The sequence below is a fragment of the Podarcis gaigeae genome (genome assembly GCF_964106915.1).
Source record: "Podarcis gaigeae genome assembly, chromosome: 8".
NCBI classification, from domain to species: domain Eukaryota; kingdom Metazoa; phylum Chordata; class Lepidosauria; order Squamata; family Lacertidae; genus Podarcis; species Podarcis gaigeae.
Window position 1 is genome coordinate 55726919 of NC_139684.1, and position 279944 is coordinate 56006862.

A 279944-nucleotide genomic window follows, 5' to 3' on the forward strand; every position below is an offset into this window, starting at 1 on the left:
GCCGGAAGCCACAAAAGGGGAGAGGACTGTTGTGCTTGAATCCTGCTTACTGGCTTCCCTTTAGGGCATCTGGGTGGCCACTGTGATAACAGGATGCTGGACTAGATGGGCCACTGACCTGATCCAGCAGCCTCTTCTTATGTCCTTATGAGAAAAGGCCCATTTTCAGATAGGAAAACAACTCCGGGAGGAAGGAAGTCCATTGCTGGATGGCCTTTCTCTCCTTCTGTCAGCTGGACCAAAACAATCTCTGTAAAAAGGAAAAGCACTGAGAGGTCTGGGAGGCTTCCTGCTGCCTCATTTACTTGGGCAACAGCCTCAGATCCCCTCCTGGTACATAGGAAGCTGCCTTACACTGAGTGAGACCATTGGGTCCATATAGTTCAGTATTGTCTACACTGACTGGCAGCAATTGCTCTCTAGAGTCTCTAGACCCACAGTCCTTCCCCAGCCCTGGCAGGGTGGCAGATTCCAGCACAGTCCCTCTTTCCTCTCCATCCTCCTTCTTGCCACAACCACTCCCCCCCTCCCCCAGCTGCCTAATTTCCCAAGTGCAGCTGCTTCCTGGTTAGTTACTCCTTCCACCGAGTGGCATCGCACCAATATGTTAATTAAAACCTGCTGTCCGAAGTCTCTGGGTACAATTTGCAGCCGCGTAATCTGTAGCCTCCAGTGCATCATTGTATCTCTATTAAAAGGAATTCTATGTAACGATGCTGGGATTTAATTAGTTTCTTTGCCAGTGTTGTAAAACATCGTGATAAATGAGCTCACAGGTCTGTGGATCATTATTCTCCTAGAGATGAGCTTATTAGCTGATTATGAATCATTAGCAAAGTCTACATGGGATTTTCTTATCTAATTTAACACAGTTTTTAACATTTAATACCCTGCGTTTATTTCCTTCAATGGGCAACATTGTACTTAGATAGCAATCCTCATGTCCTGGCTATTGTATATCCATCACTGGGTAACTGGGGGGGGGGGCACAGGGAGCCTTGATGATGCTCTGAAGTGCTGTCTCCACACAGAAGAGGGCAGGGCTGGATGTCGTCGTCTTAAGTGACAGGATGATAGGCTTTGGCTGAGCATCATGAGATGCTTTCTGAGCAGGAGCCAAAGACTTCAAGGGCTGGTGGAGGCCATTGAGCAGAAGCTGGGCTGGTACCTCTGTGGCTGAGTCTCTGGGGTCCCTGCTTTGAGCAGGAGGCTGGGCTTGATGGCCTCTGCAGCCCCACCCTTGAGGATGCTGTGAACCGAAGTGCAATTTCATCAATGGCTCAGAGCTTGGCTGCATTCAAATTTGCTAATACACCACAGTAAGGTTCATGTTCCAGCTATCTATGGGCTGGCAGCAGATCAGTGGGCAAGGGCCAAGGAGCACTGAACGTCAATCTGTGGTTGAATCTCCAGGCATCTTTTCCTTTTCCTAAAGCAGAAACCCTTCTCCCTACCCCACCTACCACATCTACACACTTTAATTCCCCTCGTGCAAATGGACGTCTTTGGCGCTGCTATTTTGGCTGTGGAAACATGGAAGTGTGCAATCCTAGTGGGATTAGGATGGGGTGGTGGTGGTGAAATAGAGTGACAGGGGAGCCAGCCAATCACTTTGATAGCAGCCCCTGGGTACCACCCACTTTGGGAGCCATGGCCAAGTCTTGTTGTTGCTCCCCAATGGCTGGAAGTTAAAGGCCTGCAGTCTCTGAACCTGGAGATTGCATGTAGACATCATCATGACTTTGGCAGATTCATTTTCCATGAATGGACCCAATTCTCTTTTAAAGCTAGCCAAGCTAGCTTCATCTAGTGGTAGCAAATTCCAAAATTTAATTGTGCCTGTTCTGAATCTTAAGTTCCAGTGCTTAGGATATTCCGTGCGGCAGATTGGCCATGCACCAGAGCAACCTCTTGTCCATTCACAATGCAAGCTTGAGCAGGAGATATTGATAGCTCCTGTGCTGAGAGTTCCTACCAAGAATTCTCCCCCAAGAATCACCTGGTGGGGGGTGGGTTCACCCACCCCAAGGTCTGAGCTTTAATTAACTCCAACAGGCATTTATTGCAGATTTAATAAGACAGTTATTGTGTGTTAATTAAATGCCAACTGATTGCTAAAAGGTTTTTTGTAAGTATTGAAGGTTACTAATTATCAAATGGATAAATCAATCTCTAGTGTAAATAACTCACATCTCTAAGCCATAGATGTATTAGATTGAATGTGTGGCCATTCCACAAGATGGGATGGACTGTTGAATTATGGGAGTGGTTGCAGAGCATGGAGAATGTGGTTGGCAAGCGTGTGAGAAATGAGTGGACCAGTTGAGGGTGTTTATGTGTGTTTCATTGATGAAACACCTGCTTCAATGGAGGTTTTTAAGCAGCAGTTGGATGGTCATCTGCCCTGAGTGCTTTAGTTGAGATTCCTGCACTGCAGAGGGTTGGACCAGATGACCCTCAGGGTCCCTTCCAACTCTGCTATTCTATTATGCTTCCTTGTTGATCATTTAAGGGTGTGCTGGAGATGAACTGAATGGGATGTGTTTCTAGTTGTAGTTAAATTTGTGTTTATTTTTGAATAGGCGGCTGGGGATCTAACTGAGTTGGTTGGTTTCATTGGGTGGATGGGAAGAGAGAGCGGACTTTTTTTTTGCCTAATTAGTTATCATAATATTTAAAAACATGAACTGATACTTTTTGGTTGGTTTTCACTTGTAATATTCTATTTCCTGATGTTTAGAGGATATTCTGTTTCACCATTTTCCGTGAGGTTTTCCTTGTGTTTTCTATGTCATGGTCATTTCAACTCTAAAGAGGAGAAAGCTTTTTTCTCTTTTTTTCATTGTTAATTATTCCTTGCAGGGTGTGGAAATTCTCTGGGGTACTTTTTGCATTCCCCCCCCCCCAATGTAAAATGTCTTAATCTGTGCTTTACGCTACTTAGAAGTTTTTTTTAACATAAGCATTATATAGTTTAAGCCAATGAAACAATATAGTCCTCACCGCGGGTCTTCTTGAGGCTGTTGCCCAATCTTTTATCTATTTATCTAATAAATGCAGAACTCACTCACTGAGAAGGCCCTTCACAAAGTTGCCTTAACTGTATCTAAAATTGTTTTGCAAACATTACACTTTGCATTACATGGGTTGGCCCACAGGGTATGAGAGGGTAATTATGCACACTGGAGATGCTGAAGAAAAAGAAAGAAAGGAGGAGAGAAGTGGAGAACAGAGTGCCAGATGCAAGTCTCAAAACTGTCAAGAAGCCACTAAGCAAGCAGAGCACTCTGCACATGATCGCTAGTATTGCTGCCTCTCATGTGTCAAAGTGGATCCCTCTGGCACATCAAAGATGCTGTTGGATGATGACGGCTCCCTTTCATCTGTATCTGGGTGATCAACCATTCAAGGAGGGACCTGATTCATCAGCTGGCAGCTTCTGCACCAATCCTGTCCAGGAGCTGCTGCTGGAAATTCTCTTCCACACGCATCCTCAGTTCCTGCCTCATAAGATCAGAACACAGAAAACAAAACCTCTTGCAAAGGAGAGCAGGAAAGGCCCCCACAGGCCATCGCCAAGGACAGTTTTGCATCCAAGGACTGAGATTCTTCATCTCAAACCTTCCTTGCTTTTCATTTTGCATATGGCCTTTCCTTGGTTCAATGCAGTTAACACAACGGTTCAATACATATAAAACTGTTCTCATCACCACATATCTAGAATAATAATTAGTGTGCCTACAGAAGCACACAAGGCAGTTCACACAAAACCAACAGAGTACAAAAGTAAGACAGAAAAACAACCTAATTTTTTAAAAAAGTGTTTTTCAAAGCAGCAGACCCCACAAGTGAATATTAAGAGTCTGCAATGCTTCTGATGTCCTCTGGCTTCAATTTCTCCTGCCACCCTTAACTGGGATTTGTTCTTGACTGCTGCAGTTTGGAAGTAAAACACTTTTTTAAAAAAAAATGAACTGCCCTAGAAGTTCAACCGTAACACTAAGGAGAGTCAGTATGCTGTAATGGGTAGACTGTCAGACTAGAAACTGGGAGACCAGGGTTCAAATCCCTACTCAGCCATGAAACTCACTGGGTTCTTGGGCTAACCCACCTCACAGGGTTGTTGTGGGGAATAAATGAAAATGGGGAGAACCATGTTGTGCCATTTTGAGCTCCTTGGATAAAAATGTGGGAAATAAATAAATAAAGCTAAACAGGCTCCGAGCAAGAACCAACTGGCAGACAGCCTTTTTCCAGAGCTCTCCTCCTCTCACCAGCTAGCCACAAATACCTTTACAGGAAGGCTCCAAGTCCCCTTCTCAGTGTCCCAAACCTTCTTTCATTCAGAAATTTCATCCATACACTGCAGAGGTGTGGTGGGAAGAGGAGAGAGGAAACTAAACTAAATCAAGAACTTGTTTCTTCTGTGGATCTTTCTATGCAAGCAGCTGTTTGGGAATGGATTTTGACTCTTCCATGTCATGGTTTTCTTTCGATGGGCCTATTATTGCGTCACAATTGATATCTGAACTTCCATATGCAAACCCAAAGGCAGGCGGAGGATTCCCAGGGGCTCCAATCCAGGCACAACTGAGGCACTGGCTCAGAGGAGAGGAAATGGTTGTTGCTGCTGTCATAGTAACATGGGCTTGTGGTGTCTGCCCGAACAAAGACTGTTTTCTCCTCCTGCCTTTCCCTGCCCTTGTGAGTGCTTAAGCCCCAAACTGCTAAGCTCTGGGAGGGAGTGATGCTCAGGGCTGTGTCCATACTCAGGTATTTGTGCTTATGTTGGACACCCTCCAAAAGAATCTAAAACAGATACACTGGAAATTGTGGAGTGGTGGTTGCTTGATGCAACTTCATCTAATCTCCCCATAAACAAATCATAAAGAAGCTCAATATACAGCCATCCCTGCAATAAAAAACCCAGCCAGATTAAATATGTCCAGTAATACAAAATACAATGACCCCAAAAGCAACAACCTAAATAATAAAATGTCTCAAGGGAAGCAAATGAGTTTTTGACAGTTCCTTAAAAATCTGAACTAAAGGAACCTGCCATATATTTCTCGAAAGAGCACTCCATTGGTTGGGAATCACCACTGAGATGAACTAGTCTCTAGTTGCTGCCAGCCTAACTGCTCTCAGGGCCGTACTTAGGATTTGGTTAGGTTGGCCCTCGCCAAGGGAGCAGGCCCAGCAGGGGGCACAAAAATCATGCCTCTCCACTCTGGCTCCATCGCAGCAGCCTAGCAGGACCCCATCCCAGTTGGCCAGCAGTGCTATTAGCTCCTTGCCAAGGGCACAAGGGAGTGGGCAATACAGCTGCTTGCCAAAGGCTCAAGGGAGCTTAGGTACACCTCTGGCTGCTCTTAAAGGTGAGTGGATAAGTGGGCCTCTGAAGCTTCTCTGAAAACCGTGGCGTTCTTCTTGCTCAGACTCTTTCCAGTGTGGAGTTCAACAGATGGAATAAGAAGCCACCCACTCTCAGCTTCTGGAAACTTATTCCGGTGGCTGAGAAGAGTCCTGCCCATTGACCACCCTTCTCCTGGCTCCTCCCTACTCTTTCTCCTGCTACTGACTGCATAAGAACATAAGACCCTGCTGGATCAGACCCATGGCCCATCTCGTCCAGCATCCTGTTCTCATGGTGGCCAACTGAGATGCCTGTGGGAAACACTCAAGCAGGACTCAAGCACAAGAGCCCTCTCCCCTCCTGCGGTTTCCAGCAACTGGTATTCAGAAGCATTGCTGCTTCCAACCGTGGAAGCAGGCCATAGCTGTCATGGCAACCCTCTCCTCCTGTCCTATCCTCTTTTAAAGCCATCCAAGTTGGTGGCCATCGCTGCCTCCTGAGGGAGTGAGTTCCATAGTTTAATGATAGTGCTGGGTAAAGAAGGGCTGCTTTTTATGTGTCTTGAATCTTCCAACAAGGGGGAAGTGCTTGGGCTGCCACAACTTCTTGGAGTCAAGCTTAATGAAGACAACTCCTCCAGGGTCCTTTGAAGAGTAGTGTCAAATTATCCTCTCATTAAGAATGATGCATCCCTTTTGAACACTGTGGTGCTATTCCATCCCATAACTTCTCTTGGCAGCCAGGAGCAGTGAGTGGATAAGGGCCTTCCTGACATATGCTGTGAATCATTAAGGGAGTCTTCCCAGATTACGGCTGTGGTTTAATGACTTGTTAAAGATGTTTAACACTTACAATTTTGTTTTTAATTTAAGAAACAGCATGATCAAAGGGTGTCCTGAGACTTCCACTCCGGTTTGGTGAATATCTGCAGGTTGGCCTATTCAAAGGAAGAGAGTCTTAAATTGAGTTGCAGCCCTCCAAGGCATGTTTAGATGTCAAAGCGCCACCAGGATCTGACGTGTTAATGGGCTGGAAGAAACAATGAGTTGCAGAGGTAATTCCTGAGTTGCCGGCAACATTCTGCTTAAATCTGCTGCTTTTTCATGGTGAAATCTTGATGCTCCTGACTTGGGTTAATGCTGCAAGACTCCTTCTAAGCATTTGCCAAGGTGGCAGAGAGAGGGAAGGAAAGAGAAAGAAAGAGAGATTCTTCCTATTCATTTTTTGAGCAGAGAATAAATAAATTTCTACCCTCAGTGATAAGTATTAAGAAGACCAGTGGCGTAATTACACTAAATATTTCCCTTTAGGGACTGAGCCTGGATGTCAAGGAAATTTGCAGTCTTGGCTGTCGGCTGAAGTGCTCAGTCACTGGACCATCATTTCCAGACCTTGCATGTATTTTCCCCCTCTTGCCTCCAAGGTCCTTTTATGTTATTCTTTGTGAATGGTGTGTGTGTGTGTGTGTGTGTGTGTGTGTGTGTGAACTCTAGTCTCCCAGGTTCAAAACTCTCTCCAGGACACACACCAACTACATTTCTTATGACCCAAATGCATTGGAGCGCAAGTTCTACTGTTCTATTTCAGTTTTTTAAATAAAATAAAGAAAGAAAAAGAAGCGATATCAGTTCAATAAACAATAAATCAGTTCAATAAACAAAATGCAGCTCTATACTCACTGAACCCCAAATACAGCTAATTATGAAATAATATCTATATGTTTCTGCGACCACCCAGGAAGTAGCAGAGGGAATGGAGACCCTTTGCAAAATTAAGTCCAAAATCTTGGCAATCTCTTAGATGGTGCAGAGAGTGGAGGCAGCTATCACCGCCTTGTACCCAAACTGTGAGGTTGGCAGCATCTTATGGCACCTGTTCCTCTCTAATTTCCTCCCATACTAGATTATAATTCTAGACTCATGCTGTTGGCTGTTCTGCTGTGGCCCACCCCCACCTCATGACTCTCCAGAAAAAGAGGGAAATCCAAGCCATTCCCATTGAAAAGTCCACTTCGGGGAATAAATCTAAGCAGGTGTACAGAAGCTTAGGCTCAAAGGTGCTTTCCTTAATACTGATGCCTAGCTTCATTTCTTCATATCAAGCTGAAGCTGGTGACAGAACCAGTAGGAAAAGTGGGGAATCCCAAGACTGCCATCCAATAGATGCTTTCTTGGGAGTAAATCCAACTGCATTCAGCAGGGCTTACTTGCTTCCAAGTAAATAAGCATTGGAATGGGCTCAATGCGACAACTTCATTCCTGAAGCAAACTTCATTTGCTGCCTTCTCTGTTGGAGTGATGTATTTTGCCATGATATGTAATGATTAAGTATACTGATGGTGTGACTTAGCTGCAATTGCTAACAAAAAACTGTATGCATTTTTACTCAGAAGTCTCACATGCTATGCTCCACTGTTCATTGCTCCTGCATCTAGCAATAAGGCTAATATACAATATCACAACGCTTGCTATTAACTCTCTTATCACTTACACAAACCAACAATGTATAATGATGTTTACATGTTGTCCAAGCATGCCATGCAGGTTACTGGACCTTTATTGGTGCAAACATGGAGCAAACTAGCGCAACTTCAGCCACACAGCGCATCCTAAGTCAGAAATGAACAAGAAGCATAGGAGTTTTGACTCCTGAATTTAAAATGTACAGACATGAGAGCTGAACCTTCCTTTCCCCCCCTTTCCCCACCCTCTCACTCTAGGGGCCTCATTTCCACAACATCCTCCAACACAATTCCATTAGTGACTTGTCAGGAGGTTCAAAACAATCCTAATTTACACAGGTGTATTGACATGAAAGGGGGGAAAGAAAGCCAGTGTAAAATCAGTGCAGGAGCACAAAACAAAACTTCTTAAGACCCCCAACAGGATTTTTAAAAAATCTTTTTTAGTGGACTCCATTCTCCTTTGCTTTTAAAGACAAATCTGAGGATTTGGTGCCAATGTGGTGCCCAAGGGGTGTGTGCGTGCTTGCAGAAGTCTCCCCTGTGGTGTCGATAGAACATGCTGCCGAGTGTGCTTGGCTGGGTGTGGAACCCACTGCAGTTTTTTCTGGGTTGCAAATGCTCTCCCAAAGGTTCACCTTTAATTCACATCTTACAAAACAATTCCTGAACAGAAAGCACCCCTTGAAATTTGCACTTGCCTGAATTTTGCAATGCAGCCGAATAATGGGAATGCAAATGTGTAGGCTATTGAAAAGTGCCCACAAGGATAAATATATCAGTGGCAATGAGGTACAGCAATGCCTTTGAACAGGGGAAACAGCTTGCCAGGGAAACTCAACAACCAGCTTAGGTGGGTTAGTGGAGTCAATCCAGGAACCGTTTGCTGCCTAAGTGACAACCCAGCTGGCAGTCTCAGGGGTTCGCCATGAGAGGGGGACAGTATTATGCAGATTGGGGGGAGGTCTTTGACTCAGGCCAGACAGTTTCTGGCAGTAGCACCTCCTTATGGCAGTGGAGGTGAGGAGAACTTGTTTATTTTGCCACAAATTTATTACAGCCGCTATCCATCAGAGCAAGGCAGATGGCCTGATATTATCTCAACCATTCCTCCTAAAGCTTACTTTCCAGACCTGTGAGCATCTTGGTTACACTCCTCTGCACACCATCCAGTTTTTCAGGGAAGGGGTTTCCTGTTGCATGAGACCTGGGAGCAAATGGGAGGAAGCCCAGTACTTGGATAGGAGCTGGGGCTGTTAAGAAGAAGGCTCCTCAGAGCACCCAGCTTTGATCATCTGCAAAGGCAAGAGATGTTGGGCTGAGGAGACATCTGGCCAGGGGTGCTAGTTTTCTTTAGTGGCATTCCAAGAGTTCATCTGCAGGCCGAACAATTTGCTGAAAGATCTCCAAAGCAAAATTAAAGGGTTATTTTTTTTTTTAAAAAAAATTAAATTATATTAAATTAAGGTTATTAAAAGTTAAGTTCTGTACTGAGAGCATTTTCCAGTGAAATGTGTTGCAACATCATTATTTCTCCCCAAAACGCACTTACTGTACATTTCTCGGAGCCATCAGCCTTGATTGAAAGCTAATGAAAAAGCTGTCCTGCGTCAGTTTCTTCCTTGTATCCATTAAGAATAATTATGGCTGAACAATTTTTGATGCCTGTAACCTTCGCAAGTGTTGCTAATGGCATTATAAATTGCTCCTTGTCCAATGACTACAGTCTGGGGCTTAATTCAAAAGCGCTCTGTCAACAGGGCAGATTTGTGTGGTTAATGAGTGCGTTTAAAACAACAGCTTCAGCTCATGCATCCTAATGTCGATAAGAGGATGTGGTTCAATAAAGCAGCTTGTCCATAATAATTAGCAGCGACAAATGCACTGGATTCACCCAATGGCAACCTTAATGCCTCTGCTTTCAGGAGTTCGGACCAAGTTTCCATCTCTGTTCTGCGGTGACCAAAAAATAAAATAAAAAATGTTTGTTTGATGCTGGCACCCCCCGCAAATGGCAGGAATGTCACCCAAAGCCAACAATGTGTCCATGGCTCCTTGGCTTTCCAGGTAGCCAGGAAAGGCAGTGACTCCCTTTAGGGTCAAAAGCGGGAATGACAAGACTTTTCAAAAGCAGCAGGTTGTGGTGTGTGTGACCATGAATTAACTCGTTTCCATTCTCCCACATGTACTGAAAAATTGTCACGAGGCAGAATTATAGAGCAGGAAGAATCATAGAATCATAGAGTTGGAAGAGACCACAAGGGCCATCGAGTCCAACCCCCTGCCAAGCAGGAAACATTTGATTTTGAAAGAGGGAATTCCACCACCACCACCACCCCAAAAATGAGGCAATAAATGAGATAAAGTTGAAAGGCAAAGTCAAAATGCTTGGGAGACAAATAGTGGGAGCAAGAGAAAAAGTTGAAGGCCTAATAAACAAAATAAATACAGACAAATTGCTGGGTCTGGGTAACATCCACCCAATAATCTTAAATAACTCAAATGTGAATTTGTTTTTAAAAATGTGTGACTTTCCCTTAAGAACAGTCTCTATATAACACTGACCCATTAGCATTTGTAAGCAGTGAAATAAGTGGAAAACATTTAATAAACTAGAAGAACAAGTTTTGGTGGAGCCAATCAGCATGGCTTCTGCAAGGTTAAGTCCTATCTCACTAACTTCCTATGGAATTCTTTGAGAGTGTCAACAATCAAATGAACAAAGATGAAGTTTAAGGGGCTGGCTTGGGGATATAAAGCCCTATACAGCTGGAGACCAAGGTACCTTAAAGATCATCTCACTGCTTATATTCCCAGTTGATCACTGTGCTCTGAAGGTGAGGGTGCCCTGCAGATACCATCTTATGAGGATTTCCATTCATCACAATGTAAGAATCTGGCTTTAGTGTTGTGGGAGCTGCCCTTTAGAATTCCCCTTCTTTAAATATGATAAAGGTGTCAGCACTACTACTACTGAAGACCTTCCAACAAGCTTTTTGGGTAGAAATCATTCCCAGCTTGTACCTGTATTGGAATTGTCTGTAGATGTTTAAATTGTATTGTCACTGAGCTGCTTTTGGAGGAAGGGCGAAAGATGTGCTTACCACATTTTGGCCCTAGTTAACCATCTTTGCCTCTAAACTCCTGCACTACATGTGGTTTTGTCACGGGATGGTGCTAAGGTGTATCTTGCTGGCCTTGTGGGCACCACAATTTCAGAAGGATATTGAGAAACTGGAACATGTGCAGAGGAAGGTGACCAGATTATCAAGGGTCTGGAAACCAAGCCTTGCGAGGAATGCTTGACAGAACTGGGCATGTTTCGCTTGGAGAAGAGAAGACTGAGTGGTGGCAAAATAGCCATCTTCAAATACCCTACCCCGGGTAGGGTTACACTCCCTCTGCAGGAGCAGGTAAGCAGTCTGGGGATGATCCTGGATGCAGGTTTGTCACTGGAGGCCCAGGTGGCCTTGATGGCTGGGAACATATTTTACCATCTTTGTCTAATGTGGCAGCTGCAACTGTTCCAGGGCTGGAGCAGCTTGACCACAGCAGTCCAGGGCTTGGTGTCTTCAAGATTGTGTTGCTGCGATGCTTCTCTTGTGGTCGTATTCCAGAAACTGCGGTTAGTGCACCATGCATCCAAGCAGCATATTATTGCACCAGCTGTTGATTTGTTACCAGGCCAAGTTCAAGGTTTTAATAAAACAAATAAGTAGAAGGTTTCATCACCCTCTTCCATTACATCACATCTTGGCTTTAAATTGTGTGTGTGTGTAACCACACACACACACACACAACAAGAAAGATACGTAAGCTAATGTTTTTGAGATCAGATGTTAACTTGATATTCTGTGTAAGTCCACCTTTTGGAGGAGGGAGAAGCAAAGGCCTGAAAATAAAGAAATGCATGAAATGAAAGGCACTGGAATATGAATAATGAAGAAACTTATTCCCAGCAATGGGGCAAACCGATTGGACGCCTGGGGAGGCACATGTGCCCTACGCCCAAGGGCAGGGTCAGCTGCCTGCGGGGTGGGGTGAGCCAGGGCAGGACGCTCCGTGGGGCCTCTGAGGAGTCTGCCTGCCTCCTCCCACTCAGCTGCCCTACAGCTGAGGGCGAGGCAGCGGGCGGACCATTTGGAGCAGCGTGGAGCCTGTGGGCACCCAAGCCACCACATCACTCCCAGGAGAGACACGTGGCTCAGGCGCACTGCAGGCCCCTCATTGAGTGCCGCCCAGCATTTTGACACCCCCCTCAGTGGTGACATCCGGGGTGGCCCACCTCCACAGCATCCCCCTTCCTCTGCTCCTGCCTATTCCTGCTCAGAATCAGTTCTGTTCCCCACCTCCACACTGCCAAGATGTACCTTTGCTTGTCGCCTCTTTAAAATCTATTCAATGAGTGGATTATTTTCAAAACTTGCCTTGATGTTTTTCCACTGCCATCATCTGCCACAATGGTGTTTGGAAATACAGTTATGTGCAACATGTCACATACGCCAAGGGGTGTGGGTGTTAACTATGGCATAAAAACTTTAGAAGAGTCTGGATCAGACTGAAAACCCATCTAGCTCACCATCCTGTTTTCCCATTTTGGGAAAGCCAACAGGAGCACACTGCCCATTTGTGAGTCCCAGCAACTGGAATTGAGAGACAGGATGGAAGTACTACATACTAATTCAGACTCTTGGGCTTCCAAATGTACCCACTGGATCAAAAAGATGGGTGACCACTGCACAGCACTGTCATATCCCATAACTAAAGGAATTATCACTGCATATAGCATCCACTAGGTGACTCCATCTCCAAACACTGGCATACTGGCAGAATTCTCACTTCAAAACTGGAGCGTATTATTATGCCAGTAGTTACTACCATAGGCTTTAATTGGGCAGAAAGAAGCTTAGTAACTTTTGAGCTGCTGCCCAGAATATCACCAAATCAATGAAAGAGTCCCATCCTTGACAAGACTGAATAAAGCACCTCAATAGTTTTCACTGAAATTAGAAAGAAGGGTATGATATGATATAAATATTGAACCAAACTGGGTAAATGTGCTCAGTTTATTTTTGCACTTGTTAGCTGGCTGTAGCTGTGGAAATCAGCTTGAAATTTGGCACATTCACAGTCCTCATCAGGTACATAATGTCTGCCAAGTTTAAAGTTGTTCACTCTGTAGGTGACATTTGCAGAAGCCACAGTATTCTGAAGCTTAGTATGGCGGAGCCAACTAAATGGGCATGTCTAGGCCACTTTAATATAATTTTTGCACCAGGAGTATTGCTATACAGACCAGTCCTTAAGATATGTTGGACCAGTATGATATCACAGTTGTGCCAGTCTCGTGTTTATACTGGCCTAGCCATGATGCTTGGATTTGAAAGCTAAAGTATTCAATATGTGCATATTGCCTGTGATGTTTTATGGAGTGGAGAACTGGACCGTGATACAGAGAAATATGAAAAGTTTAAGAACAATACAACACGCCATGGAATGTGAAGTGCTAGGAATATCGTTAAAAGATAGAAAAACTAAAAATTAGATACAACAAAGATCAAAAGTTAGGGATGTAGTGGACAGGGTTGTTAACATGGACATAAGAGGGACATAATAACATAATAACACCTCTAGGCTTCACCCCACAGATCCTACTCAACGGAGTATGAACAAGCCAAAAAACCCATCAAACTGAGCATGGAAGATACCGAACCCCAAGCAGATCTAGCCAGGTCCCCAAAATTTTTAATCAATGAAACCAAAAGACCAAAAGATGCCATATATAACCAACCTTGAAATTCCAAAACAGTGAAGGGCTTTTATTCTGGCCCACTGCCAGTCCCTCCCTTCAGCTTTCCAGGAAGGCCACTTTAGGAAGACATCAGAAAAGGAGAAGAAATGCCTGTGTCACTCTGGGCAACTGGAAACAACAGGACATGTCTCTTTTCACTACCGATACTATACAGATATAAGAGCCAGGTTCATCTTGCCTATACTGCATAAATTCCCAGGTAGCACAGAACAACTTTATACCTCCCTGCTACTTCAAGGTGAAAACCCAGACATTACATACTCAGTTGCTAGATTCTGCGCCGCCATAATGGATATTCATCGAAGGATGGTTTGCACCACAAACTAGGCCCAAAATGCAAGACTTGTGCTCCTTCACGCTTCCTCCCTTATAGCTGGTTTTAACTGTTTGTTGCTGTTTCTATCTTTTTAAGTATGTATGCTATAATCACCTTTTAATTACTAGTTTTTATTCCTTTCCTGTTTTAAATCTTAAGTGTTCAGTTTATCCGTATGTTTTATCTTATGCTGGTCTGTAACTGAAATAAAGCTTGATAGAGATACTGATGTTTGCAACTAGGCGGGAGTTGTTGCAAACTCCTGGTTGCAGGGAGGTCATCTTAAGAAGGGGGTCACCTTTATTGTGGATTGCCCCACCCCATGGAATGACCCAGCCAATCCCCACCAGCTGGAGCTTGCAAGAAGTACAGGCACGGGAGAGAGCAGGGTAACATCACTCAGGGGAGCTCAGCTGGAAGACTGTTCCACATCTCTGTGTCACCAGCAGGCAGAGGCAAAATTGAGGCGAGGAGTAAATAAGTTTCTCCAGACACACTTGCCTTGGCTCTTGCTTGAGTTTGCTTTCCGCTCAGCTGAAAAATGTCATCAGTTAAGTAGGGATAATGGAAGAGGGATGCTGGGGAGAGCAGCTTTCAAAGGACCGCTGCCTGCCTCCGGAAGGGCTAGTTCCCCTTCCCCCCAGCGTGATAAACGGAGCTGTGCGGCTGGTAACGGCTTCCCTGGGCACATTGCTCTTCCCAGCTCACACTTTGGAGTGACATGCAATAGCCAACACCATACAAATTGCCAGGATGGGCAGCTAAATGGCGAGGTCAGGGGTTAAATGAACATGGTTGTTTATGAGGACATGGCCCGCATCCATTTGCATTTTAATATTCTCTCTGTGAGACGGAAAACCATTTTGGGGGACAGCTTGTTTGGAAATCCCATTAGCGGGTTATTTATGGGACTCCAGACTGCATGACCCTTAGCCTTGTTTTGTTAAACATGAACTAGACATGAATCAGATGGGGGGGAGGGGCTGCCTGGACGCAATTGTTTTCTGGAGCACTAAATACTATTGAGTTCAATTATTCTTCACCTGACATCTTCGAAGTTATCCTCGTGATGACCAATTTTCTTATGTTTTTCTTCTGTTGCCACTATTTCTATCTACTTTGGAAGTATTGCTGCCTTTTAAGGTGGATAGAAATAGTGGCAACAGAAGAAAAACCTAAGAAAATTGGGCATCACGAGGATAACTTCGAAGATGCCAGGTGAAGCTGGCTGTTACCTGAGATCCAGGTGAGGAGCTGTGTGTGTTTCTGTCTGGGACATAAACCAACCACAACTGGGAAGGCAGAGCTGGGTCAAGTGGGGCAGGGAAGGACTTCACATCTTAATCAGAGGCTACCGCCTTTGCCCAAGGCTCTTCACTCATAAAATTATAGAATCATAGAATTGTACAGTTGGAAGGGACCCCGAGGTTCATCTAGTCCAACCCCCTGCAATGCAGAAATCTCAACTAAAGCATCCATGACAGGTGGCCACTCAACCTCTGCTTTAAAACCTCCAGTGAAGGGTTTTGCTGGCGTCTCATTGGGGTATCTGGTTGGACATTGTGACAACTGGATGTTGAATTAGATGGGCTTCTTTGGGCCTGATCCAGCAGGTTCCCTTTATGCCGTCATCTCTTGCTTCCTGTGCACACTCTCACAACAGGCTGGGTGTGCCTTCAGCAGAGCTCTGCTGCTTGGCCATGGAACAACCTAAGAGATCCCTGCACATCTGGGGCAGATGTAGGAGGGTACACAGCAGTCTATGGGAGCTTAAGAACATAAGAAGTGACCAAAGGCCAGTGTGGTGTAGTGGTTAAGAGCGGTAGACTCGTAATCTGGGGAACCGGGTTCGCGTCCCCGCTCCTCCACATGCAGCTGCTGGGTGACCTTGGGCCAGTCACACTTCTTTGAAGTCTCTCAGCCCCACTCACCTCACAGAGTGTTTGTTGTGGGGGAGGAAGGGAAAGGCGAAAGTTAGCTGCTTTGAGACTCCTTCGGGTAGTGATAAAGCGGGATACCAAATCCAAACTCTTCTTCTTCTCTTCTTCTTGCCCAGCCCCCTCCATCTGCCCATGGAAAGTCCCCAAGGGGGGTTCTTGAAGGTGAGGACCCTTTCACACATCTTCTGGTGAAGAAGGTGGTAAACAGCCATCATGACTGCATCTAGGATCCATTCATAGCCCCGGCCTCCACAAATCTGCCTCCACCCCTCTTAAAGCCATCTATGCTGGTGACAAATACCACAGTACATCTGAGCGCTGTGTGAAGAAGCAATTCATCCTTCTATCATATGGTGATCACACCTCATGGAGACTGTAGCAGTCTTGTGGGGAGGGGAGATGGGAACACCAGTCCCAGCTGCCGCCAAATAATATTCACACAAAGGACTCTTGAGAAGAGGCAGGACTGACTAGCCCCCAGTCTCTTCAGGGATATGAATATGCAATTTCTGGGCCCACAGCCCCCTCCGCAGAGTGCCATGCATGGCAAAGCCCTCAGTTGCATTCCTGTCTGCACCTTTGGAATGATTTACGTTGAAATGCAAATTGTGATTCTTGCTGTATCTCAGTCTCAGCGTATTTTTCCCTCCAGAAAAGTTTCGGACTGAGTTTAAAATAGATATTCTGTGTGAATGGTCTGTGGGCTTTTTCTGCAATGGTTATTTCAGTCTTAATAGAACCTGATTTTTCTCCCAGAAGGAAAAGGGAACAAAGTATCTTTAGATTTTTGTGACTAATTTACATGACGTGCTCCCCGCACTTTTACATGTGAAATTATCTCACTGTGTCTTTGAATATTGCACCAGGCGCTTCGGCCTGGAATTAAGCTTGCCACAGAGTTGTCAAAAATGACCACATTTTGCCACCTCAAACACCCTGATTGCAATCCAAAGCAATCCTCCTCTGTGTACTGTCCCAGACAGGACTGGGCACTTGAGGGCATGGCTGATTGGCCCAGTGCATTGCGGAGCTGGTGAATACACCTGTAAAGCGGGGGAGTGGGGGTTGCAGTATACAGAGCTGCTTAAAACATACACCCTCTTGCCTGCCCTTCACACAGTAGTCTAGAAGTTAGTGCAAAGAACTGAATATTTTTGGCCTGATGATGTTTGCAAGGCACCGCAAGGCAAGGATTTGCTGAACATCCATGTTGCATCCAGGCACTCAGCTGTACTGGTGCAAATAGAACATTTAAGTGAGTTTTAAGTGCATTATACAAATGTTACACTAGATGGCACTGTTAAGCTAATGTGAAATTCCATATATATTTTAAAACGTTTCTTTAAAAAGCATTGTCACAGTGTTGTTTATATATGTGCAGATTCAGCCCAGGTTTTCCAGGATCAGAGCAAGGGAGCTGAGGGACAGGACCTGCTGGATCCCTGTCTCAGTCAATTTTAGGAGCATTCAGTAAACGAACTTGGCATATCTCTTCATGTGTTTGTGTGTGCGTGTGCGCTTATCCTCCTTAAAAAGAAAAGGGAAAGCAAGTTGCCCTTTTTGTTGTTTATTCGTTTAGTCATATCCGACGCTTCATGACCCCATGGACCAGAGCACACCAGACACTCCTGTCTTCCACTGCCTCCCGCACTTTGGTCAAACTCATGCTGGTAGCTTCAAGAACACTGTCCAACCATCTCGTCCTCTGTCGTCCCCTTCTCCTTGTGCCCTCCATCTTCCCCAACATCAGGGCCTTTTCCAGGGAGTCTTCTCTTCTCATGAGGTGGCCAAAGTATTGGAGCATCAGCTTCAGGATCTGTCCTTCTAGTGAGCACTCAGGGCTGATTTCCTTAAGAATGGAGAGGTTTGATCTTCTGCAGTCCATGGGACTCTCAAGAGTCTCCTCCAGCACCGTAGTTCAAAAGCATCAATTCTTCTGCGATCAGCCGTCTTTATGGTCCAGCTCTCACTTCCATACATCACTACTGGGAAAACCATAGCTTTAACTATATGGACCTTTGTTGGCAAGGTGATGTCTCTGCTTTTTAGGACACTGTCTAGGTTTGTCAACTATTCACTTACATAACAAAGGAGCTAGCATAGCCACCTTGTTCTTTTCTAGATTAGTAAATTAGGGTAGAACTAGGAACATTTTCTACCCTAGTTATGGATTCCCTACAATAAATAATTTTATTATTTTCTTACCCACAAGCATCTCTTTCAGTGTGTGGTTGCAACAGGTAAAGTCTACTCTGTACCTAAAATTGACTGGTGAAATGCTGCATGCTTTGCATACTAAAGGGTTTCAATAGGTAACTGAGTCAACTATCCCAATAGAGAGAAACAAACAATCAGAATGGATTTCAACAGATATAAATGTAAAGGTATGTCACCATTTTCACTGATGCAGGTTTTCCCTCCACAGGATGCTGCCTTCCTACAGCTTCTGCGTATCAACTGCCAACAATACAGGGGTCCGTTCCCTCTTTGTGCAGCTAAAACAGGGAGGTATGGGAAGAGGGGTCATTGTGGGGTGGGGGCAGTTCTGTCCCCATTTCCACCCTTAACTATTCACTCAGGATTATTTTCCGTATGAATCCTGTTTCAGCTAAAACTTCTGACTGAGAACAAACAGTTGATAGCAGTAAATAACGTCTGACATTTTATTTTTACTCCTGGATAAAAAATCTCCAACAGGGTGGTGGAAATATGGAGCCACATTTTATTCCCCAGCCAGGAAGATTTGTACATCTGGGCCTGCAGGAACTGCTGAATCTATTTTCATTATAACAAACATTGATTTTGCATTAAAAAGTCTCATTATTTGAGATAATGACTGTTGGGCTCTTTAGTTATTCTTCTGGTTTCTAAATCATTAAATCTTTTGCATTTAAACTGCAGGTGGGAAAGCCGTGGGCCCCAAACCGTATTAGAGGTTGTTCTTATTTGGGGTCTTTAATGAAGAAGTGGTCGTCTTTAAGGCAGATATATGACATCAGGAAAACATCATACCTACTGAGCTTAGTTAGGCGGCAACACTTTATTTATTTCTGTCCATCAAAACTCCAATGGGCCCAAAGCATATCAATTGTTGGATTAATATTAAGAGAATTAGAGGCTTGTGGGTCTGACTCCCCTCCAGTTCCGGACCAGCTTAGGGAGGGAGGAGGCTGCTCTCTCCCACACCAACAAGGAAACAATTCAAAACAATCCCATGCATATTTCTGCACACGTGGTCAGAGCTGCCTTTTAAATAACTCTGGGGTTTTTAATGGGGGGGCAGAAGGAAGGTGTAAAAATCTCTCTACAACGTAGTGGAGGGGCAGTCATTAATGCATTATTCTGTATATCATATCGGAGGCCAGCCAAATGCCCCCTGCCCCCCCCCGCCGCCGCCCAGCAGAAGCTGCATGAATTATTGACTCTGTGTGTGCTCCCCAGTGAATACTTTTCCAAGGTTATACTCTCTGATACTGGAATTCTGAATAAGGGAGGGAGGAAAGGATGCCTTGGCACAGAAGAATGTCTGACACAATCACGTTTTAGGGGATTTCAAGACCGCGGGAAGATTTGTATAATGTGTCCTTTCAGAGGCCGAGATGGGGGTTTAGACTAAGCACGAACCTTGCTGCATGTCAATTCCAGTCTGAGGAGGGGTGGGGGGCGGGGAGATTCCCTAACATGGCTACTCTTTTACCCTAAAGTTATGCAGGTTGAACAAAGGAAGGGGGTCACCCACATCCCCTAGGCTGGCGCCTGGGCTGAGGAGAATTCAGATTTAGTCCACCTTTAAAGCCACACAGAGCTACAATTACCAGCACCCAATGACTTGCATCACAGGGTTTGTGCCTTCTTATTTTTTTCCAGCTAAGCAATTTTATTTCCTTTCTTCACAATAATTCCTCATCTCTTCAATGCCTCTTCCCTGTTCTTCTGGGATATGTTTTCTCCAATTTCCCCCTTCCTTTCTCTTCTACCTTACATTTTATTGCTATTTCTTCTCACCTGTTTTGCTATGACTATAAGGGAGAAGCTGTGAATGAGGAGGTTCCTGGCGAAGGGAGGACCAGGGGGAAAGCACCAATAAGGCAAGGATGCCACCAAGGATAATTTTCTAGGCCCAGTTCACAGGATATAGATTGGGCCTTCTGCTGCACTGGCAAAAGAAGGTATAAATTTGCATCTACGTCGTCATAAGCAAATTTATGCCCTTTCTTCGTAAATCAGGGGCCACACACAAGGAATAAGATGTCTGACGGACAGAATGTCAACAGATGACGTTTTCCCCTTAATGGTGTTTACATACTAGAAAATGCTTGCCCTGTTGGATTTCTGCCCTTCACACAGTCGTTAAAGGCACTAGAGCCCTGCTCTACCCCAATGCCAACATTAAACCGTGCAAAAACAGAAACAAAAAAGTTATAGGCAAAAAGAAAACAAAAGTAACATTGGGGCAACATGATCATATCTTTTTAAATTTTAAAAAGTGAGAATGAGCATCAGTCATTGTGAGGTGATGAGACACTCTAAAAGACACCCTCAAAGCTAGGCCACTGAGTCCCTCCTTGCTCTCTCTCCATGTTTGGATAGCTCCTGTCGCTCCTGATCTTTAAGGCAAAAGACAAATACAATCCAGTTTGCCCATATGGATCAATGTCAGCAAAACCATCCCAAAGCAGTTCAATATTTTAAACTCGTCAATGTTCCTACCTCACATGGCTGTTGTGAAGATACAGAAAGAAGTCTAAAATGGATGCCAAAGTGGCAAACTTTGGCAAAAGAAATGCAAGCAGGCAATAAGGGATGCTAAAAAAGAATTTAAGGAGCACATTGCTAAAAACAAAGACTATCAACAAAGTTTTCTTTATCTTAATTTGTAGCAGGAGACTGGCTGGCCAGGGAGATGGGTGTCACTTTGAACAAGGAAGTCTAAGAAAAGCTAAGGAGACTGCAGAGAAGCTGAGTGAATTCTATGCATAAGCCTTTATACTGGGAGACATAGCACACAGATCCTTGTGGTTGAACTCATTTTCGCAGGAAGAGTCTGAGGAACAGAGACAAATCATGGTGATGAGAGAGGAAGTTCCAGGTCTTATTGACAAAAGAAAAACTGACAAATCACTAGGTCCACTTGATAATTTGGAAAGAACTCAAATGTGAAATTGCTGATCTTCTTACAAAAATATGCAACTTTCCCTTAAGATCAGCCTTTGTGCCTCAGGACTGGAAAGTGGCCAATTTTGTTGGTGCCCAGAGGTTATAAAATGTTTAGGCATTTTGGTTCCTAGAAACATTTCTCAAATGATTAAAGTGAATTGACATAGATTGATGACAGATATATCTCTTGATTGGGAAAGATGGGATTTACTTACCCTTCGTATTTGCAGCGGTACCTACGAGGAATAAGTATTAAGGGGAATGAACTACAGTGGTACCTTGGGTTAAGAACTTAATTCGTTCTGGAGGTCTGTTCTTAACCTGAAACTGTTCTTAACCTGAAGCACCACTTTAGCTAATGGGGCCTCCTGCTGCTGCTGCGCTGCCGGAGCACGATTTCTGTTCTCATCCTGAAGCAAAGTTCTTAACCCGAGGTAATATTTCTGGGTTAACGGAGTCTGTAACCTGAAGCATATGTAACCCGAGGTACCACTGTACATTGGAAGGTTGTGGAGTCTCCTTCACTGGAAGTTTTTAAGCACAGGTTGGAAGGCCACGTGCCAGTGATGCTTTAGCTGTGGTTACTGCATTGCAGGGGGTTTTGGGCCCCTTCCAACTCCACAATTGTAGGATTCCATAAGGTGGGATGGTAGTCAACAAGTCTCTCCTCTGTTGTCTCATTCCTGCTCCCTCTCCTTCAGAGCCCTCTTTCTCAAGTACCTACCACTCCTAGTCTAAATCAGAGTACTTAGAGCCTGGGCAGGCAAACTAAGGTCCAGGGGCCGGATCCAGCCCATTAGCCTTCTAAATCCGGCCCACGGATGGTCCAGGAATCAGCATATTTTTACATGAGTAGAATGTGTCCTTTTATTTAAAATGCATCTCTGGATTATTTGTGGGGCATAGGAATTCATTCATTTTTCCCCCCTTCAAAATATAGTCCAGCCCCCTACAAGGTCTGAGGGACAGTGGACTGGCCCCCTGCTGAAAAAGTTTGCTGACCCCTGACTTAGAGGGAATCACGGCAGTAGGGATACTTGGGAAAGGAACTGGAATAAAATGACCAGTATCATAATGCCATTATATAAACTGATGGTGCAATCACATTTGAAATACTGCTGGCAGTTCTAGTTGCCTCACCTCAAAAAGAGTTCATAAAAGGGGAATCCAAATGATCAAGGGGCTGGACCATGTGTGCGGAACCTCTGGTCCTCCAGATGTTGCTGAACGATGGCTCCCATCATCCCTGGCCATTGACCGCATTGGCCGGGGTTGTTGCGAGTTGGAGCTCAGAAGCATCTGCAAGACCAAAAGTTCCCCACACCTGGGCCAGAGAAAGCAATATTCGGGGCTTTCTGGTTTAGAGAAAAGGTAAGGAAAAGGAGATATGATGGAGGTGAATAAAATGATGCATAGCAGGGATAAAGTAGAAAGAGAAGTATTTTTTCTCCGTCTTTCATAACACTCATCCAGTGGAGCTGCATTTTGTAAGATTCAGGACAGATAAAATAAAGCACTTTTTCACACAGTGCTTTGTTAAACTTTGGAATTTGTTCTTACAATAAGTTGTGATGGCCACCAACTTAGATAGCTTTAAAAGAGGATTAGACTAGTTGATGGAGGCTATCAATGGCTACTAGCCAGAATGGCTATGTTCTATCTCCACTGTCCCAGTTGCTGGGAATCGCAAGTGGGGAAAGTGCTCTTGTGCTTGAGCCCTGCTTGCAGCCTTCCCATAGGCATCTGGTCAGTCACTGCGAGAACAGGATGCTAGACTAGATGGATCCCTGTAGCCTGAGGCAGCAGGGCTCTTTTTATGCCTGGAGTGGCAGTACCTTGGACAGCTCCCAACCTGGTGGAGATCAGGAGGTCCTAGGGGAACAGGGAAGGGGCTCCTCAGCAGATTTCCAGCTCTTCAGGGGACTCTGACTATTGAAGATCATACTTAAGGGGCTCTGGGAGACAAGACCCCAAAGCTCCTGTGCCACAGCTCAGGCTGCCTCCTTCTGAATCTGTGCCAAGTTCCCTGTTTGCAGCTGGGCCTGGGACAGAAGTTTCTTCCCTTGTTGTTCTAGGATGACCCTAGAAGGTCTGTCCTCTCTCCTTCTCTTCTTATGTTACTGTTTGTCTTCTCAATCTAGTTCCTCCTCCTCCTCCTTTGGTATTCATTACCCAATAAATATTCCCTTCTTTATTCTTTATTTACTTTGTCTCCTGGTTCTTTTGCACTGTGAAGTCTGCCCGCTTTTTTAAAAAAAAAAACTGCTTTGATCCTCCATTTTTACATATCATTTCCAGAGGTCTCTAGAATATTTTCTGTCTCTTTATTTTCCTTTCGTTTCTACCAATTCCCTTCTTGAACCTGAGTTGTAGAGGTTTTGCTCTCTTTCCGTTCGTCTGAGACATGCTCCAACTCGCCCTTCCAATTAGCTTCTTGCAGCAAAACTGAAGGGTTTGTTTTCCATCCTTCTGGATGTTTCTTTGGCCTTTGACACAGCTGTCCACTCCCTTTGACTTTCTTCTCTTCATTATCGTGGTTTTCTGCATAAGGTTTCATCATGGTTTCCATTATAACTTTCTCATTACCCTGAAGTCTCTTTCAATGGTCCCATTTCTTCAACTTTCCCATTTTCTGTAGGAGTTTCTGAAAAAGGATTGCTCTTCCTATCCCCTCAGTTTTGCCCCATTATTCATTCATTTCATTTTCAATGCCATCTTTATGCTGATGATCTGCAGCTGTGCAGTTCTTGATCTGAACTCTTCCCCCCCACCCTGCTTTCTCATTGCCATATCTCATTGGATGAATGGCTCATTTCTTAAAACTGATTTCTCCCAAAACTTATTTCACTTACTTTTGTAGGCACTTGGAATTTCTGCTGGGGTATAGGCCAGTCTAAGTTTCTGGGCTATGGGGCAGAACTCTCTGCATTTTTCCATGTAGTGTTAGGGGCAACAGCATGTCATGTTGCTGAAACTTACAAATCCACCAAGTGCATTAAAAGAACAGGAAATAAATAAATGGAAGGAAAGAATGGCAGCCACTTCCCAGAAAGTCATGTGGATTTTATCTACCAGATCAACACTTATGTTAACCAGGCTGAGAATGACTAAGAAGCAGAGACCCCTAAAATTCGGGTGGGGCTAAAAGGGTCATCTACTCCACCCCCTGCAATGGAGGAATCACAGCTAAACAATCCCCAACAGATGGCCATCCAAACTCTGTTTAAAAACCTTCAGTGAAGAAGAGTCTACCACCACAGAGGTGGTAGCGCAGAAGAGCAAGGTGGAGGGGTGAAGAAGAGGGTGGGGGTCCAGTAGCAGTGGGAGGCATAATGGTGGTGGGGCATCAGCAACAATGGGTCTGTCAGCTAAGCCACACCAAAGCTCTCTTGAAGGATGGGCCAGCCCTGTGCTCTGTAAATTATTTGGAAGCTTCTGCTATTTATATGAAACTGCCTTGAAAGCGGGGGTGTCAGCATATAAGTCATCTAAATAAACACAAAAAGTGAAATGGGTCTAAGATTGTGTTCATGTCAGCACAGCTGCTGTTCCATGATGGCCACAACGGGGATGGGGTGGGTGGGATAGAAGTACAAACTAAAAGGGGGAAAGGTGTTTCATTAGCTAATTTATTTTGCTGGTGGGGCAGGAGAGAAGGGGAATGAATGGAGAACTCAATCCAGTCTGAGCAGGAATCTGCCTGGCTCAAGGCAGAGGGAGACACACCTGGCAGAACCACTCCAGGGACCAGGTGAGCCTCATCAAACGCAGCCATTTTGCACACCTGTAAATTGCTTGAAAGCTGATAAATCACCCCTCAAGCGCCAGTTAATCAAACGCTGATGCTTATCTCTCACTGGATGGTTGAGAGAGGGAATTCCTGACACCATCTTCCTCCTCCTCCTCCTGCTGCTGCTGCTGTTCATAGATTTGTAATCATTGAGTTAAATGATATCCTGATTTGTTCTGAAACCACTCTGTGTCCCCTGGCAAAGTGTGATATGGCAGAGGAACCTGCTTGGCGATTTTAATCCCTTTTCCCCAGTGGCTTCCTCCTCTTTCACCCCCTCTTCCATATTCTGAGGGGAAAGAAGCCAACACAAAACTTTGCCCTCTTTTATATACATTGAAAGGTATGTGACTATCCTGCCCTGCCCCACACCACCCTGGTGCTCCCCAGTGGGACCAGAGCTAAGCTCCTGCTTGAGTGTATGACCACACCTCTTGGCGTTTACCAATTGAGCTGGTGATTATTGAACAGGCAACTAAGAACTGGGAGACCAGGGTTCAAATCCCCACTCAACCATAAGCTCACTGAGTGACCTTGGGGGCCAGTTACTGCCTCTCAGCCTAACATACCTCACAGGCTCATTGTGGGGATTTAATTAGGAGTGGGAGAAACATATATGCCACCTTAAACCCTGTGGAGGAAAAGGAGGGATTGAAACTCAATAAATAAACAAACCTCACTTTAAACCCTCTAATGGCTTCCCCTGGCAGTGTCATAAAGGTATTGTTACAAAAGCCCAGCGCCTGTCCCTCTCTCTGCCAAGCCATGGCCAGTGGCGAAGCTGCGTGCTCCAGCACCAGGGGCAGAGAGCAAGCGGGGGTTTGGCTGGTGCGCGTCCTGGGGGCGTGGTGTGTGCCCTGGGGGTGTGGTGCCCAACGCAGTAGGGGAGGTGCACGGCACGTGTCCGGGGGGAAAAGCCACAATGGTACCCCCCTCCTCGATGGTGCTGGGGGCACTGCACTCCCCTGCTCCCCCCGTTCCTCCACCAGTGGCCATGGTAAAAGTGCATGGGATCTCAGGCATCCACACGGGGTCTGTGTACCTTTAGAAGACACAGAAGACACAGTGGAGGCTGTTGTGCTTTAAGGAATAGGGTTTATTTGCCTGTTTGCACCTTCCATTTGCATGGAGGGGGTCCAGATCTTACAGCATGGCCCAAAGCACTGCAGGCTTCCTTCTACCTCACCAAGATGGATCTCCCCCTTCTTCCTCTTTCTTCTTCCCAGAAGCACCTTGCTCTTCCCCAGAGCAGTTACCCTGGCAACCTTTCAAACCCTTGTCCCTGTTCACACCTCAGGCCAGTTCTCTTGCATTGGCAACTACCTTCAATGGGCCCTTCATGGCTCTCTATTGTTCCCTTAGCTTGGCCAGGCTGGTTTGCATAACCCAGCCCAGGAATTCCCAGTCTGGCACAGCCCTGCAGTTTATGTCTTAATCCATTCCCCAGTTAATCAAAACCCTGGCATTTCTTAATTTCTAGGGTTTACCCCAAATCTCTAACACCATTAAAGAACACTGAGGGGACAAGAAAAAAAACCTTATGAGGCTCCACAGCACAATTGCTGTGGAGCCAAGCAGGAGCTATCAGTGCTACCTTCTGAAATCTATCCTGCCAGTAGCAAAGAGGGCACTGTGTGACCTCCTGAACTTCCAGCCCATGGAGTCAATCCAGCAGCATGCCACAGTCAATGGTTTCAAAAGCCATTGGCAGGTCCATGAGAACCAACAGGATCACACTCCCCATCTCTTCTCTGATCATCCCTCAGGGCAACCAAGATGGCTTCAGTGCCAAACCCTAACAGAGAACCTTGCTGGAAATGATTCACCTAGCCATGCCTGAACTTGCAAAACCAGCACCTTGCCGCCAAAGGGGATATATTTGCAGCTAGGAGAGAGCTGTTAACAATTTCCCAGGTACAAAGTGGGCTTCTTAAGGAAATCATGTATCTATTCATATATAGAAAATATTTATTTACCTTTCATAAAAGATCTCAAAGTGGTTTACAATTAAATTTCTAAACCCAGTGTAGCTACCAGGGCTCTTCAAACATGCTTTGTGGGAGGGATATTGCAAGAACGTATCACCTTGTTCTTGTCTGTCCCATGTTCTTTGCTAGTCCTGCTGGATATTCAAGTCCTTCTCCTGCTATGGTTCATGCCCACACAGCCACTCCAGTCAAAACAGCTACATACTTAGCCTTGTGACTTTTAATGTTGGAACTGGGCGAACTCTTAGCTGCTGCCTCCAGTGGCATTTCCACAGCTCCCCTTGACTCTTGGAGGTCTCCTTTAGTGCACTCCAGCCAGAACAGCAGTTGGACCCATACCACAGGCAAATGAACCATGGCAGTAAGATTTGCAAGCCGTATCCCTCACCCACCCACCCACCGCACAAGCAACAAACACAATATCTCTGCCCCACTCACATGCCCAACAACTAGGTGCGTAAGATACATTTAAGTTGTTGGTGCTGTTCCTCTCCCTAAATGCACATCAGCCCCTTCTTTCTCCTGCCACAGGCACCCCTCCTCCTTTGAGCACACAATTTAAATCCTGTAGAAAAATATATTTATTCTATGCCTGCACTTCCAGTCCAAGAAAGAGTTGTGGAAATCAACAGCTGGTCTCAGGACTGCTGGCCCCAAAGAATAATCTGTTCAAGGCCCAGATGCACACACACACACAAAACCATCTTAAGTACCTGAGCAATAATCATCACTACTGAGTGGCTGTGAAGAGGCATCACCTGAAATCCCAAAGGCATCCACTCTGTCGCTAACACCGCATGGACATCCAGAGATGTCCTGATGTGATTTTAATCTAACCACCTCTCAATGTGAGACCGACACTTTTGATGGGTGCTTCTTCTGGGTTAAATTAATTCAGGTAATTTGGATTTATTGCCATGTCTCTTGCCTGCAGAGCCCTCGCTGTGCGTTTCCTGGGCAAGGTGTGGTTTGGCAAAATTAGTCGGAGTCGCACCAATTTGCGCTTGTTTAACTACAGCTTCCTCCCCCACTGCTATTTGTTTATCTCGCATTTATTACCCACCTCCAAATCCAAGTTAAGCACTCAAGGGCTTTTTCTAGTCACGCTAATGGAGGAGAAGAGATGCATCATTTGTGAATAATGTATTATGATGATACAATTTGGGTCTCTTAGCTCTAACCACAAAGTCCCGCCTTACATTATTTATAATTTACACACACCTTCGTAACATTTATATGTAAATATTTAATGCCCAAAGCAAGTTAACTCTTTGTTCTTTTTAATCCAAAAGTTTGAACAAGTGCAAGTAAAGAGGCCCATTGTTGATTGTGGGGAGAGGGTAAATTAATCTCTGAATGAAGCACTGTGTATCAATAAACTGATTGATTCATTTCAATTACAGTCTTGAGTCTGTGGTCTTTTATCACCTACCCCAGGGGTTGCTAAAGTGTACATTCAGACCCAGAGCAGACCACCAAATTAAAATGGAGGAAAGGGTTGGATTGGATTGTCCTTTGTCTTTTAATCACTTGGATAATTGAAAGCCAGCCTTCTGCAAACTTTATTTTTAAGAAATGGAACTACATCAAAACCAAAGTGCATCCAGTCCTTCAAATGTCTTTTCATAGCAGAAAAGTTGGTGCGCTACTGAACTCTGGAAGGAAAGTATTCTTTGAAAAAAACTGCAATGGAGGAGATCACAAGAGCTTTTACTGAAATGCCTGCACCATCTTCTTCACAATAGTGAAAGTTGAAAATAAGCCTGAAAAAATGTATTTGAGCATTGTTTAAAGTGTGCTTCAGTAGGCAAAGCCAGGCAGTTGTGCATGGAGAATGCAGCTGAGGGAAATACTTTTTTCCCTAAGAACAAACTATAGAGAAATGAAGCAAAGGCACCTATTTATACATAAAAGATACCTGTATTGGCATAAAGACAAGGAGACCTGAAGTTCCATTTCAAACTAGGGAGGTTTGCTTCAGGGCCATTTCTAGGAAATACAACGACAGAATTGTGTCAAGGATCATGTAAAATTCAGCAAGGAAATGGTTTGCTCCTGAGTTGAACAATGAAACCACAGAAAGGTAATATCCTAATGCCATCCTACAAATCTATGGTGCTACCGTATTCCTCGAGGAAGGATTTCTGGCAAGCGATGGGTCGCACCTCACTGTAGTTGGTAAAAATGTGTTTGCTAAGAGTCTTGTGAACCTGATCAGAAGAGCTTTAAGCAAAATCCTGAGGGTGAGGGAGACAATATTACAGATAACAGATGAATACCTGGTACTCGGGACAATAGCTTCACTGATGTACAGGAAACTGATATGGTGCTCCAGAAAGTTGTTAAAGAACAGGAAACTACAAGGAGGACAGAGGGAACAACCTATGGTTTCAGTTGTCTCTATACTAATACACAGAGTATGGAGGACAAGCAAGACAAATTTGAGCTCTTAATATAGGATGGCAAACACGACCTAATAAGTTTTACTGAAACCTGGTGGGATGAGACTCATGACTGGGATATAGAAATTAAGGGTTATAACCTGTTCAAAAGGAATAGACTAAATAGAAAATGAGTAGGGGGAGCATTATGTGTAAATGATGTGTACACTTGTGAAGAGATCCATGACCTGAAGAATGGAAGGCAGATTGAATATATATGTACAAATTGGAGGATAGGGAAACAACAGTGGCCTTACTGTGGGTGTCTGCTATATCACTACCAGGAAAGGTTATAGAACAGCCAGTCTGTGAGCACTTAGAAAAGGATGTTGTGATTACTAAGACCCAGTACGGGTTTCTCAAAAACATGTCATGCCAGGCGAATCTCATTTTTCTTTTCTTTTTTGGGGATAGAGTTACAAGCTTGGTGGATCAGGATAAAGCTGTGTATCTTGATTTCAGTAAGGTTTTTGACAAACTCCCCCATCATGATATTCCTGTGGGGAAGCTGGTAAAACGTGGACTGGAAAAGTTAACTGTTGGGTGGATTTGTTGCTGGTTGACTGACCAAACCCAAGATACCCCCCTTCTGTTTCCTTCCATTGCCCACCTTCAGTGAGGAAGATCAGGACTCTTGGAGTTATTACTTTATTATACAAAAAGCATTTGCTCCGGCCCTTTTAAAAATTATGGCACTGTAATTGGAGTTCACATCCCCCCAGTCACAGCAGGCTCCGAGCCAAAGGAGATGTTGATCTGATAAACATTTAGAAAGACAACGGCGTCCGAGACCCAGGAATTGAGTTATCTTTGTTTCTGACAACTTTCTGACTAACAGCCCACCTTGGCAAGCAGGGGTCCCTTCCTTTGACTTGGGTTTGTCTGATACAATTAGAGACTGGCGGAATTAAATGGCCTGCAAGGAGGGAGGCTCCCCGAGGGTGGGGGGCAAAATGCCTGAAGCAATCTCCTCGCGGAGCAGACAAGTGACACTGGCTGGTGGATCAATATTGTCTGTGTTATTAATATCAAAAGCATATTTACTTTGTTTTCGCTTGCCTGGCCATCGTCCAATTCAGGGCCATGGCTTGCCCAAGCCATTTGCGTGCGCCATAATTTACTTTGCTGCGTTTTTAAGGTATTGTTTTGTCAGGGCCAATAACTGTGATGTTATAAATGATCCCACAGTCTCTCACTCCCTCTTAGGGGTAGATGCAGCAAAATTAATTTCTAAAAGTTTCATATCAATTACTCCCGTCCTTGAGTTATGCACGGGGACAAAAGCGCAGGAGGCTTCAAGGCATGGAGGGAGCAGTACGAAGCAGCTTAAGGACCAGCTCGGGCATTTGACTGTCCCCTAATAAATGCATCAAATTAAACAACACTTGAGCCAAATAAATATTGGCCACTTAGCAAAACGAAACAAAAAAAACCCCACAGCATTGATTTTTTTGGTGAGCAACATTTACATAATAAACCACTTGAGCAGAGAACCTGTCAGATCATGAGCAGATGCCTTGTGGAATTGCCACAACAGCTGGTGTCACTCCAAGAGGACTTGCTGGATTTCAAAGGAAAGAAAAGATGCAGATGGAGAATCCCCCGACTTCTTCGACTCCTGCTTGAAGAAGGAGTGCTTTTCAGCTGGGGGGAGGGCTTTGGCGTCCTTGATGGGGAACACCAGCTCGGGGAAGCCGTGTCTCTCCCCTCCTCTCATAATACTAGCAGTCATGGGCATCCAATGAAGCTGAGTGCTGGAAGATTCAGGACAGACAAAAAGAAGGATTTGTCACACAGCACAGAGTTAAACTATGGAACTCACTCCCACAGGAGGCAGCGATGGCCACCAATCTAGACAGTTTTACGTGACGATTAGACAAATTCATGGAGGAGGAGAGGGCTATCGATGGCTACTAGCCAAGATGGCTATTCATTGCCCCTACAGTCGGTAGCAGCAATGCTTTTGAACACCAGATGCTGGAAACCATGGGAAAGGAGAGTGCTCTTGTGCTCAGGTCCTGATTGTGGGTTTTCCACAGACATCTGTGAGAACAAGATGCTAGACCAGGTGGGGTCTTCTTCTGTTCCTCTTATCTTCTTATGCCGTGGTCAGTTCTTGGGGTGCCGCTCCTCCTGCCTTTGGTGATGCTGCTGGGGGCGGGACACAGAGTGGGTGCCTCTGCCTGCCTCCAGCACTCCCCTCCAAAAAGCCAGTCAGTTAGGGACTGAGACCCCTGGGTGGCAATTTCCAGAGGGCAGCCCCTGCTGACTGGGGGAGGGGTGATTAAACAGAGCCTGAATTCTCGGCTTTGCAAAAGCTCTGTGTCTATTTTCGGGGGCGGGAGGAAGGGGCGGTGACTGAGATGGCAGCCTTCGATCCCTTCCAAATGGCCTGGCAGTGCAATCTCCTTTCCCAGGGACTGCCTGTGGCTGCCTCTTTCCAGCAGGCCCTGACATATGGAAATGCCTTGTATTCCTATTGATTAGACACTTAAGCATTCTCTGTGTTAATTATCTTATATTTATATTCTGTGGGGAGGAGGAAGAAAACCGATGCTTGCATCACTCACCCTGAAGACAGGCCCTCACAGGGCCAAACTCTTTTGGAATGCAAATGCGGCCAAGGTGAAGAATGGGAAAGGCAGAAAGGCAGGGTAGCTGCAGTTGCGAGGAAATGGCTCCCCCGGGGCTTAATGCCATTCTGCATCCCACGGGGCTTCTGCCATGGGGCAACATTGATCCCCCCAATGTATTTGTGAAGTGCCCCAAACCTGGGCACAGAATCCTAGGGAACCCCATCACTGCCATCCCTGGGCATACTCACTCAGGGGAAGGTCCTGTAGGACTAACAGAGGCAGAGAAATATTTTGGAGAACTATGTCTGGAGGTGGCAGGACAAAAGATGGGGAGGGGAGAGAAATTTGATCCACTTTGCGTGAACTGCCCTAATGTTAGGTTTGTGTTATGCCACTGTGCAGTGCTTGGAGTCACAAGATTCTGTTTACATTCCAGACTTTTGGAAGTCTCACGGGAGATGGATGTTGATGTTACTGGTTTCCTCTTTCTTTGTTCCAGTTGGTTCTCTGTCTTTTACAGAGAGCAGATGCATATTCTTTTCTGTCCTGCGTAGTTAGAAATAAAACGTAGCGATGTAGCTCATATTTCTCGCTCTTCTGCTGCTGTTTGGATACTGTGCGAAATGGGAAAGTGCCTGAAGCCTCATTAAATGCTTAGGTCGTTAATCACCGTTGGAGGAGATTCCAAAGACTCGACCGGTGGAGTAGAGTTCCGACACCTAATTCCCACCTTCTCAGTAAATATGTGGACAGCAACACAGCTGTTCTTTGAAATTCTCTCTTCTCTGAATTTTGCAAATGTAGTTTCTCCAGCCAGGGAATGTTTATAGAAAGGTATGTAGTAGGATAAAACGTGTGTTAAAAAGGCACAGATGCATGAAAATAACTTCCAAAAATACATTGTATAAGGGGAAATCACTTTGTAAGACATGTGTATGCTAGGCACAATGGCATACAAAATTGTGAATCTTAGGAGAAGTTCAAACTAAAATGCTGGTGAATTTTCATGAGGACTTTTTAAAATAAAACACACACACAAACACATGTGGAAATAGAAAGTACTGAGGATCATCTAGTCCAACCCCCTGCATTGCAGGAATTTGAAGCTGTCCCATAAGAGAATCAAACCTGCAGCCTTGGTTTGATTAGTTAGAGCACCATGCTCTAACCACCTGAGCTATCCAGTTGGTTGTTTTAATTATTGCATTTCTACCCCACCTTTTTTTCTCCAAGGTCCTCAATGGTTCTCCCCCTACTCATTTAATCCCCACAATGACCCTATGACAGGCCCAAGGTCACCCAGTGAGCATACTGGCCAAGTGTGGATTTGAACCCTGGTCTCTCCCAGGTCCTGGCCTGACATTGCACCATGCTGGCTCTCAGTTTGGCCTCACGAGCCACCCAGCTGCCTTTAAAATGCCTTATTGCGACTTTCTCTCTTTTCTCCATAAATGGCCTGACATTACATTCCTCCAAGGGTTTCAACGTCACATGTGCACACGTATACAAACACACACACACACGACTTTCCCTTCCTCACCCCTATTTTCACAATGACAACCCAGTGGTACTAAAACAGGGCTAAGCGTCTCCTGCCCCCTCTGGGTGTAATTATTTTGTGGGAGTGATCCAATTGCACCAGCACAACAAATCCACATTGAAAATAAGAGCTGTTTGACAGCGGAACAGAAAACCTCAGAAGATGGTGGACTTTCCTTCATTGGAGGTTTTGAAGCAGAGCTTGGGTGGCCATCTGCCAGAGATTCTTGAGCTGTGATTCCTGCATTGCAAGGGTTGGGCTATTTGATCCTTGGGGTTCCTTCCAACTATGACTCTATGAAAAAGAATCAGGCTTTCTGCTGTTTGGAAAGCAATGGGGAAAGGCATTCAGTTGTGTGGGATGAACTGGTGATTAATGGCATGATGTTTAAGTTCCTTGCAAGCAAGCTGGGGATGGATGCAGAACAAAGGCTCCCCCTGCTCCCACAAACCTATCAAGGCAAATAGCTATAACCTCACCTCTTTGTCAGTCTGCTGCCAGCAAATCAGGATGATGGATCAATTAACAGGTTGTCTGGAGGGGCCCTAAGAGAGACTGACTGGCCCAATGTCCCCCCTTTGTGGCTGAGCTGGGAAACTGCAGGCTCTCCACCAGGGGGCTTAAGCAGAAGGTGACCAATGGTTCATCCAGCCTTGGGCAGTGGGTGGGAATGGCTTGAGATTGATCCTCATGCACAAAAGTTCAGACTGCAGTTTTGCTGGCCAGGGCCGGCCTGCCTATGAGGCAGACTGAGGCAGCTGCCTCGGGTGGCAGAATCCCATGGGACAGTGCCCCTGTAGGCAACCCGCCTGCCCCTGCTGCCACCACTGGAGAAGAAAGGAGAAGAAAAGGCTTCTTGAGATCTCATGATCACTGTGTGGCCCTGATAAGGAAGGCTTCAATGTGGGGGTGGAGGGCAGGGGGAAGCAGCAGGGGGTCACCTTCCCATTTCGCCTCGGGCGGCAAAATGGGTTGGACCACCCTTGTTGCTGGCTACCAGTCTCCTAAGCAGGAAAGACCCTGTGTTTCAAGTGAGTCCTGGGTCTTTTGATGGAGGCTGCTCCCCATAAATTGCCTAGATCAGGTTAAGTAATGCTCCCCTGCCCCCTTCTCCAGCTTGCAATTTCCCTTCCTGATGTCCCAAATTTTGGTTCAGCCTGCCCTATTGCAATTACAGCATAGCTGCTGCATTGGTATAAATCTAATCGACTTTTTGGCCTTGTCAGATTAAAACCTACCTCTCAGCCCACTGCAGTCCTCTAGATCTCCTTAAATCTGTACTTGGCTGAGGATTTATGGCCAGGAATTGCATTTTGCAAAATGATTAAAGTTACCAAACAGCCATAAAAAGTTGCAGCGGCAAATATCATTTTTTTTTGAAAGCCTGCTTAATTTATAAGAGGTGGAAGGTTTATTGTCATTTAGAGTCCACAGTGATGCAGCAATTTCACATCCCGCTGGTGCTTGTACATAGACGGCAGCTGGCTCATTGGTGAGTTTTGCATGTTTTAAAGTACCAAGTTTGGATCTGAGGCTGCCTGCAGAAGAGGGGAAATGTGGGGATCAGTCACAGCCCAGCGTTCTGCTCCTGGTGAGGCTCAGCCCAGTTCCTTTCCACTAGCAGGAAGGGTGGGTGAGTGGACAGACGGACGGGCTTTCTGGCAAGGGGATGCAGGCAACTGAGTGAGCCCTCCTGTCCTGACCAAGCCCAGCCCCCATGAGAGCTACCAAGGGTGTTTGGTTTCCCCCCTCATCAGCACATCTTTAGAGTTTGCATTTACCTGATGTGGCTCTCCTTCAGATTTTGATTTCCATAATTCTGATGCAGTCAGGTGAGAGGGAGGACCCACTGGCTGTTTAACAGGGAAAGTGCTTATCCCAGCTGCATCCATGCACGAAATCCGCACTCGGCACTTGTCTGCCAATTATTCTTAATTGGCTGGGACAACAGAACGGTCCGACTTGCTTGGGACCCGGATCCTGCAATTTGCTTAGGGCAGATTTCACTATGTGTGCTGAATTTTGAAATTCCTTAAATCATTAGTATTTTAGGAGGGAGAGTAGCGAAGCATTGCAAATGCGCACAACACCTGAACTCAGAAATGTTCTCCTTGCTCTCCAGGAACATTTATTCCAAAGTAATCTGCTGCCACAACTACACCTGTTTGCTATCAGGAAGACTGTCGCCTTTAAGATGTGGGCACATTCATTTCAATGAGTCTACAATGAGTATGTCTAACAATGGTTATCACCTGTTTGAATATAATTTATACATCTTTTTGCTTTTGCTTTTTTAATAGGCTGCTTTTCGAACAGAAGACTTCACAAAGTGGTTTACAAAAATATGCACCAACAAATAAGCCATAATGCAGTTTTAAAACAAGATGAAAACAGACATTCCATGACATTTGCAACATACAAAATACTACTAAACTCTCCATATGCTGAGAGTGTTCTGACAAAACTCTAAAGAAAATTCTGAAGTGAAGGGGAATGTTGAGAAATGTGGTGTTTGTGTGGACACTGGCAATTTTGTAGAACATGACCCACCATTTAAAGGTCTTCAATGAACTAGGAGACCTGGAATTTTTTTGATTTTTTTTCGTTATACGGTGGGACTTCATTTCTTACACTTTAGGTACAAATTCTCAACCTGCACCAATGAAGGAAATTTGGTTTATCTTGATGGACCCTTTTCCTGAACATACGATGTAAAAAATACTTTGATATTCAACTCCTGGAATTGCTGGTTTTTTATTGATTAAATAAAGTTGATTGCTTAAAAATAATAATAAGAAAAAAAAATACATTGCATCTACATTTTGGAAAGCTTTTCTGACCTTTGCACACCTCACATGCTATCGTAACCAGATTTTGCATGGTGGTTCCTGAGATCAAGGAGCAGGTTTTTGCCTGTCTTTCCATACAGCTGGATTCCATTTTGAATTGCGATGGAGGGATGAACTTTTCAAAACCCCTGATTTTAAAAAATAAAAATGGGGGGGTGTCCTTAGAATTCCTGAGCTGTGCCAAATGCGAGGCTGCTGTGTTCTTATAATTACCGGGTGTTTATGGGGAGCCCCTCGGGACATGGTTTCCTGTGGGGAAACAGCATCTAAAAAAATTAAATTAAAACAAAATCACCTGTGGAAATCCCAGAGCCCGCATGTGGACTATAGAAGTGGCCTGCAATTTGCTGGTGGTTGTAGAGGATCCCTTGCAGAATGCTGCTAACTCTCTGATATGGAGCGTTACATGACCTGTGGGGTCCCATCCAACTCTACAGTTCTGTGATTCTGTGGGTGCAAAGCCCTGCAGCATCCATTGTCTTCAAGGTGGGGAGGAGGAGCACAGGCCCTTGGGCTGCCCAGCCACCCTCCCCCACCCCCACCCCCCGCCTTCCAAAGGGGCTCCTTTTAAGGAAGGCTTCAATGTATGAAATATAAATAAGCGTTAGCCGAATGAAATTAATGCTTCCAATATTGTTCTAGGTTTGCTCATATGCAGCAGCCGTTTATGAAATTGCAGGGGGATATTAGAGTTATATATTTGCAACCTGTCAACTGGCCATTCCCTCTCCCTTCTCACTGCTCCGTACAGGAGGGGAGCTCTTTTAGGATAACATCAACCTTGGTGAAATACATCATGTTTCACTAATATATCCTCAAATGCCTGGTAAAAGGGCCTTGCCCCAACAACATATGAATATTTAAATGACAGTTAATTATTCATAGCACAGCTTTATTAATATTTGCTGCAGTGAGCCGGTGGGGCAGCACCGACGCCTCTCCCACCCGTACCACCTGCGGGGGCTGGAGGCAAAGGTGGTCCTGGGACTTGCGCATTTCCACCCCTGGTGGGCTGGGGAGTGGGGAGGAGAATCCGTTTCAGACTAGCAAAAGGACTCTGCCTGCTGGATCTGATATCTGGAGAGGTCAGCCCTGGCTCATCTGAATGCCCCCTCCCTTCCTCCTCTAAAAAAGGCTCCATATTAGCATTTCCATGTGCATGGGGAGGGGGATTCAACTTTTAATTATTTAATATTGTTCAATTTCCTTTGCAGACTGCCATCTTGTTTTATGAAATGAATAGTGGGTGTAAATGGCATTACACCTTTGGAATGTCATATACTGGCTATATCCCCAGATTGCAGCTGGGGGAGGGGGGGGTCCACAGCCACTTTCTATTTTGATCTTTGCATTCCAAATAGAGGTGAAGATTTCTAGCGACTGACAACAATAAAGGCTCTCTCATCAAGGCCCTGAGAACCGTCCCTGGAACTTGATTGGCACTTTCATTCCACGTCTCCACCCCTGTGGTCCTACACAGGACACTCCCCTGGTGAGGATCAGATTTCAGTGGGGAATTGTGCATCTCACACACAGCTCTGTCAGCAGGTTGCAGGCAACTTTCCACTGTCCTTTGAAACCTGGGTGGCTTTAAAGGAGGACTGGAAAGATTCGTGGAGGAGGATGAAGCTATCCATGGCTGCTAGCCACGATGGCTATGCTCTGCCACCGCTGTTAGAGGCAGTCATGATTCTGAAGATCAGTTGCTGGAAACCACAGGAAAAGACACTTGCTCTTCTGCTATGGCCCTCCTTGAGGGTTTCCCACAGGCATCTGGTTGGCCCCTGTGAGGACAACGTGCTGGACTAGATGGGCCGTTGGCTTGACCCAGCAGCTGTGCTCTTCTTCTCATGTTCTTATGACCCACATGATACACCGAGGAGCAAGGAGGCCATGAGCCCACTAATTGCCCAAGCAATTCTTTGTGTCAACCTCCTCCTCATTTCCCCTGGACTGGCATTTCTGTGACTGAATCCCACTGGGAGGGAGGGCCGCCTGCCATGCTTCCCAGGCGCATCCGAGGAGTTTAGCCTGCAGCACTTGGATAGTTGAAAATTCAAGATCCGTGTTGACTGCCTAGGAGGCCACCGCACAGGACTCAGCCATTTTGCAATTGTACCTCATTAGACATGTTTGGGGGTTTATGAGGGAGCTGCAAGTATAAATATTATATTTGCCTCCAGGTTATCTTTAAAAATGGATTTCTCTCCTCCTCCTCCTCCTCTCTCCCCTCCCCCCTCTGTTTTTGTTGTAGCTTGTCAGCCCCTCTATCCAGCAAGTTCCCATCTTCAGGGCACTGCAGCAGCACAGCGTTCAAGCACCAGGCACCCTCTCGTCAAGGGCTGATTAGCCGGGTGATGCCCTGCCAATTAGGCCAGGCTGCAGCCAGAGACAGCAAGCAGGGGAAAGTCACCCTCAACCAAGGAGGAGGAGGAGAAGCAGCTCCAACTCGTCCTTGCTGTGCGAAAGCAAGGTGGACATCCAGGCTGGGAAAATCACCCGGGTCTTCTCTGTGCTCTGAGACAATGAGTTTCTGACGAGAGGGAAGCAGAGATGCCTTGTGTTGGTGTTGCTGAATCAGGGAACTGAGCTTGTGCATCTCCCACCTACTGGCCATTTACCTAGATGAGGCTCTCGGCCTGCATTCTTCCCAAGATCTTTCCATGCCATTCCTCAAAACTCTACTCTCCTCATTTGCCCTCCCTAGCAGGAAAGGCTCAGAGGATATTGTGGAGCCAGGATTGGCAAAATGCTCTCCTGCTCCTCCACCTGGAAGGTGGAAACCTCTCACATGTAGCCAGCAAAGGCTTCAGCTCCCATTCTTCCCTGCCCCCCCCCACGGTCAAACAAGCCAAGACCCCTCTCCTTTCAGTGTCCTGGAAAGATAAAAGGAAAGAATCCTAGAAACTACTGAAGTTGGGGGTGGATTGGTTGGTCACTGCCAGATGAATGAAAAGGCACCCCACACCTTGGGGAGTTGGCAGGAGATGTTTGGGGTCTTGCATTTGATCAAGCCGAGCAGTTTTTCAGATGATTCTTAGCATAAAATGCCAAGAGGAAGGCGCTCCATTTGTTTCTTTAAAAAAAAAAATCAATGAGATGAAACATTCCCTCTAGACCTATAATATTTATTTCAATGTTCTGTCAATAAATATAACAAGGTTAGCTTTCTATCAGGTTAGCTGGAAAAATCACTGAAGAGAAGTTCCATTTGTTAGACTTGATTACAAAAAGCAATCAATAAGGAAGAAATTGCCCCCTACTGCTATTAAAAAAAAAAAGATGAAGGGTTCCATGGACCCATTCTGGGGTAGATATTGTTACATTCTACCCCACTCTCCAGCTGTGTGAGCCTTCAGGGGTACCACACACCTACCCTGGTTCGGTTTCCTTGGAATGAAAGTCAGTGGAGACTGCGGTGTCTTTAGGATAAATGCAAAGATATACACAACCTGAGAAGAAGATGGGGGGTGGCTGCCAGCATTGACACCCCAGCAGATCTTGTGTCTCCATTAATCACAGCTTTGGATCCAGCACAGATCAAGCATGGCTCTGTGCCTCCAACCTCCAGCTTGCTTCCAGTTCAGACACACCACACTATTGTTCTCCTACCTAGCAGTTAGGTGATGGGGTTGAGGAAAGGCACATCCATTAGCCTAGAGGACACCATCACTTACAGTGGTAGTATGTCTTGCAACCTAGTTCATTCTTTTGGGAGGCTGACAAGGACACTTAAGTGGTGCTGGAGAGCGAGTGAGGAGGCGGAGAGGCTGCCGCTGCCACCGTGGCCCAGTATCCTATGGCACATCAGCTCTGAGGTGCAGGCAGAGAGCAGGGCTGCCCTGGGTGGGAAGAAAGAGGAAGTGGATCAGAGTGCAAGGAGTCTTGATTTGTTTATTTTTAAGTGCTTTGTGCATCCGGGTCTAATCTTGCCCCTTTCTAAAATTTGTTTATTGGTGTGTGTTTTTCCTTTTGTGAATCTACCAAATAATAAAACAAAATAAGATCAGGATTCAGAGGTTTTCTCAGGACAGTGGAGGGTGTGTGTGCTGGGTCCCATTGGTGAAGTGATGATGACACTCTCCCTTCTTCAGATAGGAAATGCTCTCCTGTGGGGGACAAAAATGAGAGGTCAAGGAGGGTCAGTTATGAGGGGGTGAGAAATGCCCCAATTTTCATCTGAGGAAGGCTGAAGGGTATGTACATGTTGGATGTCCAAAATCCCCTCCCTGCCTTTCAGTTTCACCTGCAGGAATGGGGAAGAGTGGCCCACTCACTGCAAGTCCTCAGGTGCTGAGCAGGGAAGAGCTTGTGAGATGGAGGGTTGCTGTGCAGAAAATTAACACCCCAGTTAAGCATTTAGAGGCCTTTGTAATTATTCACTGTATTGCACAACTGTCTCCTGCTTCAGAAGGAAAATGAAAGCACAAGTTTGGGAGGAAATCACAGGTGGGCATTTCTGGGGCCATCTGAGACTTGCCATTGCCCAAATAACCAGGCCCAACACACGCCTTCTGGCAGGTGAGCTCTCCTCACACCAATGTGGGTTGTGTTGGGGCAGGGGGGGTCATTGCCCCAGAGAGGCACCTCACTCATTAATTTATTTATTTGTGTACATATTCCCCCCCCTCCATGCAAATGGTTACTGCAAAGCAGGTTCCAATAAGGGGAGGGGAGACTTGTGTGTTTCCCATGGGGTAAGGAGGGAAGTGGCTGCTTTCACAGATATCCTTTCCTCAGGGCCTCTGCAAGGGAACAGGTAGCTAGGAAGAACTGTGATGGGTTCCCCGCCTTTGCGGTCCAGGTCAAGTGAGAAGGGGGTTGCTAGTTACAAATGCCATTAACTTGAGGATTACATTGGGGTCTTAACTGGCCTTTGGGGAAGCTTTATTCACCCTTAATTTCATTTCTTATGTTTTAAACGTATTGTTAATTGTTGAACGTTAGTGCTATAGCCATATTAGGATTTCAATTATGCATTGTAATTATTGTATGGCTGAGTTTAGACTTCTGTGGAAATGCAGCCTGTAACTAAGCTGGCTGAGAAATCCAGTATTACTCGACTAGTATAAATATACCTTCTCAACTCCAGGGAGCACTAGATGGTAGTGATTTGGGTCCATTTCAACCTGACCTCAGGCTTGGGTTTGGGATAGGAACAACCTTGGCTGTATGGTGGTCATTTAGGTCAAAGAATGGCTGGGGAGGGGAGATGGGGCTTCCTTACTGGTTCTTAGAGGCTTTGGATACCATCAGTCATGGTATCTTTCAGGGCCAACTGGCTGAATTGGGCTTTGGGTGGGGGGTTGACATAGTATTGCATTGCCTCCAGCCTTCCTTAGCTGTTGATCTCCCACAAGGGGCTGCTGGTGACAGAAGGGTCTGAGTGTGGCCTTCTGTGCCAGCCTGTGGACTTTGGCCCACAAGGTGTTTCAAGGTTCCTTCTTATCCACTCCGCCATTCAAAAACTACATGAGGCAGCTAGGAAACATCCTTCAGAGGACTCGTGGTCATCCATATGCAGATGGCACACACAGTTCTTTCTCCACCCGCTCATCCCAGGGCTGTGGAACTCTTGAACAAGTGACTAGAAGTGATTTGGGGGAGGAATAAAGGTGAACAAGCGGAGCTCAATCCAGATAAAAACACAAGAAGAGCTTGCTGGATCAAGCCAATGGCTCTCCTATGAAGGTATGTTCTGTTGGCTGAAGAACTGGTGGGTTCAATGCCAATGTTTTGCAAGGAGTTTGCTGGGTCATGCCAGACAATCAAAGAATCATGGAATTGTAGAGTCGGAAGGGACTGAAGGGACTGTCATTTAGTCTAACCCCCTGCAATGAAGGAATCACAAAACAACAACAACCCTGACAGATGGCCATCCAACCTCTGCTTTAAAACCTCCAAGGAAGGAGAGTCCACCACCTTCCAAGGGAATCTGTTCCACTCTTGAACAGCTCTTACCATCCGAAAGTTTGTCAGAATTTCCTTTCTTGTCATTTGAATCCATTGGTTGGAATCCCCTTCTCTGGAGGAGCAGAGAACAAGCTTGCTCCATCCTCCATGAGACAGCCCTTCAGATCTTTAAAGGTGGCTGTCATACCCTTCTCAGTCTTCTCTTCTCCAGGCTAAACAGACCCAACTTTCTCAACCACTCCGCTTCATAAGGCTTGGTTTCCTGACCCTTGGTCATTGTGGTTGCCCTCCTCTTCACACCTTCCAGCTCTGGGTCAAGCATCTTGGGTGATTTGTCTCCCTATCTGGAGTGCTGCTTTCTGTGTACAATTGAGATGTCTGATTCTTTCTCTCCCCGCCCCCTCCACTTTCCAAAGCATGGGTTCTGGTTTTGCTGTGGCCTGAACTCTAAGCAAATGCACCCCTCATTCACGGGGGACGCACCAGCCATGGCCTAAATGACAGCGAGCCAAGCTCTTCTCAAAGTGACATCTCTGCTTCTGCCGCCACTTTCAAAAGCCAGCCGTTGGGCCAGCAGCCACACAAGTGAGCTTTATTTATAGCCCTCCCCTGTCTGGCTCATTTCCTCCAACTTCCCCACCAAAGATCTGAATAGAAATGACACTATTGACTATCTGGGCAACAATAAAGCCCTTATAGAAATAAGATTTTTATAGTTTCAAGACTGCAGGCCTGAAGAGCATATGAATTGCAGGAGGAGAGGGAACTCCAGTTGAGCCCATTTGAAGCGACCCCCTTTTGCTGGGGCTTCTGCTCAGAAGATGGCTTCTTGGGCTTGCTTGGTTTTTACAGCTTCCATTTAGCCCTCAGAAGCTACACGTCAATAAATAGACCACCTTGCATAGCTTAATACTGAGGTACAGCAACCAAAGGGGTGATGGGGCCTCAATTTGCTGCTGGTTAGCAAAAGATGAGTGAAATGCAATCCCATCTCTCCCTCCAAAAATAGAACAGACCATTTAAAATATCTTTGCATTTTCAACTCGCCAACTGTTTTGCTATCTTAATGTAGGAGGGGTCTTAATTAGCTTGGGTAGGAGGGCTCTTTAACTGTTTGCAGGGTGCAATTTCACCACGTGGGTGTGAGAGTGCAGCACTGGTGGGGGCGGGGCTCCCTTCCTAGATGCAGGAATCCATATGAATTTTCTAAACCATCTCAGTACTTCTAGCACAATCTGGTGCATGTCTGCTCATATTTAAGTCCCTTTGTGTTCAATTGGGCTTTCTGCTGGATCAGGCCAATGACCCATCTGGTCCAGCATCCTGTCCTCACAGTGCCCAACCAGATGCCTGTGGGAAACCCACAAACAGGATTCGAGAACCAGAGGAACTCTCCCCTTCTGTGGTTTCCAGCAACTGGCATGGTGCCTCTGCCCGTGGAGGCAGAGCACGGCCATCATGGCTAGTAGCCATTGACAGCTCTTTCCCCCTCCATGAATTTGTTGAACCCTCTTCTAAGGCCATCTAGGTTGGTGGCCATCACTGCCTCCGGTGGGATGGAGTTCCATAGTTTAACTATGCACTGCATGAACATTAGCCTTTAACACATTGTTCCTGGCCACTCCAATTTCTGTTGAGCAGTGCATGAGATTACAAGGGGTCCTAGCACTCAACCAGGGTTTGTGTTCCTTTCGGGGGAAATGAGGCACAGTGGAGTCTGCTGTGTCTTTGAAATATGATTTATTTACACATATTTAGACTGGGAGCTTTCAATGGAGAGAGATTTCACAGCATTCACATCTCTGGAGGAGCCCATCTTTCACAGCAGCCCAGCACTGGATTTCCAGATATCTCCATGCCCCTCTCCCAGCCTGCCTGCTCGCCAAGAAGATTCTGGCCTTCACGGCTGCTTATTCAGTCTTCCCCCTTCTTCTCCAACCTATAAATTTCAAAAGAACACCTTTTTCCTGTGTGACATCACACTTCCAGTAACCTGCTACAGTGGTACCTTGGTTGTCAAACATAATCCGTTCCAGAAGACCTTTCGACTTCTGAAACATTCAAAAACCAAGGAGCAAGGGTGGTTGTCAAAGTTAAAGGAGAAAAAAGAAAAACATTCAGCGGAAGCCTTTTGACTTTCAAGGCGCATTCAAAAACGGAAACAATTACCTCCAGGTTTTTGGTGTTTGGGTCCCAAAACATCAGCTTCTGAGATACTCAAAAACTGAGGTACCACCATATTTACCCAGAATTCAGGCAGAGGGTCAATGACCGGCCATTGTCCAGTAATTATACCTTGATGGCCCTTCTCCTCAGGGGATTTTCTGGTTTAGTCTGCATTTTAAATCTAACCTCTGGCAACTTCCCTTCAATGCTCCAAATGTTATCTAAATTCTACCATCTACAGTGGTACCTCGGTTTACGTACTTAATCCGTTCCAGAAGTCCGTTCTTAAACCAAAACCATTCTTAAACCAAGGCGTGCTTTCTCTAATGAGGCCTCCCACCACTGGTGCCCTTCCACCATTCAGCTTCTGTTCTTAGACCAAGGTAAAGTTCACAAACCGGGACACTACTTCCAGTTTTGCAGAGTTCTTAGACCGAATAGTTCATAAACAGGGCTGTTCTTAAACCGAGGTAATACTGTATTGATTTCTAGCGTTCCCAAACTCTAGCAGTTATTATGGGTGCCCTTGTACCCCCAAACTCTGTTACCCCAGATCTGTAAGAATACAAAGTGAAAATATGGATTTTGCTGTACTTTGCTACACACACACACCCTTATCAGAGCTGGCCAAGTTTCAGTGAAGCATCATGAGAAATTGTGTTTCCTTCAGAGGCATGCGGGGGAATCTTACACAACTTTTCCCTAAGAGGATGTTGGCACATCACATCAAAGTGTGGAGGACACATCATCATTGTCTGTGCACAAATTAAGGCCTAAGCACTTTCCCCAAAAAAAATTTATGCCCACCATCTACCCATTTGAAGAAGGCAGATGTTCTTCCAATGTGGGAATGGAATCACAGAGAGAAAAATCTCCAAGAAAGACAAGACCCTGGAAACTGTCACATTTATAAGAATGCCAGCAGAGAATTGGCCAGCTCTGGACCTCATTTTAGATGCTTAAACTTTAATGCCTCTCTGCCGGGGCTCTGCAAAATCCCTGCTATGTTAGCAAGATGAGAACCTGCAATGCTTTGCAAAGGCTTTGAAACGGGGCGTGTTTGTGATACTGCCTGCAGTTGATAACAAACTTGTGTCTGAATTTAGTCTCAGCGAGGCAAGTGGCTCCTCCTGAATCCTAGGACTTGCAGTGCTGCCGGCTGATGCTCCTGATTGCACCCAGCAGGGAGCCCTTCGCAGTGATGAGAGAGAAAGATCCAACCTGTCTCTGCAATCACAGCAGAGAGATTTTTACACTGCTTGAAAATGCAAGCGCCTGGGGGAACAAGGCCCCCTTGGAGCCACGCACAGGAGCACAGTGGGGCTGGGAAGGCCCTTTCGAAGTCCAAGACTGTTTCTTGGAGCTGGGTGAAAGCAGGGTTCTTGCTTCCAGGGGCCAGGCCCACCCTCTGTGCTTCACGCATTTGATCAGAAGCTTGCAAGGCTTTTGTTCCTGTTCACCCTCAGCCACTTGGCTTTGGCTGCTGGACTTGAAAGGCATCTACAACAGCCTGCTCCTGTTTGTTCCTTTCTTAGAATCATAGAATTATAGAGTTGGAAAGGGACTGCAAGAGTCATCTAGTCCAACCCCTTGCAATTCAGGGATCACAGGTAAAGAATCGCTGATTGGTGGCCACCCAACCTCTCTTTTAAAAAACCTCCAATGAATAAGAGTCCACCACTCTCCCAGCTTGTGCATTCCAAGGTTGAACAGCTCTTATAATCAGAAAGTTCTTCCTAATGTTTATTTAGTTGGAACCTTCTCTCTTGTCTTTTGAGTTCATTAGTTCAGATCCTACCCTCTGGAGCAGCAGAACACAAGCTTGCTCCGTCTTCCATGGGACAGCCCTTCAAATATTTTAAGACAGCTGTCCTATGACATCCCCAACTTCCTTAGCCGTTCCTCAAAAGGTTTGCTTTCTAGGCCCTTGATCATCTTGGTCGCCCTCCTCTGCACGTGTTCAAGCTTTTCTATACCCTTCTGAAACTGTGGTGCCCAGAACTGGACACAGAACTCCAGATGGGACCTGACCAAGGCAGTATGGAGTGGTACCATTACTTGTTTATTTTTATTTGCAAGAACATATTATTCAACAGCATACTAGAAAAAAGTACAATACAATTGAATTGATCTGAGTCATTTGGTTGTTAAATACACAATCCCTGGGAAATGTAATCATTATTATTGGTGTTTTGGAGGGGGGTAAAATTCCAAATCTCAGCATATTTCACAGGAGGCATTTGAACATTTTAATCATCATTCATTTAGAAAATAAATTGATGTCATGTGGTTGAAAATGAATTTTTTTTTTGTCCTCTAGCATACCTTAAATTTTGAAAACAAAAAAAATTCCTTCCAGTAGCACCTTAAAGACCAACTAAGTCAGTTCTTTAAGGTGCTACTGGAAGGAATTTTTTTTGTTTTGACTATGGCAGACCAACACGGCTACCTATCTGTAACTTAAATTTTGAGTTAACTTTTCCAAAATAAACATGGGCCAGATTTCATGATATCATAAATCCTTTTTATTATGTTGTATGATATAGATCCCTCTAAATAGTTCCATTTTCTTGTGATAACCTTCCTGGCAGCTATCACTAAATATAGAATCAATACTTTATACAAGCCATCATCACTTGGCTCAGCCCACAGCCCCAGTAAAGCTAATGAAGAAATTGGTATCAATTATCGTGTTGCAATTAAATTGATTTCCAGGAATGCCATCTCCCCAAAAGCTGCCTGGGTGACACTCCCACCATAAGTGGAAAGGCGTGGCTTTATGTTTTTTCAAGCACCAGCATTTTGAGGACAGACTGGGGTTAATAAAATCCCTGGTGTGTAGCACTACCTAAATATTATTTTCAAAGTTGGTTCTGAATCTGTGCTGAGACTGATTTCATAGTCACCTTGTTCCATATTCATTCCCATTTCATGGGATCAATATGATCACCCAAATCCTTTCCCCAACATTTTGTTGTCCTGTTAGATCACTTTCTGGTTTTGGCAGTTGCTCAGAAAGTGCCAGAACTGGATGTCATGAGTTATTTCAGCTAAAACAAGCAAGAAGTTCCATCTCTGTAGAACATATTCAAACACATTACCTTGGTAATCCCCACCACAGACTTATCATTTTCTTCAAGGGACAGGTGTATTGTGTTTTCTTCCGCTTGTTGCCGTGCAGATTGGTACCACCACAAGTTTTGGCCAGGATTCTGGGTCCTCAACCACACCTCACTCTGCACTATTTTAAGGAGGCATCTCTGGAAACGCACAATATCCCATCCATTGTGCTGTTCCTCTGTTCCAATTTTATTTCCTTCTTACTCACAAACAGGAATACAGTGGAACCTCAGTTCTCGAACGTCTCCATTGAAGAACATTTCGAAACCCAAATGCTGAAAACCTGGAAGTAAGTGCTTCCATTTTCAAATGCACCTTGGAAGTCAAACGGCTTCCACTGTGTGTTTTTCAATTTTCTCAGTTGAATTTGCTGACAACCCTTTGCGCCTCGGTTTTTGAACGTTTCAGAAGTCGAACGGTCTTCCGGAACGGATTACATTTGAAAACCGAGGTTCCACTGTATTTGGTCAGTAAGAAAAACAGGGATCCCCAGGAGCTCTCCAAGCATCTGCCAGGCTCTCTCCTCTCTGCACCTCCTGCTGGGTTTAGGGATGAAGCAGTTTCTACCTGGGTCTGTCCGGCCTGAACTACCCTGGAGAGTCCCTGAGGCTTAGAAGGTGCACAAGCCTTCTTGTCTCCCCTAAGGCACAGCTCCTGCATATGGCCCCCCTGCAGGGAAGCCCCAGCAGGGCCTCTGCTCCCCCTCCCCATGGCTCTGAAGGGTCCTGCTGCCACCTCAGCTGTTCTTCATACCCCCCTCCCCTTGCAAGAGCTTTCCTGTTAAGCAAAGTGATAAGAACATGCAGTCACACTCGAGCGAAGTGTCTGGTGTGTGTATTTTCGTTTGGTCTAAAAAAGGGAGCCGGGTTGCATTGTGTGAATGTTGATGCTTTGATCACGGCGTCACTGGAACTGGGGGGAGGGGGAGCACAAGCCACTGCGGGGGCGGGGGGACTGGGTTTTGGGCACACAAGCCTCCCTCAATGGCCACCTATCTTTTGAGGCAGAAGCAAAAAAGCTGAAAGCAAATTTGGATTAATCCAACCACAACAGAAAATAAATTTTGTGGGGAGCCTCAAATATGGTAGCCTGCTTGCCCTTTCAACTGTTCCCTCCGCACACAGTGAAAAACAAAAGAAAGAAAATATGGCTTGCAAAATAAAGGAAATATCATCCCCCCCCCCTCCCCAGATCTGAATCCCACAGTAAGTTGTGAAGTTCCTTCTCCTGCCTGAAGCAAAGCAATCCAGCAAGCAGGCGAGGTTTCTGGAACAAAGTGAGGGTAGGCTTAAGACCATCAGAAGAGCCTGCTGAATCAGGCCAAAGGGGCTCCATCTAGTCCATCACCCTCTTCTCACAGTGGTCTACCACATGCCCATGATGGGAAACCTGAAAGCAGGACCTGAGCACAAGAGCCCTCTCCCCTCCTGTGGTTTTCAGCAACTGGTGTTCAGAGGAACTGCTGCCTCTGACTGTGGAGGCAGAGCACAGCCATCACAGCTAGTAACGATTGAAAGCCCTCTCCTCTATGAATCTGCCCGATCCTCTTTTATTGGTGGCCATCACAGTGCGTGTGAGTTCCCTAGTATAACTATGCACCACATGAAGAAGGACTTTCTTTTGTCTGTCCTGAATCTTGATCCAACCAGGCTCACTTTCCCTGACCAGGTGGCACCTCCAGACCTCTTGGGTGTCTGTGAGCCTCAGCATGCCTGCCCCCTCCAGCTCTCCCAGTAGAGCTGCCCACCCACCCAGCAGCCAACCTCTGTGCAAGGACAGCCCCGGGAGCCTCTCCCAATGCCTCGTGTTTGGGGACAGCAGTATACAGAACAAGGCAGTGATGCTTCTGAATGCCAGTTTCAAGGAACTGCAAGGCTGAGTGCTGTTCCTTATGGTTTTGAGGAGATTAGGTGTCTGAGACTTTGACCTGCATCTTTGCCCAGTATTGAATTGATGGGATTCCAAATTTTGTGATGAGATGAACACGGTCTGTGGCTTCTTTCCTAGGAGCAGAGTTGTCCTTATCTGAGCTCAGTATAGTCTTCACTCACCCTATTCATAACTAAAAAAATTCCTTCCAGTAGCACCTTAGAGACCAATTGAGTTTGTTATTGGTATGAGCTTTCGTGTGCATGCACACTTCTTCAGATATCATGCACACGAAAGCTCATACCGATAGCAAACTTAGTTGGTCTCTAAAGTGCTACTGGAAGGATTATTTTATTTTGTTTTGACTACAGCAGACCAACACAGCTACCTACCTGTAACTAGACCTATTCATAACTGATTCATATTACACTGAGGGCATTAAAGTGTGGACGACATTGCATTAATGACACAGCATTTGAGGACAACATTGCAATAATGTAAAGGCAATTTATAATGGAGAGATAACAGCGTTTGTACTTAGAAGCCTGACTAGAAGCATTAAAGGAAGAGCATACCTCGTACATATATACCTTGTCAAAGCCGTGCCTAACTTGATTCAAATGTGTAGCAACACCAGAGTGCTCTCTCTCCAACACTGGAGAGGGAGATCCAGTATGTGATATGGCCACTGGGACATCCTCCCAGGGTCCAAAGGATTGCAACCGTTATTATCTTAATTAGGCTTTCCCTGTGAGTTGGCCACATAGGATGGATTTCTACATAAATGTGTATGGGATTGTGCTGTTTGAGAATATAGTGTTGGAGACTGACTGAGAACTAGTTATCAGCTTGCAGATGGTAGCTAAGATATGCATCCCAAGGTGCACAGCAGAGGTGTGTGCATCAGCCACAAGATCCAACTTGTACCTGTACCTTTGGAAAGCAGCCCAGTCTGTTTCATGACTGCTCTGTGTCATTCCAATTTGACTCGTTATTCAGGACTGAATTAGATCTGTTAAAAACGAATCTCTCCCCCTCCCATTCACTACAATGAGGAAATAAAAAACAGCTATAATGTGGTTTTTCCTCTTTTTCACAGAGGTGGATGATATTCACAGGCATCTCAGCCCCTTTGGGGTGGATTAAGGCTGAAAGGAGATAGATCTAGAACTTTTCATGTGAAGTACCTTATAAAGTTTTATTTTTAAAAACAAAGGGGAAATCCAAAACTTTTTCATTTTCTGGCTGAGTTGGATGCAAATCACAAACAATTATAGGGGATGAAGCCTGCCAAATTTCAGAGTAGTAGAGATAGTGGTCTCTGTTGCATTCCATCCAGGGAATGCCCTCAGGAGCTGCAGGGGGCATCCCAGACACAGAAGATGCAAGCCTTCTCCAAAGTACTCACCAAGGAGGGCAGGGTTGCAGCTGCAGCACAGTCCAAGCAAGCTATTTTATTAGAGTAGCGCACAATACAAGCACATACACACACACACACAGACACTTTTTGTATAAAAATGGGAGGTTGTGTTCAATGGTAATATTCAAGTGGACAGCCAACTATGCCACTGTGCCAAATCACCAGTCTTGCCATCATCTCAGTAAGTTCTGCAAGCTGGAGGCAACTTCTCTGCTCGCCCAGGGTAGCGTTTAAGGAGCCCTTCTTGCAGATTCTCAGAATCCCCTTCTTCGCCACACAGGGACATTTCAAATTCTCCTGTTTTTCTGTTTCAGATGAATTATTGCTAAGAGACTCAGCTTCTTTGGGAGCGGGTGATGAGAGTGACACACCCCAAGGTGATGGTTTAATAGCCCTTGACAAAAATGCTGGCCCCCTTCAGCTTCCTATTCTTCCCAGACAAGTCTCCTCCCGGATCTCCTCATTTGAACGAATAAAGGCATGCAGCCCATCATCATCACCCTCTAAATGCCCTCAGCGCACCTGCCAGGTCCTCTTGGTCCACTCTGGACAGCCCTGTGAGGGCAGCTGCTTTTGCACTGAGGGGTTCAGAATGGGCTGCAATAAACATGTCGTGTGGCAGTTTGACTAAGATACCCATCACCCTTTGTTCTTTTCACACCCGGCAAAGATACAGGGCCTTGGAGGATACAGGGGGTTTTTTTTATGGAGGGAGCTTTAATTAAGCATCCTAGTGGAGAATTGCGCTCCGCTTGCCGTTTTTCCATAATAAATCAGCAGCAACTTTGATGCAATATCATTTTCATCTAATCAGCAGCATCCCAAAATTACCATGTTGTTTTCCATCAGACGCACCACTAGAAATCAGATAATGTTATTTAACAAAGCAGCTTACCTAACATACACTTGGGTCAGGCTCGCTAAGAGTCGGGATCTAAACCAGCATGCAACCATTTTGGGGGGAAAGAGGGCAGGCCACAACAACCGCCTAGTCTCATCCTTTGAAAAAGACGTAGGGGTAGAACCAAAGTCTCTTCACCCAGGCAGTGCTGCTAATCTTAGCTGGCCTTTCCAGCTGCAAAGTTCTCTCTGCTACCAGAAAGGGCAGAGCTCAGGGACACAGCTGGCCTTTGCCTCAATGTACACAACACAAATCCCTCTTCATCTTTTATATCCAGACTCCAGTTCAGTGCTTCAGAAAACAGCCCATCTCACTCCAAGGCAATTCATAGGCTGCTTGATAGGATGAGGTGCATCTGAGCTTGCTTTGTTATATCTACCCACCCACATTAGCTATTCAGATTTTTAAAAAATCTATTAACTCCCCCCCCCAGCTCTGTATTTTAGCAGATGTGAATAAAATTGGCATTCACAAGGTAGCCCCATCATACTGGTTAACCTCTGTCAAGTTGCAGGCATAGAGGTCCAGGAGATTTAGTGCTGAGTGCTCTTACCATTTGTGTGGTTTTTTTAATGGACAGAATTTTATAAAAAAGAATTAGGCATGTTTGTCCCTTTTGAGGGCCTCTCTCTATCTCCGTCTCTGCCTTTCTTTCTTTCTTTCTTTCTTTCTTTCTTTCTTTCTTTCTTTCTTTTCTCTCTCAGCTTCACCTGCCTCACCTGTGAAGAGAAAACAGGGAAGAAGATGAGCCAGGAAGGCTGCCGAAAAACTCCTTGGGAGATAGGTGAGACATATATTTCTTTACATATTTGCACTTGTCAGATGTCCCATCAAGAAAGTTATCTGGGCGATTAAAAGTTGAAAAAACAAATTATAATCACAAATCCATTGAGCTTCAATAAACAGCATAACAATCCTACGAACAGCCATCTCAGGGCAGAGTTCATCCAACTTAAGCCACAGTCTAATAATATAGCAGAGAGAGTCACAAAACATCAAGTAGAGCTAACACACACGTTCAAATCACAGTGAGATGCAAAGATTAAGATGCAATTATTGTGAATTAATTCAGACCATTGAATACTTTTTAAAACCACTTTTTAAAAGCCTGGGATAAAAATTAAAAGGTCTTTGCCTAGAGCCCCCCCCCTTCCAAAATTTTGGGGGCCCCACCCAAAGGCCTTCTCTCTCAGCATCCACTTCTTAACCCTTCAACCAGGGACTAGCTAAACCTTAGGCGTGGGAGGACAGCCACTCAGAAAAATTCACTGAGGAGGGAGAAGAGCCTGGGGTCCCTTGCAAGCATACAGAGCTGCTGGCCTGATCTCTGGGGCTCTGCAGCGCCACCACAGTAGGTGGCTGGAGGGCGTACTACAGCTCTTAGGACAGGTGTCCTGTACTCCCAGTTGCTGACTGGATCCGTTCCAGAGCTCCGGTCGGATCCCGAGGTTTCAGTAACTGGAGAAACCACTTCTGCGCATGCATGCGTGGCAAAAACCCAGAAATATACTTCTGGGTTTGTCATTTTCATATCCCGAAGTTTATGTAAGCGGAGGAATACGTAAGCGGAGGTATGACTGGTTTGGACACCTTGTTGGGTAGTGCCCACCAACACCTGTGAAACTACCAGCCCTGACAAATTCTCATCCACTGCAGGGAGAAGGAGCCACCTCCAAGGTAGCCCTTTGAGTTACAGATTCCAATCAAAAAATGGGCTAGAGCCCCACAGCTCCAAAGTCTTGAAACAAGACCTCAAATGTTGATAGAACTTCCTTGGAAGATGGTGGACTAACCTTCCCTGGAGGTCTTTAAACAGAGGTTTGGATGGCTACCCATCAGGGATTCTTTAGCTGTAATTCCTGTGTTGCAGAGAGTTGGACTCAATGGCCCTCGTGGTCCCTTTCAGCTATACAATTCCATGATTCATTGGAGGTGACCAGACAAGAGAGGCCAAGAGACACCCCCTCTTCAAGCCCTGCTGCTCTTTGCCCATCTGTAAGCACACAAATACACACAGAGAGACCCCTCACCACTCTGTAGGCAGGACAGAGGTTGTGCCTGGAATCCTTAATGTCATGATTTGCTCATGAAAGGCTGATCATCGTCCTTCCTCCCGAGGGGGGCAGACTTTATGGAATCAGCCCACCTCCAAGCTGCTTGCCATCCCAACACCTCCTCCCCTCGCCTAGCATGCGAAATGAACCAGCTGTTGCACTGCCACAAAGGGGAGATCCCTCCTCAATGGCAAGAGGTCAAAGGGCAGCCTGTTGGGGAAAGAACCAGAACCTACTCTGGCCTTCTTGCTCCTTGTCTCCAGAGAGGAGGCGGAGGAGGAGGAGACTCTGTAATGTTGGTCACACAGCAACACACATCCCTTCTCCTCTCAGAAATGGAGAAGCCAGGAGTGGCTTACAGGCAGCCTTGCAATTGGGCGAGGAGGAAGCTGGCTTCCCTGATATTTGGGTTGCCCTCTGTGTCACCTCGGAGCAGAAATCTTCCCCTTTCCGTCTTTCATGGGCAGGTTGAGAAAGGAAAAGGAGAGCCCCAGAGACTAGAGGTGGCTTGCACAAATTAAAAACAACATAAATAAAATACAAGAAAAGCTAAAAACATAGAAAAGATCAGCATTAAAAAGGAATTAAACTCTAGTAAAATCAAAACAATAAAAAACTTAATATATTAGAAAACAGATAATAAAAACAGCATAGACCTATTAAATGCCCTTTCCTTAAAAGAAAAGAAAATCAGTTCCCAAAGGTGTGTCAGAATAAAGCAGTCCTCACCTGTGGGCAGAAGGATAACAAAGAGGGAGCCATTCTGGCTTCTCTAGGGAAGGAGATCCAGGGGCCTGCCTCTCACAGAACCTTTTAGTAGACAAGGTCAAAAAAGTGGGGAAGGGGACAGGCACCCATGGGAGCCCCTTCTCTGTTTATTTGCCCCCTCCCTCTTCTTCACAGCCTGGGAGTTTGAGAGAGGCCAGGTCTCATTCGAGGAGATCCCAAGCTGCAACGTAACTAATGTAAGAGAGCCTGGGCAGTTTTTATTTGAAAATATTGGCAGAGCTAAGAGTGGGCTCATCCACACTAAACATTTGCTCTGTGCTTTCCAGGCACAGATTCACTCTTTCAAGCCTGTTGTGGTTGTTCTTTGCCCCACCACTTTCTCCAGGAAAACCCACTCTTTAACACTGAATCAGAACAAATGGAAATTCTGGTTTTTCTTGGCTTGCTTTTTTGTTCCGATTCAGTGGTAAAGAGCGGGTTTTCGTGGGAAAGCACTGGGGCAAAAAAACAAAAACAAAACAAAAGCACTGGAACATGGAGCTTTAACGTGTGGACCTGTGCCTAGAAATACAATATAAAAGGGTGTCTGGATGAGCCCAGTGGGTGCTGCTGACTTCAAATCTTGCTGCTGTGTTTACATTTTGAATCAATTTATTTTTAGGGGACACTTATGCCATCGTAAATTAAGCTTCCCCACCAACTAAAATTGCCAAAACCTTCCTTTGTATTGAAGCCATTGTCTGTCTCTCAGAGCAGATGCCAGCAGGAGAAGGGGCTCCTGGAAGTTTATTGCCCCCTACTTCTAACACTGTGCTTATCGTAAAGGAATATTTATTTATACAAAAAGCCTGTCATCTGTTTATTTTTTGAAATTGGCAAGAGCGAATTCAGTGGCATGCTATGTTTCTTCTAAAGCAGCAAGATGTTGACTGCAGGGGGCACGGACGGCTGGGGAGAAGAGGGATCTGCAAAGGGAGGGCGAGAGCAGGGATAATAGAATTGTAGAGTTGGAAGGCACCCCAGGGGTCATCTAGTCCACCCCTGCAATTCAAGAACCACAAGAACCCCTGGATTGTGTGTGGATGGCCAAAGGGGGAGGCCTAGCTAGCCCAACTGGACCCACAGACTGGCAGTTCCTCCATGTTGGCCCCATTCCTCCAGGGGGAAAAGCATCACCTCCACTGACCCCTCCCAGGTAGCCAGCAGATTAACATAAGGAAAAACACAGGCATCAAAACAGAAGCAGGAAAGGAAAATCCCAATACCACTTTTTGTCTTGAGGTTTCCCAGAGGAAACCTTCTTGAGGAGACAGCTCAGCTCATGAAATGGAAAATACCACCTGGCTCCTGGTTCTACAGGAGAGCACGTCTTGTGGCGACGTTTAAACAGTCATGCTTTGCTGTACAGTAAAAAAAGGCTTGATACCTGTGGAATAGAAAGCATCTTTTTAATACTGTGATTTAATTGGATCATATATATTTTTGCAGAATCGTCAAATTCCACATATTGAGGGCTGCCCTGTTTGTGACAGATATATTGATTGGAAAGTATGTGGGAAACCTCTGGCAAAAAAGCTCCATTTACTCTTTGGTTGCTCTGAACTTCACAGTGTGGGGGGGGGAGGTTTGGCTGCCTTTTATTGCCAAAACATGCACCTGAGGCAGGGGGCACTGATGAGAAACACCCCTCCTCACAAGAAGCTGTTTGCTGGTGAGCAGCAAGCGGGAGAGGGAGGGGCTTTCCCTGCTTGTGGGCTGCTGATTGGTCACTTAGTGAACCAGGGTTAGAAAGGTCCTGGACCCTTGGATCCAGCCATCAGGGAGGCCCACAGACAGGTATGTCCTCCTAGGAAACAGCTAGAGCTGCATTGTGGAAGGGAGACCCAAGAGGCCAGCAGTCCTCCAAGAACAGGGAATGGGGGGGAGAGAGATCAGTTTCTCTAATTTGCATGCACCATTCCTTTGACCCTAATTAGCAGCCTATGATTTCTTCCATTTGCATAACAGAAAAGAGAAAAAAACCATTTGCATATTTGTAAATGAGGAGTGTTTCCTCTCCATGGGGCTTTGAGCAGCTTGTCATAGAGCAGCAGGAGAAGGGAAGGAGCAGAGTGGGTGTCTGGCAGCGCCTGCCTGGCAAACTGGTGGAGGCAGCCAGCCTGCCAGCGGGGAATGCAGCAGGCTGCCCCACCACAGTCTGGGTGGCCGCCTGGCCCAGCCCCAGGCAGCAACGGAGGGGGTGTCACTCAGGGGGTGTCACTCGGGACATGGCACTGTTCAGCAGGCCCAGAGCCATCTCCTCAGGTCTCCATCTCATACCAATGGCTCAGTTTCCTGAACAGCTCCCTCTGTGAACTGGTGAAAGGAATCTGGGTGGAAGCAGATCTGAAGCACAGCCTTTGATAGGCTCTGCCAGCCATTCACCAGAGAGGGAATGGGAGGGGATCCACTAGCAGTGCACAGTTAAACTCTGGAACTCTGTCCCACAGGAGGCAGTGCTGATCATCAGACCGGATGACTTTAAAAGAGGATTGGACAAGTTCATGGAGGAGAAGAAACAGTTCCACTCTATTCTCCCCACCTGAAGTCCTAGTCCAGTTCTGGGCACCACAGTTTAAGAAGGATATCAACAAGCTGGAAAATGTGCAGAGGAAGCTGAGCATGGGACTGGAAACCAAGCCTTATGAGGAACAGTTGAGGGAGTTGGGTATGTTTAGCCCGGGTTGGACTAGATGTCCTCATGATCCCTTCCAACTGTACCATTGTATGATTGTCTGTGATGACCCACTGCAGCAAACCCCTTGAAGAATTTGCTTCACCCTGGAATTGAACCCACTACTTCTTCAGACAGTAGAACAAACCTTCCTTGAGAGACAAAGAGATTTTGACACGTTTGAAGTTAGAATTTAGGCTCCTAAGGGATTTCAAATGTGAGCTGTTTGTTTGATTTTCAAAGGGGTCTTTCTGCCATTGTAAACTGGGGTGGGGGGCAGGTGTTGTTGTGAGAATGCTTTTCCTGGCTGAGCTGGTCTCCCTTGCAAAGCGGTGCCATGTGCAATACTTTCCTGTTCTGAGTTGCCTTCTCCACCCGCTCTGCTGCGAGATAACAGGGACACTATTGAGAAGGGGGAGCTGTTTTTCCTGCCCCCACCCCCACCCCACATGGCTTTTGCATGTGCTACCTTACACAGCCTTCTGCCTCTCTCCTTGAGCTTTCTTTCTCTCTCTCTCTCAATACACATTTAAAGTCAATTTGCTAAAACAGATCTACATTAAATATAGCATCACACAGAACTAATGCTTCACGTCAGGGGGAGGGTGAGAGGGAAGGGCGAGGAGAGAGTCTGGCTAGTACAGATTGCCTCAGTCATGAATATTCATTAGTGAAGCAAGAAGGGAAGCCAGAGTTAGCTTCACGACTCCCCCCCCCCCACGCCCTGCTTGACACCTTTGCCAATATGGTCCAATGAGGAGTAGATGGACGCCCCCAGGTTTGGATGGCTGATGCCACAGCAAGCAGCTTTGGGCATCTGTGCCAGTCCAGGGACAAAACAAATATCCTTTCTCCCTCACATGCAAAGCTGCTTCCATAGCCATGGTGGAACCCAGTGAACCAGGAGTGCTCCTGTCTTTGTTCCTATAGAACCATAGAGCCATAGAATTGTAGAGGGGAAAGGGGCAGAAAGGGTCAAGCGGATGAAATGACTCCCTTAAGAAGGAAGGTTCTAGCATCTGAGACTTTCTCGTTTAGAGAAAAAGTGAGTAATAGGCAGCATGATAGAAGTTTATAAAATTATACATGGAAGGGAAAAAGTGGACAGAAAAAAGTCCACCACCACCACCCCAACATTGGAACTTGAGACCATTCAATGAAATAAAATGTTGGAAGAGTCAGGACAGAGAAAAGAAAGCACTTCTTCATGAAGCGTAAACTGTGGAACTCACTCAGGGGTATACCCTCTGTGCATGTACAGAGTTCATGATTCAGCAAATCTATTATACCATTTAAAGAGTTGCATCCCCTGATTAAATTACTAAAGGAAGAAAGCCATGATTGGACGCAGGCCTGGCCAGGATGACTTTTCTGTTATAGCTTCTGGGGTTGGCGAGGCATGTGAGTCTCACCTGCCCTGAGCCTACTCCAACTGAGGAATCAGGCAACTCCTCCCCAAGCTAGCAAGCCCCATCTGGACTGTGGGTCCTTGCCTTGCTTCCCTCCAGATTGACAGCTGTTAGTTCTGGAATCCTGAGGTCAGGGGTGGTACATCCCATTTTGCCACTTGGGGCAAAACAGGAAGTGCCACCCTGCTCTGCCACACAACAACACTACCAGTGGGACACTCACCACCATTTAGCCACCTGCCAGTGGCATTGCAGCAATGCTGGCACTGGTCCCTCAGAGAGCTTGCAAGTTCTCTCCCAAATCTCAATAGGTATTTTGCTCTCCTAGACTTCTAGCAAGACTTTGATGAGATCTCACAAGATCTTGCAGGAAATCAGCAGGAAATTGCCTATCTGTTTACCTGTAAGCACCCACCTTTAATTTTTTTTTTAAAAAAATACAAGTTTCTCAATCTACCAGATTTGCACAAAACAACAGATGTGGGTGTGTTTGTATGTGTGTGTTGCTCCAAGCCAGGAAAGCTGAGATCCATGGATAGTTGTTTACATGTGCACATACACCTTTTGTGATCTACAATGCTTTCACATAAAAGCAGTCCAAAAATAAAAAGAGAGTGCAGGGACTCCCATTACTGCAGCAGGGCTTTCTCAACCTCGGCTCCCCGCACCCCCTCCAAGCCTCCCCAAGATCTGCTCTGGAGGGTCAGAAGAATCCATAGGAAGAGAATCAGGACAGATCATCCCATCTGGCAAGAATAAATGCTTGTGCTGAGACTGATCAGAAGAAAACAACATTGATTTCCTCCTGTTGTTTCTGTTCACATAACCCAAGATGGCATTAGCCTTTTTTTCCTCCTCCTTTACAGCTGTATCACATTGTAGCATTGGCTCATTTTCAGCTTGTGGTCCACAAAAGCACTCAGATTACCTTTTCACATGTGTTCCTGCTGCTGCTGCTCCTTACTCATCCTATACTTGTGCCTTTGATTCTTGGCACCTAAACACAGGACTTTACAGGATTTATCTCTGCTGAATTTCATCTGGTTGGTTTTTGCTACAATATTCCAGCCTGTCAATATCGTTTTGAATCTTGATTCTGCCTTCCTTGGCTAAGCTATCCCTCCCAGCTTCGTGTCATCTGCAGATTTGACAGGAAGGAAAAAGAATCCAGCCAAGTAAAAACAAAAAGGGTGATGAAGTTCATCTGGCGTGAGTTATTCTTCACAAACTAGGGATGCTCCAGGAATTCAATGTGTGCATGTTCTGAATCTCGCCGGTCTAATCTGTACCTCCTGGAGTGATGTGCATATTAGTATGTAGTTCCCTTTCAGATTTCACACTTCTCTGGAAATGTACAGTGTTAGGAGGTGGTCTGAGGGCTGCCTTCAACAAATAACCCTTCTTGTTTTTCAAGGAAGAGCTGCTCCAAGCAAGTGGAGAGTGGTAGTCGCCACAACCCCCTCCCTCCCCTATACGTGTCCAAAATGGGGCTGCAAATGCCCCTGGGTATGTCTGTCCCAAGGACTTGGACCAGACAAAATGACAGCTGTCCCCAAAGGGCAGGAGAAGGAGAAGGAGAACAAGTCTTTTGAAGCAGTCCTCAGACCACCTCCTAACACAGCAAGTAGATATTTTAATAAGAGTTTTTGTGTGTGTAATAGATTTGTAGAATTGTGGATGGTATCCCAAGGGTCATCTACTCCAGCCCCCTGCAATGCAGGAACCACAGCTAAAGAATATCTGACAGATGGCCATCCATCTTGTGTTTGAAAACCTCCCATGAAAGAGAGTCCACTGAGGGACTTCAAGAGAGTCCGTTTCACTGTCAAACAGCTCTTACCATCAGAAAGCTCTTCCTAATGTTCAATTAGAATCACCTTTGTTGTATTTGAATCCATTGATTCAGGTCCTACCCACTGGAGCAGCAGAAAACAAGCTTGCTTCATCTTCCATGGGACAGCCCTTTAGATATTTAAAGAGGGCTATCATATCCATTCTTAGTCTTCTCCAGGCAAAATCCCCAACTCCCTCAACCATTCCTCATTCGGCTTGGTTTCCAGACCCTTGATCATCTTGGTCACCCACTCTGAATATGTTCCGGTCCACCATCTTGTTTTCACAACAGCCAGCTAGATGTCCCAAAGGAATTGGATCTCTACTTCCTATTTCCCTGTTTTGGGAGAACCGATCCTCTGCTCTCTGCTTCCTTTTCTGATCCATAAGAGGGCCTCTCATTTTATTCCATGTCTGCTACACTTACTCAGGGGTCTTTGGTGAGGTACTCTATCAAAAGCCTTTTGAAGGTCCAAGTACACAATGTCAACTGGATCTCTACCCATCTATATGTCTGTTGACACGCTCAAAGACATCTAGAAGATTCAGTGGCAATGCTTCCCACAGGCTTTCCTTGGACAGCCATTAAGCTAACTGGCCTATAAATGCACAGATCCCTCCTGTAACCATTTTATAAAATGTGTATTTCACTGACCATTTTCAAGTCCTCAGTATGGAGGCTGATCTTAGAGACAAGTTACATATTTTCTGTTAGCAGACCAGCAATTTCACATTGAGTTCTCTAGGAATGATATCATCAGGACCCAGGGATTCTTTTCAGTTTTTAATTCATCAGTAAGGCTTAGAACGTCTTTTCTTGTCACCACTATCTGCCTCAGTTCCTCAGACTCCCTTTCTGCAAAAGTCCTTTCAAAAACAGGGTTCTCCTTTACCTCTTCCACTGTGAAGACAGGGGCAAATAATTCATTCAGCTTCTCTTTAATCTCCATATCCTCCCTTAGCATACCTTTGACTCCTTTGTCATCCAAGGGCTCGACCACCTCCCTAGATGATCTCCTGCTCCTAATGCATTTAAAGAACTTTGGTGGTGGTCTTTATGTTCCTATCAATATGCTCCTCAAATTCCTTTTCAGCATCCCTTACTGTCTGCTCGCGTTTTCACGAATGGTAGCTGACAGTGTTGGTTGGGATCCTGGGACGAATGCAGGAATTTGACACGGAGCACGCTGAGTTATGTGCCAAGCTGAGTTATGCGCAGGGAGCATCTGACTGGAAGAAATACAGTTTAATACAAAGCTTTGCCTCTGATCTTGAGCAGATTCCTCCTGGCAGCTGCTGCCTCCCTCGGCCGCCTTGCCAGGGTAGCGGGAAGGAGTTGGAGATGCCGGCGCTGATTAAGCCAGGCAGCCGGGCTGCATCTCCCTTTCAGCCCGTGCCCCTAATTTGTGTTCCATGAAGAGATGCAAGTAATAAGGACTTCTGTGGTGAGAAATGAGGCAGTGGTGGCTGCTGCTGCTCAGGACTCCAAAATGCAAAGAAGAGGTTGGGTCCCTGGAAGAACCTCTGGGTGGCCCAGTTGGGTCTCTGTGTCTGCAGAAGAAGGTGGTGACACAGGCATGATGTGGCTGCATCAAAATCTAAGCATCCCTGGCTGCACTTGCTGCCCGTTTACCACCTAGCCAGGTTCAAAGTCCTTGTATTAATTTACAAAACCCTTAACAACTTAAGTCCAGGGAACCTCAGGAATCGCCTTGTATCTCAGTTCAGTCACTGAGATCACCTGCAGGAGCATCGCTGGCCGTTCCCCAAGTTGGTTGAGGCTGATTTGGCAACAAACCAAGCCTTTAGTGCCATTGGTCCAGTCCTGTGCAACTCTCTGCCACTGGAGATTCAGTGGGCACCTTCTGTGCAAGCACCTGCTGAAAACTTTTCTATTGCACCAGGTCTAGGTGGGCAATAAAGAACACAGCCTTCTGCAACGGTTAATTTGTGGGAGGATCTGCAGCCAAATCACAGGTGCATGATTGCTAGTGTCACAAACAGGGGACTCTATGATGCCGTATCCTCGAAACGTTTGTGGCGGGATCTTCTTCCTGTTGCTGCACACTCTTTTTCTTACCCACAATGGAGTAGATTGTCAGGGAGCACAGACCATTTTGAACTGGACTGTGGACTTTTGTAACTTTTAAGGGTTATTGTCTGCTTGATTTTCATCACTGTATCTGTTGAATCCTGGCAAACCTTTTGATATGAGTAAACCTTATAAATATTTTGTTTGTTTGTTTACTTAAACAGTCTGAGAGACATTTATTTCGTAAGAGGGAAACATAGAAGTGAGATGGTCCAAGTCTGGCTAAGCATCCTTGGATATCGTAATTGTTCTAGAAGGTTACATAACCTTATCTCTAAAAGCTTCCAGAGATAAACTGCACATGGGTGGTGAATTTTCTCTGCTGAAATAGTTATCTGCATTCTTACACAAGCAAGAAGAGGAAGGATAATTAATAAATAAAATATCCTCTCCTACTCATCCAAATCTAGCCAACACAACTGATATCTTTTTAAAACTTCTTTAGGTGTATTAAACTGTTTTCACATTTTAATGATTCTATTGTATGATTTTATTGCTGTAAACCACTTTGATATTTGTTTTCTAATATAGGGGTATAGAAATTATTTTTATAAATAAATAAATCTCTCACCTGGCCCTAATTAAATCTCCTGCTCCTCCATTTCACTGAACATATGAAGAAACTGAGAGACTGGCTGGGGCCATCAGTCTAAAACCTGACCAAGGCCCAGGTGGTTTCTCCTTGCACGAGCTATTTGTGTTGGGTGGGGTGCTAGCAGTGGGGGCCCTGCTCTTTCTGTCTGAAACAGCTTATCATTTTCTGGCCATTTCAAGGCAAGGCTGTGAAGCCATAGACCTCTTTTCAATACGTTGTCATTCTTGTCACCATGACACAACGCCATTCCCTGTGGGCCATGCTCTAAAGCTGGTATGAGGAACCTTTGTCTTCTGGATATCGCTGAATGACAGCTCCCATCGTCTCTTGCTTGTTGTGGCTGATGGGAGTTGTAGTTCAGCTGGAGGGCCAAAAGTTCCACACATACACACTTGCTCTAGGGCATTGCAACACCTTCAGGCTGCTGATGGCAACACAGCTCTGATGCTGCTTGTAGCTGAGAGTGCTGAGAGTTGTTAGGAGGCCCTGATTCCTTCCCAGAGTTCCCTGGAAAGAGGGGTTGCTTTGTAGTTCTGTGAGGGGAACAGGGGTCTCTTAGCCCCCATAGCAAACTACAGTTCCCAAGATCCTTTGGGCGAAACCATGTCTACTTATTATGGTATAAGAAGACCTTGAATGTAGATTGCTGATGAAGCCTCCAGCTTCTGGTCAAAATGGACTTTAGCAGGCAATAAATCCTCTTCTCCTGATCGTGAGCCAATATTCTGTTCTGCAATACCTGCTGAGATATTTGCGTCTAGGGATGAGCTGCAGAAGACACAGATGCTTTGAAATGCAAGAAGCAACTGGATTTTATATCATCTCCTCTTGAGGAGGTAGAAGAGGAGGAGGAGGAGGAGGAGGAGTTGATATTCCACTTTATCACTACCCGAAGGAGTCTCAAAGCGGCTAACATTCTCCTTTCCCTTCCTCCCCCACAACAAACACTCTGTGAGGTGAGTGGAGCTGAGAGACTTCAAAGAAGTGTGACTGGCCCAAGGTCACCCAGCAGCTGCATGTGGAGGAGCGGAGACGCAAACCCAGTTCACCAGATTACGAGTCTACCACTCTTAACCACTACACCACACTGGCTCTCAGGTACCAGGGAGTGGCCACTGCACAGAGTCTTCCTCAGGGACTAGGCCACTGGCCTTGGGCCAGACAGCTGCCAGCTCCTGGCACCAGGGGCTGCTGGATGGAGAACCTCCTCCTTCTCTTCCTTCTGCGTGGAGGAACAGCCTGGAGATTGGGTGCGAAACATTTCACCTTCTACAAAACCCCACTGGCAGCTGGCTGGCATGATGGGGCAGGCTGGGCCTCCCTGCATGTCCTGCTCCCCTGGCTGACTTCTCAGCAGCTGTCCTCACCTGCTGCAGGCAAGGTGAGAATAACTTGAACCATGCTTAAACTCGCCTTGGCCCAGAGTTAGGGTGAGGGTGAGGCTACCGGAAGCCCTTTTCCAATTGGCCTTGCACCTGATTAAGCTGGCATTGCCCTTGTTGATGGTCGGACATTCCTTCTTTTAGTTCTGCTCAAAAACCTCACCCGCTGCTGCCCCCTAACACCTGCCTCAGGGCACTTCCAGACTGTCATTCTTCTTGGGTGGGATTTGATTACATCAGGTGGTGCAACTGAAGTTGATTAGTGCTCTTGCGCAATTATCCCCCCCACAATTTCCCCTTGCAATGAGGGAAGTGAGGGAGTCGGGTGGCAAGCAGAAGTGGGGAGAAGGAGATGTTCAGGCAGGCAGCCTCCACCTCCTTCTCCCCACCACATGTGCAATCAGGTTCGTCCCCCCACCCTTTTCTTGCTGGGTGAAGGCAGGATATTGTAACAGTCCCTTTTGTGCTATCAACATCCTTTGCTGCTCTTTGGTTTCTCTTCAGTTTGAGACAGTCAGATATTCTCTTCATTTTCCAACAGGGCCTTCTCAGTAGCTGCTCCCAGATTTTAGAACTCCCTTCCTACCAAAGTTAGACTGGTTCGCTCCTTGTTGTCCTTCGACTGGCAGGTGAAGACTGTCTTATTCCAACAGGCCATTGGGAACTGATTGTTTTGAAACAGTTTTTAAGTGTGCTGTGCTGTTTTGAACTATTGTGTTTTAATAGAGTTGGGGTTTTTTTAATGTTGTTTTAATTCTACTAGGGTTTAATTGCTTTTTAACTTACCATTTATATGTTTTTAGCTTTTTCTATTTTATATGTGTAATTTTAATATGTGTAAGCAGCCTTGAGTCTGGAAAAAGGTGCATTTACAGGTTGTGCACACTGGGGAGGGGCTTCATTTGGTGTACATTTCATACTTGGTTTTCCCTTGCTGTGACGCTGGTATCAGACCCTCCAAGTGTCCCTTTTTTCCAGGGACATCCCTGACTTAGAGAAGCCATCACAGTTTCTGATTTGATCCCAGAATGTCCCACTTTTCCTTAGGAAGTCCCTATTTTCATTAGAGAAATGTTGGAGGGTATGGAGTTATCTGACCCCCGAGCCATCTGATGGCAATCCTGTATAGGGAATTTTTTTTTAATGTTTAATATTTTACGCAGGTGGCGCTGTGGGTTAAAGCCTCAGCGCCTAGGACTTGCCGTTCGAAAGGTCGGCGGTTCGAATCCCTGCAGCGGGGTGTGCTCCCGCTGCTCGGTCCCAGCGCCTGCCAACCTAGCAGTTCGAAAGCACCTCCGGGTGCAAGTAGATAAATAGGGACCGCTTACCAGCGGGAAGGTAAACGGCGTTTCCGTGTGCGGCTCTGGCTCGCCAGAGAAGCGATGTCACGCTGGCCACGTGACCCGGAAGTGTCTCCGGACAGCGCTGGCCCCTGGCCTCTTAAGTGAGATGGGCGCACAACCCCAGAGTCTGTCAAGACTGGCCCGTACGGGCAGGGGTACCTTTACCTTTACCTTATGTTTTTATTTATATTGGCAGCTGCCCAAAGTGGCTGGGGCAACCCAGTAAAATGTGTGAGGTATAAATAGTAGAATTATCATTATGGAATGGAATGTCCTTATTTTCATTGGAGAAATTTAGGAGGGTATGTGGTACTGCGTTACCCTTGAGTACCCCCGGGGGGGGACACTGCGTGGGACTGGGCCAATGACACTAAAGGCTCAATTTCTTCTTGTTGTCAAACGAGCCTTGCCAACTTGGGGAACAACCAGCAATGCTCCTGCAGATGGTCTCAGTGATTGAGCTCATAGCCTCCAACATTTCTCCAATCAAAATAGGGACATCTTAAGGAAAAGTGGGACATTCTGGGATCAGATCAGAAACCAGGATGGCTTCTCGAAATCAGGGACGTTCCTGGAAAATAGGGACACTTGGAGGGTCTGTGGGCTGGGGTCTGTGGGCTGTGTGCCCACAGCCTGAATCCTCACCTAATGGGGATTGCAGGCTATCTCTGCTCCGTGCTGCAGGGATCAGGGGTGGCCCCAGGATGCTTGGCCCGATGCTTGGCCCTAGCCTTTTTGCCTTCAAATGGCCCAGCCCTTGCTTCTTTATCCTTCATGTTCTCTGTCTGGAAAGCAGGTTGTGGGAGGCACTGTTGTGAGCCCTCTGCTTGTGTGCTAGGCATCCTTGAGGCCCCTTGACTGGGCTGCCAGTCTCCCTTGGGATGTGACTTCCTGGTGCCTCCCACCAATACCTGCCACCTGACCAGACCTTTGCAAGTAGATACCCGGGTGCAAGCAGCCAATGTGCCACATTGCCTGACATTTCTGGGAGGAATACTTTGCAGCTGAAATCTCTTTCCTCCTGGGGATAAAAGCAAAACAAATTTAAGGATTAAATCACACCAAGGTATAACCCCCCCAGGGAAACTTGTGTTACTTATTATGATTATTTTACAATGTATGCCTCTGGAGCTGTATGAATACCATTTCAAAGGGGAATAATTTTCCGTCTTGCAGCCAATAGCGCATTATAATGCATTTGGGCCTGTGTTGAGTAATAGCTGCAGCCCTCACTCCCCTGTGCTTTCCCCCTGTGGATTCTGAGGTTTTTCCTACATTCCCTGTCCACAGAGCAAGGAAGAGCTGCAAAGGAAGCCCTGAGCCCTCAGCTCAACGGAACTCAGCTGCAGGGAATGAATGAACATTTGCAGTGGGTACTTGGCTGCGTGGCTCTTAAATGCCTACATTTATCTTGGGTTAGGTCAGGGGGCAAGGAAAAGGACTGACTCAACTGACCTGGGGCCAGGAGAGTCAAAGGAAAGCCTCTTCCCGGGTGATTCTGCCCATTGATCAAGATCAGCTTGAGAAGAGAGCACCCACCTCACAGCATATCCTGTCTGTCACTGTCGGAACACAGGAGGTAGGATTGCAGGGGCTAAGACACAGGGCTCCTCCATGACCCAAGAATTCTTGACCATAGGCTTGTTTAGCCAAACTTTGGCCTTATACACACACACACCTACACACACACACACACACACACACACACACACACACACACCCCTCCTTCAGAGTCTGGTCCTATTGCTGCTGCTGTGTTTTAATTGTTCAGATGTTAGGACAGTTTTCAATACAGTCTTACCCTATATATGCACACTTGACTGCTTTGATTTGTGGAATTGGCATGGTTACAGCCAAGGCCAGCCCAAGAAATTTTGGCACCTGAGATCCCACCCTCCCAACCAGGGAAGAAGGCGTAAAGATCTACATCAGGAACAAAAGCAGAATAAAGATCTACATCGGGAACAAGGGTGGGAGGAGGCCTCTGTAGAAGCAGCATTGCTAGGTGGGGCAGGGGGCTGCCAAGGAATGTGCCACAGCTGCCACCGCCATTGCAGCAGTGGCAGCGGCTGATGCGTTCCTTGGAGGCTGGATTTGCTGCCCCTGTGGATCCTGCTGCTCAAGGTGGTCTCCTCACCTTGCCTGATGGGTGGGCCAGCCCTGGTTACAGGTGCCACATAATACCGATTCTGCATCTGCAAGAAATCAATCTTTTAGTGTATCTGAAGTGCAGATGGGTTCCCACGAAGCAATATGTAGTGATAACAGCAAGAACCTGTATTGAACTACAGAACTGGACAACAGGGACAACGCAACTGCTTATATACATTTCTGAAGGTCCGGGCCACTCCCACTCCCAACATGATTGGCTGTCTAAACTTCCAAGCTGCAAATCATGACTCAGAATTTAAGGGCCAATGGCAGAGGCCCAAATCCTGAAATGTTCTGTGATTGGATATCATGTATTGAATCAGAACACAGGGGCTCAGAATCCTTAGTCCAGTCTCAAGCTCAGGCAAACACAGACCACTGTATACATAACAGTGTCAGCCCCTACACTGTGGAACTCCCTGCCTATTGATATCAGACAGGCACCTTCACTGTACTCTTTTCCATGCCTGTTAAGAACATGTTTGTTTAGGCAAGTCTTGCCTGGCCAGGTTGTGTATCCACAGCAGTGACCAGAAGAAAATTGACCAATGAGAGGAGCACAGAGAGAAGAAATGCTATGGTGCATCTGTAGCAGTAAAACCAGGCGCCTTCACCTGCCCCAGCCGCAATAAAACATGTCTCTCCTATATTGGTCTCTACAGTTACAGCAAGCTCTGTAAGTCTCCAATGGTTTGACTTTACCTCTGAGGGTGCATGCTTCCATTTTCTCTCAAGACAGATGGAAGCCAACAACCCGGATATGTAGAAAGCTGACAAAAGTTTTAATCTGGTTTTAGTTTAGTGTTGTGTTAACTTTTTGAAAGTGTTGGATTGGATTATTGTTGCTATTTTCTCTTATTGATAATTCTATTGTCTTATCTTTTGTGTAAACCGTTTTGAGGTTGTTGTTTATGAAATAAAGTAAATAATATGTCTTGTTTTTCAACAGAGGTGAGCTGCCTTAAATACAAAGTGGAAAGGTGGGATAAAAAAAAATCCTATGATAAGCAAAATGAATTGAGTACTCTGTTGGAAGGATTTAGATGAGTAGGAGAGGGTATTTTATTTATTACTTATCCGTCCTCTTCTTCCTTATGTAAGAATGCAAATACCTATTTCAGCAGAATAAATTCACCACCCATGCACAGTTTATATTTAGAAGCTTTTGGAGTTCTAAATGGTCCACCCTTACTCTCAACATGGTGCCAAGGAATGAAATGGCTATCTCCCTCTCCTGTGAGGGGCCTGTGCAGAGCCCAGTTGGGATCAAGACAAGGCAGGCCAACCCTTCCCAGGCGACCGACTCTTTTCCCATTCCGAGGTCCCTCCTCCCTTCCTGTCTCTCCCTCTCGCCTCTGTCCTTTGCCTCACTGGCTCTTAAGAAAGTAGCTCACCATGGAAGAGGATAGTTAAACTGTGGAAAGTTCCAGAATGCGCTTGAATCCCACCTGCAAAACAGTGGCATGCAATGAAGCCAAACGTCGGACAGAGGAATGAACGGACCGCGGAATTAAATTGTGGAACTCCCTCCCACAGAAGGCAGTGATGGCCACAAACCTAAACAGCTTTAAAAGAGGATGAGACAAATTCATGGAGGAGGAGAGGGCTATTGATGGCTACTAGCCACAATGGCTGTGCTCTGCCTCCACAGTTGGAGGCAGCAATGCTTCTGAATAGTGTACCAGTTGTTGGAAACTGCAAGAGAGGAGTCTTGCTCTTGTGCTTGGGTCCTACTGGCAAGTTTTCCATTGAGTTATCTCTTTAGCCACTGTGAGAGGACAATGCTGGACTAAATGGGCCACTGGCCTGATCCAGCAAGGCTCTTCTTATGTTCTTATGGCTGCCGGGGCTCAGGCTCCTGCTCCTGCTTCCCCTCTTCTTCCCTTCCCTTCGTTCCTCCGCTTGCTGCTCTCCTGCCAGGTCTCCACTGAGTAATTTACTGGCAGAATCTCTCCCAGAATCCAGCTTGAAACCAAGCTGTAAAAACAGCTGAGAGTGTAAATAATTCATGCCGACAATATGACTTTTTTATGTAAATTCAGTGCATTAACCCTCTATTATAATGATGGACGACAGATATGGGCGACGTTGCCTTGGTAAGAGCTAATGGATGGCCGCCATAAATTCACTGCACATTTTATTGTGTTGCTGGAAATTGTGCCTCCAGGCCATGCTGTTTACTTTTATGTAAAACTCTGGGTTCCCTAAATATTACAAATATTTTACATCCGACTCCTCAGCATTTCGGCAGAAAGCACAAATCAAGCTTTCTTCATGCAAGTTGTAATTAAAGGTTTGTTGTTTTCTTTTCTGGGGACAATTATCCAGAACTAAAAAGAGATATATTTCCCCCTTTAGATGTTCAGTCATTGGCTTATCAAAAAATCCTTTTGAAGGGAAAAGGGAAAACCAGTAGATGCAACTTGCTAGGCTGCTGACTTGAAGGCCAGGTGGGGGTCACAGCATCTGAACATTTAGGAGGAGGGCTTGACACCGCTTTGCCTTCTGATGGGGTTTTTTCCCCCTACACAGAGAATATTCTTCTTTCTCCTTCTTTTTTTCTTTCTTTAGTTATATCAGTTTATTTGCACCAAGTACAGATGAGCCCCTATGCAGAAATGTATGTGTGTGTGTGTGTATATATATATATATATAGGTTTTGGTGTCCTCGGGTGTCTTCCCGTGTAAAAGTTGGGGTGTCTAGGCGACGTTTCGACGAGGTCTCACTCGTCATCTTCAGGCTGGTGCTTTCGGCTTCTTGTTACTGGAACAGAGCGGGATCTCAATGTTTGAGTTCCTATAAATACTGTAGAGGGGGTGTGGTGTCTAGCCTCCAATGTTCTGGGCAGAGAGGAAGTTCCCAGGCTAATGTGCCTTTTCTTCTTTTGTTCCTTAATTACTTGAGAGATACCTTGAGTGATTTCTTGAGTGATATCCTGAGTACCACTTAGGTGGGTCATTAGGTGTGGATTAGTTGCTAAAGTCTTTGTGTCTTGACCTCTTGAACTTTGTGAAGAGTTTTCCTGAGAAGATGGCTGTATTGCACTTAGTTGTGCTTTGGCTTGGCTTCGTGTATAGGGGCGAGCTGTGGTTTTGTGGCTTGTGTCAGCCAGATCTGTGTAGGGATTGCAGGGGGGTGCAGCATCCGGAGGTGCCACCATGGATTGGCTACTGGATGGTGTCAGTAATTCATCTGTGGAGAGGGTCTGGGTTTGGGTCTGGTGTGGTTGATTGGTGTTGGCGTTCTGTGTGCCTCTGGATCTGGTGTCAGTTTTTGTGGAGAGGGCTAATTTCCAGATGTCTGGCAAGCGGGATGTGTCGTCACGCTTGTTCATGTTGTGAGGGTGTTTCTCTATCTCGATGGCTTCCATGATTATTCTCTTGTGGTGATGTTCCGTGTTAAAGAGCAATTTGGAATCTGCAAAATTAATTTCGTGTCCTGTTTCTTTCATGTGTTGGAAAAGAGAGGAAGTTTTTTCTTCTTTTTTGACGGCATTCTTGTGTTCTGCGATACGTGCATTTATTCGTCTGTTTGTTTGTCCAATGTACGTGGCTGGGCAGACTTTGCAGGGTATTTCATAGATCCCTTGGTTTTCCAACTGGATTTTATCCTTGGGGTTTCTGAGGATATTGGCTATTTTTTGGTTGGTGCAAAAGGCTGTTTTGATATTGTGTTTATGGAGGATTTTGCTAATTTTATCTGTAGTGCCCTTGATATAAGGAAGGAGGGCCATGCCATTGTTTTCTTCTGTGTCTTGGTTTTTGGGGGGTGTTTCCTTTTGGATTAGCTTCGTAATCCTGTTTTGCTGGTATCCATTGGCAATTAACACATTTGAGAGATTCTTAATATTTATAGGAACTCAAACATTGAGATCCCGCTCTGTTCCAGTAACAAGAATCCGAAAGCACCAGCCTGAAGATGACGAGTGAGACCTCGTCGAAACGTCGCCTAGACACCCCAACTTTTACACGGGAAGACACCCGAGGACACCAAAACCTGCATATATATATATATATACACACACACACACATACATTTCTGCATAGGGGCTCATCTGTACTTGGTGCAAATAAACTGATATAACTAAAGAAAGAAAAAAAGAAGGAGAAAGAAGAATATTCTCTGTGTAGGGGGAAAAAACCCCATCAGAAGGCAAAGCGGTGTCAAGCCCTCCTCCTAAATGTTCAGATGCTGTGACCCCCACCTGGCCTTCAAGTCAGCAGCCTAGCAAGTTGCATCTACTGGTTTTCCCTTTTCCCTTCAAAAGGATTTTTTGATAAGCCAATGACTGAACATCTAAAGGGGGAAATATATCTCTTTTTAGTTCTGGATAATTGTCCCCAGAAAAGAAAACAACAAACCTTTAATTACAACTTGCATGAAGAAAGCTTGATTTGTGCTTTCTGCCGAAATGCTGAGGAGTCGGTACAGGAATGCAGGTTTTGGTGTCCTCGGGTGTCTTCCCGTGTAAAAGTTGGGGTGTCTAGGCGACGTTTCGACGAGGTCTCACTCGTCATCTTCAGGCCGTAGATTTTCACGGGTACAGGAATGCAGGTTTTGGTGTCCTCGGGTGTCTTCCCGTGTAAAAGTTGGGGTGTCTAGGCGACGTTTCGACGAGGTCTCACTCGCCTGAAGATGACGAGTGAGACCTCGTCGAAACGTCGCCTAGACACCCCAACTTTTACACGGGAAGACACCCGAGGACACCAAAACCTGCATTCCTGTACCCGTGAAAATCTACGAAAGCATATATATATATATATATATATGCTTTCGTAGATTTTCACGGGTACAGGAATGCAGGTTTTGGTGTCCTCGGGTGTCTTCCCGTGTAAAAGTTGGGGTGTCTAGGCGACGTTTCGACGAGGTCTCACTCGTCATCTTCAGGCTGGTGCTTTCGGCTTCTTGTTACTGGAACAGAGCGGGATCTCAATGTTTGAGTTCCTATAAATACTGTAGAGGGGGTGTGGTGTCTAGCCTCCAATGTTCTGGGCAGAGAGGAAGTTCCCAGGCTAGTGTGCCTTTTCTTCTTTTGTTCCTTAATTACTTGAGAGATACCTTGAGTGATTTCTTGAGTGATATCCTGAGTACCACTTAGGTGGGTCATTAGGTGTGGATTAGTTGCTAAAGTCTTTGTGTCTTGACCTCTTGAACTTTGTGAAGAGTTTTCCTGAGAAGATGGCTGTATTGCACTTAGTTGTGCTTTGGCTTGGCTTCGTGTATAGGGGCGAGCTGTGGTTTTGTGGCTTGTGTCAGCCAGATCTGTGTAGGGATTGCAGGGGGGTGCAGCATCCGGAGGTGCCACCATGGATTGGCTACTGGATGGTGTCAGTAATTCATCTGTGGAGAGGGTCTGGGTTTGGGTCTGGTGTGGTTGATTGGTGTTGGCGTTCTGTGTGCCTCTGGATCTGGTGTCAGTTTTTGTGGGGAGGGCTAATTTCCAGATGTCTGGCAAGCGGGATGTGTCGTCACGCTTGTTCATGTTGTGAGGGTGTTTCTCTATCTCGATGGCTTCCATGATTATTCTCTTGTGGTGATGTTCCGTGTTAAAGAGCAATTTGGAATCTGCAAAATTAATTTCGTGTCCTGTTTCTTTCATGTGTTGGAAAAGAGAGGAAGTTTTTTCTTCTTTTTTGACGGCATTCTTGTGTTCTGCGATACGTGCATTTATTCGTCTGTTTGTTTGTCCAATGTACGTGGCTGGGCAGACTTTGCAGGGTATTTCATAGATCCCTTGGTTTTCCAACTGGATTTTATCCTTGGGGTTTCTGAGGATATTGGCTATTTTTTGGTTGGTGCAAAAGGCTGTTTTGATATTGTGTTTATGGAAATTAGCAAAATCCTCCATAAACACAATATCAAAACAGCCTTTTGCACCAACCAAAAAATAGCCAATATCCTCAGAAACCCCAAGGATAAAATCCAGTTGGAAAACCAAGGGATCTATGAAATACCCTGCAAAGTCTGCCCAGCCACGTACATTGGACAAACAAACAGACGAATAAATGCACGTATCGCAGAACACAAGAATGCCGTCAAAAAAGAAGAAAAAACTTCCTCTCTTTTCCAACACATGAAAGAAACAGGACACGAAATTAATTTTGCAGATTCCAAATTGCTCTTTAACACGGAACATCACCACAAGAGAATAATCATGGAAGCCATCGAGATAGAGAAACACCCTCACAACATGAACAAGCGTGACGACACATCCCGCTTGCCAGACATCTGGAAATTAGCCCTCCCCACAAAAACTGACACCAGATCCAGAGGCACACAGAACGCCAACACCAATCAACCACACCAGACCCAAACCCAGACCCTCTCCACAGATGAATTACTGACACCATCCAGTAGCCAATCCATGGTGGCACCTCCGGATGCTGCACCCCCCTGCAATCCCTACACAGATCTGGCTGACACAAGCCACAAAACCACAGCTCGCCCCTATACACGAAGCCAAGCCAAAGCACAACTAAGTGCAATACAGCCATCTTCTCAGGAAAACTCTTCACAAAGTTCAAGAGGTCAAGACACAAAGACTTTAGCAACTAATCCACACCTAATGACCCACCTAAGTGGTACTCAGGATATCACTCAAGAAATCACTCAAGGTATCTCTCAAGTAATTAAGGAACAAAAGAAGAAAAGGCACACTAGCCTGGGAACTTCCTCTCTGCCCAGAACATTGGAGGCTAGACACCACACCCCCTCTACAGTATTTATAGGAACTCAAACATTGAGATCCCGCTCTGTTCCAGTAACAAGAAGCCGAAAGCACCAGCCTGAAGATGACGAGTGAGACCTCGTCGAAACGTCGCCTAGACACCCCAACTTTTACACGGGAAGACACCCGAGGACACCAAAACCTGCATATATATATATATATATATTCTGCAAGCTAGGACAACCGCTTAGAAGTAATTTTGGTATATATGCAGTATATCAAACAAATAAATAAATCAGTATGATATGCCAACTTGCACCTCCCTTTAACTATATGGCAAAATTAGACATGCAACTGAGCTCACACCCCTACCGTCACTACACCTTTAAAGACCATTCTCACAGTTACAATTCCTAGCAGCCATTTGCAGACTACAGTGCTCAGAATTGTTTGAAAGAAATGATGTGCTTTAAAGGTATGTTGTTTACATGGCCTACAGGCACTCTTCAACCACTTTAACTGTCATGGCTTCCTCCAAAGAGTCCCAGGAAGTGTAGTTTGTTCACACACACACACACACTACTCTTTTGATCATTCGTATCCAGCTTTCCACAGAGTAATTCTTTGAATCATGTCTTGGTGGAATAGACCCTTCTCAGTAAACATGGATGATTCATTTTGGTGAGGTTTAAACCAGGATCTGCAGGATAGTCAGTTTTGAACTGGAGTCGTTTCTGGAGAAATTGGCCTAAAGAAATGGAGAAAGAGAGATGTCCTTCTCTGTTTCTTCTGCATCTAAGCTGTGCTGCGGTTGATGCTGTGATGTGGCTGCGGATTCTTCAAGTCAGCTCCACGGCTGGCTGTGGAGGACAAAAGATGCAGGATTGATGGCTTTCTTTCCTGCCTAGCCTGTCAGCATCTCAGGGGGCAGCCTGGAAACGAGGGGCCTCTGGGGGCCTCCCCTCCTTTTCTGCAGGGCTGGGCCTTTTGTTCTGCCACCAGCACCAGCAGCTGCATTCTCTGGGTCCTCCGTGTCTGTGCCCAAATGCATGACAGTCAGGAGAGGCCAGGGGCAGGGCAGGTGGCGATGCAACACCCAGACCCTCCCTTTCCCCTTTTCTCACAACCCTGACGGTGGCAGCTTGTGAAAAGCCAACACTCAAAACTCTACTCTGCTTTTGAGGGGAACTCGCTGGCTGAATCACACCAGGAAGCCGCCACTTCCTCTTTTGTTTTGCTTGCTTATTTGCTTGTTGCATTTATATCCCACCTTTTTATCTAAGGAGTTCAAGGTGGCAGACATGGTTCTCCCCTGTTCCTCATTCAGTCCCCAAAACAAGCCTTTGAGGTAGGTTAGGCTGAGAGGCAGTGACTGCCCCAAGGTTTGATAAAGCCAGACATGCCCAGCCTTCTGTACACACACACAAGCACACCCACCCATTTGGGATAGGCATTCATTGTTTTTCTAAGAGCTCCCTAGCTATGCTTTTGTGACATATTTTGTAGACCTGAAGGTTCCTAGTGGTGTCCGGATGCTGCTACAGAAAGAGATCATGCAGTGCAGCCTGATAAAAATGATGGCAGGAAGGACGCGTTCCTCATGAGGACTGGGGCCTTTGATGCAGGAAGTGTTGCTGGTCACACCGAAGCATCCAGCTAGGAGACAGCAACCCTGAAAGCTTGTGAAGAGTTTCCCCTAAAAAACGAAATTGTGGGGCAGTTGCTGAGTCAAGTCTCGAGAAGTTAAGTGCAATGTGGGGCACGCCCAGACTTTGCACATGACCAAGCAGTTAGGATACCTCCTCTGAAGGGGTGGGTGGCCCTTGGAGTGAGCCAGCTGTGCTATGGGAACATCATTTGTAAGAACATAAGAAGACCCCCGCTATAAAAGGCCATTGGGAAGCCATCTAATCCAGCATCCTGCTCTCACAGTGGCCAACCTGATACCCCAAGGGGAGACCCACATGCAGGACCTGAGCATAAGAGCTCTCTCTCCTCCTGTGGTTTCCAGCAATGGATATTCCAAGGATTCCTGTCCCTAATCATGGAGGCAGAGCATAGCCATTGTGGCTAGTAGCCATCAATAGTCCTCTCTTCCTCCATGAAATTGTCCTGTCCTCTTTGAAAGCCATCCAGGTTGGTGGTCATCACTGTCTCCTGTGGGAACGAGTCCCATCATTTGTAACTATGCACCTGCAGGAGGAACGACTTTCTTTTATCTGCCCTGAATCTCCCAACATTCAGCATCTTTGGAGGTCCATGAGTTCGAGTATTATGAGAGAGGGAGAAAACCTTTTCTCTATCCACTTTCTCCAAGCCATGCAGAATTTTATTAACTTCTGTTATGACACCTCCTAATTGCCTTTTCTCTAAACTAAAAAGTCCCAGATGCTGCAGCCTTTCCTTGGCAGTGGGGAAATCCCCCCCCCCCCAGGCCCATCCTTGTGGAAGCCCCCCTTCCACCTCAGGAGGAGCAGGCATGATGGAGGGAAACCCACACCAGAATGAGGGAAGGAGCCTGATTCCTGCCTCTGCCTCTTGTGCAGCTGGCCTCCCAGTGTCACTGTGGCTGCTGGGGAGAGAAAGAACCTCCTGACTGGGGATGATGGGAGGGCGGGGAAGTGCCTGCGGAGGGGGCTGGAGGTTGCTCTCCTCCCCCCACCCCGTCCAGCCCCCCAGAGGCAGCCTTGCCAGAGCCTTGCAAGGAGTCTGATCAGGCTTTCCGATTTAATACAGCTAAGTAGTGCACTCTCTGCATATGAGGAACCACAGCCTGCTCTGAAAGGATTCGGAAGCATCTGTTTGAATGAAATGTGTTGACAACTGCGAAAGTAAAGTTTTTGCTAAGTCTCAGGAGTTTAGCCATGACAAGCGGTATTAATGAATTGAGTTAATTAAAAAGCATTTTGAGATGAAACAGGCTCTGCTCTATGTAAAACGCTCTTGTACATTAGACAGACATTATGGAAATATTGGCTTTGTACGTCGTAATGCAGCCATTTATAAAAGCTTCTCCAGATCCATGGATAGCGGCAGCAATTTGGATGGCTGTGGCGTGTCTTTGAAATTCATTGACTGCGGGATGTGCCTGTTTTGAGGCATGAAATTGGGATGGTTCCAGTCCCCCCCCCCAAAAAAAATCCCACCCCTCTCCTGAGCTTTTTGGGCCAAAAAGCTTTCAGAGCTGCTGAGGTGGGGGAGGGCCCGAAAAACGGAGTCAGCCCTGGGAAGCAGCTGCCCAAACTGGGCGAGGCATGTTGAGGCTCCTCCAGCAATGGATCAAAGCCTGCAAGTGGAAACAGCACTGGGTCTAAGAATCCCACAGGTTACTAGTCCCTAAGCAAATGGTGTCTTGCCTTTCCTGAAAGTGTCTTTCACTATCAACATTTATACTGTTATGGGTTTGCAGGGAGCAAGGATCCCCTTACAATTCCTGGGTGCCAGGCCTTAGATTTAAAATGCAGGCCAAACCAGGAAATCTCCTGGGGAGAAGAGCCATCAAAGTGTAATTACTGGACAATGGCTATCCTGTCATTGACCCTCTGCCTGAGCTCTGGGTAAATAGCAGAATTGGGAAGAGGCAAGGTGATGGAGCATGAGGAAAGAAAAGTGTCCTTTAAAAAAAGAGGCTGTGAGGGGCAAGCAGATAAATGGGGAGGAATTGCTTGGAGCAGGGGTTTGGGGGAAGAAGAAGGAAGTGGGGAGAACTCCATGTGGCGCTGACTGGAGGAGGCTTCCCTGAGAGACCAGGGGCCATGACTGTCACTCCTTTGGACCCAAACTTGCCAAAGCTATTAGGAGGGCAACCAGAGGTGGCAAAGTGTTCTTAAGCCACCTCCATTGAAGGCTTCCAGGTGTAAATATGTGTAGACTACACTAGTCTTTGCTGAGCCTTGATTTCCCCAATGGAACCCCAACCTGGTTGAGTGCCAGAACCCCCCTGGAATCTTGCTGCCGCTTAGCAAGCAATAGGGGTGTAGCAATGAACTAAATTGCAGGGTTGTCGTGAACCACTCAGAACATGTCCTACATTATTCAAATGGGGCCTTAGGGAGGCAGCAGGTCACAGGTCACCCTTTACCCAGCAGCAGCCCCTTTCAAACTGACTTGGGGGGGGGGCAATTAAATGCTTTGGGATCTCTATTAGGAAGATGTTCTTTTTTTTTAACACCTCACTCTAAATAAGAGCCAAGTTAGAAAGAGTAGGAACCTTGGCTCCTTTGGTGGGGGTGGGGTGGGGGGAGGAGGTTCAAACTTGTGCCCAATCCTGGCAATGTTAAAATGTTAAGCTGTCTCCTATGGGCAATGCTTATTTAAACTAAGCTTGAAAAGGTAAAGGTAAAGCACCCCTGACAATTAAGTCCAGTCACAGATGACTCTGGGGTTGCGGTGCTCATCTCGCTTTACAGGCCGAGGGAGACAGCATTTGTCCACAGACAGTTTTTCCAGGTCATGTGGCCAGCATGACTAAGCCATTTCTGGCACAATGGAACACTGAAACCAGAGCAGTGCATGGAAATGCTGTTTACCTTCCCGCCGGAGTGGTACCTATTTATCTACTTGCACTTTTTGGTGTGCTTTTGAACTGCTAGGTTGGCAGGAGCAGGGACCGAGCAACAGGAGATCACCCTGTCATGGGGATTCAAACCACTGACCTTCTGATTGGCAAGCCCAAGGGGCTCAGTAGTTTAGACCACAGCGCCACCCATGTCACCAAACTAAGCTTAAGCAGCACTTAATTAAACTAGAGAACTCACTCCCGCAGGAGGCAAGGATGGCTTCCAACCTGGGTAGTTTTTAAAAAGGCATCTGGTTGGCCACTCTGAGAACAGGATGTTTGGACTAGGTCAGGGGTAGGCAACCTAAGGCCCGTGGGCTGGATGCGACCCAATCGTCTTCTCAATCCGGCCCATGGACGGTCCAGGAATCAGTGTGTTTTTACATGAGTAGAATGTGTGCTTTTATGCATCTCTGGGTTATTTGTGGGGCATAGGAATTTGTTCATTTCCCCCCCCCCAAAAAAAAAATATGTATATAGTCTGGCCCAACCACAAGGTCTGAGGAACGATGGACTGGCCCACGACTGAAAAGGTTGCTGACCCCTGGGCTAGGTGGACGTTAGCCTGAATCTTATCTTCTTATGCCTAGCCTGCCCTAGCCTAAGTCACACAGAGGCGAGCAAATGGTGGGGGGGGGGGAGATTCAAAGAGGACCCTCCTCCTCCTCTTCCTCCTCCTCCCTTCTGCTCTGCCACATCAATCAACCAATGAGATGGAATCCCCCCCTCACCTCCCTCCCTCAGACAGCCTCTTTCTGAGCCAGAGTCAAGGGAGGCTACATCTCTTCCCTCCGCCGCACATTTAACCACAGCCACATTGCAAGATTAATGCCGGGGTCCACCTCCCCGCTCCCATGTAACAAAATAATGTAAATGTTAAATAATTTAAAACACAAGTGCATCTTTATGTTGAAAAATGGGCTTCCCCCCTACCCCTCCTTTCCAATGATGCTGACCTGGGTGACAAGAAGTCCCTAAGAAGGAGGAGGAGGGGGATGCCTCCATCTGCCCCCCCCTGCCTCCTCTGCTGTGGTGGGCCACGGATGGGCTTTGGTTCATTAATAAAGGCAGCTCTTTATCTCCTCCATCAGACGTGACTCTTGAACCAAAACAACCGCCGGGGCATTAAATATGGATGGGCGGCAGTTGGATGCCACGGCAGCAACCCAGGTAAGTGGGCTTTGCCACCTCCAATTAGCATCCTCATGGAGCGGCCCCGCCAGGGCAGTTCATTAAGCCTCCAAATGGAAAGGCTAATGCAAGCAGGACTGAACTTTAGGAGCTGTCGACCCCCCCCCCCCAAATGCCTCAGGGAACGGGAGGGGAGTTCTTGAGCTGTTGCTGTGACCTGTCCTCTGTGGTTTCTGGCAGCAGCAGGAGAGCAGAAGAGCCTTAGACTGCAACAGGCAATGAATGGATGCCTTTTGGTTGGGGAGGGGCAGGATATACAGGTAGTGTTGATCCTCTCCAAAGGTTGGAAAAGAAGTGGGTGGTGGAGGAAGAGGGGACAATTGGGAGGGGAGGCTGCCTAATTGGACTCTCTGTTCCAAATTGGGTTTTATATATGGGACACTAGCCTTCCTGGGGTGGGTAGTGGACAGATGGGGACGAACGTGTGTAGAGAGATTGGGGTCATTGACAAAGCAAAGTTCTCTTCTGGGTGGCCTTCAAATTCTCTGTGGTCCTTCCTAGCTCTTGTAGGAGGGATGGAGGCCCCAGAGTCTGGATATATCTCACCCAGGGACTATGCCAGAAGGGTGGCCCACGTCCCACCTGGCAGCCTGGGGGTGGGGGCTGCCCTGGAGACAGGAATATCCTTGCCCTGGGCAGAGGGTGGAATGAGACAGATGCCAGGGGACCTTCCAGCTCTAAAAAGGTCTGGTTCTTTATGGGTTTCCCCACCACCACTCCTTGATTGGCTCAAGGACCCACAACTGGGCCAGGTCACTGGGTCAGGGCAGAGAAGGGCGTGGGGTTGCTCTGGGGGAATGGCAAGGCATCAATCACTGCAGAGGTGTGGGGGGTGTGAAGTGGGGGCTGGGAACACGTGGAATTCAGCAGGGCAGAGCTTGTATCCTCATCCATTGCCAGGAGGGGAAAGGCGCTCTGGAAGCAGCACCCGCCCTCCAAGCGCATTCCGCATCCAGCCCGGGCCTGTCGAGATCATGCAGGGGTGGGCTGGAGCACCCTGGGCTGCATGGAACATCAACAAGGGAGCCTCTCCCAGCAGGCAGTGTCTGCCCCAAGAGACTCCAGGAGGTGAAGAACGGAAGGGCAGGAGGGCTGCCATGGCAGGTGGGGGCAGCTGGATGCCCCTGGATCGCCTTGCTGTGGCTCATCCATTCTGAAATATGTTCCACATTTCAGGGCAAAGCACTCCCAAGGCAGCTTACAAAAAAGACGAAAGCCACAAAGCAATTTTAAAAATGCAAATAAAGCAACCCAGCTCAAAAAAACTAAAACAAAAACCCACTGAAAACAGCAGCTGTCCTAAGCTATTTAACCCAACATACAATGCTTTTGGTAGAACCCAGAATGAAACAGGCAGGATTCAAAGGTCTACTTTCAAATTCACAAGGTTGGAGGCAGCAATGCTTGTGTTTGTGTCCTGCATGTAGGTTTGCAGCATGGCTAAGTAGCTGTCAATAGCCCTCTTCTCCATGAATTTTTCTATTATTCCTTTAGAGCCATCTTAGTTGGTGACCATCACTGCCTCCTATAGCAGGGCATTCTACAGATTAAGTGGTTTCTTTTATCTCTCCTGGATCTTCCAATGTTCTACCTCACTGAATAGCCATGAGTTCTAGTGCTACGAACTTGGAAGGGACTAATAAAGCTAGGGACTCTCTGTGCTGCTTAGAGAGCACCTCCCCCTTGCAGATCATCTCCTGACCCCAAGAACTGAGGCTCCCAGTTTCAGGATACCTTGTAATGGCATCAAAGGAAGCAAACCATGCCAGCCTTTGCCTTGGTGAGCCTGTTGGAGGCCACATACCCCAGAGGAGTGGAGGCAAGAGCCTTTTGCTCCCTGGCATTGGATCTGCTCCTCTGACAACCCCATGCGCTTCACACAGAGCTGTATGAAGGAGCCAGAGCCAATTGTTCCAGCTGCCAACATGTCATGGCAGAGCTAGCAAGCCAAAGTAATATGGGAAAGGGGTGGCAGGAGATGGAGGCCACCTGGAATCTCCCCAGAGGGCACCTGAATGGGATCTGTGCACCTGCCTGCAGGAAGGACTGATCTGGGTGTGACCCAACTCTCCCTCTCTTCTCTCCCTCTCTCTCACTCCTTCAAAGGCACCGCTGGCTGTTTGGAAGAGCACTGCCTGTGTGTTCTCCAAGTGAATCTCCCAAAAGGGCATTTGGGGGACAGGGGAGATCCCCATGGAAGGAGACCTTGGCCTGCAGCTGGAACAGAAGCAGCAGCAAGAGTTGTTCAGGGGGTCTAACTGGATCAAAAGGTGGTCCTGTAAGTCATGGGTGGGGCTGGATTGATGTCATATAGGCCAACTGCTTCTCAGCTCAGGCATGAAGGGTGGCCTCCCTAAGCCAGAAGGCCTGAGAACTCCTGGTTGACGGAGGGCTGTCAGTCATCCTCATGCACATCAGCATGCTGCAGGGTGGCAAAATCAGGAGGCAGCTGAAGAAAGGCAGCAAAAACGCCACCTGCAGCTTGGAAATGAGTGCCCTCTCTCCTAACTGAACATCAAAGAATAATAGAGTTGTAGGTTTTGAAGGGATTCCCAAGGGTCATGTAGTCCAATCTCCTGCAGGAATCACAGCTAAAGAATCCCTGACAGGTCATCATCCATCCTCTGCTTAAAAACCTCCCCTACACTCTGAGGGAGTCCGTTCCACTGCTGAATGGTTCTTAACATCAGAAAGTTCTTCCTAAGGTTTAGTGCTTTGCTCCTTCTGAGGTCAGTGGCAAAATTTGGGCAAAACCAGCCCCTGGGGACCTCCTGTGCCTGGGGAAAAGGAGAATTTGAATGTATTGGCTGATTTCAGATCATTTGTTTGATGATTTTATTGTCCATTTGTTTCTACAATATCAGCATGTAGTACTTTTTCCCATCTGTCTTATTTGCCTGAGACCATGCCCCCAGCACCCCTTTCAGTCCCTTATTCTATGCCTGGCTCTAGGTTCCAGTTCCACCTTGGCCATTGAGGCACCTTGGAGGAGCTGCTTTCGCACAACCAAGGTTCTACAAAATAGGAAAGGGGAAACTCGAGGGGAAGGGCATGGTTGTGTCTGAAGGACAAGAGTCTTGAAAAATAAGGAGCAGTCTCCTGAGTGTTATAAGCAATAATCAATAATTAAAAGCCTTGTTAAAGTATTGTTGGATTGTACTTCAGAAGCAAAGTAGTTAATGCTGCATTTCATGGTTAATTCAATGTCAATTAACTGATTGCTAACTTCCCTCCAGCTAAATCTTACTTGGTTCAGGGAGGAGGCATCAAAAGCATCCTGGCTCTAAAAAGCTGGATGTTCCCATCACTCATCTCTAGCTTCAGGCTTGGAATCAATGTTGACAGATGCACCATTGCAGTTTGATCAGCCATTTTGTCATGTCACCATTTCCTGGATTCCGCCACCACCACCAACCCAATGGGACTAGAAATATCTTCAAGACAACACCAAGGAGAGGTCATGTCCCCATAGATTGTCTTTTCTTTCCAGAGAAACTGGCCAGCTTCTGAGTCACCCAGTCACTGTTGCCTTCCACATGCCTATGGAGAACATGTAGACCCCTGAGGTGAATAAGCCACCAGCAACCAGCAGCCCAAAGGATCAATTATGCTGGGTTGGATTTCAGCACCATGGCCAGATCCCATGGAGACAACTCGGAAGAGGCAACAATCCAGCCATCCCAGAGTGGCCTGGGCACTTCCAGGGGTGGGGCAAGGAACTGTGTTCATCCTCTTCTCCTGCTGGTGTCCCAGGATTCTGCTCCAGAACCTGAAAATGTTTGTAAGTTTATTATGCAGAAATTTTAAGGCAGCATCATTTAAGGTGAAAGGGGCAAGGAATCATTGCCTTCCCCTTGGGAGGAACGTGGTCAGGCCTGCAAACAAACACTGGGTTTGCTCAAAGCCCAGAGCACACCCTTGTTTCTCTACCTAATATGTGGAGTTTACTGCAGATCCCAGAAAATCTATGTCTGGGAACTCAAATCTGGAACTCACCAGCCACTCTTTCTTTAAGCCACTTCATTTACCTCCAAACATTCAAGAAAGAAGACAGTGGAAAGGGACAAGCCACAAGTCATTAATTTATACAAAATAAATTAAAACAAAGGGTTGGATTTCAAAACCTAAAATTCAGTTTAAAGCTGACAGGCCAGATTTCAAAGCATGTCATTGAAGAAGCTGGTTGAACAGAAAGGTATTGCCCTACTTTGGAAAAAAAAAACATAACGATGGCTGGGGCAAACTTTCCTGAGAAGGTTTTGCATCACTGCAAAAAGAAAAAAAGGTCCATCTCCCTTCCTTTGGCTCTCAGAGCAAAGCCTCTGAAGAGAGTCTTAAGGTTCAGACAGGTAAACATGGGTGAAAGTGGCCTTTCTAGTAACTTGATCCCAAGCTGTTAGGGCTTTAAATTAGGCTCAGAAGCCAGTGTGGTTGACAAGGAAGAGGCATAATCTGGTCAAACTGCTCAGTCTCAGGATATAGTTCTGGAGAAAAAGCCATTTCTGGGCCATTTGTAAAAGGCAGCCTCATGCACAGTGCAAGACATTGCAATAGTTTCAACAGAAGGTGACCAAAGCCTGGGTCACTGTGAACAAGCCAAGAAAGGTCACTGCTGGCATCTCAGCCAAAGCTGGTAAAAGCCGCTTCAGGCCGCAGAGGTCACCTGAGTCTCTAATGACGGTGCTGGATCAATAAGTTCCCTTAGAACCAATTAGCTTGACCTTTACCCAAAGACTTCTCATCAAGTGGAGGCTGTAACAGCTTCAGTTTTGTGCAAGGCAGCTGAAGGTCCCATCAGCACCACCATCCCTGCAGCAATGCAAAGACTGCAGAACTCTGGAGAAAGCCTGTGTCAGAGAGGAAGGCCATTTTCTATCTTTACTCTGGAGTAGGCAAGTCCTAGCCATTCCATATGGATCACTGATCCACCATGAATCAGTGGAACACTATGAGCAGGCAAACTGGTAGAGGATATCCATAACAGTGGCATGTCAGAAATGCACAAAAGTCTTGTCTCATAATTTGGAGTGCAGAGATTAATCCATCTGCAGTCCTGGGCTCAATAAAACACCACAGGAATTTGATTGGAGGGCAGAGAATTACCGTAATCCCTATAATAAGGACGTAAATTGGAGACTTGAAAGAGCCTTTTCCAACTTGTTGAGAGCCGTTGACTCCTCTTTGCTCCCCCCCCCCCAAGTAGAAGGCTGTCCTGATCCCCAGATTTGCAGGTGCCCCCTCTCTGGATGAACAACTGGTTTCTTTTTAATATGTATTAAATCAAAATAATATTCGAAAGGAAGTGCCAAGGGTATCTGTCCAATTCTGAAGGCATTTTTGCTTTTGAAATGAGAACACTCATGATAAGTAAGTAACACTGCTCTCACCAGTAAATAATAGTTTTATCTTTATTTGTTTCCCATTGTCTCATGAACAAAACCTTTTCAGTTACAAACTGTGGTCTGTCTCCCCTGGATTTCACATTTTGGGGCAGTTGTGGAGCTATAACTTCCATCCCCCCTGCCCCTGCTTTTGGGCCAGATGGGAGTTGTAATTCAGCCATCTCCAGATAGCCAAAGGTTTCCCACACCTGCTTTAAGGATTGGAAAACTCCCCCCGCCCCCAGTTTACCTGTAAGATCACCTTACCGTAAACATGCCCACAGCCCACAGCCCACTCGACCACTTCGATCAACAGAACTGAAACTATTACAGGTGCCACATAATATTCATTCCACATTTGTAAGAAATCAATCTTTTAATACGGGGGCACCTTACACTTTGGAACTCCCTGCCTATTCACATCAGGCAGGCGCCTTCATTTTACTCTTTTTGGAACTTACTAAAAACACTTTTATTTAGGCCAGCCTTTCCAGACGTATAGAACATATAGAATGTTGACGCATGTTCTAATCTGTTTTCAGTCTACAGTGGTACCTCGGGTTACATACGGTTCAGGTTACATACGGTTCAGGTTACAGACTCCACTAACCCAGAAATAGTGCTTCAGGTTTAGAACTTTGCTTCAGGATGAGAACAGAAATTGTGCTCTGGCGTCGCGGCAGCAGCAGGAGGCCCCATTAGCTAAAGTGGTGCTTCAGGTTAAGAACAGTTTCAGGTTAAGAATGGACCTCCAGAACGAATTAAGTACTTAACCTGAGGTACCACTGTATTGCTTTAAAAAAAAAAGTTTTGAATAGTTGTTTTTACATGTTTTTACTGATACCTTTATTGTTTCGTTTTCTTCGTAAACTGCTTCCTGGCAAGACGACGACAACCAGCCTCACCTTTTTGCAGCACAGAGAGCTTTCCACGCTGAGATGTGGCAGGTCTTCAGGCTTGAGGGAAGTTTCTGGTTTCAGCCTCCTCTCTGCTCCAGAACAGCATCTTTGCCTCCACAAGTCTCTGGTCCCTGCAAGCATCCAGGGTACCGACTCCCACCCTGTCTCTCCCCCCTCTTTACCGTCAACTGCAGGCTTTGCATAGCTGGCGGTGCTCGGAGTGTGTCACCACCAGCGCGGTGCAATCTGAGACACAGCTTGCTTTTCTGCATCTCAGATCTCAGGGCTGAGCCGCAAACTGTACATGACACAACTAAATTAATATTTAAAAATAATTACTTGCTGCCTGGAGGTAAACAGAAAAAGGGCAAATAATTGATAGCAGAGGGACTGGCAAACTCCAAGTCTGTCGAGTGTTTGTGATGAGCTGAGGAGGTTCAAAGGGGTTGCGTGCTGGCGGCTCTGAGGAGAGGGTGGTTTTTTTTCCAGAGATCAATCAAAGGCACACATACAGCACCCCAGTCCCACCCAGCCCCCATTTGGGTCTCGGCTGCATTCAGTGGGACTTCTGCACAATTCAGGCAGTTCTAGAACTCAAGGCACACAACTTTTATCCTGAAGATATTTTAAGAGGAGGGGAAGTAGAGGGGTTGTCCCTCTGCCCAGCGACATCTCAAGGAGGAGAACAGATGCTCTCAGCCGGATATTATGCTTACCAAAGACAACAAAGAATTTTGTCTTGCCTGAACAACAAATGCATTTATTACGACACTGATGTTTGTGGCAACAATTGTCCCTCTGGAAATTTAGGATTAGGGATATTTCCCATTTCTTGAGCACTTCCAAAAGTGTAAAGCTTGTTACAATTTGCATCTGAAATTATGTCAAGTATTGGGAAGGGAATAAAATATTTTCAGTTAAGGAATGGTACGTTAGCAGCATAATTCTGTAAATGTCTCGTTATACTAGCATGCACATATATAATGAAATTTGGAACTCATTTATACAAAATACAGTAGGCTTAAAGGTGTATTTGTTAACTGTTAACAATTGATATAGTGAGATACTATATCCTTTTTTCCTTTCTGTCTTTCTTCACTTTTTAAAAAATACATTTTATGTTTTGTATTTTTTTAAAAAAAATAAACAAATTGGTCTATTCAGTTGTTTGGGGCTTGCTCTAAAGTAAATGGGTATTGGATTATATGGCAGATTTGGGTGCATTAGCTCATTCTTGCTGCTGCTTAACAAATTATTACACCAATGAATGCTAAGAATCACATCTGAGAGAAGGAAGGAGGAGGGGAAGGGCTATCTTGTACCTACCAAGTCAAGTCCAACTTCCGTATGAGGACAGGCAGAATTTTGCCACCACCCACATGCCTTTGCCTAATGGCCTATTTTGCCTCATCACTGACAAGAGACAAGGATGGTGCCCCCTCCCACCCCTCCCCCACCCTCCCTTCTGGACTCTGAAGCCTCTTTTTGTCATTGAAAGTGTACATGAGCATCCGAAGATGGGGCAGCCCTTGCCAGAGGTGCACAGCCTAGTGACTGGAAGAAGCAGGAGGCAGGAGGCCTCATTGGGGCTGCCAGCTCAGAACTGAGGACTTGGCTGTGTATGGTTCAGCCTTGTCCAAATAGCTGCTGCTGGGAGTTGATTGAACAGGGAACCAAAATCATCTTACCGGAGCCAGCCTCCCTCTAGTGAATCCAATTGCCTCTGGAGCCCTCTGGAGAGAGTGTGCGGCCCCCGCCCCCACCCCTGGAAGCAACAGGGACCTTCTGCTGGGGGAACATCAGCACCCACCTGTGCGAGTCGCTCTCTGGCACCTTCTGCCACCTGGATTCGCTCCTCACCCCCGGTGGGTTATCAGTGTGACGCCAGGCATGGGATTGGCTGTCATTAATAATACATGAGGCTGCCACTTGCTGGCTGGGTGCTCTGGCACCCTCTGCCGCAGAATCACTGCACAGAGTGCAGGCAGAAAAGGGGGAACCTGCAAACTCTGAGAAATTGCTTTTAAAAAATAATGTGCCAAGAGAAGCCAGCGGGGCTGTCTAGGGCTTTGCATGGAATGTCACTGATATGACTGTCTGACTGCTCAGGGCAGTGACCTCCTGGCGCTCAGGCATAGAGTTGCAAGGGATTCCCAAGAGCATCATCTAGTCCAAATCCTCAGTGCAGGAATCACAACTGAAGAATCCCTGACGGATGACCATTCCAACCTCTGCTTAGGAACCTCAAATGAAGGAGAGTCCACATCCTTCCAAGGGAATCCCTTCCGCTGTCGAACTGCTCTTACTGGTGGGCCTGTTCCCTGGAGGCCAAGATGGCTGACCTGGAAAAGCTAAGAGAGGCACAGAGGTTCGTGAGTGAGGGCTTTCAGGATGTTATACCCGTATCTTGCTTCAAGGGTGACGGCTCTTCTGCCGTCATGAAGCTGGAACATGTGCACGGGAGGGCAACCAAGGTGATCAAGGGTCACCAGTGTGAGAGAGCCAGTGTGGTATAGTGCTTAAGAGCAGTGGACTCGTAATCTGGTGAACCGGGTTCGTGTCTCCGCTCCTGCAGCTGCTGGGTGACCTTGGGCTAGTCACACTTCTCTGAAGTCTCTCAGCCCCACTCACCTCACAGAGTGTTTGTTGTGGATGAGGAAGGGAAAGGAGATTGTTAGCCTTTTTGAGAGTCCTTCGGGTAGTGATAAAGCGGGATATCAAATCTAAACTCTTCTTCTACAAACCAAGCCTTATGAGGAATGGCTGGGGGAGCTGGGTTTGTTTATGCTGGTAAAGAGGAGACTGAGAAGAGCAATGATAGTCATCTTCAGGTATCTAAAGGGCTATCACATGGAAGAAGGAGCAAGCTTCCCCACCCCATGTTCTGGAGGGTAGGACCTAAACCAATGGATTAAAGTTACAAAAATGAGATTCTGGCTAAACTTCCAAAAGAAGTTTGGTTAAGTGTTGTTTGACAGTGGAACGGACTCCCTTGGAAAGTGATTAACTCTCCTTTATTGGAGGTTTTTAAACAGAGCTTGGATGGCCGTCTGTCATGGATGCTTTAGTCGTGATTCCTGCATTGCAGGAGGCTGGACTAGATGGCCCTCAGGGTTCCTTCCGACTCTACAATTCTCTATCATTCTGTGAGTCAATAATGGTGCATTAATGTTGGATTTATACTGGGCCACCCACACCTCATTCTGCTTTCTTAGTTGTTCTGCAATGCTTCCCCACAATTGCCATCTGGAGAGGCCCTTTTGCACAGTATCCCACAAAAGTGGGACAAAAAATACACCAGAACATTTATTTATTTCTTTTTATTAAATTTATATCCCACCTTGTGCCCAAAGGAGCCCAGGGTGGCAAACATGTCTGTGGATTTTTTTAAAAAATCTATTAAAATAAAAACATATTTAAAACATATTTTTTAAAAAAGTTCAAAACAACACAATAAAGTTTCTTTTAAAAAAGGGAAAAAAATTCACTTCCGGTCTGAAAAGTTGCAAGAATTTAGCAGGAAACTGGGGTGTTGCTCCTGTTGCAAGTGAAGCAGGATGGCAGAAACTTTCACAAGTGCAAGTAGATGTGGGTATGATAACATCGTAAGTGAGACAGGGAGCCTCTCTGTGCTGCTCAGATCCCACCCCAATGCTTCCCAGGCGAAAGAATGAACCGCAACAGCCTTGGGCTTTCATCCTCCCTAGAGCCAGGATTCCCCCCACTCCCTAGATCAGATTAATTGCGCATGTTGCCTCATAGAGATGGTTGCTCTGCCAGCAGTTTTAGGGGAGAGACTCAGGCAGGAGGGAGCACCTCAGTTAAGCAATGCAGGATGGGTGGGGCCTGGGAGCTCCATCAGCATTTCCAGAGAAGGGGTCCTGGAGCAGAGAAATAACTGAAGGCAGCTTGTTTTAAAAGTGCCGCCGCTGCCATAGCCCCTACACTATGGACCAGGCCACTTGAGCCAACTTTTGCCAGGACATCAAACCCTCCACCAGATACTTGCAGAGCCAGCCTGCAAGGGGCAATGGTTCAGCCCTATGTACTTCTCACAGAATCGTACTTGTTATTCCTGTATGGTAGGGGGTGGACGACATGTCCCTTCAAACTCTGCAGGTTCTATGATTCTATGAAGCGTGAAGACAAAGTCATGCCTCCTCTCCATCCCTTGAGGACAGGAAGAACTATGAGCTTTTCCTGCGTTAACTACCGGGTAACAGGGCTCGCACGGTGATTGTTTTTCCATGAGGTTGCCCCAGCCAGCATTCCTCAGGGGTCATGGGAGTTGCAGTCTTGTAATGTCCGGAGGACCTCAGGTTCTCCACCTCTGGCCTAGAAGAATACCACCACTCCTACAGCTTTCCAAATAACTACTAGCCCATGATGGCTTCTCTTCAGAATCCAGGAGACATGGGAGAGGAGCAGGAGGGGAACAGCAGTGTCATGTTGACATCGCTCAGTGGCCTTGTGTCTTCCCAGTGACCAGAAGCAAGGAGAGGTGGCGGCAGTGGCCCATCTTCCCATCATAAGAACACAAGAAGATCCTGTGGGATCAGGCTAATGGCTCATCTGGTCCAGCATCCTGTTCTCACAGTGGCCAACCAGATGCCCCCATAAAGGAAACCCGTGAGCAGGATTCAGGCACAAGAGCAACACTCTCCCCTCCCGTGGTTTCCAGAAGCTGGCATTCCGAAGCATTGCTACTTCCAGCTGTAGGGGCAGAGCGTAGCCACCCATACCTGTAGACCTCTCACCACTTTCCCAGGCCACAACTCCTCTCTTCCCACTGAGCTCTGGAAACGGCTCTCAGGCAGCCACCGCCACCAGGAGGATGAAAAGCTCAAGAGCTGCAGCAAGAGCAGCCAAGTAGCGCATCATCACCAGCACCATCTCCTCCACCACCAGCACCACGGACGAGTTCAGGCTGGAAGAGAAGCCAATTCCTCCTCGGGGCCTCTTTGACAGCAGTGGGAGTTTGTTGGCGAAACACAGGATGAGAAAGACGAGTTGCGGAGCAGATCTCGGCTCCAGCAAGACGGGTTTGAGAAGTCCTGGGCCTCTGCCAAGGAGGCCCTTGCAACACGCACATCTCAGAGGCAGAATGAAGCAGAGGGAAACTGCTGGGATCCTGGCGTGGAAACAGCGCTGGCAACACCCTCCGAGAAGCCACTGACAGATGCCTCAGACGCAACTTTTCCATCCCATAAGTGATTAACCGCCACGTCACAAAATGAGGTGGGGGGTGGGATGTGTGTTTGTGTGTGTGTCTAAGGGTGACTGTTTTTCACTGTGTGCACTGAGATTCACATATCTGTAGTGGGAAATCTCCTCTTGTTTCCCTTCACGTATTCCTTCGAAGTGCCTATTAAGTTAAGCCACGTGGAATCCAGTTAGGTGCTCTCAAAATACAGTGGACCCTCTGGATACGAGTTTAATTCATTCTGGGGGTCCGTGCGCACCCTGAAAAATCTGTATACAGAGGCGCCGCTTCTGCGAACGCGCGTGGTGTGATAGAGCGCTTCTGCGCATGCGCAAGTGGTGAAACCTGGAAAAATACTTCCGGGTTTGCCGCTTTCACAACCCAAACTTTACATTACTCGAGAGTATCATAACCTGAGGGTCTACTGTATGAAGAGGATGCAAAGGCACCTGGTGACTTAATTGTCTCTTTCTACTATTATATTTATTTTATTTTATTTTATTATTTTATTTATTTTTAAAGATTGATATGCTGCTATGTCATATCTATCTATCTATCATCTATCTATCTAATCTAATCTATCTATCTATCTATCTATCTATCATCTATCTATCTATGTATCTATCTATCTATCTATCTATCTATCACAGGCATAGGCAACCTAAGGCCCATGGGCCGGAAGTGGCCCATGTGGGTTGTTTAACCGGCCCATGGACCCCTGCTGCCCACTCAGTTGGCTCCCATGTGCCGTGCTAAACTGGCACGGAGCAGAGCAGGGACCACCTTCTGCAATGCTGGCCAGCTTCTCATTGGCTGCAAGAAGCTCCTGCAGCCAATGGGAAGCTGCGAACGCCTCCTCCACACTGGAAGGAGTGGAAAGGGTGTTTTTATGCGTGCACAAACACACACACTGGCCCACTGTGGTGTCTGCAGGATCGTGAACCGGCCCATGCCCCAAAAACGTTGCTGACCCCTGATCTATCATCTATCTATCTATCTATCTATCTATCTTAAAACAGTTTACAGGCATAAACTGTAAAAACCATACATTAAAAACCATAAAAAGGTTGAAAGAGTTAAGAACCAACCTCAGTTAACCATTGCAGAAGGATGTGTTCCGAATTGTCTGCATAGGCCTGGCAGAATAGAAAATTTTCAGGCAAGTGTTTTATTTGCACATTGACAAGCAGAGGGTTAAAAAGTAGAGGCAAGCGGGACACCTCTTACAGGCAGAGACCCATTTCCCAGGGATCTGACAGCCAAACACATAACAACGCTGGACATTTAGGAAGCAAAACCTTAACACTGAGTGACTTTGGGCCAGTTACTGCCTCTCAGCCTAACCAACGCCACAGGGTTGTTGTGGGAATTAAATGAGATGGGGCAGAAGTGCGCGCAGGGGGAGGTGGGACATAAATGCAGCAAGTAAATCAATAAATGAGGGGATTGGAGGAACCCGCAAGTCTTGCTCTACGGATCAACATTTTTAACCATGCAGCTGCTGGAGCATAGCAGGGAGTGAAGGTAACACCTTGGTGGTCCCTTCCCAAGGATGGATCCCCTGTTTCTATTCCCTCTCAGCCCCATATATTGTGCCCAACGATCCCAGCCATGTGGACCTGCAGAACGTAAGGGTCCCCCATGTGGGACCACAGCCTGAAAGGTATGGGTCACTCAAGCAGAACTGAAAAATAGGCTGCAGGGTTATCTTAATATATCATTTTTTAAAAAATTGTGTTTTATCATTTTGGGTGGGAGCTTCCCAGGGAACAATGGTATTGGTGTGGGAGGGTGTGCAGCCAAAATCACAAACACATGATGGTTAGACGGTCACTAACAGAAGCAATGACACCATGGAGGGGACCACACATAGAGGGGACTCTGTGATGTCACACCCGCAGACCTGGTGGCGGGAAAAAGAAAATGCATTAACCCCTATCTCTTCCTTCCTGCACTCACTCTTTTCCTACCTGCAATGGAGGAAGACTTCTCTTTGTTTTCCTCCAGACAGCAATCTCCATTTTGAACTGGACTGTGGATATCCGTAACATTTTAAGGATTGTTTCTTGCCTGGGTTTCATCAGTTGGATACTGGCAAGACCTTTGATGTGAGTAAACTTTGTTTACTAAACAGTCTGAGAGTGACATTTTTGTTAAACATAAAACAGGGAGAAGATAATCCAAGTCTGCCTAAAGCATCCTTGGATATCACAATTGCTCCAGAAGGTTATGCAACCTTGTCCTAATAGCATCCAGAGGTAAGCTGCACATGGATGGTGATTTTTAACTCTGCTGAAATAGATATTTGTATTCTCACACAAGCAAGAAAGAGGAAGTATAATTACTAAATAAAATATCCTCTCCTACTCATCTAAATCCTTCCAACAATTGGGTGTCCTTATATACAGTAAAAAAAATTAAAAACAACAACAACAGAGCTGCAGACTCTGAGACAGGAAGGTCTGATATCCTAGCTCCATGAGCCTGGCTTGGTCAAATGTTCTCAGCTTGATGTCTGCTTGGCTTCTTGAGAGAGTATACACATACCTGTACAAAGGGAAAACTACCCGCACAGCCACAGAAGGAGTTCATGGTTGATCTGAGATGTTCACCTGAGCCCCCAGCTCATCATGCTCCTGACTCAGTTTCCACACAACAGCCCTGTGAGGAGCAAGACAAAGAAGTTGTTGCCGTTCCCCCAACAAATCTGAGTTGTGCTTCCTAGGAGGAATAAAAGAGAGAGGATTGTGTGAATTGTTACTGTGGCACACACACACACCCTTGCATGAATCCAGCTGGTAAGATGATCAAGAAAAGCACCAATTCCACAGTGGCATGTATGGACAAACCAATTATCCATGTTCAGAATGGTTGGGCAGTGAAAGGTGAGTGAAGTGCAATTTGAAGCAAGCATAAGTGAGTGCTTTACTCCCAAGCAAGCAACAGCCGCCAGCTTAGATCTTTTAAGCCAATGAAATGTGCCTGAAGGATTTGGAGCAAGCTGCATAAGGCAACCAGACTTCATCAGAGGTGGCCTAGACTTTAAAAATATATATAAATACTGCCCTTCACCTGAAGATCACAGGGTGGTTTACAATATAGAAACACTTAAATGCACAACACAGTAACAAACAAGAACAATACCCCCCTTTCCCTTGCATTTTACACCTCATGCTCAGGGCTCCTTTGCTGAGGGAGGACACCTTTGTGTGACAGACCTTGGCATCTGATAGCCCATCATGGACATCATGGATGATGAGACACCACTCTTCTCCCTTCTCACCCTCCAGGTGATCTATGCAGGTTCTGAACTTTTATTAAACCCTTTTTAAAGGGTTTAATAAAAGGGGAGCCCTTGTGTGCTTATGTAGTTCTTTTAAAAAGTCTGCCATTCTCCCATTTCCTCAAAGATTCTCCACCATTTTGCATTCTAGCAGACCCCCTTCTCTCTTTCCCCTCTCCTCTCTCCCATAACTCTTTACTTAAATTAACATTTATAGCCCATCTTTCTTTGCAGACAGATACCAGGCAGCTCAGAGGGAAACAACAATGCAAAGCCAACAGCAGCAAAATCACCAATTCTGAAAGCTATACTAAAAAACGTCCCAGAAATTGAACCATTTTTAAAAGCAAGGGGGAGACACACACACACACACACACACACACACACACACAGCTAGAGCCAGCTATTGCTCAGCCCAGTTCTCCAGAGGACCTCCCCACCACAGTGGGTTCACATGGAGATATTTTTGAGAAAAAAAAAACAAAAACACCTGGGGACAAGAGCAGCCAAAACCAGAGCAGCGGGTCGTCAGCACCAACTTCTGGAAGGACACAAAAGGGCACTGCCAGACCCATCCCAGGACCATCTCAGGAAGGAGTTTACAGGGATGTCCAGGGCACTTCCTTGAAAATAAATAAATCCCAAAGTCCATTCCTGGCTTGTGGGATCTTTGCTTTGTTTCCCGCAAGCACCCCAAGATCTGTTCATCGGCCTAAACCAAGTGCAAAAGACAAATGCTTTGCGTCAAAGCATCTCGAGCGCAGGAGCTTCGCCTGAGTGCCCAGAACTGGTCAGCTCACAAGGCTACGGCGCAAAGCTCCACTCCAGGCTCGCCTCGCTCTCTCGGCAGCCAGGCTTGTTTTGCTGTTGAGCAATGCTGCCTCTCAGCCTAACCTGCTTCTTGCCTCTCCTGCGGGAAGCAATGACAGATCTCGCCCCCCAACCTTTCGGGTTGCTCGTGCCTTTTCCCTCCTTCCACTTTAGAGGCTATATTCCCGAGCCCCCACGCCACACACACAGAAGCCGCTTTTTCGGCACTCAGTAGTGATCAAAAGAGCCTCTGAGCATATGTAGAGTGTCCACTAGCCAACCACTGCACAACCGAGAGCCACCCCTGGCCCTGTTCGCAGCCGCCGAGCGCGGCCCGCCTGGAGTTGCGTCCCCGACGGCAGGCTAACTGGCGCTTGTGCTCCTGCTTTTAACCTCCGCAAGAATTCGCTTCTGCAGAGCTAGACAAACGCTCCCCTCGCGCCCTTGCCCAGAGGCGAAGGCTGGCGCGAAGAAGCCGCTTGGCTGCCCTGTCCCCTCCGTAGGCCACATTTTATCCGCAGAAGAATCCTGCGAGGTAGGCTAAGACAGAGAGGGAGCGAGCTTCATGGCTCGAGTCCACTCCTCTTGTTCGCCTCGCCTTCTTCCTTCTGGCTGCAGATCTGGCGTCGAACCGGAGCCGGCGCTGCCAGAAACGCTCCGGAGCGGCGGAAAGGGACGCCCGCGGGCGCTCCTTCCAGGCGACTCGGCGCGAAAGACGCTCCGTGGAGACTCTCAGGCTAGTGCGGCGGCAGGAGTGGCGCTGAAGCCCTAGGAGCCGCCGGAGCAGGCAGGCCTGCTAAAGCCCCCGTCCCGCCCCCAACTGACCAACATGGCGGGGTCGAGCTCAGCTGCCCTCCTTGTCCCCCGAAAGCCGCGTTGAAGAGGAGCTGAGCACCACCCATGTGATTTCTGCCCCCGACCTCCGTGAGGCTCTCTCAAGCAATCGCCCTCTGCCTCTTCACCGGCGTGGAAACAGTTACAGAACGAGAAAGTTGGAAGGAAATCAAAGGGTCGTCTTGTCCAGCCCCCTGCTATGCAGGAATCTCAGCACAGAATCTTTGCCCTAGCCGTGCGTGGACAGTCTGCAGGCTTCTAAAGTCTAGGACTGGGAGACACTGAAACTGGGGGAGCGGGCGAGTGGTGCCCCCCAGCCCAGCAGCCGTGAAGTATTTTGGCCAGCCACTAGCCTTCAGCTTAACCTACCCCGCAGGGTTCCTGTGAGGATGAAAAGGGAAAAGGAGGAGCACATGCAACGACTTCAGCTTCTCGAAGGAAAACAGGTTATTCACCAATGCATATATAAACAAATATTGCTCTTTATTAACGCGGATGGGGGGGGGCTCTTTTCACTCCGAAGCTGGCAGGAAGCCAGCTGGTGACCCAGAGAATGAAGGTCTCATTCATACAACCCCTCATTAACTCACCAGTGACTCACGTGCCATCCTGTGCCCGTGAGGATGGACAGCCTGTGAGTCATTGGCCTCGGTGGCTCCGAAGGTGATAGGGTGGTTCCATCGCATCCGTTCCCGCTGAGAAGCAGCACAAACACGATTTCCATAAGGTCAATAAACACATCCTGACGTGGCTATAGGCTGCGGAGGGATTGGGGCGCAAGGGCCAAAGATAAGGCGCGGGGGGCATCTCATCCCACCCTCCTTGTGAGCAAGAAACAAAAACTAGTTAGACCCCCAACTCTGGAGGAGAGTGACTAGGCTACTGAGATGATGGGAGCCCCCACCCGCCCCCACCTCGCCAACCGCTTGGCCTAGTTTTGCCCAACAAGCATTTCCGCCTGTGTCCTGCTGCTGCAGTCTGGGGAGAGTGTGAAAGTTGCAGGGGGAGGGGGGTGACTGCGCGCTGCTCTAAACTGCTTGAGGAAAGGGTGGGCCAGGGAGGGGGGGGATCTCCCTACTGGGCTATGAGGCTCACTGGGTGTCCTTGGCGAACCAGTCGCCACCTCTTAGGCTAACCTACCTCACAGGGTTGTTGTTTTGGGGAATAAATGAGAAGGTGGAGGAAATGTGTTTGCCACCTTGAACTCCTTGGAGAGAAAAAAAATGTGGGATGTAAATGCAAGCAAGCAAGCAAGCAAGCAAGCAAGCAAGCAAGCAAGCAAGCAATATATATATATTGATTGATTGATTGATTGCTTGCTTGCATTTACATCCCACATTTTTTTTCTCTCCAAGGAGTTCAAGGTGGCAAACACATTTCCTCCACCTTCTCATTTATTCCCCAAAACAACAACCCTGTGAGGTAGGTTAGCCTAAGAGGTGGCGACTGGTCCGCCAAGGACACCCAGTGAGCCTCATAGCCCAGTAGGGATTTTAATCCTGGTCTCTTCCAGGTCCTAGTCCGACACTACCCACTACACAACACTGCCCGGTTTTTAGATGGGGGCCACCTTGATGCTGGAACTCAGTTCTCCCGGCGCTGCCCGTTCCGTGCTGGGAAGACCCAATGTGTGCCCTGCAGGCAGGAGCGCCCCTCTCCCCTCTCCCAGGGCCAACTCCTAAATAAAGTTCCCAATGGAAAACGCCCGGAGCAGCCCGGAGTGCTGAACCCGGATCTGGCAGGTGGGCACTGGAAAGCGAAGCCTTCACAAGGGGGTCGAATAAAACCTGAAACGTTTGTGCCCCTTCCAGCTCCCTGCGTGGGAGTGATGCGAAGGAAGGGCTGAGCTCCATAAACGTGGTCCAAGGTAAGTCTCTGCCCCGCTCAGCATGCGGAGCGCGCACCTGGAGTGGCTCAGAAGCCCAGCACACCCTCATAAAAGCACCTGGGAGGATCGTCTCATCCCCACGGCGTCCCCCATTCTGCAAGGGGAGTTGGGGGAGGAAGGGAACCTCAGCCACACACGAGCCCCTTATCCCATCTTTTCCAACCCAGAACCGTCAGACAACTATGTCATCCCTTTCTAGAAACACGTGACAGGAGAGAGAATTGTAGAGTTGGAAGGGACCGCAAGGGTCATCTAGTCCAACCCTCGCAATGCAGGAATCGCAACGAACGATTCTATGAGAGATGGCCCCCCGACCTCTGCTTACAAACCTCCAACGAAGGAGAGTCCACCACCTTCCGAAGGAGCCCGTTCCTTTGCCGAGCATCTGTTGCCGTCAGAAAGTTCTTCCTAATGTTAAGTCGGAATCTCATTTCTTGTCATTTGAAACCATTGGTTGCTAGTGCCTAGGATTTAGGCTTCTGTCAGCAAGCTTTGGAAAGTAACGGCCAAACCCGCTCTGGGAAGCTCTAACTCCTTCTGCTTCTCAGAGGAAGCCGTGCGCGGCAGAGCTGTGGAAACAGACATCAGCATCAGGAATGCGGGCAAGGGGGCGAAACTAGGCACTCACCCAGCGCTGTTGCCTCAGGGCGCTCCCTCTGGGTCCATCCAGGTCCCACTGCGGACACAATTCCCGGAGAACCAAACATGCCTGAGAGAGCGTTGGGCGAGGAGAAGGGCCGGCTTGCTCCCCTTCGGCCTCGCTCCGGAGCAGAGGCGCGCTCTCAGCCTCTCGCAGGCACGTTCCCTCCAAATTGGAGAGGAAGGTACACCCCGCTCCGCCCGGCAGTTTTGCCAAATCGTGGGCCTTACAGTTGTTAAGGGGCCGTCACAAAAGCGGGGCGATCTCTTCCCCACCACCGAAATTCTCCCCCCCCCTTCCCCCACGCGAGACCCTCAGACCCGAAAAGGAGAGAGAAGCTGGGCAACGACGCGAGGAAACCCCCCGAGCCGAGTCTGAGATAGGAGTCGTCTGGAGGGACTGGAGTGCGTCTCCCCCCCCCCAAAAAAAAGACCCTAGTGCCAACCCCAGCCGGCAGACTCACCGGGGCAGCGGCGGAGCAGGGGGAACCGGCACCCGAGCTCCGGGAGGCTCCGCAGACGCGGCACGATTGCTAGGGCGCCGGCGACCCCGCGCTGACTGGCTGGCTGGCTCTCGCGTCGCGTCCCGTCCCGTCCAGCAGGTGCTGCCGCCTCCGCGGCCGCGCCGCTCCCCCCACGCGCTGAGTGGCCGAGCGGCGCGCCCGGCGCGCCTTCCCGCTCCAATCACGGACGGCGCCGGCAGACGGGGCGGGGGCGTCTCCCTTCGCCGGGGGCGCCCTATGGAGGTGCGGTGCGGGCTGCCAGTCGCGGGTGGCGGAGCCAATGGGGCGCGCGTGGGGGAGTGGCCGCGCGTGGGGCCGAGCCGGGACTCTAAAGCGCGTCCCCCCGCCGAGGGGGCCCCAGTGAGAGGCGCGCTGCGCGGGCCAGCCGACGACCCGACCCCACGCGGAAGCAGCTGCCGCCATGGCCACCACCACGGCGCAGTACCTGCCGCGCGGCAGCCCCCTCCTGGCTGTGCCCACGCCGGACGCCGAGCGCCTTCACCAGGGCCCCACGTACCGCGAGGTGCAGAAGATGATGCACCACGAGTACCTACAGGGCCTGGCCGCCACGCCGGGGCACCCCATCGGCAGCCTCCCGCACCATCAGTGGCTGCCTGGCGCCACTGGAGACTGGGGCGGCGGCGGCGGGGGGACCCACCTGGAGCACGCCAAAGGGGGCGGCGCGGGCCCGCGAGGAGACCTCGACGGCTTCCACTCGCGCTCACACCTGGTGCACCAGCAAGCGGGCGGCGGAGGAGGCGGCGGCGGAGCGCACTGGGGGCAGGGGGCCCCCGCTCATCACCTGGGCGGCTGCCCCTCGGCCATGTCCCCGACGGCCGCCGGTGGGCACCAGGCGCTGCTCTACTCTCAGGCGGCCTACCCGGGGCTGAACGGGATGCTGGGCCCGCAGGCACCGGCCTTACACCTGCCCCATGGCCACGCGCCCCACGGCGGTCACCACCAGCACCATCCGCACCAGCACGAGGAGGCGGAGGCGGCGCACCTGGAGGGCTCCCCGCCGCACCTGGGCCACGCGGGGGGCCACGAGCCGGGGTCGGCGGCGTCGGACGAGGAGGCGCCCAGCTCGGACGACCTGGAGCAGTTTGCCAAGCAGTTTAAGCAGCGGCGCATCAAGCTGGGCTTCACGCAGGCCGACGTGGGGCTGGCGCTGGGCACCCTGTACGGCAACGTCTTCTCGCAGACGACCATCTGCCGCTTCGAGGCGCTGCAGCTGAGCTTCAAGAACATGTGCAAGCTGAAGCCGCTGCTCAACAAGTGGCTGGAGGAGACCGACTCCAGCACGGGCAGCCCGGCCAGCCTGGACAAGATCGCGGCGCAGGGCCGCAAGCGCAAGAAGCGCACCTCCATCGAGGTGGGCGTCAAGGGCGCGCTCGAGAGCCACTTCCTCAAATGCCCCAAGCCCTCGGCTCACGAGATCACATCGCTGGCCGACACGCTCCAGCTGGAGAAGGAGGTGGTACGCGTCTGGTTCTGCAACCGGCGGCAGAAGGAGAAGCGCATGACGCCCGTCGCCACACCGCACGCGCCTGCCATGGACCAGGACCTTTACGCGCAGGGCGCCGACGCCTCGCCGACGCTCCAGCACCACCACCAGCACCCGCACACGCTCCAGAGCCCCGGGCAATGACTCGGCCCGGGCGGGGACGGCTCCCGAGGACTGGACTGGCCTGCCTGGGACTGGCTGCGGGACCTGCCCGCAGGGCCAACGGACTGCGCCCTCGGGGGCCGGCCGAGAGAGCCCCCGGCGCGGCCCTAGGACAGACAGATGGCCGAGCCGCCCCGCCCGAAGACGACGACGCCGGACCGGGCAAGCAGCAGCAGAGCGCGCAGAGGCGCGTTAATTTATTCCTACGCCTGCTGGCGACCGACTCTCTTTCTAATTTAAAGTCTCTGTATTTATTTGAAACTCCACCGACCGAACCTGGAGCAGCAGCAGCAGCAGCCTTATGGCCGGCGGGAGAGACGCGAGAGGCCCAAGGTTTGAGCTGGATGCGGTTTCTTCTTGCGGGGTCGAGGGCGGAGGGGCGCAACCTCTATTGCCAGCCGGGCGGTGTCTAGGAGAGGCCGCCTGGCCTCCCCAAAGCGACCCACAAGGGACTCGGCACTCGCTTCCACTTTGCCCCTTGAATCGCGGAGGTTGAGGGACCGGGTACGAACTGCCAGCACCCGACTCCCGCCCTGGCCCGCTGTGACTTCCATTTGCTCGCACGCCAGGCCGGAGCCGGGCGCCCGGGGCCCGTCTGTTGGGCCGGGTCCGCCTCTGTATCATCCTGCTCCGTTTTTATTTATGTTACAGCCAATATTTTATTACTCGCATAAAACATTTATCCAGGAACCCGCCTCGTGTCTTTTTCTTTTTTGTCCCCATCGGCGCCGTTAAAGAGGAGCAGGAAGGTAGGACAGGGCAGGACAGGGCGCGAGGCAGCTTCCAAGGCGGCGGTGGAGACTCTGGACTCGGGCAGGATTAAAAGGCGCAGGGGCCCCGGAGACGGTTCTCGCTTCCCGCAGCCCCAGAGGTTTTGTTTCCTCTTTCCCCCCCCCCCGCCCCCACTGCCTTAAATCTCCCTCCAACGGTGGAAAAATTCTCCAGTGCCCCCTCTGAGCCCCAGCGCCGGCCCCCTCAGGCCTACAGGAAGCGGCGACGACCCCAGTCGGGCCGTGCCTTTGGCTCTCTCGGTTTCCCCAGAAAACGGTATGCTCCGGGCCACCAGGGTTGCTGAGGAAAGGGCCCGCTGCTCTTTGAATGCCCCCGAGGGCTCCTCAACTTCCCTGGGAGGCAGCCATGGGCTGCCGGGCTTCTCTAGCCGGTCCCGCTCGGGCGGGCAGAGCCGGACCGTACAGAGGCGCTCGCTGGCCGGGTCAGGGCCGCTCACCTGCCTCCCTGGTCTCCGCTTGCCCACGGAGGTCCCTTCTCCGTCCACGAAGTGCTTCGGGGTGGCAGCGAGGCGCTCCTCCCGGGTGCAGGGAGGGAGCCCTTCCCAGTAGATTGGGAGGTTGTGGAGACGAAGCCGGCAGGGGAAGGCTAGTTCAGTTCGGACTTGCCAACCAGGTTGCGAAAAAGTCAGTGAAATGGGAGGCGACATTTTTTGTTTTGTTTTGTTTTCCTGCTGGAACCTCCCGGTCCAGCTTTGTGGTCCTTGCGGAAAAGTTCTTTCTTTCCGGAGGGTTTTGAACTCTTCCTTTTCAGCGGATGCCGCGGGGGGCGAGAAATCCTGCCCCCACTGGCCGCATCTTTTGTTATGTTGGAGCCTGGACTAATTTGGAATCCCCGCAGGGCAATAATTCACCAAGGAAAAACAATCTAGCAAACACTTTTAAAACAACAGCCTTTGAAAAAAAGTTCTTAGATTATACAGTGAACGAATTGAAACTGGGTGGTGAACTTTCAAACAGGTGGTTAGCTCATTTTATTTAGGACAATGCTATAGATGCCTGCTTGAGTTCAGTGAGGCATGGGCAAAAAGAAGGGTAAGTAGGAGCGCAGCCGTCTGAATGCGCTTCTATGCCACCTTATCCGCTCATCTCTGCAAGGTGGCACTTGTAAAACTAGGAGCCCTCGGTGTTCTGAGGCCGATCCAAGAGAAAGTTCTCCTTGCCTGAGCCTCACTGAAATGAAAGGGCGACCCAGAGGGTGGGGAGGGAAGCAGACAGACCCCCTACTCCCCAGCCTAGGCCATCTGTCTGCTGGTTCCCCTGAATTCTGCTGCGCCACACGCAGCTCCAAAATTCGCCATTGTCTGCTGGTGACGCCGCTGCCGGGGTCACTTTCTGGCATAATCCGTCTGCCCGCGCTTGATGCAAATGAACACATTTCAGAGTAGAGGAGAGAACATGCATTTGGAAATCTGCCTCCCTCTCTGGATTGCTTTTGTCTTCCTCTTGATAATGCAAATGCCCAGGCGGAAAGAAAGAAAAGAAAACCCCAGAAAAGTCAAGGAGACTCATTCAAAGTGTTTGTTTCGCTGCTGTGTCTCCAGGTCAGGGAGAGTTTGCGGTGGAATCTGATAGCCCAAGTGGGGAAGAGTTTAAGGAACATCATTGGGGGAAGATGGTAAGTCTTTTTGGAGTTAGTCGCATGGCCTTCCTCCTCTCCCCGCTATTCACATATTGAAAATGCAGAATCCGAGGGGGAAACCAGAAGACCCGCAGTCCGCAAAGTCGGCTGTGAATTAGCCGGTAAGGGGCAGGAAGCCCCTCCCTCGCCCACCTCAAGCCAGCCTCAGGCCCTGCTGCTTTCTCCGTCCTTCAGTCTGCACCCCCCGCCCCGCCGCCTTTCAGTCTTTCGAGGCCACCCAGGGAGCCCTTTTCCTCTCTTTTCTGTGCTGTCAAAGGTCGTTTTAAGACAACTTTTGTTTAGCCCTGAAATGGCATTTCGTGCGAAAGGCACGACTCGACCAGGGTTGCTGCTGCTGCTGGGAGGGGGGGGTTGTCTTTTTTTTTTTTTTTTTTTTTTGCTTGGGTTTTTCTCTAAGCTGCCGGGAAGCTGCGCCGAAGGGACCCTCTTTTGGGGGAACCAGCAGCGCGCCCCGATGCGGCTCTTCGGCAGAGCCACTTTCTAGAGTTGTCTCTGCCCGGATGGGGCTTGCTAGTGGCGGGGAGTGGAAGGTGCTGAGCCCCACCACGCCGGTTGCTTTCTCCCCTCCCCGCGAAGAAGACGAGGCCCCTTTCCTTGCGTGAAAAAAGAAGCCCTTTGCAAGAGGTGGGGGACTAGGGGGACTCCGTCCAGCTTTTCTCCGCTAAGAAGTCAGAGGAAGGGACGTCTTGGTCGCTCTGCTTAGGCGAGCGGGTTTTCTTGGGGTGGGCCAGAGGAGAAGGCGGCCCGAAGTCTTCGCTTCCAGGCAGCTGCCTCCTCTTCCCTTTGGGAACGTGGGCGCAGCCTCTGGGGACGTGGAGGGGGGCCGGGGTGGCGAACCAACCCTTTGGGGAGCCTTTCGAAGCTGGCGACCAAGCCCCAAACACTTTCCCCGTTTCCCTCCCCAGGATCCTCCTTTGTTGGGGAGGAGAGCTGACCGCTCCAGCCCCTTCATTATCGAGGTCCCCCTCTCTTCTTATCCCGAAGGCTTCTTCTGACGCAAATGGGGGCCATGCGAGAGCAGAGGGCGGCTCCCTTTGTCTCCCCAACAGTCCCAACACCCCGCTTTTCTTTTTTCCAATGGAAAGGGTCTTTCCTGACCCCATCCTCCCGCCCCCCGCGTTCTGGCCCATCGTGGAACTGAGCCCTGTTCCCGCCCATCTGCTCCCCCCCCCCCACCGCCGAGGCGCGCAAAAACCCTTTGCTTCCTTATTGCCACCTTCCCAGAGAAGATGCGCAGGAGACCCTCTTGGCCTCGTCGGCCAGTTGTGTGCTTGGTGGCCGTGTGAGCTGAATGACTTATGGAGCCGGCAGCTACCTCATCTGTGGTGGGTCTCATGGACTTGTCCAAAGGGCCCCTCGAGTGTGCGAAAGTGCATTGTCCCCCAGGGTCACGCGGGGGGGGGGGGCGTTTCTGTGAAGACAGAGTGCCCCCTACCGCCTGGCAAAGGAAGCGCAGCAGAATACTAGGTCACTCTGGCAATTTGTGGGGCGTTGCGGGGGGCGGGGGTGCTTCTGCTGGAAGCAGAATATAAATGAGTTGGTACGTTCCATCAGCTCACGAATGTTGATGAGACGGAAAGCAAGTTTCGGAGTGATATGGAATTCTGGACACATAAGATGCCGCGGGAAGGGAGGCGGCGACGTGGCTTTTTCTTAGGCAGCTGTTTCTGAGCGTGGGGAAGATCCAGGGTAGTTCAGGCCACTGGCTTCCTGACATTTGCTCTTGCCCGGCTGCTGTTAAGCAAGACCCTCCCCCTTCATTGACATGAGCCATTTTCATTTCAGATGTGCTCCAAAATCTTTACATTGTGAGAGGAGAGGGCAGAGAGGGAAGGGAGAGGGCGCTCAACCCGTGGTAACCAAAAGGCACCACTAAGCCCCCTTCTCCTACCCCCCACCACGCCCCACTGCGCCAAACCGTGTCCCTGTGAGCCAAACTGGGCTTTGTGGATGCCACCAGACGCGGCCCAGTCGTGACAACCCGAGGGAGGGGTCCCTCCTCTCTCCCGCAGGATCACCCCAGAGAGCAGCAAAGGGGTTGGAGCAGACGGGGCGGGGTGGGGGTGGGAAGCACCACCGATTCAGTGGGGCTCCAAGAAGGAGCAAAGAGCTTGGCCTCTGCCTTGGCACCGTGTCCCGTCCTCTCACACCTCCGCTAATGACGCGCTGCTGCTGCTGCTGCTTCTGCCACCACTGCACAAATATAAATAGACGGTGCCTGCAGCTTAATCAGGTGTTTTCCTCGGTGACTCACATCAGCGCTATCTGCAAAAGTTTCAATTAGATCTAATAAGAGCGGGCTTTGTTGCTGTGAGTAATCACAGGAAGGGCTGGGGAATTGGGAGGCTGCAAAGGCAGCATTAAAGTGCGCCGGGCTCGGCTTGCGGAGAGGACTAATGCGCGTGTTAAATCAGGCCTCCTGCATAATTCATGCCACTCGGTATCACGTCCCCTTTTCCCGGGTTGCCCTAAACCGATGTGGCTTCCCATAAAGCCCAGGATCATTGTCTGTGGTTGCTGGAGGTGCTTCCCCAACAGCAGGACAGGCTCTGAGGCGGCGGCTGATGCTGCTCCTCACTCTGAGCTTTAAGTGGAACAAAAAAAGGGCTTTCCTGGGTCACATTTCTGGTCACCGGTGTGGGAAATGCCCAAAGGCTTAGCTCCAGCATTCAGTTCCCTTTTGCTTCCAGCGGCCCTTTTTCATTCTGTGGGTAGTGGAATGCTGTTCACAAGTACAAAGATTTAAATGAGCAGACATAGGATTTCCTTCTAATGATGAGCTTTTTATTTTTATATTAAATTGTGCTCTTTGGGCCACAATGGTTAAAATGTTGTTTTTCAATTTCCCTTTTTCCAGCAGTAGCCCTTTACAAGGAATGATGCATTTCTCACTTGTTTTAAACAACTGTAACCTTTTAAACATAACCATTATTGGAGTATTATTCTCCGTGTTTTCATGAAATGAGCTAGAAAATGTGTTTTATTTATTCATGAGGATATCGTGAATTGCACTTAGGACATTTCAATTCAATTAAAATGTACGTGTGCATAATTTTTTAATAGTTCATTTGAACTAAAATAAAATAAAATAACTGGATACACAAGATTAAAATAAATTAAATAGCAGGGAGCCTTTTTGCAAAAAACTAGAATTCGGAGAAGTCAAAAGCAAAATGTTTTTTTCTTCCAGGTAATAACTTAAAGGACATCTGCTGGAGGGAGGGGGGACAATTCTCATGATGCTTCGATCTTAAACTGAGTTGTCAGTATCTGAAATTCTTTGCTTAACTTTGCCTTTGCCTGGACTGCCATGAATGTTGCTATAAACTGCGCACAAAAGAAAAGTTACCATAAGCATTTTGAAGGATTCTTGACAGAACTGAAAAAAATGCACTGCACTTGAAAAAAAGGTATCATTATTTGAATTACAATCATTTTTTTCCCTCTCTTTTAATTTCATTTGTTAAAATAGAGTTTAAAATTCAAGGAGCTCTTATGCATACAACATAAACAGTTCCTTGTTATTCTTAAGGATTTTAATTGTAATCTTGTAATCCAGGTTTTTAATTTTAAAATGGTCAGAAAGGGGCTATATTTAAATCCACATGTATTTCTAAATTATTTGGACATGTGTTTAAGTCTGTTTCTAAATGATTTGTGAAACTGCACAGAGCCCACTTGCAGCTCTGTAGTTCCTTGGGGCAGGTATTTCAGGTCCTCAATTCTGGCCATGCATTTGGAGAAAGATGATGAATGCCTCTCCCCCACCTCTTGTCCTGTGGCAAGTCTCTGATGGAGGGCTTTTGGTGCCAACTCTGGCTGCTACAGCCCTTTCTCCTTGACCTGGGAGGAGTCACCCCCACAAAGCACTCTATAAGCCTGAGCTGAAGGATAAGAACTGGACAACGGTGGCAAGCTTTGATTAAAGCCCAAATTCCTCACAACATCTTCATTCTGTTCCATTTTTCACCCTGAAGGTTTTCAAATGTCTGTCACTGAAAGATGCCCCAAAAGGTCCCTGTGGAAAGGGCTGTTTTCTTCTCCTCTGCTGTGTTGGGGCAGGCCAGGGTGGCAGGCAGAGTGTCCGCCATGCAAGTTTTTTATCCCATTTCCTTCAGTATAAACAAAGTCAAACAGAACTGGAATGCATCGTCTTTGCAAATAGGTTTCTAGGGAGAACCTTTACGCAGAAATGTTTCTTGTTCGTACCTATTTTGTTTTTAACAAATGTTGTGGGTTGCTGTTTTTTTTAAAAAAAAATCCTGCCTTCCTATATAAAAACGTGCAAAGTGAAGTTTGAAACATCTTAGTTTGTAAAAAGTAATATGAAATGGGGTGCACACACATGATAGAGGGGTGGAAAATTGTGCATGGCACAGAGGAAGTGGAGAGATGGAAGTTCTCTTACCCCCAACATTCTCATAATAGCACAGGAACTCGGGGGGGAGGGTGAAGGACGCTTCTTCACACAGCACCCAACTAGACTGTGGGAGTTGCTCCCACACGGTGTGGTGTTGGCCACATTGTGGAGCTTTGGCCTAAAGGAGGATCAGGCAAATCCAAGTCATGGTGTCTGCCTCCAGCCTCTAAGAGCAGAGAGCCATGCCTCTCACGGCCAGTCGCAGTGGATCAATGGGGAGCAAGAGCCCTTTTCCCCACGGACTGCCTGTCTGCTTCTGAGGGGCATCTGGTTAGCCACTGTGGAAACAGGATTTATTTATCACTTATTTATTAAAAAATGTACACTGCGGTATCATTTTATAAAAATATGAAATCAAAGCAATTTACAGCAATACAAACATAAAACTATAAAGTTAAAAACAGCCATGAATTAACCATCGTGAAGGAGTGCATTCCGAAATGCCTGGTGGAATAGAAAAGTTTTCATTTAAAAGTTGGCACAGAAGGCAACTGCTGAACCTCTATTGGCAGAGTATTCCACAGTGCTGGCCCCATGATACTAATGGCCGATGACACTGAAGAATGATGCTGGCCTAGCAGCAAGCCCTTTGGTCTGATCCTACAGCCAGGCTCATCCTTCCACCACCTCCCGGGCAGGAACATGGAGCAATCTGGCAGCTGATGGCAATTTTGTTTTAATTTTCCTTTGACTTTTCCACGCCAGAGTTTGCTCCGCTCTAGGGGGGGAAGAGCTGCAAATTGCCAGCTCTGCGAGCTTTTCTGCCCGACTTTCAATCCATCGGCTCAGTCTGCTGCAGAATACAAATATTGCTGGAGGAAGATTAAAAACAGGCCTGGAATGGCAAGCAGCTATAACTCTTTCCCTTCACACCAGAAGATCTTGGCTGTCAACATCCTAAGGGTGAGAACAACGGGCCGTGTTTGTGCCAAAGGCAAGAGGGATGGAGCCCAGATGAGGGGTCATGGCAGATCTCACTCTTGCCCATCTCATCCAGAAGGTCTTATAGAATCCATGGGCAAAAGATGGAGGAAGTCAAAGGGAGCAGCAGACTTAAGGAAGTCATAAGGGGGGGGGGGGACTGGAAAAAAAATTAAATGGCCTGGTCAATTGATCCGCCAAGCTGGCAAAGTAAGGAGCCACTCAGCAGCCTCTGAAGCATGAATAGGATCTAAGGGAGAGAAGTCCCACCCGCACCCCAACCTTGTTGCCTTTTGGCTTGCATAAAACACATCACTACTGGTGGATGGGGTGTGGGAGGTTTCTCCTAGCAAGCGTTCAGGATCCACAATGAATGGCTTTTTATGCACAGTTGGTTAGAGCGTGGTACTGATAATGCCAAGGTTGCAGGTTCGATCCCTATATGGGAGAGCTGCATATTTAGGTTGGATAAGATGATCCTCAGGGTCCCTTCCAATTTTATGAATCTGGGTCTCACGTGAAGCAAATATGATCTTATGCAAGAGAACTGGAAGGATGGCAGAAATGGTGGGGAGAGAAGGGCAAAAGCAAGAAAAACACCAAGGACCTTTGAAGAAGGGCTTTGGCTGTAGGTTGAATGTTTGTTCTTCCTTTCTACTAAATGGTGCTTAATGTTTATTTGCTTGCTTGCTTGTTGCATTTATTATACCCCACCTTTTTTCCTCCAAGGAGCTCAAGGCGGCATACACAGGTCTCTCTCCCCTTTTTATTTTCACAACAACCCTGTGAAGCTAATAGACAGTGAGAGGCCTAAGGTCACACCCAGTGAGCTTCATGCCTGAACAGAGATTTGAACCCTGGTTTTCCAGGCACTAGTAAAACCATTTCACCATGCTGGTGTTCTGTTAACAGCAAAAACACACAATGGGATAAGAAATAGCAACTAGAACATAAAAACAGGTCTGCAAAGCATTATTAAAATTAAACTAGTAAAAACAGCCACTGCCCATTGAACCAATGCCCCCCTTCACCATAGACCTGGCTTTCTGCTTTGTTGATGGGCAGGGAAATTCTCCAGCCATTTTGGAGTCCTGGGAAGAAAGGAGGGAGGTGGCATCTGCATTGTTTGATGAAGGTGTTGAAGAAACAAACTGCAAAGCTCTCAGATTTCGGAGTCAACTGTTTCCATGCCTGTGAGTGGCTGGTTGTGGCAAGGGCAACCCTTGAGCCCTGCCTGTGTTGGCAGTCAAAGCCAGGCTCAAGGGGCAGGGACCTTGCTCCCTGGGCCACCCTTGGAAATTCTGCTGCGCTGCCCAGTGGAGCTTTGGCTCTGCCTTTAATTGTTGTTCCTGGAGGCTGGGAGGTGGGAGCCAGGAAGAAATGCCAAGGGATGATCAATGCGACATGAAATCCTCTTTATTGACCACCTTTCACCTCTGCTTAAACTAATGACGGAGCCTCCACTTATCTGTCCCAGGGCTCTAGGCACATCAATTTCACAAGGCCACATAAATAACCAGGGGTCACAGGGCACCCCAGAGCAGCCTGTCAAGTGACCTGCCTGTCTGTCACGGAAGGAGTGGTGGAGCTCCAGTTACGGAGGCCAAGGTGGGCCCTAGATCTCTCACCAGGCCAGGCCTTGCAGTGTCTGGGTCTCCCTTCTGTAATCTGCAAACCAGAAACTGCTGGGTCCATCAGCCACCAAGGGGCAGTGTGTTTCAGATGGACAGTGAGAAGAAACTGGTGGGGTAGTAGCCAGCTAGGGCAGAGGAAGTGACTCAAGTTGTGTGGCTCACAAACTAGGCTAAAGGCAAGGGGCTCTTAGAGGCATGCAACAGGGCAGACTTACGGAGGGGATTTGCATGCCGAGGTGCCACCAACATTACCCCATTCCAGAGCAGCAGGATTTTCTCTTGGGTTCTGCTGCGTGTGAGATGTCTCCACCAGTGTACTGGGTAAAGAGGCAGATGGAACCTGCCCTTCACATTTGTTGCTGATGCAAGAAGGGGGAAAGTTGGAGTTTGCCTCTATTCTCCACACAACAACCACAAGAGCTGCTCACAGCAATGAACATAAGACTCATGGGAAGGGGGTGTGATAAGGAGATCAGAGATGGGACTTAGATTCAAAATGCCCTCAGGCTGCTTCCAGGTGAGTGTTTATTGTGGGGATGGGAGATGCTTCTCATCTGTGCAAGTTTTTCACAGGGTTCACATGGCATCATCGCATCAAAATGCCATCTTGCACACACAATTTAATCTGGATTTATCCTTTCTGGGGAAAATATTATGTCAAAACAAAATGGTAGGTGAGCCACCTGCAATGTCTGGAAGACCCATTGATAGCACTAAGCCCCCATCTGGAATGAGCCCTCAGTTGAAAATCCCCTGCTATAAGGAACAAGTTCAAGAAAGATAAAAGTAAAGGGAACATTTCTCGGCCAAAATGGTGGAGAGGCTGCTGGGATCTCTGACCCAACCGAAGTAAAGAAGCATGACAACAAGGATCTTGCTAAAGCATCACCTGCAAGGAATGTCATTTGGGGTTGCACCAATAGTTCCAAAATTGCAAGCAGGGGGTAGTGCTTGTGTTTGCCCTAGTCAGGGCCAACGTGCTCTGCCCACTTCTGGCTAACACCTTAAAGAACTGGAGAGGACAGAGTCAGAGGAACACCACAAAGATTTTCTCTCTCTCTCTCTCTCTCTCTCTCTCTCTCTCTCTCTCACACACACACACACAGAGAGAGAGAGAGAGAGAGAGAGAGAGCGCGCAGGCAAAGGCCAGAGCAACTCTGGGTATTAACTTATGTGATTGATGCAGCGGGGCACAGGTTCTATGCAGCGGCGTAGCTAGAACAGGAGGCAGGGCTAGCCATCCATGGGGATGGCCACCTCCCGCTCAGATAGAGGGTGGCTGAGATGAAGCTAGCCGTTCCAGCACCTGGAGTAGTGCACATGCTGTGCACCCAGGGGTGGGGCTAGTGTCCCAGAGGGCGGGATGGCGATGACACCCCCTTCAGGGATGACACCCGGGGCAGACCACACCCACCGCACCCCCTTCATCCACCAGTGCGGCCGCAGCCAGGAAGGAGACGGCGGCTGGAGCGCGCTGCAGGCCGTGCACCACACACGTCCCATGCTGCATTTTCAGGCAGCACTGGGCCCATCCACTGGAGGGCGCCCTGCAGCTCCAGAGCCACCTGTGGCCCCCACCACCCCCTTCCTCCACAACTGCTTCTAAGGATGCTTCACTCCTTTCTCCTGAACTTGGTGCATGGATCAGATTGTTCTCAGCTGATTTGGAAGAGTTCCAGACTATTAAGCTCAAGGTGAGCTGTTCTAGACAATAAAACATGCACCCATTTCCACACAGGTGCTCTAAGAAGGCCTGTGCAATACTTGTCTGAGACCCAGGTGGGAGTCTTGTTAGAATAAAGTTATAAAGTCAAACCAAAAGTAGCTAGTCCCTGACAGCTCCCCGCCCCACACTGGCCAGCTTAGCCCTCTGTGGATTGGGGCAAGTGTACTTGGCTGTCCCCCTGCACCCACCCCCCACCTTTGCACAAGCCTGGAAGTTGGAAGGTGGTGGACTCCCCTTCTTTAAGCAGAGATTGGATAGTCATCTGTGATGCTTGCATCGCAGGGAGTTAGACTAGAAGACCCTTGAGGTCCTTTCCAACCCTACGGTTCTGTGATTCTCATTTCATTCTGAAAAATGATGTTTAGAATGCCCAGATCCTATTAGCAAAGACATTCCATTCCATTCTCAAATCAGCTCTGTGCCAGCTAAAATAGGCAGAGAGGTCAGGAACGACCCAGCAGTAGGCTCTGTTTCCGATTCTCCTGACTAAAGCCTGACCCTGGAGGAAGGTTCAGGATCCGGTGGCCGCAACAGCAGCTCCTCTCCCCCTTCTTGGCAGCCTGGCCAGTGCTGTGCAGGAGGGCCTCAGCCCCACGCCAGCCCAGCACGCGTCACTGGCTCAGGGCATCCCTTCCTTCTGACGACAGTTGGCAAGCAGCTGCATAGATGGGATGGTTGCTGCTTCCGTCCACCCGAGGTCTCCTGGCCAGAGTTCAGCTCTCCCGTCCTGGAATGCAGCTGGAACACGGAGTGCATTCAGCTGGGGCTGGGCAGGGTGCTGCACTTCACCCAGATGTGCAGCAGGCAGGCGATGCCCCCGACTGTTCCAGCAAGGAGAGAGGCTCCCAAAGCGATCCCACGCACAGGGCTAGCCAGATGGGTGGCATTTGCCTGTCTGCATCTGGCAAACACAGCTGTCCCTGTGCCAAGGGCAGTGGGCACATTCCAGCAGCCCACTTTAACTACTGTTTATTTATTTCATAAAATCTATACGCCACTTGATTGGTTTTTAAAAAAACAACAACAATAATCTCAAAGCGGTTTACAAAAAGGATAAAACTACACAATTACCACTAAGAAGAATTAATAACAATTTAAGACTTTCAAAAAGAGAGTAAAATGGAGTAAAAAGAGATAAAAACTCGCATCCGCTTTCTGAATCTGTGGGTAGGCTTGTCTAAGCAAGGATCCTTTTAGCAGGCGTTGAAAAGAGTACAGTGAAGGCACTCGCCTGGTATCAATAGACAGGGAGTTCCAAAGTGCCAAAGAACCTTTTGGCAGCCATGAACCCTGTGGTAGCCTGGACTGAAGGGACCCCTCTTGCCTGGTCTTTCATGTGGCATCACTGTAGCAGTCAAATACACCATTTCCTGTTTGCCCAGAGTAGACACACATGGGGATGTTACTCCAGCCAGGAGGACTTCCTGTCACACCTGTCTGGAGCATCCTCCCCCTGCGTGTGACCAGGTAGATGGTCATGACCCTGGGAGACCCCATAAAAGGGCTCGTCACGCAGCCATCTTCCCTTCTCCTTTTGCTGTTTCACCTTGTTCCATCTTCTTGTTCTTTTGCTGTTTGCTAGCTCTCAGCCAGCAGCACATGGGCTCAGTCCCCATATGGGATGAACCCACACTTTCTTCTGTAACTGCAAGCTAAAGCCTGCCTTCAGGATCACACTGTGAACTGAATGTAAGTAAACTTCTTATTACTTTTAAGAGAACATTGTTGTGTCTTTATTCTTTTTAAGAGGGAATCAAAGGGGAATTTACCAGGAACAAATCCAATCTGGACAAGCCAGACTGGATTGCTTAACTCAAGAGATTCTAACGAATCTACCAACTAGCCTCTTGCTATATACAGGGGAATGTGCTCTGCTACCAGCTCACTAGCATAAGTGAGGAAAGATAATATTTAATCAAGATATCCTCTCCTACTATCCTCACCATTCCCACACCTGTCACCCTGATAGGATCTAGGCCAGGCAGCTCTGTTAACAAGGCCCTCCATGATCCCAAAGCAGAACACTCTGCCCCTGACCTAGGCAGAAAAAGGGGTGGGGATGTGATTTTTCCAAGAGATGGGAGTGATGGGGTTCAGGCAAACCTTGAAGCCCTTTCGAAAGGGTACTTGGCACATGCTCAGAAGCCTCTTTTGGGAAGCAGGTGTTTCCTTTGATCTGGACACTTTGTGCAGGGGGGCTTATTGACTGCTTGAGGGGGGGCTGCTGTGCCTGGCTGTTGAGCTAAGCTGCACTGCATCCTGCCCTCTGTCATTTCTGGGGAGGGGGGTGAACTTTCTTACTTTGATCTTCCCTTTTCTATTGACTGCTCTTCCACCAGCCTCAGATGTCCTTGTTGCCCTTTAAGCCAAGGGGCAGAGGATGTGCCCAAACAGTGCCAGGCCCACAGCCCTCCCCTATTGTTGCCTGCTCTGCTGCAGGAGCTTCTGCCCTCATGGAGCTTCTGCCGGCCATCCCAGGGGAGCTGCACCAGCCCAGCAGCTCACCCACTCATAGGAACATTGGAAGCTGCCTTATCCCGAATCAGACCACTGGTCCATCTTGCTCAATACTGTCTATATTGAGTGGCTCTCAGTGATTTCTCCCAAGCCTACCTGGTGATGGTGGGGATTGAACATGGGACCTTCTGCATGCAAGGCAAATGCTCTACCACTGAGCCGTGTGACTCCTCCTTAGCCTTGGACTGGTGGGCTGCAGCTTGATCCAAGGGCAGTTGCAGCACAAAAATTAAGAAATAAGTCCCCCAAATGCATGTTTGGGTTAAAAGTGGATCCTGAATCTGAAAAGGCTAGATATACCAGGATTGTACCCCGAGTTTGTGGTAATTGGGCCCCTTTAAAATCAAATTTGCAGATCTCCATAGGAACTGAATGGAGCCAGCCCAAGATTCATGGGCAGCTGTGATGAGAGATTTCACCTTTTGGGGGCCGAGACTGTGCTCCCAAGAGAGCAAGCGAAAGGCCTGACGCAGGCAGCCACCTCCCTTTGTGTGCATTTATATTATTATATGCAGCGAAGGGAACATTCTTGCCCAGAAGATGCCCGGGGAGGGGCCGAGCGGCTGCCTGAGCTCCCTTTGTGCAGCCTCAGCCTGCGTGGGCTGAGCCATGGATCGGGGTCCCTCCATGCAGTGAGCACAAGGGCCACCCTGTGAGCAGAGCGGGCCTGGGAGGGTGCCAACAATCCTCGGAAGAATCAAGGCTTGTTTTGGAAGGTCAACCCCCTGGCCCTCGTGTAGGTGGGCAGCAGTAGATAAGAAGGAAACATTATCTCTCACCACGCAGGTCTGCAAGTCCCATTTCGCAAGGCTGGCACAGGCCACAGAGCCCTCAAGCCCCTGGGGAACAAAGTCCCCTGTGTGGGCATTCAGCAAAGCCTTTTCTTCTGGGGGGAGGAGAGAAGGGGTCTCAGCATACACTCAGCAAAAGCACACACTGCTGACAAGTCCCCTACAAAGGGCACTTGAGCCTCCGGCAGAGCCCCTCATAAGCACACAATTGTCCGCCTGCCGGGACATTTATTTGCTGGGGCAGCAGAGAGACCACTCCAAAAATGTGACTCCTGGAACCACAGTGTTTCCCACCCCCGTGCAGTGGGAGGCTAGAGCCACCTTAGAGGAGGGGGCCGGTCACTTGAGGACACGCACATGCCTCCCACCCACCCCCAACACATTCCTTGGTACTCCACTCTGTTTGTTGAGGGATTAGGAAAGACTTGGGGGCATAAACACAAGCAGGGCTCAAACTGGGCTTCTTCAATGCACTGAACCCCTGCCAGCCAGCCACCATGTGCAGCTGTGCAGACTCCTGTCTCTCTGTTCTGCTGTGGTGGGATAGCCAGGTGGAGCTGGTGACCAGCTGCTGGTGGTGGTCCTCTTTGAGCCAAGGCAACCTTCTGATTTCCCTGTATGGCCAGTAAAACCAGATGCTGTCTTTCACAGGCAGACAGACAAGGGGTTCAAATTCATACTCTTTAGATGAGATGGTGGGCTCAGTGATGACTTCTTCTTCTGAAGTGGGTAGCTCAGTCACCACTGCTGTCCCACCAGGCCTTTTACCCCCAATCCCCCAGAGAAATGATGGTGCAGGGTTATTTCTGATGCAAGGGGCCTTATTCAGGAGGTGGGGGGAGGATTGCTACCCTACGGGCATTTGTGCTATGAACTCCTTGGAAGTAGGGCATACATAACACTATGACCACAAGGGCCTTTTGAGTTACAGTTTCCCGTCTATGGACTACTCTCCCCAGAGAGGTCTGCCTGGCGCCTTCGTTGACCTCCCTGTCCTAAATGAGGTTCCATACCCTGAAAGGTTGAGGTCCACAGTTTAGGAGCACTCTTGGATGCTCAGGGGGCAGCTGTGGATCCAAGTGGTTTTACCCAATTTACAAAGTGTATTAATTCCACCTTTCCCTGGAAAAAGAGGTGGTCACTGTCAAACATGCTACCATCCTATCAAGATTAATACCTGAAAGATGGTCTCTGTGGGGCTGCCTTTGAAATAGGTCTGGAAATCAAGAGGCGGTTGCCAGAACTTCACCCGGGCTGTTTCCAGAGTTGTACAATCTGCACAGACTGCCATTTCCTTTCTGGGCCCAATTCAATGCCCTAACAGTTTGGGGCCAGGATTTGTGAAGGGCCATATTACAAGAACTTACTGATATAACATGAACCTGCTGATATCACACTGTGTTTGCCTTGCTCCAGGTCACGTTTCCATTAGAGGTTCACTCAGCTGGGATACAGGAGGCGAGAGGAGTCTTTGCAGTTGCAGTACCCAGGAAACCAAAGGAGCCCATTCATTTAAGACCCTTTGGGCAAACTATAAAAACATGTTTATTTCACCAAGCACTGAGTGTTTTCCTCCCCTCCACTGCATTTATTTTAGTTAGCTCCAATTTAACATTTTAAAAAATGTGTAACAAGTTCTGCATTTTATTTTTTACTGATACATTTTTAAAGATTGCAAGCCACCATAGGGCCCATTTGGACTAAAGAAAGGGAAAGAAAATCCCTGGAGACTGTGCCAGGAGACGGTGCTGTGCTTGCAGAAGGATGAATCCCTGGAAGTGGAGCTGCCAACAAATAGTGGTTAACATCAAAACAGCTCCCCACCTCCCTGCAGGACTCCCACACCTTTACACACCTCTGCCTCATTTTATCTTCTGATCCACTCCCCTGTGACCTGGCCAGGCCTGTCCTGTCCACTGCAGATGAACCAGATCTCACAGTGGGGTCTCCGAGGAAGCTTCCTTGCTGTGCAGAGGAACCAATGCAGTTTGGAAGGAGGGGGATGTAGGTTTTCCTTCACTGACCATCTTGTATCTTGTCCTCTGCCTCCCTGCAGCAGCCTGGCATGGATCAGCCACCGCTCTGGGTCCAAACTGGTGGGAAGGTGCTCCTGCTATGCATGGAGAAGGTTAAAGCTCACTCAGGTAGTGGGGCAGGCAAGATCCCCTTTGGTCCTCCTCACCTAATTACTACAACAACCCTGTGAGATAGGTTAGGCTGAGAGGCACTGACTGGCCGCCAAGGTCACCCAAGTGAGTTTCACAACTCAGGTGGGGATTTGAACCCTGGTCTCCCAGATCCTAGTCTAACACTCTAAGCACTACACCACAGTGGCTCTCCCAAGCCTATCCTGGTCTCAGTCGACTGAGAGTCTCTTTCAGTCAGAGGCTGGAGAAAGAGCCAGGCCTTGGGGGAGCTCCCCCGAAATGGCATGAAGAGGCTACTTAGACAGTAGGGAGATATTTGGGCAGCTGGGGTGGATGGGTATAGACCTTGCATGTACCAGCAGGGCTCAGAGGGTGGGCTGCATGAGGCCAGGAGCATGGAGTGTGTGCTGGGTTTCATGAATGACTGAGGGGGAAGGTGCCTGGGTGCATCTCTCTGGTTCTCTCTCTGGGCTCAGGTTTGCACGCAGGGTGGGTGTTTGTTTGCCTGCCTGCCTGCCTTTGCACCTTGGCAAGGCTGCGTCTGTGTCTGTCAAGGGGGCTGGGAGTGGGAGAGCCACGCCTGGAGCTGGGAAGGAAGGAGGCTCCCTCCCTCCGCGTCTTGGCGATAAACTGCCCGCCGTTGCCAAAAATAAATGTTCACGTTCCAAAGGCGCGCTCAGATCGCACCAGCAGCAGCTCATTAGAGATGCATATCGCTTGGCGGAGGTCCCACACCTTCCAGCTCATTATAAATATGCAGTTGCTGCTGGCTCTACCCCAATCATCTCTGCAATCAGAGCTTTTAATTAGGTTAATTAAATTGTATCAAACCTCGCAGGGACACAGTTCCCTGATGCTGATGAGCAGCCAAAACAGACCTCGGCTCCAGCTCTGACTAAGAAGAAAGCCTGCCTGTCCCCCTGCCCCCAGCTCATGACAATGCATGAGGAAACTGCTCACCCCTCCCAGAAGAGCAGCAGAGAGGGCTGACCAGGGGCTGGGGGGGGGGGCTCCTGGCAGGGTGTCCAGGGCAGCCCATCCATGGGGCTTTCAAGTGCAGGTGTGTGTGTGTGTGTGTGTGTGTGTGTGTGTGTGACTGGTTTGACTGCTTGGTCCTCTCCACCAGCAAAATTATTTCCCCAGAGCGGACCCCATGCCACTTCTTTGGGATGCTCATTCATTCTGCCCTGAAACTCCACAGAAGCCCCCAAGCTGGATTTGGCTGACCCGTGCTTCTTCTCGCAGTTAAACTATGGCACTCGCTCCCACAGGAGGCAGTGATCGCTACCAACCTGAATGGCTTTAAAAGATTATAGACAAATCCATGGAGGAGGTTATCAATGACTACTAGCTGCAACGGCTATGCTCTGCCTCCACAGTTAGGAGAGGCAGCAATGCTTCTGAATACCAGCTGCTGGGAACCTCAGGAGGGGAGAAACTGCCCTTGTGCTCAGAGTCCTGTTTGCTGGTTTCCCTTTGGGGCATCTGGTTAAGAACTGTGAGAACAGGATGCTGGCCTTGATGGGCCACTGGCCTGATTCAGCAGGCTCTTATGTTCTTCTGCTGCATGCCGGGGACTGGCTTTCAAAGCTGCTGGGGCTGCTTTGGTTCAAGGGAAGCCTTGTCAATATGTTCCTGGCACAATGTGGCAGCTGTTATTAACTGCCCTGACCTGCCTGGGATAGAAGTAGAGGCTACCTTGGACCACCTCCTTCTCTGAGGACTCCTCAAGGACCCAGCGTGGGGCTCCAACCATGCCAATGCCATGACTTCCTGTGACGGAGTGGCAGCCCATGTTCAAGCCACGGGAGGCCTCATGTTGACAGCTGTGCCCAAGATGCAGGCTAGCTGCTCCTAGCAGTGGCAATGGACACAAAAGTGCAATTGGGTTGCTCTTCCTCAGAAGCCACTCTGGAATATATCAAACTACATGCAAAAAGTCCCAGGTTCAAACCCTGACCTCTCCCCTTCCTTTCAGCAAGACATTGCCGGAAACCATGGAGATTCGCAGCCAGTGCCAGTGAAAGCAAGGCTGAGAGAGATGGGCTGGCATGGTGGTCTAGGACAGCTCCCTACTCTATGCAGGATGCTGGCAGGGAGGAAAGCTTCAGCCTGAATTAGCCCACTGGGATTGCGGCCAAGGTGCTCAGTTGCCTCCTATCTGACAGAGAGAAGGCTGCTGCTGCTCCTGCTCTGGGACAAACTCTTGATCAATCTGCAGGCTTGCAGAGAGGATTTAAAAAGAAGCCTGCAGGGCTCTCTTCTCCACAAACACACCTATCCTCACACACCTCTGAGGGAGGCCAAGTTCAGAGAGCAGGGATAGGCAAACACGCTTGGCTTCCCCCGATCAGCCACCCAGAAGCCCAGGCAAGTGGCCCCCAAGCGGCCCAGGCTCAGGGCAGCAAGCGGGCAGCTGGCTCTCTGCCCGGCTGTGGCACAAGCAAGTAGGTTATTTCCCAAGAGGGCTCCACCACCCTTTGCCACACACTGAGTCACCTGGAGCCCAGATGCACCATCACCCAGCAGGGAGACGGGGAGGAGGGAGGAAGGAGCTCCCAGAAACCTGCCTGTTCAGTTCCTGTTACTATAATTATCCCGAGCTGCTTCTCTCCCCCACAGATCCCTCCAGGCAGGCGCTGGGGGCTCAGAGACCCCACCCCATGCTTCCCACTCCAGACTTCACCAGGGTTGAGAAATACAGGAAAGTCCTGCAGTAAAAGAGCTGTATGGGTGCCTCAGCACTCCGTGGGGCTGAGCATTGTCCCAGGGACACTGGAAGAGAAGAGAGATCTGAACAGTGGTCCTGGCCTGGTTGCCAATCAAGGCACTTTTCTGGGCTTCTATCTGTAGCGGGAAGGGCCTGGAGGACCTTATGGAAGCCTTTTCCACATTCCAAGCATGAATGATGCCAGAGCTGGCCAAGATGACCCCAAATCCAAAGAAACTGGGTTGGTGGTGGTAGGGCTGAGCACCTCTTTTGACGAGGTAAGGAGAACATGGCAACAAGCCTCCAGCAACCCCTTGGCTCAGGAAGCTCCATGCTGACCTGCTAGAGACAGAGGCATGAGAATCACCTTCCTACAAATGGCTCTTAGAATGCCTACTCAGGGAGGACGTTACCAAATGCTACTGCTCACACTGGCTGCATCATCTCCAGGCTCAGAGATGGGAGCATGTTTCTGAATGCCAATTATTGGGGGATCAGAAGGGGCAGGGAAGTGCTCTTGCACTCAGCTCCTGCTTGTGGGCTCATTTGGGCCTTGTGAAATAAGAGTGCAAGACTAGACGGGCAGCCTTTGGTTAGATCCAGCCTCCAGGCCCTTCTCATGCTCCTCTGCAGCCTTTCACCTTCACAAAACCCTGTAGGGATTGGATGAGGATGCAGGAAACAATACTGCCCCAGGTGTGAAATGAGCAGGGCGAATCTCTGCAAGATTGAGGGCCAAACGAGGAAAGGAGGGGCCGCCCTTAGCAAAGATTTTACAAGCCTTGTCTAGGAAGCAAACCTCCCTGCACCTAATCCTGGGTTGCTGAGCTACAGCGTTCTTGTTGTAGGTGGGATTGAACACCTGCCACAAGTGGGCAGGCACACTTCCAGGACAGAGGCAGCTGGGATGTCTGCCCCAAAATGCATTTCAGATCCTTCCTTTCCCCTTCTGCCTTATATAATACTGGTGTGGAGAATGCAGGGGATTCTGATGGTGTGCATCATACCAAGTAAACAGGGCTCTGCAGCATCATCAGCCTGGATCACCAAAGCCTACCGCCTAACATACAACCATCAGGAGCCCAGAGGAAACCAGCAATGGCCCAATTTGAAAGAATGCAGGATGCCCTTCACTCTCTTGCCTTCTCATATGGTTGGAGAACAAGGGGGGGACCAGAGGGGCACTCATCAAGGTGAGAGCCTGCAGCCTGTGGTGAGGGTGTCCCAGCTGGGCTTCCCTCTCCTGGCAGCAGAAACCCATTTGCAAAAGTCCACCTCAAGAATGCAGTTCAGCCACACACATTAAGAACAAAAGTAAACAGAAACCCCAATTGATCTTGCTGGAGACAAAGACCTGAGCCACACCACAGGGGTCTGCATGCTGAAAGCAGAATCAGCATCAACTTCATCAAACAACATTGGCTCAGTTCTTTGGTATCTAAGACGGGAGTCAAGGCAAGCAACCTCTGGCTGAGTGATTAGGAGCACTCCAGCAGCTCCCTTTCTGCTCTGGCTGGCTTTCCCCCAACCAGCACAGTCCTCTGCAGCCACAGAGCAGCACTGCCACCTGCTGGGCATTCCGCACTAAGCCTCCACTGCTAGGCAAAGTCCAAGAAGCTCAGATGGGCAATGCCAGCTGGCTGCTCCTCTGGAAGGCTCTCCCTGCTACCCTATCTGAGTGGCACAATATATTGTACCTGTGGAGAGCAGAAAGTGGGGAGAACTTTACCCTCTCCACATCCCAGGCGGGGCTCAGCCAAACCCCTTCAGAATCCTTCAGAAGCAAAGCAGCCTATGGCAAGCTAGTCAACCAGCACAGCTCACCGAGTGGGGGAATCTGGGGCTGCTATGACTCCCAGCCAATCCTTCCCCTTAGCTCTCTGCCTACACAAGAGGAAACCAAAGTAAGCCCCATCCCAGACAGGGAAAGTCAATATTCTTGTAATCTCAACTGCCAAATAACTTAATACATGGAGTGAAGAAAAGAAGTACCTTCTTTACACAAGTCTCACTTCTCATTTTGGTTTGATTTGAATTTATTATTATCCACCCACTTGCATTCCATACCCAGGTGTTCCAATGCAGAAGTTCAAAATCTGGAAAGGAAGAGACATTTTCTTCCCAGTTCTGATGGGTTGACAAGGCCACCTTAGGGCCCCATCTCTGCATGTTCAATGAGCCCCTTCACACAAGCAACAGAAATCAGAATTGCTCCCACTGGATTTGTTTGAAAAGAAGGTATACAAGACAACATTTATTCTGAAAACGAGAAAATGAATTTGTGCAATGAGACGGCTCCACCAAGAAAGGCCACTTGCCGGGGTGGGGGTGGGGGGAACCTCCTCTAAGTTATCGTGGAATAAGATGTCCTTCATCATACCCACCACAGCACACGGCAGTCAGCGCTTCCGCCTGAACTGGAATTTGTAAATAGCTGGCTGGTTGACTGTCTCTTTCTTCAGCTTCACTTTGTGGGCTTTGTCCTGAAATTGGGGGAGAAGAAAGTGGGGCTTCTTAAAGCAACATACCCTTCTCATAAGGCTCAAGAGAGAAAAGCCAGGCATAGGGTAGGGGGCTGGGAAGCAGCAAGGAGTCAAGCAACCCATCTTAGATCTCTCAGTCTCTCAAACTGGTTGTGGAACTGCCCACATAACCCTTGGGAAGCAGGAAGGGCTGACTGATCCTCTCTGAAGACACACATTGACCCCCCTCCCATGTTCCCTGGAAAAGAGGCAGGAGAAGCCACTGTAAGGTGGTAGCAAGATACTGCCACCTCAGCCATGAGCCAAGAGCAAAGGGAAGCAATGGTAGGCGGAAGGCAGAGACACAGACTGCTCCCTCACCAAAAGGTCCTTCCGGGTCTGGAGCTTCTGAGCGATGACAAACATCTTCCGCTCCCTCTCAATGCGCTGCTTCAGGAGGCTGTACTGACTCTTCCTCTGGCGGGCTAATTTCTTAAGACAAAAAAGAGAGAGAGAGAGGCACTTATTGCTTTCGGTAATGGACAGAAACAAGTCCTCCCTGAAATGCCAGGTGTCTCCAGCCGATCTTAAGGAGAAGACACCGTGCCCAAGGCTGCCTCCAATTCTTCCTCGGAGGGTTAAGTGAAAGTTCCCAGCATACCCCACTTTCAACCCTGCAGGCAAACCTTCCCTACTCCAATGCTCTCCAGGTGTTGTTAGACTACAATTCCCATCATCATCCTTGACAAGAAGTCATGCTGGCTGCTGTGAGTTGTAGCTGAGGAAGGGCACCTTCACCAGAGCCCATCTCATAGCTAAACATTCAACATGGGAAGAAGCAGGATAATAAGTAGCCTCCTGCAGCCAGATTCTCAAGAGAAGCCACAGACACCCTGCAGTCAAACTTCTCCCCTGGATTCTCAAAGGGACTTTCCCAAAGGAGCATCTTCCTTTCAACCCAACCCTTCCTAACTATTCACAGCAACAGGCCATGGAAGGACATAAACATATACTGGGCCAGTGGGATGGGGTGGGTTGACAAAAGCAGGCAGGCTGCTCTGGGAACCCTGGAGGTCTCACATCTCACCAGAGCAGGTACAGAGGAAGCTTGGGCCTCTCCTGTGGGCCTGGCTCAATGCCATTTCCAGGGAGCATGTTGCCGATCCCTACGGCACCCAGGCCCCAGGCTGCCAGAACCAGCTTTCCCGAGCAAGGCCATCTCAGAGCAGGTGTGAGCTAATTAGCACCACTGAGAACGACAGATCCAGACTTGTCGCACCTTCAGAAGGTGACTCAGTTCTCCTGGAAGAGGAGAGAACCCACCAGTCTGAACTAGCACAGTGACTTCAGCAATATGCCAACAGGAGGGTGGGGACCTTATCTCCCATCTCCCGCCACAGCTGTCTCTGCCTCAGCAGTTCTGGATGGCCTCTGCATTCCTCTCAGGCTGCCGGGTATTGCCCAATGTTTCTGCTCCTCTAGGCTTCCTCCTCCTCCATGTCCCAGGCAGGAGTCATGTGATCTTCTGCAGAGCTTCCTGATAGGCTGGAGCCAATCAAACTGAAAGGGGAGGAAGAAAGGGGGGAATCCCCTTCCCCCACTCTCAAACACACTGAGCAGACGTCTGGCTCCCTCTGGCCCATTTCCCAAATCATGCAAGCCTGAGGACTATAAATAAAATCAGCAGCCGCCAACCCCGGGCTGAGAAATATTTTCCTTCTTATCTGCCTACCTAGATGAACACGTCACCCCTGTATCTGCAGGGAGCTGAGAGAACTCCAGCACCTCTCCGCTAGTCCTTGTGGCACTTGGGGCAATATTTAGCATTACGCAAAGTACCCATAAAAAACCCCTTGAAATCAATAGCTGAGATCCATTCATTTAAGTGGAGCAGAACTCCACTTAAATGAGCAGAACTCAGCTGGCTACAAGCCAAAGTATGCAACCAGGATGAGAACGTGGGTCCTCCCACTTTGACACCCTCCGTTTAGCTCCCAAGCAGAAGACTCTAGGGAGCTGATAAGCAGCAGCTGCACAGACCTTCAACTGGGCCTGGGTGGTGGCCCCCCGAACGACTTCCTTCCGCAGAGTTTCAAGGGTCGGCCGGTTGTACACTCTGCCCACCAGCTCCGGTGCAGTGTTCAGATGGGTGGCAATGTCAAATCTTTGCACTGGAAAAAAGAGAAGGCCCTGGGGTTGGCAAACTCAGCCAAGAAACACCACTCACCAGACACTCAAGAGCCCTAAGTAAGGGTCATGCAGAACAAGAAGCAGCCTGGGGGCTTCTGAATACCAGGTGCTGGAGGGCATAGGAGGAGGGAGGCCTCTTGTGCTCAAATCCTGCACTCGTAGGTTTCCCCTAATGGGCATCTTGTTGGCCATTGTGAGAGCAAAATGCTGAACTAAATGGGCCCCCTTTGGCTTGATCCAGCAGGCTCTTATGCCTCTGGCAGCTCCCTCCCTTCCCCTCTTCCAACTTCTATCCCACAACCCCCACAACATTCTTCAGCACAAGTGCATTAGAGTCAAAGGAGAAGGATGAGAAGGAAGGCTCCTCTGAAGGAAAAGTAAACAAGACAGAGGAGGGTGGGGAGAGAACAGCCAAGTGCCCCCCTCACCCACCGTACCTGCCCCCCTTACCTTCCTTCTTTGTGTCAAAAAAGAATGTGTGCTTGTTCGGCTGCTTGCCCTCAGCTTCCAGCAGGTGGAGCTCCGACTTCAGCCTTTCAATTTTCTGAGGGAGAAAAGAGACTCAAGTCTTCATCTTTGCTGAGAGCCACAGAACCAGGCGAGCTGGAAGTGGTGGGGCAGGACCTGAACTCAGGCAAGAGCACAGGCTTTGCCTGCAGACTGTGAAAAGCACAGTCCCCAACACCTCTGCCTGACAAGCAGAGGCCTTCCTCTGCCTGGGATGAGTTACCACCAGTGAGAGTAGGCAACAGAGAACCAGCAGGACCAATAGGCTGGCCTGATAGAAAGGAGGGTCCCCAGGCTCCCTGAGGCCATCTGTCTAGGGCAGCCTCCTAGCACAAGGCATGGCCATCCAGCTGCCAGGCAGCTCTCCACAATCATTCATGAACAAAAACTAGACCAGGGTGCCTCACACAAAACAGAAGCACGGTGGAAAGCTTAGCACATGGCTCTTGCAAGCAAGCCAAACCACATATAGGACAGCCAAACACAACCACTATTCCTTCCCAGCTCCACACGTGGTAGACCAGGGAGCAGCATTTACAGGGGTGACTGTTAACCCTTCACACACCCACAGTAAGTGCCAGGAAGTGAATTCCCTTTAGCTCCAGTGGGAATCCCAGAGGGCGAAGGGAATGTCCTCTAACCTTGACTTCAGCTACCCGCTTCATCTCAATGTATTTCAAGTCCTGTGTCTTCATCAGCTTCTGCTGCTCCAGCGTGGTTTCTTCTTCCTGCTTTTTAATTATGTGAACTCCATCCTGCCAGTAAGAAAACATACATACTTTCTGGTCAGACACAGTCAGTGGTGCCATAAGAGCTTAGATTGGGCTGGGGCAACAGAAACCTAAAATGACAACAATCTCTGATTGGGGCAACAGATCTGACTGGTTAGGCACTGTAGAACAAGCCAGTAAACCCCCCCCTCCTTTCCCTTTGGCAAACAAACAAGCAAACAGAACAGGAAAAGTAAACAGGAATACTCCAAAGACAAAAATAGCAAGGATGGGGTTTCTTGTGCTCCACAAGATGTAGGAAAGATGGAGCGGACAAATATACAGATGCAAACAAGGGCATTTATCCCTACCACCACCCAGTCAGACAAGCCATGAAGGTCAACAATAGAATCTACACTGCAACTGTCTCTCCCCCAATGCAACCCCACATAAGAAAAGCCCATCCATCTGGATGAGTCCAAAGACCTATCTAATTCTCTTCTTACAGTGGCCAACCAAATGCCCAACAGCAAGCCAATAAGGAGGACTTGAATGCAACAGCACTCTCCCCATTTCCAGTCTGCAGTAACTGGTATTCAGAATCAAACTGTTTCTGACAGTGGAGGTAAAATAGAGCCTAATTATCTATGCATTTGTCTAACCTCTTTTAAAGCTATTCAAGTTGGTCACAGAACACACACACCCTTCAAAAATAGTCCCATCCTATTCTCTACTAAGGCTAATAAGACCATTTGATCCACTATCTGCTTCTTGGACAAACAAGCAGGAAGCCATGCTTCCCAAGGGAGACTCTCACCTGGAGCTGCACACGGGTCATTTTGTAATAGAATTCATCCGGGTTCTTCTCCTCGGCCTTCCTGCGAAGCGCCTGGAGCGCATTCCGCTTCTTATGGTAGTCACTGAAAGGCAACAAAACATCCACATTAGCACAGCCTTTCCACACAAAGAGTTTCCTCCACAGAGAGGCTACAAATGGGCTAGAAAAGGGAGACAGGGAAGAGTTGCTCCTTCCTTTACGCTTCTGAATATCAGCTGCCAGGGATCACAAATAAGGAAAGTGCAGTTGCACTCAGTTCCAGCTTGGAGGCTTCCCACAGGGATTTGGTTCTCCACTGTGAGACTAGGATGCTGGACTAAAGAGACCTTTAGTTTGGTTTGATCCAGTGGCAGGGCTTTTCTATTTCACCAGGAACTAATGCAAGCCTCTGCCATGCACACACAAAAGTACTACAGATGATTAGGGGAATGCTTTACCCTCCAAATGTTCCAGATTAGTTTACTGTAACACACTCCACATGGTGCTGCTCATGAAGACAACTCAAACCTCAATTCATTCAAGATGCAGCAGCCACATTGCAGCCTGGGGCTCCATTTAGATGGCACACAACCCATATTTTAAAACAACTACATCAGTTGCCAATTCATTCTTGGGCCCAATTCTAGCTGCTCACAAGAATTGGGCCCAATAAAATTTATTGAATTGATCAATAATAATCAATAAAAATACTTAACTGAGGTTCTGCTCCCCCAACAAAAGACTACCTCCCAACAAAGAAACCTGCCTACACCCATGGCGGAGACCCCATTTCCTTGCCTGCTGCAAGAAAAGCCTTCCCGTTCATCAACTGTTGAGCATGGAAGTGCAGTAGCAGAGACCTCCTGCACACCATTTTGGGGTCAGCACATTTAAGGGTCAGACAAACTTGTCACAATCACATTAGTGTGGTGCAGTGGCTAGAGTGCTGGACTAGGGACCTGGGAGACCAGGGGTTGAATCCCCACTTGGACATGACACTTTCAGGGTGATCTTGGGCCAGTCACTGCCTCTAAGCCTAATCTACCTCACAGGATTGTTGTGGAGATGAAATGAGGAGGGACAAGTATTAAATGAAGAGTGAGGAGAACCATGTACACCACTTGGAGCTCATTGGAGGAAAAGGTGAGATATAAATGCACATTGCTGCAGTGCAAGACACTGGCAGGTCATAGTGAGCAGCTGCAGGAGGCATATTGTGAGTGAGGGACATTACTCACTTGGCACGGAGCTTGTAGTCCTTCTTCTTTTCAAGGATTCCAAGATTCTTTCGGGAAGCTGGCTGGGGGATGGGGAGCAGGGAAAGAGAAACACACATGGGGACAAGTGCTCAATAAACATAGTAGGTGGATATATGTGCAAGGTGTCTTATTTAAAACAAACAAGTAGACTACTGAAGTTTAAGCTTGCTTTATAGCACATGTATTAATACCAGGGGAAAGGCCTGTAAGGTCAGTGGCAGGGTGCCATGCAGCAGGCCCCAGGTCCAATCCTTGCCGGCATCTCCAATTAGACCTGGAACAGGACCCTGGAGACTGGCCACCACTGCCAGTCAGTGCAGACCATACTGAGCGAAGTGGGACCAGTTGTCTGACACCCAGCTACCTCGGAAGATGGCGAACTCTCCTCCACTGGAGGTTTTTAAGCAGAGGGCGGAAGGCCATCTCTCAGCGACGCTTTTGCTGTGATCCCTGCATTGTCCAGTTGGACTAGATGAACCCTTGGGGTGGAGTTCCTTCCAACCGGGCATTTCTATTGAACATCTGGACCGTCCGCAACGACCCAGAGGGCAAAGGGGCCTTTCCGTAGGGGAAGAGGGAGGAAACCTTCGGGTAGTTTCATAATGCAGCTCCTCTTACAACAGGGAGGCGTCGGAAGCGACACCCCCCGAAAGCGGAAAGAGGAGCTCCAGAGACGCCTCGGCTCTTGAGGGGCAGCCCTGGCCACGATCTCTAACCTCTTCCCCACCCAGCCAGGGCGCAGGGCAGCGGCCTCTAAGCCAGGCGAGGCCCCTGCGGGGGTCACTGGCCCCTCTGCTGCAGGCAGAGCCCAAACCTGGAAGCGACACCCGAGGCGGGCGGGGAGGGGAGGGAGGGAGAAACCGCCACCGGAGACCGTCCGCCCGTCCCGCCTCTGCCTGGTCCGCCCACCTGGCTCCGCTCGCGGTGCTCCCGCTGGCGAGACTTGCCCGCCTTCTTGAACGCCGCCGACATGCTTTCGAGAGCCAGGCACTTCCGCGCCGTCGACTTCCGGTCCCCATCTGGACCACTTCCGCTCGGCGGAGAGCCGAAGAACTAGGAACGTGCAGAGGAGAGCGCGTGCACGGATGAAAGGAGAAGCGACGCCTCCCGTTGGGATGGAACGAGGGAGAAGCGTCAGCCGCGGGGCGAGCTCACGAGCCTTTGCTGGAATTCCTCACTCGAGCTCGCCCTAGTCCCAGGCGAGGAAATACAGCTGCCTCCTCCCATTCACCCCATACCCTGGATCAGGAATCTCCAACCTTATCAGACCCGTGACCCACTTTTTAATAGAATCATTGACCTGTAGGGGTCATCGAGGGTCCCTAAATAGGTCATCTGGTCCAACCCCCTGCAGTGCAAACCCAAGCAGGCATTTGGGGACCCATTTCTTACTCTTTTATCATATTCAGTGGTACCTCAGATTACATACGCTTCAGGTTAGAGACTCCGCTAACTCAGAAATAGTGCTTCAGGTTAAGAACTTTGCTTCAGGATGAGAACAGAAATCGTGTTCCAGCGGTGTGGCCCAGCAGGAGGTCCCATTAGCTAAAGTGGTGCTTCAGGTTAAGAACAGTTTCAGGGTAAGAACAGGCCTCCGGAACGAATTAAGTACTTAACCCGAGGTACCACTGTATTTGCATGATGGAGTGCTCTTCTCACAAACCACCTTGGATCAAGACCCATTAGTGAGTCCCGACTCCCGACCTATCCAGTGCCCTCCTGGGGGATCCTGTGAAGTTTAAATGTGGCACTGCTGCCACATAAATGAGTCCTGCTGCCACTGAGTTCAGATGGGAGGGAGGAGGGTGTAAGAGGAGCTCCCACCCCCAGTTCCTCATTCTCTTCTCATTTGTGGTGGAACAAAGCATATTTTTAGGGTGTTGCTCCCCTGTCCTAGTTTCTTATTCTTTATTTTATATTTTGGCTATAAAGGAAAATTTTGTAATAATTGCATTCCGTTGTGTTGTATTCGTGTTATTGAAATACCCTCAAATGCAAGATTTTAACCTACCGTATTTTTCGCTCTATAAGACGCACTTCCCCCCCTCCAAAAATTCAGAGGAAATGTGTGTGCATCTTATGGAGTGAGTGCAGGCTCCATGGCTTCAGTGAAAGCAACGCAAAGTGTCCGAAGCGCAGCGGGAACGTTCCCGCCGCGCTCCGGAGGCTTCGCATTTCTTTCGCTGAAGCCTGGAGAGCGAGATGGGTCGGTGCGCACCAACCCCTCTTGCTCTCCTGGCTTTGCTTTGCTGAAGGGGCGCTGCGCAGAGAGGGTGAGATTTTTTTCTTCTTCTCCCCCTCTAAAACTAGGTGCGTCCTATGGTCGGGTACGTCCTATAGAGCGAAAAATACGGTAAATGTTCCGAACGTAGATATAGGAGCTCAGGAGAGAAGCGCTGTAGGAGACAGGCACACAGTAGCAAGCAATGGTCAGTGCCTGGAGCGCCTAGCAGAGACCTGAGGGCACTGGAGAGGTTTGTAAGGGGCAGAGGGAGGAGAGGGGATGGGTGTCCCCTGAGTCCTTGTACCTCAGCCAGGGAGGACTGTAGTGCACTCTCCTTCCCTGAAGGTTTTCAAGCAGAGGTTGGATAGTCATCTGCCAGGGGTTATTGAGCAGTGATTCCTGCATTGGAGGGGGTTGGACTAGGTGACCCTGGAGTCCCTTCCAGTTCTACCATTATATTCTATGACTAAGGCCATGCTTACCCTTTTCCCTGCTCCCTACATCCAGGTTGTGATTTCCAGAGTAATTTCAGGCCTTTTCAAATAGAAAGCTTAACTCCATGTTTGTGCTGAATGCTTCCCTTGCATGTGTGGTTAGGGTAGGGTTAGGCCACTCCCTGCCGTGGGGGAGGAAGCGTCTTACAGCAGCAGTGCAGTGTAGAAAAGTGGTGCAGGGGAGCAAAAGAAGACCTTTAGCAGTAGTTGCACTTTGTAGAAAGCCAGTGTAGTATAGTAGCTGGTGTGTCAGGACACTACTTGGCCATGAAGCTCACCTTGGGCCAGTCACTGCCTCTCAGTGATCCAGAATTCTGAATCCAGAATTCTGCCACCTCCACTTTGCTTTTGAGGTGTAGATCAGCTCTCCGTCTCTGGGTGGCGGCAGCGAGAAAGATGGCAGTGGAGAGGCAGCCCCCCAATGGAGCAGAACATCCCCTCAGCCGAGGAAGAACTCACTGCAGCTGGGGACCCCCCTCCTCACCCATCTATGCCTTCTCCCGTTGACCTGAAACAGCTGCTTCTGGCACTGGCCGGATGAGGAAGCTGCCTAGAAGAGGACCAGGGATGTGGGGACAGGGAATAGAGTCCACTGTTTAGGAAATGCCCTCCACCACCACCACCCCGACTTGTGCTGGGACAGCAGAGAGGCCTATACTGCTGCTGTGGGACAGAAATGTGTGTGACAGGGAGGCTGTGTCTATGGGAAAGGCAAGGCTAGCTGCTAGTTTACTGGGGGCATCCATTCCAGCAGTGGGAGAGCTGGGAAGCAGAGCTCACTCCATTATCAGTTCTGCTGGGACAGGCCAGTCCCATCAGGTCTCTTCTCCCTTCCATGTCATCCTGGGGACAGCCATTGCATCAGTGGCAGAGATGGGAAGCAGAAGGCTCATTTCATCAGCTTTGCCCAGCTCCACCAGACACCTACTGCCCCTGAACTGAGCCAGCTGGCCCATATAGGAACTGTTCAGAAACTGGTGCCTGAATTTGGAATTTGGTTTTCCTCTTCCCTGCCTGTCTCTTTTCCCTTGTGTGTCACGTTTTGAGTTTTCTTTAGATTGTCAGCCTGTGGGTAGGGACTGTCTTGTCTTGATTATACCTAGGCTGCCCTGAGAACCTTTCTTTCCAAATGCTCTAAATAAAATTAATAATAACATGGGCCTGGGGATCTTTGCTCTTGGAACTAGTGAACCAAACCACCGTGGTCTCAGCAACAGCCCCACAGTTGCCACTTAGGCTCCACCTTCCCTGGCTCTTCCTTTGTGCAGACTTGCTGTTGCTGACCACCTGCATGCCCATATCTCAAGCGCTTGCCTGTAGCTCCTTGAGCAAGGTGATGGGAGGCTGGCTCTGTTCTAGAGAGCCTTTCCCTGGAGGCTTTGAGCTGAGGCCGTGTTGTGGTTGGGAGGGGATGGCTGAGTCCACCAGGTGGCATGTCAGGGGTTAGAGAATTCAACTCACAGCCTTGGGTCAAGTTGACTCATGAGCTCATCAGTGTCTAGGCTACATACCTTAGGCCAGCACTCACCTTCAGGTTGGGCAGGCTAAGCCCCTTTTGGAAAGAAGCAAAGCCCTTGTTCCTCTTGCTGGGGGTTCCCAGCGGACAGGTAGAATGTGGTGCATGTCTCTATAACTCAGCACACCTTGATTTGCACATCTCTCTACAATCTTGCCATGCCTCCTGTCTCAGCAGAGCCACCTGTGGGGCACAAACCTTAAGCTGTCCATGTTTCCCCTTCCCATCATCAAAGTAGCCTCCTCACAGCGAGAGGCAATTGCAGAGGCATTCAGGACCATGGCTGGCACCCCTGGGTGGAGGCAGTTGCCATTTGCACTCAAGTCCTGCTTGTGGACTTCTGATAGAGGAACATGATTAGCCATGGTGAGAATGCTGGACCAGATGGGCCCCCTCTGGCCTGATCCAGGAAGCTCTTTTCCCAACACTGCAGAAATTTTAGGTCCCAGGGCCCAGTTTTGCTCCTTGGAAGTATGCCAGTTTTCCCCTCGTGGAGAAGGCAGTGGGGTGGGTTTTGCAAGTAGCCCTTGGGGAGAGTCCTAGCCCACCTCCCTCTGAAACTAGATACTGTCCCAAGGAAGACCAGGCTGCTGCTGGTGGGGACTGAGGACCTCAAGCCATAGTCCTGCCCAGGGTGCAAGTGGCTGAACCAGAGGCAGGAGCATAGGAAAACTGCTCTTCCTGCTGGGACATGGGAGAGTGCCAGTGGAAACTGATTTGAGTCTCTGCCCTGGACAGCACTAAAGGGGCATTTTTGGAAAGGAAAGGCATGCAGACTTAGATAAACAGGGCCAGGTGCCGAGAGAGGGAGGGAGCAGGCAATTGCATGGCTGAAAAAGGCACATGGGTATGTGTAAGATTCTCCCCCTTTCACTGTTCCAAAGCATTTTCTCATTCCAAGACTGTGAAGCTGGCAAAAGGAAGGGACCCAAGGAGGAGTGGGAACCCGCCCGCTGTCCCAGCACACACAGGTCCAAACAAGCCAACAAGTGACCAGCTCATCTCTCCAGGAGAGACTTCCCTGGACAGAACAGGCGGTGGGCATCTAGAACTAACCAGCCCAGTGAAGCAAGCCCAGCATGGCTCACAGGGGGCAGCTTCTGCTTGGCAGCACAGGTCTTTGCCTGATCCAGCGAGGCACTTTTCCCAAGGCTTTAAGAACTGCTGAGCGTGCACTTTTGCTTTGCAACTTAAACCCTTCAGTGGCCCACACTGGGGTTCCAGGGAAGGAAATGTTGAAGTCAGCATTGAGGAGTGCGCTGCAACTCCTAAAAATGAATGGGTGGGGGTGGGAGAGAGGCACATCTAAGAGCAAAGCAAAGGTCTCAGGCCTCACAGACCGCCTTGCAAAGCCTCCTTCCCTGCCTGAGCCACAACGCGCCCCCCCCCATGTCACACAGCCCAGCAGTTTCCCTCCCTGTGGTTCCCCAGCCAGAGGAGCCTCCTGCATCCAAGGCCATTTCCACCCCCACCGTCGCCTTCCAGCCTTGCCCCATTACCTCACCACCCTCCCACTCCCTCCCCACAAATAAATCAGGCAGGCAAAGCAAGTCGTGACCCATTCATGTTGGGATGGGATCCAGATGTTGCCGGCCACAGGCAGCTGGGCCATTTCCTTTTTTGGAGAGGAACGCCAGGCCGAGGGGGATCCCAGGGGCCCAGAGGTAACAAAAGCCTGGTAGCTGGATCTGTGGGGGAGGGGGGAGGGCTGAGCACCCCCCCCCCCGCGCGCTCAGAGCTGGATGGGGGAAGCTGCTTTCAGAAGAAAAAAGGCTCTTCCAGAGATGCACAACAGTTCATTGCCCAAGTTTGCAAGAGCGGGAGGGGTTCCACTGCATCAGCGCGCAGAGATCAGCTGCCCTGGGTCCATGTCCCAGCAAGTCCAGGGAGCGGGACAGGGTTGCAATTTCAAGAATATTTTGTCTTCTGTTTACAAGAGTCCAAGGAGCCCCCACCCTGCTGCAAAGAAGGCTGTATGCAGACAGATTTGGATCCCAGAATGTGTGTGTGTCCGTCCTTCTGACAAACACAGAAGGGGTGGAATTATCCAATTTTCCTTCCAAGCAGCCACAGGGCAAAGTTTTGCATGTTCTCAGCCTGCTCTGAAAGCCACAAATGGGAGGTGAGGTGGGGGGGAGGAGGAGAGACAGGCACTGATTGCCCTGCTGCCTCCCCCCCCCCCCCGCCCCCAATGTGAGAAAATCATTGGGAAATCAAGTGCAAATTCCTGACGGGGCAAATGCAATATTTCCCCCCTCCCTCCCACAAGTTGCTAAGAACGACATCCATGGTCCAGTAACATGGTTTATTATATAAAGCCAGAAAGCGGGGGGCGGGGGGGCAGACACTGGCCAGATAAGGGCAAGGCTAGGAGGAGTCCCCCCACCACCACCTCCGACAGGCAGAGAGAGAGAAAAAAACACACACACACACACTCACTGACTCCCCCACTGCAAAATATCCAAGGAACTGGCTACACAGTACATGAACAGGATGGGGACAAAATATTCCCTGGAAGAGGGGAGAGAGAAGGAGCCAGGAAGAAAGTTTAGGATATAGAGAATAGGAGCCGGAAGTGGCTTCCTGCAGCTGGAGAAGATGGGGGGGGTCACTTTGGTATCGTTCTGGAGATCCTGCTAGGCAGAGCAGCTGGCGCTGAGCAGGTCACAAAGTCACTGTGGGTGGAGAGAGTGCCAAGGCCCACCCAAAGGGTCCTGAGCACCCTCAGCGCCCACCCTGCAAGGGAGACCCACTGCTGGAGCCTTGCCTGTTTTGACAAGTTTGCTCCCGGGTCCACTCACACTCCCCTCCTACCACTGCAGACAACACTTGGAGGAGAAAGATGGGTGGGGGCAGGACCCCTGGGGGGCAGGAAGGAGCAGCACCCTCCCTCAGAGGCTGCTAAGAGGTGGGTGGGGCGGTGCCCTCCCTCCAGCCTCTGCTTCCACCTCCCTCACTTCAAAAGCAGGGAGAAGGGGGGACTCTTGGCAGGGGGGGAGAGCTTGGAGCTGCTAGCCCCAGAAACTGGAGATGCCACCCTAGAGGTTCAGGGGGCTGAAGGGGCTGCGATTGCTTCAGACATACATTCCCCCCTGCATCCCATGCTGGGATGGCCTTGCATAGACAGGCTTTACTTGGCTGCAATAGCAGGAGACAGGGGACAGAGAGAGGGAGCGGCCTCCCACCTCGCAGCACAACCTCTGGGGACAAAGTTAGGGGGGCATGTGGATCCAGCCCCCGAGGCCCAGCCACAGAGAGGCAGGGAAAGGGAAGCAGGGAGGGAGAATCCTCTCTGCCCCACTGCTGCTGCTGCTTCAGGATGCAGGAAGCCTGGACGACAACCGGCACCAGGCCCGGCCTCAGAGGTCGCTAGCGCAGTCGCGGCAGAGGATCTCGTCGTTCTCCGGGATGAAGCCCTTCCCCACGAGGGAGGCGGCACAGCGGGAGCAGCTGAAGCAGTTGTGGTGCCAGTGGCGGTCCTCAAAGGAGACATATTTGCCCCCTCCAAAGCCTGGGGGGAGAAAGAGAGAAGGATGGAGAAGGGGATGTGGGCACGGCTGGGACTTGCAACAGGGCACCCCTCCCTGGCCTCTGTGGCTCCGCCCACCTCCCGATCTCACCTGTGATGGGCTTGGTGCAGGCGCTGCACTTCTTGGCGTAGAGGCTCCCAAAGCACTTGACACAGTAGGGCTGGTCTTCCTGAGAGGTGAACTGCTGCCCGGCCAGGGGGGTCTGGCAGCTCGTGCAGACGAAACACTCCTTGTGCCAGGGCTCATCCCGGTAGGTCACGCCTCCCTTGGTCAGCGACTGAGCGGGAGAACAGAAGAAAAGTCCAGTCCAGCATCTTGCCCTCACACTGGCCAATCGGATGCCTCCAGTGCAATGGCAGAAAAACAACAACTACATTTTGAAGCTGGAACTGTCATGGCGGCTCCTATGCAACCAGTAATGAAGTTTGGATCACAACCGTTAGCTTCTTCAATAGGGTTGTCCCAACACCTTTACAATGTCTGTGCTGCTGACTGTCAAACTTTGGGATTGTTGAAATATATACAACAAAAATAATCAATTTGTGTTGCGTCACTCCAGTTGGGTCTACTAGACCAAAATTGTTAAGCAATGTGGACTAAATTGCTTCTGGGGGCCCTCTGGGATTAGGGGCTGTGAAGCTTCAGCTTAATTAGTTTCATAGTAGATCTGCCCCTGTTCCAGTGGGAAACCCACAAGCAGAATTCGAGCCTGAGAGCAGCACTCTCCCTTCCAGCTACAGTGGTACCTCAGGTTAAGTACTTAATTCGTTCCAGAGGTCCGTACTTAACCTGAAACTGTTCTTAACCTGAAGCACCACTTTAGCTAATGGGGCCTCCTGCTGCTGCCGTGCCGCTGGAGCACGATTTCTGTTCTCATCCTGAAGCAAAGTACTTAACCCAAGGTAATATTTCTGGGTTAGCGAAGTCTTTAACCTGAAGTGTATGTAACCTAAGGTACCACTGTACTGATATCCAGAAGCATTGCTGCCTCTTACTGCACAGGCGGAAGAACAGGAGTAATACGCACAGAGCCCCCTATTCACCCACCCAACCCAAGGCAGGCAGGGCCCCACCTTCTTGCAGTGGGTGCAGCGGGGGGCGAACTTGCTCTCGTAGCACGGGACGCAGTAGTAGTCCTTCTGCTCGGGGATGAAGGAGCGAGCCCCGATGGGCTGCTGGCAGCCGCTGCAGAGGAAGCAGTGCTCGTGCCACGTCTGGCCATTGTACTCCAGCTTCCGGGAACCTGTAGTGGGGCATTGCAGGAGGTTGGACTGGATGACCTTTGGGGGTCCCTCCCAAACCAATAGCACTATGATTCTAGGGAGCCCACACTAGCCATGGTGACCCCGGCTGCGGAGGTGGCTCCCCTTGCCCCCCTCCCTCGTGGCTGGGGGGGGGAAGGGGCAAAGCAGCCCACCTGGCATGACCACCTGCTGGCAGGCCACACACTGGGAGGAGAACTCCCGGCAATAGCAGTCGTTGCAGAGCAGCTCCTGGCCCTGGCAGGTGAAGGGCTCATCAGCTAGGGAGCGGTCGCACCGGAAGCACCGGAAGCAGCCCTCGTGGTAATGCCGGTCCTCATAGTAGAGCTCCTGGAGTTGGAACGGAGGAAGAAGAAGAAGAGTTGGATTTGATATCCCGCCTTTCACTCCCCTTCAGGAGTCTCAAAGCGGCTAACATTCTCCTTTCCTTTCCTCCCCCACAACAAACACTCTGTGAGGTGAGTGGGGCTGAGAGACTTCAAAGAAGTGTGACTGGCCCAAGGTCACCCAGCAGCTGCATGTGGAGGAGCGGAGACGCGAACCCGGATCCCCAGATTAAGAGACTACCGCTCTTAACCACTACACCACACTGGCTCTCTGGAGAGGAGAGGTCAGGGGGCAACTGCAGTGACAGGCAGCAGGAGGGGGCTTGTCTGAGAAAACAACGCCCTTTTGCTATGCTCATGGGGTGGAGGGAAGAGGCAAACGCACATCTTTGAGGAGGGGGAATTCAGAGCTCTCCCTTACCTATCTTTCTGTGGAAGAGGCTCTAGGAGGCCAAGAAGCAAAACACTGCTGCATCATAGGGAGCTGGACTAGATGGGCCCTGGGGTCCCTCCCAATTCTATGATTCCCCAAATGTCACCAGTGAGCAAATACAGAAGCAGCCCTAAGCGTGGACCTATTTCCACCCATTTTGGGGGTGCAGTCAGGCCAAATTGGGTCTACCTGCCCCAGCAGCCTCTTCTCAAGGTGCTCCAATGGGAAGCCCCCAAGCAGGGCAGAGACGGTGGCCCCCCTTTCCCATGCTGCCTAGCAGTTAAAGAGAGCCATTGGCCTTCCCCAAGGAGGTATTGTTCAGCTCACCTTGCTTGCTGGCTAGCAAGCAGGGGGGCGGGGGGGCAGGTCATCTCATTATCCACGAGCAAAAGGTCCTCTTTTCCTAGCCTGTCCTTTCCTTGTATCACAGCTGGTCCCTTTCAGGAGGCTGCACAGACACCCATCCCCCTTGCTCACGAACTAAAGAACTCGCTTTAGTTGCCAGAAGGACCTACCAAGTGGGGACCCCCCCCACTCCCCTTAGGGGTGCTGCCTGCTGGATCCATTTAGCACATGCTTGGAAAGGGGAGGAAGATCAGCTTAATCAATGGGACTGCTTGTTACTTCTAAAGGTGCTTGACATGCAGGAGGGGCGCTGCAAAAATCCCCTGTGCTTGGAGGATCCCAGCTCATACCTGGGCCAAAGGCACCAGGAAGACAAGGAGCAGCCACCGCCCCCAGGGTCAGTTGAGCAGAGGCCTCCCCCCGCCTTGCCCCCTCACCCTGCAGTCGTGCCCGATGGGCTCCTTGCACTCATCACAGGTGTTGGCAAAGTGGGTATCATAGCAGGGGATGCAGAAGGGCCCCTCGTCCACCTGGATGTATTTGCGCCCGTAGAGGGACTCCTTGCAGCTGGCGCAGTCAAAGCCTTCAGTCATCCTGCTGCGGGCCGGGACTCTGCACAAGGGTCCTGGGGGAAGAGAGCGGCTGTTAGCCTCCTTGCCCCGGCAGAGAAGAGGGGCAGTAGGAGAGGACTGCTGCCTTGCTGGCTGGCAGACTAGCAAGGTCACCCAAACACTTGCAGCCAGGACTGAAAGAGACACAACTCGTTTCCTCCAACCCCTTGTTGCTTTGGGGTGCTGGTAGAAAGGACAATTCCAAAAGTACTGAATTGCATGCACCCAAATTTCCAGTGCAGCTCCACACACCTCCCTCAGCAGCTCCTAACCCTGACAAGGGTTAAAGTCCCAGTTGGCAGTGACAGAAAGCTGAGCCAAGGCTGTTCCTGAGCTGGTGGGGAGGGATGCGGAAGCCACTCAACCCTGTAGCAAAGGGGAGTGCCAAGTCCCACTCTGGTTTCACAGATCCAGTCACCTCTTACTCTCTCTCTCTCTCTCTCTCTCTCTCTCTCTCACACACACACACACACACACACACACACACACACACCAAGGCCTGTCATTTAGGGCCCGCTTACAGCGGAAGCAGCAAACGTTCCAGGATCTACACTGCAGATCAGGGGCTTAGGAGGACCGAGGTTGCCTCTCCAGCTTTTTGCAGTGGGGGGGGGGCTCTGCTAACCCTCCTGGAGAAGAGGAGCAAAGTCCCCTTCCGAGGAATCAGTGCATTCCCCCAGCCCCGCAACCTGCAGCCCCTTCCTGCTTGTTCCCTGTGCTAACAAAGAGGTCAAGGAACCCTTGGAAGGCAGGCATCTGCTGCTCTCCAGATTGGAACTTCTGCCGCGTGCCTGGACTAGCTGGCCTGGAACCAGAGGAGGGTGAGCCATAGTCCTGGCCTCCAGGAAATTCCAACATTTCAATCCTTTCGAAACAAACCAAAGACAAAGGGGAGGAGGAGGAGGAGGCAAATCTCACGGCCCCCCTGCAATGCTGCTTTGAAACGGGAGTCCCTGCCTGAGCTCCCTTCGGGCCATGGGACAGGGGTAGAGGGTAGGGCACACAATGGTTGGTGGTGCAATCCTATGTGAGAGTAAGCCTCACCAACACAGCGGTGTTTACTTTTTGAGTAAAATACGCATGATTGTGTTAGTACTCGCAACAGATGATTCTATGTAGTGACAGCCTATCACTCTTGTAGAGAAGCCAGCAAGTATTATCTTCAGGAAAAGGGTTACAGTACTTGACCACATCTGGCCCAATCCAATGCTGCAAGCTCATGAACGCACCAGGACTTGCTCTCCAGTAAAAGTAGACTGGGACTGCAATCTTGGATCCTCAACTTCTCCTTTCAGTTTTATACTATTTGTTTTGTAAAAAAAAATTATATACTGCTTACAGTGGAGAACTTTGGGCTCTCAAATTTCTCAAGACCGCCTCTGCCGCTTGATTGCAGAAAAACCTCAAAGCTGTTTACAAAAAAAATTGGTTCTATTAGCTGCGCCTCTTAACGGCCGCCTGACATGCAGAAATTCACCAGGTGAAGCTCTTAATGACATGGCAAGACCAGTGGTGGGAAAAGCAGGTTGCAGCCAGAGATTCTGCACATGTCCTTAGAAGAAAAAATACTTCCCTTCTTAGAGCGGAGACAGAACAGGGCAAGAGAACAATGCAAGGCTTTGATCACGGCAAGCTGGGTGACTATTCCCTTCCTGCAATAATACCTGGCATGTATCAACCCAGGTCAGAGAAGCCATGCTTAAGCTTGTGTGCATTGATGGGACATGACTCCTGGGAGGTTTTCTCAAATTTGCCCTAACGCCTTTATGTCGGAAGGACTGCACAGAACCTGGCAATTACTGCTCTAGGTGGTGGTTCTGCCCACAGCCTCGGCCGTTTTGGAACCTGGTTTTTGGAGAAAAATTACACACCTCCCCACAAACAGGACCCTGCCGTTGACTCACGTGAACCTCTTCACAAACCGAAATCTGAGCAAAGCTTTCGTGAACAGTCTGCCGATGGCAGCTGCCTGGCTCTGGCAAAGCTCAGGGAAGACTGAAAGGGGAATATTATCATCGCTGGAGTATTATTGGTATTGTAATTAAGGGCCTCTAGCAGCAATGATTGAGAAATTAATTAATGCAAAAGCTCAGGGTACTAAAAGGCCTCTCAAAATCAAACAAGCTTACTAAAGTGTTTTTATTAGGTGTATTAATTAATGCAAAATAGCTTTTTTATAGCATATGATTTTGCACTAACTTTCCTTTAGAGAAATTATCAGACCTATGCATTTATATCTCTTTATCCAAGCCCCACCTCCTTTGTAGGGAGATTTGTATGCTTTTCTGTTATTGGTTATCTTTCTGTCTTTATGGTATCTGTCTGGAAATGAAAAAGGAAAAACAGTAACTATTCTTTTTCAAGCAAATGCACTCCTGGCCCTACATAAAAGCCAAAGAGCACAAACTCTGACATGCTGCTTTAGGAAGCTTCTTGCCGTGGGGCCTTGCCCCAAAGCCAGCCGCAATTTTCAAAGAATGAGGAGGAGGAAGAGAAATGACTTCCTGGATACGGGATACAGGAGGAGCAACTCTGTGCCAGAGGAGGCCAGTCCCTTTGCCAGCTGAAACTCTCTCTCTCTGCAACTGCCAAGGCAGCATTAAGCCCAGCCCAGGCTCCTTTCTGAATTTAGAAGAGCCCTGTGTGTCTCCTCTTGCTCACCTAAGAGGGTTGCCAGTGCTACCCCAAGGCAATGTGTGCAACCAAGGCCCACACGCCAGGCTTGTATCAGCTGGACAACTTTGCTTCGGAAACCCCTGAAGGTCAGCTGAGCTCCAGGGTTCAGAATTCCTGCAGGACTTGCGTATGGCCACCCAAGAAGCAAGAGGCATTGTGGGAAGTGGCCTTTCAGGACGAGGGGAAAGAACAGGACAGGCTGCAAGGCATTTTACAGAAGGCACAACACAGAAACGGGGGCTTCTCAGGGTCCTGAAGCCCACTGCCCACAAAGCAACAGAGCCCTCCCAGGGAAACAGAGGCACCCTGTCTCAGCCTTGCACAAAGGGGGAGACACCAGCGGTTGGGTGCTCCCCCAGTAGGCAGGTCTCTCTGGCAAGGGCTCTGCTGCGTTTACTAAGCACCCAAAGGGGAATCAAGTGCCACAACTGTCCCTCGCTGAGCCTCCATCTTTGAGGATCTCCCCCAGGACAGGGCGGCGTCCTGCTGCTGCTGCTGCTGTAGGAGCAGCCGAGTTTCCCTGGTGGCAGAAGAGGGGGGCCGGCAGAGGCAACAGGCTGATATTGCTCAACGACTGAAGGAAAGTTTTCTCCAAATTTGGTCAAAACAGTCCCTCTCGCTGTGGCTCTTTGTTTGGAGAGCTGCAGCTTAGGAGGGAGTTATTTCCAGCGGGAGGGACATAAATCAGGTATCCAAAAGTGAAGGCACAGTGGCAGCTCTTGGGCTGCAGCACAGCCAGCTTTCCTACGTTTGTCCTGTTGCGCCCGATATCACCGCAGTGAGAGTTCAAGGGAAGCCATGGCAGGGAGGGGGAGAGAGTGTGCATCCGAGACCAATCCTGATCCATTTTCCAGGCTATTAGACAACCATAGTCCTCCCCCTGCCCCCCCCAGGCAAGCCCTTCAAAATCTGGAATAGCACCAGACCCTAATGAGCAGGAAGTCACTCAGTTTACCATCCCTCATGCAGGCATAGGAATCCAGGCCATCTGCCGTGGGCAGGGATGCAAATGGCAGCCCTTTGGGGATAGGAAAGGGGTCTCCAAGAGTGTGACTTGAGGGGGCGGGTGATGCTGCAGGCAGGAGGGGAACACGGAGCACCTTTTCCTCTTCCCCCATCAGAGCAGAGGTGGATTGAATTTCCATCTGCACAGCTGAGATTTTCCAGACCTGGTGAGAGTGGGCGCGCACACATCATCTGGTATCAATTACAGTCCCAGCACAAGCCGGAGCTAACTGCAAATCCGTCTCTGCCATTGCAAAATCTCCCCATGGGGACCAGGGCTCCTTCCTTGCCAACTCCTTCCCCTGAGCAGCCTGCAGAAGGAAAGCGGCTCACAGCTCCAGGCTCTGCTGGCCAGGGCACCAGGTGGTATTAAGGGATCTCGGAGCGGGGAGCAGAGTGTTCTTTCAACAACAGGCACTTCGACTTTTTGGTGCCACAACAAACCGTTGCTTGCTCCGAGATGCCAATTTGAAGCAAAACATTCCATCCTCTTGGGAGATGTCTGGAGGTGCTATGGGACACCTGGCCACCTTGAGTCCATCCATTTAGGACCAGGCTAAAGGGTGCTGCCCACACGACCTGTGGAAAACAGCAGGCTCTTGCCCACAAAACCAACTGGACAAGACTGCAGAGAGCAAAAGTCTGGCTTCTCCCGGCCTGAAGGGTCGAGGCTGAGGGAATTCCCTCTGCTTTCTTAGGAGGAGAGATCAGAAAGTCCAGAAACTGGTGGAAATAGCCTAGAAAAGACAAGATCCCTCCGTAAGGAAGGCCTCCAGAGAAGACAAGCGACCCAGTGGCTGGCCCTCACTGCCTTAAAGAGACGATCCAGAGGATGCCTTCCCCAGCCGAGGCACAAGAGGGGAAAAGCTACCTTTGCACACCTGACACCCCAAAGCACCCACCTCATCAGCTTGGCCCCCTTTGGGGTTTCTCGTCTGCATTAGTCAAACAGGCACGGCTTCCTCGCTGGCTTTTTCAAAACCCTGCAAGGATTTCTGCCAAGTTGCAGAACCAGATGGGATCTTGTGCTGCTAAAATGGGTGAGGGTTTCTTGAACTGAGGACCACTGAACACACGAAGAGCTTGGCTGCTGGATCAGGCCAAAGGGGGCCTGTCTAGTCCAGCAGTCTCTTATCACAGGGGCCAGACAGATGCCTCTCTTCTGGAAAGCCACCAAGCAGGTCAATGGCAGGGCTATCCCCACCTGCTACTCCAAGCAGCCCATGGTACTCAAAGGCCTCCTACCTCTGGCAGGGCAGGTAAGACCATGGCCTGGGGCAACCTGTTCCATCTTCCCACATGAGGGAAAATGAGAAGGTGCAACCCTCCCACCAAAGCCCTGCTTACTGGGATCGCGTAGTGGCAGCTTCTGGCGAGATCCCACATGAGCTCTGCGAGATCTTACAGAAAGCCGCCAACACTTCTCCTCACTTCTCTGGTGGTGGCGATGGCGGGCAGGCCCTGACCCCAGCCATCCATCGTGAGCCTGATCACCCCCCATGAACTTGTCCAATTCTCTTTTAAAGCCATCCAGGTCAGAAGCAGGTGGCCATCACTACCTCATGGAGGCCTTCTTCTACTGGAAAAGGGAACGTTTGCTTACAGGCAGGCGAATCTTGGTGGGAAAGGAAGGCTGACACATGCAACACAGAATCTTCCACCCAAGCTCCATGTGTGACATTTTGGCTAGGGTGTGCAATTGATGGAGGCAGATACTGTGAAAGGGCTGATGGAAACAATTGCTAGCAACAGGCAGGTAAGGTAAAAATTCCACCACACACCCACAGGAAGAGCTACAGGGGTGTGGTGGGCATGATCCAAGAGCCTATAAGGGGCCCCCCACCCTGCAGTGCCATGGACCAAAGGGCCTACATTCTGCACAGGGGCCTCACAGGCCAGGTGGGGCGAAGAGGCTGGAGGTGAGTCGCTTTGCCTCACCCACCTGCAGAGAGACAAGCCAGCGACTGTTTGCTCAACTGAAAGGAAACACACACTCAGAGCAGTGGCATCTCCAACCCACCCACACAGGCACAGCTTGCAACACTGGAAGGAAGACGTTTGTCTTCCTACATGCTATGCTGTTTGGTCACAATTTCCATTCGCTGCGCACACAAGCACTTTTTCTGGCCTGCCAAGGTTAGGTGAATCAGAAGGCCCCATAAAAATGAAAATAACTGAAAAGGACATGTCGCCCGCTGGCTTCAAAGAGGGCTTCCTTGCTTCCTCCCTAGCGGATGCCCTGCTTTTTGCACCAGGTGTTAAGAGGGCACAGCACTGGCACCAGCCCTTTTCACAGCACACGCAAGCCCCTCGACATGCCCTTGTCACAAGGGCAATGTGGAAGGAGGCATTCCCTGTTGGGGCCCATTGCCAGTGGGGATGGTATTTCCCCTGGGCAACTCAACCCTCCTTTTCTCAAGAGCACTCAATGACACCCCAGACACAGGCAACCTCCAAATGGCAGTCAAGCTCATAATAGCGGTGTCTGCTTTCCACTGGAAGGCCTTGACCTTCGCTGTTCCTCTGGCCCACACAGCTATCAGAAGCAACTTCTCTCCAACTGGAAAGGAGCTCCCGTATTTGGGAGGCAACCCGAGTCAAGCTCAGACTCCTGACAGTTGGTGAGTCATTTTCTGGGTTTCCTCTAGCACCTCTCTGAGCAGCAGGCTGAAGCATGAGCCGAGGTCCCTTCGGACTCCCAGCCAAGGAGTCGCTGGCTCACAGTCTCCGCGGCGCTCGAGAAGCTACGAAATTACCCCTTTGCGGAGGCTCTGTAACCTCTGCCGTGGTGCGGTTCAAACAGATACCACCAGCAATTCCTCCCAGCCCAGAAAGTTCAGACAGTTTTCATTTTCTGAGTAACAGAGCATTTTTGTCGGGTGAGGTAAGCATCCTCCGGCTGCCAGGTCTTGCTCTCCGCTAGGATTGCTTAAGAGCATTGCTGCAGGAGGTTTGGGTGGTGCTAGTGAGAGAGACAGACACACACACACACACACAGCAGGCGAGAGGCGGCAGGCGGCAGGCAGCAACCCAAAGCAGAAGCTGAAGAAGCAGAAGCGCTCCTCTCCATGCAGCTGGGCAGGAGGACTCCCTGGGGCCTGGATTTCCCCTTTGGCACACAAACAAGGCAAAGTCCATTGTTTTGGGGGGAGGGAGACACAAGGAGGGACAAGGAACATGGTCCTCCCTCTCCAAATGCACGTTCTGAATGCATTCTCACCGAAACATAAGAAGAGTCTGCTGCTGGATCAGGCCCATGGCCCATCTAGGCCAGCATCCTCTTCCCACAGTAGCCAACTAGATGCCCTACTGGAAAACCTACAAGCAGGATGCAAGCACAAGAACTCACAGGGCTCCTTTGGTTTCCAGCAAATGGTATTCGGAAGCATGGCTGCCTCCAACTGTGAAGTGAGAGTAGCCATTGTGGCTAGTAGCCATGGATGGCCTTCTCCTCCATGAATCAGTCGAATCCTCTTTTAAAGCCATGCAAGTTAGTGGCCATCATTGCCTCCTGCAGGAACAAGTTCCATCATTTTAACTACGCCCTGCTTGAAGAAGGACTTCCTTCTATGTGCCCTGGAAGACAAGCTAGGGCGTCTGTGTCTGCAAATGTCTGCGTGTGCGCACAGTCCCAAGTGTGAATGTGTTTGTTTTCCACGGTTTGCTGCTTTTAAGTTATATGCAGCAGGCAACTGGGGAAGCATCAAGTCCCACTCATGTATCTTTCCAAGTGCTGAAAAATATGCCCAAGTGCCCTGTGCTGCAGACGGCATTCATATCCAGTAAGTGATGAGATTCAGGCCATCTGAAAACAAAAGGCACTATAAGAAACCCATGAAAAAGGGTCCTGATGGGTTTGTCAAGGGGGAGGTTGCTGTGCCAGAGAATGGTCATCCAGGTGGACAATGTCAGCAGGTGAGCAAGCAGCGTCTGAGAGATGCAAGTGACACATCACAAACAAAGCTGGGGGCAAAAAAAAGCAGTGACAGGGAAGGAAAACCATTGATGCCGAAGACCCCCCCCCCACTTCAGAATGGGGGCCCTTGCCTCTCTAACTGTGCCTGAGCCCTACATCAGACCAAACAGAGATGGTCTTCCAACCTCCCCACCCCACCCCCCGCACACCACCCATTTCTCCTGGAGTTTGGCCCCTCATCTCTCCAGACCCCATGCAGAGACCTCGGGGCTGGCAGGAGGGGCCTGAAGGTTGACAAGGAAGGCAGATGTGAAAATCCTCCAGTCTATTTTTTGCCCCTGCACGATCCAGGCTCAAAAAAGAATAGGGAGGCATCTCCCGAGGATGGTGAAAGCAGCAGGTGGGAAAGGGCAGGCTCTTAAATTGGGAACGCACCAAGACAGAGGGGGTCAGCTGCCTCTGACATTTTGTGCGGCCACGTGACGGGGCACAAGGGGGACCCCTCTTCAAGAGCTGCCTCTATTCTGGAGTTGTATTTTTAGTCTGGGAGATGCCAAACATTCAATGAAAGTGTGTGTGTGGTGGGGGAGAGAGATTAGAGACCTGGAGGCAGCAACTGTTCTTGGCTCAAGGCTGTAGCTAGAAAGCAGAGTGGCAGGGAGGGTGTCCTGGGAGGGCTAATGCCACCAACACCCACCTGCCAGGCTGCGAAGGTGCTGAGATGGATCAGTCGCCCCAGAGAAATGTGGAGCTTACAGGAGGTGCTGCAGCCCCAGAAGGTAAAGCTACCCCAGTTGGGAGGCGAGAAAACTTTCTTTCCTGGGCAGCTTTAGAAGGACAGGGTCCCTAAAAAGCAGCTGCCGACACATTACACTCAAGCTGCATAGAGGCACCCTCTGTGCAGTGGAGAAGCCTCCGTTTCCCACCACAAACTTTCCCATGATATGCTGAGAAATGGGTGCAGAAGACACAGGTCCGGAGCGGTATCTGGGCAGGGGTGCTGGGTTGGGTGAAGGAGCCCAAGGGACCAATGCAATGAAAAAGGTCCCTTGAACCTCTCAGTCCAAACATCCAGAAACACTTTGTCAAGAGCAGCATGAAGGTTTTCCAAGCTATACGGAGGTTTTTCCTCTCTTTTTCAGAAGTACAGGTCTGGATCTGTTTGAAGCCTCTTAAAACTTTCCTTCTGGGGATACCCAGTTCTGCAGAGAGGCTGGGGTTGGAGTAAAAACATTCCCAGCACCCTCACACAGCTATGATTCCCAGGGGCTGCTGTGACAGTCAAAAAGGGTTTCCATGCGATTCAACTCTGCTCTGCAGACATGTGGGCACAAACACTAAAGGGTGTGTCTGATGTCACACGCAGAGAGAAAGAGCACGCCTCACCCAGGGCATCCAGCAGGCCCCTCTGTTGCACAGCACGGAAAATGCCTGGAACAAGTCCAAATCCCAGGCAGGGCTGAGCCCCAATTGCCATCAGGGGACCAGGCAATAAAGGCTGGGAGCAGCCCAGAGAGCTATTTGGACTTCCACCGCCAGATCTCTCATGAAAGGGCTCTCTCAGGGGCTTAGGAGCTTCCAAAACTGATGGACGGGTGGAATAGCCTATAGAAACAGGGCAGAGGGCAATGCTTGCAGCTCCTGGCTTGGCTGGAAAAACCCCAAAGCAGCCCCCGTTTCCGGGAGAAAAGCAGAACGGCAACAGCCTTGCTGTACCAGGAAACCCTCTGGGGCCAAATGGGGACCTCCCAACGAGGAACTTTCTTTGGATGAAAGATGCCCCATCCCTGTGAACCCAGGATGTCTCCTGGGAGGAAGGAGGAGTGATGGTTCCCTGGAGGAGAGCTGGAGAAGGAACATTCCAGGCTGCTGAGTCAAACTGCGGGGGGAGAAAGGGGTGGATGTTGTGGCTGCCTCACTAGCCGGAATAATTGCCAGCCAAAGGTAACCTAGGGGTCTCAGAGCGGGCCTGGGTGTGCACTGGGTGAAGCCAGGAGGAGCTCCCCAAGGGCCATGGGCCTGAGGCTGGGGCCAGCTTGAGGAGCTGTCCAGGGTCACAGACACTCCAAGCTTTTCAGGCTCTGCAAGAAATCCTGGCCACTATTCCTCTTAGGGACACTGTGAACCCTCCATATGAAGTTCATTGGCCAAATAGGAACACTGAAGTCATTTCCCAAAGTGGCTGTTTAAACCCTGAGCATAAATTCAGGCAGCCCTTCAGGAGGCACCTTTGACCTTCCCAGGAGCAAAGAAAAACCAGCCAGCATGGCCCCTTACATGACCTCCAGATTGCAGCAGAGCCGCCCATCACCTTGAAAGGCAAGCACAGGGGAGCTCCAGCCCCAGCCACCTTACGAAGCCTTGTTCCCCAAAGACAGCAGTATGCTGGGGCAGCACAGCAGACCCGAACAGTCCTGAGCTGCCCCAACACGCCCTTTTTCCTCCAAAAGGAGGTGCTCTCAGCAGAAGAGCTTCCACCAAAACACACCAGAAGCAGCAACAGAGCCTGTCCTCAGCAAGACTCCTATGGCCCCATCATCACTCAGGTGCAGGCAGGGTGAGCCCAGCCAGGCACGTAGCTCCAGAGAGGAACCCCCCCTCCCCTGGATCCACCTTCGTTAATGATTTCCTAGTGCTCAGAGACATTTAACCCTTTCGGATGTCTCCCCAGTCAGTTACAAAAGGAAGGCAGCTTCTTCCCACCAAGGCAGGAGCAGCCAATAAAGAAGGAAAGAGCTGCTTTTCTGCCATGGTCAGACCACCCCCCCGGAGGCCTGTGTCCACTTCTGGGCACCACAAGGATATTGACGCGGTGGAGTGTTTGCAGAGGAGGGCGACCAAGATAATCAAGGGTTTAGAAATAAAGCCTGAAGGCGAACAGTTGAGGGAGTTGGGACTGTTTAACCTGGTGAAGAGAAGACTACCTAGAGTAGGCAGGGCTGAATGTATGTGAGAGAGACAGACCCGAGAAAGGACAATGAGCTCAATTTAGTTCTAGGACTGAAAGCAAATTCCTGGGCTCAGAATGTTCTCCAAGGAATCCAGTGTGTTAATTCGGTGTCTTTGCAACCGGCTCTGGTTGGCAGATCTTGGAGTTCTAGTAAAAAGAACAAGAAGATCTGACAAGCCTGAAGTGCACCCACCTCCCAGAGGTCCTGCTTAAGTTTTAAATGAGGTGGGGAGTGCTGTTGGCTCAAGCCAGCCTGCCTATGGCTGGGAATCTGGATTATGTGGGACTGTTCACGCTACAAGTTACAGAGCAGCGATCCAGACAAAGGATGTCCTGCATGCCCACAGGAGCACCCATTTGCAGGATGGGCCCTGGCACTGAACACAGATGGCACTGTGACTGAGCCCCATGGAAAGAGTGGGCAGTATGGTCATCCCAAGCTCCTGGGGTGGGACACGCTGCCAGCTGGCCTTGTAATGACAGGCAGGGTGATGGTTAGCAAGGAGAGAACTACCATCCTTTCCAGCTATGAGGCATCAACACTCACTCTACCTTCACTGGTTCCTCTTTGCTGCGACTGGCCATATTTGTAGCGATGAATGCCAACAGAGAGGAAAATCCTGGCTGTGCAACAATGGAAGCCCCACTGAATCTGTCATCAGAGGCAGCTGCTTGGCTCCAGCTTGGCAATGGAGGGCACTCCATGGGGAGAGAGGCCAGGTTGCTGGGGTGGGGAGGGGAGGTTTTTGCAGATCCCTCTGCTGGGATTCCAAGCTGCTTCCATTTCCTGTGCCACATCCTCTTGCTGGGGGGCTGATTCAGCAAGCAATTTCCCCTCTTGCCATAGAAGGGTGGCAGGCAGGCAAGAGAGCTTATTTGTGGCACACTGAGCGCAGGCTTGGTTCTAGTTTTCAGAAAACACTGGGCACCAAGAAGAAGCAAGACTGTCTGGCCTGCCCATGTGCTGCTGGGCAGAAACACTATTGACCAGAATTTTTTGAGTTCTGGACTGAAAGGGTCTAGTGTCTCCTGCTGCAGGGAATCAAATATGGTATTTTAGTAGAAAAGGAGTGTGCCTGCAAAGATGATAGACATGTTCCTAAGAGATGTTCCTACAGCCAAGTCAAGTCTGTGGTGCAGTGGTGACAGTGTCAGCCTATGACAAGTGACACCAGGGTTTGAATCCGCACTTGACCATGAAGGTCGCTGGGTGACCTTGTGGACCAGTCACAGGCTCTCAGCCTAGCCTACCTCACAGGGATGTTGTGGAGATTAAATAAGAACGGGGAGGAGAAGCAGGTAAGCTCAGTGGGGAAAAGGTGGGATATTAATTCAATAATAAAATAATAATAAAGGAATAAATAAAAGAAGTCATTCATTTGTCTTTAACATGAGAACACAAAAAAGCCCTGCAGCTGCATCATAACAAAGGCCCCTCTAACAGATCAGCAGGTTCTCTCAGCAGCCAATCAGATGCCCCAAGGGGAAGCCCACAAGCAGGATCTGAGACCTGTGATTCCCAGCAACTGGCATTCAGAGGCAGAGCACAGCCACTGTGGCAACTGGGAATCAATAGCCTTTGTCTAATCCTCTTCCAAAGCCATCCATAATGGTATCCATCACAACAAGTAGGAGTGGATTGCATCCTTTAACTTGGTGTGCTACGTGAAGAGGTCTTTGCTGCTCTTTGAATGCTTGCAAGCAGCAGCAGCCCAGCAGAGCATGGACCTTCCTCCCAGTCACCTCCAGCCTCCTCTGTAATGAGTCACTGAGCACGAGTCCCTTTAAGAGCTGAACAAATAAATATTAGTAAAAATGAGGAAGCCAACAGAGGCTGGGTCTGCACTCTGCTTCTTCTGCCTTGCACATTTCCCACAACAGGAAGCCCCACATCCGCTGCCTTATTCCAGCAGGCTTCCCATGTGGGGAGAAGCAGGATGCAGAACCCCCAAACCACCTGCAGCCTGTCCCTGCCCCTCAACTGGACAGCCCTCTCCACGTCTTGTGCAGAATCGCTGTGTCCCACTCGTTATGGGTACAAGCAACGCCGCCAAACAAGGTTTGTGGTCAGAATGTCAGACTAGGCCCTGGGAGCCTAGAGTTCAAATCCCCACTTGGCCGTGAAGGTCACTGGGTGACCCTTAGGCCAGTCACTGCCTCTCAGCCTCTATTTACAGGAATCTTTTGAATTCTGGACTGAAAGGGTCCAGTGTCTCCTGCAGGGAATCAAATGTGGTGCTTTAGTAGAAAAGGAGTGTGTTCGCAAAGATAATAGACAGCCAAGAAGATGTTCCTACAGCCAAGTCAAGTGTATGGTGTATTGGTGAGAGTGCCAGACTACAACCTGGATGAGACCAGGGTTTGGATCCCCATTTGGCCATGAAGCTCACTAGGTGACCTTGGGCCAGTCACTGCCTCTCAGCCTCACCTACTTCACAGGGTTGTTGTGGGAATACCATGAGGAGGGGGAGAACCTTGTACACCACCTTGGGACCCTTGCAGCAAAGGTGGGACATAACTGTGATAATAATGACGCACATGGCTAAGAAATGGTTTTCAATAGGATTTGGAGGCACCAGATTCTGACACGCCAAAGCTACACAGCGAAATGTGTGCCAATCCCACCACCAAGCCTACAGGGCGTTCTGGGGACATCCCAGAGTTAAGCTGTGCTCCATACCACACAGCAACTCCTTTTTGCACATACAGTACTCTTTCTGTGCTTCCAGTAGTTGTCCAGCAACCAGACTGCCCCACAAGCATGTGTGAAAGGCCCAGGATCCTGCCCCCGAGGTCCCTATGAGGCATAAGCACAACCGTGAAGCCCCCAGGAGTTCTGGTACTCAACCTCCTATGAAGAAGGGTTAAGCGCCGAAGGAGCCACCCTTGCCAAAATCCAAACCCTGCCCAGGAAGGGGCATCTCAGCACAGAAACTCTGTGTATCAGGTTCCCCTTTGGGAGCCAGGTGCCTAAACTCAGCAGTTCTTGCCTCCCAGCCTTGGAGAGCCACCAGTTTCAAGAGCTTGGGGTTGATCAGCTGCTTTGCATGCAGAAGGTATCTGGCAGTGGCATCTGCAGGGAGGGTTGGGAGAGACCCCTGCCTGAAAGCTTGGAGAGCCACTGCTGCCAGTCAGTGTAGACAATACTGAACTAGCTGGACCAGTGGTCTGACCTGGTAAAAGGTAGCTTCATATGTTCATATCTCTCATTTCCCTAAGCATCAGGGTGATAGCAATATCTGCAGCTTCACCTTTTTCCAAATGCCTCTCCTTTCAGAGTGCAAATATCTATCTCACAGTTATATGTCTTTGGATAAGTGATACTAGTAAAAAAGAGAGAGAGCATGAATTGCCGCCACCACCACCATCGCAAGCTGGGTCTCCTGTGGTCCAGGCAGGCTCTGAGTGCCCCAAAGCAAAAAGATGCTTCTTCCAGGAAAGGCACCCACAGCCTTGGCAGCAGAGGAAGAGTCACCAGACGAGGTGCCAGATTGGCATCTCCAATATGATGCTGGCACCGTCTCAAATAGATTAGTCAGTTTATTGTCTGTAAGTGGATTCCTTTGTCTGAGGATCTCTTGGCGTGATAAGGCAAGGCTGCCCCCAGAACACTGATGCAACAGCAGCCTTGGAGCCTGGCCTCCAGCCTAGCCCAAAATGACAAGGAGCCTCCAGCGCAGAAAGCGCAGGCTGGCTGGGTATGGTCAAGGGTTCAGCCCCAGCTGGCCTCCCCTAACTGAAAGAGGAGAGTCAAAATCTAGCTATGATGAGGCATCTATGCAAAGAGACCACGCTGACTTCCAGCTGCAGGCCCAGCACCCAGCAGGTTGCACAAGCCTGTGGGGGCAGGCCAGGTTTGAGCCAGCAACACCCATGTTTGTCAGCTCCTTAAAACGCCGCCCATTTAGCTAAACAGACCTGTCCCTTATGCTCAGTGCTGCCATAACAAGAGAGGAGTCTGGGGCAATGTCTCCAGTTCTAGACCAAGAAGAGGGCAACTTAGGTGGCATGCACACCCATTTTACAGTTTGCTTCAGCTGCTTTTACGCAAAAAAGAGACGAGAGTATTCACACATCATAGGAAGATTCCCCTGCCACCCAAGCGTTGAACCAGAGTGAAATCACATTGGGCTCCTTGGAAGCTTATAAGAAGTCCTACAAGAGGAGTTTGGACAAGCTGCCCAGTAGATATTCTCCTGCCATGTTTTGCTGCAGAGCAAGAATGAGATCCTCAAGTGGATTTTGGCAGGCATGGAAAGCATCCCTCGATGGAAAGTCACAAGTGTGAAGCTAAAAGCAGTGGCTTTTTGTGAGAAAGGCCCTAAAGCTGGATCAGGCTGAGGGCCCAACTAGTCCAGCATCTTGTTCTCATAGCAGCCAACTAGAGAATCAGTGTGGTGCAAAGTGTTGGACTAGGACCTTGGAGACAGGGGTTCAAATCCCTACTGGGTCATGAAGCTCACAGGTTGACCTTGGGCCAGCTAGTCATAGTCTCACAGCCTAACCTACCTTGCAAGATTGTTGTGAGGACAAAATGTGGAGAAAGAGTAGTATGAACTACAGCACCTTGAGCTCCTCGGAGGAAAGGTGGGGTTCAATGTGTTTCTCAAACTTGGCTCTCCAGCTGTTGTAGGACTACAACTCCCATCATCCCTGATCACTAGTCCTGCTAGCTAGGGATGATGGTGTTTGAGAAACACTGCAAACTAATCAGATGCCTATAGGAAGCCTACAAGCAGGACTTGAGCGTAACATCTACTTTCCTCACCTACGATTCCCAACAACTTTGGAGGCATACAGCTTCTGACAGCGAAGGGAGAACATAGCTTTATCCTTCCTGAACTAATCTAATTAACTTATAAAGCCATCCAAGTTGGTGACCATCAATAGAGATTGTGGTAGCGAATGCCATAATATAACTATGCACTGAGCAAGGAAGGACTTCCTTTTGTCTGAACCTCCGAACATTTAAAGTCAGGAGGCAGCCTGGGGACTCAAGGCTTCATATTTCCTATCAGTTTCTTGTTTGTGCAAAGGCAGTTGTTTTTACTGCATTGCATTTTGTATGTGTACATATACACACACACACACACATATACAAACGTGCGCACACACACTCTAAACTACATTGGAAGCCATTTGGATGAAATATTTTAATTTAAGAAAACCATGTAGGAAATATATTTCTCAGCCACCCTGCTGACTCAAGATGAAAAGGTGTCCCCATGTGCTACAGAGATGAGCCCAGTCACCTTGGGGCATAACACAAACTCAGAAAAGTGGATTTCCTTGTGAACAACAACAACACATCCTTCCTTTCCTCCAGCCCTGAACTGTCCACAGCTGGACAGCCCAGAGACACCCGCAGCAGCAGCAGGAAGAGAGGGCAGGCTTCCCCTTTCCGCAGGAAAAGCAAACATGGAAGGCAGGGTAAAAGAGCATGGTGGCAGTGGAATGAATCTGGAAATCCTGGAAACTTGATACCCAGCACACTTTTTCAAAAAAAAAAACAATGCACAAAGCATCTGTTCACAGGGAGTTCATTTAAGCCAGTAGCCATAAAAACAAAGGAGCTGGAATGAATCTGTTTTCAAATGTTGTGGGTGGGTGGGAATGTTAGTTAAGACATTAACAATCAAGAAGCCTGATGCTTCAACTCAATATCTTATGCCAAGTCAACTGTGGGACCCTTCTGGCCACCGCTGGCTCCCCTGCCTGAACAAAACTTATTTGCCATATTCGCTGTGCTGTCTCCTCCGAACCCTGTAATTGGAGCACCTACATTCCCAAGATTGCCAATTAGAGCATGGTCATATTTAGGGCACACCCATTTGGGACAGGGTCTGCACTGGGATGGAAGAGAACCTGACTGAATCATTGACCAAAACTGTCATCCTGTGGAGAACTGAAGGGACATCTGGCTGTGCTCCTTTCCCACATATAACCCCCTCTCCAATATTTATTTGAGCGTCCAGAACTCTCAGTTGAGGGTTCAGCAGTCACATGAAGAAAATCCTCTCTTGGGGGAGGAGATTCATAACACACGAAGCAGCAACCTGAACCTGCGGATATGAGCTCCCCCCACCCTGCAAATCCTGTAACACATCCAAAGGAGATGGGGCTGGTGTTGAAGATGGACACAGCCACATGCAGCAGCTGGCGGGGGGGGGGTGTAACCCGGACCCCCAAGCTCAGCTCTCAACTGGTCTTTGCCACTCACAAGACACGGAGTGGAAAACAGATCAGAATGGAAGGGGTCTTGGGGGAAGGCAAGGGATTTCTTGTCTTTATAACTTGGTCTTACTCTCAAAACCTTGGAGAATGTTGAGGGCAGGCATACCCTACCGTTAAACAGGGTCAGGCTGTCCCAAGCGCAGATTTTGGGGAACCTTGGCAGGGCCACCCCAGGCCAGCTATTTAGCACAAAACTCTTAGTGGTCGTCGGAGTTTTCTATGATAACCATCGGCAGGGATGAGTCAGCGCCATTTGGGCTTCCTGCCTCAGGTACTAAAGGGGGGACACCCCCTACCAAAGCGCCATGGAATCCCCAGGTATTATTCCAGCTTTCGGCAAATTCCCCTGCCACGAGATTTCTCCCGCATCCTCTGACCCACACGGGGCTCATTCACACATTTGCTTCCGACGTGAAGAGTGCAGGTGGGAAAAGGCCTTCCGGAGACGTGGAGACCCCTGGGCCTGTTTTGTCCCCCCCCCTCCCCGGCGTTGTTGGGCCGGCGCGCTTTGTCTCCGCGCGTCGGAAGCTGCACGGGACGGGGAGGTCCTCCCCACCCCCTCTGCCCTACCTGGGCGAGGCTGCACAGCGCGCTTCTAACCGCGAAGCCGGGGAGGGGAGGGGACGCCTCCCTCCGCCAAGCTCGGTTTTCAAGCCCCCCGGCAACCGCGTCTGGACGCAGCGGCAGCTCCGCCTTTGCCGTCGGGGAGGAAAGTTCCAGGGCGCTTCCCCCTGCGGGCAAACTTTCGCTGCCTCCCGGAACCGGTGAGAGGACCCGCTGGCCCGGGGGTCAAAAGGGTCTCAGCCCGCGCCCGGCGTGGGGGAGGTAAAACGGGTCTAAGCTCTTTTTGCGCGCGCACACCCGAAAAAAAGGACGCCTTCTTCAGTCGCGCAGGCAGCCGAGGAGTCGCGCGTCCTACTCCAGCTGCTCCTGCTGGCAGGCGCTCACCACGCGGAGCCGGCCAGGGTGCGAGCGCCGGGAAACAAAGCCATGGCGGTGCCATCACCCCCTCGCCCCCCGCCTCGCTCCCTCCAGCCGCCGCCGCGCCCACCTGCTGCGCCCTGTCCAGCCGCGGCTTCGCCAGAGGCGCTCGGCTTGTCCCTCTCTCCGCCTGCCCGAGTCGAAGTGGCGGCGGCTGCGCCTGCTTCCCTGGCCTGCCCTCGCGGGGCGGAGCCGGAGCCGCCGCCGCTGCCCACTAGGGAGGGGAGGGGGCCGCCGTCGCTGCCAAAGGGCCCGCCCAGCAGGAGCCCCCTGCCGCCGGCCCAGAGGCCTCCTCGCCGCGGCTTGGCCCGGCTTCTTCTTGGGCGCGGGGCAGGCTGCCCCCGACCGGCCTGCCGGAGGGGCAACAGCAGCAGCAGTCATCGCCGGGCGTCCGTCCTCTTGATCCTGCACCGGGACTGGATCAAGGCGGCTCTGCTGGCCCGACGGTGCCTGCCCTGTCCTGGAACAGTAGCAAACGCAGCATAGAGTACAACAGCCCTAACGCGGTGGCGGGTGGCGGCATCGCTGGTCCCGGAGCCCGCAGTTCCATTGCCCCGGTGCGCTAATTCAGATCAAGGCGCAAGAGGCTTCTGCTGCGGGTTTCCTGGGAAATGAGCCCCCCTATACCCCGAATTTAAATGGAGCTCACGTCCAAATAAACGTGCACAGGATTGCGGCTTTGATTTTATACTGCTCTTGGTTATGTTATACTAAAAGTAAAGTTCCATTTAAGACAGCCGTGTCCCGTTTAAGGCAGCCCGATCCATTAGGACGACTCCAGTGGACTCTTAACATAGTAAACAAAAGCCCTCCCCGCTCCGATGCTGCTGGGTCAACCCTGAATGCGGGCTCTACCCGGGCTTAGCCTGATAAGTCGCATCAGACCTCTGCTGCCTCCCTCCTCTTTGTGGCTCTGGGTTGAATTCCCTCGAGCCGGGCTTTCCTGCTTTACAAAACAAACAAAAAACCGTGAAAGATTTAGCAACCCCCAATCCTCGTTGCTTCGATTCAAGTTAGAACTAGAGTCTCTGCGACTCCGCTTCCATTTTTCCAAAAGGGCTCGTCCTCTTTTCAATACAAAATGACAAGAATGTTCACAGCATCCCTAGAAACAAAGCATGGCAACCTGGGATGGTCCTGGTGATGACGCCAACACACAAGCATGAACTTACCACAATAGGGAACACACCGTGCCAGAGAGACCCGCCTTGCAGCTGATACCTGCTACTGTCCGTCTCCACTCACAGGAGGAACAGGGGACAAGGGACAGGGATCCCACAGCCCTCCTGGGCCAAGGGCTCAATACCCACCCAGGGAAGGAAACTCTTTTGACGAGGAGCCAATGGGAGGGACAGGAGACCCTACAACAGCAGCTGTAGCATGCCTCCTGTTGGGCACTTGTCTGGAGAGCTGGGGATGGAGATGGAGCCTCTGCCTCCTACTCACCTTTGGCATATCTTGGGGGGGACCTCTAGTCAGGGGCAAAAGAGAAAGATCAAGGACACAATACCAGCAGCTCCACAGGGCAGGTTCCTAACAGCCACAGCAGCACACAGGAGTCAGGCACTGAGGAGGCTTTTGCTACTCCACCCCTTGCCCCACTGCCTTAACTCCTGATTATGAAGGGCTGACACCCTGGAGAGGTAGAAGAGCTTGTGTTTGTCATGCAGGGGTCACAGGTCCCCATGCAGGATATGACCCCACACCAGGACACGCACCCTTCATTCATACGTACCTAAGCGCATCAGGTGAGCATTGCTTAGACCAACCTTCTGGCTCCTGTATTTAGCCCCCCACTCTCCCCCCACCCTATGACCACTTTCTCTTCTGCCCTATTGGCCAGCCCTGCCCTGCTGGGCAGCATCTCAGCATCACTCTTCATTGCTTCCCACAAGTGATTTGAGAAGCCTGCAGGGAACCTGAGAGGGGAGAACAGGAAGTAACCCATAGAATTTAAAGGACTGGGGTACAGACCCATTACACCCACACATTTGAATATCACCATGGTGCATCTGCAGCAGCACAACTGGACACCTTCATCTGCCCCAGCTGCAACAAAACACGTCTCTTCCACATCCATCTCTGCAGCCACAGCCTCTGGGCAAATTAAGGTGGATGGTTGTGGTTTCACCTGCATTGTGTTTTGCAATTCCACCCTGGAAGAAAACTTGGGTTTTTTAAATGAAGTTTTTAAAAGGGAGGAGAATGGGTCAAGAGATGGGGCCATGGGGGTGGGGCGTTGCCCCCTAACGGTGCCTGAGCCCTTCAGACTCCAATCCCTCTCTATCATGCCCTATCAACAAATATGCAAATTCACAGCCTTTATTGAGCAGCATCCAGGATGGAGGTGATTCTGAGCAGCAAAGACACAGGAATGAAGTTGCTGAGCCCCAATCAGGAATCCCAGGAGAGCATCTGAGCCTGGGGCAGTGGATTAATGTGTTCCCGCTACAAACAATACTAGGAATGTCTTAACATGTTGCCTTAACTGTCATGGCGCTTGCCAAGGACAGAGCAAAGAGGTAAACCCCATGTAGGAACATCTCAGCCACTTCTGCGGGTAATGGGGTGAACCTCCCTGCTGGACACGCAGAAGGGAGGAATTTCAACTGGAGCACACAGTTCCTGAGCCAGAATACTGTTGAATGTGTGTGAAGTGGGAGAGAAGGGAGATTGTGCCACCTGGGTACAATGCTGTGCTCATGACTTAGCCTCTCCCACTCCCACCCCAAGCTAGGAGGGGAGGGGAGATGGCAGTGACTGTATGTGTACCCACACACCCTGTCCTCTTGCAAATTACGGGGGTGGGGGAGTGATCCTTGAAAGGTGTGTTTGGCCAGTCACTCTCATGGCTGGGCAGCATCATCTTGGAGGAGAGACTCTCTTAAGAATATTAGGGGGGTGGGCAAGGGAAGGACTACACCACGTGAAAAATGAACATAATATTTTAACTGCAGTTCATTCATTTTCAGCTTTGTATTCTTGTTATAAAAAGTGTGCCCGTAACCTAGGTTTAAAGTGCCATTCAGCTCCTAGCTTTCTTATCTCAGTTTCTAACACTGTTACTCATATGTAGCAAAGGGAGGGGACAAGAGTAGGTTGTTGGTTTGCTGTAGACAGCACCTTGTTTCAGCAGGAAGTTGGTGAGAGTTATGATTGGGAGTGACTGTGCTTTTTATCATTATAGTGATGGGTGGTTTGGCCTCCATTGTGAAGAGAAGAGAGCTTATGCAAAGAGAATTCCCGTGGAAAGTCCAGGAGCCTCTGAGCCCTCAACAGTGATCTTCCAGCTAGTCCCCCACCATAATATTAATGAAATGTTCAGAAGGCTTTTTTTTTGTAGGGTTTGGATCCCTTTTGAATTTAATAATTAATATTGTACAAATTTACGGCCTGCCCTCACTCAACAACTTTGTCCCCCCCCCCAAAAAAAGTTTTTGTTTCCCTATTTATGGGACACAATTTATGTGTCAACCCTATTTATAACTTCCAGGACAAACAAGTGTGGGAATGTGCCCTGGCCCCCCTGAGCCCCCTCTCCATAAACACCCCTGCAGCCCCTTTATGTCAGAAAAGCAACCTAGTCAGAACATTACCAGGTGGAGGAAGGGACCAATTTGCCATTTTGTGGAGTACAGGGTGGCGGCAGAGAATGAGCCAGTTCAGCTTCACAGTCAAAATGCCCCCTGCTGCTTTCACACTCATTGAAGAAATATGGGTGAGCAATAAGTGCCCAGGAATGGGGCACTGATATGCAGCTCTCAGACTAAAAATAAAATAAAAAAAATGTTCCTTGCTATAAGGCAGTGGTGGCCAACTCCTAAGAGACTGCGATCTACTCACAGAGTTAAAAACTTGCAGTGACCTACCCCCTTTTGGGGGGGTTCAGGTCAAAGTTTTTTTAGGGAGGAGGAAAGCCCCTTTTTGGGGGGGCGCAAGGCAGTAATGTTGAGCTTTTCTTTTAGGGGAGACAAAGTTGTTTAGCTTCTTTGGGGGGGGTGCCAGTGATCTACCGCAGACGTCTAGTGATCTACCAGTAGATCACGAACTACCTGTTGGACGTGACTGCTATAAGGCAAGTATCTGACATTTACAAGTTATCAGGAAGAAAAGGCACTGCTACCGTGGCACAAAGTTGGAGGGCAACTTTGGGCGATCACGAGTTCTGTATTGCTCGCGCGCATCCCCGTCCTCCGCCAGGGGTTGCTACATCGATGGACAGGGCAGCTTCGCCTCACTGCTGGGGATGGGGAAAATCATGGACCTCCCACTGAAGGCAATAGCCGAATCCAAGACGTTACTTCCCTCCGTGTTCCACCAAGCCCAGGACGGGGCACAGCTTGATTTGAGGCACACCCCATCCCCACCTCATCCCACCCGCTGCAAGGGAAGGTCCTCCGGCAGGGTGGCCCTGAAAGGCTCCTGGCCCGTTGGGCGCCAGCAATCGCCACGCAGCAAGTAGGGGAGTGGGGTATCCCCACAAAGAGCTTCCTGTCTCATCACTTAATCAGGCCCCCCCAAAACACACACACGTGTCTCCTTTATCACGTCTGGCCCAACGGGGGCTTCTTCCGGGGCCAGCAGGAGCCGAAACAGCCATCTCTTTAAAAATAAAAACAATGGGCGACTCCCTAACCCCACGAGACATTCGCGTGTCGGAATGGTCACAAAACTGGGCACGATCCTCGTCCCTTACCCCCCCCGGCTCTGCAAGGGTTAATGTCGCTCGCGAATGAAGGGGCGGTGCGACGGTTCGTCCCCCACCCTCGCCAACCCAGAGCAGCCCCATCCGCCTCTGCACATCCCGCGCCGACCCCCATAGCTATAGCCATAGTGTTTCCGCCGGAACTCTCCTGCGCCGGGGAAGGAACTGCGAGGGACCGCTGGAAGAGTGGCTTCCGGCTTTGAGAGTTCGCCATTTCCGGTCCTGCCGAGCGGGACTCGAGTCCTAATACCGGCCTCCTCCTTCGCTGCCGCTGCCGCCGCCGCCATGGAGACCATCCTGGAGCAGCAGCGCCGCTACCACGAGGAGCGCGAGCGGCTGATGGACGTCATGGTCAAGGAGATGCTCACGCGGAAGTCCACGGTGAGGAGGGGGAAGGGGAGGCTGGGGGCGCCGGCCCCGCATCGCCCCACACCCGCGATTGACCCGCACCCCCCTCATCCCTCTTTGTCTCTCCCTCTAAGCAGCTTCGAGACCAGATCAACTCGGACCACCGCACGCGGGCCATGCAGGATGTGAGTAGGCCGGGCCTTGTCTTGCGGGAAGGGGGGGCTTTACCTTACTGTTTATTCATATGCCGCCTTTCAACTAAGAAGGTTCCCAAGGCGGCTACCCAGAACAAACGGGTGTATACAAATGCAAGAAAGCAAGTCCCAAACAACGCAAATGTAAATTATAACATATCTGAAGGATTCCAGCAGGATTGAAAACTGAACATATCCACACTCCTGCCAAAAAGGCAAAGAGCATTCCCTAAAACAAACCTTAAGAAGAGATAAGAATGCTTAAGTCATCATCTTTGCCTTATAAGGGTTCCAGGTGGGGCTGGGAGGGGACAAGGCAGGTGGGAAAGCTGGTGCCTCTTGATGGTCCCAGCAGACTCTCCCCTGTAGCAAATGATTGGCATTTGGCATTGGTTACATTGGCATAGATGGCACTAAGAAAGCAAGTAGGAGGCATAATTCAGTGACACAAGATGCAGGAGCAGTAAGTGCCTCAAGACAACCAGAGAGGCAGAAGGGAAAGCTGATGGTGCAAGGTGGGCAGGGAGCTCTGCTGCCATTTTACCATGAAGCTCAGCCCCTTCAAACTTGGGGAGCCACTCCTGCTGCCACCAGAGCTGTTATGGCTAACTCGTGGGCCCTGTCCCTCTTTTCCTTCCAGAGATACATGGAGGTGAGCGGCAACTTGAGAGACTTGTACGATGACAAAGATGGGTAAGAAGGGTCTTCCTCCCTGGCAGTTTCTTTGAGGAAGGGGCAGCAGACTTTGAGCTGGCAGGACCTGGTGGGGGGCTTCAGTTGAATGGGTACTGGAAGGGAGGGGGAACACTTAAAATCCAGAAAGCATGCACTGCTGTTGTCCTTGTTCCATGTGCAGCACCAATCAGGCCAGAGCCCTCATTTCTTTCCCCTTCTGCAAGCAATCCTGCTAGCCGATCTGAAAAGGCTTCCTCCTCCTGTTTTCTATAGGTTGCGGAAGGAAGAACTCAGTGCCATTTCAGGGCCCAATGAGTTTGCTGAGTTCTACAATCGTTTGAAGCAGATTAAAGAGTTCCATCGGAAACACCCAAATGAGGTGAGGTTGTGTGTAATGAATCCTCAAGGAGTAGCACCACTGACTAGTTGCCCTACTTGGTCTGAAGACCCTGGGATTTCATGGTTGCTTCTGGTATTGCTAAAGTGACTTGACTGTCTGTGCTGTAGCCTATATGCTATATTTTCTAGTTTGAACTTTGCTTCCTGTATGCATCTTTCCATACTAGAAGCAATCTCCACTACCTCTTTTCATGCTGTCCTTTTATGCACCAAATACACATTACTTTTCTTCCCAAAACCTTTAGGCAGTTGTTCAACTTCTCTCCTTGTCTGCCTCCCAAAATTTGGTAGTGCAGTGGTTCCCAAACTTTTTCATTCTAATTCCCCCTTGGTTCCATAAATTCACCTCCAGTGCCTCCTTACCCTACAAAAAGCATTATTCAGAATAGTGGTTTGCACAACTCACTAAAGAAGATAATAACAATAAAATGCAAAACAGTAACAATTAATTGCACACTTATTCAAAAGCCAATTAAACTATTTATCTTAATTAATTCAACAGAATTGATGAACTTGATCCAGTATTACTTGCTTTTCAAAGTCTGATGGTTATTTAGCAAGATTATTAATTACCACATTTAGTAACTACTTTACTATTCAGTAAACTCTTAATGTGATGGACAGACTCAATAAAGTGAAATCCATTTCCCAATGTCTGGTTTAAAGTCACTTTGCAGGAGCCTTAAGTCTCCATGCTTTGTAAGAGTTGATTTCTTTGCTTGGAGAGAAGTTGGATGACTACACCAAAATCACATTCCACCAAATATGATGTTGGAAATGCAACAAGAAGCTTTTTAACCATTGCCAATAGTGCAGGATATCAATCAGAAATTGCCTCAAAAGTGATAAGAGTAAAAGAAATAAGCAGTAAGAAGTGAAGAAAGTGTTTCATTCTAGGCTCTATCCTGGTCAATCATAAATAAGCGAAAAACATGCTTGTAGAAGCACATCTGCAGCAGCCCCTAAGTAACCCCACCCCACCCCAGGAGGCAATACCACCCACTTGGGGAACCACTGTTGTAATATGTCTGTTCCCTTAATCTTCTGTTGTCTCCTGCAAACATTTCTTTCCTTCATGTCTTGTCTAACTACTAGCATAAGGTCTAATGTATTTTGGATCAGGTATCACTGCATTTATTACCTGTTCATTATCTGGCCTGTTAATCCTAAACACCTGTAGTAATCTGTCCCTTGTAGATTTGTGTGCCGATGTCGGTGGAGTTTGAGGAGCTCTTGAAGGCCCGGGAGAATCCCAGTGAAGAGGCTCAGAGTAAGTTTTAAATCTAACCTGTCTGGCATAACCCCTTGCTTGGCCTCCTATTCTGATGCCCATTACACTTTCCAGATAGTTGGAACAAATGGGCAGAGGACCTATTGCTGCAAGATTGCTTCTTGCTTGTCTTCATCTGCACTGTAGCCAAGCTAGAGGAAATGCTCTTTGTTCTTGGCCTGGGGATTCAGTTCTCTTCCTCATTATGCCAGTTCTGAGTTGTCTGTCTCTATTTGTTTTCTGCAGACCTTGTGGAGTTCACTGATGAAGAAGGATATGGCCGCTACTTGGACCTGCATGACTGTTATCTCAAGTACATTAACCTCAAGTCCTCAGAGGTTAGATTTCCAACCAGGTTGTCTAGGATTTGGAAGCATTTCTTGTCCTCTGTTCTGTACCCAAATGGCCCTGCCCACCAAGTATAGCATGCATTAGAGTGCAAACAGAAGGAAAAAGGAATGGAGAAGGAACAAGCAACAGGTGTTCAAGCACTAATTCTTAATAGCTTCAGAAATATTTAATAACCAGGGAGACAGTTCTGGGAAGAGCAAAATGGAGGCAGGTGGTCCCAGCTGAACCAACAGAGTTGGCCTTTCTGTCTCCCTCTTCCGCCTAATGGAATGCAGTTAAGGGGGTGAGCAGCAGGGAGTAGGGATTATCTAGGAAACGATTCAGTGCCTGCATTGGGATCTTGCATGAAGTCACAGTTAATTATCTCTTTTTCCCTGTCCTCTGCAGAAATTGGATTATATCACATACCTGTCCACTTTTGACCAGCTTTTTGACATTCCTAAGGAGAGGAAAAATGCTGAATACAGGAGGTGAGAACTCAGAACTTTTTGAGGGGGCGGGGAGAGAACAGACATGAAACTCTTCCAAAGCCTCTAATGTACAGTGGTGCACCGCAAGACGAACGCCTCGCAAGACGAAAAACCCGCTAGACGAAAGGGTTTTCCGTTTTGGAGGCGCTTCGCAAAACAAATTTCCCTATGGGGTTGCTTCACAAGACGAAAAAATCTTGCGTCCCCCGGAGGGGTTTTTTTTTTTGCTTTTTTTGCCCTTTTCCTAAGCCGCTTATCAGCTGTTCCGCTGATAAGCCGCTTAACAGCTGATCGCTGGAAGCCGCTTGACAGCTCTAGCACCAATCCGCTAAGCTGTCAATGGGCTTGCTTCGCAAGACGAAAAAACCGCTAGACGAAGAGAATCGTGGAACAAATTCTTTTCGTCTAGCGAGGCACCACTGTATCTTTATCAGTCTGGACTATTTCTTGTGTTCTGCTCCTAAGGTTATTAAAGCCATTCAAGTTGTTTTATGCCCCCCAAAATCCATTGTGACCAGATTTTCTCTGTCACCCACGTGGGCTTAGTAACAAGCTGAAAGAACCATAAACCTTGTTTGGCATCTTTCTGTGTCGGATCTCTGTTGGCGGGCTCCTTGCAGTGGGGTGAGGAGCATTGTTTGAGTATGCGGCTGTCACCTCATCCCTCTCTTCCCTTGATGATTGATACAGGTATCTGGAGATGCTCCTAGAATACCTGCAGGATTATACAGACCGAGTGAAGCCATTGCTGGACCAGAACGAGCTGTTTGGCAAAATCCAGGCAGAATTTGAGAAGAAGTGGGAGAACGGCACTTTCCCTGGTTGGCCGGTGAGCAGTGCCCAGGATGGAGTGGGAGCTGGAGGTTTGGCAAGATCATGGTCTCATGGAGCAGGTCTCTGCTGACAGCCTCCTTGAACCACCTTAGGAGCTCTAAGTAATTGGCCACCAAAGCTTTGGACTGTGTTTTGGGGGATCTTGAGCCACTAACCCTCTTGTCTCTTGGCAGAAAGAGACCAGCAGCGCCCTCACCCATGCTGGGGCCCACCTGGACCTGTCAGCCTTTTCTTCCTGGGAGGTTTGTTTGCCTTTTTGAGCCTGTCTTGTAGGTGCTGGGAAGGGAGCAGGCGGGGAAGGGCTGCGGCTCAGAGGCAGAACACCTACTTTGCATGCAGAAGGTGCCAAGTTTGATCCCCAGTGAGATCTCTGTTTAGGGCTGAAACCTTGGGGAACCATTGCTGCTAGTAAGTGTAGACAATACTGAGCTAGATGGACCAGTGTTCTGCCTCTGTATAAGGCAGCTTCCAAGCTTTCCAGAACAGTTGCTGCTGCTGTTGCCGCCGCCTTTGCTCTCTGTGCTGTGCGGGGACTTTGGCCAGGCTCCTGCTACCCATTGCCCAGCTAGACGAGGGAAAGGAGATGGTTAACTTACAGCCAAGTCATGTCACCTCTGTGCATTTGTGCTTCTCCCACAGGAATTGGCCTCCCTTGGACTGGACAGGCTGAAATCTGCACTGCTGGCTTTGGGTCTGAAATGTGGTGGGTAAGTAAAGGATTTGTTTAGAGCTGGCTGTGGGGGAGGGTGTTGTTGCTCCTGGACCCCGTGTATGACACCCAATGAAATTAAAAGAAAATACTTCTTCATGCAGCACAGAGTTAAACTAAGGAACTTGCTTCCATAGGAGGCAGTGATGGCCACCAACATAGGTGGCTTTAAAATAGGGTTAGATAAATTCATGGAGGAGAGGACACTTGATGGCTACTAGCCCTGATGGCTATGCTCTGTTTCCACAGTTGGAGGCAGTGATGCTTCTGAGTACCCTTTGCTGGAAACCACAGGAAAGGAGAGTGCTCTTGTACTCAATTCCTGCCTGTGATCTTCATACTGGGGCATCTGGTTGACCACTGTGAGAAAAGGGTGTTGAACTTGATGGGCCACAGGCCGGATCCAGCAGGCTCTTAGGTTCTTACATGAGAGGTCTGGTTTTTTGGATGAGCTCTGGGTTTGTCCGGATCTGGAGATACAAGCACATAATGTGTTTCTTTTCTTCCTCCTCTCCAGGACGCTAGAGGAACGTGCTCAGAGGCTGTTCAGCACCAAGGGCAAGTCTCTGGAGGCCCTTGACCCTTCTCTCTTTGCCAAGAACCCAAAGACAAAGGGGAGCAAGCGGTGAGGCCCATGGCTGGGGTGAAGTTGAACATGTCCTGGTCAGATCACCTTCCTGCAGAGGGGCAGCTCCTTCCTTCCTTCCTTCTCTGTCAGTGGCTGGGTGGGAGAGATGCTGTCCTTGGCCTTAGCTTTGACTAGTAACCTGAGCTGTGCGACCCATGTGGGTCCTCCTGGTGCTGCAAGTGGGGTGGGGTGTGTGTATCCTTATCCCTTCATCAAGCCGTTTCCTTGACAGGGACACTGAGAGGAACAAGGACTTGGCTTTCCTGGAGGCTCAGATCTACGAGCACGTGGAGATTCTTGGGGTGAGCTCTGTCTCCCATCCTTCTCCCTAGCCATTGGGGTTCTGTTGTGGTTCAATAGGCCTCCTACTGTACTCACTGGCTCTCTTTCCCACCCCCTTGTAGGAGCAGCGGCAGCTGACTCATGAAAATGTGCAGCGCAAGCAGGCACGGACCGGTGAGGAACGCGAAGAGGAGGAGGAGGAACAGATCAGCGAGAGTGAGAGTGAAGACGAAGAGAACGAAATCATCTACAACCCCAAGAACTTGCCCCTTGGGTGGGATGGCAAAGTAAGCCCGGCTCATTTTGGGGCTCGCAGCACACCCCAGGGGATGGGAGGAAGCGACTGCTTTGTGTGCTCACTCTCTCTCCCTCCCCCCCCCACCTCCTTGCCTTCCAGCCCATCCCTTATTGGCTGTATAAGCTCCACGGCCTGAACATCAACTACAATTGTGAGATCTGTGGGAACTACACCTACCGTGGGCCCAAAGCTTTCCAACGACATTTTGCGGTAGGACACTGGAAAGTGCCACAATATTTATTTGGGGAGTGTGTGTGTTTGATTGGGCCTCAAAACAAATTATCAGTTTGCATAAGGTTCAGGGCTCTTGCTAGGCAGCAGCCCTCGAATCTTAACACTTGCAGAGCCCCCACTGTGCACTGGGGAGGGGGACCCTTCCCAACTGGCTGCTTTTTAGCTTAGCCTTCTATTTGAGACCCAGGTTGTGTGGCAGTTCTGCATGGAGGGCAGTGGCACAGGACAGCCTCTTCTCTGCCCTCCTTCCCCCCTCCCTCTGGAGCACTTCGGCTCCGTCATGGCCAAGCCTTGATGCTCCTCTGTGTTCCATAGGAATGGCGCCACGCCCATGGAATGCGATGCCTGGGAATCCCCAACACAGCTCACTTTGCCAACGTCACGCAGATTGAAGATGCTGTTTCATGTAAGTGACCACAGGTTGCCTTCCTGGCCCTGGGTTTGCCTGTGGCTGCCAGTTTCACATTGTGGGGGGTGGGGGCCATCCTGTCAGAGTGATGGACCTGCTCTGTCAGCTACTGGCTTGTTCTGTGATTTGTTTACCTCTTTGCTGATGTGCCAGGATCAGCAGAGTGACTGGGTGGGTGGAGCTTCTCAGAGGGGCAGCTCATGGTGTGGCAGGAGCCTGATCCTTTACCCCTGGTTGGGCAGGGGTGCACGGCTTCTGGTGCTTCCCCAAGCAGAGTAGCAGCTATCCCTTCACCTGGGCATCTTGGGTTGTGACTGGGAGCTAGCAGTTGACAGTCGCCTCTGACAGTTTGTGCATGTGTGTTTACAGTGTGGGCAAAGCTGAAGCAACAGAAGGCTTCGGAGAGGTGGCAGCCGGACACAGAAGTAAGCTGGGTTGGGACATCCCTTGCAGTTGTCTGTTCAGAATGGGACTGGGAGGACCAGGCCGGGGGTTAGTGGTGTGTGTGCCTTCAGCTCCGGTCCCCATGCCAAATTCTACCAAGGTCCCCAATGTTTAGCAAAGGGAATGCAAAGGCTGGCGCTGGCTAGCAAAGCCCACTGAAGTCAAAGAGGATAAGAATTATTGGTTGTTACTAGTCATGTGACCAGGGTGAAATGTCCCAGGGTGGAAAGGAGTTCCTCCCATGTCTAGATTGGCTGTTTCCTCCATAACTGTCACCCTATTTCCCCTCCTACACAAGCATCTGTTGTGTGTCCCTGCCCCACTCCCAGCATGTAGTTAACTAGCTGGGGGGTTTCATTGGTCTAAACATGTTTCAGTGCATTGGTTTCTCCCTTGGCTACTGATTCCTCCCTTTTGTGTTTGGGTGAGGCTGTTTCAGCCACATAAGCAACAGCACTCGGGGCTGTATGTCAGAAACAGGGCATGACAGCTCAGTGGAGCCTCCATATTCAGATGCATCATAGAGGGGTGCTGGAATTCTCTCTGTTGTTCTCCTACCTTGCTTCAGGGCTTCCCAGAAGCACCTGATTGGCCAAAGGAGGCTGGACTAGATTGGCTCCTCAGAGAGTCTCAGCAGAGGCAGTGCATCCCATTTTGCCGCTTGAGGCCGATGCCGCTCCACTTCTCCCCCAGCGGCAGGGCTGGCAGGGTGCCTGCAGAGGCTTCTGTTGCCTGAGGCAGCAGCTTCTGGGTTTCAGCGCTTTGCTGTCTCCATGGTGGGGGAGACCTTTGCCTTAGGGCCCGGGTACTGCTTTCCTGGTTTTCCCCACACTTGGGCTTCTCTGTCAACCTAGGAGGAATACGAGGATTCCAGTGGGAACGTGGTCAACAAGAAGACCTACGAAGATCTGAAGCGCCAAGGCCTGCTGTGATCAGAGGAGACGTTGGCTCGACGCACCCCACCCCAGACCTCCCATGTTGAGTGTGTGCCTGTTCTTCCCTCCTCCATGGGAGCGGGTGCTTCAAGGACACTTACAGCTCACAGGGTGATGATTCCTGTAACAATTTTTTCATAAAAAATAAACCTTAGTTTTAAAGGCAGAAGGAATGGGCACCTGGTGTGGTCTTCAGCTTTATTTGATAGACATGTTCAGGCTTCCAGCTTCTTTCACACGTAATGCATCCTTGTTCACTAGAAGTAGGACACAAGGCACAGATTCAGTCCTCACTGAGAACTAAGCCAGAGTTGAACTTTCACTTCCCAAAGATACAGAAAATACTCCCTCAGAAGCTGGTGGACTCTTTCATTGGATATATTTAAGAAGAGATTGGATGGCCATCTGCCAGGGATTATTTAGCTGCAATTCCTGCATTGCAGGGGTTGAACTCAAGCCTTTGGGGTCCCTTCCAACTCCACTGGTCTATGATTTTAGGGTCGTTCCTTTGTCCCTCCTTGTAGTTCACTAGGCCCGTTTCTGTTTCAGTTGAGCGGGGAGGAAAGAAGAAAGTGCCTTTGTTTGCAGCTACTCAAGGCCTGGCTGTGACAGGCAATTGTGTTCACTAGGTTTCCCCAAACCCACCCGCTACTTCAGCAGCTGCTGGTAAATATCCTGCTACTGCTTCCAGCTCCTGGGTCCTAACGCCTAAAGGCACCTTTCCCTCTGAGCAGAACACTTGTCTTAAGGGCCATTTGCTTTGGAAAACAGCTATTGTGGCTTTGAGGCAGGGAGTTGCTGGGTGGAAAGGGCAGGCATGCCCTTGCAAGGTCTCACATGTGTATGGGACAAGAGGTTGCAATCTAGTTGGAAAAGGAAGTAAAACCATCCGAGGTGGCTGCAGTGGTGGTGGTGGTGGTGGTGGTGGTTGCTCTAGCAAGCCACAAGGGAAGACCATAACATGACCCACCACATGTAACATCTGTATCTTCTGAAGTCTCTGTTTGGGGAAGGACAACACCTCAATGCTAGAGCATCTCCCTTGCAAGCAGATGATCCCAGGTTCAGTTTCCTGCAGCATCTTCCGGTTGTGTTGGAAGAGACTCCCACCTGAAATCCTGGAGAGCTGCTGCCAGTCAGTGCAGACAGTACTGAGCTAGATGGACTAATGGTCTTGATTCAGTATAAGGCAGCTTTCTGTGTTTCTCTTCTCCCTGGATTTAGTTCCTCTTTTTCTTGTTATTTCTCTGCTGCTACCCAAGGACCCCAGAGACCTGCTGGGAACAGAGAGCGTGGCTAATTACCCTAATTGGGATGGATTTGTTGCTGTAATTGCCTGAGGAAGGCGAGGCCCTGGTGGGCACCTCGGGGTGGCTGCAGCCTGATTGGAAGTGGGAGAAGGGCAAATTGGCTGAGCTGTGTTCTTGGGTGCCCTGGTTGAGGGAGATTTGGGGTGTTCTGCCATGGGGAGCGGGGGGGGGGGGGGGCTAAGTTCAGAACCTATTCCATCTCACTTGAGGAACAACCCTAGACTTGTAATGGAACAGCAGCATTTATATACAGTCACACAGACTCCCTTTCTTGATAAACTGTATTGGCAGCATTTAGACACACACACAGACTCTCTTCTTTGAGAAACTCCCTCTCGATCCTCCCCAAAGTGGCCACTACACTTTGGCTGGCAAGGACTTCATTTCTGCCAAGTTTCTGCAATGGCAGCTGCTCCATCCTCAAAGCTGGCAGTCTCTCCCCGCTTCCATCCCAAAGACGCCTTCCCTGGCCATTTCTCTCAGAACAATATAAAATCCTCCTATTGACTCTTCCAAGCTTTTTTAAAAAAGAAAGCGTAGCCCCCTCTCCCCAGGGGTAGTATGAGGGTGGTGGTCCCAAGTACCCCAGGTCTCCTGCCCCTTCACTCCACCCCATCCTTTTCGTTTTGTTGCATTGCTTGTGAGACCCCCCACCCCCTTAATTTATCTCTGTACACCTACACCAGTCTATGCCATCAGTATTGTGGACCTGCCCCCCAAGTAGTGCCCCTCTCCACAGCAGCCTAACCTTTTGTCCCATTGAAAGATGTTTCATAGGTGAAGAGGAACTTCCAGCTGTAGAGCGGCACAGGCAGGTCTTTCTGATACCAGAGGTCTGCCTGAAAAGCTTGAATTGTCAGAAATCCTTATTGTAAACAGCATACAGTCTTTGTTGGGGGGAAGGATGGAACTCCTTTCCCCATCTTTTATGAGGATTATCTTAAGTGCTTTGATGCCTTTACTCAAAGACTCCCTGAAGCCAGCCTTGGTGACTGTGCCTCATCCCGCCATGTGTTCTGGGCCCCATGTGGGGAGAGCAACCCTCGGTTGCCCAGAGCATCATGGAAGCAAACCCCTCCTTTCTCCCACCACTCCACTCTACCTGCTGGTTGGTGCCATCTCTGCCTGGGCGGGGAGGAGGGCTCCCCAAGGGGACCTCTTCTGCCAGCACAGGAGGAAGACATTGCTCAGACAGGCTTCTAGGGCGAGGTAAGTGAGCGCAGCTGGTGGGTTCCTTTGGGGGACTAGCTAAGGAAGGCGGGAGAGGGGGGTGCATGTTTGAGAGTGTGTATGTATGAGAGACCTGCCTGCTACAGAGGGGACTGGTCCTCTAAAAGTATTGAGTTGGGCTTCTGAATGAGACAATCCTCCCTGGATGAAGCAGAGTTGGTTCCTCAACCTGCATCCTTAACGTACAATGGGATCCTGAACGAGCAGCAATCAGGTGGGGTGGAGGCCCTCTGAAAGAAAAGACATTCCCCAAACCCTACCAAGCTCCAGCTCCTTAGCTGGAAGGATGATCTGTGGATTATACATTTTTCTGGATTAGAACTCGAATGCTTTGGTACCTGAGGTCTCCCCTGAATTTGCAGCGCTTCCTTTAGGTTCTAAGAGGGTTGAAACCAAGCAAAGGAACAGAGCATTGTGGCGTGAGCTTTGGTGTTCAGTTCCTTTCTGTCAGACTTCTATTTTGGGAAAGTGAATGGGCTGCACTTCATCATCCAAACTGGTATCTTTCTCAGATATGCAGTGCCTTTAGGGAAGAGCCCAGGCCCTGCTTTTTCAACTAATGGCTTAGGTGTGTCCCCCAAGCTTCCACAGCGATTGTCAAGAGTGTTGGAGATGACCCAGGGCTGAGCTGATGAGGTTTTTTGCTAACTGTTGGGTGTAGGTTGGCTGGCCGGAGGTGCTGGTAGGATATAGGCTTCTGTTCTTGAGGGTTTCTGTCCTTGATGCCTGTCTACAGCTTTCCCATTTTTCCTCTGGGGCTCAACCAAACACAGGGTTGCTGGGCCAACGACATTTGTCATTAGCGAGGAGCCCTGGGCCTCTGGGCGTGTCATTTTCCAGTCTCCATGGCAGCCACTGCTTGGGGACCTGCAGGGGTTCCTGGAACTCAGCCCACAGCCTTCATAGGTCTTTGTACTTGTTGCTGCAAGTGCTCTTACCCCTTTGACCGCTTCACCAGCAGCTGCTTTAATGGCCTTAACGAAGCACCACAAGAGATCAAGGCCTTGGAGGGTTATCAGGCTAAAGGCTAAGCAGATTTGACCAGGGAATGAGACACAGAGCAGCCAAATGCTCAGTGCGAGAGCCGTTGTTGCTGGTGGGAACAGATAATAGAATCATAGAATTATAGAGTTGGAAGGGATCTCAAGGGTCATCTCATCCAACCTCCTGCAATGCGGGAATGTGGGAAACTTCTGCAGGATGTTGACTGGTGGTCAGTCTTCTTGGTGGCACAAGTCAAGGTCCCACAGTGGACCAGTGAAGCTTCAGATGGTATGGACCCCTTGAATTTATCCTGCGCAAACCTGCCAATATGCCCAGCACAGATAATGGGGGTGCCCCAGAGATGAGGCAGGGGCAACTTCTGGTTACAGGAATGTGCTCGCTGGAGGAGGCTTGCCCATGGCTGACTCTGGTGTATTTTCTGCACCAGTCAGAGACTTTCTCATTCTGCCTTTGACTTGCTAACTCTGCTTGTTAGATTTTTCTATGCTCCTGCATTAAGTATGTATTTTGTCCTGCTGGTCCCGTCCCCGTCCCCCCCATTTTTCTTGGGGCTTGCTTATTAAATCCTTTGTATTTGTTGCTAAGTCCCCTGGGAACAGTCACGCTATGTGTCTTCGAAACAAAATAAGTATTGAATAGAGACATAAAATAATTACCCTTTAATGAAAGTGTTACCAATAAACATTACCCTGTTTAGGGTAGTTTATAAAGCTGATGAACATATATTATATATTAACTGTTTTAATGACTTGCTTTAATTAAGAAGACATTGCAAGATTTCCCAAAGAGGAGGTCTTCCAACACTGCAGGGAAAGGCTATACCAGCAACAGCCCATAATGGCACATCCTGTCCTCTTGGAATCCAGAATAAGTTTCACATGGAATAAGATGCATGAGGCTAATTGTAGGAGACACAAGAGAATCATAGAACTATATAATTGTAGAGTTGGAAGGACCTCAAGTGTCACCTAATCCAACCCCCTGCAATAGATATAGTGATCCAGAGCTGCAGCTGCTCACCCCCCCCCCCATCCATCAGTTCACAATCAAAACCAGCCAGACTTTCCCTAAGACTTGTTCAGTGTTAGGTTTTGCTGAGTCTCTGAGCAAAAGAAGCTTGGCAGTTACTAAAAATGCACCTCAATGCGCACAACTTGTTGCTCCAAATTGGCACTCACTTTCTTTTGTCAAGAAAGCTTCTTAGTTGAGGTAACTGTGCCTTGTCCTTTAAAACATAGCAAAACTACATAAGAAGAGCCTGCTGGATTAGGCCAATGGCCCATCTAGTCCAGCAGTTTCCATTTTGTGGAAGCACTATCTGTCTTAGTTTATTAGACTTGCCTGCCGCAAAGGTTAGTTCAGGAACCGGGAACTGCCCTACACTATCTGCTGTGAAGAGAGCTGCAAATAATTCATTCAGGTTCTCTGCAACTCCTAGGACTCCTGTGATGTATCCCCCCACTGTCAACTCTCATCTTGTCCCCCCTTTGTCTCTAGCACACTGCCAACTAAACATTCACCTTGTCACTCTGACTACCACAAAGTGACACTCCTCTACCCATCCCTACACTGGCTCCCTGTCTGCTCCAAATCCAGGATGCACCCCCCCCCCCCTGCAGAGCCTGGCTTGGTCTTCTCTCTTTGCTGCTCTCATATACCTAAAGGCCTCTCTCTGCCTGTGACCTTCTTTCCACCTTCAGCCATCCCAAGGTCTCCCCCCTCCAGCAGCTCCTCTTGCATGCCTGGAGCTGCCTCCCAGGATGCCTGCCTGCAAAACCCCATCCCTGGCTTTCTGCAATGAAGCCCAAGGCCATGCAGCCAAAATGGAGGCACATCCAGCTTGCTTGCTCTCCTCTTCCTCTGTGGTCATATTTAAGACTGGAAGCTCATCAAGGGAAGGTGCTGCCCTCCTGTAAAAGCATCAGGCACACAGACGGCACCACACAGAAATAATGGGGAAGGGGGATGGTCTTCCATGCGGGTCTTCTTCTTTTGCTGAGTTTTTTCAGCACTTCATGGCTCAAAATTGGCAGCATCTGTTCCGGGAGGTGCTGCAGGGCTGGGATCTAGCAACAGCCTGAGGCAGTGAAGCTGTTGTGGAGGACGGGGACAGCAGCCTGTGCATAATCACTCTCATAGAGAAAGACCCAGCTGACTTTCCCCAGGAAGGCAGGTGTAATGTCTTCTGACTCCCTCCAGTGGATGTTACAGGACTTGGGGCAGCTCAAGTTCTGTCCTTGCAGACCTGTGACCAGATCCAGATGCTCTGCACTGGGATGGTCCAGGTGGCTCCAACTATACTGGCCAGGTGGAGAAATGGCTTGATGGTCCAAAGCATCTCCTTCTGCCTTTTCTCCTTGAGTGAGCCACTTTTCAAGGGCCCACTGTCCTGACTATTGTGGGCACACCTGATGCCCTGATCAGATTCCTAGCCAGTGACTGCACAGCCTCATTACCTGGATGAGAAGACCAAAACACAGGAATGTGCAAAGGGCCCTGCTTCATTCGACCCATTGCTCCTAGTGAACTGAGATAGGTCCTGCCAAGACCCTGATTAGGATCCTTTCTACAGCTTGTCTTGAGTTTAGGGGTTGCTTGTATCGCCTCCTTGTGCTCGGGGTGTGTGTGCTAAGAAATCTGAGAAATACATACATATGTTCCTTCCCTGTTGCCCACTCTGCAGGGTCCTACAGGATTAGATCCCCTTGGCTCAAGATGGCAAGTCCCAACAACCACCGGATTCTCCCAGCTCAGGGTAAGAGGCTTCATTGTGGTGGAATTTCTGGCAGAGGCGACAGCCTGACATGTGACTCACTCCTTGGTGAAGGTGATATTTGGAAGACACAGAGTGTCTCCTGAGCAAGTCAGAGGAACCAGGGTAGTATTGGGGAGTGGCTGGCTGTAGGATTTCTGCTTGCCCAACCGTCTGGTAAAAGAACAAGAGCCCCACTCCGCACTGGCGGAGGAAGAGGGGGGCGGGGCGAGCACACTGCCCCTGGTACCACGATTCTGGTGGGGTGCCCCCCCTGCGCTGGCTGCCACACCCCTGCAGGTGGTGTCCCATGCCCCGGCCTGCTCTCTGCCCCCGGTTCTGGAGCATGAAGCTCCGCCACTGCCCTAAAGAACAGTGGTCTGCAATGGGATCCATCAATGCTTTGATGGGACATTGTCTGATGGTCCTCTACAGTGAGCTGTGGGTGACAGAGGTGCCTTTTCTCTCTGCCTTTCAAGAAACAAACAAACATGGTCTTTCTTTTTTCCATCTGCAGGCCTCTTTCTCCTCTGGGTTGTTCTGCACCTCAGCACTTGGACCTCTTGTATACTGGCAGGTGAGAGGGCTGGCTGGCTATGTGCTGGGAAGGGGAAGGTTCTGTGTAGGGAGCCCCCTGGGGCACAGGCTGAGGAAAAGACAGATCCTTGGTACTTCCTGCCACTTTCCTCTATGCACCTCTTGAAACATAAGCATGGCTTCAGTTGCAGTCAAGGCTTCTGCTCCACTCAGGAAACCATTAGCAGGAGCAGAGACTTCCTTGGCTCGCACCCCAAGGGATTTGCTAACCTCTTCTTCCTCTTTCAGAGCCTGGGCCCATTTCAGGAGCACCCCTCGTCCCCAGCAGCTCAGCGAACAGCACAGGCATGATGAACGTAAGAAACTGACCCATCATGACGCTGCTGTGTGTGGGGTGTGTGTGTTGGGCATTTCCCAGTTGGAGGTGATGGGATGGGAATGTCTGGGTGGGGGGCAGGCATGGAGTGTCTGCTCCTGGCTGGCTGCTGCCCTTTGGTGAGAAGAAACATCCTGCAAATGGAAGTATTCATTGGGCAGGTTTGTATGTGAGAGGGAAGAACCAGGAAATGATTCAATTGGGAGGCCCAGGTCAGGTCCAGGTCGCAGGTGAGAGGTGCTACTAGGGCACAGGATGCTTGGCCTGGGGAGGCCAGGGCAGCTGTCTAGTTTTCTTGCCATGAAGGTTCAGCTCCATCTCCCTCTGCAGCTCACATGCCAGAGCTTCCAGTGTTCCGGGGAGCGATGCTACCATGACGAAGCTCATGGGAACAACACAGAGACCTGCCACAACGCAACACACTGCGAGGTAGGGAGCCCAGAGGTGTTATTTGAGCGGGGTTGTTTTAAACAGTTTTAAAGTGTTATATGTCAATTTGTATTTTGTATTTGTATTTTTTGGGTTTTATAAAGTTGATTAATACTCTACAGCCTTTTAAAATGTGTTTGGGAGGTATTGTTCTGATGTTTTTGTTTTAACTTTTGACTTGTGTTTTTACCTTGTATTTTTATCCTGTGGACCACCATAAGATCTTGAAGGGTGGTACAGTATATAAACCAATAATAATAATAATAATAATAATAATAATAATAATAAGAAGAAGAAGAAGAAATAAATAAATAAAGCCCCCCCCCCCCCCGGAAGAGGCTGCAAAGGACTGTGGGTGGCCTTGGCCTCCGTTCCTGGACTGTGTTCTTACAAGTGTGGGGAGGATCAGCTAAGGGGCTGTGGGGTCCAGCCACTCCTGCTTCTCTGCATGGATCATAATGCAGCAGTGGTCAGTGGTCAGCCTTGCCCTGCTAACCCTTTGTTGGGTCTTGCAGCTCTTCCGCCTCAATACTACCAGCTACACAGCCCGGTGCAGTAGTGAGTGTGGGGGAATCAACGGCACCGACATGTGCATGCAGAACGGCACTATCAGAATGAACTTGTGTTCGATGGAGTGCTGTAGCTCCCCAAACTGCCTGCTCCTCAACGCTACAGCCTACGGTAAGCTCCCCCAATGGGAGGCCTCTTAGGATGCTCTGCTTGGCAGGATTCCTTCTCCCTGAGGAGGCTGACCTGACCTATGGGGCTTCTGGGCTGCCTTCGCAGAGAGGCCTTTCTTGGCTCTGGGGACTCAGTCCCTGGAGCAGCTGAAGGGCAGGATTTCAGCCCGCAGCCAGCCTCTCTCCGACCTGCCAGTCTGGCACGACAGCTTCTCCCGTCGGTCAAGAGGTCCTGGGGGCCTTAGCCAGCTCCTCCATCTCTCATGTCTGTTCTAGGTGACCTGCCACCCACCACCACGCCGGCGCCCACCACTACCACCACCAAAGCACCCCCCAAAAATGTAGGTGTCACTTCATGTTCTGGCAGGGATGGCTTGTTTGCTGGCAGGGCAAGTGGGAAGGTAGCATCCTCAGAGTGGGTGGGTTGGTGGATGAGTGGGATGAGCTGTTAAGCAGAAGGGGAGATCCCCGGGAGCAGGAAAGAAGTGGGGCCCACCTCCTCCCAGAAGAGTGGGCTTTTTTGTGGGGTTTGTCTGCCTTGCCCACCTCTCCTTCCTTCCTGACAGCCATGGATGGCTCCAGGCCATCCAGTCCAACCTGCAGAGATGTGTGACTGTCTGAACCCAACTTGACAAATGCCTGCGTCCTTCTGAACAGCCCTGATTTGTCTGGGGATTTGGCTGAATCCAGTGCACAGCCCTGGTGTCCACAATTCAATGGCCTGCCTCTCTTTCCTCCCTCTGTAGGGGAAAGTGTGCTCAAGCTTCACCTGCCACGGAGAAGGATGCTACAAGGGACAGAAGCATGCGGCCGGCTGCATCGTGGGCTTTGATTTTTGCGAGGTACCGTTCCTGAAATGATAACACCCCCCTCCAAACGCCCAAGCTCTTGTTCTGCCCTCTGAATGAAGCCCTTCCACAGGGCAGGGGCCTGAAGTGTTGCTGCAGTGCCTTAGAATGCAGCTGGAGCCTTGAAAGCTCCTTACAAACCAGCAAGAGCTGCGTGCCTCAAGAGAGCAGCAGGTACCACAAGGCAAAGTGGAAGGGGGTGGGCAGTGGCCAAATGTACACCCTGATGGCTGTCGTGAGGATTCTGAAATGAGAATAGTTAGCTAAATGGGTGCTGGAGCATCCAATGGAAGTCTGATTTTTATGACAAGAGATCTGAAATCTGAGGAAGAAAGGGGGAGGCCCGCCAAATCCCCATCGGCAGCCCCGAGTGCCAGCTGCCCACTGCAGGCACCCTGCTTGATCCTGGGCCCTCACACAGCACCAACGCCTGAAACAGCAGCCAGCTGGTTCCTGTGTCTGCTACTTGTGTGGGCCAACACCTGCTCCTTTCTCTCCTTCCAGATGAAGAAAACCGGCCCCCACTTTGTGGCTGGATGCAGCAAAGTCTGCAAAACGGCTGGCCCACCCTGCTCCGCGGGGTCCAAGGTGCCCTGCTACCAGGAGTGCTGCCCGGCGATGCCCAAGACCAGCTGCCTGAAGCTGGATGGCAAAGTGCACTTCAATGGAGCCAAGCAAGTGGTAGCCCTCACTCCCCTGCTCCAGCTGCTGGTGTGTGCAGCCGTCCTCAGCCTGAACTATGCTCTACTGTTCTAGGCTGGGCATAACTGAAGCTGAGCTGGCCTGTTCGGGTCCTTAGGTGGTGGCAAAAAAGCAACTCTCCCTTCTCTGTCTCTCTCTCTGTCTATGCCTTGGGGAATCCACTTGGTTTGGGCCTTTCTCACAAGGCATCCAACAAATGCCTTCCTCCTTTCCCTCCTTTTTCTTCCAGGGCCAAGTGATTTATGAACCTTTGGGCTGTGTGAGCTTGCAATAAAGGGTGATATATAAATCGAATAAATAATAATAATAATTTAGCTCAGACCTACATAATCAAGAGCCACTTTCCTCCCCTCTGCCCTGGTTTGAAAGACGGCAGGAGATCTGAGCTGGAGCCAGCAGGTCACAAGCCTGATCCTGGGGGCAAGTGACAGAAGCAACAGGAATTCTCTTTTGGATTAAATGGGGGGGGGTGTCCTTGGTTGGTATCTATCCAGGAGCAGCTATTTAACTGTTTGCAGGCCATTCCAGGTTTGCAGAAAGCTGAAGGTTGCCTTCTATTATTTGGCAGAGTTCCAAGAGCTGTACAGGGAGTCTCTTATCAGGGTAGGGAGGTGAAGGAAAGGGGGTGAACCCCCCACCTTGTTCTTTAAACTAGAGTTACCCTGCTCTCTCCTGGCTTCCTGCTAGCTGGCTCTGTGAACCCCCTTCTGGCTCTGCAGGGGTGATGGGCCAAGGGAGAAGGGGGGGGGAGTTTGCTTATTCCCCCCCCCCCAAAGGTCCTTGCTGCCATGGCTGATCTTAGCTGCTGCCTTAAATGAGGAACCCACTTTCTCGCTGGGCTGCCTGTCCTTCTCCACCCACCGCCCGTTCCTAGTTATCAGAAATGTTTCTCTTGCCTAAAAATTGCAAATAAATCTATTTAACTAGATGAGCAGTGTGTGTGTGTTTAAAGTCCATGTCTTTGCCCTGGGCCTGCACCGTGTGTCCTCCACAGAGGCAGAAAATCCACCCAAGGTTTTGCAATCACTACAACAGGTAACTGCCAAGATCAGTGGCTGATCAATGAGGTCTGGCCCTGGGCGCCTCCTTGCTTTTCGGAGGTCGCTTGCAGTCCTGGGCCTTCTCAGGCGGCCACACTATGTACTGAGGGTCGCGGGGGGGGGGGGGGCCCTGCACCTTCCAGGGGGAGCTGGCAGCATCATTTTAGGGAAGTGGCAAGCTGTGCTGCCTTGCTCAACTGGCAGCAGACGGGGCGGGTGGGTGTCTAGCTTCGGCGAGTCCGTCGAGCAAGGAAAGGGTTTGCAGTCCGGGCAGTAGCCGCTCCGTGGGCGGAAGGCCGGTGGCAGGAGCCCGGAGCCGCCCTTCCCGCGCCTCGTCGGGGCCTGGGAGCGCCCATGCGTCGGCGGCCTCCTCCTCTCGCCTTCCTGCACCCGCCCGGGAGGCCGGAGCCGCCAAGGCAGTCGCGGCCAGGCCGGAGGCGGGACCCGTCTGCTCCCCCCGCCCCGCCGTGCTCAAGGAAAGAGGCCTGCAGGCTCCAGCGCCGCCGCTTCCTTCTCGGCTCGGTTCCTGACGCTCCCCGGTTGCGGCGGGGGCTGCCGGCCGGCTCCGGGCGACCCTCTCCCTCCTGCAGCAGCAGCGGGGAGTGCCGCCTGCTCCGCCGTCCACGCAGGATGGATCAGTCGGTGCCCATCCAGGAATCGCTCTCGGCGGGGGAGACCTGCCTGGTCGTATCCTTTGGGGGCCGCCCCGGGAAGGACACAGCAGGGGGGGGGGCGGGCAGGGGGGGGCGGGGGTCGCTCGCCACTCCGGCACTTTCCGGCCCCTTCCTTGACCTCCGGCTGCAGGCGGTGCAGGGGCTCCTGGCTGGTGGGGAGAGCCGGCTGCTGGGCCTGGTGGAGAGCCACGGCAAAGCCATGTAAGTCCGCCGCGCCCGGCAGGTGAGACAGGTGAGGGCAGGAGCCGGGCGTGGAATGGAGGAGGCGGGTCTCTTCCTTCCTCCCCGCCCCTCCGTGCGGCTGCGGCTGCTGCTGCTCCTCCTTTCCCGGCTCCTCCGTCTCGCGCGGCCCCGGAGAGGAGCAGGTTCCCGGGAGCGAGCGGAAGGGGGCGCTGGGGATCCCAGGAGGGGGGCGGGGGAGGGGGGCTGCGGAGGGAGGAGCGGGCTTGGGACAGGAGCATCTCCGGGGTGCTGAGACGTGGTGGGCGAGGTGCTGGGGCCACGATCCTGGTCTCTGATGGGGAGGGCGCGTGGTCTCCCGGCTCTGTCTCCGCAGGATCTGCCTGTACAGCCACCGGCGGATGGCCATCACCGCCGAGGACGTGCGCCTGGAGAAGGTCCTGCTCCTGCAGGAAGGCTTTGCCGTGGAAGAAGGTGAGGGCTAGCTCTCCTTTCTGGCTTATTGACTTCGTTGCCATATTCCTCTGCAGGGAAGGCTCCGCTGCCTCCTCCCCCACCCCCGCGAGTCGGGGCGCTTGAAATGATTCCCGTTGACCCACTTGAGTAGGAGGAATCCAGGATGAATGATCCCCCAAAGAGCCAGGGAGTGGATGCACTCTTTGGGGAACGTTGTCACCCGTGTTTCTGTCCCTTGATCACCCCCGTCCCAGATAATAAATAATCAGTGACCAGGCCTTATGGGGGGAGCTTAGGGGGACCCCTTTGGTGGCCTTTCCACCAACCACCTGCCAGGCAGCTTTTAAACTATCTTTTGTATGTTTTTAGCTTTCTGTATTTTATATGTGTTGCTTTAATTTGTGAGCTACCTTGAGTCGTGGGCTAGGAAGAAGACAGGATACAGATAAATAACTAAAATAATAAAAATAATAATTTCTCCTTTGACAGTCGCCGGGGAGAATGACCTGCACATTGTAGGTAAGCATTTGCTGTGGTTCTTGTAAACAATGATTCCCCAGAAGTGTGATGGTGCCTGCCCCTTTTTTCTGGTATTGCTTCACTCACGCCCTAGCAAGCAGAGCTGTGAGCAGCACCAACAGGGCCATGGATTGTTCTCCACACTACACAAATAACCAAACTGTTGTACCTGGGAAATGCTACAGCATTCACTGACTGGGCAACACACAGGCCCAAGCCAGCCAGTTCCCACTGAGATAAGCTCCTCTGCTTGCTTTGTTCTGCTTCCACTAAGTCTTTGTTTCTTATTAAATTTCTCTCTCCCTTCCCGCCTCCTGCCTTCCTCCTGCCCCACCCTCTCAGAATTCTGAAACTTCACCGACCACACACTTCAAAGCCAATCTCTGTAACCCATGTGGGCTGGAATATTACTTTTTGAAAGATAAAAACTTGCCTTGTTTTCATGTACTAGGCACACATGTGGAGCTTTGCCTGAAGGTGCTGCCACTGATGCCCACTGCTGCGTCCATATGTATATTGTTCATTTTATAAGTGTGCATGGTGCCCTTCAATACAGATATTTCCATGGTCGCTTATGGGGAACGAGAATGATGCAGCCATTGGCTTCTGGGTAGCTTTAGCTGTGCCCAGGTTTGTCCATGCTGCTGCGTGGTGGGGCAGCAATAGGAGAGCTCCTGCAGCTTATTCTCCAGAAATGCTTCTCCCAAGGTCAGCCCACAAAGTTGTTTAGGCTGCTCTCCTCTCTCCTTCTCCTATAGGCTCTGATGTCACTGTCCAGATCATCTCAAGCGACGCCAACTTGCTAGTGCAGCTGCCTTTTGGTTCCCAGACACAGACTTTCTTGACAGAGGTCAGGAAGCGCTGCAGCCCAGCAGGTACGAGACTCTGTTGCTGATGGGAGGGCCTCAAAGTTTGGGCAAAGGACTGGAGTGGGGGTCAGTGTTGAAGTCCTGAGGCTTGTATGGGAGCTTGCCACAGTGACCAATTTTTTAAAAGGCTTCAAACCACCATATACCGTACTACACTGATGCTTTCCAGTGCTGCATTTCATGATAATAAATATGGTCTGGGCTTCCAAGCCCTGGGCTTCCCTTGATCACAGAGCTTGGCAAGGTTAGAGGAGCCTATGTTGTGCAAGTAGTCTTACAACCCACTGAGGAACAGCTGGAAGTATCTTGGTCCCTGCTGCTGCTGGCAAGGACGTTGCTTGGATCCTCCTTGTTACAACGGCTCCACTGTTGTTACAAGGCTGCTTGGTTGTTTGCAGTTCAAAATGCTGGTTGTGACCATAAAACCCTATATGTCCAGGCTATCTGAAGGACTGAATCTCCCCAAATTAGCCTGCCTGGGCTTTGAGATCTTCTAGGAAGGCCTTTCTCTCAGTCTCACTACTTTCACAGGCATGCTTGGTGAGGACGTGAGAGAAGTCCTTCTTAATGGTTGCTCCCAGATGGTGGAGCTCCCTTCCACAAGAGGCTAGCTTTCCTTTAGCCAGCAGTCAAAAACTTTTTTGTTTTGACAAGCCTTAGGCCACTAACTGGCTGTTGTGGTAGGGTTTCTGAGCGGTGGTGTATGTGTGTGTTTGTGTGGTTTTAAATGGTTTTAAGTAGTTTCAGTGCTGTTTGTAATAGGGTTAGTTTTTAATGTCTGTATTGTTTGTGCTTAGTTATACCATATATGTTTTAATTTATGCTGTGAGCTGCCATGGGTCCTGCACTGGGAGTATAAGTCAGAATATAAAATAAACAATTAAATCCTCTGCCTGTGAGAGGATGACCTGGAGAGAGCAAATGAGCAAGATGCATTTGTCATGTGGGACAGATCTGGTGCTTGCTTGCTAGTGCAATGGGGCCTCCACTAGACTTGAAAGCCCCTCTCCTGTGTCACTCTAGGGCAGGATGGCAACAAGACAGCAGCAGACAGTTAAGACAACAAGAAGGAAGAATCCAAACTCCGCCTATGTGCTGTTGTAGTTGAGTGGTAAGACTAACCAGAAAGAGAGCCTCCAAAATATATCCCAGTGCAGCACAGTGGGTCTTTCTACCCGTCTCCTTCCATTAATGGGGTCCTCCTCCTACCTAATTTATTAATTTCATAAAATTTACACACTGCTTGATTGCAAACAACCTTAAAGCGGTTTACAAAAAACAACAACAACCAGGATAATATTACAAATAGGAAGCATTAACAATAATTTAAGACTTAATAGAAGTAAAAATAACTATAAACAAAAACAGATTCAAACTCACATCAGCTTCATAAATATCTGGGTAGGCTAGTCTAAACAGAAATGTTTTTAGCAGGTGCTGAAAATAGTAGGGTGAAGGCGCCTGCCTGATATCAAGAGGCAGCGAGTTCCAGAGTGTAGGTGCTGCCACACTAAAATATTGAATTCTTACAAATGTGGAATGGGTATTATTATGAGGCATCTGTAATAGTGCCAGTTCTGCAGATTGGAGCGGCTGAGTGGGTGAACAGGAGGTAAGGCAATCTCATAGGTAAACTGGTCCCAAGGTGATAAGGACCTTATATCCTAATAATAACCCATTGAACTTAACCTTGAACTTATTTTTTAAAAATAATATTTACTGAGGTTTCAACAAAATTACAAATATGAAAAAAGACAAAAAAGAAAAAAACACACACAAAAAGGATAGAAAATAAAAAAGAATAAAAAGGCAATTAAAAACATTTCAATCTTTCCATTACCTGTCTTTCATTTACTTATTTCCGTGACCTCCTCACGCCTCCCGTTTTTGTATTCTAATTCAATTAAATATTCCAGCAAATCCTTCCAACTTTGTTTTTATCCTAATAATTTATCTTAACATATTATAATTTTACCTTCTCTCTTTCACCAATTCATTTTTACTTAATCCTTTATATCTTTTCTGCTAAAACCACATAATGTTTTCCCCCCCAACATCTTTCTAACATTCCTCAATTTTGCAATATTTCTGAAGATAAACTTTAAATTTCTTCCACTCTTCTTCCACCAACTCTTCTCCTTGGTCTCGGATTCTGCCAGTCATCTCAGCCAGTTCCATATAGTCCATCAGCTTCATCAGCCATTCTTCCCGGGTGGGTAAATCTTGTGTTTTCCAATACTTTGCAATGAGTATTCTTGCTGCTGTTGTGGCGTACATAAAAAAAGTTCTATCCTCCTTTCGCACCAATTGGCCGACCATGCCCAAGAGAAAGGCCTCTGGTTTCTTCTGGAAGGTATATTTAAATACCTTTTTCATTTCATTATATATCATCTCCCAAAAGGTCTTAATCTTTGGGCATGTCCACCAAAGGTGAAAGAATGTACCTTCAGTCTCTTTACATTTCCAACATTTATTGTCAGGCAGATGATAAATTTTTGCAAACTTGACTGGTGTCAGGTACCACTTGTAAATCATTTTCATTATATTCTCTCTTAAGGCATTACATGCCGTAAACTTCATACCTGTGGCCTTAACCTTGAACTTATGCCTTAAGTGACTGCCCCCTTTCCTGACCTGAAGTCCAAGGGGCTGCCACTTTCCTCTCCCACATCCATCAATCTCTCTCCCCCACCCCTACTTACTCAAAAACCTTAGCCTTGTCACTCCCAACTGCGGTGAAGCTCAAGAGCACTTGATCGGACTCTTTTAGCCTTTCTTCCCTCACCCCTTAATGTTCCGCCAGCGGGACAGACGCGGGAGTAGAGCTGCTGGCACGACCAGTATTATGTATGGCGGGTCGTCAGCGCACACGGAGTTTCCCAAAGCATGAGGGGGCCGGTCCGCTTGCAATGCTCATTGTGATGATCATGACCATCAACGATTGAATCAAGGCATTTTTAGCCGCGGCAGCGCGAGGCGAGGGAGTCCGCATCTTGCCATTCCTCCTGTGGGGGCGCTGCTGAGCTCCGCTGGGCTGATCTGGATCCGCTCCACCCTCGGGCGGGGGCGTTTCTGGAGGCGAGCCCCACTGTGATTGGCTGAGCCGAGCAAAGGGTGTGGCCTGGTGGGCAGCCGCTCCTGGGATTCAGACCGGGCGATGTGCGCTTCTTGGCTGCGGCGCGCAGGTAGGAAGAGGCGCGCGCTGAGGACTATGCGCTTGATCGCGACTCGGGAGGAAGAGATGGCCCGCCGTTGTCTGTGGTGGCCGGCCGGCCGGCTGGCTAGCCTACTGACGGGAAGCCCCTTGGAGCGGGGGGTTCTCCAGACTGTGTCCTACCTCGCAGGGCTGTTGTGAGGGAAGCAGGGCCGCCACTTGCATCGTCTGGAGAGGCGGCAGCAGGTCCCGCCTATAGTAGAGCCCGGTTAAGGGAAGGAAGATGCTGGGCCCCTTCCCCGACGCGCGCTGCAGCCCTAGGCCAGCCCTGCAGGTGCTGGCTGGGCGGGGGCAGCCCGGAGGCGCGCCCTCTTCCTGCTGCTCCGGGCTACCCGCCTTTTCCTCGGCTGGCGCTTCTTCCGCGCAGGCAACTACTCGGGAGGTGGAGGAGGATTTCGCCCTTGTACTTTGGCTTTATTTTCCACACACCCAAAGCGGCTTTTGCCCTGCCTGGAGGGATGGAGAGAGCCGGGCTCCTCTGCAGGGAGGAGTCGAGAGAGATCCGTTGGCCCGGCGGCAGGAAATCCTTTGGCGGCAGTTAGCCGCCTGCCCGCCTCGGGTCCCTGGTTGCTCCTGCAGCAGCAGCACCTGCTGGTTCCTGGCTGGGAGCCCATTCCGCCTGCGGAGAAAACGGGGAAAATGCTCTCTGGGCGCGGTGGGCTTCAGGGCTAAGGGATGCCCCCCTCCAACACTTTCCTTCTCTGCCCAAGCAGCCCCCACCTGCTGCCTGGCGATGCTCCATGTGGAGGCAGGAAGCTCTTTGCAATGTTGCAATTTCAAGGCTCTTTTCCCCAGTTCCAGGCACGGCTGGCTTCAGGCTTTCCTGGTGGGTGGGGGTGGTGCAATCCCCCACCCCACCCGATGCTCTTGCCTGGCCTGGGCTTGTCTGCAAGGGCAGCAGTGGTTGGGCTGCTTCTGGCCTCAGAGAAGTTCTGCTGGTTTCTCTCCCTCCACCCCAGTGCCTCTTCCTTTCGTCATCCTGCAGAAAGTGGATTACCATCAGGAGCGGATGTTGCTGTTTAAGCCAAACGAATATAGAGATGTTGAAAGTGGAGCTTACTCACAAACACTTGACCGGTAGTCTACTGAAAGAAAATTCTTTACAGACAGTATTCCTCATTTTGGACACTGGGATGTTGGGCTTTAGGGGGGAGCTTAACCTGCTGTTTAAAAAAGTTCAGGGTTCTTAAAGCATTAATCAGCACTCAGTTTCAAATATTCAAACTTCTGAAGTTTGAAGGTTTGCTAAATTGTGACTGTGGTTGCACTTCTTTTTCAGTACCCTGGAAGACTCCCCCCCTCCCCAGTATGTGGATCTATTGGTTCCTTGAGCTTTGAAATGTGACTTAAAACAAAAATACAGCACCATCAAAAGCTCAGTATCTAGGAATGTAAGAGATTGTGAGTGATTGGTGTGTCCGTGTGCTATTTGTGGACTCAACCTCCCCCCCCCCCGCTGCTGAATCACTTTAGATGTTTCTGGCTTTGCTCAGGCAGGCTTATCTGGTGCAGAGAGGGTTGCAAAATGGGCAGCTTTGCCTGCACCCCGTGATTTTAATACTCTACTTCTGGCCTGGAAGAAACATAATGTGAAAAACTGCTAATAACACCATTGGCATTCGGATAATCTGCTAATAACACCATTGGCATCTCTCTGTCTCGGGAGCTGATGGAGGGGTGTGCTTTTGCAGGTGAAGTCAAAGACCACTTGTAATTAAGTAGTCTAAAAACCCAGTAACGTGAAGCACAGATGACATTGTCGTTTCTCTGGGGCACGTGATTGTCCTGCTGCCTGCTTTTCAGACTAGTAAGGGGTGAGAGAAAAGGTGGCTTTTGTGTAGGACCAGAACATTAATCCCTTGGAGAAGGCAGGAGCGGGAATTTGGATCTGGGAGGCTGCCATTGGCTATGCTGGACCCTCTTCCCTAGCCCACAGGGATTGCTGCTTCTGCTCTCATTGTGGCCTGTGGCTCTGATCTGTGCTAAAAGGCAGCTTGCTCGCTTTCCTCCCAAGTTCTCCCTCTTGCTATGTTCATCTTTTTCCACTTGGCCATCCCTGAGACTGACTGAGGAGTGTAGCATTCTGGCAGCCTGCCCTTCCCCCCACCCCAAGGAATGGTGTAGCCGAGATAAGGAGGAGCCTCCTCCTTCTCTGAGAGTCAGCCTTGGGCAGGCTGAGATTTCCCAGGCACTGGTCAGAGACAGACAGCTTTCATGGGCTTCCTTTTGCTTCTAGGAGTTGCTGGGAATGAGGACCCAAAGCAGAAAGGGAAACAGCCACCAGCTATGAACCAGATGGGCAGCACAAGTGGTGCCAGTCCTGCTGCCGCCGTCCCCAAGTAAGTTGAACATGACAGCCACAGCCAGTCTTGGAAACATGTAACGTAATGGGGTCAGAGTGCCTCTGTGCCTTTTGCTTCTGGGGTTGCCGGGCTTGGATTGCAGTTCAGAGAGTGTCTTTTTCTCAGGCAGACTTCCAAAAGTTAACAGGAGCAGAGCCTCCCTGAAATTTCTTTTACTATCCCTTCCCTCTCTCTTTATAGCAGTGGTTCCCAAACCTTATCTGGCCACTGGCCCCTTGGTTCTATAAAAGGCATTATTCAGAATAGTGGTTTGCATGACCCACTAAGGAAGATAATAACATAATAATAGCACACAGTAACAATTGCATATTTATTCATAATCCAATTACAGTGGTACCTCGGGTTACATACGCTTTAGGTTACAGACACTTCAAGTTGCAGACTCTGCTAACCCAGAAATAGTACCTCGGGTTAAGAAGTTTGCTTCTGGATGAGAACAGAAATCGTGCTCCAGCGGCGCGGCGGCAGCAGGACGCCCCATTTGCTAAAGTGGTGCTACAGGTTAAGAACAGTTTCAGGTTAAGAACGGACCTCCGGAACGAATTAAGTACTTAACCCGAGGTACCACTGTAGAACTTATTGGTTTAATTCAACAAAATGAATGAACTTGATCTAGTTTTACCAACTTTTCTAAGTCTGATAGTCATTTGTACCTGCGGCACTCCCCCCCCTCCTCTTAGTACCCCCACGCAGGGTATCCCATAGCCCCTCAGAGGGCACCACTTTGGGAACCACTGTTTTAAAGAGTAACCTGCCTGACAAGTACTATAGCAATTTGGAAGCAAAGGACAATCCCTACCATGTGCTTGTGCAAGGCTCCCAAATTGGATCGGGCCCACAGTTGGGCCACTCCAAAGTCCCAGATAAGACCCTGTATCTAATGGGGGGGCAGTCCTCACCTGTCCTCTTGCAGACCTGTAAGGGGGGCAGTGGTCCTGTCTTGAGGATGCAATCCTTGTAAGTCTAGAACAAAGTGGGCTTTCCCTCCTGGCACTGTCTCAAGGCAGTGATGGGAAGGCATGTGGGCTAGTGTTGCAGCCCCACTCTGGCCCTCCTTGTGCCAGCGTGGGGCTCCTGGCTCCTCTTTGCTTTTTGCCGATAGCAACAACACCTGAAATAAACCAACCCCTGCCACCCTCCCCAATCTCCCTCCCTCTGCCCTATCCTCTCATTTCCAGGCCCAACAAGCCCAAGAATGACATCACCAGCGAGATGGTCCGGTCCTCCAGTGTGCTGGTGTCAGAGGAGATGCGGGGCTTGTCCATGCAGACCTTTGGGCTGAGAGACACCATCATCAAGTCTCAGCTCCTGCAGAAGGAGGACGAGTACACATACCTCCAGGGCTTCAAGTAAGGGTGATTCTGAGAGCAATGCCAGGTGTGTGTGGCAAAGGCAGCTCCATGCTTCCCCTAGGGGGATTCCTTGAATGATGCTGAGCCTTTTCCACCACAAATGCACAAGCCCCTTGGCTATTTGCCTATTTATTTATTGCATTCATACTCTACCTTTTTCTCCGGTGAGCTCAAGGTGGGATAGGTGCGTGTTTCTCCCCTTCCTCATTTAATCCCCACAATGACCTTGTGGGGTAGGGTTTGCTGAGAAGCAGTGACTGGCCCCCAAGGTCACAGTTTCATAGGTGAGAGTGGATTCAAACCCTGGTTTCGCAGGTCCTAGACCAACACTTTAATCCTTGCACTACGCTGGCTCTCACTCAGGTGCCAGGGCAGCTGGGCCTGGGTGTAGGAATGGCAGTGGGGTTCCTCCTCCTCCTGTGCTGGTGGGGGAGAGGTGGTTGGCAAGATCCGGAGCAAGATTTTGTGTGTTTCCTGGCAGGTTTTTCGTGGGCACATACAACGTGAACGGCCAGTCGCCCAAGGAGACTCTCCAGCCCTGGCTGAGCCACGATGCTGAGCCCCCAGACATTTATTGTGTGGGGTACGTGTGAGGTGCTTCTTATCCATTTATTGTTATGTTTCTCATCCACCTCTTATTTCCTCCAAGGAGCAAAAGTAACATGCATGGGTCATCCCCTCCTCATTCTGTCTGTACATCAGCCATGCGAGGTAGGCGAGCCTGAGAGGCAGTGACTCACTCTCAGGTCACCTGGTGAGCTGGGTGGGAGGGATTTGCACCTGCCATCCCCTCTAGCCCTAGTCCTCCTCCTCTTGATGAGCATTGCCCACTTGGATACACGTGTGTGAGCACTGAACACTTGGATGCCGTCTGGTTTAATTGACCCTTCCATCTTTCTGCTTCACTAGGTAGAGGAGGTCTCTTGCTCCTGCAGTGCCTCACGGCCACAGGAGGCAGTGTTGGCCACCAACCTAGACTGCTTTAAAAGAGGACTGGACAAATTCATGGAGAGGGTTACCAATGGCTAGTAGCTTACAGTGGCTAGGCTCTGCCTCCAGAGTTGGATGCAGCAGTGCTTCATTTGCTGGAAACCGCAGGAGGAGAAAGTGCTGTTCTTGTGCTCTATTCCTGCTTGAGGACTTTCCATGAGGGCATCTGGTTGGCCGCTGTGAAAAGAGGATGCTGAACTCTATGGGCCATTGACCTGATCCAGCAGGTCCTTCTTGGGTTCTTCTCTATGGAGGGAGGGTATGCCCCTACTCATGGTTTGCTCTCTTGAATGCAGCTTCCAGGAGCTTGACCTGAGCAAAGAGGCCTTTTTCTTCAACGACACGCCAAAAGAAGAGGAATGGTTCAAAGCTGTGACCGAGAGCCTTCACCCGGAGGCCAAGTATGCCAAGGTAAGCTGGCTTCAGCTGCTGAGAGGTGCCAGTGGCCTCCTCTTTCTCCCTGAGGCTCTTCTGCCCCTTCATGCAGCCCTCTGTGTGTGTGTGTTTGGGGGTGGGATGTTCTTCAGAAGAGGTTAATGGCAGGGGTTGGGGACAAGGGGACTCTGCTTCCCTGTGAAGGACTGTAAAAGAGGCTCATGCCTTCTTCAAGTCCACAGGTGATGGGGGAGGCAAAAAGGGGCCTTCTGCAAGGGGGGGGGGGAGGCAATTCCATTCTCCTTCCAGGGCAATGTGGGCAGCAGCCAGTGAGGTCACACCTGGCATATTGGCAAGCTGGAACGTTAGCAGAGGGCAACCAATAAAGGGCATGGAAAACAAGCCTGATGAGGAACAGTTGAGGATGTTTAACCTGGAGAAGAGGAGACTGGGAGGTGATATGAGAGCCATCTTCAAATATCTGGAGGGCTGTCACATGGAGAAAGCTTGTTTTCTGCTGCTCCAGGGGGTAGGACACGAACCAGTGGACTCACTGACAACAAAGGAGGTTTCGACTAAACATTAGGAAGGACTTTGATAGTAAGGTGGTGGAGTCTCCTTCATTGGAGGTTTTTAAGCAGAAGTTGGATGGCCATCTGTTGGGGATTGCTGAGCTGTGATTCCTGCATTTCAGGGGTGTGAACTAAATGGCCCCAAGAGGTCATTTCTCTACAGAACTATTATTCTATAGCCTTTGTGTATTTGTTTCCCTGGTTAACATGCAGGTAAAGCTTATCCGGCTTGTTGGGATCCTGATGCTGCTCTACGTCAGGACTGAGCTCGCTGTGCATGTTTCTGAGGTGGAGGCCGAGACGGTTGGCACGGGCATCATGGGGAGGATGGTGAGTATTCATCACCCTCAAACTGGGGGTGGGCAGGGGAGAGTCTGCTGTTGCCATTCTGGGGCTATCCAGACCTCTCTCTGTGAGAGCCTTGCAGGGTGGTGCCCCCTCATCCTTTTCTGGGGTGGGATGAGGCTGCTGATGATACCAGCATCTCATCTGCTCTTGCAGGAGATGGACATGAGGGGGCCTCTGGGCTTTGTTTGGCCTGGGTGCCAGGCTCCCCTGCAGAACATGGGCTGCATCTGGACCCGCGAAAGGTTTTGAGGGGTCCCAACTCAACCCCACCTCCACTATTTACCAGACTTTAAAAAAAAATTCTTAAAAAATTGTTACTATTATTGCATTTATATACCATTCTTCTGCAAAGAGTTCAGTGTGGTGTGCACACTTCTCCTTTGCACAACAGCCCTGTGAGGTAGGCTAGGCTGAGAGGCAGTGACTGGCCCAAAGTCACCCAATAGAATTCGTGGCTGAACGGGGATTCAAACCCTGGTTTCTCCCTGATTCTAGTCTGACACTGTAACCACTCTGACTCTGCACTATCTGCTCCTGTGGGTCCTCTGCAATGATTCTGTGGTGCCCAAAAGTTTTTGTGAGTCACCAAAATTTCTCCTTTAATTAAAATTTGGCCATGCCCACCATTACATAGTTTTGCTTTAGCCCCTTGGCCCCCAAAAGGTTAACCACCGCCTGCTTCTTAAGCCCTCTCTTTGCACCTTCCTGCTTGCTTCAGAGAGGTCTTGGCTGGTTGCTTTGGAGTCTGTTCTGCCTGCTCCTTCCATAGCAGGCAGGGAACAGAGTCGCCACCTTCTCTCTCTCTCCCGGCTCCTCCTCTGCTGCTTCTGCTGCGAATGAAGGGCAACAAGGGGGGAGTAGCCATCCGCTTCCGGTTCCACAACACCACCGTCTGCTTCGTGAACGCCCACCTGGCAGCCCACACCGAGGAGTACGAGCGGCGGAACCAGGACTTCCGTGATATCTGTGGACGCATGCAGTTCTGCCCGCCAGAGCCAGGCCTCCCACCCCTCACCATTGGCAAGCACGAGTAAGTGGGGGCAGGGGGAGGGAAGCAAGTGGGAAAGGATCCAGCCTCTTCTGTGAAGTTGTGGAGCAAATATGGAAACTTGGCTTTATGGGTTTGGGAAGAATAATAATAATAATAATAATAATAATAATAATAATAATAATAATAATTTTATTATTTGTACCCCACCCATCTGAACTGTCTTTTCTGTTGTCTTCTTATGGTATGTCTCCTCAGGACCTTGTCTCTTCTCTTCACCCCCCCCCACCTCCCCCCATTTCCCTAATTTTTAATATTTGTTTGGCTTCACGTAAATTTAATTCTATTACCTACCATTTCTTTCTTTTTTAAAAATGAAAAGCAGTTTAGGGAGTGGCTGTTTAACCCCATTCCTTCCTGCCATTTTCCCTTTCAAAGTACAACCCCACCCCATCTTGCACGGTGTCTTTCTCCCATGAAGGAGGGCGTTTTGGATGGAGAAACAGCTGGAAGGAAAGGGATTCAGCAACAGCAGCCCTCCCTTCTTGTGCTCATAGACTTCTATAGTTGCTGGTTCTATAGTCCCCCAGGAGACAGTTGCATGTATCTGCTGTGTAGTTTGGTTGTTCTGCTTATTTCATCAGCCAAGACAGTTTGCCAGAGATGGGAGTCCTCTGGACTACAGTTCCCATCATCCCTGGCCTTGGCTGTACTAGTGAGATTTGGAATCCAACTGGAGGGCTACAAAGCAGCTCTCTTTGCCAGCACTGTAGTCTGCTGCCTGTCTTCCACCTTCTAGCTATGTGAGGTGGCTTCAAGTCTAGGACTTGTGTGAAGGATCATTTGTTTCCCAGACCTTCTGGTGTTCACTGATTTGCTTCCAAGTTAGTAGGAGGAACTAGGAAGGTTGTGGGTGTGCAAGGAGCTGGGAACATCTCTTCATTTGCTGGGTTGACACTGTGCATCTTGGGGTTACGTGGCTGGGAATAGGAGCTGTGAAGAGCCTCAAGGGTGCTGGAGCCATTTCCTTACACCAGCGCCTCCCTTGCAGTGTGGTCTTGTGGCTGGGAGACTTGAACTACAGGCTGGAGGAGCAGGACGTGGAGCGGGTGAAGAAGCTGGTGGAGGCCCACGATTTCGCCACCCTTTATCAGCATGACCAAGTATGTGAGGGAGCGTTCAGTAGGCAGGCGAGATCTGCCTTCCAACAAGGGTCAACCTTCCAAAGAGAGAGTGCAGAGCTCTTGCAGCATTCATGGGGCCAGGGCAGGTGTTGGGGAATGCTACTCTGCTGCTGCAGCTGGTTCCAGAAAGTGGCTAGGAATGGCTGGGGAATCTTTCAGCTACAAGAGTCCCTTTACTTCTCCTTTGAATAAATGTTTCCATTCAATTTTTGAGAAATCTGTAAGCAAATTTAACAAAACACAACTGGACTGTTATTCCATCAAGACTGAAAACAGTCCTGGTGAGTTCCAAAGGAGCCTTAAGACATGTAGCATAACCAATCGGCTATTTTGCTCTAGTAAGTCAGGAGTTCTAATGGATGTGGTTGGCCTGCATCAGGAGGCAGGATTTGCCGCAAGAAAGCAGGAAGGGAGGCGTGAACAATCCCGAGGGAGGCTTGGGTTCGAAAGATGCTTTGCTGCTCAGTTTCACCTCTCTGCTCTCTTTCCTTCTCAGCTGAAAAAGCAGATGGAGGCCAAGGCGGTCTTTGAAGGCTTCCTGGAGGGAGAGATTTCCTTCCAGCCAACGTATAAATACAACACTGGGTCTGATGACTGGGACACCAGGTAGGCTTGTCAGGAGCGTCACAGCCATTTTGGGTGCTCTGTTCTTTGCATGTCACCATCTCTAACAGGGAAGTGGTGCTGGTCCAGCCCAGAGGCTTCTCTTGTGCAGATGTTTCTCTGTAGCATCTGCACAAGACCAGACCAAAAAAACATGCATGCAAAGCCATTTTAACCTGTGAACTTACGTGGTTTTTTTTGTGGTTTTTTAACATCCAGTTAGCAGCTCTTAGAATGCTGCTTTGGAGAAAAAAACCCCTGAAATACACATGCTAGTGATGGCCCCACCTCAGAGGGCTTACAAACTGGGGAAAACACAAGCAAAATGTTCCCCTTGGCTTAATGCCGGCAAGGGGATGTGGCAGCCCTTCCCACCATTTTGAAAGCTGCCACTTTTGGTTAGTACAGTGGTACCTCGGGTTACAGACGCTTCAGGTTACAGACTCTGCTAACCCAGAAATAGTACCTCGGGTTAAGAACTTTGCTTCAGGATGAGAACAGAAATCGTGCTCCAGCGGCGCAACGGCAGCTGGAGGCGCCATTAGCTAAAGTGGTATACTTCAGGTTAAGAACAAGACCTCCAGAACGAATTAAGTTCTTAACCCAAGGTACCACTGTAGTTTAAAATGGCATGAAAGGGTGTATTTTACTGGATTCATCCCACGACGTGGGAAATGTCATCTCTGTTTAGAAAGAGGCCTTGGAGATTTCTAATGCAGAAAGACTGCAGATCTAAAAATAAGCAACTATGAACTTTCGGTTACTTTTTATTACATGTTACTGTTATTTTTATGAGATGTTATTTTTTGTGGTTGTATTTTTAAACTAAGTTGTTGTTTTTTAAAAAAGTTTTTAATGTAGTATTTTAAATTGTTGCAGTCCACACTGAGATCTTGGAGTGAAGGGGTGGGTAATAAATTAAACTACAACAATAATGTCCCTGGACTTAGGAAGCTAACCTCTCCTGATATAGCTTACAGAAGCATTGTCATTTTATTTGGCAGTTACATATTTCCCTTTTGGGAGGTTTCTAGCGGGGTGCACTGTTCTCTTTCCAGGTTCATCCCATGTGGCTCTTAAGCCTGGGGCTGGTCCACTCACTCTCCAGAGCAGGTGAATTAATAGAACAGGAACATCCATGTGGAGTATGGGGAAGCTAATGGGGCAATGCGGACCACCATTCCTAGGACATCTCTGGAAACCGTCCCTGCAGACTTCAACTGTGGGCTGCCAGTGACTCCTACATCTCAGAAGATGGCAAGGCTTTGTTCTTGGGTTGAAAACAGCCGAAATGACCGTTCTTCTCCTTGCTTTGCCTCCCATGCAGTGAGAAATGCCGCACGCCAGCCTGGTGTGACCGGATCCTGTGGAGAGGGAAGAATATCTCTCAGCTGAGCTACCGAAGCCACATGGCCTTGAGGGGCAGCGACCACAAGCCAGTCAGTGCCATCTTTGACATTGGGGTAGGCATCCGCCTCCTTCAAGCCCGGCTGGTGTGAGAGCCTGGGGAGGGCTCCCGTCACTCTGGCTCCCTCCATTTTGCCACCCTCTCCTTCTCTTCTACAGAATCATAGAGTTGGAAGGGCACTCCAAGGGTCATCCAGTCCAACCCAGAATCCCAGCAACCTTGGCTAGCTCTGAAGCTGGCCAGACACTGTGCTGCACAAAGAAATGCTGCATCTTCCACCTTCACCCCCTCCCTTGCAAAAAATAAAATAAAATCTTGGGCCTCCTTTCTGTAGGTCTTTCCTGTGCACCTACCACATGGTGACATCTCTCCTTATCCGCTGAGCTTATACAGTCCAGCGGGGAAAGGGCTGGAACAAGGATTATGGCTGGTGTAAGCCAGAGGAGTGGGATTGCAGGACCCTTCATCACTTTGGGGGGGGGGGTGCCCCATGGGATGTGTTTGACAGGCAGCTTCCTCTGCAGCTTGCGTGTTGGGTGCTTAGTTAATATGGCAGGTGATGCTGAGGACTCCTCGGAGGGGGAACCTCCTCCCCTCTGTCTCTCCCCCCAGTGACCCTTCTGCTGCTGCATGTTCCATTCAGGTGAAGGTGGTGGACAAGGAGCTCTACCGCAGATCCTTCGAAGACATCGTGCGCTCCTTGGACAAGATGGAGAACGCCAGCATCCCGTCGGTCACCCTCTCCAAGAGGGAGGTAGGATCTGCTGCTGCCCTGGCCAGTGGGCAGGATCAAGAGGCTTGCTTCTGGAGATACAGCTTCACTGGGCCTACTGGCTCAAGACCACGTATGGGGCACGGCAAGCTCGTGTCATTCCATATAACGAGCCTCCCAGCGGACCTCTTTCCCAAGCTTGCCACTGGGACCTGGATGTTCAGTGGAGCTTTTGGGGGTCAAGCCCTTGGTTCATAGAATTGTAGAGTTTGAAGGGACCTCAAGGGTAATTTAGGGTCCAATCTCTGGTATGCAGGAATCACAGCTACAGAATCCCTGACAGCTGTCTGTCTGACCTCTGTTGGAAACCCCCCAATGAAGGAGAGTGCACCACCTTCCGAGGGACTTTGTTGCACTACCGAATGGCTCTTGCCCTCAGAAAGTTCTTCCTAACCTTTAATTGGAATCCCCTTCCTTGTCCCTTCCATTGGTTCAGGTCCTCCCCTCTGGAGCAGGAGAAAACAAGCTTGCTCCATCTTCCATGGAGACACTTCTTCAGTTATTTGAAGATGGCTTTCTTATCCCCTCTCAGTCTCTTCTCCAGGCTACATATGCACAACTCCCCTTTCCCTTCCCACCCTTCTCCTCCATGTTTGTGGTTCTTTCCCCACCCACAGTTCCTCTTCAAGGATGTGAAGTACATGCAGCTCCAGATGGCGTCCTTCACCATCCACAATGGGCCCGTTCCTTGCCAGTTTGAGTTCATCAACAAGCTGGATGAAGAAGCCTACTGCAAGCCATGGCTGATGGCAAACCCCCACAAGGGCTTCCTTTTACCTGGTGAGCTGGGAGCTCTCTGTCTTTTCATGGGGTTTTACCACTCTTCCTGCCTGATCCCCCCCCCCCCGGGTGACAGCCACAGATTGCTCTTGACCAGCCCAACCTGATTCAGCATCCTGTGGCTGTGTGCACCTGATCCATCCAAGGCCCTCCAAATATGCTCAGTTTGATTCAAGCTTTGGACAAATCTGGTTCAGAGCTCCAATAGCCACAATTGCTCACAAATTAAAATATCACTTCATTGATCTGGAGAACAGCCATGTTTGTAGCAAGAACAGCAGAAGTCCAGCAAAAATTTAAAGACAGATTTATTGCGACACGAAGTACCTTTTGCATTTCACCAGCTGTCAGGGCAGGGAGGGCTCTGGGTATCCGTGAGCACTCTGTCAGTGCCTTATCCAGGGACCCAGACAGTCTTCTGCCTGCAGTCTTTGCACTCACAAAGCAGCCACCCCTCCCCTTTTCTTGGAGATGTTGTCAAGTGAGCAGCTCCAGGCCCCTCAGTTTGCATTTATTTACCGGTATTTGCATTTATACCCCGCCTTTTTCTCCAAGGAGCTCTAGAGTGGTGTACATGGTTTTCTCCCCTTCCTCATTTAATCCCCACAGCAACAACCCTGTGAGGTAGGTTGGGCTGATTGGCCCAAGGTCGCCGGGTAAACTTGGTGGCCAAGTGGAGATTCAAACCTTGGTCTCTCCCAAGTCCTAGTCCAGCGTTCTAACCACTACACCACACTAGCTCTGTTTATCCTTTGAGGCCTTTGACGCTGTGGATCATGGCGTGTTTTGACAGTGGGGCTGGGTGAGCATTTTGTGGGTTTGCTCCGGAATGTTTCTTTCAGCAGGAGCTTGCTCATCTTCCATCGGAGACCTTCCTTGTAGGGATCCATCTTTCCTCCTCTTTCTCCCCACCCCACAAACTACATGTGGTTGTGAGACGCTTTGAGGCTCAGTGTTGTCAAACTGTCCATCTTCCTTCTCCCTGAAGATGCCGAGGTGACGGTCGATTTGGAACTGTTTGTGAACAAGTCAACAGCAACACGCTTGAACTCTGGAGAGGACCAGCTGGAGGACATCCTGGTGCTGCACCTCGACCGGGGCAAAGATTACTTCTTGCCCGTGTCAGGGAACTACCTGCCCAGCTGCTTCGGGTGCCCCCTGCAGACCCTGTGCCACATGAGGGAGCCCATCCAAGAGATGTCGCCAGAGGCCATCAGGAAGCTAGTGAGTTCTTATGGCCAACCAAGTCTGCTGCCCTTCATCCCAAAGACATTTTGGGGGACTTGGCTTGGGAGGAGGATTGCAGACTAGGTGACTCTTTGGGGACCATCCAACTCTGCTTCATGTGCAATGCTGCTTTGCAGAGGATGCTGCCTTAGACTACACAGTCCTTCCAATCCAGGACTGTTCACACTGACTGGCTATGGCTCTTCAGGCAGGGGGGCATTCCCTGTCCTACCTGGAGATGCCATTGGGAATTGAGCTTTGGAGTCTTCTGCATATAGAGCAGGTGCTCTACCACTGGGATTATGGCCTTTCTCCAACCCTGTTGCTCCCTTCCAGGTTCTGCTGCCATTGTGGTCAAGTGATGATGATGTCTCCTGGCCCGAGAAGCCCTTGGACATTCCTAAGGAGTTGTGGATGATGGTTGACCACCTGTACCGCAATGCTTGCCAGCAGGTTAGAAAGATGCTGCTGGACCTGAACTTCCTTTTGTGTGCTTGGCCTTGTAATGGGGAGAGGGAAGGATAGAAGCTTAGCTTTGGCAAAGCCCAGCAGGGGCAGGAGTGCTCATTAAATGCTGGGGAACGAACAGTATCTATGGTGCTTGCTAACTAACAAGGGGGCTTCTACACTGTTTGTGCCCTGGAGTTTGGCTGCATTGGGTTCACTGTGCCCTTGGGATGTGTGATTGTATTCATGGGTGCAGCTCCACAAGAAGGCACTTCCAGCAGATCTAGCAAAGTGAAACTGATCTTTTTTGCCTTCTTTGCCTTTTACTGTGGCTGCTCACGTTTGCAGGAGGACCTCTTCCAGCAGCCGGGCCTGAGGGTCGAGTTTGAACAGATCCGTGATTGCCTGGACACAGGGATGATGGATACGCTGAGTATCCTTGGAGGAAGTGTGTTCGAAAGCGGGACTGGCATTATCTTTCTCTCTCCCACCCCTTGTAATTCAGTACAGTACAACTGCATATTATGCACAATTTCAACCATATGCGGTTGAAGGCAGGCTGGTTGAAATTCTACAAGTTAAATGCAAGCAAGGCAGAGGGCTTAAATGCTCTTGCCACGCTGGGAAAGCCTTCTAGTGTTTCTGGAACGTAACCCCTGCATAAGAGGCAATTGTACTGCATTCCCTTGTGGAGTCTGCTGATTCTCTCTGCAAAGTACCGTGGTACCTCTGGATGTGAACGGGATCCGTTCCAGAGCCCCGTTCGCATCCTGAAGTGAACGCAACGTGCGTCTGCGTGTGCACGGGTCGCAATTCGCCGCTTTCAGGTGACGTCATTTTGAGCATCTGCGCAAGCGGCAAAACCTGGAAGTAATGGGTTCTGTTACTTCCGGGTCGCCGCGGAGCGTAACCTGAAAACACTCGACCTGAAGCTACTTCAATCCAAGGTATGACTGTGCATGTTTACCCCCTCCCTCCCTTAGCAGTTCAGCCAACCCGATCCCCATCCCAGCTACCTATGAACTGGGTTTCTGTGCCAGATGAGGCAAACGTTTCTCCCCCTGTGAATACCTTATTGCAGCTAGTTGTCATCTTGCATTTTTTTACTGCCTCTGTGGTTGTGCAGACCCTTACGCTGGGGCTTCCTTATGGATGAGTGGGATTTCCCAGTGTCTCAGCATTGCAGCTGGCACTGGCCTCATCTTGGCGACTGCCTGTTCCTTAAACATCACTGGCCAGATGGCAGCAACCACTCGGTGGCGGAAGCTTTGCTGCTCTTCTTGGAGAGTCTCCCTGAGCCGGTCATCTGCTACACACTGTACGACAAGTGCTTGGAGGCTGCTGACAGCCATGTGCTGAGCAATCAGGTGAGCCAGTAGAGGCCGGCTGCCAAAATGGGAGACATGTAATGCCAAGAGGCTGCCTGGTCCCTTGGTGGGGGAAGTGTGTTTGCATGCGTGCGACAGCTTCCTTCCCTGTTGTTCCCAGGTGGTTTCCACGCTGCCCAAGTGTCATAAAAACGTCTTCAGTTATCTGATAGCATTTCTGCGGGAACTACTGCAGCACTCTGTGAAAAACCACTTGGATGTGAATATTCTTGGTAAGAACTGATCCTGGCTTTGGTGGATGATCCTAGGATGAGTGAACTGGGATAAACGGGGTCGTGACCTATTTGATTTAAATGTTTTGGCATGTCACACACCTGACAGGAATGCAGCTCATTTAACTATGCCCTAGAGCAGCTTGTTTCAAAACATAGGTTGAGCCAAGTAGAGGTGGTGAGTTGGCATCTCAACTCCTGTGCATTTAATTATTTGGGACACCGTGCCAAAAAACCATCAGCTGGTGCGGTGGGCCTTGAGAAGGGCAGTCATCCCCCTTGATAGCCTCTTACATGGAACTCAGATGCCACTTATGTATGCAAACACTAATGGATTTTTTTATCATGTTTCCTGTGCAGGTAGCATATTTGGGGGGCTACTGCTCCGTCCCCCTCCTGGGCACACCAAGCCAGACATTGCCGAGAAACGGAAAGCTCAGCAATTCATCCAGCAGTTCCTCTTGCGGGAAGAGATCACACTGTGAAGGCCGAGAACTAGTAACTATAGGCAGGGCTTGTGTAAAAAATAGTTTTGTATATTCAGAAAATTAGATTTTGCAGTAATTGTCTTTTTTTAAAAAAATGTAAAGACATGTACATACTTTTTAATTCTGGAGCACAGGTCAGGTGGGAAGAAGCAGTTGCTACTGTGTTAGCAGCACTATAAAGCACAGTGAGTTTTTATATTAAACCAGCAGTCAATCTGCACACTGGATCTTGACTGTGGTATGTCATGTTTTGTGACAAAACAATGTCCTCCTTTATCTGCCATTGCCTTAATGCTTAATCTTTGATAACCTAAATCAGCTACTTTTATAAGCAAATAATGTAACATAAATATAATTAAACATTTTAACTTATTAACATCCATGCTGCTTGCTCTCATTTTTAATCCAAGGAGGTGTCTGGCCTGGCAGCAGCAACACCTGAAGGGCGCCTTTGGGATCTTAACATAAGAGCATAGAATCTGCTGCATCAGGCAATGGCCCATCATGAGCATAGCCATCATGGCTAGTAGGCTTCGATAGCCCTCTGTTGGATAGAGATCAGGAGTGTGCACAAAGCTGGCTTAAAGCTAAATCTCTGGCCATTCAAATGCCACACTGGCTTCATGTCTAGTTCATGGCACTTGCTGGGAGCCTGGTTCACTCTTTTTGACTGGAGGGAGTCTGTTGATTCTCTGAATGGGGTTGGAGGCCCAGGACTGTGATCACATTTTGTGTTTTTACAAGGTATGAAGGCATCACAGCCAGGATTCACTGCCCTGACTAGCAACAATGTTTGATGCTGTAACTGCAGGGGAAGTTCTCACTTCCTCCTTTTCAGTCCTGCCTTCCTCCTCTTTGTGGGCTTACCCTCTGGCCCTCCTAGCCTATAAAGTTTCCTGTGCCCCTCTAACCACCACAGTGGAGGGTTAATGGAACACACAACCCTTCATAAATTGAAAGGAAGTGTGTGGTGGGGCTCTGAGGATGTGTGCGCAAGTCTTGTAAGAAGTGAGAGAAACATTTCTCTCCATTTTCTACACACTAAGCTATTGTGTCCCTTTCATTACCTCTTTCTTAAGTCTTCAATTGTTGCAAGCCTACTGCTTGATTATTTTGGCTGCCTGTTTCTACCCTGCTCCCCTGGTGTTGTGATGGGGCACCTGCCAGGTTCTTTCAAGCAAAGAGCGGCCTTGATTGACTGGGTTACCACCTACCCTGAGACTGGAGTGATAGGGAGTCGAGTAGGCAGGCAGGAGACCCCCCCCCCTTGTGCTCACTTGGGGCCCCTCCAGGCAACCTGCTCATTAACGAGCCTTTTAATTAGCAAGCCTCTAAATTATTGAGCCTTCTCCTTTACTTCAATAGTACCTGCTCATCCTGGGGTGCTTTTATAAACTGCTTTGGCATTATTATTGTTTTCAAATGAAATAGAGGTCTATAAAATAGATATGCCAAGGAGCGAATCGCCCTGCGTTCTTCAGGCTTTTAAAGCACCTCTCAATCATTCATCCACGCCACTCTTTTCCAGTGCATTCCCTCGCCCGCTTTCCAAGCTGCTCGAGCCTTTTTCGGGTGCGCAAAAAAACCGTTTCAACTCCAGCTGTGCGCCGCGTCCTGCCTCCCGCCCCGGCATCTTCCCGCAAAACAGATGCAGCCTGGACTCGGTGCCAGAAGAGGCTTTTCGCTCTCCATAAAGGGAGGGAGGCTGCAAGGTCGGCCTTGCCAAGGTCTCGGATGATTCACAACAGCCCTGCCATGAAGACGCGCCTCGCCGACGCTCCAACTCCCCGCGGCTTTGAAGGCATCCGTCCGTCCCGAGTAGACACCGCCGACGCACCGCTCTAGCCTCTGTCCATCTGTGGTAGGAGGGGGCGTGGCCGGAAGAGGTGCTTTCCCGGCCTGCCCCGCGCTGCTCGGAAGCGGAAGCGCGAATATCTGAGGAAACCTCGGGCGGACGGACCGAGCGAGCCGAGCGGACTGACGGGCGGGCGAGCGAGCGAGCGAGTGCTGGCGCTCGGGCTGCGCGTGGCAGCCGGGCAGGCGCCATGGCACTGACACGGGCCGGGCTGGGCCTGCAGCTGGACGCGGCCGGTGAGATGCGCGCGGGGCGGACAGGCGGCCCTGGAGCGAAGCGAGCCTGGAGCTCGGGCTGCCCCGAGGCTGGCCCTGTCCTCCTCCTCCCTGTCAGAGAGCCGCCCTCACGCGGCGACTCGTGGGTCACTGTCGGGGGTGGCGGCGAAGCGGGGCCGCGAATTCCTTTCCCCCACCGGGCGCGGCGGCAGCTCCTTGGGATTGTCGAAACGGAACTTGTTGGGGCCACAGAGCCCTCCTTCGGCTGAGTCTCTTTTCAGGCGCCTCCTCCTGCTGCTGCTGCGACTCTTTCAGTATTAAGCGGGGAGGGGCAATTAGCCAGCCTGGTGACCGAAAGAGTGACCCACATAATGTAGCCTTTCGGCTGGGACATTTGCAGAATTTTACAAACAGTCGATGTATATACACGCATATCGTTGGCTTGTCTCCTTCAAAAGCCAGAAGGCGCCATGCAAAACCCAGCAAGCCTCCAATGCTTGGGAGGGGGAGGGGGTTAGCGGGAAGAGAGGGAGAAGTAAGACTTTAAAGATGCATGTTTTTTGTAACATTAGCACGACACATTTTGACTCAAGTGAGCCTGCTGCAGGGAGTTATCTGTAGAAAATATAAGGGCGCTGGCTTCACTGCACTTTAAAAACATTGTAAAGCAGAAGAACTGAAGCAACTATGTGCTTCAGTAAATTGGGTGTCAATTGGAAAACAGAACTACGTACTGAATGTTAATGAGTTCTGACTGCTCTGTTCTACGTGATCTTTTTACAGGTGAGCTGTCTTATGTTCATTCTGTGACCCTTCTGGAATGCCACTAAACCATGGGGGAAAACAGTCCTGAGAATGTCATCTATTACAAAGTGGAGGAAGATGACTTGGCCCAGGATGATAAACTGTTGTGGTTTGTGGACAAGAATGGCCTTGTCCCATCCTCATCCAGGACAGTGTATGACAGAACAACAGTCCTCATTGAACAAGACCGAGGGCCATTGGAGGACGAGGAGGATGAAGGGCAGTGTGGGGATCACTTGCCTTTTCTGCCTGATGGTCACGAGGACAGATTTCCTTTGATAGCTGACCATGAAGGAATGTCCCAGGGTTATGTTCAGCACATTATTTCTCCGGATCAGATTCATCTGACGATCAATCCTGGCTCAACTCCTATGCCACGAAACATTGAAGGAGCCACCCTTACTTTGCAGTCAGAGTGCCCTGAGACGAAACTGAAAGAAGTAAGTAGCAGACTCTAATCTAATCCTGCTCCTCTATCGGGAGGCCTGTCATATGACTGTATGGAAGCCTGTATTGCTTTTTGTGTTGCATTTAAAACTCACGGGGTCAGTTCTGGAAAAGTCATCATCCGAAAATGCCCAAGAAAACAAATTTCCTGATTCTGTAGTGTTTGGCCTTTTCCCATACTTGTGTCAGAGAGGCCATGCCTAAGCTGATCCTGGATGTTTTCACGTGTTGCTCTTCAAGTCAGGTTTATATAATACAAAAATGCATTGTTACACTTCCAAGTATCTTTGGGAATAGGGTGAGCAGAGCTTCTCAGGTTTTGGGGGTGAGAGAGAGCAGTGGTTTCCCTTATATAGCAGGCATATAGACTTGCCTACTTTCCATACTAAGCAGTGCATGGTTGAAGGGAAGCTTTTGCTACTTTTTCATGCTATACACCCTGCCTTGGGAGTTTTCACAATAGTAGAACATTATCGCTAGGGCTGTGTGTGCCATGTGTGATTTTTTTAAATAAACATTTCTGCACTAGGATAGAAAAACAAAAATCTATGACCAATATATATTATTAAAGTTTGCGCTGAGTGCTACATCCTGTAATAATGTATAGTCAACACTGTGCATAGGTGAGACAGAACAGACAATAACGGAGAGAAGCTCCGAACTGTCTGAGTTCTGATTTATGGATTAGCAGGAGGGTGTATGCTTTAGAGAGGCAGCTAAGAGATACTTCTTGACTTAAATCTTGGAATCACTCACAAAATAATGAAGAGGGCCTTTAGTTTTTGGAGTGCTGATAATGAACAAAATTCCTCAAGCTTTATTTTTTATGAATTAATCTATCTTGAATTTAAGGGTGTTTTATTTTTATTTGTTCAATTTATAAACAAGCAAGCACATACATTGAAACTGGCTTAAGATTTAAAAAACAGAAAAATCCTATTTTTAAAAGGCAGGATTTAAATGTTACACCCACTCAAAGCCACAGATAATTAAGAGCCAAAGTCCTAGCGAAAAAGAATTGTTTTTGCCTGACATTTAAATCAGTTATCATACATCCAGTTAAGGGAACCACCCATTAATGGTGCGTCAGTCTTATCTGAATTGTGCTTCGGTTTATTGGCTCTCATCAAGACCATTACCAAGGCAAGACATTGGTTCAGCACATCCACTGCTGTACCCACAAATGTAAAGGAGAAGTAGAACTTCTCTTATAAGGAAGTAGATTGAAGCTTTGCAGAAACAGAATCCTGAGAAAGTGGGCTTAGCAGATTGTTTCTGGCCCTTTGAAATCGTAGGTTGCAGTTTTAAGTCTGCAGATCTTAAAGCTGCTCTTTTGGTTTCAATATGACTGCCACAGTTTGGTTTGATGACTTCAGCCGTATATAAGCCCAGTACTTCTGCAGATTTAGAGAAGGGCTGAAAGTTCATTTGATATACCTTTTGCCTTCTCAAAAAAAATTAGGAATATTGAGACTGACTTAACTTCAGGTATAATAGATTAACTATCTCTTTCTGCTGCTCTTATGGAGGACAAAATCCACCAGGAGCTTCTAGTCTATTGCCTTATGTTCAGATGATTATTGAAAGCAGCTGCTTGGGAAACGATGGAAGAAGAATACATATTTGTGTATGTCTGATAATTACAGAAGTTGGCAGCATTTAATAACTTATTCTGAAGGAAAACTACTGTTCACATATGATTATGACAGGGCCTTCTCCATGCTGGTAGACTCCCAACTCCCATGTCGCCCCTGGCCATTGAGCAGGCTGGCTGCTGGAAATTATAGTCCAGCACACAGGTGTACTCCACCCACCCCGGTGTGAATAATACTTTGTTTAGTTGTAAATTAACATAACTTAGAAGTCACTGTTTGGGAAATATATGAATTAGTATCAACGGGAAACTTGATTTGATGCATATGCCCCTTTGTCAGAGTCCCATGTGCTCCCATGTGGCACAGAAGAGTCGTGTGCACAATTAATTGCACATTCTGTTGCCAACCAACTCAGACCTGCACATGGAGAACAAGCGCACCCTGTGCCAAAGGGAGCTTCTTTTGCAAGTTGTGCTGCTCACTGCTTTGGGAACCTGGACAGAACTACAAAGTCTGGTCATCAACCCCACAGCTGGCAATGGGAGTACAGGAGCAGCACATGGCAAAAAACTAAGTTAAGCCACTGAAATTAGTAATGTTGCATCAGTTGCCAAAAAAGGTCTCTGACCCTCCAGGTATCCAGAAAGATTACATTCTGCGGTTGTGCCTGTTTGTAAGTGGCACCAAACTGGGCAAAGTCTGAAGAGCTGAATAAAATATCTGAGCCTAAAGCACCGGTGACAATCCAGGGTCCATTGAGAAAGGGACAACAGTGGCAGCAGCAGGGTCTTTTCTCCTTGGAAACAGCACAGTCCACAAGGGAGTGATAGCAGCTCAACCAGAAGGAGTAGCAGCAACATCTGTGAAGAGGGAGTTGGGGAGTGCTTTGCAGGGAATTGGGGGATGCACTTCTCTGCCTTAGGCCTCTCAAAACTAGGCAGGAATCTCTAGTCTCTCTTGTAATAATTTTAACCATCTGCAACCATTTCAGGAGTCTTTTTAGGTTCCAAAATTTTGCATGTGCAAACCCACAGGCTACATAATCCCTTATGTTCATTTGTTTTCCTCTTGTAACTAGCTTCCTTTTCTTTCTTATTTTTGATACATTTTGCATGCTTTCTTTTTTTACCTGTAGTGGGAACATCTTTAAAACCTTCCCCTACCTACAGGGTCTTTTTTTTTGCAGCCAGTATTCATGATGGGCCTTTGGCCTGATCTAGCAGAGCTGTTTTTATGGCAACTCTTGAAGTTAACAGTGGAACCCTTTATGATTCTTTGATCAAGAATGGAGACTTAAAGTACATCATGTTTCTGGCAGGTGAAGCGTTACCAGTGCACATTTGAGGGCTGCCCTCGGACCTACAGCACCGCAGGTAACCTGCGCACCCACCAGAAGACACACCGCGGGGAGTACACTTTTGTGTGCAACCAAGAGGGGTGTGGAAAGGCCTTCCTAACATCCTATAGTCTCAAAATCCATGTTCGAGTCCACACCAAGGAGAAACCTTTTGAGTGTGATGTCCAGGGTTGTGAAAAAGCCTTCAATACACTGTACAGGTAAGAGCAGGAGCATTTCCTCCTCTGTCTCTCAAGACAGTGCCTTATTATACACACACAAATGAAATGTCAAAGATGTAACCACAATGTTAAGCCCAAGGGCAACTAAGTTGTGGCTCTCCCAATGTTGTTGGACCTCCAACTCTAAGTAAACCCCAGCATGTAGCCTAGCAACATCCAGAGAGGGACCTACAGGTTAGCCACCCATGCATTATGTGAAACATCTTTCCTGGGGGAAATACTATTTTCCTTGCAGAAATCTCTCTCTCACACACACACCAGTTCTTGTTAGCTCCTCCGAAGTTTATTTCTCAAAGTCTAGTTTCCAATTGAGAGGCTGCTGTTCTAAGCTGCCTGCAAGGGTTTTGGAGAGGAGCCTACTTGACTGCTAGGAAGGAGCTTGGACTACTGCAATGCACTCTATGTGGGACTACCTTTGAAGGTGACCTGGAAGCTGCAATTAATCCAGAATGTGGCAGTTAGAATGGTGACTGGGAGTGGCCGCTAGGAACACATAACACCGGTCCTGAGAGATCTGCATTGGCTCCCAGTTCGTTTCTCAGCACAATTCAAAGTGTTGGTGCTGACCTTTAAAGCCCCAAACAGCCTCGTTCCTGTATACCTGAAAGAGCGTCTCCACCCCCATCGTTCAGCCCAGACACTGAGGTCCAATGCTGAGGGCCTTCTGGTGGTTCCCTCATTGCGAGAAGGTAGGTTACAGGGAACCAGGCAGAGGGCCTTCTCGGTAGTGGCACCTGCCCTGTGGAACACCCTCCCATCAGATGTCAAGGAAATAAGCAGCTATCCTGTTTTTAAAAGACATCTGAAGGCAGCCCTGTTTAGGGAAGTTTTTAATATTTAATGCTGTATTTTTAACATTCAATTGGGAGCTGCCCAGAGTGGCTGCGGAAACTCAGCCAGATGGGTGGGGCATAAATAAATTATTATTATTATTAGTATTAGTATTATTAGTATTATTATTTATTAGCCGATTTTGCTTCTCGGATAGAAGCTGCTGTTTCCCTGTGCCTCCCTTGTTGGTGAGGCTCAGTTCAGAAGAAAGAGGCCTGTGGTAATGGAGCCCACTTCTTTCCCTGTAGGTTAAAAGCCCATCAGAGGCTTCACACGGGAAAAACATTTAACTGTGAATCAGAGGGTTGCAGCAAGTACTTCACCACACTCAGTGACCTGCGGAAACACATTCGGACCCACACTGGAGAGAAGCCATTCAGGTGAGCCACCTGGCTGGAGGCCCTGATGAATCCTGGGTCCTTTGTCAAGCCTTCTGCTGTAGAACAGGCCTGGTTTTTCCTAGCTTCCTGTCTGGCCCTACATGGGGGGTTTGGACTCTTACTCTTGAGCCACATGGCTTTTGACTCCTCTCTGGCCTGCAAAGTGTTGGTATTGAGGCTTTCTTGCCCTGGGTCCACCTCTAGTGAATGTTCTGTGTGTCTGGCAGGACCCATATAACCTTTCAAATACATCATCATCCACCTAGTATTTATGTTGCCCTGTGGTTGTAGTCCACATGTGGGGAACTGGTGGCCCTCTAGATGTTGTTGGACTCCCACTTCCACCAGTCCCAGCTTGTGTTGCCAAGGTCAGGTGAGGAGAGTTGTAATGTAATGTAGCAACACCTGGGGGTCCCCACCACTTTGCTGCTTAGGAGGGAGAATTTCAGCAGCAGTCCCAGTACTGCAGTAGTGGGAGAAGTCACCGGTGCAGAGTTTTCTCTCATTGCAGGTCCTCAAAGGCCAAGGAGCCCTGCCCCATGCTGATGGTGCCCTGGTCAACCACTGAGCTCCATCTCAGTGGGATTGTGAGACTGCATTGGCGGATGTTCTGCTTGCTCTCTTTAAGTCTTCCCTAAGTTATAATACCATGTTCAAGAGCAGGGCTTCCCTTCTGCAGAACTTTCCACTACCCTGTGTGCAGATTAATGCATGGCCTGAGGCTGCTGGGAAGCAAGAGGTGTGATTGGAACTGGTTTCTGCATGAAGCTCCTTGCCGATTTCTCCATCCCTCTCCTGTAGGTGTGATCATGATGGCTGTGGAAAAGCCTTTGCTGCAAGCCACCACCTGAAGACGCATGTGAGGACCCACACCGGTAAGGCTGGGTCTATTGAATCTCTTTCCTGCTTCCTTAATGCTAAGCAGCTGCAGCCTAGATGTGGCCTCATGGAGAAGATGTTTGGCGCAGCTTGCCTGATAGGTCTGAGTGGTTAGATGATGCTGACTCAAAATAAAAGGCCAGTTAAAAGTTTAATAAACTCAACCTTGCTGAAAGCAGCCCAGGATATCTTGGGAAGGAGAAGGGAGCACTTTATGAGGTGACAGTCAGGCCACATTATTTTGTGTTGAAGCCTGCTACATCAGGATCTTGTACAATGGGTTCCTGGGCACCCCTTACCCCTTACACACACTGAGCATGGGAGTGTGATTTAGTCTCTGGCTCAGTATTAGCGATCCTGGAGCTGCTGAGCAACAAGGAACCCAGAGGGTGTTGGATGTGTACAAATCCATAGATTTTTGCCATTGTAGGTGAAAGACCTTTCTTCTGTCCCAGTGATGGCTGCGAGAAGACTTTCAGCACACAATATAGCCTCAAGAGTCACATGAAGGGACACGAGAAGGGGCCCTCCTATACTATGCTGTCCAACAACAGCATCTCTGAGGTGGGTGCCTTTTTCTCAGAGAAAATGTCGTTATTGGTGCACTAGATAGCATGGTGTGCCTTGGTGAGTGCCTGTCAGTATCCAGAACTCTTGTGGAAATCCAGCTCCTTTGGGACCTTTGCAGGTGAAATTACACATGCATGCAGAAAGGTAATCTGCTTTTTCACACAGTGCATCGTGCTGTGGAACTCTCTGCCACTCAGAGAGATTGATGGCTTGATATGAGCAACACTGTATCTGTAAAATATGTTTTTATGCTAATGCTATAATCGTAATGCTGGTGTTCTTGTTCTTATGGAAGGCTAAAGATGAGCCTAGTTAGATGTGTAACGGATTTCAGGAATGCTGATTTATTAGGTTCAGAGAAATGCTAGATAGGGAAACTGAATATAAATGCAGACTAGAGAAACTGATGGGGGAATGTAGCCCAGGAAGGGTTAGAATTCCTGAAAAAGGAGCAGAATCACAAGAAATCCCAGTGAGACAGAGAAATGGGAAAAATGAATGCTTCTGCACAACAATCTTTGTAAGGAGTTCAAAAAAATGAAAAGGCATGTCTAAGAAATCGGAGGGGCAGGTCATCAAAGATGGGCACAGATAAGTAGCTCAGACTTGTAGGGACAGTGTCAGAAAAGCCCCTGTCTGTGATCCCAGAGAGTCACTGTTAGCCACATAGACAGTGCTATTGATCAAGGGCCTGGCTCAGTACAAGGCAGTTTCCTCTTTTCCTGTGTCATCCCAACAGCCATAGTGAGGGCCTTTGTGAATCCTTGGAGATAAATGGCATTTGTTGTAGTTTCCTTCTGCTACCAGCTGCCTTTCTCAGTTAGTGATCTGTGACATTTCACATATAATTTTTAAAGAAAGAGATAGAAAATGTATTTGGGCCTAAGTCTCTGATCACCCTCACTGTTGATAAGTCAAGGACTGGTGCTCTTGAAGAGACTGGCATTGTGGGGCTATAACCAAGCTCATAGTTGCAACTGCTGCATTGCTTAATGTAGGCTTCCTCTCCACCTCTGCAGGATACAAACCACTCACTCTGTCTCAGTGACTTGAGCCTCATGTCCACAGATTCAGAACTGCGGGATAATTCAAATCCAGTAAGTATCTCTTCTGACAGCACAGTGGACAGTGTGGGTCATAGAAGCAGCCTTCTGCCATTTTTTAAAGAGCTCACCTTCCGCCATTCCCGTGGTGGACCTCTGTGGTGTGGCTGGAAGCAAGCAGGCTTCTTGGTATCTCCCTGAGCCAGGTGCTTCAGGGATGTCTGCTCTGAGCAATGCAGCCTGAGTGTATTGGTGGCATCACCACCAGGCTCAACCACAGACCAGCTGACTTTGCATGCCTCACTGCTCCCTCCTTTCCCCAGATGCATGGACAAGACCTGAGTACAATCTCACCAGCAAGCATTTTTGAGTCCATGTTCCAGAGTCCGGAGCCTCCTGTAAATCAGGAAGACGCTCAGCACACAGGTACAAGTCTGCATCTTATCTTTCATTTGCTCCATAGATCATTATTAATCTTGGGCAGCACAGAGAATTTAGTGAACTGCCCGAAAAGCTTAACAAGTGGAGGTCTTGGTAGGCTTTTGGTGTCAGGTGTGCAGGGGTGTATGGTTGGTGGGAATTATACGTGCTGCATCATACTATAATTCACAGAGCAAAGCTATTGAAGAAAAACACTCTCTGGTAGCCCTAGGTGGGAGAAAAAAGGTCCAAAGGGAATTAGCCTGTTTGAGGAAGCCTGAGACGGACTGCATTGAATAAAAATGCAGTGACTACATAACGTTCTCTGTCTGTGGCTTCCACGAGTCTCAATAGAGCTCAGACAGCAAGAGCAGTGTATGGCCAGTGGGGCCTCCCTTTTGCAAATGCCCATGGGCCTTCTTGATATAAAAACTGGTGCTGTTTCTGCCTGGGCTACCATCCAGACGTTTCCTGGCCACAGCTGGGATCCTTCATGGTGCTTTTCAGGATCCTACTAGAGCTTTCTCACCATATACTTCTCTTTTGGCAGACGCCTTGGTTAAAGATTTCGGTGGTGATGCAGACCCAGCCCCTGCTGCCCAGCCGCCCCTCGGAGAAGCTGCTCCTTTGTCTCTGCCACTTGTTCTTCAGCTTGGCATCTCTGAGCCTTCTCCCCCAGCACTGCTTCCTGCCTCCACTGGCACTCAGCAAGCAGCCTACGGAACCCCTGCTGCTGTCCTCCAGTCTCCAGAAGTGCCTGCTCCTAATAGCACACTCTTTGCACCCAACCCCCAGGACTTCCTACAGCACATTCAGGCATCTCCGCAGCCTGTTGGGAATCCCCCTGTCCCAGCAACAGCACCAAGTGTTGCTGAGGTCCTCCCCAGTGGGGTTCAGACTGTGCCTGTTGGAGGGAACTCTGTGCTGGCTGGCAGCCCAACCATCACCATCACCCCATCACAAAGTGCAGCCATTCTGCAGTCCAGCATTGTCATGGGAGAACAAAACCTCCAGTGGATTTTGAATGGTGCCAGCAGGACCTCCCAGAACCAAGAACAAATGGTGAGTGACCTGAATCCCATGCTCCAGCCCAGAATGTGTTATGAAGAGGGTTTGAGGGCTCCAGCAGGTGGGGTAGAGTTGGTACTGCCCTGTTTCCAGAGTGGGCTAGGATACTGTTTGTTGATTTCTGGACTTGGCCCTTGCATTCAAAAGTCTTTTTTCTTTCCTTATGCCAAAGCCACAGGCTCCAGTGCTGGAGAAGGTCTTCTTTACCACTGCCCTTCCTGTTGCTGGTAATGCAGGTAAGTGACACATCCAGGGATCACAGTCTTCCCTTTCATCACTGACACTCACAAGGGCAGATGCTGAATGGGCTGGAGCTTGTGTCATGTCTGGCAGGCAAGGAGGACCCACCCGGGAACGGGCCGTTGAGGAACTTGCCATTAGATTTCTTCTTTGGGATGTATTAGCACTCAGTGAGGGATAAATCCTCATCCCAGGGCATCTGCTTCCCTCCGCTTCTCTCAGTGAGTGAAATCAAAGGAAATACATCACCTTCCTATGTATTTGACCTGTGTGCGTCCCTCTGTCATATTATTTCAAATTTATTTATTCTTCATGAATAAATTGTATAAATTCCAAAGGGAGCCCAGCCCAGCTCACAAGAATAAAATGACATAAAAACATTGTTAGCATTGTTGAAATATTGCAGAAAGCAAATAAAACCAGCCATGTACAAGATTCATAAAACTATTGGCCAAATGCCTGGATAAATAAAATAATTATATGTTTCCTGAATGCAAGTAAAGGGGTGGGGGGCTTCCTGATTTCCCTTGGGAGGGAGTTCCATAGCTGTGGAGGTGCCACCAAAAATTCCCCGTGTCTCCGGTGCCTGTCCTTTGCACTGCTACTCCTAGTGAGTGGCCTCTTTCCCCAGATCACTGGATGGCACTGGTGAGGGCACTCTTAAAGTTACTTGGTTCTATATATTCATATTAACCCCTTAAATTGGGCCTAGTGGCTCATGCAGTGGCCTGAGGAGTGAGATGATACAATCTCTTGCCATACTGTACAATAGCTAGGTGGCACAGCAGTCAGTTAGTCAACCTGGAAGAAAAATTGTGAGAGCACCTTTTAGCTATGAGTGACTGGGCCATGTGAACTTTAACCCCAGGTTATGGACTAACAGTTGAGCCAGAGAGAATGATTCATTCCTCTTTGAGCAGAAAATGGTTACTGGGTGACACAACCCTGCAGCCAGGTCGGCTGCTAGAGAGTCTGTGTCACCCCGTTTGGTTTCTGATTCCTCCAGTTTTGTTCCATCACCTGAGCTACTTCCTGTTGCCTCAGCCTTGGGCCAGGAATGGGCATAACGTGATCCCAGCAGCACCCAAGCTTTGCACCTGGTGTCAGGCATGCAGAGAGAGAGAGAGGGAATGTGGGGGAATTATGTCATGTGAGAACAGGCTGGCAGCAGTGGTGGGTGGCAAAACGTGCATTTCTTCCCATTAGCATTTCTGTTGGAAAGCCCTGAGAGGTATAGATGGAGAAGGCACAGGGGAGTGCTGGTGCCTCTGAACTGACTGTTGTTTGTCCCCAGGGAGCTCTGTGCAGCAGATTGGCCTGAGTGTGCCCGTGATCATCATCAAGCAGGAGGAAGCCTGTCAGTGCCAGTGTGCCTGCCGGGACTCAGCCAAGGACAAAGCCAGCAGCAAGAAGCAGAACTGCTCCTCACAGGGCTCCAAGGCATCAGGGGAGCCTCCTGCGGCAGCACCAGGACCTCCGCCTCAACCCTTTCCCATCAACGTGGCTGCCAGCACCTCTTCTTCTTCTGCTGCTGCTGCTGCTGTTGGTGCCACCACCACCCTCTCTTCCACGTTGCCTCCTTGCGAGCAAAGCACTCTGGCAGGGAACCCCTCAGACTCACAGAACCACTCCCTAAGTGCCATGGATGTCTCAGACTTCCTTTCTCTCCAGAACCCCGAGGCTTCCGCCTCCGCCTCCTCCCCACTGATTCCAATTGAAGCCCTGCTACAAGGGGAGGAGGAGCTTGCCCTGAGCGGAGGCCGTGGTGGCAGCTTCCTCAAGTGAAAAGGTGAAGGCAGCCCTGTCTCTTTATTACGTTGACTTGTTGTGACATGAACCCAAGCATCACTCTGAGCGAGTTTTGAGGGCCGGCTGCTCTCTGGTTGCACCTTGCCAGGGGCATGGGAGGTTCTTGTTACAGCTCCTTGGGGGTGCCTTTACTACTAAGTGTGCACTATTATGGGGGGAGGGGGAGAGAGAAGAAATGTTTGTTTGTTTGTTTGTGAGGGAGGGAGGGAGGAGCAAGACTGTGAGGCGATCTCTTGTTGTAGAGGCAGCTGCCCTTTGGCAAAGTGGTGGACGGGGAGACTCGAGTGCTGAAATGCAGGCCAGGCACATCATCATCATCTTCATCATCTCTCCAGAGTTTGCACATGTAACTCAGTCGGCTTGCTTCAGAGTAGGGGCCCTGTGGTTCCCACATCTTTTGACCGATTACCTGCTTGGAAGGGCGAGTGCTGCTGCCTCTTTCCAGGTGGGCTGCTTGGGGGTTTGCACAAGTTCGGGGGCTGAGAGGATTTGCACTGAAGCAGCTTGATCAGAAACAGTCACCCAGCACAGCAGCTTCTGGGGCTGAAAATGCCCCTGTGGAAGCTTGTCGGGCCTTTGCAAAGGTGGATTGGCAGAGGTGCCTGTAGAAGACTCAGCTAGTGAGGAGGGGCTGCTTCTGCCACTTAGGACCCACCCAGCTAGTTCTGGCAAACCCCATTCCCTGAATGTCTCATGGCTGCGTCATGTCATGAAAGTGCTGGTGCTAAGCTGGCCAGTCCTCCCAACCCTCCAGTCCCGCCCCCCCAGGTTTCCTCTTCGCCGTTCAGCCTTCCCAGTCCTGCCCTCAGCCTGTGCATTGGAAGGAGCATCCTTTCTGCTAACTTACTCAGGGTAAAATCCTAACACGGACTGCCCCTCCCTCTCCAAGGCCTCTAAGGTTTCAATGTCGCCTCGGAAATGTTTTATTTATATGCCATTGTTACTTTTAAAAAATAGATGCCATTCATAGTGTTCTTCTGTTTGGTAGCCACCCTCCTTGTGTTCTAAGGGAGACTTCATTCATCATGTAGGCAGAATATTTGCCTGGCAGACAGCGGCTGTGGGGTGATGGCAGGCTGGACAGGAACACCAACAGGAGTTGCGGAGAAGAAGGGACTTGAGGGTGTGTTTGTCTAGCTTCAGTGACAAGCTACCTCTGCTGAAATCCCCTCTTCTCCACAACTGTTGAAAGTGTGTGAGCAGCCCACCTGGCTACCCAGTCTCAAGGGCAGGCTTAGGTGTATTGATGGGTAGCAGAAGGATCATCTGCTCTCAAGCACCCCCTAGGCAGTAGCAGAGCAGAGACTGTCCTTGGGCTGGAGATCTTTTGGCTGCAACAGTTGGTTGGCCTGCTGCCTCTTGGCCATAGGGCATAGGCGATTGCTTGTCCTAGAACTCCCAAGTGTGGCGGGACTTGGTACTCTTTGCAGGGCTTCTCACTTTAGCAAACAGCTGGGGACTTGGGTGAGCAGAGCCTGGAGAGCTGCCTGTGACAGCAGCCTGTCCTGTCTTGCAGGCTGCTTTAAGCAAACTTTGTCTGGCACTGCTGCCCTGCTTGGGTGTCTCTGGGAGGGCTGCACACGGTGGTGGAGAACAGGACAGCCCTTGGGGTTCTGTTCCTTTATTTATTTCTTGTGTTGTTGTTGTTGTTGTTGTTAAATTGACCATACAGACTGGAGCCTTTTGAATCCCTCTCCTCTTCCTGTGCTGATGAGGGTTGCAGAGCCCGAGGTACCCCATATTCAGGCGTGGGGAGGGTGCCAGGCTGGGCAGTCAAGAACTGGGCTTTGCACAGCTCAACCCCTGGGCTGTTGACCGTCTGTGACTTCCAGGCCTGCAGGGAGGCTCAGGGTTGGGTGGCTTGGTCAGGTGAAGGAACCAGGGGGCAACTGAGGACTTATTTCTGACCCCTATAAAGACCCTACTGGGGGTGGAGTCTGCTGCATTTGCTGGAAGCTGCTGCTGCTGCTGGACTCTAGAGAAGGAAACATTTTGCTGGGGCTCCTCCAATGACACTAACATGCTGGGCTCTAAAATGCACTTTAGTTCTCTTTAAACTGACTGCTGCAATTTTCTTTTGTAAATAACTTTTCACAAAGTTATTAGGGTTCTTTCTCCCCTTTACCCCCTCTGAGTAAAAGTTAAATGTGGTTACGCAAAAAGAGCACTTAACCTCTGTGCAATATGTGTAGCTAGGCGTGGCGTCCTCGTACGCTCTGTGTGTGCGTCCATGTGTGTGTGTGTGAGATTAACAGAATTGATGTGGGAACTGGCTAAGCTGTGTGCTCTGCCTTCTTCAGACTTATGCATGTTTTAAGCAAATGTCCAGTCTATGCAAAACTTCCACTAGGAGCCTGAACTGAATGGAATCAGGTTGGGTCACTCACTCATTCCGAGGTGACTTTGGTTACAGTTGGATACATTCATAGAGTCGCAGCTGCCATCCTTGTCTTCTGAATGCCCCAGAAAGGGAAGTGGAGGGCAGGGAGGCAGATGCAAGCCGTCCTTACATTGGCATGCGGCACCTTCTAGGGTGGATGTCACATTCCTGCCTTACTGCACTGCAAGGGTCTCTACTGCAAAACTGGAAAAACCCTTCATTTCCCAAAAAGGAGTGGTATTTTCCTCTGGCACCTTCTCCAAGCACATTGCTAGTGACTGATCTGTAGAAGTGAGCTATCAAAATGCTAAAGGTACCAACGAGAGAACCTACTCTTGAGAAATAAGAGACACAGAAGGAGGCAGCTGCATTGCCTGCTAGCTACCCTCTGCAAAACCACAAAAGGAAAAGCTTATTCTTTTTAACATCACACACTCTGGATTTTTCTTTTTTTATCAGAGTATTATTTCTCCTTTATGTCTTTTAGAAATTGTGTCTCCAGTTTTGGGTTTTTGTTGTTTAAATAAGCATCCCATGTAGCTGGGTTGGGGGCTGACCTTTCAGCTTTTTCCATCTTACATTGTTTCATTTGGAGGTTTGGACTCTGGTTCTGCACTGAGAAATGCCAAGGAAACTGGATATTTATGTAGGGTGTGTGTGTGTGTGTGTGTGTGTGTGTGTGTGTGTGTGTGTTTGTGGAAACAGTGTGTAGCCCACACTGTCTTCTTAGTCGTATGCATGCTGGCCAAAAATGGTTTCTATGCAGTGGACACTTTCAAGGAAATGCAGTTTCTACTTTCCTTAACAAATGGGTGTTTTGGCTTTTTGTTCCCCTCATATGAACTTCACTGGTAAAGCCCAGGGAGATATTTTAATTTTTCTTCTTCTGCAATCTGTTAATAGAAATGACTCATTCCTTTGCTCTGCAGTGTTGTGTCTTTCCAAATGCTCTTTTTTGTGGGGAAATGGGAAGGAGCTGCCATTCATTCTGGTGGAGACAGAAGTTAAGGTTCCTGGGGTACCTGAGAGAGGGTTTAGGCTGCTTCTTTCCCAGTCACTGTGGGTAGGGAGATGTCACCATCTGTTAACACTGCATGTGTGAGATAGAGGTGGGGGGGGGAGAGAAAAACCTTGCACAAGGGGGAATTTCAAGCCCCTTTCCCATAACTGCCACCTTCCCACATGGGGTGTGGGCTTGTGCCCTAGAGTGGTGTAATTGGAGGCCCCCAAAGGCTCTCGGGTAACTTTTGCAAAGTGCCTTTCTGGGTCTCCCCTCCTAGCCCGGATTTCCTCCACAACAACACATGGCATTGCTATGGCTCCATTCCAGAGCTATGCAAGGAGTGAAGCGGAGATCATTTGAAGTTGCCAGTTTCTCTCAGGAGTATGTGTTTTGTGTTTAAACAAATTTAATTTAACTGAAACATGGGAACAAATGTCCTTGCATTGAGTGATGTGAAGATGTTAGTTACAGGTACAGTACTTCCAAAGGAAGAGCCTCTCCAAAACCCCAGAAGCATAAACATGAATTTGTATTTTTGAAGAATGTAAAATGTGAAATAACCGTGTTTGCTTAACTGCTCCATTTTGTATAAAATTAATATTGTACTTTGAAATACCTGCAAGGAAGTGGAAATTAATTTTTTAATTGAAAGCAATATTAATACCACTGGGATCCTAATTAAATGCTTATTTAAATCTGGTGCCTTTGGACGAATCATTTCTGGAGGTGATGGGAATTATTTTCAACGGGTTTCAGCTTAGTGACAGAGCATGCACTTTGTATGCAGAAGGTCCCTGGTGTTCGATTTCTGGTATTTTCAGGTGAAGTTAAGTAAAGGCTTCCCTGAGATTCTGAAGACCCACTTAGACAATATTGAGCTAAATGGACCAAAAGTATGACTTGGGATAATGCAGCTGCTTGTGTTTCAATGTACTGGAGAAGGCAAGAATGGAGTGCTCCAGTCTGCCTGAGCTGAAGTTTAGGAGGAAGTGGTAGCTGGGGATTTAATCCAATAATTAGCTGACCCAAGACCCGGAAGAGTGATATTGCCCTGTGAGGTATTCCATCTTTAGTTTGTGGACAGGGTTAGTGCATCCACAATGCCCCATGCTCTGGAAAGCTGCTGATTAAGCTACTGTAATGCATTGTAGAGGGCTTCTCCCACAGGAACCTGGCTGGCCATTGTGAGAAGAGGATGCTGGACTAGATGGGCTCTTAATTTTCACCGTGTGTCCTGCGAGGGCAAACCTGATCAGTCGATGAGGCAGGGTGGAGCCTTCTCTGTGGTGGCGCCCCATTTAGAAAATGCTCCCTCTCCCTCCTGGTTGACTAGTGCTGAGGAGGAACCTGGGTGAAAGGGGGGGGGGGCGCTTTGCCCAATCGCTAGGATGAACCCAAGGGGCAAACGCTTCTCTCAGCTGCCTCAGTTGCTGCTTGTTTATGGTGCTTGGCTGCTCTCTCCTTTGGACACTTCTAATTATATTAATAACTTTGTACTAATATTAATAAATAATAGTACTTATATTCCTAGCACCTATTAATAATAATGTTGGGGTGTTAGGCTGCGACCGAGCAACCTCCACCTTTTATTTATAGCAACTATTATGTTACTAATTATAACGGCCGCTTGCGGCGCGTGTGTCTCAGACGGTTCCATGTCCCCCCGCCGCCTCTGTCCAGGATGGGGCTTGTGGGGAGGGGTCGTGCCTCCGCAGCCCCCCAACCCAGTCCGGTTCTCGGAGCTCCACCCGGCTAGCAGGGCAAGAAAGCAACTGCGCAGCCGCAGAGTAGCGAGCCTCTTAGCACGCCTCGGGCAACGAGACACATAGGCGGACTCTGTCCCCTGGGAAAGCCAAGGCGAGGTCAGTCTACCACTTCACACGTCTATGGTCTGCAATTGGCGTCCGGGGGCTCACGCAGAGCCTAAACTTCCTGTAAGGAGCGGAAGCAGTGCTTGCCCGGGACTCTCTAGGACTATCGCCTCTCTTGGCTTTGTCCTGGGCGACGGCGCCGCCACTCCTTCCGCCCCGATACCCGGCGCGGGGCAGAAGTTGCGTCATGGCCGCGGCTTGCGACACAGGAAGTGTCCCCGTGCGAGGCAGCAGCGCCAGGCGGATGGAAGGGATCGGCGAAGCGGCGAGCGTCGTCGTGTTCGCTTAACTGGCTGAGCCGCTGGCCAGAGAGGGTTCGCCTTCGCCCTTCCTTCTGCGCATGTACAGAGCGCCTCTCCTGCTTCGTCTGAGGCTCCGGCGTTGCTGGTGCTCCTCGTCCTTCCCTGTCAAACCTTGGAGCGGCGGCGGCGGCGGGGCTGCTGCTTGTGAGGAGGGCGCACATTCCGTTCCTGGACTGCCGGCCATGGCGAGGGTCCCCCTGCCGATGCTTCTGCCGGCTTCCGGGCCGGACCGTCAGTCGGCGCTGGTGGCGGCGGCGTCCGCGCTGCGCGAGGGCGGCCTGGTGGCGCTGCCCACCGACACGGTCTACGGCGTGGCCTGCCTGGCGCAGGACTCGCGGGCGCTGGGGGCCGTTTACCGCCTGAAGGGCCGCGCCGCTAGTAAGCCCCTCGCTATCTGCCTAGCCGACGTCGAGCACGTCTACAGGTGCGGCGGGGTCGGCGAAGGAGGTGGGGGTCTTTCAATGCGGGGGGGGGTGGCCCTCCCTCCGCCTCTCCTCCTTCCTTCGGCGAAGCAGAGAAGTCGGTGGATAGGGCCCTCGGCCGCTTCTGCCCCTTCTGATTGCCTTTGGCTGCGTGACAGAGGATGGGCTCACCTTTTGCATACTTTCTCCTTCCCCTTTTGTAGGTACTGTAACGTTTGCGTGCCTGACAAGCTGCTGCAGGAACTCCTTCCTGGGCCAGTGACGCTGGTCCTGGAGCGCTCAGACACCCTCAACAAAGACTTGAACCCCTTCACCCCAGTGAGTCTTGGCTAGCAAGTTCTATAGAGACCCTTTGACCTTTTGGAGAGCTCCCAGTTTCCCAATAGGGTGCTTATCAGTTGGGTGTGCTCTTAGGTTGACATCAGAGTGGACCTTCCTCCATTCCAGGCTAAAAGGCAAATCTGATTGGTTGGGAATATTAGTGGAGATTTTAATTTTCCTCGGGATTATTTTTTTAAAAGCTATTGCCGGACTGCAAGTCTCAAGCTAAGCATGGCTACTTCTTTTCCTGTTTTAGTTTCACTTAGTTATGGGTGGCTGGGAGGGGTGGCTGCATTCTGAGATGGGTGGGATAAAGGTGCAACAGATTCCTAATTCCTGTCCTATTCAAATGAGCAAGGGTGTATGTGGGTTGTTCTTCTCACAGTGCATAGTGGGGAAATCTCCATACCAACCTGCCCACAAGATCTGCTAGGGATGCTCTACATGACCTGGTGGTAGTAGTGGAGGCCTAACTACTTAGGATTTTCTCTGTGTCTGTGCATTAGGAAATTTGTTGATCCCCCTTTCTGTTGCCTAGCCTTTTTATATTCTTATTCCAGCAGGCATTTAATTTAGTGCGTTAAGGGGTTTCCTGTGTTTTGGTAGATGAACCTCTTGTCTTATTTGCTACACCTGCCCTCTTACATTTTTTTTTACTGAATTTAACTTGTGTTGGACTTCACTGTAAGCTGTCCTGAATGCTGTTGTGCAGTGGAAAGTGGGGCATATACTGTATATGTATGCATGCTTTCATATACATGCATGTATAAATATCTTGCCTTTTAAAACTATATGTACATAAAAGCTAAAAGTAAGTAGTGGTACTCATTCATCTCTTCCTCTCCCCCACCCCGCTTTTGTCACAGTTAGTTGGTGTCCGCATCCCCAGTCACTGGTTCATCAGGGAGCTGGCCAGGGAGTGTGCTGGCCCTCTGGCCTTAACAAGCGCAAACATCAGTCAGGGGGCAAGCTCCCTCACAGTCACGGTAAGGGCTGCTTGAAACCTGTAGGACGGGATGATAATGGAATCCTGGGTGGCTCTCCAAGTCCCCAGGGAAGGGCATTATGTTCCATTTTGTTTTAATTGGCTTGCTCCTCTCAGAGGGTAAAGCCACTGTGTGTCTAAGCAGGAGCTTATGGTACCCTTTTCTCTGTGGTTGTTGGCTATTAGCATCTTGTGGTGCACACTGGCTCAGGAGCCTGCTAAGCTCTTACGCTCTTCTTTTATATTTCAGGAGTTCCAAGAACTCTGGCCTCACCTGTCACTTGTAATTGATGGGGGCCCCACTGGGGACATCCATAGACCAGAGTCCCGCCTAGGCTCTACTGTGATTGACCTTTCTGTTCCTGGCAAGTTCAAGATCATCCGGGGAGGATGGTAAGCCTCACACAGCCTCCTCTCCACCTGAGTGGCATTTGTAGGCTGCAGAGTTGTCTTCCTCTGAATAGGATGGAACTATTTAGCCCTAGGACAGTGGTCCTTCAGGTGTGTGTGGTGGTGGTCCTAAAGGAGGCACGCTCCTGCTGCAAATGATTCCAAAAGCACACCTGCTTACTCCTGCAGGTGGAGTGCCTTGTGAATTGGGTCAAACCTCCTATTTTGACTTTGCATTTAACACACGGATGATGCTAAATTAGCCTTCAAGAATATTAAGCTGTAAACAATGCAGATCTTGTCCCCAGCATCTTACTCCTTCTTTTCTTTTCTGCAGTGCACTTATTCAGACCGTTGAGATCCTGGCAGTCAAGTATGGCCTGACAGCTGATCTGCCTATATGTGGTCAACTCACACAGTCTCTGGGCAAGTAGATGGTGTGTGACATATCAGGAAGCTGTTTACAAGAGCCTTGTCCTGGAAAGTATAACTCTGCCCTTCTTGGGTGCAAAGGGAGCCTCCCCTCCTTTCCCAGTTGACTTCTGTGACTCCAGAAGGATCTGGCCCTGCTGGGGGTGAAGTATTTTCTCCTTCCTGGCATTTCCTTTCGGATTTAGGGAGGGGCACACACTTCTGTGCCTAAGTATCCCTCCCTTTTAGGAAGTCTGTCCTCTCTATCCCTTGAACACTTGGCCTGGAGGGGTTGAAGCATTTGAACAAGACAGTGCAGCTGACAATCATGGAGTGTATAGAAAAGCAGGAAGATGCATTTTGAGGGGCCCTGGTAGGTGGAGCATGCCTGTGACCAGGGGGGACCAAACTGCCTTGAACCCAGCTCTACTGAAAACAGAGACCAGACCAGCCACTGACGGGCAAGCAACAGGCTGCGTTTTTGACCAATATCATTAAAATGGAAACCTAGTGCATGTTGGCCTCCATGTTCTTTAGTATGCGGAGGGTGGGGAATTCTAAGACTGGGGGGAAATTACCTATTGGAGGGTGACATGCAGTATTGATAATCCTAGTGGTGTAGGATTAATGGTAAAATGAGAATCTAGCTCATTTTCCCCATGCAACCACTGTAGAGTTCACTTAGTAACTTTGCCTGAACTGCAGGCATGGGGCCCAAACAACACACTTGCTTGTCTTTCCAGCCCAGCCCTGCCCCCAAACTATTTATAGGATGGAATACAGCACAACTCACTCCACAAAGTCTGCAACAAGCTATTAAGGAGCAGTCTCCATTTGAAGCAAACACCAAAACTCCACGCCCCATTAGGTCACTGGAGCATCACTTTTTCTGTTCTTGCTGCCTGTCTTGAAGGAATAAATGCCAACACCAGTGAGGTTCTTGTTTTATTGCAAGACTGGGTGCATTTCTGATCACTGGAATTCCAAAGACATAATACAGCATGTGGTTTCTGAGAACTTTCCTGCATACACAAATTGTCTAGGTTTTGTTTTTTTAATAAGGGTAGGGCTCCATCAGGTTATGTTTGCTGGGAGCAGCAACAGGGTAGAGGTCTAAGTAGCAGTGGCAGCAGAGAAGGAATAAATATCCCTGGAACTGAATAGCAACAGGGATGTGCTGTTCAGTTTAGCACCTCCTGCAGAACTCAGATTTGAAATGAATTGTCCTCTTGGCTTGCAGCAGGCAAAGAGATTTATTATTTTAAGGAAAGCTGAGGGCTTGGAGTGAGGAGGATTGCAAGAGCACTAGCCCAACTATATCTGGGGAGTTTTGCACAGTCGTATATCGGTGTGCTGCCCTGCAGGAGCACAGCAAACCTCTCAAGAGGTATTTCAACATGAAACGCAGCTCATCCCTCTTCACCCAGGTTCCAGAAACTTACAGCTCTGAGAGCAGCTTCCTCCACCTGAATGGCTACCAGCTTCTCTCTGGGTCTCTTCGTGCCCAGGAGAATCAACCCTTCACAGCTTGCTCACATGAGCCACTGCTCTTTCTCTTTGCTGTAGTGCTCTGCCCACCTACGGGTTAGTTCCAGGTACATGTCTGGCTGGTGGGGCAAGTAGTCCAAGTAGAGCCGGGTCAGGGTCTTCTTGGGTGTGGCCTTCTCGATCTGGGTGCCTTCGTGCCATTCATTGAAGGACGTGATGGAGACTATCTCCGGGCGCACCATGAGGGCGGCCTGCAGGGCCGTCTCGTAGTACTTGCCGTTTACCCTGTTCCGTGTGTTGTGGTTGTTCCAAGGGCGGATGCTGGTGTCGATGTAACCAGGGCCCACGCTGGGGATGAAGAGGAGGTTGTTGGAGTCACAGAAGGCCTTGATGGCTTTCCAGTTCTGGTGGGAGGAGCCGTAGGAGAAGCCGTTGGAGGCAAAGTAGGTGTAGAGCCCGTCGTAGCCGGCGGAGAGGATGTCGTGCTTGTGCCCCTCCTCCACCAGCAGGGCGATGAAGACGGCGTCATAGGGGGTGTTGCGGAGAGAGTGGGAGCCGGAAGGGGTGAGCAGGTTTGCCCATGCTTCGGGTGGCGTAAGGTACGAGTCATAAATATAAAATAAAGGCAGCCTCCGGCCCGTGCTGGTCTTGTATCTGTAGAAAGCATCATGTGTTCCATACCTGCCAAGATAATAGGCTGTTTAATGCCCCACATTTGGCCTTATAAGTCCACAAGCAGCCTAGAGAAACTTGGTCCTGCTCTTAGCAGAGAAGGCAGGTTGCCTGGTTTTTCCCTGCTCTGAATGTTGCATCAGTACCCTCTTCGCTTCCAGTTTCTCTGATTCTTTGTCTGCCAACAGATACCCAGTGAAAGCTGAGCTCTCCAGCACTGGGGTCCTTTGACAGGGAGCAAAGAGCAAATACTGAGCAAAGAGCCAGCTTCTCCCCCTTCCAGCCAGCCCAGCAGGCTGACTGCATCACCAGTATCTGAAGGTTTTTAGGTTTTCATATGCGGGCCATTTTTCTCCAGCCAAAAGAGCAGATTGCTACAAATTCAATAAGCATTTAAAACTTACAGTTTAAACACTCTTTATTTATTAAATAAGCAATGCTCACCTTCAGCCCTGTGTTCTTGGGTTTCACACAGGCAAAAGTGGCCCTTTGTTCTACCCAAGCCTCTCAAGGGTAGGAATCGCCTCTCCTATCTTTTTAACTCTTTGCTTTCCAAATTGGCCACTTTCTTGTCATTTGGACTCTGGCTGTTGTCATCTTTAGGCCTCTGAGTACTGTACTTACTTGTCTATGATATATTTCACATTGCTGTGCAGAGTGTTGTCGTCGCGCCCTTTATATGGCTGTATGTGGAAGGTGACCTGCAGAAAAGGAACACGGGGCAGCAGCAGTTGTGCAGCACCCCCAGCCACACAGTCAGTGGGCAGCAGCAACTGCAGGAGTAATCTCCCACCCCCACTCCCACCTACATTAGTCCCATCCCTTCACCACAACAGTTAAAAGTTGTTAAAGGAAGGTGGTGGACTCTCCTTCACTGGAGGTTTTTAAACAGAAGTTGGACAGCCACCTGCCATGTAAGATTCATTCTTTCCCTCCATTTTTGTTCCTTCTTATGTATCAAAATCAGTTTTGGGGGTGGAGAGAGAAAAGACTGAACTGTCACAGGCAGGCATGGCTCTGTAATACTACAGTCATACCTCGGGTTGAATGTGCTTCAGGTGGAGCACTTTCGGGTTGCGCTCCGCAGCAAGCCAGAAGTAACAGAGCGCGTTACTTCCGGGTTTTGCCGCTCGCGCATGCACAGACGCTCAAAATGATGTCACGCGCATGCGCAGAAGTGGCAAAACACCGTACACGCAGACGCGCCATTGTGACTTATGTTCTATTCAGGATGTGAATGGGGCTCCGGAACGGATCCCGTTCGCATCCCGAGGTACCACTGTATTTTTATTCCATGAACTTCCAGATTTCACCACCCCATTACAAGGCTTCAAGCAGGGAGCAGCTAACCAATTAACAGGGACCCCCTGTAGTTCCCCTTTGCACTGTGGATGACTGCTCATGAGTGGAACCCCCACCAACCCTGGCTGCCACATAGTTGGAAGCAGCTGTCATAAAACAATAGCCTAATAGCCCCAAGCCTAAAACAATAGCCTAATAGCCCCAAGCCCCAAGCCGTGGCAACAACAGGCACCTGGATTGCGTATCTGTGTGCAGCGTCCAATATGAAGGGCACCAGGCTCTCAGAGGGTTCACCGTTGTCATCTGCTAGGCCAGGGGGGTACCAGGACAGAACCATGACTCCTGCAGAGACAGAGAGGATTGTGTCCACCTGCAGGAGCTAAGACTGCCTTCAGCATCTGGCCGCTTTACAATCTGAAGATGATGATGCCCCCCCTTAAATATGGATGCTGAAAGCCTGCTAGGCCAAAAAGATAGTCGAAACCATTGCACCTACCAGCCCCCACCCCTCAAAGAACTAACCTGCCCCTTCTTCACTTGATGCATAGAAACTATGGAACTCCCTCCCACAGGATGCAGTGATGGCCACCAACTTGAATGGCTTTAAAAGAGGTTGAGACAAATTCAGGGAGAAGGTTATTGATTGCTAACCATGGAGGCTATGCTCTGCCATCACAGCTGGAGGCAAGCAATGCTTGGGTATAGCGGTTGTCCTGTATAGCAGTTGCCCCCAAATCCTGCTTGCAGTTTCCCACAGGCATATGATTGGCTCTTGTGAGAACAGGATATTTGGCTCTGACTCTGTAGGCTCTCTTTCCTGATCCCTTGTTCCGTGCCTGCCAATAGCAAGACATCTGGCCTCTGCAGCAAAAGTGGTGATGGGGGAGGAGCTGTCCAGGACAAGGCAGTGCTGAAATTTCATCTGAGGTCCAGATGCTGAAATTTCAGACTCCAGCCTCTTGGGGTTGCCTGGAAACCCCAGAGGAAAAAAAGAAAGGTCTTTGGATGCCGCTAGCGCAGATGTGGCATTTCCAACCCCCCCCCCTTCCACCCGCCAAAGCTAGACGAGTTGCTGGCAGGGGAGGCTGTTACCCTTTGAGGAGCATCTCTGGGCTTCCCCTCTGTGATATGAGGGACATTTTGCGGCCTTGGATGCTCCCAGAGATTTCAGCAGCCGCTGATTCAAGGGGCGACGAGGGCTTTATGGGGCAGCTTCTGAGCGGGGCTCGGGGTCTTGTAGGGTGCTCGCCTCTCGATCGCCCTCGCCAGCCCGGCCAGTCTGCCACCCCTCCCCCGGCCTCCTTCCTCTCCGCACCCCTACCCCGCGGTCGGCTGGGGACGCGCCCTCACTGACCGATGGCGGCGGCGCGGAGCTGGCGCATGTGCTCCTCCAGGACTGCCGGGTCGCGGGAGCTGTAGGGCCCGAGGGCCGGGTAGAAGCTGGCTCCGATGTCCTCGGGGGGGCTGTGGCGGCCTTTCGGGTAGCTGGCCGAAATTTTGGGGTCCCAGTGGGGCACCATCACGTGGTCCCAGTGGAGGTAGCGGCTGTCGAAGCGCGGAGTCCCATACCACGTGTAGTAGAAGACGTGCAGCGAGGAGGAGACGGACGGGGCGTCCCGGTCGGGCGGGGGCTGCGCCCCGAGCGGGGGCGCGGGGGAGTCGGCTCGGGCGGGGGCCTCCTTGGCCTCTTTCTCCTCGGGCCAGGGCCCCGGGAAGCGGCGGCGCCGGGGGTCGTCGGGTGGGGGCTTGAGGGTGCGCAGCGCCAGGAGGGCGCCCAGGACGAAGAGCGCGCAGAGGAAGAGCGCCAGGCAGGCGCGGCGGCGCAGGCGCACCATCCCGGCCCCGAGCCCCAGCTGCTGCCGGCCCGGGCGGGCAGCCTCCCCGCTAACGGCCCAGGCGAGGCGCCGGCGCGGCACTTGGGCCCGTCTGCCTCCCGCCCTGCCCTCCCAGGCGGAAGAGCCCAACGGGCGGCAGGCCGGGCGACGCGCACTCTTCCCCCCGCTCCCGGCCGTTGGATGGTACGGTCCATGCATAGGGGCGGGGGGAGGAGGCCGGCGTTAACCTCTCATTGTCCAGCTAGACTGCGCTGGGCCTGGGTCAAGGCACGGCAGCTCCTATTCCAGGCACGGGCGTCTTTTCTCGCGAGGGAGAGGACTGGGCAGGCGGCGAGCCGCGGAAAGAAGGGATGATGGCAGTTATTGCAGATATGACCGAAATGTTGAAAAGGGAGCTCCCCTGCACCAGGAAGGGTACCCGTTAGAACTGTATAAGCCATATTCAACTGCTGTGCCCAGCCCTAAGTCGCCAGAGGAGCCCAGCAAGCCTCTATCTGCCGTTGAGCCATCTAGCTCAGTCTTGGTGGTGCTGGCTGACAGGTGCTCCCTATCCCTACTTGGGCCTTCTGCATTCACGCGGGTGCGCTGCTTAAGAGAGAGAGAGAGAGAGAGAGAGAGAGAGAGAGAGAGAGAGAGGTGCAGCCTGCTCTTCTCAAGAACAGCAGGCGGTGTGAGGGTACATGCTTTAAAAAAAAAAAAAAGCGGGGAAATGATAGCCCCAAGAAGAGGGCAAAACACAAGTAGAGGATTGCAAGTCGATTCTTCAGCTGGAGAGCTCCTCTGCCTTGGACAGTGCATTGACAGACCGCAGGATAGCAAATCTCTTGTTCCCAGAGGCGTAGCGTGGGGGAAGGGGGAGCCGTGGCCCCAGGCGCAATTTTGAATGGGGGCGCAAACAGTCGCCCCCAAAGCAGGCTCCTTCATTGGAGCCTGGGTCCGTGCCAGAAGGAGCTGCGCCTTGGCTGCGGCGCTTGTGCCTGGTGCAGCCCCGCCCCCCAGATCAGGCCTGACCTGGGGGAGAAGAGCAGGAAAGTCGGCGACAATTCTGCCGTCCACCCACCTTGGCAGCTACCCGCCCCACTCCTAACCCTGAACTGTGGCGCGTGGAGGGTGCCCTCCGCGCCCTTCGGGGGCGCCCCCTCACACACACACTGGGTTGTGCCGGCATACGGTCCGACGCTGCCTGTCCCTTCTGGCATCAGCCGGAGTCTGGTCCTAAAGCTCTAGCTGGTGCAGAATGCAGTGGCTGGATTGCTGGTGGGCAGTCAACTGACAGCATGTGTGACCCCTCTGCAAAAATATCAACACTGTCTGCCCATAGGTTCCAATTCTTTGCATGGTTATTCTTCAGCTTAGAGGAGCTTGAGGACCACTGGAACCTTTATATCCCAGTTCAGTCACTGAGGAGTGCTGCTAGTTCCTCCCCCCCCCCCATGTTAGTTGCCCCTACAAGAGACTAGAAGGGAGTGTCTTCGTGTAAGGAGGAGTTCCCTGTACTCCAGGGGTGATGAGATACTCTGAAGAAATATGACTTGCTTGGGCTGAGGAGGAGCAAGGTATCAGTCTGGGTCTTTCCAGGGATGAATTACTGGGTGTGGTGCTTGGGCTCAGCTGAATGAGTGCCCTGGCAGCCTTGCATTACATGCAAAGAACTGGAAATGCCAGTGGAGGAAAGCCAACTGGAGTTGGACTGCTGGGGGGGGGGTCACACCCTATCGGTTTCCCTGCACGATATTGGAGAGAGCATCCTCTGCCAGATCTTGTGATACAGGTCTGATGTAGTGGGAATCTTCTGCACAGGTCTCTCTCACTGGCCACTCCCTTTGAGGCTGGTGGCCAGGGAAACCTGGGCCTTATCACTGCCATTCAGTATGCAGTGGAGCTCTGTTCTGTTCTCACAAGGGAGTCCCTGCCAGGTGAATGCCTGCTGGGTGGCGCTGTTGCTCATCCTCTGCCTACTCCATTGTTCTTCTAGTTCTGGACCTCAGTTTACATGATAAGCAGAGTTCACCGGATTAGTGGTTCCCAAACATTTCCAGGCCATTGCTTCCTTGGTTCCATAATTCCCCCCCAGTACCTACTACCCCACCCTGTAAAAGCATTCAGAATAGTGGTTTGCACAAGCTGAAGAAATCAACAATGGGATCAAAGTTTAAAGCCGTAACAATTAGTTGCACATTCATTCAAAATCCAATTAAAACTATTTAGTTTAAATAATTCAATCAAGTTGATGAACTTAATCCAGTGATACCAGCTTTTCAAAGTCTGGTAGTCTTTAATATCCCCTTCCTCTTAAAAGCCCCTTAGGCAACCCACTTTGCCACTGCACTAGACAAAAGACAGCAGATGCTGGTGGAGGCGTATCTTCCTGTTGGCTGCAGTTTGGTAGATGGGCAGCAGATGGCACTTTACCACTGTGGGGAGAGAAGACAGGAAATAGCAAGTCGTCCCCCCCCCCCCAAAGCGCCAGGGATTCTGCTTGCCTCATGGAATGCCTTGCTGCCCCTCCATCCAGAGTGCTGTCCCGCAAGAGGCACATCAAGAAGATGTTCAACTCTTTCTAGAAGTGGAATATGGCCTTTCCATTTGCTGCATAACAAGAAGCAGGAAGGGGGCGAGCCTGAAACTTTCCTGACTAGTGAGAAACTTGTTAGCTCAGTAGGTTAGAGCGTGTTGCTGATAATGCCAAGGTTGCAGGTTCAATCCCTATATGGGCCACCTGCATATTCCTGCATTGCAGGGGGTTGGGACTACCTTCCAACTCTACAATTCTGTTGTTTAGTCGTTTAGTCGTGTCCAACTCTTTGTGACCCCATGGACCAGAGCACGCCAGGCACTTCTGTCTTCCGCTGCCTCCCGCAGTTTGGTCAGATTCATGTTTGTAGCTTCGAGAACACTGTCCAACCATCTCGTCCTCTGTCGTCCCCTTCTCCTTGTGCCCTCAATCTTTCCCAACATCAGGGTCTTTTCCAGGGAGTCTTCTCTTCTCATGAGGTGGCCAAAGTATTGGAGCCTCAGCTTCACGATCTGTCCTTCCAGTGAGCACTCAGGGCTAATTTCCTTAAGAATGGATGCCTTTGATCTACAATTCTATGGTTCCCCAAAGATGCACAGATTAATGAATCACTGCACCCTCCAGCTGGTACTGGGCCATTCTGCAAATACTAGCTTTCACGGTGCCTCAATGCAGGTGCATTGCTTCTTCAGCTCAGCTTAGCTCGCCTCACAGAATGAGTGAAATGTCAGCTGCCACCCAGGCACCCTCCTCTCCTCAAGAAAGTGCTTGTCAAATTGTGATTGTATAGAGTATGGGGGAGCACAAATGTGTGTGTATTGGGGGGGTGATTATGCACTCCCAACTTAACAACTTTTAACCGTCAGCTACAGGAAAATTAATCTAGATTCATGCTTGCTATCCTAAATGCAACCAGCCCACAACTCTTCTCTGACACTTTGCTCATCAAGGTCACATCAGAGGAAGGCGTTGCCACAGAATTAATCTAGGATTTGGGAAGAGTTAACACTTCTGCCTGCTTTTATGGAGGAAATCACAGCTTGACCCCTGTTCCCTTTGCGAAAAGCCGCATTCCCTTCCCTTGTCTAAGCTAAGGTTGACTACATTTTATTTCATTTCTGACTAGGAGTCTGCTTGACTTACATTCGTCCTTATATGACCAAAAGATGAGGTGGGAGGGCATCCATGGGCCTTTGTGAATAAGGGAGGTATAAACTGGGCCCATGGAGCAAAGGTGGGGAGCTAGCAGCCCAGGTGTGACCTGTTGGATCTTTTCCCCCCCAGCACCACATTTAATTGATGACCGATTAAGACATGTATAGATGCCCCTTTGTGAAAAGGCTACTGGGCACTTTACATTGCAAGTACAATATAATAGCCGTGCAACATGAGCACTTACATGCAATGATTATATGTATATATATATGTGTGTGTGTGTGTGTGTGTGTGTGTGTGTATATATATATATATATATTTGCTTTCGTAGATTTTCACGGGTACAGGAATGCAGGTTTTGGTGTCCTCGGGTGTCTTCCCGTGTAAAAGTTGGGGTGTCTAGGCGAAGCCGAAAGCACCAGCCTGAAGATGACGAGTGAGACCTCGTCGAAACGTCGCCTAGACACCCCAACTTTTACACGGGAAGACACCCGAGGACACCAAAACCTGCATATATATATATATATATATATATATATATATATATATATATTTTACAGGAATGTCAAACTGTCCACAGATCACTTCAGTTGCCATTCCCCTCACCTCAAATCTCCCAAATGCCTTCATTTGGAGGTACCAAGCCCCTAACCCCAATGGCTTGCTCTCTCTGCAGTGATTGTAGACAGATGCAGGAGGGGGTGTGGGGGAGAAGGAGACTTCTCTTGCTTGGTCTTCTGCCTTCTTTAAGAGCAGGGCAGGTTCACATCTGGCTGACTTCTGGGAGCCTGACCTCTTCAACAGCTCGGAAATTCTGCATCTTTTGTTTGGTGACTGTAGGGAAAGTAAAGTAGTAACTTTATTAAAAGTGGCTTATGTGAATTAGAACTTTGGAATCGCACAGAACACTTTGTCAGACTTGGTTAGGGTTTCTTTTCATTTTGTTTAAAGTGAAGGAATGGGAGGAAGACCTTGGAGGAGCCTACAACTCCAGGAAATTATTATTTATTCATTTGTTGCATTTGTACCCTCCTCTCCCTCCCTCAAGGAGCTCAAGGTGGTGTATGTGGATCTCTGTTTCCCCATTTAATCCCTACAACAACCCTGTGAGGTAGGTCAGGGCAAAAGGCAGAGACTGGCCCAAGGTTACCCAGTGAGCTTCATGGCTGAGTGCAATTTTCAACCCTGGCCTCCCAGGTCCTAGTCTGACACTCTAACCACTGCACCACACTGCCCATCTCCCCTCCCCTCAATGCCCCACTCCTTTGCCATCTCTTCTCTGCAGGCTGGACTGCCCCACCTGATAGGGATGGAATAAAAGGCTGTGGGCAAGCAAAGTGGGCTGTGTGGACTGCTTGTTGTGCTTCCAGGGACTGCTGGTGTCTGTGGGCTCCAGATTCTGTAAGCAAGCAGCTGGGTGCAGCTCCAGGAAGGAGGAGTAATCCTGGGAATCACTTTGCTTTGATCCCTTGCAATGGCAGGGATGGAGTGCCCTGGGGCTGGAGGCAGAGGCGGCTCTGCTCCCTTTGGAAAGGACTCCTCTTAACTAAGCTGGCTGCTCAGCCATCCCACTGTCAGCATCAATCTGAGGTTAATTGTCAGGAGGCACCTCCAAGGTGGCCTTTGCTAGTTAGCGCAGGACAGGAAAGGAGATCGCATTGATGGGAGCTGGAGAGAAACCAGCACTTCCCTGCTCATTTTCTCTTTTCTGTGGAGGGAAAGAGAAGCCAAGGCAACTTAGCAGCATTTACATTTTAATGGGAAATGTCTTGCCTGCCTGCTCCTCGAGGGCTCACAAATTGCTTTCCAATTCTGGGCAGCTGCCTCATATGACATCAAAGAGCCCCCCCCCCCATTGTAGCTCAGTTACAGTAGGGGGGGACATTTTCCCACTTATGGTGGGAGTGCCCCCTGGCATCCAAATTTTGGACTGATGTTTTTGAAGCACTCTTTAAATGCTCCATCCAAGCCTGCCCCACAACTTGCCCTTCTGAACTTCAATTCCAATCTCAACCCTTGATCAGCATATAGACAAAATTCTGAAAGGTTCGGTACAATAAAATCACGCAAACCTGCATGTAACAACTGAAATACTGTTGTACTGTACATAACATTCACAAATCCTCATTGTGTGTTGTAGATCCTCATCCCGGTTAAATGTTAGAAAGGCCACCTTACATTCACCTGACTGTCACTCCCTGTTAACAAAGAACTGATCAATGAACTTAGGGTAATCAAATTGTCTGATAGTACAAGGGGCTGTGCAAAAGAACCTGCTAGAGTCAGACTGATTCTATATGGCTCTGTCCACAGGGGCATAGTCTCTCTGCAGATGGAATCTCCCCTGTAGTATTGCCGATGGTAGCTTGCTAAGAAGAATCCACACCAAAATGCTGAATAATTTTCATGAGGGTCTTTTTTAAAGCTGCAAATAGTTCCTGAATTTAAGAGATCCACAAATGACAGATCCTTACCTCCCTAGTGCAGACCTCTCTCTCTAGTCTAGAGGGCTCCTAAGAGGGAAGGGACAGCCACCTTGAAGAGTGAGCTGCATTGCTCTCCATCTGGCCTACAAGGTACCCTCCAATGCATGGGACTGATCCAGGAGTGATGTTGTGGCAAAGGCCACATCACTAGAGGAGGAGGGTATGGAATGTCTTTTTCTCTGTGTCCTGCTTCCCCCTCCCTGAATTTGGCCAGGCTGCTTCCCCCTCCTCTCTCTGCTCAGTGGCTCAAACAAGCTCTCTAAGGATGCTCGCTTCCAACATGGGGATCAAAGCTATTAGCCAAGTGATAAGAATGAGCACGGGCACAATGGAAGCGTAATTACTCTGTAGTTAATTGAGTTTCATTTGTCAGATGTTCTTCTAAAGGCACACCAGAGATGAATGAAGCTTTCCGCAGTGATCTATATTAAGAACATAAGAAACAGGCCAAAGGGGCCCCATCTAGTCCAGCCTCCTGGTCTCACAGTGGCCAGACAGATGCTCCAAAGGGAAGCCTGCGAGCAGGACCTTAGTGCATCTCTTATAGCTCCCAGCAACTGAAATTTAATAAATAACCGGTATTCAGAGGCACCATGACAACGGAGGAAGAATGTAGCCATCCTGGCTAGTGGCCTTCATGAATTTGTCTAATCCTCTTTTAAAGCCACCCAAGTTGGTGGCCATCACTGCCTCCTGTGGGAGAGAGATCCATTGTCGTGTGAATAAGTTCCTTCTTTTGTCCTAGATCTGCCAACATACAGCTTCATTGCATGGTCCCAAGTTCCAGCATTGTGAAAAGACTAGGGAAAACTTCTCTCAGTCCAGTGACTCCACATAATCTATAGTTTAATGTGCCTCCATCATGTTCTCTAACTTCTCATTTCCTTCCCCCCCCCCTAAACTAAAAACTCCCCCAAATGTTGTCTCCTCTCCTTTTAAGGGGACTTGCACCAACTACCTGATCATTTTAGTTGCTGAACCTTTTCCAGCTCTTTCAGAGGCAACCAGAACCGTACACAGTATTCCATGTGTGGTCACACCACATATTTCTATAATGGCATTAGATACCTGCAGTTTAATTTTCAACCCCTTTCCTAGCATGGAATCTGCCTTTGCCACTGCTGCTGCACACTGGCTCAACATCTTTTAACAAGCTACCCGCTACAGCCCCAAGGCCTTGTTTCTGATCTACCACCACCATTATTATTATTATTATTATTATTATTATTATTATTATTATTACTTGCCCCAACATGCATCACTTCACACTTGTTTCTGTTGAGGCTCATTTGCCATTTTACCACCCATTCACTCAGTTCAGTGAGGCCACAGTCAAAGGCCTTATGAAAACCCCTTCCTGGGTTCCTGGACCCACATTTTGGCATGTTACATGGTTGGAAGCATCACTTCCCATTCAATGGAGGCCTCTGTCTTCATCTACCTATCACAGCCTGTAACTAGTTGACTGTTGACCACGTGAGGCCCTTGTGAGCTCCAGGCTAAGTTGCTGCAGGAACTTTCTTCCAAAAGAAACTTGGAGAAATTGCTTGATTAGCAATTAGTAGTGCAAAACCAGCAAGTTGGGACTTTCGCCAAAGGTGGACAAGCATCAAAACGGGCTCGTGGCCTCGGCTGCTGCTGATTGTGCCTGGCAGGTCTGTCATCTAATTTTTAGAAGCTGGTGGGGGGTAGGAGCACCTAATCTAATTGTATTGGTCATATTTTGCATCTTTTAATTACTTGCCCTAGAATTAATTAATGTTTATACGCCTGGTTCAACAGAGGGCAGTTCTGGAAATCTCAGTTTGGAGATGCTAGGGCCAGGCATTTTTGCCCAGGTGGCTCTTCAGAGCCATGTAAGGGCCGCACTCCCAGGTAAAGGAAAATGGGGTTTCTTTTTCACAGCACCTTCAGCTCACATCTGAAGGAGGCCTGCTCTCGGGCCAAGGTGAGGGCTGGCTTCATGGCTTCTAGTCCCCACATCTGTTCATGCAGGATAGGGCTCTCAATAGCCATGACCCATGAGGACAATATGGGACTCCTTGTTCAGAGGCACCTCTGATTTTGCATCTCTGGAGGCAAGCACCAGAGAATGGCTCTGCTCTTCTTGGAGACTCCATAGGAGCACCTGGCAGCCCATTACAGTGGTACCTTGGTTCTCAAGCTTAATCCGTTCCGGAAGTCCGTTCCAAAACCAAAGTGTTCCAAATCCAAGGCCTGCTTTCCCATAGAAAGTAATGCAAAATGGATTAATCCGTTCCAAACTTTTAAAAACAACCCCTAAAACAGCAATTTAACATGAATTTTACTATCTAACGAGACCATTGATCCATAAAATGAAAGCAATAAACAATGTACTGCAGTCATACAATCAGTCAATCAGTAGCTGAACTGGGTTCCACACAGTGACAAAAACAAAACAAAAAACCCCTCAAAAACAAAAACGCAAGATAAATAGCAAAAATAGACAGACCTCAGTGTAACACTCAAAATAGAGCATGTTCAGTTTCCAAAAAAAGTTCACAAACCGGAACACTTACTTCCAGGTTTGCAGTGTTTGGGTTTGAGTACCAAGACATTTGAGAATCAAGGTACCAATGTACTGACAAAGGACTCAGTTTAATGCAGCATGAAGGCATAATTTATGCCCTCACTATAACCCTGGAGTTCCAGATACAGTTGGACAGTAGGCCAGAGGGCTGTTAAGCTCTGCTCCCAAGCCTTGGACACCTCTAAAAGCAACCTTGAGATGGAGGATCAGTATTGGGACCAGGGCTTTTCGGCTTGTTCACAAACCATTTGGAGTAAGGAATGAGCAATGAGGCAGCCAAGTTTGGTGGTGGTAGTAAATTGCCCAGCCTGGCAGCTGTTGTGTCCTTTTGAGGTGGCAGGTAGTGGGGTCCGCTGGTGCCGGGAGGTGGGCTTCGAGCACACCATTGGTCTCTGTACTCTGCACTGTGCCTAGTTTCCCCAGCCTCCATATGAATCCAGAAGTCTGCTGCAATCCTCTGAGGGCTGTTGATCATTGTTAAAAGTCTGTCAGCATCGCAGAGATGTGATTTATACTTGGTAATTTAGATCATGAATTGCTTCTGAAACATCAAGCTGTTCTTATCCCAAGCCCGTTGCACAGTTTTCAAGGTATTAGGAATTAACGACTCATATAATACTCCCAACGAGTCAGGAGAGATGAGGAGTCTAAAGGAGGGTAAGGGGGCTTCTCCTTCTCTCTTATGGAGCCCCTGAAAACTGAAGGCTCTTGTCCTACATATGGGTGTGAGTGATTGCATGCTTGCCCCATGTTTTCTAGGCATGGGTCTGAGCAGTTTTGCCTTTGCTCTCAATGCTTTCCTCTGGAAAAGCCATTATTTAGTACTAAATAGGAGCAAACATAAATCCAGAGAAAATCCAATTGACGTCTGCTCTGATTCAGTGAAAAACAGTGTGTTTTCTTGGGTGAAAGTGATGGGGCAACAGAAGGGTGGGTGAGCCCTCGCAGGAGGCCGTGCTCACCAGTTCTCAGGCTGTGCTTGGTTAATCTATGGAACTTGTTCCCAGAGGAGGCCATGATGGCCACCAGCTGGGTGGCTTGCAATGACAAATTCATGGAGAAGAGGGCTATCGATGGCTGCTAGCCATTATGGTGGTGCTCTGCCTCGACAGTTAGAAGCAGCAATGCTTCTGAATACCAGTTGATGGAGATCCTGCTGGTGGACATCCCTTTGGGGGATCTTGTGGCGGGAGCAGGATGCTGGTCTAGATGGGTCTTTGGCCTATCCCAGCAGACTCTTCCTCTGTTCTTATGTAATGCACTGTGTAGGTTGCCACTGCGTCTCTTACCTCTGGGTGGTGAAGACATAGGGCAGGCATTGTGCTGGCAAGTGGATTATTCAGACTTCCAGAAGAGACATGCAGCAAAACAGCAACAGCTGCCGAATGGACGAAGCTGGTTTTGCATAACTTCATGAATGAATCATGAAGTCCTCAGTGAAGATCTTCAAAGGTCTACATCCGACTGACCCAGTTGTCCAAATTGCCAGCTCAGCACATTTCCAGGGCTTCCTGTGGCTATCAGAATTATCACATGAGTGTGTGTGAGCAATAGCACTTTTTGCAGAAGCACAGAGCAACCACTTCACCTGTATGAGCCTGCCCAAGTGCTAAGATAAGCCACAGAAGTTCTACTTGAGTGACCACCAGGTGGGGTTATTATACATCAACTGTAAGTAAAGAAGTTACATAGTTTGAAGAGCTCCTTTTGGAGTTCCTCACAATCTCCTTTTGTGTTTACCACTCTGAATATATCCCAAATATTAGCTAGATTATGACATTCATTAATGTATTGGGTTCAAAACAGTAAGATCTTTGTGGTGCAGCAATAAAACTGCTAGCACGTTTAAGCTAGCTAGGGCTTCAAATTGAGTGGGGAAGGTTGGACTTGGGGTCCCTTCCAACTCTGTGATTCTAAGGAAGAGATGGCTCTTCCAATTGGCTGCAGCATTTTTGTTTAAATGTAACGGAAAAGCAGAATGTATTGTGCGGCATTATTGTCTCTGGGAAGCAATTATAGCCCCTAATGGAAATTAATTGAAATCTAAAGCGATCAGCTGAGCAGTTAATTGCAGCTCTCTTTAATAAAGGTGGAACAAGTGTGTGTGAGGGGGGGGGAGAGGGAGAGAGAGTCATCATGGAGGCATTCCAGATCCAGTTTGGCATATCAGGTGGGATATTGTCAGTCAATACCCCATTAAAATTCCTGCTCCCCGAAGCCCCTTTTGGAGCTGTTCTTGCACAACAATAATTCTTGCCAGCCTCACTTTTAGCTGTTGCCTGTTAATGGATTATTGCAGAAGGGAAGTCAATTCATTAGTAACACAAGACAGGCATTAGAGGGGTGAAGGAAGAGGATGTTTGAAGCAGCAAGGGACCAGTTCTGCTGAGCCTTCATGCCTTTGGGTAGAGGGTGTTTGAGCTCTGAACTGTCAAGGAGCACAGGAATCAGGATCAGGGCCTTGAATGCTGGGACCAGCACCTCCTGAGATCAGGTTGGCTTCTTCCCATGCATTGCCAAAAAAAAAAAAAAAGAGGACATAAATTTACATAACATTTGCATATGCTGAATAAAATGGTATAGCTGCAGATTTAGGCAGAAATGCCAGGGAGACAAGGAACATCTCCAAATGCTACGGTCTGGAACTGATGCTACAGGTAGGACTGGGACCACTGTAAAACAGGACCCGACATCTGAAAATGAGCCATTCTTGGAGGACTCCCTGACCATGGAGATATCAAGCAGAAGCAGCAAAGTCACCCCTCCCCCTGTCCCTCTCCCATAAAGATCCCCCAAAGGCTGATTTGGTTCACAAACCATGTCTGAACACAAACTGAAATGGGTCTATGTAATGTTTTATTAGGCTGAGTTGTTTTCTATAATGACTAGATGTTGTTTTTGCAGGTGTGTGTGAGTGTGTGTGTTTTAATGGTAACCTGTCAGAATAGTCCTCTGGGTTGAAAACGCAGTGTAAAAAAATAATTTTAAAAAAATCTGAGTGATGATAATAAAAAGAGAAGCAGGAATTCCACAGTGGCTGTTTCCTCCTCTTTCTGCATCTCATAAAATCATAGAATTGTATAGTTGGAAAGGGCCTTCAAGATTCATCTAGCCCAATTCCTTGCAGTACAGGAATCGCAGCTGAAGAATCCCTGGCCAACAGCCATTCAAACACTGCTTAAAAACCTCCACTGTCAAACTTACCACCAGAAAGTTCTTCCTGATGTTTAGTCTGAATCTCCTTTCTTGTAACTGGAATTCATGGGTTCGGGTCCTCCTCTCTGGAGCAGCAGAAAACAAGCTTGCTCCATCTTCCTTGCGGTAGCCCTGGAGCTCTCATATCATATTGGCATGTGTGGAAAAGCTTTCCTCACTGGTTTTGTCTATATTCTGCTTCTGATGATGCCTCTCTGGTCCCCTGCAAAAGCTGGCTATGAAGGGCCTCCCCCCCTCTCTCCTGTTCCTGCCTTTTGCTTCAGCTCCCCTATCTGGCAACTGCTCTGAAGTGGGGATCACGAGGCAGAGGCTGCCTGATGTCTCCTTCAGCAGCAGGGAAAGGACCTGCGGACTCTCCCTGTCCGGGCTGGTGCTGGTGCTGCTGGGTTTGCCAGCTTCAGTCTGGAAGGATATCCAAAGGGCTTGGTGAGCCATTGCATCTAATCCCCTCCAAGTGGCAGGAGATTCAAAGGGCAAAGCAACCAGTGCTGGCTTAGGCAGGGATCCCAAGAGGGGAGTGACTTTCCATCATCTTGGCATCTTGAGCAGCTATCAGAGGTAGCAGAGCCAGGGAGGGGATTAAGAGCTTAGCAAAGGAAAGGAAGCAGAGCAAAATGGATTAACATGCCCCCACCCCACGCCACAACCTGGTTCTGTTGCCCTGCGCCAAGAAGAAGAGCCCCCTGGGTCATGGCTGTTTCCCCAAGGCTGCAATGAGTGGAGAAGGGCCGCAGGACAAATTAGTTAAACCCACATTTTGGCATGAATTTGGGGTGTTCTGGCACCCCAAAGGCTGCCTGGAACAAAGCCATTCCTTCTTATTTGCTTTCTCATTTGGAGGAGGAGACTGGTGGTGCTCCTTTTTTGGCACCACAAAATAATGTTCCATGTTATGGAGAGAGAAAGAGACAGAGAAGGAGCTAAGTGCAAGGCTTTCAGTTTTGTCTTTCCCGTGACAGCCCCTATTTTCCTTTGCATATGTTTTTTGCTCTGTTGCTACTGAGAGGGAGGAACTTTGTCTGCCATAAGTGAAATATGGGCTAGGTGTGGGAATGTTAAGGAAGGTAGGAGAGGATATATTGTTTCGATATTATCCCTCATCACTCATGCCAGTGAGTAAACAGCAGAGCACATTCCCTTTGCAACTTATTGGAAGCAAGTTGTTGATTTGTAATTAAGCAATCCGGTCTGGCTTGTCCAGTCTGGCTTGTTCCCGGTAAGTTTCCCCTTTATTTCCCTCTTAAAATAATACTGTAACAACACAACACAGTCTTCTTTAAAAGTAAGAATAAAGTTATAAAAATTTTACTTGCATTCAGTTCACAGCAGTAATCTGAAGGCAGGCTTTATCTTGTGGTTACAGTGAAAAGAAGTCTGAGCTACATCTTAGACTTTCTGCTTGTGGGCTACATCCTATGTGAAGGTTGAGCCATGCACTGTTTAGAAGCCAGGAGAGCAAGAGTCCAAGACCAGGAGAGAGATGGTTGCATGGCTAGCCTTTTTATTTGGTCAGCTAGGGTCATGCCCATCTACCTGGTCCCAAAAAGGGGAGGAAGCTCCAGAGCAGGTATGACAGGAAGTCCTCCCTGTCTGGAGCCACAGACCCCTGTGTGTCCATTCTAGGCAACAGGAAAATGATGTACTTGACTGCTCTAGTAATACATCCTCCAGTAGGAACAGTTGCCAAACCCATGGGGTTGTTTAATCTATTTCAATTTGCGTGATCTTTTTTGTTGTTATGTGGGTATTTGGTTAAATTGGAAATATTATTTTTTTGCTGCTGTAGTTTTGCTTGCTTAGCATATAATAGAATCATTTTGCTGTTTCTTAATCCTGTTTATACAAGTTTGTAATTTTTGTACATTCTCTGTTTGTTCATCTTTTTATTTTCCTCCCCACCCTGGGATTGAATACATACAATTAAGAGTGGGCCATAAATACTGTTACTAACTAACTAACTAACTAACTAACTAACTAACTAACTAACTAACTAACTAAATGTTACAGAACCTCTTTTTATAGTAAAAATAAATAACTCAGGCATTGCTTTCCAATTCACTGCTGTAAACAACTAAGTTTCTCAAAACTGAGTGGATTCCTGAAAAAGAAGCTGAAAGGCCAAGTCAAGAGGGTCAAATCACTCAAAAGCGCTTGGGAGTTGGTTTTTTAAAAATACATACATACATACAATATTACAATCTCAGCTGGAATGTAATGACCTCAGATCAGGAAGGGGACAACCAGAGCCATCAGGATACCAGTCAAAGAAGTCATTAGAGGCAAGAAGGCTTCCTTCCAAAAACAAATACTGTAGGAGTCTGGCCCAAACAGGAAAACCAAAAGGCACACAAACAGGCAACCCCCCCCCCTAAAAAACCCCCACATGCAAACAAATAGTAAGGAATGCTTTTTAAAAAATGAGAAGCATGTTGCTAGAAAGATAAAGTGATCGTTTTAAGGTATGCAGCTAGTCACTTTGGGTTCCTTGAGGAAAGGTAGGGCAATGAATGTTTAAATAAAGAAATCAGCTCCCAGACTTGTGGCTCCACAGCAACATTGCTCAACTCCGGAGTGTGCACAGATCAGCAAAACTTTCTCTGGATTTAATCCATTAATGTGGAGCATCTCCCTTGGCTTGGCTTTCAGATGTTGAAAGTCAAACTCAGCCTCTCATCTCTGAAGGAGAGAGCTGAGCAAATGGTTCCTCTTGGGGAGGAAGAGCTCAGCTCCCTGGCCCCGTCTCCTGACCTTTGCCTTCCTGCGGAGAACATCACCGATACACCCGCTTTTCCTCCAACCTCCTTGACATCCTTTGCGAGTGAAGAAAGAGACTTGTTAATTACTATCTCTTTTGCAGGCTTAAAAAACTGGATCATCTCCCAGTTGGCAAAGCAGGAAGAAAGAAAAAAGCTCAGCTCTTAGATCATGTCACTTCTGCAGGAAGAGAGCTGCCTAAGCGCCTCTCTGGATTTTGCCCTCCTGAGGGTTTCATTGGCCTAAAGGTGGCTGCGGGTGAGAAGGAAGGAGGAGGCAGCAGCAGTTCTCTGGTGAGACAGGCCTGCTTGAGAAAGTGAGGCAAGGAGCTGGGGATGAAGGAGCTTGAGACCTTCAGGTCATTGGGGATAGTTCAGTGAAGACGTTAATGCAGTGTGCAGTGGATGTGAAAAAAGCAAAATCCATGCTAGGGATCATTAGGGAAGGAATTGGAAATAAAACTGCCAATGCCATAATGCTACAAATCTATGGGGTGTGACTGTATTTGGAATAGTGTGTACAGTTCTGGTCCCCTCACCTCAAGAAGGATATTGTAGAGTTGGAGAAGATTCAGAAAGGGGCAACCCAAACAATTAAGGGGGTGGAGCGACTCCCCTATGAAGAAAGGTTGCAGTATTGGGAACTTTTAGAGAAAAGGTGACTAAGAAGCAGCATGATAGATGTTTCTACAATTAGTAATGGCATGGAGAAAGCGGAAAGAGAAAAGTCCCTCTCCCCTCCTTCTCATAACACTAGAACTCATGAACATCCAGTGAACTGGATGTTGGAAGATTCAGGACACATAAAAGAAAGGACTTCTTCATGCAACAGAGAGTTAACAGAGAGTGTGGAACTTGCTCTTGCAGGAGGCAATGATGGCCCTAAACTCAGATGGCTTTAAAAGAGGATTAGATGAATTCATGGAGGAGAGAGATATTGATGGCTGCTAGCCATGATGGCTATTCTTTGTCTCCACAGCAGTGCTTCTGAATGCCAGTTGCTGGAAACTACAGGAGGGGAGAGTTGCTCTTATGTTCAGATCCCACTTTTGGGTTTTCCATAATGGGCATCTGGTTGGCCACTGTGAGGAGAGGATGCTGGACTAGATGGGTCATTGGCCTGATCCAGCAGGCTCTCCTTATGTTCTTATGAAGGTTTCAGAGAGAGAGGGAGCTGCCTGTTTGCTTGGGTGCCCTGTGTCCTGTTGTCACTCCAGGCAGATGCTTCATGCTTCAGCTGCAGGTGGTCCAGACCTATAGGTGGTGGAGGAAAACTGTATCTCCCTAAAGTCACCCTTCTACTGTTTCTGGTGGAATTGTAGCCATAGCAAAGAAGCAAGTCCTTGCCCAGGGACAGGCTCCCTTGCCGACCTGCCAAGGTCCCTCTGCTCTCTCTAGGAGAGATACCTGGATGAGGGCATGAGGAATCAGAGCCCTCCCCTCATTCTAGGTCTGCTGTTGTCATTTGCTTTCACCTTGGGATAAATTCTGGCACTACTGCTCTTGCCATGATGTCTTTGTTTCTTTATGTGTTTTATATGCACACATCAAATGCCCCCCTGGCCCATCCCCCTAGGCTGCTCCCATTCATTTACCCCAACACTGACTTTTATTTCAGCCTGGGCTGTGCTCTGTCTGATGCTATCAAAGCCAATGGTGCTCAGCACCCCTCTCCTGGGTCTTTTTGTGCCAATAAACACCATTCAGGCTCCAAGTGTTTACAGCTTCAACAAGAGAGTCCTGTAGGAAGCAGCTCAGCTGGGCACAGAAGTACTGCTGCGCACTGCACTTCTCATTGCAAAATCTAGCAATTAGCATTATATTTGCAAAACCACCATTAGAACCTGCCACAGGCTTCCTAACTCACAGACATACAGGAAGGAAGATTCAAAGGAATGCAAAGGCAGTGTAAATACAGCCTCTTGGAAGGAAAGGGAGGAAGGGCCACCAGACCTAGGAAGTGCGGGTGCTAATTATTTCTCTTCATTAGGCAGCCACTGGGGCTGTCTGCTGCTTAGGGACCCCCTCCCATCCCTCTAGGTTGCAATGCCTGCCGCAGGCTGACTTTTCAGATGCTGAGAAAGCTTAACTGGGGAAGGGCTGTCTTATCTCACCTGTTCTGTATGCAGAAGGTCCCTCGTTTAATCCCTGGCATCCCCAGGTAGGACTGGGAATGGCTCCATCTGAAATCCTGGAGATCTGCTGCCAGTGAGAATAGGCATTACTACACTGGCTGGACTAATGGCCTGGTTCAGTTTAAGGCACTGTCTGCACCCCCAGTGTTCAGTGGAGAATGCCCATCACTATCCCTTGACATATTACATCAACAGGTTAGGTTCACCTGAACTTTGGAAAGAGATTTTTTTTTTGGGGGGGGGGATCCTTACAACCATCAACTGGTAACTCCAGAAAGCAATTGCAATTGTGCTTCATGATTTCCCTGCCCCTTAAAATTGTTATAATAAATAATAATAAAATAAGATTTTATTTATATCCTGTGCTCCCCAGCCGAAGCCGAAGCCGGGCTTATACCAATAAGATGTAGAACTGTAATACTGTAAGCTGCTTTTGGGGGGCCCTTAAGGTCACTAGCTGTAGGGACGTGGGGCAGATTCCTCTTAAGCTATGGTCCACACAGGTGTCTTTTATAGGCTGGCAGAGAGAGAGAGACAGAGAAAGAGACAGAGATTGAGAGAGTTCGGTAGCCCAGAACCCCAGCTCCTGTCTAAATTGTGTTAGTCCTAAGAACACAAGATGAGCCTGTGGGCTCAAGCCTATGGCTCATCTAGTCCAGCACCCTTTTCTCACAGTGGCCAGCCAGATGCCCCAATGGGAAACCCACAAGCAGCACCCATGCACAAGAGCCCTCTCCCCTCCTGTGGTTTCCAGCAACTGGTCTTCAGAAACATTGCTGTCTCCCACTGTGGAGCCATTGATAGCCCTCTCCCCCATGAATTGGTCTAATTCTCTTTTCAAGCCATCTTGGTTGGCGCCCACCACTACCTCCTGTGGGAGGGAGTTCCATAGTTTAACTGCACACACAGCATGAAGAAGGACTTTATTCTGTCTGTCCCATATGGCAGCAGTCAGGGTACCAGTTTCTGACAGATAACTCCCACCTCTTGCCTTCTGCAATAGTGGGCGGGCAGGAGCTGTCTCAGGTAAGGATGGAATTCTCTCTTTGATCCATGACACAGATAATTTTGATTCCATTGTGTGTCAGCACCTAAACCCTCTTATCAGATAATTGATTCCCTTTGTTTACCCCTAATCCCTGTCAATTGTCTCTCAGATACCAATTACCTGTCTGGGGATTGCATTGTCTCCTGTCTCATAGGGCAAAGAGGCTCCCCAGAGAGGTTCATTCTCTTCATTTCAATCAGCGCTGATTCAACAGAAGCAGCACCAGTCAGTCATTTGCCCAGGGAGAAAAAAGTCTGAGTCTTATTTTGGGATGGATGCAGCTACAACAGGTAGAGAACAGGAGGCAACTCCCTAGCAAGTGAAAATAGGGTACAAACACCACAAATTTCTAGAAAAATCTGGATCTCTCTGGAAGCTTAATCCAGGCTTGTATCTGTAGCACTGAGAGGCCTCCCAGTATGTTTTGTATGCTCTCTGCCTTGTCCCAATTTAATTCATTATTCTGGTCTGAATTTGTTCTGGTGAGGCTCTATTTCACCTGTGTTTATTGTAACAGGGGATCTAAAAATGCCTGCATCCTTTTTTCTTTTCAGATATGCGGGTGAAATTTGCAGGCAAGGAACCTCCAGAGTGGATTAAGCCTGTCAAATCCTGCCTCCTGGGATTGATGGGGGGGGGGGTCTCTCTGAGCCTTAGTAATGGGGCTTCCCTGTTCTGCTTCAGCTCTTGGTCTTATACCTAAAGGAGTGTCTCTACCCCCATCATTCAGCCAGGACACTGAGGTCCAGCTCTGAGGGCCTTCTGGCAGTTCCCTCATGGCGAGAAGCAAAGTTACAGGGAACCAGGCAGAGGGCCTTCTTGGTTGTGGTGACTGCCCTGTGGAATGCCCTCCCATCAGATGTCAAGGAAAGAAACAACTGACTTTTAGAAGACATCTGAAGGCAGCTCTATTTAGGGAAGTTTTTAATGTATGATGTTTTATTGTATTTTTAATATTTTGTGGGAAGCCGCCCACAGTGGCTGGGGAAACCCAGCCAGATGGGTGGGGTATTAATAGTAATAATAACAGTAGTAAAGGTAAAGGTACCCCTGCCCATACGGGACAGTCGTGTCCAACTCTGGGGTTGCGTGCTCATCTCGCTCTAGAGGCCGTGAGCCGGCGCTGTCCGAAGACACTTCTGGGTCACGTGGCCAGCGTGACGAAGCTGCAGCTGGCGAGCCAGCACCAGCGCAGCACACGGAAACGCCATTTACCTTCCCGCTATAAAGCGGTACCTATTTATCTACTTGCACTTAAGAGTGCTTTCGAACTGCTAAGTGGGCAGGAGCTGGGACCGAACAACGGGAGCTCACCCCGCTGCGGGGATTCGAACCGCCGGCCATATGATCGGCAAGTCCTAGGCACTGAGGTTTTACCCACAGCGCCACCCGCGTCCCCAGTAGTAGTAGTAGTAGTAGTAGTAGTAATAATAATAATAGTAATAATGATGATGATGATGCAGTACTCCCTAGGGAAAGACAGGTGCTCATCTGCCTCCATGATGATGTAGCCTAGAGGAGATTTGGGGGGTGTCAGGCTGTCTGAGCTCCATTTTCTGCTCCTCCATAGCCCCACCATCACCAAGCTCACTTTGTACCCTTCCTCCCTTCAAGGCAGGCCTCTACAGCTGTTTTACCTGGCTGACTCATTTTGCAGCTCTTACACTTGTTAGGGGAAAAGTCATCTGTCAGCAAAACTAGTTAGTTTTGTTCTGTACTCCCGTGGCTTCAATTTCCCCCTTCTCCCACGGAGGCTTTCAGCTCCTGTCTCTGGAATTTATGTCCTTAAAGTCTCCTAGGGGTTGGTATTGATTTCTGAGTGTTATTTTCACAGTTGTCTCAAACACTCTTTCAGAAGCAGCTCAGAAAATCTGTGCCTATGTGGGGGGAGCTGCTCTTGGTCCCTTGGGTCTCCCTGACACCCTCTTAAGAACACAGGAACATTACGAAGAATGTGCTGGATACGGCCAATGACCCGTCCTAGTCCAGCATCCTCATCTCATCATGGCTGACCAGATGCCTGTGGAAAACCCTCAAGGAAGATTCAAGTACAAGAGCCCTTTGCACTCTTGTGATTTTCCAGAAGCTGGTATTCAGAAACATTACTGCCTCCATCTTATAAGGCTATAACTATTGACAGCTACTCGTCGTGATTGATACATCATTTTATCTGTATGCCACCTTTCCATATTAAAACCCTGCTCAAGCACGATACAACATGGAAAAACAACATAATTACAAACATAACCAAAGTGATCATAAACAATATATGATGGCTATGCTCCCCCTCCATGTTCAGAGGCAGCAATGCTTCTGAACAGCAGTTGCTGGAAATCACAGTAGGCAATGGTGCTCATGTGCTTGGGTCCTGCTCTCTGATTTCCCACAGGCATCTGGTCGGCTACCATAAGAAAAGCATGTTGGACCAGATGGGCCTTATCCCAGCAGGCCCCTTTTGTTCTCATGCAAAGAACTGACCTTAGAGAATATCAGAGCAACTGAGAGATACAAAAATCCATCCCTGCCATGCGGTTGCTGTGTTAACTCAAGGGCATCTTTTTTGCCCATCCAAAAATGAGGTTTCTGTCCAAACCACAGCATGGCACAGACATCTGCATGGGTTTCTAGGCAGGTATCCCTCAGGTACTCAATGTTTAATCAAATGGGGCCCCAATGTATGAAGGAGGCATGTAAGCCATTTAATCTGGAAGTGGCAGTTCATCACAGCAGGAGGACTGCATTTTAGATCCTGAAGTGAGAGTAACAGCACCAGGGTTGCTTATTTTATAGAAATATAATCATTATTCCTGCCTCCTCAAAAAAGAAGTTGCTCAAAGAGGCAAAGGAAGCCTAAAAAACACACCATTATCTCATAATTGAATGAAGTTACACAAAAAAACCCCACAAGACTAAAACAGCATTAATAAAACAAAGCTCTCCTGAGAGGCAGAACGAGCCACAAATAGATTCAAATGAAATTAAGATGCAACAGAATCAAATGTTTGTTTTAAAAGATATGCTTTCAAAGGCCAGCAGAGAACAGATGGAGAGGAAGACTTGGACCCTCATGATCTCCCAATGCTCGCCTCCACACCGACCCCTCCCACCCCAGCTTCAGCCCCTGGAAGCAGATGGGCTGCTTTCCTTCTTTTTCCTCCCTGCTGATCTGGGAGTCCTTCCACAAAATCCCCTGGATGTGTGGAAAGTGTTTTAACTCACTCAGATGGAAATGCACTCTGTACTCGCACACGCGATTATGCAGATGGTGGATGTGAAGACCAGATCCCCAAAGAGCAGGTCATGTGAGTTTACTGCAGTGGAAAAAGACGGATCAATTTGTATGTGATGACTTCAAGGGTGGATGGATTAAACGGCAACTTTTCCAAAGCTTCATCCTATTTGTGATGTTATCTCAGTACAGCTTCAGCCTGCAAAACCCACTGAACGATTCACCTCTCTTGTCACTCTGACCACATAAGCTTAATGCATCCTGCCACTGGTTTTCTGCTCACTCCTGGATCCAGCACAGTTCAAAACCCTCCTTGGCAGGGTCTCTTTATTAAGAGATTTGTTAATCCTCCTCATCAAATAATCTTTGTGGGTTTTTTTAATAAAAAAATATATGGATAAGCTTATTTGATTGACAGTATCTGAGTACCAAGACCAGTGTTTCTCAACCAGGGGAGTGTATGTATGAAGATCGGCAGGGGAGGATGAGTGCTTCCAAAAATATGTACACTATAACTTAAAAAATAAACCCCATCCAAATTAAAATATGAAAGTGTGAAGTGGTATGTGAAGATCACGTGCCGCTTATTAGGTGATCAGCATGCCATCATGGGTGCACAGGAGTTCAGCATTACCTCTCGGTTGGTGTGATGTACAATATATATAGCACAGCAGTGCATCATGCAGGCTTCAGTGAATTGTGAGAATTTCACACATACTATATATGCCATTGCTATTACATATAAAATTATCTTTGATTGAATGGAGACTTTTTTTAGTGTGTGGTTGAAACAACAATTGTGCAGCTGGAAAAGTGGGGAGGAAATTACACACACCAGGTGGATGTAGTTAGGAAGCACTTCAACAACTGGCAACAGCTGTGATTCTGGCATTTCAGGGGTTGGACTAGATGATCCTTTGGGCAACTTCCAACTCCATGGTTCTATGGTTCTATAGCTCAGGCACGTCCAACTCCCAAGAGACTGCGATCTACTCCCAGTATAACAAAACTGGCAGTGAGCTTTTTGGGGGGGAAGGATTGACCAGAGTTGTTGAGCTTTTTGGGGGGACAAATAACGATAACCCAGAAGATCACTAGTATAAGTGGTACCGTGATCGACCACAAACATCCCCGCAATCAACCGGTAGATCGCAATTGATCTGTTGGACATGCCTGCTATAGATGATTAAATCAACTTCATTTCCGCTGAGTTAAACTGCTGAAGCCATGCTAATATGCGTCCTTTTTCTTTGGGGCCAGAAAAACAGCCTCTGCTTCACATACACCTTCAGGCAGGCATTTCCCCCTCATATTGTTCTCAATACTCTTCAAGTCCTCCTGTTTTTGCATCATTGCCCTGTCTAGCACCCCATGTTCCTTCTTCTGCAGACAATGCAAAACAGAGCTGGTCTAGGGTCCTTCTCAGTCAATGGTGGCATATTATTATAGATGTAAAGTTAATAAGTTTTCTGTTTCTACAGGTAGTTGGGCCCTGAACTAAACTATTTTTTGTTTTTGTTTACTTAGAAGAATACTACACTCACAATTCCCTCCCCTGCCACTTCAGCTGGGCATGAGAGACAGAGGAGCTCCGTTAGCAAGCAAATCCAGGAAACTCATACTAATTTATCAATCCCTTTTGGCTTCGCTCACCAAATGCCTCTGTCTCCTAGTCAGGCCTCTCACGAGTCACCAGACCTGGAGTGAGACCATCTAGAAACCCTCTGGGAAAGCAGCCTAGGTTGGGAACCTGATTCTGCACACAATGGATAGCTCAGTTGGTTAGAGAGTGGTGCTGATAACACCAAGGTTGCAGGTTTGATCCCCATACGGGACAGCTGCATATTCCTGCATTGCAGGGGGTTGTACTAGATTACCACCTAGGTCCCCTTCCAGCTGTATGGTTCTGGTAGAGGGAACTGAGCAGATCAACCTGCCAATTGTGCAGCACCAGTGTGAGGAAGCCTTTCATCACTACCCTTCAGTCCTTGCTAGAGCATCTCCAAGAGGAGTTTTGGGGAATCAAGTGTGATTCAGCTGTCAAATAAGTTTTGATCCAATTGTCTTTGTGAAGCTGGTCTTCCTGCTCTTATGGCTATTAAAACAAAGGCATTTGACAAGCATGCAACATCTGTGAAATGATTAATAATAATTAAAACAGACTCTGAAAATTAAAAGTTCATGTGAAGTTTTTGATTTTTTAAAAAATTGTAAGCACTTTGATTCATTGTTATTTTTAAAACCCCAAAACATTGGAAGGCGGCGGATTCTCCTCTCTCGGAGGTTTTTCAACAGAGGCTGGATGACCGTCTGCCACGGATTCTTTCGTTACGATTCCTGCATTGCAGGTGGCGCGGCTGGGCTAGATGACCCCGGGGGGGGGGTCCCTTTCAACTCTGCAATTCTATGATTTGTAATTAAAACTCCCGGTATTGCAGTCGTTTAACATAAGGGGAGCCAGGTTTCAAGGTGGTGGTGGGGCCTGGGATTTTTATACTAGCTAAAAGGGGGAAACACTGACGTAGACCAACTACTGACCACGCCCCCGGACAACCGCGCCCGCCCGCCCCGCCTCTCTCCGCCCGCCGACCCCTATTGGCCGGTGGGAGTGGCGGCGCGCGGAGGCAGTTGCCTGGCAGCAGTGGGCAGCTGGAGCGGGTTGGCAGCATGAGGAGCCTCGCCGGCGCGCGGGGCCATGGCACTGCCGCGCCTCGTCCTCCTCGGGCTGGTCGTGCGCGCTGCCTCCGCGGAGCAAGGTAGGGGGGAGGACTGAGCTTAGCCAGGGAAGCTCCACCGAGGGGACGCCGCCCTCCGCCAGGGCCAGGCAGTCCCATTGGAGAAGAGCCACCTCTAGGACGTAGAGTGCCCACCAGCATGGATGCTCTGCTGGATCATCAGCCCCCTCCCCAATGGAGGGGTAGGGGGGCGGACGAGGCCAGGGTACCCCAGGGGGTTGAGCAACCAAGGAAAACCCCCTCCTCTTCCTTTCCTCCCCTCCCGCAACCCTTTCTTGGTGTTTTCATGGGCCGGGTGAGTGCTTACAGGCGAGCCCAGACGGGACGGAGGGGTAGACTGCGGCGGCACATGGAGGCTCCCTTTGGCTCTGCTCTGAGCGCTGCGCCGCCGAAAAGCCGGTCTCCTTCGGGGAACGTTGCCGCCAGCGCCTCCGGGGGGAGTTTGGGGGGCGGCTGAGAACGGGAAGCCCGCCGGGAGACCCACCGATCGTCGGGGGTCCTTAAGGTCGCTCGCTTGCTTCGGGAACCCTCTTCCGGGCCCTGGCAGGAAAGTGGTTGCGGAGGAGCGCCATCTCCTCTCAGTGGGCTCGGCGCGCCCCTTCTCGCCCAGTGACCCTGGCAGGGACGCCGCTGCCCAACGGCGCTGGGGGGGGGGGCACACGACCGTACAGCGCCAACAGGGCTTGACCTCGACGGCTTTCGGATGGACTGGCTGTCGGTGGGCTAGGCTTGTCACTCCCGCAGGTGTTTAGAAAGCTTCCCTCCCGGGCTCAGGCAGGCAGCTCTCGTTTGCTCCTTATTCCTGCTGCCTCCGACACCCCCCTTTCCCCAATCCCATTCTTTGCCGGCGGGCAGGGACAGTCCTGGATGCTGCCCAGAGCTGAACCTCCCATGCCCAAGAGAGGCCGCTTCCAGAGATGCCGGCCCTCATCTCAGGGCGGTTTCAGTGGCAGCTCCTAGCAAGAGGGTCCAGTAAGGTTTCCTTCAAGAAGTGAGAGGATGGAGCCTCCCTTGAGTCCTGCTGGGGAGGAGGATGTTCCTCCTGCCAGGTAAATCTCTCCTCCTTTGTTGCCTGCTGTCAGCTGTGGGTTTTGCTGCTGCCTCCAGATGAGCTTTTGACTACAAATATGCTGCCTGCTATGGCTATCATCTGTTCCGTTTGGCTCTAGAACTGCTTTTGATAAAACGGGCTGGTGTTTTGTTTCCTTTTGTTTTTTGCCCTGAGAATTTTAATTATTTATCAGATTTATATCCTACCCTTCCGTCACAAGATTGCAGGGCGGTTTGCAGAATAAAATACAAGATAAAAACACAAGTAAATAATTAAAACTAAAACAATAACCCAATCCCCTCCCCACAGACAAATTTAGAAGACCGTGGAATATTAACCAGCTAAAGGCCTGGTTGAAATGTTTTTTATTATTATTTAAAGAAAGAAGTGTGTTACACTTCTGGAATGAAATAACCAGAGCACGCTGCTTCTGTTCCTGCGCTAGCTGCCATCTGGCTTGAAAAGAGCAGTGTCCCTGGCAGACGAAAGCATTCACTGCTTGAACATTGCACTGCTTTGGTCTTGTGGGAACGAACTGGCTTGGATTGGCAGGAGCGTCCTACGAAATCTTTATTATAGTCACTGTGGCAGCTGCTGCTGCTTTGCTTGTCAAGGGGAGGATGTGCCCTGAATCTCTTGGTCAAACAGCTTCTTCTGTGAGATGCCTGGGCAGGATAATGAAGCTGTTGCGGGATCGAGAATTCGAGATGACTCTTCGCTTCTCTCCACCAGTCTCTGCCCCGCAAAACTGCCACCGGGGGATGGAGAGAATTGATTGAGAAAAGGAGCTTTGGTTCAAAGTGGGAGCGTCCATGTTCAGGGTCACAGAGCAGAAGCAGTTAAATCACATGACTGGCACCTCTGGGCATGTAGGGCAGTCAGGGCTTCAGGGCAAGGAGCAATTGGCAGAAAGGCAGGATTAAGCCGTTTGGGGCCTCACCACAGAGCCGACTCTGGGTGGCCTATGGGCCTAGTCCTTCCAAGTGCTGGGCCTTCCCTCAAGTACTTCCCAGCTCTGAGGGGTCCTCTCACATATTAGGAACAGGCCTACTGGGAGCCAGCAGTTCTCAAAAGGTCTGGCAGGCAGCAGCTGAGCCCTCAAGCCCAGCTCCGGTAGGCAGCAGTCAGGCCATAGATTTGCTAGTTTCTTTTTGGATTCCTTCCCTTAAGATCAATCAGAGTGAACCAAGGGTGCCTGTAAGGGAGAGTTCAGGGACAGGCTCCCCTGCATAGTCTCCTTATAACGTTTCTCTCTTTCTCTTTCAGTCATTTTGCTGGATTCTCAGGAATCGCAAGCTGAACTGGGCTGGACGTCACACCCTTCCAATGGGGTGAGTGGCAGTTCTGGTGCATTTGTGGTTCTGCAACACATTTGCTGAGCCTGGCCTGGTAGGCCGGTTTGGGAGTGGTGGTGCTGCTGCTGCTGCTACCAGCCAAGCCACTGAGGACACCCAGGCCCAACGTCATGTCTTCTCTTTGGCTAGCTGGTGATCTTTCCCCACAGTTTAGTTTTGTTTACTGATTAAGAGAATGGCTGCTTTGCGTCTCCCTCAGCAAGGACCCTGCCTGCTGCCTGAAGTCACTTTGGTGGCAGAGAGAAGGGCACTTATGGTCTCCCAGGGTAGGCAAGCTGTTTCACTCTACTAATGGCCAGGCAATTGCAAGAGGATGGCTCCCCATTGGCTTTAACTGTTGAAATCTGGTTTGAGAAGCCCCAGGTGGCCTCAGAAGCCTGCTAGGCTTTTTCTTTTTAATTTTTAATCTTTTAAAGTTTGTTATTAGTAAATAAAATAAACTGAAGAAAAATTGTGTACTCGTAATATTACAGCAGGGTGAAAGTTTGGAGTCATTATAGTTAAATTTATTGCTCCAAAACATTGCATAATATACTCATTTCTCCCCCCTAAATCTGTTAGGCTGGTCTATATGTATTCTTTTGTAATAAGTGAGCTTTAGTTACTATAGCCCAAATTTTAGCAATCCATTTGGATGTAGCAGGAAATATGTCCACCCCACCCCCCATTTTTAGCTACCATAATCCTAACAGCAGTTATAAGATTAAACACAATTCCTCAATCATTCTGTGGAATAACATTTTATAGATAACCAAGTAGAAATCTTTGAGGTTCTAAGGGTATACGATACCCTAGCATATCAAGGATATTGGCCTAAATAGATTTCTAGAATATTGGTATTTGGGAACAGTTCGAAAAGATGTGTATATAATCTGCTTCATTTAATCACATATCTTCCTTTTTTCTGCCAATTCTCATGGACTATGAAACACCAGGGGACCCGTCCTATTTTTCTAGAAAAAAGAGATGCTGGAATTCACCATGAACACCTCCCTTGTTCTCTTATAATGGCAATGGAGGCTACCTGAGAGGTACCAGAACTGAGTTCCAGTAGAAAAAAAAAGCCCTGGTTGGCACCAATGACAGACGGGCTCCTTTGCAGGGAGGACCCCAAGCATTGCGAAGTAGCCATTTCCACGGAATAACAGGTGTGTCTCCTTTCATATCCTCTGCAGTGGGAAGAGATCAGTGGGGTGGACGAGAAGGACCGGCCCATCCGCACATACCAGATCTGTAACGTCATGGAGCCGAACCAGAACAACTGGCTGCAGACCACATGGATTTCTCGGCAGGGTGGCCAGAGGATCTTTGTGGAGGTGAAATTCACCCTCAGGGACTGCAACAGCATCCCAGGGGTGGGGGGCACCTGCAAGGAGACCTTCAACCTCTACTACGCAGAGTCCGACTCCAGCCTGGGCCCCAACGTCAGCGAGCAGAAGTATGCCAAGATAGACACCATCGCTGCTGACGAGAGCTTCACCCAGGGGGATCTGGGCGAGCGGAAGATGAAGCTCAATGTGGAGCTGAGGGAGATCGGGCACCTCAGCAAGAGGGGCTTCCACCTGGGCTTCCAGGATGTGGGCGCCTGCGTGGCACTGGTGTCCGTGCGGGTCTATTACAAGAAGTGCCTCTCCACGGTGCGGAACTTGGCCGCCTTCCCCGACACGGTGGCGGAAGCTGCCTTTGCCACCCTGGTGGAAGTGAGGGGGGCCTGCGTCAACCACTCCGAGGTGGAGGCAGACGGCCCTCCCAGAATGCACTGCAGCGCAGAGGGGGAGTGGCTGGTCCCCATTGGGAAGTGCACCTGCAGGGCTGGCTTTGAAGAAAAGGGCAGCAGGTGTCAAGGTAAAAGCAACGGCTGTCTGTACCCTTTCCCTTATGCCGAGGCTGTGTTGTCCACTCACCCCGTCACCTGGTTCTAACGGGCCAATCATGTGTTTTGTAGAATTCGCCATTTGCTGTAACCAGCCCTTACTGTGTATGTGCACCCAGGGCCTTTGGGCTAAGATATGATGGCATCTAAAGGCACCTGAGATTGTGGAGCCTCTCCTCTCCGTGCCAACAGCAATACTCCCATTGTTGGATTTTTCTCTCTTGAGTTGTGGAATCCCTGAATCATTTAACAGCCATCCTTAAAAATATTACAAGACTGGACATGATCTCATGCGCTGCAGTCTTAATGAGCCTGCAGATGTAATCATTTTCAGGATCAGCAAAAGCGGGAGAGTCTTGTCAAGGGGCTTGATTAAATTAAAATTACAGTAATTTAGAAACACTTTTTTTGAGAGAGAGAGAGGAAGTGGAATTCTTCCAGTCTTTGCTCTCTTCTGTTGATTTACCCACTTGCTCTGAGGGCAACTGCCCTAGGTCCATCATGCAAGGCTGACACATTGTCCATCAACTGCCCAGCTCCTCCTGTCAGGGTGACCAGAAACCTGAAGGGTTTGCAAGGTGGTTTTTACCCCTGCCTGGTGTCCTTGCTTCTCGCAGTTGATCTCAATGCTCCAGGCTTGTGTGCTGCTTTGTTTTGCTTCTGCCTTGATGCTCTCCTTGCTTCTCTTCATTTGGAAGTGGGTCCAGAACCTGAGCAGGAAGACAACTCTGCCCTTCCAGATGTGGTTGGTTGGACTCAGATTTCTGCTGAGCTCCATTCCGCCCCAGCCAGTGATTGGCAATGATGGGAGTTGTAGTCCAGCAACATTTGGCCTAGAATGAAGGTGCAGGGCAGTTTAGGGGACTTGCAGCATTTGCTAAGGGGGGTGGAGTCGGGAAGGGGCAAACGGGGTGTTGTCCCTCAAAGTTATTCTAATTGGTTGAGAGTTTCCACATGTCTTATCATTGAGCAACTGTAGATGAGGCATTAACTCTAATGACATCTTTGGAGAAGCTTAAATTATCCCAGGGCAAAGTGGTGATTCTGGCCTCAGGGCCCCCAAAGTCCATGGCAGGTGTTGGGCAACAGCCAGTTCTAACACACAACTTTGACACAACACTTACGGGTTGCCAGGAAGGCTTGAGAAAAGCACACAGTCTTCCCAGCCCCTCAAATTGGCAGCAATCCTTTTTTTTTCAGTGGAATGTGACTTTTGTGCATTTTAATTAAAAATGGCTTGGCCAGCCCACCCCACCCCCCTCATTTCTTTTCATGACTGGCCTGGATTTGTCTGCAGAAAAACTGTGTTTAATAAGCATTTTTCAGTTTTGCATATTTGGCTACTTGGGAAGACACTCCTCATTTAGTTTTCTTCTTTCTTTTTATTTTGACTTCTTCCAATTTGGGAGCCTGCTTGCAAAACCCAAAGCACCAGCAGTATTAACCGTCTCCTGGTTGGTTTTCATGCCCTGCTTTGACCTTGTGGAGATGATGGGTGTCTCTCCCCTCCCCCCTTCGCCTCCCCTGCTCCATGCAACGGTTCCCCCCTAATGACATGATCAAACACCCCTGACACATGTATGCTAACTAGGGCAATTTCCTGATTAAAGAAAGTTGATTAACTGATTAAAACTGCATATATTTGAATATGAATGAATGAAAATAGCCCTGAAAGAGAGGCCCATTATTCCTTCCACTTTTTTTGGAGGCTATATCTAGGAGGTTTGAGGTGGGATTGGAAGAAGGGAGGGAGGTGTCCAGTTCTGCATATTGACAAGCTAGAATGTATGCAGAAGAGGGTGGCCAAGCTGATCAAGGGTCTGAAAATCAAGCCTTGTGAGGAACAGTTGAGGCATTATTAGGCTTGACAAGAAAAGACTGAGAAGGGGATACAATTGACATCTTCAAATATCTGAAGGGCTGTCCCATAGAAGATGGAGCAAGCTTTTTTTCCAGCTGCTGCAGAGGGTAGGACCTAAACCAATACAATCAAATGACAACAAATGAGATTCCAACTAAGCACCAGGAAGAAGTTTCTGATGGCATGAACTATTTGATGAGAAATGGGCTCCCTTGGAAGGTAGTGGACTCTCCATTGGAGGTTTAAAGCAGAATTTAGATGGCCATCTGTCAGGGATTCTTTAGCTATGATTCTTGCTTTACAGGGGCTGGACGAAATAATTATCGTGATCCATTCCAAATGTACAATTCTGTGATTCTGTCCCCATGATCATGAAGTGAAGTCCGTATCCTGAGGACACGGCAAAGCAGGCATTAGGTGCCCTGATGGTGACAGCTCCTCCACTAGCTCAGCAGACCAAAAAATTTCCAGCAGTCCATCTATTTTCATAGTTTTCTATAAAGAATGGCATATAGAACCTTTTGTGGAAATGTTTGCATGATATTGGTTCAGCTGTTTACTGTTTTAAAACTTGTCTCAGTTGGCAAAAGCAGCCACCTGTGGCAAGTTTATTCCCCACTCCCCCCCCAAAAAAGTTAAGAGGAACTCTGTGACTGTGTTTGCAGTCAAATTCTCCTCTGTGCTTATTTGGGTCTCAAACCTCACCCTGATTCCCTTGGAATGCAGGGGGCGATGAGCCTGCCTAGCTTTGTGGCTGCTCATCTGCTGGTCTCTCTCTCTGCTGAAGTCACTGGCTGTGCTTCGATGTTACTCCAGTGAGTGGAGCTTCATGATGCAGTAGATGAAGGAGAAGCCTCCCCTCCCTTTCGAGTTCTGAACTCCCCCTTGATTCTGATGCAGTCACAAGGAAGCTGAAAGATTCAACTTCGCTTATTGATTACCCATGGTTTAGCTTGTCATCTGAAGTTCATAAACTGTGGTTAATCTTAATTATAGTTTTAACTATGGCTGGTGCAAAGGAGCCAAGATCATATCATACATGGTTTACACTAGCCATGGTTAAGACTAACCATGGCTCTGGATGATTTGTTAAGCTGCAGTTAATATAAAACATAAGCAAAGTCTTCTAGTCTTGTTGCAGCTGTGCTGGAGGGGAGGCACACAAGCTCCAGAATAGGATAGGGTCATTCTCATGCTAAACTATGGTTAGCAAGCTAGCCCACTGGGCCTTCCATCATTGGCTATAGGAAGAAGGCGAGAAATGTTTTCGCATCCTGCTGGGCACGTACTTTTGTGAATCTGGAGCCCTCCACCACAAGAAGCAGCTGACAACTCCTGCAAACGCTGCCCATCTTTCTCACACCCTTCGCTCAGCAGCAGCAAGGAGACTTCCAGCAAAGTCCAAGGTTAATATTTATCAGCTGGGTTTCTTGCAAATGAGACAACTTCAACCAGCCATCAAATTAATATGATGGAGATCCAGTTCCAAAAATAACTGTCAGCCACTTCTCCTTGACAGAGGCATAAATTGGTGCTGCAGGAGAATTTCTATTACAGCATGTTCCTCTCTGGCTTTGACAGCAGTAGTGGGAGGCTGTGCTGTGTTAATATTCTGCTGGCTTTGTGGCAGGCAGGCGTGGCTGAGGAAAGTGGCCGCTTTGCAGGGAGCCTCTGTTGCAGAGGCAATTGCCAGCCATGTGCCAAGAAATGAAGAGATAATTTGTTGGCTGTTCCTCAGGCCTCTGAAAATCTTCTGAGCAAAGGTAGTGGAAGAGCCTGAACTCATTTCAGAGTGGACTTGGAAAGAGGCTCAGAAATTAATTTCTTTCCTTTGGGTTAGGGAAAGGAGTTCTGCTTATCAAGTCCACCTTCTCTGCGAGAAGCGCTTGCAGGATTTGCCCCTCCTGTGTCATTACAAGTTGACTTGCTGCTCACAAAGGAAGGACTTCATCTTGTTCTGCCTGCTGTTAAATTTGGCACGAGACAGTTGGAGGAGCAGGGAGAAGGAGGAGGAAGGATCCTGCCTCTTAATGGCTCCTGTGCCCATTAAACCAGGGGACAACTTTAATTGGCTGATGGATTCTACAGAAGTGTCCAGGAACATAATTAAGCTGTATGGTTTAATTGGGGTTAATAATAATTAGGCAAGATGGAGTGAATGGCTGTCTGGGCCCTTCTGTTTCTCTCTCAAACTTGACCTTCAGTAACTGATAGCAGTCTGGAATCTGCATAATCCTCTCTTGCAGAAGCCAGTGTAGCTTAAAGGCCCTGCTGGGGCAAACCAGGATTCATCTGCTCTAGAAGTTTGCCTGGTATCAGTATTGAACTCTCTGGTCTGTAGTTTCTGCATTTTTTTCTTTTTTGCAGTTAGGGAGTGGAGGACATTCACCCATCTCCACTTCTCAGGCAATTCTCAAAGGCTGCAGTCAGTGGCTCTGAAATATCATAATAGCCACAATCTGCTTTCGCAACTGAGGGTGCAATTCATCTGGCCCTGTAGACTTAAAAATCATTTGTTAAAATTATCAGTATACTACTTTGTCTTTCAAAGGACTATCAAGGCAGTTTACAGGGCAAAAAAATAACAACACAGAGCATAGTATAACAACAAAAACCATGTAATTTATAGTACTCTGGTTTCTCTAACAATCTCCCTATTTATTCTGGGCTACAAGACCCTCATTGTGTCATTCCTTCCACTTTCAAAATCAAGGCAGAATCTGGAGCTAATCCATGGTGATTATCATTCCATCTCCTGCCCCTCTCCCATCTTCCTCTCAGCTCTCCTGGTCAGATTTCCTGGTCAGGTTCATGAAGCTTGTCTTCTAGGAGAAAAAGCCATTCAAAGCACCTGCTTCCTCTTAGGCCCTGTCTTCACAATTGTGCATGTGTGCAGATTAGACAGTGGAAAAAGAGCTGTCTGCTTTCTCTGTGTCTGCCAGATGGTTGCAAGAAAGGCACCCCTGCGGCTGTGGAGCTTTCCCGTTTTCCCTCCTGGACTTGGCAATGCATAAATTGGGCTTGCCAGTTTGTGTGAACCACAACTCTGCATGTAACCATAGCTGCTCTGATTGTGCAAAAGACCAGTGGCCTGTCCCTTATGGAGGAGTTTCTTGCATGTCCAGACAATGGCAAGTCTAGCCTGATGTATCAACCGTGTGGTTCACTGGAAGATCAACAGGAGCTGCAGCTCAGGCCTCATGCAGCTAGACTGTGGACTCAGAACAGCTGAAAGAGCCACTTCTCATCTCAGAATTGCATGAGTGACGTCTGCCACCGCTAGAATTCTGTAACACCAGAGCAGAGGAATCAGGGACCTGCTGCTCGCTTTTGCAGCATCTCACTGATCCTGCGACTTTCTCCCTCTTTGTCTCCTTGGCGCATCCTCCCTCTCATAGGGTCCCTCAAGCCTCCTGCTTCATTATTGTGCTGAGCCACATATTACATTGCCTGTCTGAAATAATTACGGGTATGGAAATCACAGCAGAGGCTCACACAATTTCCCCCCTGACACTTAATTTTCAAGGAGACAACTCTGAAAATTACAAGCATTGCTACTTGTTTTGTGCAATCCTTGTCAAGCGAATGGAATCTTTGGCTGCCCTGGGGGGGACCCATTTGTTACACAAGCGCAGGGAGTAAATGTAGTGGGTACCAAGTGAGAACAAAATTGGTAGGTGATTTTCTTTGGGGGATTAGACCTATCCACGCCAAGAGCTTGCTATTTTCTCTGCCATGCTACATATTGCATGCAATGACTTGAAGAGGCAGAAGCAGAAGTTGCATTTTGTGTGTGATCATCCTCTCCTGACATTTTGCTGAGAACTCTGTGGAGAGTGATGTGTCTATGCTAGGGTTGCCTGATTTCTCCCATAACCAGAATACCCCAAGCCAGCCTTCTGCACTAACTCTCCACAATTAGTTTCTCCTGTGTAAGGTCTTGGTAGAATGGTGAGGAAGATGCATTATCTAGTAATTTGTCGCTGTGATGCACAGTTTTACAAGGGACAAACCTTAAGGAGGTTTTGCATTCGGATATTTGGAATGTATAGCTGAAAGACCACTGGCAGAAGTTTTCATAGTTTCCCCCAGATAGTAAGTTGAAAGAACCATTTTAAATGGAGACCTTGTGATGGGCAAAGGCATCTCTGACTCTTTTGATCGCTGGTTTGTTGTCTTCTTTTTGCAAAGCATAAAGAGAAGGAAGAAGGTTTGCCTTCTCTACTGCTCCGTGGGGTTCAGTCTTCATGCAGGGCTGGAAAAATCTTCTGCCTGGAACCCATGAGAGCTGCTGCCAGCCGGGGTAGGCAGTCCTGAGCGAGATGAACCGATCAGCTTCATGTGTTCCTCTGGGTGCAGCAAGACTTTCCCCAATACACCTTTTAAATCTATTCCCCTCTCTGCAACTCGTTGCCTGTTTTGTGCTGGGTCCTTCCCCAGGAATGGCTTGGCCTCATCTCTGTTGCCTCTTGCTGTCTCCTTTCAGCCTGCCCTCCTGGATATTACAAGAGGTCTGCTCGGATTCTGCGCTGCTCTCCCTGCCCTCCACACAGCTTCATACAGCAGGAAGGTTCCACCTTTTGCTTCTGCCAGGCGACCTACACCCGGGCCCCTTCAGACTTGCCGTCTGCACCCTGCACCCGTAAGGCATCCTTTTCTTTCAGGTAGTAGAGATTGCAAGGTTGGCTCATCCATCAGTGACGGGTGCTAAGAGGCATCCTCAATAACACAAGCACCTTTGCAAGCAGGTGTGTGTGTGTGTGTGCATGTGCGCGTGTGACCAATGGGGGTGTGGCTTTTCTGAATCTTGGGCCTGGAGTTGCAGCATGCCATGATGGCATAGCATTGCATGACAGCTCCAGAGGCGGAATAGCAAGAAAACTAGTGGCAAAATGGCCACCTGTTTTGCTTATTTAAAAACAGGGCTCTACCATTTTAAGTGCCCTTTGAAGTTAGGGTGCCATGCAACATCCCCACCCCTTGTCGCTGATATGCCTAACCACCGTCTTCTTTGCAGGACCCCCATCGGCACCTGTGAACCTCGTCTACCGCTTGAAGCAGTCCACCCTAGTCCTCGAGTGGAATCCCCCAGTGGACTTGGGAGGGCGCAGCGACATCTCCTATAACCTCCTGTGCCTTCACTGCTCCCCTTCTTCTCAGTGCACACCCTGCAGCCATGGGGTGAGCTTCGTGCCCCAGCAGAGGGGCTTGGTGAGCAGGACAGCCACCCTCATGAACTTGCTGCCCCAGGCAAACTACACCATTCGCGTGGAGGCTGTCAATGGCGTCTCAGGCTTGGGTAGCTCATCTGAGCAGCCATATGCAGAAATGACCATCTTTACCGGGGTGACAGGTAGGAAAGCAGGTGGGGTGTTTTGTGTGTGGGGGTGGTGGTATTCTCCCTGCTTGATGTGCCTGCCTTTCAGCCTACTGCTTACGAAAGATTTTATGGTCTATTTATTTAATGCATTTATATCTTTCCTTTGAGAAGCCTAAGGGGACACACGTGGTTCTTCCCCCTTCCTCAATATTCCCCACAACAACCTTGTGAAGTAGGTGAGGCTGAGAAGCAGTGCCTGGCCCCCAAGGTCTCCCAGTGAGCTTCATGGCTGAGTGATGATTTGAACCCTGGTCTCTCCCAGGTCCTCGTTTGACACTTGAAACACTGCGCCACACTGGCTTTCAAGACGGCTTGTGGGTGGAGGGGAGAGAGATGGCCTCAGAGGTATCTGCAAGTTATCTTGAGAAACTAAGTACTGATCTTGTGGGGGGTGGGGGAGGGAAATCAGAGGCTTAACCTGGATTTACCTACCTGGCCTCTGCAGGGCACTCACCTCTTTTACCCTACACTCAGTACCTATTTGCAGGGCCACAACAGGGCAGAAAAGAGAGGGAGAAATGAACTGTTCAGAGTTGCCTTGAGTTCCTCTCTGCCAGGAAAACAAGGTAATAATGGATTATTAATAGACAGGGTTGGGCATTATGCGGGGGGGGGGGGAGAGCTCATTGCCCTCTTTTCAGCTTAGTGGGGCCCATCCCTTAGGCTCACCCCGCTGCTGAGCCAGAATCCTCCTATGGCCTATGTGAAACCAGTTCACAGACAGGGTCAAACTCCTTATGAAACATTTCTTCAGGTCTCTGCAAAGCAAGAGATCAGAGTCTTCATTGGAAAGTGGATGAGAAAGCAGCGGGGAGCTGTTCAAAATCAGAGTTGAAAGAGCCTGTGACACAACCTCTGCTTTCTGGGCCTGTTAGATAGCAGTGGGGGTGGCGAGGGGAGAGATTTGGTTTGCACTTCCTGGAGCAATATGTGAACTGATATGCAGCTCCCCTTTCAAAATTTGCTATGCCGATCTTCAACAGAAAGGCTGGACTCGCTTCCTGCGAAGCATCTTAAAGTGATTTCACAACACAATAAAAACATATATTTAAAAACGGCATAGCTAAAAAACCTATTTCAATTCCAATATTAGTGAAAGCATTATGCAAATACGCATTGGAAGAGATTCCTTTCACTAGTGTGCCTCTGCTTGGGGAAATGAAATGTTGACAAATGCTCAGGTTTGACATTAATAAATTGCACACTGATGTAGAGAAAGAATGAGAATAGGCTGTCCTTTGCCCACTCTGAAGGCTGCAGCTGCCCAAGCTGCCCAGAGTGGCTGCGGCAACCCAGTCAGATGGGCAGGGTACAAAAAATAAATTTTATCATCATTTTCCTCTGCCACCCCTCAAAGCTAGGTTCACTTGCTCAGTTTGTTTCCTTTCCCATTCATGCTCCAATGCTGTCCTTTTCCTCCCTCTTGGTTGGCTTCTTAATTAAGGAGAGCATTGGTGTCCCAGGGAGCCGAAGTGATCAAATCAAGCCATGGGGTAGTGAATAATTTAATGTTTGCTTTTCCGGGATATGGGCAATGTGGTGGTGGTGGGGGGAGAGGTGTGTGTCTGAAATATGAATGAGCACAGAGTGTATTTACAGCAGTAGTTCACAGCATGAAAGCTTGTGTGGTGGTTTTAGCCTCTTTAAAAGAGCTTGCATGCTTTCTGCTTTCCAGCTTGTTGGCGTACGGCTGTCTCAAGAGATAGTGGAGTGCACCTCTGTGGGTGAAGTCAAACCCAATGCGTTAGCAGCCCCAAAGTGACCTCTCTGGAGCGCAAGCCTGGGCAGTGTGTATGGAGGCTCTGGGCTGCCCAGATGACAAGACTCTTGGCCTTGCTGATGTGGTTCAAAGGAAAGCAGAGCAATATGTTTGGCACCAGCTTGGCTGCAGGAGCTGTCAGAAAGCGGCATACTAAGCGCCACCCAACTGTCTTAGGGACTCCACTATGGATCTGTGTAGGGTTTACTGCTTAGCCTTTTCTTGTCCCAAAGATGTCCCACAAGGCAGTGGAGGTTTAGGACCAGAGTTTTTCTCTTGGAAGGGCCACCTTCCCAGGTTGATGGGCTCCCTTGCTCCCTCGCTTCCTTCTACAGCATGTGCAGAAACCGCCTTCTTGATTATTGGGCTACTATTGGTCTTGTCTGCTCAATCCTTCACAGCTTGTCTTCACACTCAGGGGAAGTCCCTAACTTACCGAGGGTTTGAAACCCATCATCTACCCTCACCTGGTTTAGCTGGCCAGCCAAAACCATTCCTTGGGTTTGGCCGCTGTCACATACTGACAACTTTTAGGAGCTACAGGTGAGAGCTGAGTGCAGAGTGGGGACCAAAGGAGGACAAACTACCCCAGAAGGAGCACAATGTGTCCCCCACCAGAGATACTAAAGGTAAAAGGTAAAGGTAAAGGCACCCCTGCCCATATGGGCCAGTCTTGACAGACTCTGGGGTTGTGCGCCCATCTCACTTAAGAGGCCAGGGGCCAGCACTGTCCGGAGACACTTCCGGGTCACGTGGGCAGCGTGACATCGCTGCTCTGGCGAGCCAGAGCTGCACACGGAAACGCCGTTTACCTTCCCGCTAGAAAGCGGTCCCTATTTATCTACTTGCACCTTGACGTGCTTTCGAACTGCTAGGTTGGCAGGCGCTGGGACTGAGCAACGGGAGCGCACCCCGCCACGGGGATTCGAACCGCCGACCTTTCGATCGGCAAGCCCTAGGTGCTGAGGCTTTTACCCACAGCGCCACCCGCGTCCCTCCAGAGATACTACCCATCCCCTAATACCCCCCACCCCACCCCATGCTTTCTAGATTCTGTTCAGAAAATTCTGTTCCTTTTCAGACTGGACTTTTGGAGCCTTCCAGCACTTTGCTCCCAGTCCTGGCCTGAATAACTTTGACTGGCACTAAACTTGATTTATTTATAGGAATAGCAAACTGGACTAGGCTTGTGGGTTATGCAAATTGCCATTCTGGATAATGGTTTTTATGGGGTTCAATAGGGGGAGGAGTTTATGGATCTAAGGGTGCAGTGAAAAAGTTTGGGAACAACTGTCCTACAGCTTCATGGGAAAAAGAAGGAGCCCTACAGGGGCTGCCTAAGGTCTTGTGGGCCAGTCCTGCCCAGGCAAAGCTGCTGGCGACCCACCTGCCTTTCTTCTCTTTGGCTTTCTTAGCCCAGAGGCTCGTCATTGACATCCGCGCTGAGAGAATTGAGCAGAAGAGCATCTCCTTGTCCTGGCAAGAGGCCAGCGCCCTGAGCGCCAATGACACAGAATATGACATTAGCTTCTATGTAAAGGTAACTGTTTCAGGAGGGGTGCTGTTGTCTTCAACTCTGAAAGACAGATTCCCTCATTTTCTGCACTGGAGCTGCTCTTTGGGGCATAGTCTCTCACCATCCCACCACCCAGCACTTCCACCATTGCTGCTTAGAAGAGTTCAGGGATGGTGAGAGAGAATATGGAATCCACACACCAGCAGGGTGGAGAGGGACAGCACCTCCATCTCTGCTTGACTTAAGCTAGTTCCTGGTTCCTTTCTTATTTATCTACAGCATTTCTGTACCGGTTCTTCACCAAATTCTTGAGGCTGTGTACATATTAAAAGACACAGCAAATATGTTATTTTTTAAAAAAGGAAAATATAGCTGTGTGCCACCCCAATTTACGAGCAGAGAGAGACCCCGGGGGTTCCAGGCTCTTACCTAGGTTCAATTTTCTTGGAATGAAGGTTGGCGGAGACAATGTCTTTACGATATGTGGTTTTATTTACACATATATACAACATGAGCATAAGATGGAGGGGCTTTCAGCATCAACACCCCAACAGATCTTGCTTCTCCATTACTCACAGCTTTGGATCCAGCACAGAGCAAACATTTCACTGTGTCTCTAGATTCCAGATTGCTTCTGGCTCAGCTCATACACAACCTCTGGCTATTGTTTCCCTACCTAGCAGCTGGATTGGGGTGGGTGGGTGGAGAAAAGGCTCACCCATTAGCCTGGAGGGCACCATCACTTAGTTGCATCTCTCACAACCTAGCTGATTCTTTCGGGATGTTGATGAGGACACTTAAGTGGCCAAATAGACTTTTCTGACCAATTGAGCTATAGAATCTTCTATTAGATTTTAACCCTCATTTGATACAGGACTCCAAGAACTGGAAGGGACTCAGGGCATCATCCAGACTGACCCCCAAACCCACAACTATATATAGAATAAAATGCAGCTGTAAGAGGGCAGAACACAGAGCCCTTTCGTTTTGTGGCTTGCCTTGGCTGGAGCCTCCACATACAGCCTCTTGGCTGAGAGTCTTAGACCTTAATTGAACAAAGCCAGATGTCTGTGTCTTTTCCTTGCTGATTTGATTTACATTTGGCTTCTAGCAAGGCTCGTCCCAAGTGCCTTCTCCCTTCTTAACAACCTAGAGTGGAGCAAAATACCAATCCTAGAAGAATGAACTAGTCTCTTCTCAGTTCTGGGGAGCAGCGTCTCACCTAATCTGAAACTCTGGGGTCCCACAGGGTCAGAAAGAGCAGAGCTACTCATCTCTGAAGACCACCTTCCCAGCCGTGACAGTGGACAACCTGAAGCCCAGCACACTCTATGTCTTCCAAGTCCAGAAGTCGTCTTCCGCTTTCCAGGACCACGGGAACTGCAGCCACAGCATTGAGGTGGAAACGCTGGGGGAGAGTGAGTGTGCAAGTGTCTCTGGAGAGGCTGCAACAAAACCACTTGGGAGGCTTGCACCCTCTGTGACTCCAATTGGCTTACTCTTTGCAGCTTTTACCTGGCCTAGCAGCCCCTCAGTCCCCCAGTGAAAGGGGGGGGGGGAGAAGACCAGGTTTCAGCTTAATAACTCTGCCTAGCTGGAAATGAAAGCACTGGGGTGATGCACCCAGTAGGAATTCTACAGGCTGTGTTTAATGGGGCTTTAAATTGCATCCATTTGCCACACAAGATGCTTTTGGAACAAACTGAATTGAATAAAAAATTTCTCATAGAACGTAGCCATTTGCAAAAGCCAGAAAGCCAAGTCTTAAAGTGTTGAAGGAAAACCACTTTGTAAGCCATATATTTTAATGCTTCTCTTCTAAAGAATATTTCATTAACGCTGCCTAACAGACCATGAGGCAGGGGGTGGGAGGATAAAAACAAACTCCTGGCTGCTCGCCCACAATGCTTTCGCACTGCCCTTTGACCCATTCATGAAGTCACTTACTCTTGAAATTAAATAAAAATAGCAGAGAAAGCAATAAGTACCGTAACTAGTTTATGCCAAAGAGAGTTTCCAGAGGTAGAGGGAAATAAGTCTGCCTGGGTCAAAAAGAAGCGGGTAGGAGCATTAAATCCAAAAGTCCTAAAAGGCTCTGACTTGGATTTCTTGATGTATCCAGTGACTTTTGCCCACTGTGAGTTTGCCCAGAAGTCAGTCCTTGGTGGCAACTGGATTCCTTTCCCACTCCTTTAAATGCCATAAAAGCCCCTTGCTAAGAAACTTCTGTTTCTTGGACCACCAACTACAGCAAAGTGGTCTTGGTTTCCAGGGAACATGCCTGATCTTTATTTATAAAAAATATTTGTGCCATAAAAATATATATCAAAGCTGTTCACAGCAACAAAACCATACAATAAAAACTATAAAAAGTTATAAGCAGACATCAACTAACCATTATGAAAGGATGTATTCTTAACTGCCTGCATAGGCTTGGCAGAATAGGAAAGTTCTCAGCAGGAGAGACATACAAAGATGTCTCCTCTTCCAAGGTAAGCAAGAAGAAGGCAATGAGGAAAGAAAGTATGAGAGTATCAGTCTAGCACCCAGGGGAAGGTCAGCACAGGTTAAAGGGCAGTCTGGGAAGTCTGGAGGTTCCTCTTATTCTCTCATTTCTCCCATGTATTCCAACACTTCCAACAGTCACAGCTTGCAACAAGGAATGGGAGCTGAAAGCTCAGCACCGTTTCTGCATCTCCATCCTCTTGGGACTTAGGACCAGGCTAGATATGGCTTCCGTTGCAGGACTAGCAGTAGCATTGAGAGATTTAAAAAATTATGTTTAGGCTGCAGCATGCAGGGAGGGGTGTTTTATCACCTCCAGCCCCAGCTGTGATCCTGACAAAAATGGCCTCTTTGGCAATGGGAACTTTTCACCATAAAGCTAACTAGGGCACGGGGTATTTCCATCAGGATTACAAGTGGAGAGGGACAGAAAAGCAGAACTGTGGCCCTAGGCCTAGAATTGTACAGTCGTGCCTTGGTTCTTGAACACCTTGCGACTCAAACGTTTTGGCTCCCGAACGCTGCAATCCTGGAAGTGAGTGTTCCAGTTTGCGAACATTTTTTGGAACCTGAATGTCCAACACTGCTTCTGTGGCTTCCGATTGAGTGCAGGAAGCTCCTGCAGCCAATTGGAAGCCGTGCCTTTGTTTTCAAACATTTTCAAAAGTTGAACGGACTTTTGGAACGGATTAAGTTTGAGAAGCAAGGTACGATTGTATTGTTAAAGTGTCCCAGCTTTGCTGCTTGCCAGTCAACCACACAATTAAAGCAAATGTCCTAGTGCGGTTGTCTTTAGCTCTTGAACAGGCAGTTGCTCAAGATGAGCCAGGCCCTGCTGCTCTTGGCTTCTGTGGGTCTAACTCCCATTTCCTTCTATTTCTCCACCCCAACTTCTTCCTGCAGCCACTGCTGTCGCTTTCCATGAGCAGAGCCCCATAGTCCTTGTGGTCATTGTGGCGATTGCTGGGCTGATTGTGTTGGTCTCTGTGATCCTGGGCATCCTGACCTGGAGGAGGTGAGCACATGACCATCCCATGTTGCCCACTCCCTCCCACTCCTCTGCTAAGAGGTTGCTGAGTAGGGCAGCTGGAGTTGGGCTGAGGACACAGCTCTTTTTGGGACTTGACGCCTTTCTTCACAGCTTATATTGGGGCTTTGCTTGAGGCCACTTCTGGGGCAGGTCCTGGCTGAGAAGGTATAATGTGGCTTTTGCTTCTCCCCCTTGCAGGCAGTGTGACTACGGCAAGGCCTACCGGGATGGAGAGGAGGAGCTGTACTTCCACTGTGAGTTGAAGGCAGAGGGAGGAGAAAGGGTAGGAGGTTTCCCTGCTACTAGTGATGTAGGAGTGGCAAGAGGCTCTCCTGGAGTCCAGCTTTGGAGATGAACTATAGTGGTACTGTTTTAGACTCCAAACATGACAGACATCCTGGGCTTCCCTCCTCTCCTCTCTAGACTGACTCTGAAGTGTGCATTTGCAGGGCCCCCTCTTCATTCTGCCCAGGCAGATGCCCTAAGGAACTGCTCCTGCAGGGAAGCCTCCAGGGCCTTGTGAGGCTCTTGTTTTCATGTACTCGAAAACGGCTGCAGCTTGCCAAGTGGGCACATCCTGCTCTGGGTTAAGCTTCAGCAACTGCTCTGAGCTCCACTAACTGTGGCACTGGAGTGGTAGAAGGAAGGCACCAGAAATGCACGCTGGATTCAATACTAAAGCTCAGGGCAGATAAAATAAGGCACTTCTCCATGCAGCACATAGTTAAGCTAGAGAACTCCCACAGGAGGCAGTAATGGCCACCGACTTGGATGCCTTTAACAGAAGATTGGACAAATTCATGGAGGAGAGGGCTATTGATGGCTACTCATCATGGTGGCTATGCTCTGTCTCCATGGCTGAAGGCAGTAAATGCTTCTGAATGCCAGTTTCTGGAAACCACAGGAGAAGAAAGGGCTCTTGTGTGCAGGTCCTGCTTGCATGTTTCTCATAGGGGCATCTGGTTGGCCAGGATGCTGGACTAGAGGAGTCATTGGCATGATCCAGCACACTCTTCTTATGGTCTGATGTTAAGCTACAGCTTGGTCCTGCAGAAGACTCCAAGGCAGATGGAACAGAGGCCATCAACAGTCGAGTAGCAAAAACGTCTGATTTCTTGGCTGTATAGAAAAGCAGGAGACCAAACAGTAGGGCTCATGAATTTCAGACCCCCCTCAGAGGGTCCAGGCCAAAGGCAACCAAGGCCAGTGGGTGAGACTAATGGTACCTTTTCTCACCAGTTCCAAACCTTCCTTCAAAGTGTGTCCAATGCAAGTTAAATACTTAAGTTTGCCAAGGCATCAAATATAAACTGATTTCCTTCAAAACTTGCAAGTTTTAATACAGTCACTTACAGGATACTTTCGGTAAGTGGTTAAACTACAGCATTGCTCACACACGTATCTACCTGGTCTGTACAGAGATGTCTAGCCAGGAAGGAACTGTTGCTATGTATTAACTCCCTAGAAAGATGTTAAATGAGACTGGTTTTCCCTTTTCCCTCCAGTAAGGAGAGAGATCCTGGCTTGTTGTCTGAACAGCCACATTAGTGGGTTTCTTTGAGGTCCAGCCTCAAAAGTAGCTTTATTCTGGATGAGTGACAAAAAGGGCTGGACATGGAAGGCAGGTTTCCACGACGGTAAAGACATAGGGAGGGGGCGGATGGCAGGAGCAGGGGAAAATATTTGTTTCTTGGCTGGATTCTGCCAGGTTGGGGAAATTTGCAGCACCTCAATGTTGGCCAAAGGCCTTAACGCCATCTCTGCTGCCCCATTGTAGTCAAGATACCAACCCGGAGGATGTATGTTGACCCCAAGACCTGTGAAGACCCCCTACAGGCTGTCTCTCTCTTTGCCAAGGAACTTGATAGCTCCAGCATCAAAATGGAAAAGCTGCTTGGGACAGGTGAGTGTTGTGGATCCAGGCCCTTTGCTTTTCAGTGAGCTCGGAGCTCGACGGTCCCTTCCTTCCATGCTTCATTGTGCTGGGGAAGCAGCTGTGCACCTATGTGGGAGCCCCTTGACTTGGAGATGGCGCAGCCCTGCTGCTCTCTTCTCCATATGTTGCATGCCCCCCTCCTCTTCTTAAAGAACCTAGGAAGCTACCTTGTACTGAGTTAGGTCATCAGTCCTTCTAGTTCAGTACAGTCTACAATGATAATTGTGAGCACTGAGAAAAGTACGTTGTGATTGCTTAAGATCCAGCATGGAGTTACAAGCTTGGTGGATCAGGGGAATGCTGTGGACATAGTGTATCTTGATTTCAGTAAGGCTTTTGACAAAGTCCCTCACAACATTCTTGCGAAGAAGCTGGTAAAATGTGGGTTGAACAAGGTAACTGTTCAAGCAGGGGAAGCCTCCAGGGAACCTGAGGATAAACTGTAGGAACTGATTGCATATAGTTAGGTATTAAAACAATGATTCCCAAATGGGGGCAGTGGGATTACCTTGGGCGGGGGGCAGCAGGGGAGCACTGGAGTGTGAATTTGACTTTGAAAAGCTCATATCACTGAATCAAGTTAAATTAGCCTTTGAAAAGCTGGTATCACTGGATCAAGTTAATCAGGTTTGTTGAATTAATTAAACAGTATTAATTAGATTTTGAGTAAATGTGCAATTAATTGTTAGTGTTTTCAATCTTAATTGTGTTATTTATTATCTTCCTTAGTGGGTCATGCAAACTGCTACTCCGAATAACACTTTTTACAGGGAAGGGGGCACTGGGGATGCATTTATGGAACCAAGGGGGCAGTGGCCCCCAAAAGTTCAGGAACCACTGTGTTAGAACAGTTATGGGCCCTGAATCATAAAAGGCAATAGATAATCCAAAACAGCACAATAGCACAAACTAGATGAAATTTAATAGAAACAACAACAATGGCATTGGGTCTTCTCCCAGAGCTGCAGCAGCACCCCACCCCCACCCTTTCCTCCCTTTCTCAACTGGCACACGGCAGCTTTTACCTTTCTCTGCCATTCCTCGTTGTTAGACCTTTTCCAATAAAAAACCCTCTGTAGGAAGCCATGAGGGACTGAGGGGGCATCATATTTTGGCAGTGGCTCCCTTTCCACTTTCAGAGTCCGGGGGGAGGGTGCTGTTGCATGTGGATTTCTTGCTTACGCAGAGAGGGAGTTTGGTTCTAACTCCGGGTCCTCCTTCTGGGCAGGAGAATTTGGAGACATCTGCCAGGGGTGCCTGAAGCTCCCCAGTAAGCGGGAGCTGCCTGTGGCCATCCGGACCCTGCAAGCCAGCTGCTCCGAAAAGCAGGTCCACACCTTCCTCACTGAGGCCAGCATCATGGGCCAGTTTGACCACTCCAACATTGTCCGCTTGGAGGGAGTTGTTACCAGAGGTAAGAAGCACTTATGGATTCTGCCCATTTGCATGCCAGAAGATGGTGCTTCCTTCAGAATGCCAGGCAGTCGTTCCTTGCATAGCCCCTTGAAGCGCCTGTGTTGCACACCTTCAAGGGAGGTCCAAGACTGTGTATCAGGCACTGACCTCTGCTGCCTTGCCAAGTGTATGTTGAGAAGATGCCCAAGCTTGATTTCAACCGTGTGTGTGTGTGTGTGTGTGTGTGTGTGTGTGTGTGTATGGGGAGGTGGCTCTCTTTTGCATTTGTATTCTGGAACCTCAGGCTGCTCTACCTGGGGTTTGGGATTATTTCCAGGCAGTGCCCCTAACTGTTCCTGCTTGAGGGCATTGGGAATCCCCTTGCTGTGGTGATGCCTCTTCCTTGCTAAAATGGAGGTGTGGTGTGTTTGTGTAAAAAAAGTCTGCCTTTTGTGTGTACAGAATGTATCCTATTGCCATGGGCATAGCCAGGATTTGGGGGGGGCAGGCCTTTTGGGTTTTTTGGGGGCAGAATCTGTTAGCTATGTATTTTTATTAATTTTTATTGATTAAGGGGAGCAGTTGCCCCTACCTGCCACCCCTTGACTAAGCCCATGCCTACTGCACAAGGATAAGGGTCACATTCATTGCCGAGCCGATTACTAGTGTGCAGCTCCAAGACCTAGGAGGGAATGCAAGTGAGAGAACCTGCTGTCTTTTTTCTCCCATGGGGAGTGAAGAACACATTTTTCTCTCTTCCATATCACTAGAACTCATGGACATACAATGAAACTGAAGGAATATCGAGGCCTACTAGATGGACTATTGGTCTGATCCAGCAGGCTCTACTTATGTTCTTAGAAAAGATGGCTTTGCATTGAGGTAGCGGTTGCTGATCCTCCTGCGCATGGCGCTCCTTCTAGGAACATGGTGTCCTATGCATGAAAAGCAGCAGGAGCCACCAGGTTTGGTGTTTAAGGGCATGCTGGCTTCACACTGTGAGGCAGTTCAGGTGGTTCTGTGAACAGTTTACACCAGGGAAAAGTGTGATCAGGCAGGCAAATGCCCCAATGCCCTCCCTCTCCTTAACAGTCATTAAGGGAATGGAATAATTACGCACTTACTTGTGGCCAGCAAAAATGAAAGCAGCCGCTGCCTGGCTTGGGGTTTTTTTTGTGTGTGTGTAGCTGCAGTTCTGCCTAATTGCCTGGGTGATTTAAAAGCCATCTCAGGAAAGTGACTGTCCTGTGTGAAGGCAGGGAGAGAATACTGATGGTTTTCTTAATTGCTTGCAGTGGAGTCTGTGGTGGTTAATGTGGTTTAGAAAGACGATTATCCAGAAATGCTGGGACTACACACTCTGGAGGCCAAAGGTTCATTTATGTGTCAGTTCCAGCCCACAACATTAAGATGCTTAGGGATTCTGTAGCTAATTTAATAAGCTGGGAAGCCAATCTCACTGCAAAGGGTTCATTGAGCAGCTGGTCTTCATTCATCAGGCTAGTCCAGAGAGAGGAGAGTTTTAGGGCAACAGCATAAGCAGGTGGGCAATTGCTCCTTGCATGGCATCGCTCCATGGAACTGCCTTACTGGGACCAATCAATTGCTTCCTCCCACAAGGGCGCTTCAAATGTAATGTACTCCAATTTGTTACTAGTGCAGGAAGTACAGCACTACAACACTGCCTCTGTGTGAACATGCATGTGATGTTGCTACCAGCGCATGATTAACAACTTCCTGACCTAATGTCACAGACAGAGCCCTCTGTCTCATCCAGCTGGTTTTCAGACAGACAGACACAGAGACTGGATTCTTGTTTCTCTGTGTAGGGAACCCGATGATGACTGTGATGGAGTACATGGAGAATGGGGTGCTGGACTCCTTTCTGCGGGTGAGTGAGACCTTTCCCTGATAGTGGGATGAGCTATATGGCAGCCACCTGCCTGGTGGAGTCCTCTGCTGATGCACCCGCAGCCAGCCTCATGGATCTTTCTCTTCCCACCCATAGCGGCATGAGGGGCAGCTCATGGCTTCCCAGCTGATTGGCATGCTGCAGGGGATTGCCTCCGGGATGAAATACCTGACTGAGATGGGCTACATCCACAAGAAACTGGCAGCGCATAACATCCTGGTAAATGGGGAGCTGGTCTGCAAAATCTCTGGCTTCAGAGTAGGCCAGGAAGAGAAGATGGAGACCGTTTTCAGCACGCTGGTATGTATTTGGGAGGGGGCAGGAAGAATAATAGATCCTTGGAAGGGACACCAAGGATCATCTAGTCCAGTGTTTCCCAACCTTGTGCCTCCAGATGTTTTTGGCCTACAACTACCATCATCCCTAGCTAGCAAGACCAGTGGTCAGGGATGATGGGAGTTGTAGGCCAAAAACATCTGGAGGCACAAGGTTGGGAAACACTGATCTAGTCCAACCCCTTGCAATGCAGGAAGCACAGCTGAAGAATCCCTGACAGATGGCAATCCAACCTCTGTTTAAAAACCTCCAAGGAAGGGAGAGTCTTGGAAGACCACCTTCTGAAGTAGTCTGTTCCACTGCCAATGGTGGTGGATTCTCCTTCATTGGAGGTTTTCCACCTGTCAGGGAAGCTTCAGCTGTGATTCCTGCATTGCAGGGAGTTGGACTATATGACCTTTGGGGTTCCTTCCAACTTTATGATTCTGTGAGCATTTAAAGTATCAAAATACACACCAAAGCCTTTGCATGACACCTTCCAGATGCCACCAGGATGAGCATTTTTGGAGCATTTTGATGAAAGCAGAAGAGAAGGCAGGCAGCGGATATACAGTAAGCTGTATGTGCAGAGGCATAAGGGGAGCACTGCAAGGGGCATTGGAATCACCCCTTGGTGCTTCCTGTGCTTTGAATGGGGAAGCCCTCCTGGCTTCCCTGTTCTTTCTCTTCCTGCTGCTGCTGTGATCTTCCTTGATGAAAGACATTAAATGGGTTGTGCTGGGCAAGCGACAAGCTGCCTCATGAAATATTAATTGTAAACCATCTAGCAGGAGAACTTAACTATTGCCTGAATATTTCAGGACTTCCCTTCCTTTCCCTACACACACACACCTTGCTTTGAGCGTTAACTAGCTCATTTTAAATGAATTTGGGACAGAGTTTCCCCTGAGCAATCCAGCTGTGCTGCATGTGCAGTATAAAGGCCAGCCTTCCGGTAGCAGGTGGGGAAGAGAGAGAATGGAAACAGGGATCTGGCAGCAGGAAAGACCTGAACTTTGTTTCTCATTTTGTATTTTTATGCTGTGAACAACCCTGTGATCTTTGGATGAAGGACAGTATACAGATTTAATACATAATAATGATAATGAGGCAGACGTGTGTGTGTGGTGTTTTCTGTAGAGCAACAGAATTGTAGAGCTGGAAGGGATTCCAAGGGTCATCTAGCTCAACCCTCTGCAAAGCAGGAAACAGAGCTAAAGAATCCCTGACAGATGGCCATCCAACCTCTGCTTAAAAACCTCCAGAGAAGGAGAGTTCACAACCTTCCACGATAGTCTGTTCCACTGTCAAACAGCTCTTATCATCAGAAAGTTCTTCCTAATGTTTAGTTGGAATCACCTTTCTTCTCATTTTAATCTCTTGGTTCAGGCCCTCCCGTCTGGAGCAGCAGAAAACAAGCCTGCTCCATCTTCCTTGAGACCACCCTTTAGATATTTGAAGATAGTTATCATAACACTTCTCAGTCTTCTCTTCTCCAGGCTAAACATACCCAACTCCTGAACTGTCCCTCTTAGGGCTTGGTTTCCAGAAACTTGATCTTCTTGGTCACCTTTCTCTGCACATTCTTCAGCTTGTCAATACACTTCTTAAATTATGATGCCCAGAACTGGACACAGAACTCCAGGTGGGGTCTGAGCAAAACAAAATAGAGTAGTACTAAAACGTCCCTTGATCTGGACACTATAAATCTGTTGATGCAGCCTAGGATTGCATTAGCTTTTTTTGCTACATCATCACACAGTTGACTCATGTGACTCATGTTAAGGTTGTGGTTTACTAAGACCCAGATCCTTTTCACATGTACTGTACTGCTGGCAAGTCAGGTGTCTCCCAGCTTATATTTGTGTCTCTGGTTATTCCTGCCTAAGTGTAGAACCTTACATTTGTCCCTATCGCAATTAATTTTGTTTCTATTGTTACTTATTTTCTGGTCTTTCTTCAATGCCTTTTCTTTATGCATGCCCAGGGTGGGAAAAGCTTGGTGCTGTGGTTGGCCCCCGAAGCATCCCAATATCACCGTTTCAGTTCAGCCAGTGACATGTGGAGCTTTGGCATTGTCATGTGGGAGGTGATGTCCTATGGAGAGAGGCCTTACTGGGACATGTCGAACCAGGACGTAAGTGGCTCCCCAGTGTGCTGGAGGTGGTGGTGTGGACGAGGAGCAGAAAATGGGCAGGCCAAGACTCTGGGCCTTTCCACCACTCTGTTGTGCTTCGTGGTGGGAGGGAATGTGGTGGGTGTGGTTGTGCGTTTGGTTGCAAGTGAGAGCATCCTACCACGCTCCTGCTGGGTGTGGCTTCCATCTCCAACAATTGCTTCCAGGTGATAACAGCCATTGAAGATGGCTTCCGGCTTCCTGCTCCTGCAAACTGCCCACCGGCTCTGCACCAGCTGATGCTAGATTGCTGGC

General features: G+C 49.2%; 10 protein-coding genes and 3 long non-coding RNA genes across 23 annotated transcripts in view; 8 read left to right on the plus strand and 5 right to left on the minus strand.

The window, feature by feature from the left end:
* Positions 1-29893: 29893 nt before the first annotated feature.
* LOC310851320 lies at positions 29894-32668 on the minus strand. The gene is made up of 2 exons (XR_014567707.1): positions 32086-32668; positions 29894-31015 (listed from the first exon to the last, which is right to left on the minus strand). It is a non-coding gene; the product is annotated as an uncharacterized lncRNA (long non-coding RNA).
* A 59562-nt stretch (positions 32669-92230) lies between these two features.
* On the minus strand, positions 92231-99833 carry LOC310850291. The gene is made up of 5 exons (XR_014567279.1): positions 99735-99833; positions 98961-99200; positions 94364-94537; positions 92465-93917; positions 92231-92380 (listed from the first exon to the last, which is right to left on the minus strand). It is a non-coding gene; the product is annotated as an uncharacterized lncRNA (long non-coding RNA).
* Positions 99834-100127: 294 nt separating this feature from the next.
* Positions 100128-108233, plus strand: POU3F1 (POU class 3 homeobox 1). 3 transcript variants are annotated; one of them, XR_014567223.1, is made up of 3 exons: positions 100128-101772; positions 103772-103845; positions 107060-108233. XR_014567223.1 is itself a non-coding variant. In XM_083751233.1 (1 exon), exon 1 carries the CDS (start codon positions 100195-100197, stop codon positions 101419-101421), a length of 1227 nt encoding a protein of 408 aa, XP_083607359.1. In that variant the 5' UTR covers positions 100128-100194; the 3' UTR covers positions 101422-102129. The 3 variants fall into 3 exon arrangements, 1 of the variants encoding a protein (XP_083607359.1); XR_014567224.1 differs by lacking the exon at positions 103772-103845; XM_083751233.1 differs by lacking the exons at positions 103772-103845; positions 107060-108233 and having other exon boundaries at positions 100128-102129.
* Positions 108234-113899: 5666 nt separating this feature from the next.
* On the plus strand, positions 113900-123219 carry LOC310850304. Its single transcript, XR_014567293.1, has 2 exons — positions 113900-114259; positions 117295-123219. It is a non-coding gene; the product is annotated as an uncharacterized lncRNA (long non-coding RNA).
* Positions 122958-129722, minus strand: UTP11 (UTP11 small subunit processome component). Its single transcript, XM_083751525.1, has 8 exons — positions 129590-129722; positions 128660-128721; positions 127422-127524; positions 126536-126649; positions 125838-125931; positions 125238-125368; positions 123579-123689; positions 122958-123218 (listed from the first exon to the last, which is right to left on the minus strand). The coding sequence occupies exons 1-8, from the start codon at positions 129650-129652 to the stop codon at positions 123135-123137; spliced, it is 762 nt and encodes a 253-aa protein (XP_083607651.1). The 5' UTR covers positions 129653-129722; the 3' UTR covers positions 122958-123134.
* A 5483-nt stretch (positions 129723-135205) lies between these two features.
* Positions 135206-157505, minus strand: FHL3 (four and a half LIM domains 3). 2 transcript variants are annotated; one of them, XM_083751514.1, is made up of 6 exons: positions 157254-157505; positions 139248-139435; positions 137862-138036; positions 137518-137687; positions 136535-136721; positions 135206-136425 (listed from the first exon to the last, which is right to left on the minus strand). In XM_083751514.1, the coding sequence occupies exons 2-6, from the start codon at positions 139401-139403 to the stop codon at positions 136274-136276; spliced, it is 840 nt and encodes a 279-aa protein (XP_083607640.1). In that variant the 5' UTR covers positions 139404-139435; positions 157254-157505; the 3' UTR covers positions 135206-136273. The 2 variants fall into 2 exon arrangements, with proteins under 2 accessions (XP_083607640.1, XP_083607641.1); XM_083751515.1 differs by lacking the exon at positions 157254-157505 and adding an exon at positions 146452-146612.
* Positions 157506-162081: 4576 nt separating this feature from the next.
* Positions 162082-170545, plus strand: SF3A3 (splicing factor 3a subunit 3). Its single transcript, XM_083751469.1, has 17 exons — positions 162082-162269; positions 162374-162421; positions 163071-163123; positions 163379-163484; positions 164702-164774; positions 165021-165112; positions 165513-165595; positions 166286-166424; positions 166603-166671; positions 167069-167136; positions 167656-167763; positions 167999-168068; positions 168171-168335; positions 168446-168556; positions 168896-168986; positions 169359-169414; positions 170288-170545. The coding sequence occupies exons 1-17, from the start codon at positions 162174-162176 to the stop codon at positions 170363-170365; spliced, it is 1506 nt and encodes a 501-aa protein (XP_083607595.1). The 5' UTR covers positions 162082-162173; the 3' UTR covers positions 170366-170545.
* A 1595-nt stretch (positions 170546-172140) lies between these two features.
* On the plus strand, positions 172141-180566 carry LOC310850259 (uncharacterized protein). The gene is made up of 9 exons (XM_083751502.1): positions 172141-172887; positions 176597-176668; positions 177183-177242; positions 177491-177558; positions 177909-178007; positions 178523-178688; positions 178964-179028; positions 179434-179529; positions 180040-180566. Exons 1-9 carry the CDS (start codon positions 172704-172706, stop codon positions 180289-180291), a joined length of 1062 nt encoding a protein of 353 aa, XP_083607628.1. The 5' UTR covers positions 172141-172703; the 3' UTR covers positions 180292-180566.
* Positions 180567-181368: 802 nt separating this feature from the next.
* On the plus strand, positions 181369-203066 carry INPP5B (inositol polyphosphate-5-phosphatase B). Of its 6 annotated transcripts, none has more exons than XM_083751399.1 (22): positions 181369-181964; positions 182082-182152; positions 182508-182605; positions 183077-183106; positions 183865-183981; positions 189426-189528; positions 190731-190901; positions 191386-191487; positions 192191-192305; positions 193055-193171; positions 194032-194219; positions 195229-195340; positions 195858-195967; positions 197292-197427; positions 198016-198126; positions 198762-198924; positions 199913-200148; positions 200488-200604; positions 200947-201031; positions 201838-201965; positions 202087-202198; positions 202559-203066. In XM_083751399.1, exons 1-22 carry the CDS (start codon positions 181632-181634, stop codon positions 202681-202683), a joined length of 2880 nt encoding a protein of 959 aa, XP_083607525.1. In that variant the 5' UTR covers positions 181369-181631; the 3' UTR covers positions 202684-203066. The 6 variants fall into 6 exon arrangements, with proteins under 6 accessions (XP_083607525.1, XP_083607524.1, XP_083607526.1 ...); XM_083751400.1 differs by having other exon boundaries at positions 181737-181964; positions 182082-182183; XM_083751398.1 differs by having other exon boundaries at positions 181466-182152.
* A 1521-nt stretch (positions 203067-204587) lies between these two features.
* MTF1 (metal regulatory transcription factor 1) lies at positions 204588-220498 on the plus strand. The gene is made up of 11 exons (XM_083751425.1): positions 204588-204777; positions 205540-206000; positions 208921-209159; positions 210260-210391; positions 211193-211266; positions 211701-211834; positions 212860-212937; positions 213207-213309; positions 213854-214365; positions 214544-214607; positions 215906-220498. The coding sequence occupies exons 2-11, from the start codon at positions 205590-205592 to the stop codon at positions 216394-216396; spliced, it is 2238 nt and encodes a 745-aa protein (XP_083607551.1). The 5' UTR covers positions 204588-204777; positions 205540-205589; the 3' UTR covers positions 216397-220498.
* Positions 220499-221842: 1344 nt separating this feature from the next.
* Positions 221843-225020, plus strand: YRDC (yrdC N6-threonylcarbamoyltransferase domain containing). The gene is made up of 5 exons (XM_083751528.1): positions 221843-222400; positions 222602-222716; positions 223586-223705; positions 223955-224097; positions 224432-225020. The coding sequence occupies exons 1-5, from the start codon at positions 222015-222017 to the stop codon at positions 224526-224528; spliced, it is 861 nt and encodes a 286-aa protein (XP_083607654.1). The 5' UTR covers positions 221843-222014; the 3' UTR covers positions 224529-225020.
* Positions 225021-225437: 417 nt separating this feature from the next.
* MANEAL (mannosidase endo-alpha like) lies at positions 225438-229913 on the minus strand. Its single transcript, XM_083751484.1, has 4 exons — positions 229322-229913; positions 228200-228309; positions 227290-227366; positions 225438-226674 (listed from the first exon to the last, which is right to left on the minus strand). The coding sequence occupies exons 1-4, from the start codon at positions 229800-229802 to the stop codon at positions 226038-226040; spliced, it is 1305 nt and encodes a 434-aa protein (XP_083607610.1). The 5' UTR covers positions 229803-229913; the 3' UTR covers positions 225438-226037.
* A 14699-nt stretch (positions 229914-244612) lies between these two features.
* Positions 244613-279944, plus strand: part of EPHA10 (EPH receptor A10) — a 37922-nt gene continuing 2590 nt past the window's right edge. Inside the window, exons 1-15 of one of the 3 annotated variants that reach the window (XM_083751410.1) lie at positions 244613-244737; positions 255943-256007; positions 257207-257876; positions 264252-264407; positions 264783-265118; positions 268320-268444; positions 269670-269838; positions 271829-271940; positions 272154-272209; positions 273733-273858; positions 275120-275305; positions 277116-277177; positions 277295-277498; positions 279501-279650; positions 279857-279944. The exon at positions 279857-279944 is cut by the window's right edge and continues 106 nt beyond it. In XM_083751410.1, the coding sequence (XP_083607536.1) occupies positions 257273-257876; positions 264252-264407; positions 264783-265118; positions 268320-268444; positions 269670-269838; positions 271829-271940; positions 272154-272209; positions 273733-273858; positions 275120-275305; positions 277116-277177; positions 277295-277498; positions 279501-279650; positions 279857-279944 (2374 nt within the window). In that variant the 5' untranslated portion in view covers positions 244613-244737; positions 255943-256007; positions 257207-257272. Of the gene's footprint in view, positions 244738-253551; positions 253647-254459; positions 254675-255942; positions 256008-257206; positions 257877-264251; positions 264408-264782; positions 265119-268319; positions 268445-269669; positions 269839-271828; positions 271941-272153; positions 272210-273732; positions 273859-275119; positions 275306-277115; positions 277178-277294; positions 277499-279500; positions 279651-279856 lie in introns of those variants that run through there. The other 2 variants (XM_083751408.1, XM_083751409.1) reach the window with 2 other exon arrangements.

Excerpts from the sequence above, each read along its gene's own strand:
- POU3F1 (XM_083751233.1), top strand. The coding sequence starts at position 100,195 with ATGGCCACCACCACGGCGCAGTACCTGCCGCGCGGCAGCCCCCTCCTG.
- UTP11 (XM_083751525.1), bottom strand. The coding sequence starts at position 129,652 with ATGTCGGCGGCGTTCAAGAAGGCGGGCAAGTCTCGCCAGCGGGAGCAC. Across the intron at positions 128,722-129,589 it reads AGCACCGCGAGCGGAGCCAG|CCAGCTTCCCGAAAGAATCT; the intron begins GTGGGCGGACCA and ends CCCATCCCCCAG. Across the intron at positions 126,650-127,421 it reads TGACCCGTGTGCAGCTCCAG|GATGGAGTTCACATAATTAA; the intron begins GTGAGAGTCTCC and ends TCTTACTGGCAG.
- FHL3 (XM_083751514.1), bottom strand. The coding sequence starts at position 139,403 with ATGACTGAAGGCTTTGACTGCGCCAGCTGCAAGGAGTCCCTCTACGGG. Across the intron at positions 138,037-139,247 it reads CCATCGGGCACGACTGCAGG|GAGCTCTACTATGAGGACCG; the intron begins GTGAGGGGGCAA and ends TTCCAACTCCAG. Across the intron at positions 137,688-137,861 it reads CCAGCAGGTGGTCATGCCAG|GTTCCCGGAAGCTGGAGTAC; the intron begins GTGGGCTGCTTT and ends GCCCCACTACAG.
- SF3A3 (XM_083751469.1), top strand. The coding sequence starts at position 162,174 with ATGGAGACCATCCTGGAGCAGCAGCGCCGCTACCACGAGGAGCGCGAG. Across the intron at positions 167,137-167,655 it reads TTGGGTCTGAAATGTGGTGG|GACGCTAGAGGAACGTGCTC; the intron begins GTAAGTAAAGGA and ends CCTCCTCTCCAG. Across the intron at positions 168,987-169,358 it reads GATTGAAGATGCTGTTTCAT|TGTGGGCAAAGCTGAAGCAA; the intron begins GTAAGTGACCAC and ends GTGTGTTTACAG.
- LOC310850259 (XM_083751502.1), top strand. The coding sequence starts at position 172,704 with ATGTGGGGAGAGCAACCCTCGGTTGCCCAGAGCATCATGGAAGCAAAC. Across the intron at positions 172,888-176,596 it reads AGACAGGCTTCTAGGGCGAG|GGTCCTACAGGATTAGATCC; the intron begins GTAAGTGAGCGC and ends CCCACTCTGCAG. Across the intron at positions 179,530-180,039 it reads TGGGCTTTGATTTTTGCGAG|ATGAAGAAAACCGGCCCCCA; the intron begins GTACCGTTCCTG and ends CTCTCCTTCCAG.
- INPP5B (XM_083751398.1), top strand. The coding sequence starts at position 181,632 with ATGCGTCGGCGGCCTCCTCCTCTCGCCTTCCTGCACCCGCCCGGGAGG. Across the intron at positions 195,968-197,291 it reads TCTGATGACTGGGACACCAG|TGAGAAATGCCGCACGCCAG; the intron begins GTAGGCTTGTCA and ends CCTCCCATGCAG. Across the intron at positions 201,032-201,837 it reads AGGGATGATGGATACGCTGA|ATGGCAGCAACCACTCGGTG; the intron begins GTATCCTTGGAG and ends ATCACTGGCCAG.
- MTF1 (XM_083751425.1), top strand. The coding sequence starts at position 205,590 with ATGGGGGAAAACAGTCCTGAGAATGTCATCTATTACAAAGTGGAGGAA. Across the intron at positions 211,835-212,859 it reads CCAACAACAGCATCTCTGAG|GATACAAACCACTCACTCTG; the intron begins GTGGGTGCCTTT and ends CCACCTCTGCAG. Across the intron at positions 214,366-214,543 it reads CCCAGAACCAAGAACAAATG|CCACAGGCTCCAGTGCTGGA; the intron begins GTGAGTGACCTG and ends CTTATGCCAAAG.
- YRDC (XM_083751528.1), top strand. The coding sequence starts at position 222,015 with ATGTACAGAGCGCCTCTCCTGCTTCGTCTGAGGCTCCGGCGTTGCTGG. Across the intron at positions 222,717-223,585 it reads ACTTGAACCCCTTCACCCCA|TTAGTTGGTGTCCGCATCCC; the intron begins GTGAGTCTTGGC and ends CTTTTGTCACAG. Across the intron at positions 223,706-223,954 it reads CAAGCTCCCTCACAGTCACG|GAGTTCCAAGAACTCTGGCC; the intron begins GTAAGGGCTGCT and ends TTTATATTTCAG.
- MANEAL (XM_083751484.1), bottom strand. The coding sequence starts at position 229,802 with ATGGTGCGCCTGCGCCGCCGCGCCTGCCTGGCGCTCTTCCTCTGCGCG. Across the intron at positions 228,310-229,321 it reads GCTCCGCGCCGCCGCCATCG|GAGTCATGGTTCTGTCCTGG; the intron begins GTCAGTGAGGGC and ends CTGTCTCTGCAG. Across the intron at positions 226,675-227,289 it reads GTGAAATATATCATAGACAA|GTATGGAACACATGATGCTT; the intron begins GTAAGTACAGTA and ends TTATCTTGGCAG.